The following is a 288358-nucleotide window of genomic DNA, read 5'->3' as shown; positions in this document are numbered from 1 at the left end:
AGGGACAGCTGCCTCCCAAGTGACCCCTTCTTGCCTGGGGTCCCTATAGAGCAGCCCTGCCTCAGTTTACCCTCTGCAGGGCTCCTTAAATAAACCCCAGGCCTCAGCTGCATTCCCCTCTGGGTCTAATTGGTTTATATAGAATTCGCACCACTAGTCAGTGCTGGGACTTCCCAAGCTTCCAGCTGCACCCTAGTTCTTCCTTGCATTTGGCAAACCCCTATGTGGCTGGAGTCTGATGTCACACACATTCCTGAAGCCTTCTGCTCTCTGCTGCTGGCTGGCTGCTGTATAGGCCAGGTTCCTTGTCTTAAGCCCAGTTGGACAGCATGTACTCAGCCACAGGTTCACTGGACACCACTCCCGTGCCCTCTTAAAGGGACCAGTCAGCCGGTGACAAGGATTCAGCTACCAGTCCAAAACTGGAACAGATGCTTTGCTGGAGTGACCTGCCATCCTTTGCAACACCTCTGCCCATGCCGTTGCTGAGCTGTAGTTTGGTTCAGACACTCCGTAAGTCAGACTCCTGTGCCAGTTTTCTTCAAAAGTGGTTTGGCTAGAGATCTGGTTGAGGTTTAAAAACCAAGCCCTGTTTGAAGTCCAGGTGAGGCTGGCTAGAAGTGCTTGTTCATATTACAACCTGAGCTGGAGCAAGAGCCCCAGTTAAAGTTACAGAAACTGTTTCTGTTAGAATCCTATTTGCATGTCTTTGTGCTTTTTGCAGTGCTCATGTTTTGGGGCTGAAATATTCTAGACTTGATCTCAGGGCCAGGCTTGACTGTAGGAGACTAACCTATATCTCTCCAGCCATATTCAGGTTAAGAAGGGGGGAGCTGGCAGAGGTGAAAGTAAGCCAGTACAGTACGGTGTGCCAGACCAAACTGGGGCTCCCTGCAGCTGCCAGAGCCCTGGGCCCTTTAAATCACCCCTGAGCCCCCAGCCGCCTCTGCAGCTGGTAGCTCTGGGGGTGTTTTAAAGGGCCTGGGTATTTAAAGGCCACGCCTCTTCTGGTTGAAGCCACACTTCTTCCGGTTGAGGCCACATCCCCTGCTCAGGACTCCGGTGTTCCAGTCCGTCCTTTGTTACTTTCACCTCTGGGAGTGGGGAAAAAAGTTTTGCCCATTTTTAACATGGTGAGAGTGCCATGGCACCTCCTCTCTCTCCCCCCAAGAGAGATGGCGCAGAAACAGGTGGCCCTTTCCATAGCAAATTCGTCACACAGCTATTTCATGTCAAGCCCACTCTTTGCTGGACTTCAGCATATTCTACTGTAAAATGAGAGTTTGGCCCATTAGGAAACCTAGCGAGTGCATCTACTGCAGAACACATGCATAAGGTGATCTGCAAGAGGGGCTGAGCCCTCTTTTTCTCGCTCTATAGAGAAGGCCTGACAGTGTTTCTGCCTCTCCCATCCCTAAAAAGGGGGAGGGAGCATTCTGCAGAGGTGCACTTTTTTGTGTATTAGACTGCAAGGAGGAGCAAGCCTGCACAAGCCCTAGAGTTTAAGCTATCTAACATTTTCCATTATACCTCTTGTTTTCATTTGTTTATAACATCATCAAACACCCCTCAGGCTGAAATTTCCCAAGCTGGTCACTGCCATTGGTTATTTTTTTTGTTTGTTTTTTTTTTCAAAAAAAGTCATCCTTTCAGAATTAGGTTTAAAAATCTTCCCATTTCCTCTTAATATCTGTAGAAGTTTTAAACCACCTTGAGCATCATCATCCCTTGGTGGAGGAGCATGACAATTGGGCCAGGAGCTGCTAATGCACTCAGGTGCTGCTTCATATCCTCATGTACAGCTGTGATCAAGGTAGAGGCTGCAGAAATTTACCATTTGCACATGCTCAGTAGAACTTGCTAGACACTTGCTCTTAGTTTCCTGGGCATTCTAAGTGCACTGAGCTGGCTCCCAAGCCCCACTGAGCTTCCTGCATCATTACCAAGCAGCTGCACAGATAAGTGCAGCATTATTTTTCCACCATCAATATATCCTTCGGCTGAGGGAAAGGGGGGCAGGGTTGTGAGCCTGGAGAAGACTGAGTTCTAATCACAGCTCTTCCCAGGACTGGAATTAGTTGTGTGCACTGCACTGCCCAGCCCTGATTACAGAGCAAGATCTCCTAGTGCTAGCTGAAGTGACAGGGCAGGAACATTCTCCTCCATACCCATTTTGCAAGCCTGGGAGATCCTGATCTCAAATATGGCAGATCCCAGAATCCTTCACAGAACCATATTGCCTCTCAGAATGAATGTGCCAAATCTATGTGCTGGACTGTGAGGGCTACAAGGGGACTGACTCCTGCATAGCCAACATCACAAAATGCTGGAGGATGCAATAAAGAATGGACACCATATAAATGCAAAGAATAGTTAAACACAGCACTTAGACACTTTAACCACTAGGCCACCCTCCCCTCCCCGAGCCAGGAATAGAAGTCAGGAGTTCCGCTTCTCAGCATTCTACTGTCTAGCACAGAGCTGTGCAGCCCGCTGGTCCAGCATGTTTCCTCCCCTTTAGGGGCTCACACACACAACCTGAGACTCCACAGTGCTGTCTGAAGAACAGACTTACCAGCGTGACCAGAGGATCATTGCACCACTTGGTGGCAGCAAAGTTGTCACACCCTCCACACAGACAAGGGCCTCTCATTTAACTGCAGCCTATAGGTTTCCCTTCATAGTGTGATGTGGCTGTATTTGCCCCCGCTTTTCATAATGGCTTTATTTCTGTATACAGTATAAAAGCATATGGAATAGAAAGTAGTACAGCACTCTGCACAGTGACATCATCTGAGCCATTCTTCATAGGTCAGTTCAGCCAAAGGACAGCTAGCACCACCTATGAAGGGAGGAGCTAAGGGCCTGTGGGGGAAAGCGCTGAAGAAAGAAAGAAAACAAAAAATCTATTGAATTTTAAACCATCCTAGAGGAGAATTTCAAACAACCTACTGACAGGCTCTGGCTCTGTTCAACCTATATCAGCGTTGCTCTGAAGGCTTATGGAATTTATTTCTATTTAATAGCACCCTGTGGTTTGATCCCCATTGAGTTCTATTGGAACTGGCCAAAGGAGAGGAGGGTGATCCTCACACACCCAGGTTATCACCCTGCCGCCGCAGAAATGTACTCCTCCAGCAAAGGGGAGGGACGGAATGAGCTCCTGGCATCACAGAATGTCCTAACCCAGGCACCGACATGGCGAATGGTGTGAGGCTCTCAACCGGGCACGCAGGGCTGCATTATCTCTACGGGGCCCTTCAGCCAAGCGTGCAGTCCCTGGGAAGAACAACAAGTCTTTCCGTTTGCGATAATGGAGCCAGGGTGTTTGCAGCTGGTGCAGTGGGAGCCTGCAAGCTCTGCGTTGGTGGTTCGGCCATTGCCTGGGGATCTGCTCTGATGAGGCTGGGCAGGTCTACAGGGACAGAGCAATAAGAGTGGATTAATTTGCTGTCTCTCTCCCACCCCTGATGGTAGCTCGCAGTCTTGGTACAGACCCCAGCTCCTCACCTGGGACACCAGCCCAATAACTGCAGTTGGGGGGGGGGCAATCTTTCCTCCTCCAGAACCTGCCCAACCGCAGCCACTTCAACAGATGGGAGCCGGCCCCCATTCTGGAAACTTGCCAGTTTGCTCCCCCCTCTGGGGAAGGAGCTAGCCCCTCCCATGGCTCGCAGTGCATGGCTACAGTCTGTTTGTAGCACAATTGCTCCAGGAGAGCTAGCGCAGGTATGTCTCCTCCAGCTGGGAATTGCCCCCCAGCTCCAAGTGCAGATAGGCATGCAGCATGTGCGGGTAGAGGGACCAGAGTCCTGCTACCCCAAAGTGCCAGCAAAGTCCTACCCCAGGGTCCGCCAGCCCCACCTAACTGCTAAGCCCCTCCCTCTGAGCAGTTATGTTGAGTCCTGGCACTGGGTCCTACCATCCTCCTAGCACTGGTTGGGAATTTGTATGCATGACTTTCCAATGGAAAATACAGTTTTTGAAACTTTTCAGTTTTCCCTTGTGAAAATCTAAGCAAAATATTTCATTTCAGGTCAGTTCGAATCAAATCAGAATATTTCAGTTTTGAACTGACCCAAAATGTTTAGTTCTGTAGCAGTTCAATAAAACATAAAACTGTATTTACATATCATGGCACATTGCCTTATGGGAGTGGTAGTTCTGGCCCCTTTCTCTCCCATGGGCTGGGCTGCCGGAGCACTACATCTCCCATAAGGCATGAATTTCACACTGACCAAGCTGCGTGGTGGCTCATGGGAGTCACATGACTGGGTGCATTGTGGGAGATGTAATCTGACTAGGGAGCCTAGCCCCCAGTGAGGACAGGTGACCCCCCACAAGGTAATGCGCCACTGTAAGGAAATATAGTTAATGTTGAAATGACTCAGAATGAAGCATTTTGCTGTGGGGAATGTTGAAAAGTTTTGTTTTGTTCAATAACACTAAAATGCAATGTTTAGACCTTGCTGTTGCATGGGAAATTCCAACCTTTTGTCCCATTTCAGGACCAAACCAAAGGTAGAGATGTCAAGATGGAAATTCCCAAATTCGCTCAGCTCCCCAATGTGAGCCCCTCTCTCCAAGGGCATTTTCCCCCTGCTAAGTCCTCCCCAGATTTAGGACAGTGTTGCACGTTGCTGAGTGAGAAACTCAGGCTCTATGCTGGCAGCAGCTGCTGGGTCACTAGCACTGAGTAAGGCAGCAGGTGGAGCTGCCCTCAAAGAGCAGGTGAAGATAGAGAGGTGTTAACGCACATGCAAGGAACATGTGAAATGAGCAAGAAGAACTAGAAGAGCCCAGACTGACCAATGGCCAGTCCCTTTCTGTGTCTTGCCAAGGATTTCACAGGACTCTAAGAGGGACTAGACCTTTATCTGGCTACAAGTGTGTGACGATGCAGTTCTGGAGGGACCCAGCTGAGAGTGCCAATTCAGGACCAATTGCTTAAACAGGGCAGTTACAGCCCAAGGCTGGGGTTTTTCCACCTCTAAGGCAAACCAAACCAGTCAGCCAAAGAGGACTTTGGTTTCACCCCACTGGCTAACCACAAGTCACACAAGCAATTTCCTTAGACTCTCCAGTCTCCCAGTATCACCACCAGTCCCACTCGTCCTGGGGATGAATGATTATGAAAACCAACACTCCAATAAAAGAAAACGGTTCTCTCGATCCCAAAGAATCAAGCCCCAGACCCAGGTCAATATACACATCAGATCTTACCCACAAATCACACTGTTGCCAATCCTTTAGAATCTAAAATCTAAAGGTTTATTCATAAAAGGAAAAAGATAGAGATGAGAGCTAGAATTGGTTAAATGGAATCAATTACATGCAGTAATGGCAAAGTTCTTAGTTCAAGCTTGTAGCAGTGATGGAGTAAACTGCAGGTTCAAATCAAGTCTCTGGAGTACATCCCCCCGCTTGGATGGGTCAGTCAGTCCTTTGTTCAGAGCTTCTGTTTGTAGCAAAGTCCCTCCAGAGGTAAGAAGCAGGATTGAAGACAAGATGGAGATGAGGCATCAGTCTTTTATAGGCTTTTCCAGGTGTAAGAACACTTCTTTGTTCTTACTGTGGAAAATTACAGCAAAATGGAGTCTGGAGTCACATGGGCAAGTCCCTGCATACTTTGCTGAGTTACAAGGCGTATCTGCCTTCTCTCAATGGGTCAATTGTGTAGCTGATGGTCCTTAATGGGCCATCAAGCAGGCTAGGCAGAGCTAACACCAACTTGTCTGGGATGGCTCCCAGAAGCATAACATAAGTTTGAAGTACAGACAGTACAGAGTTAATACTCATAACTTCAACTACAAAATGACACATGCATACAGACAGCATAATCATAACCAGCAACCCATAACCTGGTCTTAGACACCTTATATGACCCCCTTTACATAAGATTTGGTGCCACTACAGGACTTTGGTTGCAACCATGTTCTATATGGTCCCAGATTATATCAATAACATCACACAGGGGTATCCAGATGTATCATCAGCAATGACAAACATTTGGGAAGGGAGACCAAACCTCCTGTCTCAGGACGTAAGCCAGTCTCCAACTGCTGGAGACCAAGATGAGACCCAGTATGGTGGGGAGATTACATCACCTCTGCCTGTTGTGAGGTTCTTACACCTTTCTCCGAAGCAACTGGCTCTGGCCACTAATGTTCTGATGAGCACCCAGCTGCTGGGTGGTCCCAGACCTTCCCAGTTCCCACTGGAACCATCCTTGTGGAAATCTCCAGAGTTCCTGTTCTTCCCATGTCCCAGGAGAAATGGACTCAGAAAGGAAGTCCCTCCAAGTACTGCCTTGATCCCTTGTTCCTCCACTCCACTCACCCATCTCCCCATCTGCCTTTGCTTGCCTTGTGATCACCAGGCCCCCAAGGAGGATTTAGACTTACCTGGCAGCCTGTCCCCCCTAGAGTGGCCTCCTGGCATACTGCCGGCGATGTTTGTCATCAACTCGCTCCAGGTACCAGGTGCCAGGGAACAGGTCGTCCTTAGAGCCCTGGGGAGTGTGGTTCACTGCAGAGAGAGGAACGGGATTGAAGCATGGGTGCTGCAGCTGTGGGGCAGGATCCCCCTTGTGCTGGGGCTGTAAGCAACCTGGCAGCATTGCCACAGGGAGAGGGAAGTGTCACCCTGAGGTCTGGACTCCCTGCAGGCTCCCAGCGCAGCCCTGGCTGGGATGAAGTGATCTGAAAGCTACAACTGGGAACAGCCGCCAGGTCTCCTGACTTCCAAGCCTGGGCTCCAGCTGCTGGCCCCCGTTGCCTGAAAATACACTACTGGGGAGCTGGAAGGCGCTCTTGCCTGGCCAGACTGGCTCCAGAAATCTCCAGCCAGCCAGCTCTCCAGCACAGACACTAGGTGATGGACACAGCACATCTAAGCTCAGTGGGGCTCCCAGCAGGTGAAGGCCCCAAATGATCCTCCAGAGCCCTGGCCAGCACCTGCACTCAGTGGCTGTGGGAGAGGTGAGAGTCCCATGCTCCCCCAGCAGGGAAGAAGGGTACCCAGGGCAGAAGAGACCTTGTTTCCCTGGATTCAGTTTGTACAGAATCAAAAGAAGAAGGAGGGCCAGTGGTAAGGGAGCATTGTCTGGTGATTAACGAGGGGATGTGTGTGTCCAGCTGTTCACGGTGGTTTAACAAGGGGGCCAATGTCTATTGCAGAATTAGGATGTCAGTAGGAATTTCTCCAGCGTGCCGGGGACACTGAATCGGAGACCAGGTTGGGTGAAGAGACACCTGCCTTTTTCCTGGTACTCCAAGGGTTTTCAGGCATGTCCCTAGAGGGGATCATGTGTGGTTCCATGTGTATTGTCTGCCAGTGACTTCCAGCTGCCCCAGCTCACTGACGTGCAGTGTTGTTTCCTGGCTGGCCACCATGCAGACTCCATTTGGATTCACCCCCGCAAAGCAGCAGCAAGGGCTTCCCAGTAATAGTTGCCATGGACAGGGGTCGTGGGCCCGATCCGCACCCTCCTCCACTCCCACCCACTCTTTGAGACGAGCTGGAGGTGCTCAGCATGATTGAAAGTCAGGCCCCTTTCTGAGGTGCCTACACGTGGATTTAGGGACCCAACATTAGGAAGTCCAGCCCCACTGAGATGTCAGCACTAGAGTGCTGGCTGCAGCTGGCCGCTGGGCCCTCTGACTGTGCTCCCTCACCCAGGTGATGGCTTTTCTCTCTCTGCTTCATGATCTCTGCAAACTCCTCCGGGGGGACACACTTCCGGGCATCTAGGCGAGTCTGCAGGTCAGAGAGGCTGGAGACCAGCTTATCCAGGGGGGAACCTGGCAAAGAGAAAGCCTGGTGAGAGAGAGGGCCAGTCAGGCCAGGGAAGCCGAGGGTGCCCAAGGGATCCTTAACCAATGAACACTGCCCCATCAGGTCGCAGCTCCCCTGCAGGGGACAGGTGTCCAGGTAATTCCCCCTGCAGGCCAAGGCTGTCCCCACAGGCCCTGTACACCATCTGCCTCCTTCCCCAGGTGGGCAAAGCCATTCAGAAGCTGACAAAGAATCCCTAATGAATCTCACCTCACCCCCTTGTGTGGTGGCCTGAGCTCCAATCCCAGCACCCAGCTCGGGATGGGGGTGGGAGTCCAGCGGGGACAGTGTCCCTAGGGCTTTCTGCAGTCACACTGTGAGTCGGGTCACATTCCAATCTCAGCCTGCCGTTGAGGAGCTCAGAATAAACTCACAGACACACACCCCATGGGCAAGCAACCCCCTAACTGCCCCCCTCGCCCCGAATTCGTGCACCTGTCTCTGGAGCAGCGGGTGTTGGCCGCTGTCACAGTCAAGACTGGCTGGATCCTTGGTCAGGTTTGCTGTGGCAATTCCAGGGTCCCTCTTTACTACCACCCACTGGAAGGCAACCCCCCAAAACCTGTTCAACATGGAACCCCTCCAAGCAATGACCCTCAGACTCCCTCTGCTAACCCCAGCAGCAGCAGAGTCTGGTCTTTGCAGCCAGAACACAGCTCCATGGGGGGTTGTCCAGGCCCACTCTCCACCCCGCACTCTGCACTGTCTGCTCCTGCACTCAGGATAGTTACAACCATGCCCGGGCTGAGGGCTCAGGAGCTCCCCAGGATGAGGGCTGGGGTGAGAACTGAAGCCTCATCCCCAGGCCAGAGCAGGCAGGATGAGCCTCCACAGCCATCACTGCCACCTAAGGTGTCCGATGGCCGACAAGCAAGGGGAGCGAATAGGAAGGGACTCACCCGGGGCAGCATCCTGTGAGACGCGCATGGAAAACAAGCTTGCAGCCAATCCCGAGCCATAGGAGAAGGCCCCAATCCTGGAGCCAGCCAGCTGCTGAGCAGAGTATCTGTGGCAATTCAAACCAAGCTGTCAGTGGAGAATGTCTGTGCTAAAGGCCAGATGCCCCAAATCCTGGGAGCTACCCACACGGCCAGGCAAGCTGATGCCCCAGGGAGCATTGTGTGGGCTGTAGGTGAGCTACTCTGACCTGGGACATGCTGGAAATCAGAGATTTTATTTTAAATCAGTGGAGGGCAACCAGAAATGGCCCCCGGGCTGAACCTAGGCTGTACCTCCCTAAAATAGAAACAATCCCCCTGCGTGACAGCAGGCAACCCCAGGAAACGGGCAGGAGAGTTTTGCCTCCTGCTCCTGTCGCTGGCGTTAAGGTCTGTGGGATCCAGGCAAGGAACAGAAGCAGGGTTTGGAGTTGCGAGTGGGCACCACTGCGGGTTGATTTGGTGATGACTAGTGAGGTAAGGGAGAACCACCTGCATCTGAGCAGCCAAGACATCAGATCTCCAGCTACTGCGGGGAGAAACGGTCTCCAGGCTTTCCATACCAGCAGGCTCCCTGAAGTGGGGCCTAGAAGGATCAAGTTCAGACATGCCTCGAGACAGCAGCTGAGAGAGCATGCACCAGGATCCAAGATACCCTGGTGATGGGCGTGATAGGAAAACCAGCGGCTAGATGAGCAGCACACAGGGAGCATTAGTGTGCATGGCAGTTCCTGCTGAGAGCAGGGAGACCAGGGGATACAGCTGTGTCTTGGGCAGAACTAGGAGTTGTGGGACAGTGTGCACTAAGGGCCAGGCACAGGCAGGCTCTGCAAGGCACAGTTAGCACCGTCATCCTTGGAGTGCACGAGGGCCCACCTGCAGGAGCAGGGTCTACCCCACCCCGAGAGCAGCTGAGCCTTTTCTTTCCCTTCTGCCTCTGACACACACTGGGTTTGGTTAAACGGCAACTCTATGCACGGAACAAAATAAAAAGACTTAAAGTTGCAAAGTGAAGCACTGAACGTGAAAAACCCACAGACAGGTCATGGCAGAGAAAGGGCCACTGTGCAACCTGGAATGTGCCCTCTTCTCATGCCGAGCCCTTCTGCTGGGGAGTAACTGCGGGTCAGGAGAAGGTTGTAAGAACAAATATTTTATAATGGCAAAGGCTACATCCCCCTCCTACACACATATACCCACTCAGACACACACAAGCATGTGCCCATGCACACACATGCACGACTGAGCATACACACCCCCGCTGCTCTCAAACACACCCACATGCTTGCACACACATGCCTGCCTGCTTGCATGCATGCACACACATGCAGCCACCCGCTTAGATGCACATGCACACATGCTCATGCACACACACACACACCACACAAATGTCCAATCACGTACACAAATACACCCACATGTGCACACACAAGCCCAACCACTCCGCCATGTACACGCACACACATGCACAGAGCTTTGGTACCCAAGTGGCTGAGTCATTTTTGTGTCCGTTTTTTTAAAAAATGGAACCTCAGGCAGAGACTAGTCCTGAAAAAATCGCAGCTCTTTTGTCAGACTCCCCGCGTCATGGCTCAGTAACTGAGAAAGGCCCTCTAGACGAGGAGTAACGGCTGCTCAGCACAAAGGCTGCAGGCTCAGATCCCAACTGGAAGTCAGCTTTGTGCCCAACCCCCTGACTTGTTCTCTGCCAGGCTGTGGAAGTCCCAAGGCCTGGGCACACAGGGGTGGGGCAGGGCTTGGCGGAAAGGGGAGCTTGGAGCTGGCACTCACTGTGCGAGGAGGGAGGCGAGGCAGCCATACATGGACGGGCTGTACATGTTGCCGTTGCGAGAGGAGAGGAGCAGCGAGGGCTTGGTTTTCTGGCTGAACATTTCCAGGCTAGCTTTCTGAAAGGCCTTCTCCACATCCTTGTCAGAGTAGGTGTCTTCTAGCTTCACACCCCTGGGAAGAGGGAGGAGGAGGTCCACTGGTGGGTTAACCAGCCAGGAGGACCAACTGCGCTGGGAAAATGCACCAGCTGCCCAGCACGAATCCCCTCTGGCAATCCATCTCCCCACAGCGGGTCATATGGATAGCAGCAAGGGTCAACGGCTGGCAGCTCTGCAAATATCTGCTAGGAAAGTGCCGCCGGCCTGAAGTCCTGCAGCCCTGTCTACTCACATTGCACCCTGCTTGAATTTGCACAGTCCCTACTGGGGAATTGCTCCCCTTCCTGGACAGTCACAGCCCCCGGAAGAGAATCTCACCTGCCTGATGGACCATGGCTCCAGCTAGGGAAATCGCACACTCCTCAGAGCCCGGCTAGAAAGTCTTGAGCCCCTCGAACAGCTGCTGCTCCCACACCTGCTTTGTGTTTTCATTTTTAACAATCGAGCTGGGCGACATGACGCTCATCATGTCTTTGCCAGACAGGGACCTGGACAGCCTCATGCCAGTCACTCAGTAGGGATGCAGAGCAGCAAGGAGCACTCGGTGTTATCTGGGGAGACGCCTGCAACTGGCATTAGAGAAACCTCAATACCCCCGACACAGAACTGTCATTCACCAAACAGCTACCATCCCCCCATGGAAATCTGAGCCACTGCAAATGCCCACAGGCTCTCTAGGGACACCTCTGTGCCCCACATGGTCATGGCCCCCATGGGAAATCTCACCTGCCATAGCACTACTACAGCTCCCAGACAGCAAACAATTCCATCAAGGCTGGGAGTGCAGACCCATCACTTGGGGTGAAATGCAGTTGGGATGGTGGCGTTCTCCCAAACCCAGGAAATTCAGAGGGAAGGGTAAAGTCAAACAAATCCAAACACATTATGGTCTGGAAATGCAGCTAGGCACCCAAACAGCCTGAACTCTGCCCCGTCTTGGCCTCTCTCCAGACAGTGATCTCTTGGACACAGGCTGCACTTGAATGTGTTTTTTTAACAGCGGAACTAAATCTCTCTGCGTCAGCAAAAACCTTAACTCTGCCATGTGCTGGCAATACAAGAACCGTAGGTGACACATGTGGCAATTACCTACATATCCTAGCCAAGCTTGACTGAGTTGCGTTGAAGCATTTTAGGAGTTCACTGTATTAAAAATGCAAATGTTCATGTGTTCCTGAGGGATTGTCTGGAACATCTCTAGGAGGGAGCCAGGACTAATGCAAACCCTGGCCGTGTTCTGATCTTCAAGGGACTCTTTGAAACAATGGGCCAGACAAGGCTGAACTTTTAGTTGAGTAGGTTTCCCAGGAAATGCTTGTGGAGAGAGGCAACTTCTCATCTCTGGCCCCTCTCTTAACTGTGCCCTCAAAAGTAACCCACTGTCTGCAGATCACCTGTTATAGAAGGACAAGATGAGAGGCCCCAGTTGGATAAAAGAGGCACTCACTGGTGGGCTTGTTCTCAGCCAAGGTGGTTATGGACTTATAACCATAGAAAAGCCACTTGGAGGGGCTTGAATGACTTTTCGCCTGCTAGAGCCCTTGGTAGAGACAGGGGGTGATCTCTGGTGAGCTTATTAGCTTGAGTGTAGGTTCCTTTATTGTTTGCAATGTTTTCTCTGTAACACTTTTATCTTAAGAATAAATGTGCTTGCTTAGAAAAAGCTAGGCAGTAACTCAGCTGTGAACAATTACACTGTTCAGAACCTCTGAGAAGACAAACAAAGCAGGTGTGCTTAGGCCGTCTGGCTTGCTGGGGGAATGGTGCAGTCAGAAAAGACTCCGGTCAGGAGGGAGAGAAACACGTCTCCGCCCCAGAGAGGTGACAGCTGGGGAGCAAGAAGCCTGAGAGTGGGTGCCCTGGCTGGACCACGGAAGGGGAATACAGGTGTAATTGCCCTGAACTGTGAGATCACACAAGTATGACTGAGGCTTTTTCATGTTTATTGACTCAGATATCTAAGATTAAACTGATTTTAAAAGGCATGTAGCATCCTTGTAGCTGTGTCGGTCCCGGGATATTAGAGAGACAAGGTGGTGAAGTTATATCTTTTATTGGACCAGCTTCCAAAAGATATCACATCCCCCACCTTGTCTCTTTAACAGCCCTATTGTTTTTTTCCATTTTTGGCGGGATTGGGGTGTCTCAGCTGCACATACACATACCCTGCACAAACACACAAACACCCTAGTTCCCACCCCCAAAATCTGACCTCTCTGTTGAGCAGAGCTGGTGCAATGGGCAGTTTTTGAAAAGCTATTTAGATTGATGGCCATGTTTTGCCCCTATTTTTCATAACTGAAAGATTGTCACAAAGAATTTGCCGCATTTTAAAATGGCTCCCACCTCCCATTGTTCTCAATAGGACTGAAACTATAGCGGAACTCAGGGAAGATGGCGCTCCCCCAGGATGTGAGGTGTTCGAGGCACTTCAGTCCTACTGAGGACAGTAGGAGATAGCAGACATTTTGAAAAAGGGCAGTTCATGGACTTCTCTAGTAGACCTCTAACCTTCAACTATGGTGACCGGATATCCCAATTTTATAGGGACAGGCACGTCTGCAGGAGGTCCAGCGGAGCCGCGGGACCAGCGGACCCTCCGCAGGCATGCCTGCGGGAGGTCCGCCAGAGCCGCCTGCCGCCCTCCCGCAGGACGCCGCCCCAAGCGCGCGCTTGGCGCGCTGGGGTCTGGAGCCGGCCCTGGGGTGGGCGAGGTTCTGTGGCCTGCCATGTGCAGGAGATCAGACTAAATGATCACCATGGTCCCTCCTGGCTTTAAAGTCTATACGCTGGAGCCTGTGCACAAGATTCCAGGGCGTTTTAACTCCACAGGAAATTTGAAGAGTCGGTGTTCTTCTGTTACTAAGATTATTAGGCGCAAAAAAGTCTGATATAAAATTAAAAATACCTCCTTTAAGAAATGTGATTCTTAAACTAATAGATTGCCTTGTAAATTCTCTGAAAGTTCATTCTGCTCTCAGAGAGCAGCTGCTCCAGGGATGGGAGGAACTACTGTATTTTCAGACATAACTAAAAGGTTGAATCCATGCAATCAGTGCACAGCTCCGCTCAGGCTTCATTACTGAGTTGCTACCGTTGCTTCCCCGGCAAACAACAATCCTTAGCTCTTCAATAACAATCCTCATCTCTCAGTAGAAAAGCACCTCCCAAAGAATCATTAGCCCTGTTCGCGATCCAGCCAATTTGCCACGATGCCTGCAAAACACCCGGCATGGCTAGGCAGTTGGAGTGCTGAGCAGGGGCGGCTCTAGGATTTCCGCTGCCCCAAGCACGGCAGCACGCTGCGGGGGGTGCTCTGGCGGTTGCCGGTCCCGCGGCTGCGGTGGACCTCCCGCAGACGTGCCTGAGGGAGGTCCACCAGAGCCGCGGGACCAGTGGACCCTCCGCAGGCACATCTGCGGGAGGTCCACCGGAGCCGCGGGACCAGTGGACCCTCCGCAGGCACATCTGCGGGAGGTCCACCGGAGCCGCGGGACCAGCGGACCGTCCGCAGGCATGCCTGCGGGAGGTCCACCGGAGCCGCCTGCCGCCCTCCTGCGGGACGCCGCCCCAAGCGCACGCTTGGTGCGCTGGGGTCTGGAGCCGGCCCTGGTGCTGAGACCCCTACCCGCCACACTGACCAGCACTGTTTCCTTCCGTTCCCCTGACTGTATCTGCCTCTTGTCCTTTGTCTCATACTTAGACTGGAAACTCTTTGGAACAGCTCTTTGTTCCATGTCTATGCGGCACCTAGCACAGTGGGGTCCTGGTCCATGAATGGGGATCTCTCAGTGCTGCTGCTACATTCCTGTCCACTGACTCTGGATCTGCGGTCACATCTATAGTGGCCAAAATGCACTCAGTGCTCCCCAAAACCTTGACACAGCAAACAGCAGAGAGCCATGTCCCGCCTGACCACAGGCATCCTCTGCTAGAGGGCTCACACCCCTCTGAATGCCTGCAGCTCCCATGCAAGCCTTGCCCAAGCCCCACCCTCCATGTACCAGCCTCCACAGCTTACAGAGCCAAGTGCCCACAGACCCTCACACCAAAATGCTGCCTGCCATAATGCATCAGCCCCTGCCAGAGGGGTAACACGTACCCTGATGCCCACCACCCTGTCAGGACACTCTTCGCCTCCCCATCACCTAGCACCCTCGCTAAGGAAATGACACACTCACCCCAAACATCCTCCCACAATAACCTCTCCCCTGAGCATCCACAGCACCCCAAGGAAAAAACAGTCCCCACCAAGACACGCCTAGTGGCTGGAGCATGAGACTGGAACTCAGGGGACCGGGTTCTATTCCTGGCCCTGCCACTGGCCTGCTGGTTAAGTCACTTTTCCTTTTGGAGCCTCAGTTTTCCCATCTGTAAAATTGGGATAATGCTGCTGAACTGCTCTGCAGATGACAAGTGCTAACTAAAAGCTGGGTATTGTTATCAACAGACATTGAAAAAGCATCTGTCCCTGCACAGTCCCTATGGGGATATGCCACAGATGTGTGGACCCTGCTCCAATTTCCTGCAGCCCCACTAGCAGAATTGTCCCTCCATGGATGTTGGCAGCCCAGGGACTCTCACACCCCTGGCAGAGGCCACTCCTGCTCCGTAGCGCTCACCCACCTGAAGGCCTGCAGCCCTTTGTAGAGGCCGCTCTGCGTGTCGGGGTTGGGAGCTGCTAGGAAGTCGTTGAGCATCATTCGCCCCACAGACTTCTGCACCAGTTTGCAGAAGGGCGTGTGGAAGATCATGAACTGGAAGTCTTCCAGGGTAAAAGGTTTGTCCACCCCCACTGCAGCAGAACAGGACATGGAAGCCACCCATTAGAGACCCATCAACCCCACTCTGCACAGAAAGCCACAGCACTTGCAGCAGGCACTGAAGGCAAAGACCCATAGACCTACCCCACACAGGGCAATGGGATGGGTGAGTGGGGAAGAGACCCACAACCTTCCCATGCTGCATAAGGAGACACCGACAACCCCACGGATGCCAGAAATGGGGACAATATGGGGAGATATATTCACCCTCATACTAAACTAGGGCAGGAGAGTCCCTCACAGCTCTCTGGCACAGAGTCTCACCCTTCCTGCACAGGAGCTACCTTGAAAAGGGACTGGCCCCTGAAGCTGGAAGGGCTCTCTCGATCCAGCAAACCACGGGTGCTACAGACCCGGCTGCCACTGCCTGGGCTCAGCCTGGCAGTTCTGGGGCAGCGGGTTGGTTACATGGCTATTCAGCACATGCCCACACAGCCAGGCGCTCATGCCTTCCTCCAATCGGGAACGCCCTCATGGCTCTGGCATGCTGCCGCCTGCGAGCCCCCCAGGCACAAAGCCCTGGATAGGTCACAGCAGGGAAACACAGTTTTAAAAGGATTTAAACTCTCCTCAGATGGAGGAAACAGCACCCACCATTTCAACATGTGCTGCATGTCTTATCACCCAGCCAGGCCTGGCCCCTGACACCGCATTAACCAGCCTCTTTTCAACGGCTCTCCCACCACTTTGTCTACCAGCCAGGTCAGAGGCCAATAAATTACAGGTTCATGGACTTCTGGTGTCTCCACCTCCTATCCCCACCCCTGCATTCCCACCACTCTTGGCCCCTCCAGTCTATGGCCCTTCTGTCCTCTTACCCAGAAATCCACAGGCCCTACAACCTGGGTTGGGGTGGGATAGACAGACACAACAAGGAGGGCAGAGAGACAAACTGTGAGCCCCACAGAGGCAGAGCAGCAGGTACCCCCGCTGACACAGAATAATAGAAATGTCCAGCTGGAAGTGACCATCTAGTCCAACCCCCTGCACTGAGACAAGACCAAGGAAACCTAGACCATCACTGACAGGTGTTTGTCTAACCTATGGCACACACAAGATTTCCCACTTCACTCGTAGGCTCTGTACCTTTCTGCCACTGGCTCTGGATTTTCTTGCGGTAGACAGAATAGCATTGATCCAGGGCCCGTAAATAGCACTGGATAGAGAGTTTCCCATCCACCATGGGATACTCTGAAGCCAGGTCTGGTTTGTAGAAATCATATACATGTTCCATGTGGGTTCCCCGAACACCTTGGAGGAGAGAAAACAGACTCACCATTGTGTATTGGAGACAGCAGGGGAACAGAACCTCAAATCCTCTCCATACCAGCCCCCAACCTGCAACGAACCTCTTAGCCAAAACCCACCACAGCTCTTTCCAAAAAAAAATTCACCTCATAAAATTCACAAAATTCATTCATTTCATGAGCCACTTTTCCACCTCCTCTTCCTGCTCTGACCTTATCCTATAGCCTTCATATTTGAGATCTTTTCTATGAAGAGAACCTTCTCTGGATACACTGGGAAGGTGGGTAGATTCCTGTACCACCCCTGTCTGTGTAGTATCTGAGCACCTTCCAGTTGTGCATAACGCAACATGACTAACATCTGGCGTGTGTGGTCCACTTTCTCTTAGCCTCCCTCTAGAGGGGAAATTCTGTGTGGCGGATTGCTTGGAGTGCTTTTATATAAATATGTACATGCTGCTCTGTGCTTATAACAGAGAAGGCAGATCAAAGAAATGTGCTGGGCACTGGGAAGGGAAGGTGGTGAAGGTTGGGATGGTCCTGCATTCCTAGGGGAATTCATTCCAGCCCAGACCTCAAGAAAGCTCAGTCTCCCACACACACACACGAGCTTTTCCCTTATAGTAGAGAGGTCCATTGTGCCTGAGGTGCAAAGTTGTCAAGTCCTCATCCTGGAGCTTTAGTCCCTCTTAGATGACCTGGGCCGAGGCAGGGATTGAGCACCTGGAAGGTAAGGACTGAGGCAGTGAACTCAATATTCTATGGGAAGCTGGCATAGGGGGCAGAGGCATCCCATGTTGCTGAGGAGATGTGCTGCCCCATTCTATATTAGGAAACTTGAGCTAAGTGCTGCCAGTTTCATGGCCAGGTATACCACACTGCTGCAGCCCAGCCGAGAGGTGACGAAGTTGTGTTCAACTGAGGCCAGGTTGTTGTCTGCCAGGGTGGGGCAGAGTCCCCCAGCCAGCTGGAGGTAGCAGAAAGTGTTACTCATGGACACTGCCACATGAGAGCTCAGCGTCAGCGAGGAATTCAGGAGGCTCCTAAGCTATGGACTGAACTGACCATGGCTGCAAACTCCTCAAAGTGCTTCTTCTGGCTGCCAGCACTGGCCATCCTGATAATGGTGTGATTGTACGTGGTGAAGGAGAGGTAGAGAGGTGTGTCATCTGCATATCGCTGCACTTGAGTCTATGTCCTCTGACCAGTTCCCCTAGGGGCTGCATGTAGATGCTAACTAGGACCAGGGACTCCACCAGCGATGAGTTCAGAGGCAGCAGTGCAGTTTTCTATCACTGCCCCTTGAGCGTGTCCCTACCAGATGGATTTAAACCATTTTAGTGCGCTCCCTGGACCCATCACCTCTCCTAGGCAGGACAGCTGCATCTCATGGCTGGCCGTGGGGAATGCTGCAGCGAGACCCAGAAGACTGAGATTGGATGTCTGCCCTCTATCGACTGACAGCAGGAGTTCATCCAGCAGTGCCACTGAAGCAGTTTCAGGTCCATATCCTGCCCCAAATCCAGATTGTGCCAGGTCTGGAATATTAGCTTCAGTTAGATGGGCATGTAGTTGGCCTTTGGCTAGCGACTGCGAGCTTGCTCAGGAGTGGGAGATTGATGCTAGACAGTGCCCAGCTAGAATCGATGTGTCCAGGGAAGGTTTCTTCAGTGCTGGTTGGACAGTTGTGAGTTTGAAGGGGGGAAGGGAAGATTCCTTCCCTGAATGAGGCTGTTTGCTCAGGACTCTCCTGCACTAGCCAGGAAGGGCCTGGGTGGATTCAAGCTGCTGTAGGGTTTCCAGTCTTCCCTAAGGAGTGAATGTGCTGAGCTCCAGGAATGGGCTGCTGGTGGCTGGGTACAGGCAGAGAGGGCCCTGTTTTGAAGCCTTCCTGAACAGGCATTAACCTTTCAGCGCAGCAGGATGATGGTTCCTTGCAGCCCTTGGTGCTGGGCTCTGGTGCGGGCTGTAGGCCCTCAGGATTGGTAAAGCTGTTTACCACCCTGGACAGCTCCTGAGGGCAGCTACTATGGAGGCAGATAGGACAGTTCAGGGCATGTACTACAGCCTCAGTTTAGGCCTGGAGCAGTTGTGTGTGTCAATCTGCTTCAGCCTCCATTTTCTGCCATCCAAACTTGAGTTTCCGACCCCACATCCAGCTCAGAGTGGAGAACAGCTGGGTGACGGAGATGGAGGGGACACAGGGATGGGGGGGACAGCATAGACGCCAACTTTCCCCAGCACTGGTGGGAACTCCCACCCCTGCCCCAACTCCACCCTTTCCCTTTCCCTGCCCTGCCCCCATTCCAACCCCTTCCCCAAAGTCCCCGCCCCAACTCTGCCCCCTCCTTGCCCCATTGGACCCCTTCCCCAAATCCCCGCCCCGGCCCCGCTTCTTCCCTGAGCGCGCTGCGTTCCCCCTCCTCCCCCCTCCCTCCCAGCCACGCGAAACAGCTGTTTCTCAGTGCAAGCGCTGGGAGCTAGAGGGAAAAAGCTGGCACGCAGCACGCTCAGGGGAGGAGGCAGAGGTGAGCTGGGTTGAGGAGTGGGGAGCTGCCGGTGGGTGCAGAGCACCCACCAATTTTTCCCCATGGGTGCTCCAGCCAAGGAGCACCCACGGAGTCAGCGCCTATGGGGGACAGTGTGTCAGAAGTCAAGGCAGAAGTACCAGGATGACAATTCACTGGTTCGTTGACTCCCCGTTCTGTGCTGGGCAGGCGGCTGTGCTGGAATTCGATAGCGTCTAAGAGGCTGTGTGATCAGGTCAGGCTCATGTTCCTTGTCAGAGCTCTCACAGCTCCCAGGTCGCTGCCTGACGGAGGTGAAGGCCCAGCCCAGCCAGCAACTGGGCTGTGATGTGATCAGCAGCGAATCGACTCCAGAGACCCGGATGGGACCCACTGTGTGGGTTGGACCAGAGATGGCCTGTGAGATCCTAGGGCGGCAAGTGAGGACTTTAGGCTTTAACATGCGTGCTGAAAAGGCCTCCGATGCTAATGTCCTCCGGGACACCAAGTCTGGGGCATGCACCATCATTGCCGACAAGGGTCAGCGTAGTGAACCCGTAGTCTGTCTGTGAGCGTGAGCTCTAGGTTAGCGTTGGCTCCTGGTTCTAGCATCAGGTAAGACAAGGTCATCTGATGCCTTTCATCAGAGGCACCTCGTTCTTGACCTTTGCAGAGAAGACAAATGAAGTGCCGCCTGGTTCCTGGCCCTGAGATGGGCTGGGAAAGACAGTGAGCCAGCTGTGATGAAGTGGGGGATTTTCTTGGGTTTTTCTTGTGTTTTCAATGGTTTGCATGCAGAGGGGGTGGGACTCAGTTTCCCTGGGTGTTACTGGTTTAACGAGGTGATGGGAGAGGGAGTTTGTTGTTACAGAGGACAAGCGACGGAACTTGGGACCCAAGCCAATGGCCTGGAGAATGGATACCCCAGCGACTGGTGACCAGGAGGCCCAGCTCAGGAATCACAACCAGTTCTGGCCAGTGGAAGGCCAATGGGCTGCGGAGAGAAGACCCTGGTGACCTGACCAGCCAGTTCCAGCCAGTGGGGAACAAAGGATGGCTGAGAGGAGAGGAGGCCCAGGCAACCCTGTTTACCACAACAGAAGACAAAGGACAGAGGCAGGGCTTGGGAGCTGGTGATATTGGAGGCCCAGCTGGAAAGCACGGGGGCTTGGGACTGGAGGGAGAGAGCAGGCAGAGCCCACCTGGATGCAGGGGAGACTTAGATGTGCTGTGCTGAGGGAGGCCAGGCCTGCAGGACCTGAGAGTTTCCTATGTTGTGTTCACATGCTCAATAAACCCTCCTGTTTTACGCTGGCTGAGAGTCTCTCCAGTCTAGAGAACAGGGTTGCATTATTCCCTCTGGGAGTGGAGGCCTGGCGGGGGGGGGGGTGTGTGCTCAGGAGCGAGTGGACTCCCTGAGGGGGCCCACAGTGAGAGACAGGCATGCTAAGGCTCAGAGAAGTGCGGTTCCAGGAGGTGGAGAGGTTTAACCCCCAAGAGAGAGTGGACCCCTGAGAAGGGTTGTCACACAGAAGGGGGTTCCCCCCAGGAACCGTACAGGGCCAAGAGTGGACACGACCTGTGAGTCTGTGACACGAGCGCTCCCACCCGACCTGGTATCTGTGACACAGATGGTCTCTGGGGCTACATCACTGACAAGGACATGTATTGTTTGCTGGCAGTGGGTCTCGCACAGATCAACATCAGTCTGAATTCATATCAGGGCTGCCCAGAGGGTGGGGGGCAAGTGGGGCAATTTGCCCCAGGCCCCACAGAGGCCCCACGAGCTGCTCCGCGTTTGTGGCAGCACTTCAGCGGTGGGCACCGCCTGGTGAGTGCAAGCACGGCAAGCGTCGGGGGAAAAAAAAAAAAGCTGCAATCGACGGCACTTAGGCTGCTCTACTGCCGCCGCATCATTCTTCGGCGGCAATTCGGCGGCGGGTCCTTCCTGCCAAGAGGGACCCGCCGCCGAAGACCCGGCCCTTCCCCAGGCCCCCTGAATCCTCTGGGTGGCCCTGGTTCATATAGCATTGCGCTGCCTGCTTCGGGCCTGCGGCTAGGAACCTTCCCGAGCTGTGCACAGGCAGCAGGAGTCTGATATCCATACTCGTAGATTGCTCTGTTTTCTTGTATGATTCATCCCGGTTTGAACAGTAACAGGTATGACAGAGGGCTTTGTAGTGCCTGCTCCATTTGCTAAATGTCAGGGAAAAGGTGTGTTTGATCCCTAACACAGTTGAATCCTGGGAATGGGCACAGCTAAAGTAGCCTGTTCCTGGATCAGTCATTTGGCCAGATTATGGAAAGATCTCCGCTTCTCTGGATCTTTTTATTTATTTATTTATTTATTTTATATCTCTTGTATACTTCCAGTCCTTTGTTGTTAATTAGGTCAAGCCACATGCGTACTGGGCCGGGGACAGTTGTATCCACAGTCTGTAATTTGTCAAGATCTTCCAAAAAAACGTTATCTGTTTTTGCAAATTTAGTGCCTCTTAGTAAAGTCCTTTGTTGCCTAAACCATGTGCTCTGTTTCCATCAAAGTCCTTGTGCTTATCACAAGTTTCACCACACTTATGCTAGCTGGATGGAAATGCACAGACACAGGGCCAGAGTCTCAGCTGGTGAAAGGCGACATAGCTACACTGTCCCTCAGTGCAGCCAGGCCGATTCATATTTGACGCATAGTTTGGCTGAGTGCCACCACATATTACTGAAGCGGGGCCATCAATCATTCTCTCTTTATTTAGCCAACCACAAGGCTGACGGCAGCTGTGGAAATTCAGCAATTCTTCTCAATGAGTTTTAAGCCCATTTTAGATGTTGCATCATGTCATGGAGCGTGTAGACCCCATGTGGACTTGGCAGCCAAGGAGTTACTGGAGGAACTGCTGATCATCCTTGATCGGCAGCCTCACAGCAGCTGGGAGAGTAACAGAGCTGAGAAGCAGAGGGGTTGGTGGCTGCCAGAGGAGCAAGCAGGCCAGGGACAGAGGGTCCTGCCAGGAAGCTAGTGAGAGGCTGCCCCGGAATGACAATGACCCAGAGAAAAAATGGCCAGAGCCACAAGCTGCAGAAACCGACAGACCCAAGTGAGATAGGAAGAAGCTTAGGGCATAGCAGGAGAATTGTGGAGGACTAATTCTACCTGCCTGGGTTCAGGGCCCTGAGCTGGACCCAGCAGAGTGGGTAGGCCTGGGTTCCCCCACCTACCCCTTATCAGCCAAAGGGGGTTCTCGACCCCTTGAGGACAAGGCCCAGCTAACCCCCACCAAGCATAAGGGGAAGTCTGTAAACCCCAGTGGGATGGAAATTAATGCCCTTGATCCCAGAACAGGACTACAGAAAGTCAGAGAAGAAGAGCGGACTGACCGCCCCACTGATCCAAGCAGACTTTGTGCAATGCCCTGTCTGGCCAAAGGCAGGCACTGACATACTGGGGCATCACACCAAATATCTCTTTCCATGAGGTTTAAATAGTGCTGAGCAGCCACACATCAGGTATGTAAGATGACTGCACCTGAGAAGTTCTTTCCTCTTTTACATTTTATTTTCATGAAGGCCTCCTTTGCACACTTCGCCTCTGCATGGAGAAGACTGCAGCAGCTTGGACTTGGTACTCCACGGTTTTCTTTTCATACACAGACTTAGTGGCCAAGATTTTGAAAAACAGGAGCCTAGAATTAGGCTCTTAGGTGCCTACTTATGAATTAACCCAAGTGAGTGAGGTGCTGGGCACACAGCAGCTCCCACTGACTTCAGACCAAAAACACAGCCCTGACTCATTACTGATCTTCTCATTAAGAGCCATGAAGTGCCCCATGTCCCTCTCCCATCCTGAAACATGAATTCCACAGGGGACCAATTGCTGCAAGGCTCAGGAAGGATTGATGTCCAGAGACACACAACCTGGGACCATGTGTCTCTAGGGCTAAGCTGCCCCTGGACACTGGCCTATTCCTAGAACCTGGCCAGCTCTGGCCAAGCACCAAACACTCCTAGGAAAGACAAAGTCATCGTATTAATGGTACCAACCTCTCTCTAGCACCAGAGGGGCCTCTGGTCCAACCAGCATCGCTACAGCTCCTGCCCCTCCCGTGGGACGGGCATTGCCAGTGGCATAGACCGCAATGTCACCACAGACCACCATTGCATAGCGCCCTAGGACGGGACGAGAACGTAGAATTGGTTAGGCATAAACATGAAAAAAATCACATACAAGTCTAAATCTCTGTTTATCCCTGTGCCAAAAGGTGGAAAAATCCCTTGTGACCTGCAAGGGAAACAAAATTGAGCTTGTGCCCTTTTCACCACCACCGCCTTGCTTTGAGGGGTAGACGCTTTGATGGATAAAGGGGGTCTGACGCATTTAAGTTTTTTATTTAAAAAGGTTTCTTCCTCCTTGTTAGAAATTCAGAGTGGTCTAGCCAGGAAGCCTGGGATGCTGGCAGACAACTCCTGCAGTCAGGACATTACAAGAGTCAAGAAAGTGGCACCAAGGTGAGATGAAGGGTTTAGTCCGTGTTTGCTTTTGTTAGCATCTACTTCACTTCAGTGAGTCACATGTTGGGGGAAGGAAGCCTTTGCTAAATATGCAACATCCCTGTGAGAAAGAACAATAGACATCCTCTGAAATAGCCAAAAGGTCCTACAGCCAAACCAGGGAAGCCCGGAGCTGGCACTTTCCAGCCCTCTTTACATCCTAAAAATCAAGAAAAGGGCACAAGTGCAATTTTGATGGGGAAGAAAGCTTTGAAAGTCACCTTTAAAGTCCCAGACAATCTGCCAAGCAGACATTTACAGGGCCCCCGGTGCAGAAAGGGGCATGGCCAAACTACCATGGTGACACGGTTTCAGATGTCGCCTGCTGCCATACTTTCACAGATGTGGAGTTCTGGGACTGCAGAGGCCGGGCAGCTTGCCTAGGGCTTGGCCACATTCCTCATTATGGGAGACAACAGGGCTCAACTGTTTCAGCCTGAGGGCTGAACATACTTAAAAAACATCAAGAGGCCCCAACCAGCACAGAGCGACCCATCCCCTGCTATTGCACTGCTTGGGATATGTGCTCCGCATTAAAGCAACCAGAACGTGTACTGAACAACCCTGCTTCCATCTGACCCCGATTTAACGGCAACAGAAGCCAGAGCCTGCTGTTCCCTACTGCACAATCCTATTCAACTTATAAATGATCTGGAGAAAGGGGTAAAAAGTGAGGGGGAAAAGTTTGCAGATGATACTAAACTGCTCAAGATAGTTAAGACCAAAGCAGATTGTGAAGACCTTCAGAAAGATCTCACAAAACTAAGTGATTGGGCAACAAAATGGCAAATGAAATTTAATGTGGATAAATGTAAAGTAATGCACATTGGAAAAAATAACCCCAACTATACATACAATATGATGGGGGCTAATTTAGCTACAACTAATCAGGAAAAAGATCTTGGAGTCATGTTGGATAGTTTTCTGAAGACGTCCATGCAGTGTGCAGCGGCAGTCAAAAAAGCAAACAGGATGTTAGGAATCATTAAAAAGGGGATAGAGAATAAGACGGAGAATATCTTATTGCCCTTATATAAATCCATGGTACGCCCCCATCTTGAATACTGCGTACAGATGTGGTCTCATCTCAAAAAAGATATACAGGCATTAGAAAAAGTTCAGAAAAGGGCAACTAAAATGATTAGGGGTTTGGAACAGGTCCCATATGAGGAGAGATTAAAGAGGCTAGGACTTTTCAGCTTGGAAAAGAGGAGACTAAGGGGGGATATGATAGAGGTATATAAAATCATGAGTGGTGTGGAGAAAATGAATAAGGAAAAGTTATTTACTTGTTCCCAAAATAAAAGAACTAGAGGCCACCAAATGAAATTAATGGGCATCAGGTTTAAACCAAATAAAAGGAAGTTCTTCTTCACACAGCGCACAGTCAACCCATGGAACTCCTTGCCTGAGGAACTTGTGAAGGCTAGGACTATAACAGGGTTTAAAAGAGAACTGGATAAATTCATGGAAGTTAAGTCAATTAATGACTATTAGCCAGGATGGGTAAGGAATGGTGTCCCTAGCCTCTGTTTGTCAGAGGGTGGAGATGGATGGCAAGAGAGAGATCACTTGATCATTACCTGTTTAGGTTCACTCCCTCTGGAACACCTGGCATTGGCCACTATCGGTAGACAGGCTACTGGGCTGGATGGACCTTTGGTCTGACCGAGTATGGCCATTCTTATGTTCTTATGCTACGTTCACCCTCTGAGGCTGCAGGCCCGGCCGGCATCCCCTCTGCAAGACGGTGTTGGACCTTTGATCTCTGCAGACAGTCCCCAAGTCCTTACATAATGGTAGCTGCTCCGTACCCAGGGAGCAGAAACCCCTGGCAAGCACCCTGCTGGGGATTCCCCCACCATGAGGAGGATTCCCCAGTGAGTGTAGCTAGCTCCGTGCCTCCCTCCTCAGAGCTCCTGGTGCCGCCAAGCTCCCAGCCTGCTCTCCCTGTGGCTCCAATGCAGCAATGGAGTAGTCAGAGCAGCTTTCCTCCTTCCTGTGATACTGCACATAGCCAGCGGGGGAGCTGTTGAGGCAGCTGCACCAGATAAGGCCCAGCAGCCGCTCAGGGGGCTCCCAGCAAGGCTGCTGTAGCGGAAGCCATGGGGAGGCAGACAGGGAGGCCAGGCACAGCACCAAGCCTGATTTAGACACTTCAGATCCAGCACAGAGGGCCCGGCCCAGAGAGCACACTGCCAATTTGTAACCAAACTAGGGTTGCCAACTTTCTGATGGCAGAAAACAGAACACCCTTGCCCCACCCCTTCCCTGAGGGCCTGCTCCGCCCCTTCTCTAAGGCCCCACCCCCACTCACTCCATCACCCCTCCCTCCATTGCTCGCTCTCCTCCACCCTTGTTCACGTGCTCATTTTCACTGGGCTGGGGCAGGGCACTGGGGTGTGGGAGGGGGTGAGGGCTCTGGCTGGGAGTGTGGGCTCTGGGTGGAGCCAGGGACAAGGGATTTGAGGTTCAGGAGGGGGGTCAGGGCTGGGGAGGAGGTTGGGGTGTGGGAGGGGGTGAGGATCTGGTTGGGGATACGGGCTTTGGGGTGGAGCCAGAAATGAGGGGTTCAGGGTCCGGGAGGAGGTTTCAGGCTGAGGTGGGGGTGGGGGGGGGTGAGTGCTCTGGCTCAGGGTATGAGTTTTGCAGTGGGGCCAGGGATGAGGGGTTTGGGATGCAGGAGGGGGTATTGGCTATGGGCTACAGCCGGGCAGCACTTATCTCAGGCAGCTCCCAGAAGCAGCGGCATGTCCAGCAGCTGTGTAGCCGGTGGTTGGGATGGGAGCAGCGTGCAGAGCCTCCCTCACCACCCCTGTGCCTAAGGGCCAGACATGCCACCACTTCCGGGAGCCGCAAGGAGCCTGCCTTAGCCCCGCTGCACCGCCGACCGGACTTTTAACATTCCAGTCAAAAATCGGACGCCTGGCAACCCTAAACCAAATCCCCACTATCTTCTTAACACTGTTGCCCTCGAGGCCTCAGTTCAGAGCCTGGAAAGCCACCAGTTTGGGGTATCAACCACTGTGAAGCCGGGACAGCCATTACCCCGCCCTACTGCCACTGGCCATCTCTCACTGGCAGCCCTGGCTGGGCCCTGGTGGCAGAGGAGTGGCACCTACACCCATGCTAGCTGGATGTCACTTACCATCCCAGGAGCTGGACTCCACCCAGTCAACAGAGTTGAAGAGGGAGGCTGTGCCTCCATAGCAGGCGTTGGTGGTGTCGATGCCTTCAACGTCCGTGTTCCCCGAGTCCTGGAAGAGCTGCATTAGAACTGTCTTGACGGCCTTGGACTTGTCAATGATGGTCTCCGTGCCAACCTCCAGCCGGCCAATGGAGTCCCAGGAGAGACGGCTGCGTTCCACAAGGCGCTGGACCACGGTCAGGCATAGGGAGTTAATGTCCTCGTGGGCTGAGCAGAAGCCCATCTGCTTCTGGCCCAGGCCCAGGGTGTACTTCCCGGCTTCCACGCCATCATACTTCTCCAGCTCCACTTGTTCTACGTACTGCGAAGGGAAGTAAACCTCAAGTGCAAGAATGCCCACATCCTTCGGCCATGAGTCCGACCGAGACAAGTGCTCCACAGAGACGGTGGAGAAACTGAAAGACAAGGAGAACGCTGAGCGTCCTCTGACGTGGTGGGACGAGACTGCAGATCCCTCAGGGGCACAGTCAGCTGCATGCGTGCAAGCACAGACCTAGTGTGGGCCGCGGAGGCCATACCAGACACCTGAGACTGTGACAGCATATAACACACGCTACCCCAACACAGACCCCAAAGGAGACAGCAGAACCCTCGCGAGCGGGGATATCTGGCTGCACATCCTCATCTAGCACAGGCTGGAGAGCCAAGAGAGGGCACAGCAGCCTCCTCATGGGCAGCAATCTGTTAACCACACAGCCCGTCTCAGAGATGTCCCCATTTGCAGATGTCTGCAAAGCAGCAGCAGCCAGCAGGGGCCCCTCTCCACACATGCACAGGGCTGCTTTGATTCATACTCCAGAAGGGACTCTGCATGCTATAGAACCTGACCCCCCGGCCCCCAAGGCAGTGTTTGTTTTATTCTAAACCACCCCTTGTTTTCAGTCACAGCTAACTAGGGTTGCCAACCCTCCCGGATTGGCCTGGAGTTTCCAGGAATTAAAGATTATGTCATGTGATGAAATCTCTGGGAATACAGCCCACCAAAATTGGCAACCCTATTACTAACAGCTCTGTTTGTTACCCTACTTCAGAGGTGGCCAACCTGAGCCTGAGAAGGAGCCAGAATTTACCAATGTACATTGCCAAAGAGCCACAGTAACATGTCAGCAGCCCCCCATCAGCTCCTGCACCCTGCTCCCAGCACCTCCCACCCACCAGCTGCCGATCAGCGTCTCCCCCTCCCTCCCCGCACCTCCCAATCAGCTGTTTTGTGGCATGCAGGAGGCTCGGGGAGGGGGGAGGAGGAGTGATGGCCTGGCAGGCTCAGGGGAGGGGGCGGAGAGGGGTAGAGTGGGGGCAGAGCCTGTGGCAGAGCCAGGGGTTGAGCAATGAGCAACCCCCGGCACATTGGAAAGTTGGCGCCTGTAGCTCCAGCCCCAGAGTTGGTGCCTATACAAAGAGCCGCATATTAACTTCTGAAGAGCCGCATGTGGCTCCGGAGCTACAGGTTGGCCACCCCTGCTCTACTTGGAGAAGAACGAGCCTCTCTGCAGCTCTGAGTAGTCCGTTCCCCCACTGCTGAGGGATTGTTCCCTCCAGTTTCCTTGCCAGTCGTGTGTTAAATGGCCAAACTCAGGGGACTCGCTTCTACTCCTTGGGGTGTTATTCCACGGCCTAACGGCTCTCCTGATACCCCATTACATTGCCTTTGCCTACATTCCTTACCACTACTCCTAGCTCTCTAGTCCTCTCCTGCTCTGTTGTTTACACCCTAATTAGTTCATGTATAAAAGGGATCAATTCATAGGCCATGGTCAATGGAGAAGCTCCCATTGTCTTCACTGGCTTGGCATCAGGCCCAAAGTGCTCTGTACAGTGAGTGCTCCATATTACTATTCAAATCACATCACCCTGGAGCCAAGCTGTACACAATCTGTTCTTGGCAGCTTTTCCTCAACTCCAGCCTGTTGCTGCCCTTCTCTGAAATACTTCCAAAAATTGTCATCCTTCTCTTTCTGGTGCAGAGGGGCATCCAGCTGTAGCTGCGCCAGAGCTGCAGAGAGAGGCACTCTCCCCTCTCTGATGTGGGACAGGGTGGCTTTGCATGTGCAGCCTAATCAGATTGCAAACTTGGGTCTAGTTAGCTGCCACCCTCCCGCCCAGGTCTTCCACCCTTACTGGGTCCCAGCGCTCTCCCTCCCCCTGCATACCTGCCTTTGGGATTATGTTCCTCCACTCCGTTATTGTCAAACCCCGGGCCCTTTGTATTACTGCTCTGTCCTCACCCTGCTCACATCCCCTCCTAATGCAGTACCAGCTGTGCAGTGCACCCCCTTCTCCCAGATCACAGAGCCATCTCAGTGTGGCTCCCAATGGCCGTTGTGTCAGATCCCTATTCCCGGGCAATGCCAAAGCCTTCTTCACGCTGGAGTGCAGAGCACAGCAGGCCAGGTCACTCCCCAGCAGAGAGCTATTCACACACATTCCCAACTGACCTGCCAGGATTCCCAGAGCATGATCCCAGCAGGGGCAAAGGAGAGTGCCCCATGTCCCGACCCTCACGCCTAGCTCCCCAATCTGCCCCTCACCTGGCCTGCTGTGTGGCAGCTGTGAGGTGTGCTGGCCGAAGGGGCCACTCCTGTCTCTGCAGCGCTCGCTTCACTTGCAAACAACGCCTGGTTTGACTGAAGAGGCGGAACATTTTCCCCAGGCTGATGGACAAGTAGCAGCAGCGAGGTCTCTTCCCCAGCCCCACCAGCACTTATATCGATTCCCTGCAGCAGGGACAGGCAAAGTCCCTCCCTACACTTATCAGGGGAGCGAACTGTGTGTGCTTCACTCATTGCTCAACCAAAGGTCACGGCACACTGGCCAACACGACAAAACAGAAGCACCCTTTCCCCACAGCCCCCGGGGCCTCCCTCTCCACTGCCTCCCGCAGGGCCCTGGTCCCCTACTCACCTCCGTCCCTTGTGCTGCATCTCCCTGCAGGGCTCACCTCAAGCCCCATGGGGCCTGCCCTCGCCATAACTCCCTCCTCACCACCCCTGCCCACCCCACACTCGGTTGAAGGTTCCAGTCTGCACCTGTTACCTTCCCCCCCCCCCCCAAAAAAGCTCCCCCAGCACCTGGCAGAGGGTCAGGTACCTCAGGGGGTGGGACACACTAGTGAAAGCTGCATGCTCCATGGTGCCCAACTCAAACTCGTCCAGCTGAATGTTTGCCAGAGGGGCTCTTTCCCCATTGTGTTCTCTGGCATGTGGAGAGATCCAGGGGCAGCAGCTGGGGAATTGTCACTGGAGAAAGACAAAGATAGACACTTTTCCAGAAGGAAAAAAAACTGTCCAATTTGTCCAGCCCGGCTCTGAGAACCAGCTTGTCGAGTCTCCCCAGCCTGCAGCTAAGCAGGGGCCTGCTACGCAAGAAGGCAGCGCCTGTGTCTATTGGTTGTGTCTGAAACACTGTGGGTCTTAGCATGGAAACAGCCTTAGGTCTCCAGACCCCCTGACAGCTCAGTCACGGTCTCAGCTTGGCTCCCCTTTATACTGTACATGGCACCCTATCTATGGCCCAGCCCCTCAGAAGGATTCAGGCTCCTAATTGCCACTGATTCCAATGGGAGTTAGGAACCTGGATCTGGGCCTGTGTCCCCAACCCAACTGAACCTGTCCCATCCAGGGCCCTGCATGGAGTGTAACTGCGCAGCCACCAAGATGGCCGCATCATTCCCGCCTCTTTGGAATTGCTGGTTACGAGCCTCCTGGTCCACCACACCAGGCTGGTGCTCTGTGCCCTCCCACTCCAGCACTCTCATGCCCTCCAGCTGCCCAGGGTCTCCCTGCCCAGGGACTGGCTAAGGTGGGTGGGAGGCAAGGAGGTGTAAGAGATGAGGAGTTGCTTGCTCCAGGGTTTTCCCCTAGACCCCTCGGGCGGGTGGCCAGCCAGGGGGGCGGGTGGCCAGCCAGAGAGGCTGGACAACCCAAGGAGCTAAGTGCAAAGTGGTAGCTGGGGTGATGTGCAGGTGGGGGCAGCTGGCCCTGTGGAGACCTGGGCCTGTGGAGGCATGAGGGCTGGCCTGCGGTTTAGCCACATTCCTCATTTATTGTCTGTTATGGCAATGCCCTCCAGCCTCCCTCAGCCCCGAGATCAGGGCCCCACTTAGGACATCTGTTTTATGATCCAGCAAGGGAGCACCACCTGCAGGGGGAGAAGCAGCCGGAGGGAGAGGGCAACAGATGGGCCAGCAGAGAGACCCGTCTGAGCGCTAGCAATCACAGTAAACATGGAGTGACCGCTGCTTATGTCAGGCTGGGTGTGATATTGTTAAACCACCCCTGTCTATGCTGGGATGAGAGGAGGGGAGTTGCTTTTAGAATCTCAGCCTGTTTCAATTATCCTGGTTAACATGCTTCCTCCCTTCCCTCCCCCGCACCCTTCCAGATCTCTGCCTGGGGCATTTCCAAGACTTTGGCCCAGATATGGCCTGATCTAGAGCCCAATGAAGTCCAGGAGAGCCTTTCCATTGCCTAACGGGTGCTGGGGCCTCAGGGCACAGGACTAAGCTCCCCTCTTCACTGCAGTGGGGAGTCAGGGCGTAGCTGCACCTGCACTCTCCCATCATGGTTGTAATTCTAGCTCACACTGTCATGGCTGTAATTCTAGCTCACACCGTGCATTAATCCATAGCCACACTAGCTGCTCTCCCAGCTCTTGTGGCCAGGTGATGACCCTTCCCATCACAGCAGCTTGTCTTCCTGCTACTTCTACGCTTGGGAGCTCCTGAGACATTGGCCACTCAACTTCGCTCCCTGGTTGGGGGGCTGGCAAGGAGGGGGCTGGGGGCACATGCAGCACAGGGCAATGGTGTCCCACAGGCCAGTCTGTGAGGGAAGCCTGCACACCTCCGCGGCAGTGCTGACCGGCTCTGGGAGGGAAGGGGTTGTTTTGCTGCCAGGGGTTCTGTTGACAGCAGAGTTCAGGCCAAAGGTCTCCTTTCGTTGTCTCACCGTCCCCGGGGTGGATGTTTACAACAAGCAGCCTCAGCGCTGGCCTTTCCGAACTTCTGAGGGCACGGCTTTGCCACCGGCATGTTTCCTACCTCGGGTTGGTGTCTATAATGCATTCACATACACCTATCACAGCTGAAGAACCACGTTATTATATTTGCAAAGCCAAGCATGCAAAAGTTAGGAAATGCCACAGTTATGGATACTCGTGCAACCTTAATTCAGCCCCTTTGTGCACATACATTATGACACAGACTTTAATGACATGACCGCATACTGTCTTCCCCACAGTCAGTGGATGGGCAATTATTCAGTATTTCTTTATTCTCTCCTCAGGCTTTCTTTGCCAAATACCATCCAAACCTTGCTCAGACACAGAATTATTCATTTCCTTCACGGTGCTACTCCCCCCCCCCCCCCCCCAGCATCTGAGTGCTGCAGAGACAGCACTGGAACTATCCTCACCACAGCCCTGTGAAGGGTGGGGGTGATATTACTCCACTGTACAACATTTTGGTTTAAGTGACTTGCCCAGCATCACACAGAAACTCTGTGGCAGAGGCAGGGATAGAATCCAATTCTCCAGGGCAGAATTCGAATACTTTACCCATGAGACAACCTGCAACCCCCTGCCTTGTGCATGACACCCCTGCCAAATTCTGCAACAAATGAGGCAGGAGTGCTGCAGACAATAGCCCCCTTCACGACACAGCCCTGATTCATCCACAGAGCAGGTCCATCTTCTGCACTGAATAAGGCAGGGTTCTCTGGAAAAAGAAAATATGTGATCCTGTAATTACAGACTATCAATATGCATATGTACAAGAGGTCAAATTAATGTCACACGAGCAACCCTAATACCAGCATTCCCTGACTTTTGAGTTCTTGTGCTTTGCAACCCTTAATAGTTTTTAATGTAGTCTCCTAATTTTAAAAGCCTGAAAATTCCAATATGTCAAACTAGACTGACCCCCCAGCTTAGGTCATCAGAGGGGTTCGGCCCTGTGGATCCATAGCACAGATTTCTACCACTTGATCTAATGGAGTAATCAGCAGCAGTGGTAGACTGTTATCCTCTCTAGGCATCAGGCAGTATAGGGGGATGACACACTCTTTGCCAGGGGTTTCACAGACGTTTGCAAAGTAATGTAGAGACTCGGGGTTCCCAGGTTCTAGGGGGAGTGTGCTCTAGCAGTTAGACTCCCCTGCCCCTATCCTTCCCCAGACTTCGCCCTCTGCCCTGCTATCCTCCCCCAATGTTCTTCTTCTCCATCCCTCTGCTCCTGTACTCCCCCTATCTGCCTATGTAGTCCCCAGACACTGACTCCTCTCTTGACTCCTATCCAATCCCCTGTCTCCTGCCCCTCTCCCACCCCACCAGCTCCTGCTTCCCGCTGTTCTCCCCCAGGCTTCCAGCCAGTGCCCCCCAGCCCCCTCTGGCTTCTGCAACCCCCTCTCCCCAGGTCATTCCCCTCATTCCTCATCCCGCTGCATTCTACGTGAGGCTGCACCTTCCCCATCCTCACTGCTTGAGCAGCAGAAGGGGGAGCACTGCTCCCAGGAGAAAGTCTCCCTGCTCTCAGTTCTGGTGGCCCGCATCACAGCGGCTCACAGCAGCAATTGCAGAGAAAGTCCTGCTCAGCCCATGCAAGCCTGGGCTGGAGCGTACTCAGTCGCTCTGTGAGGATAGCACCTGTGCAGACTGGTCATATGTAGGAGCTATGAGGGGCTGGAGCACGCTCAGTGCAGATGGAACCTTCAGACACTTCAGCTCCCAAACTCTAACCAATCTCTGCTGAGCATGTGACTGAGATCTTGCTGATGTTCGCAACTTGGCCACATTTGGATGGCTTTTCATGGGAACTCCAGATGGCACCTTCCAGACACACAGGCCATCTGGAGTGTCTGCCTGTGTGTCTGGAGTCAGGCCATCAAGAGGCTGCGAACAGGTAGTGAGATTACTCTGCCAAGAAAAATCTCACTACCTGTTTGCAGCCTCTTCAGGCAGATCACAGTAGGCCTTCTGGGCCTCCCCACACAGGAATGGGGCAAGGATGCCAGACCACTGATCTCGAGGCCAGGCCTCTCGTAGGGCTGTCCTCTCAAAGGCCAGAAGGTATGCCTCTACATCATCCTCCCGTGTCATTTTCTGCAGCCAATGGCTGGCCCGTATGATCTGCACCCCATCATGGCCATGGTTCAGCTCTGTAAGGGTCTTTACCTGGTTTACCAGTTCCCGCAACATAGCTCGGTCTTGAGAAGCCTGGTCCATCAGCAGGCGATTAGTCTCTTGCTTCAGCCGCACTGTCTCCTGTTGGGCGGCTGCCTGGACACAAGTAGCCTCCTGCTGGGCCGCCATAGCTTGTATCAATGCCTGTACTAAGTCATCCATTTTGATGAAAAAAAAAAATAAACCCTCTCTTTTTTTGTTTTAATCACCCTCCTTCTTCAGCCGTGCTGTGCACACCACATCCCACTCCTGACACCAGTTGTGACAAAGTTCCTCCTCTACCTTGGTGGGTCCTGCGCTTATTGGCAGATTTGCTCACCTCAGTGATCTTCCCCTCTGGTGGAACCCACAGTCTGGGTCAACTCCTCCTGTATCTGATCAGGAGTTGGGAGGTTTGGGGGGAACCCGGGCCCACCCTCTACTCCGGGTTCCAGCCCAGGGCCCTGCGGATTGCATCTGTCTAGAGTGCTCCTGTAACAGCTGCATGACAGCTACAACTCCCTGGGCTACTTCCCCATGGCCTCCTCCAAACACCTTCTTTATTCTCACCACAGGACCTTCCTCCTGGTGTCTGATAACGCTTGTACTCCTTAGTCCTCCAGCAGCACTCCCTCTCCCTCTCAGCTCCTTGTGCCTCTTGCTCCCAGCTCCTCACACGCCCACCACAAACTGAAGTGAGCTCCTTTTTAAACCCAGGTGCCCTGATTAGCCTGCCTTGATTGGCTGCAGGTGTTCTAATTAGCCTGTCTGCCTTAATTGTGTTGTGTATTTGGTTGTCGTGGTTTTTGTTCCTATGGCAACTGAGTTAGATTATTAGGGGATAGCCCAGCCAGGTTTGGCCGGTTGAGTGAGCTGTGTGTCTGTAAATAAAATGGTAGTTTTGTTAGCTGTCTGCTGTCTGGCCTCAAGTGATTTCTTCCTAAACCGGCTGCCCCCAAGGATATAACAAGTGGCGACGATGGATGGGATTCCGGTGCTGCTCCAGTAACAGAAGGAAGTAGAAGTCAAGGTAAAGAACAAACAAACAAACAAAACTGCTTGTTTGCACTGACTGTGAAAGTGAAACTAAAAATCATGGCTACTCTGACCAGGCCACTGGAACCTTTTGATGAGAATATAGAGCAATGGCATGTGTATACTGAGCGTTTTGAGCTTTTTGTTATTGCAAATGACATTACAGAAGCGAAGAAGGTGCCAATATTCTTAAGTGTTGTAGGGGCTAAAACCTACTCCCTGCTACGCAGCTTACTACACCCTGTTAAGCCTGATACTAAATCTTACAGTGACGTTGTGAAAATCCTGGGGTCCCATTTTTCCCCCAAACCACTGGTAATTGCTGAAAGATAAAGGTTCCACAAAAGAGACCAAAAGGAAGATGAAACAGTTGTACAATTTGTAGCAATTTTAAAAAAGCTAGCAGAACACTGTGAATTTAAAGAGATGTTAAATGATGCCCTGCGTGACAGGTTAGTGTGTGGCCTCTACAGTGAAGCTATACGGAAGCGCCTACTCACAGAGGCTCAGCTTACATTACAGAAGGCTGTTGATATTGCTGTCTCCATGGAACTGGCTACAAGGGAGGCACAATACATCAGTGCATCCCCTAGGGTGCAAAAAGTGTCACAAGAACCGACCCACAAAACTGCAGAGTCAAGAATGTTACCACTGTGGTAAGCCGGGTCACCAGGCATCAGAATGCTGGTGTAAGGACCTGGTGTGTCGACACTGTGGCAAAAAGGGACACATTGAGTGTGCCTGTAAACAAAAGAAAAAGAGGCCTGTGGTCTGGCCGACAAAAAGAGGAACCCTGCATACCCTAGAGCAGACCCAGGATGATCAAGGTGACACCTCATCGCAAGAGGAAGTGCCACTGCATGTTTTGTCTTTGGCAGTGGGCTCACATGAATACTGGGTAACCCCGTTATTGGATGGCAAACCTATACGCATAGAACTGGACACCGGTGCAGCTGTCTCGCTGGTCTCCGAGACTGTGTATAAAGAAAAGCTACAGCATCTTCCGCTTAAGGCAACAAAAACTGTTCTGAAGACGTATACGGGAGAAGCTGTGCCCATGTTGGGCACTATTGATGTTAAGGTGGAGCTCAATGGACAGGCTGCTAAATTGCCACTGTTTGTGGTGAGAGGTAACTACCCAGCCTTAATGGGTAGGTCTTGGCTTGGGAAGATTCAACTGAACTGGGCAGAAGTGCACCGGATGACTAAAAAAGAAACCAGTCTAACCCCTATACTAAGGAAACATGCTGCTGTTTTTGGAGATGATTTGGGAAGTATGAAGGGAATCACTGTGACATTGAACATTAAACCTGACAGTCCACCAAAATATCTGAAAGCCCGAACTGTGCCATATGCCATCAGGCCAAAAGTTGAAGCAGACCTGGAGCGCCTGGTCACCAATGGAGTCCTAATACCAGCTACCCATAGCTCATGGGCCACTCCTATCGTTCCAATAGTGAAGAAAGATGGCTCTCTCCGGATTTGCGGTGATTTTAAAGTCACTGTCAACCCAGTGTTGTGTGCAGAGCAATACCCGCTTCCCCGCATTGATGACCTCTTCGCAGGCCTGGCTGGGGGACAAAAGTTCAGTAAGATTGATCTGAGTCAAGCTTATTTACAGATGCACGTCGATGAAAAGTCCCAAGAGCTGTTGACTATTGTGACTCATAAGGGGCTTTATCGATACTGTCGCCTACCCTTCGGAATAATATCTGCTCCCGCCCTGTTCCAGAGGGCTATGGACCAGATCTTGTGTGGCTTGTCAGGAGTTCAGTGCTATCTGGATGATATCCTGGTCACTGGAAGAAATGAAGAGGATCACTTAAAGAATTTAGAGGCTACCCTACAAAGACTGGAAGAGTATGGCCTACGAGTTCGCAAAGACAAGTGTGAATTCTTCAAGCCCTCTGTTGAATATTTGGGACACATCATTGATTCTGCAGGTCTTCATAAGGCCCCTGCAAAAGTTAAAGCTATTGTGGAGGCTCCCCCACCTCGAAATGTAAGTCAGCTGTGCTCGTTTCTAGGACTACTGAACTATTATGGAAAATTCATCTCACAGTTAGCCACACTGCTAAAATCACTTCATGAGCTCCTTGGGCAGAATAAGGCCTGGAAGTGGACTGAAGCCTGTGATGTTGCATTTAACAAAGCTAAGGATGCATTGCTAAATTCTGAAGTTCTAACGCACTTTGATCCATCCTTACCCCTACAATTGGCCTGCGATGCCTCCCCTTATGGAATGGGAGCAGTCGTGTCACACATTATGCCTTCGGGAGAAGAGAGACCTATTGCTTTTGCTTCACGCACTCTAAGCAAAGCAGAAACTAACTATGCCCAAATCGAACATGAGGCATTAGGAATTGTTTTTGGAATTCGGAAGTTTCATCAGTACCTGTTTGGGCGAAAGTTTACTCTTCTCACAGACCATCGATCTCTGACATCAATTTTTGGACCCTACACAGGCATTCCCCCATTAGCTGCTAGTCGTATGCAACTTTGGGCATTGTTACTTTCAGCACACACATATGAAATCAAATATCGGAAATCCACTCTGCACGGCAATGCAGATGGCCTCTCAAGGTTGCCTTTGCCGGTCAAACATCAAGATAGTGCCCAAAAGGAAATCTTCTACTTTGAACAGGTAGAGAATACACCCATCACTGCTACTCAGATAAAGAAGGCAACTCGCGTTGACCCAGTATTGTCCCAAGTTATGGACCTGGTGATGCCTGGAAAATCTCGACAAACCTCTCCGGTCTCACCCGACCTTGTTACCTACATGTCCAGGAGGACGGAGTTATCGGTCCAATCTGGTTGTTTGTTGTGGGGGAGACGTGTCATTATTCCACCACCACTGAGATCACAGATGTTAGAACAGCTACATTCTGGCCACTGTGGAATAGTGTGCATGAAGGAAATTGCACAAAGCTATTTTTGGTGGCCTGGATTGGACAGTGCTATTGAAGAAAAGGCAAAAGCTTGTATGTCATGTCAGGGTGTGAGGAATGCACCCCAGTGGGCACCCCTACACCCATGGGACTGGCCTGAAAACCCATGGCAATGTATTCACATTGACTTCGCTGGCCCCCTTGAAGGAAGCATGTTCTTGGTGGCAATAGATGCCCATTCTAAATAGCCAGAAGTCTCTATAATGCAGTCCACTACTTCAGAGAGTACTATCCAAAAACTACAAGGACTCTTTAGTCATTTTGATCTGCCAGAACAACTTGTGAGCGACAACGGACCACAGTTCGTCTCTCAGGAGTTTCAAAATTTTATGAAGGCAAATGGGATACACCACATCACGTCAGCACCATATCATCCATCCACCAACGGATTAGCTGAAAGATTTGTGCAGACAATGAAACACGCTTTGAAATCAGCAAGGGGACAACACTCCATTCAAAAGCGTCTGGATACCTTCTTACTTTCCTACAGAAACACACCTCATGCTACGTCCCAGGCATCCCCGGCCTTTCTAATGATGGGACGACAGCTGCGCACTTGCTTTGATCTGCTGAAATCTTCTGAACCCTGACAAATTGTGCAACATCAGCAGCAATATCAAGTCATCAGAAGGGCACCCAGAGCAAAAGACCGAACCTTTAGCCCGGGACAGCCAGTTTTGGCTCGGAATTATACTTCCAGAGCTAAATGGGTCCCTGCCACAATCATCACTCAAACAGGACCTGTTTCCTACACAGTCTGGACTGCAGAGAATCTTACCTGGCGGCGACATGTAGATCAGCTGTTGCCAGGTCATGCCAGTCCTCAGGACCCATCTGCAGTTGAGTGGTCTGACTTCACCTCTTCTGGTGAGACACCGAATCACAAATCACCTGTTCCTGACTGTTCTCCTCCATTACTGCCGACGGCTGAGATACCCCTTTGCCCAGCACGAGCTGATACCACCTCCTCACCTGTTCGTGCTGCGGACCCAGAGCCCATGGTACTTTCAGGTGCAACAACACCAGAAGTTCGCCGTAATCCACCTAGAGACAGAAGGCCTCCTCATCAGCTGGATCTTTAGCTAGGGCGAACCCACGGTTATGGGGCAAAATAACCCTAGGGTTTAGCCGGGAATGGAGGCAGTCTTCCCTCCTTCTCCAGTCTAGTGTGTGTTTTATTTAGGGGATGTTCTTATTGGGGTGGGGGGATATGTTGTGTATTTGGTTGTCATGGTTTTTGTTCCTATGGCAACTGAGTTAGATTATTAGGGGATAGCCCAGCCAGCTTCGGCTGGTTGAGTGAGCTCTGTGTCTGTAAATAAAATGGTAGTTTTGTTAGCTGTCTGCTGTCTGGCCTCAAGTGATTTCTTCCTAAACCGGCTGCCCCCAAGGATATAACAAATTGGTTCTAGCAGCTTCCTGATTACTCTAGTGCAGCCCCTGCTCTGGTCACTCAGGGAACAGAAAACTACTCATCCAGTGACCAGTATATTTGCCCTCTACCAGACTCCTGTACCCCACTGGCCTGGGTCTGTCACACGAGGGTTATAATGGGAAGCGTTGGGCAAACGTAAATCCAGGCACTGCCGCCTGCAGCACCTAGAATATGGGACCCACTCTTACATTAACACTTCCTTAGGCCTAACAAATGGGCTGCAGAGCCTTTGTTGAGTCTGAACTTTTCATGAGTTTAAACTTAACCCAGACTTGATGTCTCTATCTGAAACTTTTAATCAAAGCTCTGACCTGCGAACTACTCATGACACCCCCCTCCCAATAAGTAGCCATCTCCTCCTTTGTCTTCTCTAATTTACATTTTAACCTGTTTTATCCTGTAGAATCTTGATTGATTATGCATGACCATTATGATCTGTTAATCACTTTGTTTACTTCTGTGTATAAACATTGATGCTCACCCCTAATAAACTTGCTACACTTACTCCGAAGCTTTTCTGTAAGCTAAGGATGGTGTGAGCCCGTTGATCAACGAATTGTTGTCTGGTCTCTGACAGACTTGTGAGCCCCATACCAACTCCGCACGAACTCGGGTGCTGGAGAGGTGAGTAAGGACTTGCTTTTTACCTAACAATTTGGGGGCTTGTCCGGGATTCCTTCTGGTGCGGTGCCTCTGTCCAGTGGCCAGACCACTCATATACGAATTGGCAGGCGCCACGGGAGATTTCTCCCAGCCAATTCAATATTGAGGGGTAGTGTACTGGACAGCAGGATAAACGCCAGTTGGAGGGCTCCTGTCAGACACCATGGGTCAAGGGACTAGCGTGCCTCTTGAGAGTCCGCTGGGGATTGTAAATAAGTTATGGAATGAAGGGAAACTCCCAGTACAGACAGGAATGTCTAGGAGGAAGTTGTACACACTGTGTGTAAGGAATTGGACTGGGTATACCGCGGTATTGGCCGACCCGGAGATGAGGTGGCCTTCGTATGGCTCTTTCGAACAGGCTGCCTTAAGAGGAGTAAGGAGCCAGATCGAAAAAGACCATCCGGGACAAGCAACAAAGAATCCTGTGGCACCTTATAGACTAACAGACGTTTTGCAGCATGAGCTTTCGTGGGTGAATACCCACTTCTTCGGATGCAAGTGCACGTATTCACCCACGAAAGCTCATGCTGCAAAACGTCTGTTAGTCTATAAGGTGCCACAGGATTCTTTGTTGCTTTTACAGATCCAGACTAACACGGCTACCCCTCTGATACTTGACATCCGGGACAGTTATGTTACTGGTTTTGTTGGGACACAGCAGAGCTATGGAAATCTTTAAAAATTAAAATTTTTAAAATCTTTAAAAATTATGGCAGTCAGGTATTCTTCCGAGAGTGAACCCCCTCCATGTTCTTTCGATGAAGGGTGTAAACCACGGCGTGTTTTAACTCGTCAGTTGGTCCCCACTGCACCTGCCCCTATTCCTCCGCAAGGGGACTCTCTCCAGAGTGCAGAGGGGAATCTGCAGGACTCCAAATTGGAATCTCTGCAGAGTGATAAGGAGGAAATGGAGGGGCACACGTCGGGAGGAGTAATTACTAGGCAAAAGATCAAGCAGATGCAGCAGGATGCATACTACTCTTATTTCGTTTTTTGTGAATCAGTCAGTATCCCCTGTAAGGGATTATTTCTTAAAGTTTCGCCCTGGTTGGGGAGGTGAGTCAGTCACTTCAGTGTTGGACGTAGCTGATTTTGCATGGGAGAAAGAAAGGGAAAGTAGTAAAAAGAAAGAGAAAAAGGAAGAATATAAGTTGATGGCTTTAGCTTTTCGCGGTGGTATTCGAGGCAGAAGCCGTGGCCGTGGCAGGGGATTTCAGGGTGCTCGGGGAAGAGGGTCCTGGCAACCCCAGCCACCAGGAAATTGTTTTCAGTGCGGACAGCCTGGTCACTTTAAACGTGAATGCCCCTGGGGACGCCCAGAGGGTCCGGTCGCATCCGCAGATACTTACACCAGGGACGAATACACCCCTGCACCACCAGCCCAGCCCGTTCCTCAGGCCTGGATCAACTACGAGCAACAGCAGCAGCTGCAGCAAACTCAGCCTTCTCAATGACGGTACCCCGGGGGCGAAGGCAAACAATGTGATGGTCTTATGTCCTTAATGTCTTTAGCCAGCTCCTTCCTCACTTTCTCCCCTCCCAGCAAAGAGCCTCGTCTAACCCTTTCAGTCCAAGGACTGCCTGTCTCTTTCCTCATTGATACTGGAGCTACTTTCTCTCTTTTAAATCATGCCCCCTCTCCCTGGCTATCCTCTGAGGTTAAAACTGCAACTGGGGTGGAAGGCAACCCACAGTCTCTGGGACTCACTTTGCCTCTAAATGTTATTTATGCTGATAAATGTTTTTCTCACCGTTTTCTTTTTTCCCCAGCTTGTCCGATCCCTTTGATGGGCCGGGATTTACTCTGTAAGCTTGAGGCTACTTTAACCTGCACTCCTGAAGGGGTAGGATTATTGATGACAGTGTTAGGAGATTCGGCCCCAACTCAGGGTAATTGGGAACCCCCCTTCTCACCCCTGACCTCACTGACTTGCCTTCAACCCTCTGGGGAATTTCTGACACTGATGTTGGCCTGCTCCTTTCGGCAGAGCCAGTAAGGATTCAAGTGAAGCCCTCCTTAGCCCCCCCGTCAGTCCCCCAATACCCCCTGTTGCTGGAAGCCCGGGAGGGCATCCGCCCCATTGTCGAGGGATTCATTGCACAAAAGCTAGTCCGCCCTCAGCGCACTCCCTGTAATACCCCTATACTGCCTGTCAAAAAGCCTCCTAAAAAGGACGGAGACCCTATTCGTTGGCGCTTTGTACAGGATCTACGGGTTATTAATCAGTATGTGGTCCCTCTTCATGCAGTAGTCCCTGATCCAGCTACTATCATCAGCGATCAGCCAAATCCCCTGGGATGCTGAGTGGTTCACTGTTATTGACTTAAAATCAGCCTTTTTTCAGCATTCCTGTACACCCAGACTCTCAATATCTCTTTGGTTTCACCTGGGAGGGACAAAGTTATGTCTGGCAACGACTTCCTCAAGGCTACAGAGACAGCCCCACGATTTTCAGCCAATGCCTCCACCACGACTTGGAAGGCTTCACCAGTCCGCAGGGATCCACGTTAGTCCTATACGTAGATGACATCCTACTAGGTAACCGCGAAGAAGCCGCCCTCCGCATCGATGGTAAGGCACTTTTATTATACCTACACACCAGAGGCCACAAGGTAGACCCTAACAAGATTCAGTGGGTCTCACAGAAGGTCCGATATCTGGGCTTCCTGTTAACCCCAGAGGGGAGACAAATGGACCCAGTCCGCATAAAGACTATCCAAAACTGCCCTCTGCCAAACACCAAGAAACAACTTCGAGGTTTCTTAGGATTAATTGGCTTCTGTCGCCCCTGGTTGACGTCCTGCGGGGAGTTAAGCGAACCGCTCCACCGACTCACTGCTAACCTTGCTCCTGACCCTTTGCAGTGGTCCCCAGACACGATCCAAGCCTTTCAGTTACTCAAGGACAGTGTGGCCTCCTCCATGTCTCTCCGCGCCTCCAATTACAGCAAACCCTTTCACCTTTTTGTCCACGAGAGGGGCGGAATTGCTAGTGGCGTCCTTACCCAGCTGAGCAGGCCCCACCATTTCCTGCTTGCTTTTTACTCCCAGCAGATCGACCCTGTCGCTCAGGGAACCCCATCCTGCACCCGGACTCTGGCAGTAGCTGCCCTGCTGATCACAAAGGCAAAGAGCCTGACCCTGGGTCATTTTACCACGGTCTGGTCAGCCCTTCTGCGTAAGGGCACGACCCAAGTCTTTTCGGCCCATCGTCAGCAGCAGCTAGAGGCCGAACTCTTAGAAGACACTAACCTAATTTTTGAAAGGTGTGGGCCCCTTAATCCAGCTACCTTGCTTCCTGACCTGCCAGTCCTCCAGGATCAGCACGACTGTGTGGAAGTAGTTCATAGCATCTTACAGATAAGGAACAACCTGTTTGACGTGCCACTGGACAACCCTGATTGCATCCTCTTCTCGGATGGAAGCTCCTTCTATGTTGATGGCAAGCGTTTCACCGGTTATGCAGTCACCTCTGAATGGGACATTCAAGAGGCCGCCTCACTGCCAGGCAACTGGGGAGCCCAAGCCGCCGAACTCTATGCCCTGGCCCGAGCTTGCCAGTTGGCCGCTGGTAAGACCGTTACCATTTTTACTGATAGCAAGTATGCTTTTGGAGTTGTGCATTGTCACATCCACCTCTGGAAGTTTCAAGGTTTCCAGACAGCTGCCGGTAAACCCATTCAGCACCTCCCCCTCATCCACAAGCTTTTGGATGCCCTCCAAGAACCCTCGGTCCTGGCTGTAGTTCACTGCCGGGCCCATACTAAAGATGATAGCCCCGTCACCCGTGGGAATGCCCTGGCTGACACCTCCGCCAAGGTCTTACCCTTAGCCATGCCCACGTTGGCTATTGTAACCTCCCCCTTTACTCCACCGCACCCCGTACCGGTACCCGCTGCTGAACTACAGTCATGGGAGAGCCTCGGAGCCACTCTGGTCAAAGGGACCTGGCTTATGCTGGATGGCCGAGCCTGCCTCCCTCGCTCCACATACCCCGTGGCAGTTCGCTGGCACCATGATAAGGGGGGTCACTACGGCACGCATGCCCTTGTGGACACCATCGCTCGCTTTTGGTATGCTCCAGGCATTCAACCCTACTGCCTGTCAATAGTGAAAGCATGCAGCACATGTCAGCGTAATGGACCTGCTCCGCCTCTTAACAAAATTAAGGGTGAAAGACCTCCGCCTGCTGCTCCATTTCAACATCTTCAAATTGACTTTGCAGATATGCCAAAGGCTTTTGGGAAAAAGCACCTCCTTGTTTTGGTTTGCCTTCTGACTTCATGGGTCGAAGCTTTTCCTACTGCTAATTGTACTGCTGCCACAGTGGCAAAGATCCTCCTTAGAGACATTGTACCCCGTTTTGGCATCCCTCTCATACTTGATTCAGATTGCGGACCCCACTTTACTGGTAATGTCCTTGGCCGTTTAGAACAAGGACTGGGCATTTCACACTCCTTTCATACACCCTACCACCCCCAGTCTAGTGGGAAAGTTGAGCGTATGAATAGGGAGCTTAAGCTTACATTGGCTAAATACTGTCAGGAAACAGGGTTAAAGTGGCCTCAGGTACTTCCCTTGGTCCTGTTTCACCTTCGTACTCGCCCAACCCGTGTATTGGAATTATCCCCCTTTGAACTGCTCTATGGACACCCCCCTTTCAAAGGCGGGGCGCTACCACGTGCTGATGTTTCACTATTGGGAGGGGATCATATGACCGCGTGCCAGTTTCTCTCCCTACAGGCTCGCCTCCATACCCTTTGGAAAGCCTCGCAGTTTTTCCAGATCGTGCCACTAGAAGAACAGATCCACCCGTTCCAACCAGGGGACTTCGTCTGGGCCAAAAAGTTCGTTCGTGGCGACGCCCTCCAGCCGAGGTTTACTGGACCCCACCAGGTTCTTTTAACAACCCAGACTGCAGTGTTCCTGGAAGGACGCAAATCCTGGATCCACCACTCCCACGTCAAGCCAGCCGTAGTGGACCACAGTGACGGACCAGCAGCTCTTGCCACCACTGAGGACACTGCCTCTGACCAGTGGACCAGCTTACCTCTTTCAGACATCAGACTTAAATTGACTCGAAAAAAATGAGAGGACCTTTTATTCTGACAACTGTATGTTTTTTATCATGCCTTTTTAGTTTATTTTCTGCTTATGAAGATAATGCTTTTATTAGATATTCCCACGAGGTTAAAACTCATATTTTAGGAAATAGAAGTAATTGCTGGGTATGTACTCAATTTCCAGTAAATGCAGAACAGGGACTCCCCTTCACACCCATTCCCCTGACCACTGCTAATATGACTTGGATGCCACCGGCTAGAGTAAAAGATCCAGTCCAACACAATCTTACATGGGACAAAACAGGAGTGCCAATTAACAGATATCTCAGGGTAACCAATCAGACAGGATCACTGTGTTTTGTTAAAGAAAAGGGATCAACTTTTGTGGGAACAAGTAAATGCAACATGTATTTTAATGGCACCGCCTTTAGTAAAAATCTTGGCTTCAAGCCTTGCGCATCCCACTTATCCCATATGTGGATCCCTCACAAGCCTTCAGAGTCAGCTTTTAAGAAACCCTGCTCAGATCACGAGGGTGTCCAACTAATTGTTAAGGGATATACGATTGCCTTCTACAACTGCTCAAGCAGTACTACATTGCACTTTGAAAACACCACTACCAAATTGTGCCTCTGCGGTTCGCACGACCCCTCTGCGTTACCAGGGGAACAGTGGTTCAACGGGTGGTGGGTTACCTCCTACTTTGAGAGATGGAATACCCGAAACGCAATGTATGGAACATACTGGGTGTGCGGGCCCAAAGCTTATTACTTTCTCTCCCCTGATTGGGCAGGGTCATGTTATTTAGCGTGGCTCACACCGCCTTCTCGCATCTCCCTCACCCCCCCCCCATTTTCCCCACGTTCGTAACATCCGTGAAACCTTCAGAGATATTAATATCCGTGATGGTTTGTCGTGGCAGCGGTGGGCTGGTCTTATTAGCTTGAGGGGTGGTGTCATCCATCTACAGGGACTACTAGAATCTTTAACCAATGAAACTGCGACCCTATTTGAGAATCAGGCCGGGGAAATGTCCCAACTGCGCCAGTTAGCTTTGCAAAACCGAATGGCTTTAGACATAATGTTAGCAGCCCAGGGAGGAACTTGCGCCCTCATAAATGAAGAATGCTGTGTTTTTGTGAAACGACACCTACCCTGACACTTTTCAACGTACCAAACATCTAAGGGGAATGGCTAAGAACTACTCCTCTGGCCAGCCACCTTATGATTGGTGGGGAGCCTTATGGAATTGGCTGCCTGGATTTGGGTGGGTTAAAAAATCTTGGTGGGTATTGTTGGGGCCATAGTAATCCTTATAATACTGTGTTGCTGTATTCAGTGTGTCCCCTCCCTCATAAACTCATGTGGGTCAGTTTATTCTTTTCCTACTTCAGCCAAAGGCCTTACTCTCTTCGAGTTGGCCCAGGCTGAAATTATAGCGGCCCTTGGCTCCTTAAAATGGGGTGTAGCTTTTGGTAAATAGTTATCCCAAAGCTACAAATGGAGGAATGTTGAGTCTGAACTTTTCATGAGTTTAAACTTAACCCAGACTTGATGTCTCTATCTGAAACTTTTAATCAAAGTTCTGACCTGCGAACTACTCATGACACCCCCCCCCTCCCAATAAGTAGCCATCTCCTCCTTTGTCTTCTCTAATTTACATTTTAACCTGTTTTATCCTGTAGAATCTTGATTGATTATGCATGACCATTATGATCTGTTAATCACTTTGTTTACTTCTGTGTATAAACATTGATGCTCACCCCTAATAAACTTGCCACACTTACTCCGAAGCTTTTCTGTAAGCTAAGGATGGTGTGAGCCCGTTGATCAACGAATTGTTGTCTGGTCTCTGACAGACTTGTGAGCCCCATACCAACTCCACACGAACTCGGGTGCTGGAGAGGTGAGTAAGGACTTGCTTTTTACCTAACACCTTGAACATGTAGGTGATCAGTTTGGATCCAGTCAGGAGGGTTGGTGGCTCTCAGCTCCAGCTCCCACATCACCAATTCACTGCCATGCTTGGCACTCATTGGCAGACCCAGCAGAGTAGCCAAGAACTGCACGGCCTATGAAGACTGAACTACCCCATTCCCAGAACAGTTGCTCAGACCAGGGACCAGGCCTGCTGGCAGGGCAGCATGTGGGGGATGGATGCTTGCTCTGTAGCTAAATCTCAGCTAGCTCCATCAGTACAAACCTCTCTGCATGTCCTTGTTTATGCTCAGGAGTCAGCACCAGTACAGCTACACAGATCGCTGACTTTGGGCTAATCTCTTGCCTAGGCAAAGCCGCAGCCGCAGACAGGAATATCAGCATTCCATTCCACAGACTGCTCATCAGCAAGTGCTAACAGAGCTGCTGAGAAATAAACTGGCTTCACAGCACACACCACTGCACTCCGGTTTCTTGACACAAATCCAAAACTCTAGGCTCACAGTGTTATTGGCAGCACAAGAAACCCATTTTCAAAAGACGTGCCCTGCTAGAAGGTGGGAGTATTTGGGATTCCTGAATACCACAGCTATCCAGAGAGCAGATTTTACTGGAACTGAACAAAAGCAAATCAATTCTAGAGATATTTTACAGTTTGCTCCATTAAATGTGTGGTTCGAGAAAGCAATGGATCATGGTGCCATTCCTTTTTGCAAAACATTTGTGATATTAAAGATGTCCACAGCTATTGTATATTATGGTGTATTGAAAAGTGTGTTAAAATTACAAGCTGTCACTTTGGGGTTTCCTGGTCATGCTTGCTGGTGAGGTGGCTTTGTAGGGAAGCAAGCCACCTGGGTCTTCAGCAGATACTCTGCAAAGATTTCCAGGAAGGGCATGTTCATAACCCCATTCAGCAAAAGGACAGCTGCCTGTGAAAGGGTACTGTGACAGGGTACTGGAAACCACTCCCACCATCCCACTCTCTCGTCCCAGCTGCTAATGTTTCACTTCTCAGTGAACCTGAAGAAATGTTACTTTCACAGGGAGCTGTTTTCCCGAGGTCACAGATCTCAGGCCAGCCCATGAATGTATAAGGGGAAAACACAAGGGCTCTCTCTCACCAGTGAGCCAACGAGTCACCATAGAAACCCAGGCAGGGCTCTGACGAAAGGCCACGCTGGCATGGCCCTGGAACCTTAGAAAAGTTCTTGTCTGGTTTGAAGCACTGCCAAGTTCCCTGAAAGGGAGTGCCCACTTTGCTGCTCACCCTCATGCACGGCCCCTGAGCCTTAGAACCACACTTACGCTCAAATGGATATATTTTGCACACGCCTACACCCACACCCACACACCTCTCACTAAGGTGCACCAATCATTTCACCCATCGCTTCCTATGCTCAGAAATGCAGAACCCTGGAGCCAAGGTTAGCGAGCTAGTTACAATCCCCAGCCTGGTCAGTTTCCTGATGAACAGGTAGCATGCCTCTGTTTGGCTCCTTGTAAAATCTTCACCCCACCTTTAGCCTTTTGCAGGTTGAACGCCATGAATGCCCGAGATCAGCCTGGGATCTAACACTGGTAAAGCCAGACTGAGTCACCCCCAAACTCCATAGCCTAGCTGCTCCACAAGGGACTCTGTGCCCATTACAAATTTCAATGACCAAACTTTCTTCATAACTCCGTTTGGTGAAAGGACTGTGTGGATTTAACAAAACCAAAACCAAGGAAAGGGGCTTTCACTTCCTAAGGCAGCCGACCCATTTCATTTTGAGAGTGCCCTTCAGCCCATGACCCAGCAATTCCAGCCCAGGAGAGGCCTTGCTTGGAAAGCTCTGTGGTGTTAATTGTGGACCTGGCTGCTCATCATGGCTTGGTGCATACTAGGGACGAAGGGTCTCAGGCATCTGACCTGGTGGGAGGAACCAATTCCAAGCTCCGTGGCTGTGCTGGGACAATGCTGGAGAACGTGGTAGCAAACGCTTTGAGTAGCTTTTCCTGGGCAAAGGCTTGCAGGAACATGTGCCCCATTTCCAAAGTGCCAGGCACAGCAACACGCATCAGCTGACATCTGCATATGCCTGGCTTCGCACCAGGGGAGGACCAAGGCCAGCACTGTTCCAGGTGTGGTGCAGTAGTCACGCTCCTGTTCACTGGCTGCACCCAGTGATTATGGGCCTGGCTTCTCCGTGGCTGTTGAGCTCTTTCAAGTTAAGCCAAGTGGCGAAATGCAATTCTGGGAGCCCTCCAGCCCCATTTCAATCCAGGCAAGAGACACACTGGGGGAAAGGATATGATGGGAGACACATACACACCTGCATCTGCTCTGAAAGCCCCAGCATTCCTGGGACTGACTTTTCCCCCCTTACAACGACAGCACCAACACAACCATTGCAAAGGAATCTAATGAGGCTGCAAAATAGAGAGAAATAGAAGTAGAAAGAGCAGGTGCAGTCCCCGCAAGAGTCCCGTGGCCCATACCTCACAGGCTTAGATGGAAGCTCTACGTGTCTGCATGTTGGTGGTGGTGCAGCCCAGAGGGTTGATCTGCGGGGCAAGGAGGAGCCAGTCTGTGCAGCTCTGAGCCCTGTTTCAATGTAGGTGAGAGGCCACAGAGAGATGTGGGCCAAAGGGCAAGGCCTGAGGGAAAGACTAATTGAAAGCCTTGGAATGAAACTAAGCAGGGGCCTGGAGGGTTCAGGGGACTTGGAAGGCGGGCAGGCTGCTGTAGGCACAGCGTTATGGAATTGCACCCCAGCTCCAGCATGCAGACCCTGGCTTGACCGAAAGCAGAGAGAAAAGGCTGGAGTTAAGGTTTTCCTAGGAACATTGACTGAGTCATGTTGCACCTCTGGAGGATTTTCCAGCCCTCTCTGGAACGTGCAGTTTAATATATTTCTGTGTCTGTTACATAGGCACCACATCTGACGTACACCTGCCAGGCAGGCATGCTAACATTGCTACAAAACCCTGCACTTTTGCATCCTTTCCATTGAATGCACTGTTGCCATTGCGCAGTTAAAATGCAACAGGGCCGGCCTGGAAACCCATATCTGAACCCCATACACACCATTTGGCTGAGTTCATCTTCACAGCCCAGCCCCATCTCCAGCACAATCACAGATTGGTGGGAGGGGGAAGGGGTTGCTTACACGTAAAGCATTATACCATGGTTCCAGTTACACTTCAGTGCATGGGGTTAGGGACACAGGGTTTCCCACCTTGCCCTCATGCCAACCAATAGCAGCAGCAGTTTACTGCAAAGCAGGATTAGCAGCACATTGGTTTCTGCTGTGAGGTTGTGACCGATCTGTTTACAAGCCATGTGGTATTCAGCCACTAGAGCCCTATGCACTGTAGAGTTTCAAGCAGGACATGGTTCTTGATAAACAAAAGGGAACAAAGCAGGAACTCAAGCTGTGTGGAAGCCTGTTTGTTTGCAGCTGTAGTAATTTTCCTCTAACTTCATCCCGTATAAGATGAGGCCCTGTCCACACATAAAAGTTGTACTACTTTAGCTATAGTGTGGACTCAGGCTATGTCTACACTACAGATCCTTTGCCACCTTACCTCTGTCAGTTTAGCTATGTTGGCATAGCCCCCAGCACTGGCATAGCCTTCACCACCAGGAGATTTTCTGATGACGTAGGAACCCTACTGCCCCGAACGATATTAGCTATGTTTATAGAAGCACTCGTCTGCTGACATAGCTGCATCTACACTGGGGCTTTTGCCAACATAGCTGTGTCACTAAGAGATGTGTTTTTTCACCCCCTGACCAACAGAGCTATGCCAGTATCAGTTTTACAGTGTAGACCAAGCCTCAGTTATATCAGTATACGGGTGCTTTATAGCAGTATAGCTATTCCTGCACAGAAAAGCAAATGAACCAGCGTGGCATAATTGTGTCCACATTAGGGCTGTTACTAGCATATTTCAGGGGAGAGGCAGGAAATCACCCTCCGAACGCCCTTCAACAGACTGATCCCAGCTGTCACAATGAGGGCTGTATCTTTGCAACCCTTTTTTGTTTTTTTAAATGAGACCTCAGAATTTGCAGAGCGCCATTAAAACTGCAGAAGTAATGATTTTTTTTGTAATTCCTCCAATTCTCTCTCCTCCTGCTGCTATTTTGTTGCAGAGGAGTTCGCTGCGAATGTTTCAATGTGCCATTGACAATCTCCTCTGTCAGCAGCTCACACAGGGAATATGTAGGGACAGGGGGAATATGTGGGAGTGTGACTGAAAGATCCAGAGCAAAAGCCTGGCTAGTCAGTAAAGAGAGCTGACCTCTGGGAAAAAAGCCAGGGTGTACAGAAAACCAGTCACTGGCTTGGCCGTGGCCAATCCAGCTCACACCTCGGTAGGGGAGGAGGGTAGATTGAAATTGTTGGAGCTGATGAAAACATTTCCAGTGGACTATTGTTCCAGTGGAAATGCTGTTCTGTGTATTTGTCTTGGGAACGCATCAGTTTCATTTAGCTAAAATGAAAAGAGCATTCTGATCGGGGCAAAACTTCTCGTTTCGAAGGTTTTGAAACAGAATGGTTTGACCTTTTATTTCAAAAACACTGCTCATTTTGCAATTTATTTTATACTATAAAATATTTCTTTGATGTGGAAATCAAATCCAAATATGAAATGAATCTTAAACACCATTTTGGGGAAATTTTATTTCACAAGAAATTTTGAAATTCTTTGGTTTTGTTCCAGATTTGGAACTAAAAATATTTTGAAATCATTGAATTGTCCATGAAACGGAAATTCCAGTTCCTGCCCTGCTCTATTTCTATATTTACCCAGAAAAGAAAATTGCAGGTGCAGCAATGGTTTACTGCTTAAAATCCATTGTTCCCAGGGCTGCAGGGGAAGAACAGCCCTGTGGTCTGGCAGTCAGGAGGAACATGGGAGCTTGTATTCCGGAGGCAGACGCATGGGCCGCTGGGCACCCAAGTCAACTCTGAAGTGATGACACAGTCTTAGAACATTTCCTCAAAGAGCCCCACCTGCACCTCCGCAGCAATGACGGGCTCATGCTTACGTTTCCAAGCTACTCTATGTACCACCCAGCAGGAGATGCTGGGCCCTATCCGTCTGCTCCAGGGACACAGGGGGTACTGCTGCAATGGCCAGGCTCTTCGGTCTGAACTACACAGTGCCTCCCACAGACCACCCCAGATAAATCTGATCCTAACAGTTATCAAGCCCGCCATGCACTTCCAACCATTGGTGAAAGCCAAAGTTTCCCCTCTGCTACCTGACCACCGCACCCCCACACCAGACCCAAAGCAGTCTGCCTCCTGGCTAGTCCTGACACTGGCTGACCCACAACTCCCCTCTGACTCTGATCCACCTCAGCTGCCAGAGGGACTCCCCCCCAGCTTCAGAAACCCTCTGCAGCAGGGACTGGCACACTCGCCAGACCAGCTGCCAGCTAACCCTGATTTCAGACCTAGCACCCCGAGAGCTGCAGAAAGTGTCCCCACCTTCCGGAGCCCAGGGACCCAACACTCATAGCCACAGTCACATCCGAGCGGCTCAGGACTGGCTCTCATGCTGCTGGCAGCCTGGGGCTCTCAAACTAGGGACCCAACACTCATAGCCACAGTCACATCCGAGCGGCTCAGGACTGGCTCTCATGCTGCTGGCAGCCTGGGGCTCTCAAACTCTTCAGGGCTGTGCATGGAGCTCTGCCTCCTGCAAGCCTGAGCCGCCCAGCACCTGCATCTCAGCAGCTGCTGGGCCCAGGTGCCTGCCCATGTGTGGAAGGGAGTCTCCTGCCACTTCATGGGCACCCTCAAGATTTCATGGGATGTTATTTCTAGGACAAGCCAGCCTGGGGGCCAGGGGAGGTCAATGGGAGGGAGGTGCAGACACCCAGCACTTCTGCAGCATCCTGCCCATGGCGCGTCACGTTCGGGGAACATCTCTGGCCACAGTGTCATGCAGGAGGTCAGCCGAGATAGCCCAGTGGTCCCTTCTGGCCTTGGAGTCTAGGAATCTGTAAAGTTAGGCAGCCAAAACTCGAGGCTGCTGAAAATCAGTGGCCACTTTTGGAAACCTGGCTTTTATTTTTGAAAGATCTTGTGAGTGACTATTCTCCATCCTTCCTCGCAGAACCAGGAGCGCAAACGCTGCTCCCTCCCTGTTCTTCTGGCTGTGGACTGGCTAGGCCACAAGTGATAGCCAGGAAAACTCTAGGGACAATTCTAGGAAAAGTCAGGATCTAGGTAAGAGCCTGCAGTGAAGCCAAACCCACAGGCTCCATCCTTCAGAGCCCGAGCAACACCCAGTGTCTACACAGCTCTGTTCAGAGCACTAACCCAAGTCTGTGGAGCCAGCAGGGGTGGCTCCAAGCCCCAGCATGCCAAGCACGTGCTTGGGGCGGCATGCCGCGGGGGGCGCTCTGCAGGTCGCCGGGAGGGCGGCAGGCAGGCTGCCTTCGGCAGCGTGCCTGCAGATGGTCCGCTGGTCGCACGGCTCCAGTGGACCTCCTGCAGGCGTGCCTGCAGATGGTCCGCTGGTCGCACGGCTCCAGTGGACCTCCTGCAGGTGTGCCTGCGGAGGGTCCGCTGGTCGCACGGCTCCAGTGGACCTCCTGCAGGCGTGCCTGCAGATGGTCCGCTGGTCGCACGGCTCCAGTGGACCTCCCACAGGCACGCCTGCGGAGGGTCCGCTGGTCACGCGGCTTCAGTGCAGCTGCGGGACCAGCGGACCCTCCGCAGGTACGCCTGTGGGAGGTCCACCAGAGCCACGGGACCGGCGACCGGCAGAGCACCTCCCACGGCATGCCACCGTTCTTGGGGCGGTGAAATGTCTAGAGCCACCCCTGGGAGCCAGGCTGGGTGGCTCGTTCCCGCAGGCTCTAAAACTTTCAAAAAATGTTCAGCCTGAGGTGGAGGTCATAAGTAACTGAAAAAAACAGGGACTTTTAATGGGAAGTGCCAGGCCACATCAATATTAGACCTTTCCACCGGCACTGCCTATCATTAGCCAGAATAATTCCCTCCCCATGTGTATTTGAAGCCAGGGAAGTCTGTGCAAATCTAATCCACATCCTTAGTTCCCCCAAGGTGCTCTGATATGAGGGCCATGGACACAGCACATAGTCCTGGATTTGGGGAAGAGGCTGTTCTGGGGCACCGGATGGAATCCCTCCTCAGGCACATGTGTGGGATGTGACTGAATTGGGATGCTCTTGAGAGTGGGATGGCCAGTGGGATCTTGCCAGAGTAGCTGCCCTTGGATGGAGAGAGTCCTTAGCTCAGTGACAGCCCAGTTCCGGGGCACCCGGATGTACATGTAGCAGCTGGACTTTTGGGAGACCCATCCGGCAGGACAGTCGGTTACATGTACAGCTTCTGTGTATGAAAACAGCAATAGAGGGTTATCCATGGCCGCTGTATCCACCCTACCTCGTGCATGCCGTGTGTGGTGGAGTTAATCACCAAGTGTCAATTTGAGCAAAGCGGAACTGGACGCTGGGCCCCCGCCACTGGATGACACCTATGCTCTGCTCTACAGTTACAGACTGAAATAAGCGCTGCAGAACTTGCTTCCGCCAACAAGCCCCAACGACTGACACTATATTACCCTCCCCTCAAATTCAAGCAATTCCTGACCCCGATGTACCATTGCAACATTAACTGATGCCCACCCTGCAGCAGTGGCCACAAATACTTCCTCAGCTCAGCTGGCCAGAAACCCAAGCCCATTCCTCTTGGATGCAGACTTAGCCACGGAGACCCATGCTTGTGTCACCGCTGGATACCCCTGAAGGCTGTCCAGACAAGGCAGCCTGTTTACTATCCATTACTCCAGACCCAGGAAGAGTTCATGATTCTGGGCCTTTATATTCAAAACTGACAAGGGCTGAGCTCTGTGAAAACTCAGCTCTCCCCACCCTTCTCTACAGCAGCTGTGCCCCGCAGGGAGACAATGGCTGGGGGAGCCCAGCCACCATGTGAGGGATGGCAAAGGGCATTGTTTGTGGCTTGCACCATGCATAGTAAGTCCGTACTGTGGGGCAGGATTAGACTCTATTGGGCGACACTCCTTTAACAGGAAGTGGGAAAGACTCTGCAACCTGCCTCCTGGGCAGTAGGGTTTATGTGGTGTATTCCAGGACACTCTGCTTAGAAGTATGGGAAAGGGAGCAGGAGTTTGAACACGAGCTCTCCACTGCAGGACTGTTGTGGTTTCTTTGTCACACCTTGCTCTAGTCAAGGCCCCCCGGAAATGTGCAATAACCCAATTCAATGATTTGATCTCGTTGCCTGTAATGACCAGGAATGTTCTCCCGAGTACCCCATTAAGGAGGCACTCCATGAATTTTGCATAGTTCCTTTTCCAGGAAATACCGAGCTGTGTGATAACTCAATCACTCATTAACTGTAAGGCTTGGAGCAGATCTCCAAATATTTTAATATTAACTCTGTGTCTTGTTACTCTGGTTTGGAGTAATTCCCACTTCCCCTCCAGATGTACTAGCCCATTTTCCTAGACGAACCCTGACCAGTGCATGGTTATTGACAAGATCTGGCTCCATGGGGTTCCACTGAGTACCTCAGATAAAGCTTCCTCCCCTAATTCAGAGCTTTGCCATGAGGGGGAACTCGCTGACAAGGCCAACTCCTGCCCCCAAGTGGAACGTGTCAAAGTGCTGGAGTGTTCTGCATGAGGCTAAGGGAAGGACTCTTCTGCCCTGAGCCATGGTTCCATCTGTGACTGTTGCAGCCTGAGCCAGCAGTATTCCCTACAGCTGCCGCACTCTGCAGGGCAATGAGCTACTAGCCAGACTGGGGGTCGCCAAGTATGTATCTACCCTTGACCTAACAAAAGGTTACTAGCAGATTCCCCTAACTGCCAAGACACAAGAAAAGACTCTTCTCCACGGCATTTGGGTTATACCAATTTAAGACCTTGCCCTTCAGCCTACACGGGGCTATGGCCACGGTTCAGTGCTTAATGGACGAAGTGTTCCACCTGCATGGGCAGTACACTACCGCATACACTGACAATATCGTCATTCACAGGCGGGACTGGAATGAACATCTGAGGCACATGATGGTGATATTGCAGGCCCTCCAGGAGGCAGGGCTAATGCCTAACCTGGCCAAATGCAAGCTGGCCAGCTGGGAGGTGAGGCACATAGGCTACCGAGGGGGGGCGGGCATCAAAGACTGCTAGTCAGCGAAGTACAGGCCTTAAAGCAATGTGCCATATGAACCGCAAAAATGCAGGTGCATCACTTGTAGGCCTTGCCAGGTACTACAGATGCGTTGTGCCCAATTTTGCCACCATTGCATCACCCCTGACTGATGTAATAAAGGGCACCAGCCCAAAGCAGATCAGGTGGTCCACAGTCTGTGGTAAAGCATTCTGGGAGCTAAAAGAGCATCCTGACCTCATCAAGAGCTTCACACTACAAATGGAAGCCTCTGATATAGGGCTGGGAGTGGTGCTTTCCCAGGACATCGACGGAGAGGAGCACCCTGTACTGTACATCAGTCAGAAGCTGTTCCCATGAGAAACATCCTTCTCAGTGACTGAATAGTAGGCCCTGCCAGTAAAATGGGCTGTGGATGTCTTAAGATATTATTTGTGGGGGAACCCCTTTCTCTTAGTGGCAGACAATGCGCCATTACAGTGGTTACATTCTATGAAGGATACCAATCCCAGGATCATGCATTAGTACCTCTGCTTGCTACCTTACAGCTTCCAAACATGTCACAGGGCTGGGAAGAACCATAAAAACAGATTTTTTTGAGAGCCATGGGTGGTGGTGGTGCAAGGACCACAAGGCAATGCCCTGCCATCTGATCTGAGGAGGAGGGCCTTTGATGGGGTGTATAAACTCCTCTCTGGACAGCAGAGGGTTAAAGAGAAGCTCTGGGCTCAGGAGGCCCTACCCCTCCGAACCTTGCTGAGCATGCTCCAGTTGGAGGCAAGGTTTAAAAGGGAGCTGGCCGACTCAGTTTGGGGTGGACAGAAAACGGAGAAGAACCTGCTCTAAGAGCTCCAGGGGCATCGACAGATCCAGACCAGAAGAAGGAACACCGGTGAGCAGCAGCTCTCACAGGTCAGAGACAGGTAGTCCACCTGCAAGGCAATGCTTGCAGGGACAAATTGCAACACACTGTGGGGAAGAGGGAGATAGGAAGTGGCCCAGGGAGGCTGACTTGAGGCACTGCAAGGTGAAAGATGCTGGACAGGCCTCACAGGGCGCAAGGTCTGAACCTGGTGGAGTGGGAGGGCCCAGGTTCCCTATCCCTCCTAGGTGACCCCTAGGCAGGGTGACCACCAGCAGCGGCAAACACTAGGCGGCAGACAGCAGGATTCGTTCACATGGCCCTTTAACGATCTGGTGGCAATCACCTTGATGTATATTCCACACTTTAGCTTCCTCTGAGTGTCAATAGGCCCCTCCCAACAGGTGAGACATCTTGTCTGGTGAGTATTTATTCAGCTAAGGCTAAAATACACCATTCCCAGGAAGGAAAAGCTCTAATGCTTGATAAGAAAATTTTCCAACTATTGTTAGTTTCTCAATCCAAACTCCCTAATTCATGGATGAGCCTATAACTAAAGAGAGCCCCTGCCTGGTGGCAGACTAGAGTAACTCCACCCCCTTGCCCTTTGGTCTCCTATATGCTAATTAAGAGCCAGAGGAGAGGGAAAACAAAATGTGGGTTTAAAGCAGTCCGGAATAACTTGCTGGTGACCCAAGAACCTGAAACTTCCAGAGGTCAAACATCCAGATACCTCAGGAATCCTAAATATATTAAATCTTTCACCGCAGCTTAGAAACTGTACATTTGTTTGCTGTGTGACTCAGATCTACGTCTCTCTGTGAAAAATCTCTCATGTTCCTCTAATGTAATGTCTCATATCAGATGCCAAGCCTTGAAAGGTGTGAAGTGAAGAGTGTTAGATATAATCAAAACAACGTATGCACCATGTCCACTAGAGTTACAAGCCTAAAAGGGGGTTTACTTGTTTTCCTTGCAAATGACTTTGGCACCCTAGAAATGATACAAATTGTATTGCATAAATAGGAAGGTTGAAAGATATAATCACCTCACCAGTGTATAACTTTTGGATATTAAGAGAAATTGCTTAAAAGGGGGATCCAATTGATAGGGCTAATAATGAAATGAAATCCATGAAATGAATCAAACCCTCCAACTAATGAAGAAATGTGTTACACACTGATGCCATCTACTGGATATTGCCAGAAGCAGCAGAGGAAGTAAGGAAGCTGTAAGACAAGAGCCTTTTGGTTAATGGCCAATAGGAATCAGAGGGTTGCCCCCAGCAAGCCCTGAAATCGAGGAATACACAGCTGTGGTCAACTTGTGGAAACCCACAGCTTGCTGAGCTCCCATGTGGGAAAGACTTGTCCTCTTCCAGGGTCACAGAACTAAGCAGAGCTCACTGAGCCCTGTGTGGAAGGGACTCGCCCCCATTCCAGGGTTACAGGCTAAGAAGTGCTGAGATTTCATTTCAGACTGTACTTCTCCTGCTGTTCTTTAATATAAATAAGTGAAGTTACCTGTTTAGTCTACACTCTCTAGTGAGACATCAAGTAGCCGTACAGTATTTTAGATTGTAACTAATGTTGTATGCACATTTTCCTTTATAAGTCCAAGCAAATTGCCCCAACAGAGATCTGAACCAAAACTTTAACCAATCACTTTTGATATTCTAAATTTGTCCCTTTCAGAGCAAACCATTAACATGTTGCACTATCTCCCAGCTTCAACAACAAAGCTGCTGGTGGCTTTTTTTGTAGCATCTGTACTTTCCAACACCAGGCAGTCAACAGAGTGACACTAGCAGAGGGGGCAGAAGACAAAAGCCAAGTATGGGGAGTAAGATCAGAACCATGTTTTCAAATTACAGACAAGCACAGTATACAGGATGGAATCATATTTTGAGGACACAGAGCTGTTGTCCCCACCTCATTACACAGGGATATTATGCAAACAGCACATGCCTCACACCTGGGCATTGACAGCTGGCTGACACAAGCTCTAGAGTAGGTTTACTGGCTAGGAATGAATACACAGCTCCGCCCCTTGGTAGACACCTGCCGGTAGTGTGATAACCACCAGCAGAAAGAGACTGTTACCACAGGAGCTGCACCCTCAACCATGGGAAAAGGTGGGAGCTGACTTATTTACCTTGAAGGAACAGCAGTCCTTGATTACAGTGGACTACAGTTCTGATTTTTGGGAGGACGATGCCCTGCCTGATACAAGAAGTAAGTCAGTGACTAGCAAATGGAAGGCCCACTTTGCGAGATGACTGTATTCACTGACAACAGACCCAGTTTGCCTCAGAAGCAGTCAGGGAAATTGGACTCAAAGGGGTGTTTGACCACACACCTCCTTCCTCCCCAGCTACCTATGGAGTAATGGTAAGGTGGAATCTTCTGTGAAAATAGCCACAAGACTGTTTGTTACACAAGACTGTTTCTTCTGGTTCAGTCCCCTGGCTAGCATTGTTGGCACACAGGAATACCCCATCATAGGGTGCCAACACAGTCCAGAGCAGGCATGGATGGGTCAATGGACCAAAACCCTGCTACTAATGAGGGGAGGCCTGTTGTAGCTAGAAGGATGAGGATACTGCTGAGAGGAGCATGCAGGTGCTAGAATCCGACAAGTCAGCCAAGGACCTAACGGCCCTGGAGACAGGCACACCTGAGAGGATCCAACCACTAGAGACACCAGAAGCAGAAGCCTGAAGGAGCTGTGAGGGATGCAGTGGCACCCAGGTCATACGAGGGGACTACACCAGAAGAAGTAATCTGAAGGAAGGGGAGACATGAGCCAGTAGACACAATACCCAGAGACCATCCCAGAATGGAGAGCCAGTACCCTCCAGATGCCAACCATGCAGGGAGGGAGGAGACTCCACAGAAACAAAGTTTGCTAGACTTGGAGACAGGAGTCAGAGACGGGTCACTGCTGGTGTGGTCGCCAGTTGAGGAGCTCACATTCTCTGAAAGACTAACCAGCTGAGTCTGTGGCAATGATGAGACTCCAACTTGGTTCTGTGTTAGGAACCTCTGGCTAAAGGCACACGGGGGGTCAGGGCTGGCTTTAGGCATCACAGGGCCTGATTTGAAGGAGCTGCCGCTGAAGTCCCGCCCCTGTCTTCGGCAGCAGCTCAATCGCTGCCGCGGAGGAAGGTCCCTCCGCCGAAATGCTGCCAAAGACAGCAGCAATGATTGAGCTGCCACTGCCGCCAGTGGCGGGACTTCGGCAGCAGCTCCTTCGGGATGTTGCAGGGCCCTCTTAGGGGCATGGGGCCCTATTCCAGGGAATCGGATGAATTGCCCTAAAGCCGGCCCTGCGGGGGTGGGCATCAGTTATTTGTGTTTAATGTTTATATTAAAATGGTTGTAAAGTAGGGGTGATGTATTGCTATCAGTGAAATGGTGTCAGAAGGCCTGCGTTCCCTGGAAGGGCTGTTATTGACAGGACACCAGGGGAACAGGGAAGCAATTCAGCCACATGGATGGAGCAGGGCATGGGTTTAATAAAGTTTCATTTGCTCAACCTAACCTGCGTTCAGCGTTCAGCATTCAGCTTCAGCTCTGCGAATTCCCATATGGACTTCCCCTTCCTGCAGAGAGCTTTGAAGGGCTAGGACTGGCACCCTGGTCTCCTTTCCAGGGACAGCAGCCTGCTCAGGGCACCGCCAATATTTGATGACACGGGACAAACACCAATGAATTGTTTGATGCACTCGAAAGCCCAACCGGGAAGTGGGGCCTGGCACTTTTTATTGGGGTGGCTGGAAACTCAGCCAGCCTGCCATCCTCGAGAGAGGACTTGACAGACTAGCATCCTGTGACTGGCATTTGTGAAGACAAAGGAGGGAGAAGAGGCAAGGTAAGGAAGGGCTGGAATTCATCCACTTGTGCAGCACTCCTGCAGCCCTTTGAGAGCCAGGTGTGGCCCATGGAACAAAGACCCACTATGTCTGATACAACACCACAACATTAGCAGAGATTAAGAACAGTCAGAACAGCAGCTCTGTTTAACACGGGGGTCACTTTAAGGGGACTGGATTTGGACACTTGGCATCTACTTATAGTTGGAAGAATCAACGCAGCTGAGGTTCTCTGGGGCAGCCTTCAGAAGCCTGCAGGCCGGGGCCCTGTGATTGTGTGTTTGTACAACGCCTAGTACAGTGTGATCCTGGCCCATGGCAGGGCTCCAAAGCCCTGCCATAGGTGCCAACTTTCCCCTCTTTTACATGGGTGCTCAACCCACCCTCTGCCCCCGGGCCCGCCCCCACTCCACCCCTTCCATGAGGCCCTGCCCCTTCCCTGCCCCCATTCCAACCCCTTCCCCAAAGTCCCTGCCCCCACTCCACCCCCTCCCCGCCCCCATTCCAACTCTGTCCCCAAATCCCCGCTTCCTCCCCTGAGTGCGCCATTGTGACGATGCGGTTCTGGCAGGACCCAACTGAGAGTGCCAATTCAGGACAAATTTCTTAAAACAGGGCAGTTACAGCCCAAGGCTGGGGTGTTTTCACCTCTAAGGCAAACCAAACCAGCCAGACAAAGAGGACTTTGCTCTCACCCCACTGGCTAACCACAAGTTACACAAGCAATTCCCTTAGACACTCCAGTTTCCCAGTATCACCACCAGTGCCACTCGTTATGGGGACAAATGGTTATGAAAACCAATACCCCAGTAAAAGAAAAAAGGTTCTATCGATCCCAAAGGACCAAGCGCTAGACCCAGGTCAATATCAAATCAGATCTTACCCACAAATCACGCTATTGCCAATCCTTTAGAATCTAAAATCTAGAGGTTTATTCATAAAAGGAAAAAGATATAGATGAGAGCAAGAATTGGTTAAATGGAATCAATTACATACAGTAATGGCAAAGTTCTTGGTTCAGACTTGTAGCAGTTATAGAATAAACTGCAGGTTCAAATCAAGTCTCTGGAGTACATCCCCCGCTGGGATGGGTCATTCGATCCTTTGTTCAGAGCTTCTGTTTGTAGCAAAGTCCCTCCAGAGGTAAGAAGCAGGATTGAAGACCAGATGGAGATGAGGCATCAGCCTTTTATAGTCTTTTCCAGGCAAAGCCGTAACAAGGAATTTTTGTGCCCAAGGCAAGGGCTGGCTCCAGGCTCTTCGGCGGCAATTTGGGGGTGGGTCCCGCAGTCCCTATCGGAGGGAAGGACCCACCGCCGAATTGCTGCTGAAGAAGCAGTGGTGGTAGAGCTGCTGCTGAAGCGCCGCCGATTGCAGGGGTTTTTTTCTCCGCCCTGCTTGGGTGGTAGAGCTGCGCCCCTCTGCTTTGCGTGCCTGAGGCAAGTGCCTCACTCACCTCACCCTTGTTACGGCACCATTTCCAGGTGTAAGAACACCTCTTTGTTCTTACTGTGGAAAATTACAGCAAAATGGACTCTGGAGTCACATGGGCAAGTCCCTGCATACTTTGCTGAGTCACAAGGCATATTTTCCTTCTCGTGGGTCATTTGTGTAGCTGATGGTCCTTAATGGGCCATCAAGCGGGCTAGGCAGAGCTGACACCAACTTGTCTGGGGTGTCCCCCAGAAGCATAGCATAAGTTTGAAATACAGACAGTATAGAGCCAACATTCCTTTGGCCTTATTTGACCCCCTTTATACAAGACTTGGTGCAGGACCTTGGTTGCAACCATGTTCTATATGGTACCAGTTCAAGTCAATAACATGACACACACACCCCTCCCGGAACATGCAAACAGCTGTTTGGTGGCGGCCGGGTGGGAAATGATGAGAGGTAGGCGGAGGAGCAGGGATGTGGCGCGCTCAGGGAGGGAGGAGGAAGTTGGGGAGAGAAGCTTGGCTGCCGGTGGGTGCAGAGCACCCACTAATTTTTCCCCATGGATGCTCCAGCCCTAGAGTCAGTGCCTATGGGCACTGACACCATACCAATACATCTGGCTGAAGAGACCTGCACTTCAGCTCTCCAGTGCTTAGAGATTTAGGCACATGGCCATTTACAGGCTGAAGTAGCGGGGCCAAAAATCCCACGAAGTGCTGTCTTACTGAGCATGCAGCCTTAACTCTCTGATCACAACAGCTGGCTACTATTAGGTCAAGACCTTATTAACTTCTCACAGCAAGTGTGACAAGCCTCTGGGAAATGGGATTGCAAAGGGCTGAACAGAACCTGATCGCTCTCTTCAGGCACATGGGAAGCCGGCGGAATGAGCTTGCAGGGAATGTGTCAGCAAGCCACATGCAGGAGTTCAGGGAGTTAAGTGGTTTGCGTGGGAAAAGTTCACAGCAGATCACAGACCTTTGCAAGCAGAATGAACAGGAGTACTTGTGGCACCTTAGAGACTAACAAATTTATTTCAGCATAAGCTTTCGTGGGCTACAGCCCACTTCTTCGGATGTATAGAAGTGAACATACAGCAAGAAGATATTTATACATACAGAGAACATGAAAAGGTGGAAGTAGCCATGCCAACTGTAAGAGGCCATGGCTACTTACACCTATTCATGTTCTCTCTATTGTGGCAAGGCACCTTCTCGGTCTCCCCAGCCTCCACTGCTTTTAGCCCTGGCGAGACAGGCTTGGGTAATCTGGTCCCCCTTGGGACACAGGGGAAGTCTGTTCCTTTCCTCCACCAGTCCTTTTTAGAGTATATTTCTCCCTTGTGGGAGAGAGTACTGCCTCTGCTCCTGGTGAGGCTCGCTGTCTTGCTGCTCCTAACCTCCTGGCAACAGGGCTCCTTCTCTCTCCTGCCCCCCCTTCCTCCCAGGGGAGGGTTTTAAAAGGTCTCAGGCAGCCCTTAGTTGGAATCAGCTGATCCTAATTAACTTCAGGTAACTCCCTCTCAGCTTATTCTAATTGATACCTTGGCAACCCCTTCTCAGCTGAACCTGATTGACCCATAGTTACCCCCCAGTTGCTAGGGAGGAGGGCCTTTTAACCCTCTGAGACTGGTTTCTACCCCTCCCTTGTAGCTGTCTGTCCTGAGTTTATCACATTCCCCCCCCCCCACAACACTATAGGGTTGGGCTACTTGGGTCAGCGAACAGCGTACCCTTGAAAGGCCATCCGCGTTGCCTTGCTTGATTCTGGACCTATGTTGTACTCTGAAATGGAAGGGTTGTAGCAACAGGAACCACCTTGTCATTCTCGCATTTTTCTCTTTGTTTTGGTGCATCCTCTTCAGAGGGGCATGGTCCGTGACGAGGGTAAACCTCCGTCCGAGTAGGTAGTAGCGAAGGCTTTCTACGGCCCATTTTACTGCCAGGCATTCCTTCTCTACTACGGCATATTTACATTCCCTGGGCAGGAGTTTCCTACTGAGGAACAGGACTGGGTGTTCTTCTGCTCCAACCATTTGTGAAAGAACCGCTTCCAACCCAACCTCAGAGGCATCCATTTGCAAAATAAACTCTTTCTCCCAGTCTGGAGCTACCAGCACTGGGTCGGTGCAGAGGGTGGTCTGCAGATCTGCAAAAGCCTCCTCAGCCGCACTAGACCATCTTACTATGTCCGGGCCACGGGCTTTCATTAGGTCTGTTAGTGGGCATGCCCTGGTGGCGAAGTGCGGGATGAACTGCCTGTAGTACCCAACCAGCCCCAGGAATGCTCTGACCTGTTTCTTCCGGACTGGTCGGGGCCAATTCTGTATTGCCTCTAGCTTGTTGAGTTGGGGCTTCACCACGCCTCTCCCCACTATATACCCAAGGTATTTGGCTTCGGCTAGCCCAATTGCGCATTTGGAGGGATTTGCAGTCAGCCCCGCCTTCCTCAAGGTGTCCAGGACTGCTTCCACCTTTCCCAAGTGCGTCTCCCAATCTGGACTATGTATAATGACGTCATCAAGATAGGCGGCTGCATACTTGCCATGTAGACACAATAGTTTGTCCATGAGCCGTTGGAAAGTTGCAGGAGCCCCATGTAAACCAAAAGGGAAGACAGTGTATTGATACAGTCCCTCTGGTGTTGAAAAGGCCGTCTTCTCTTTGTCAGCTGTTCTTCCCAACTTTCTTTGGCAATGTCCAGTATACCACAGGGGTGGCGACCATATAACAGTTCAAATGGAGAAAACCCAGTTGAAGGCTGAGGCACCTCCCTTATCACAAACATTAGGTACGGTAGCAGGGTGTCCCAGTTCTTCCCATCCCAGCTCACCACCTTTCGTATCATGTTCTTTAATGTTCTATTAAAACGCTCGATGAGGCCATCGGTCTGCGGATGATAGACTGATGTCCTTAGGGTCCGTATGTGGAGCATTGCACTTAGATCCTTCATTAATTTAGATACAAAGGGGGTTCCTTGATCTGTCACGATCTCTTTGGGTATTCCCACTCTAGCAAAAATTTGGATTAATTCTTTAGCTATGGTCTTGGACGTAGTGTTCCGTAGGGGAATGGCCTCGGGGTATCGGGTGGCATAATCTAGCACCACCAGTATGTGCTGATGGCCTCGGGCTGATTTTTCTAGCAGCCCTACTAGGTCCATAGCTAGTCGCTCAAAGGGGACTTCAATAATCGGCAGAGGTACCAAAGGTGCCCTTAAGCGTGGTCGGGGCCCATGTAATTGGCATTCCGGACAGGAGGCACAATATCGTCGGACCGCCGCATATATTCCAGGCCAAAAAAACCTCTGCAGAATTCGATCCAGGATTTTATCTACCCCTAGATGCCCCCCGAACAGATGGCTGTGAGCTAGCTCCATCACGCCCCTCTGATGTTTCTGTGGTACTAGGAGCTGTTCCACGACTTGCTCTTGGATCCGGACTACTCTGTATAGCAGATCCTTCTTGATCATATAATACGGCCCTGGGCCCTTGGCTCTTCCTTCCACAGGGACCCCATTCACCTCAACTACTACTTTGCGAATATTGTTATATACTGGATCATTGGCCTGATCCTGTCCAAAATTCTCCAGTGACGGTCCAATTTGCCCGAACTCAGGGGGTTCTATTTCCCCCTCCCTCTCGAGGGAGGTCCCTGGGGAACTGGACCCAGCTGCTGGCTCATCGACCTCCTGCCTAGTCCCCTTGTCAGTCGGGCCAACTCTTTCCCCTACGAGTATAGGCTTCTGGTTTTGGGTCAAGATTCTCGTCCCCCCCGCTCTTATCTGCCCTCCTTTGTCGCCGAGTCTTCCTGGTCTTCCCAGGGGGCGAGAATAAATCCTCGGCAAATTCATGGAAGACTGGGGAGTTGCTAAATATTGAGGTCATCCCATTGCTCTCTGGGTTATTACTTTCTTCTGACTCCTCTCCAGGAAGTAGACCGCCAAACCCTGGGAAGTCTCATCCTATGAGGACTGGGTAGGGGAGTTTCAGGACCACCCCCACCGTCACCCTAGTGGGGTTTCTCAGGACCTCTAACTTTACTGGGATGGTTGGGTAGTAATTGACATCCCCATGGACACAGGATATTCCTGTGCGCTTGGCCCGGGATAGTTGATCTTGCCCAACCAACTTTCCCGAGACCAGCGTGACCGCACTTCCTGAGTCTACTAATGCAGTGGTCTTTATACCATTCATTTTAACTGGCCTAGTATATCTATGAGGGACCATCGCAACCCCTACTATGTTTTTTAGGTCACATGGTTCTTCTAGATTTCCCAGGTCGCATTGCATGGGCTCTTCTAGGTTTGGACATTGGGCAGCTATATGCCCTATCTCCACATGCATAACATCGGTACCCTGCTCGGGGCAGCCCCCTATTTTTCGGGCTGTTAGGCCTTACCCCCCGAGTCTTTCTCCCCCACTCCCCAAGTCCCTCTGAGATCTCTGGCCGCTCTTCGGCCTCCTTCTTCCCCTCCATAGTTCGGCCTGGAGCTACGGCAACTAGGGCCCTTGGTACATAGACTTGCCTCCTATTCTGGAGACTCCCTTCCCCGGTGGTCCGAGAAAGTTCCTGGGTTGCTAGGTGTCTCTCTACAAGGGCAACTAGCTCATCATAGGAGGAGGGATCATTTTGACTGACCCATCCTTGTATGTCCGGTGGTAGCCCTCTCATGTACCTGTCCACAACTATGGTTTCCACAACTTCCTCCAGCCGGTGAGTCTCGGGGCGCAGCCACTTCCTGGCTAAGTGGATCAGGTCAAACAGCTGGGACCTCGGTGCTTTGCTGTCTCAGTACTTCCACTCATGGAACCGCTGTGCTCTTATAGCTGTCGTCACGCCAGACTTCGCCAGGATCTCCGCCTTTAGCTGGGAGTAATCTGAAGCTGCTTCTGTTGTCATATAAAAATATGCTTTCTGTGCCTCCCCACACAGAAAAGGAGCCAGGATACCGGCCCACTGGTCTTGGGGCCAGGCCTCCCGCTGGGCTGTTCTCTCAAATGCGAGGAGATATGCCTCTACGTCATCATTCACCGTCATCTTCTGTAAGTAGTGGCTTGCCCGCAGGGACCGACTCCCATGGGGGCCGTGCGTTAGAGTGGTCAGGGTCTTCAGCTGGTTCACAACCTCATGCAGGGTGGCTCGATCCTGAGCCGCCTGGCTCATCAGTAGTTGATTTGTCTTCTACTGTATTCACACTGCCTCCTGCTGGGCAGTATCTGCACCCTGGTAGCTTCTTGTTGGGCCGCAGTGGCCTGCGCCAATGCCTTCACCACATCCTCCATTTTAATTTTTTTTAATATAGGGGGTGTTTTACCCTGCCCCGAGATGGTTTGCCACGAAGTCTCACTCAAAATCCCACCCCTGACACCACGTGTGGCAAGGCACCTTCTCGGTCTCCCCAGCCTCCACTGCTTTTAGCCCTGGCGAGACAGGCTTGGGTAATCTGGTCCCCCTTGGGACACAGGGGAAGTCTGTTCCTTTCCTCCACCAGTCCTTTTTAGAGTATATTTCTCCCTTGTGGGAGAGAGTACTGCCTCTGCTCCTGGTGAGGCTCGCTGTCTTGCTGCTCCTAACCTCCTGGCAACAGGGCTCCTTCTCTCTCCTGCCCCCCCTTCCTCCCAGGGGAGGGTTTAAAAAGGTCTCAGGCAGCCCTTAGCTGGAATCAGCTGATCCTAATTAACTTCAGGTAGCTCCCTCTCAGCTTATTCTAATTGATACCTTGGCAACCCCTTCTCAGCTGAACCTGATTGACCCGTAGTTACCCCCCAGTTGCTAGGGAGGAGGGCCTTTTAACCCTCTGAGACTGGTTTCTACCCCTCCCTTGTAGCTGTCTGTCCTGAGTTTATCACAGTATGTATAAATATCTCCAGTCTGTGTGTTCCATTCTATGCATCCGATGAAGTGGGCTGTAGCCCACAAAAGCTTATGCTCAAATAAATTTGTTAGTCTCTAATGCCACAAGTACTCCTGTTCTTTTTGCGGATACAGACTAACACGGCTGCTACTCTGAAACCTGCAAGCAGAATGTTACACAAACTGTGCAGGGAGAACTAGGTAAGTGTGAGAGAATCAAACAGGCATGGAGGAAAGTCACAGTTCTCTTCAATAAACTCATTAATGCCAATAAGGAAAATGGATAGTTGAGGGCCCTCTTCACTTAACCCTCAAGGGCCATGCCAAAGTAGTTTGCCTTAGTGCTGGGGCTCCAATCATCAACCAGTGCCCCAGTGGACTAACACTAACTCCTGCTCCAAGGAATCTAATGGAAATGGTGATATTTGCACAGTGGGGCCTGGGCTACGATTAGGGCTCTGAGACGCTATGATAATACAAATAATTAATAATAATACCCTACTTTAATAATGTATTTCCAGATATTCTAATTCCATGGGGCTTTTAAAACCAGCAATCTCCTCCTTTCCTTGGGCCAGCCATACCATTACATACAAAACTGTGATTATCTGGGGAATCTGAACGTGTGCAATTTATGAATTCTGTGAGGGATCATTAACTCTGTATTTTTACCCAAGCTGCAAACTCCATTTTATTGTGCAGTTTAAATTGTATTCTCTGTTCTTACATCCATGCTGGGCTACAATTCCAAAGGGGTGGTGATCCTGCTAGCGAGGAAGGGTCACATTTTCCAGAGCTCTGGGAAAATTTTAACTTAAATTCCATGTGCACAAAAATACAAAACAGCACGAGACTCTGTCCTTGATAAATGAGCCATTCCAAATGTCAGAAAAAAGCAGAACAGCCACAGATAGGCTCTGGCAAGAGGTAGTGAAACTGGCTCAGCTTTGATAGGATGCCGCCAAATCCAGCCCTTTTGGATCCAAGTTTCCTCTTTCATCCCAGCAGTAGCTGTGCTGTGGAAACCTGCAGCCTCTCCACTTGTACCACCAGTCGAGGTGTTATAGAATGTCTCTGATTTCTCAGCGGCTGGTGGCTGCAGAGCGTACTGCAGAAGCCCACTGGAGAGTGAACAGTCCAGAGTCCATCTGGATGGCCAGAATATGGGACACGAGTAATGGAAAAACTGACACCTGAAGAAAAGGAGCCTTTCTTGAAGTGTGCTCCCCTTTTTAGAATGCTCTGCAAAGGAATTCTCACTTACCTCCGGGCCACAGAGACTGTGCTACAACATATAGAAACCAAATGGGGAAATGGCTGTGTCATGCAGTGTGGGGGAGTCAGGGCCCTGCACACACACACACACCCCCACTTCCTGCGATTCACCGTGACTCTCAGCCAGCCAGTAAAACAAAAGGTTCATTAGACAACAGGAACACAGTCCCAAGCAGGGCTTGTAAGTACAACCAGGACCCCTCAGCCAGGTCCCTCTGGGGGGCAAGGATCTTAGATCCCAGAGTTGGGGTTCCCTGCCTCTTTCCAGCCAGCCCAAAACTGAAACCAAAAACCCCTCCAGCAGGCTCTCCCCCTCCCCTTCTCTCCCCCTCTCCCTTTGTCCAATTTCCCGGGCAAAGGTGTCGACTTGTCCCACCCCCCTTCCTGGCTCAGGTTACACGCTCAGGTACCGTCCCTCACAAAGTCATCCCCTGCTCTCCCAACCCCCATGCAGACAGTCCCAGTAAAACTAAACAACATTCCCAGTTCAATCCACCCCGCTCCCTACTGCGTCACAGGCAGTTAGTAAAATAAGCATTAACAGTGAGTTCATCTTTTCAAGTGGGCTGTCCTCAGGATTTAGCTCCACAAACTGCTGAGCAGCTGCAATTCGCCATCACAGGAGCTGCAGGTGCTGTGTCCTGTCTCAGCATTTGGCCTAGGGAGAGTACAACTGAAAAGGCCGAGACCCTGTAACAGCCTTCATAGAAAAACAATGTGAGTCTAGCATCAGGGCTGGCTCTGAGAGAACAAAACGTCTGCCCGCTGAGCACTGCCCATGCACCAGCTGGGAGAGGGATGTCTCCTTTAGGTTACTGCCTGGGTGAGACCAGAGCTTGTGTTGGCTCTGTTCCATTTCCTAGCAGACCACACAGACTGGGCCATGTGTGCATATATTGTGGGGCTGCAGGAGTGCTGCACAAGTGGATGAATTCCCAGCCCTTCCTTACCTTGCCTCTTCTCCCTCCTTTGTCTATCTCCGAGGAGGAAAGGAAGTAGTAGGGGAAAGAGGGGATGTGTTGTCTTGGGTCACTAATTCCAAGTCCCAGGAGATTTCTCTGCAGATCTAAGTTGCAGGGAGCCAGCTAGACTCAAGATCCAGCTTACAGGGAAGGAGAAGAAAGATGGCTTCCATACTTTGCTTAGGGGCAGAGAATTCCAAGAAAGTCCAAGTCCCAGAGCCCAGAACTGGTTCTGCATTCCAAGGGGGAAGAGAACCGACTGCAGAGAGTCCTGGACACCCAAAGATCTAGCGCAAACAGCAAGTTACTCTTTCTTTAAAGGGGCCTGCTTCATCGACTGCTTGTGGCTGGAATACTAAGGCTTACTGTACTTAAGTTCAAAAACTCTAAATTCTCCATGTGTTGAGCCCCCACAGAATTACTAATGCAGTGGGGAACTTGCCAGGGTTTAAAATTTGAAGAGTCAGACATTGTATTAGTATTAAAAGGCCTCTCAGGAGGCAAAGCGAGGAGGCTGCGTCCAAGTCCACTAAAGAGCCCTCCACCCATGAACCGAGAGGACTAACAAATACAAGGAGGGGACTGCAGAGGCACTTTTGAAAACACACCAATGTTCGAAAACAAAACGAAACACCTGGGTTTGTTTTTGCTGCAAAAGAAGTGTGTGAAATCCTAGTGGAGCCCAGCAGAGGGAGCTCTTACCTTTACTGGGGATGAAGGAGTAGTTCTCACTGGAACATGAGGTTCTCAGTGAGGAAGCAGGGGAGGCAGCACCACAGGAAGCAGCTATGGCATTGCTATGGGCCAAGTCCCTGCTCTGTTGAACTTACTGGGGCCACTCATACGTGTTCATCAAGGTGAGGAAGGGTCACACAACCTGGCTTTGTACCATTGGATTCAAGACAGGAAATGGCTCAGAGAAAAGGAAGCCATGAAACCCTGGGTGGTTATACTGGAGAGGATGGTCTAGAGTGGAAAACTGATTACTTCCAGGAATTTCATAGCTGAAATATGGGGGAAATACAGCACCTGGAGGATTCCTGGAAACCTCTCAGAGAAATGGCTGATTAGTTGTCTCTTCTAGAAGATAACACTGCTGTTTTGTTTGACTTAAACCCTGACCACGACTCCTATCACTGCGGGGTGATATTACATGTTTACCAGTTTCAGCATGTCATGATAAAGGTCACAAATTGCAAGCTGTTTGCTAGATTGAGGCACCAACCCCACCCGCCCACAAACAGCAGATGAACATTGGAATAATACCCCAATGTGTAATTTGGTTTGGTAAGAGCGAGAGACAGAATTCTTCTGAAGAGTCTGTGTTTGCATAACAGGGCTGATGAGCAAGTGCGCGGAGTGCAATCGGACTCCGCAGGAACCAGAGTAACAGTGTGAAGCAGGGGGCTATACAGAGTTTTACAATAAAAACATTATGTTGGTAAAAGTGGGTACATGCAGAAGTTCTCATAGCCTGTCATCTCACCAGTGATGTACTTGGCTTTAGCGGCTCTGAGAGAGGCCACTGCAGGGTAAAGCCTCCAAGGGAAGGGGTATGAGGAATCACAACTGCAAAGTCTCCAGGAAGAGGAGGAAACTTTAAGGCAGTAAGCGGGGCCAAGCAAAGGGGAACTTCCTAACAGTTGTGCACACACACGGTGGGAGGGAAGGATCTAGAAAGACCACATTAAACGCCCCAGATCTCCTGGCTGTGGAAGCAGCCATCAAGAGTCGTGCTCCAGTACACAAGCCTCAGCACAGGACTGCAAAGGCTCCCACATGAAACAAGCAAGATCCCAGGAGAGGGATATCTGACCTTCTGATTGACAGCAGTCAACATATCCCTGTCCTCGCCCTTCCCATAACTGCTCAGCAAAAGCCTGACTCTTCTCTCAGCTACTGCTTTCCTCCTATTAACCCCAAGTGACCTAAGACATCATCCTTGAATGCACCCCAAGTAGGCCCCACTGAGAAGGAACTGACGAGTGGCCTACTTGGGGTGCCCTAAACAGCCCGATGCTGATACAAGTTTGCCAGGTCTCAGCACTGCTGATCAGACCATGTGCTGGGCCTGTGTTTTTCCAGCATTGAGGTTGCAAGTGAGAGTCAACACCAGAGACAGAAGCTGCATTTTCTCTCTTTCCTGTTCTTTTCTCTGCCCTTTTGTGTGTTTGTGTCTTGTTTTGTCTTCTACGAAATGGGATCAGATTTAACAGCAGCACCACCAATCATAGGCAGCGAGTTCCATACCCACATGGTGCTCCGGCACCAGCAATATTCAGAGCCAGGGGCCCAGCTCCACCAAAATTTGGGGCTGGGGCGCCTCAACCCCGGCCCCACCTCATGCCCCCCCTCGAGTGTCCCATGGCCCCAACTTGCTGCCCCTGCCCCCGCCCCCGCCCCTCGCCTTTCCCAGGCCCGGGAGCAGAGTGTCTCTGTCTTTGTCTCCTCCATGCTGCTTCCCTGCTGCTGCAGGGTCCTAGTGCCCCCCTACTCCACTGCCAGGGCAGATTGACTCTGAGCCTGCCCTTCCCCCTCAGACCCTTCCCTTTTCCGGCAGGACCCTCCAGCAGCACAGCCTCCAACCCCCTGCCCACAGTCACTGCTCCTGCCCCATGCTGGGCAAGGAGGCAGCCCCATCCCTCACCCCCAGTGAAGCTACAGTTGGGGCAACAGCTGGGGAGGAGGTGCACACAGCACCCCCTGGCACCCACCGCGGGGGAAGCGAGGGTGATTCCTGGACCTGAGAATGTCCCTAAGAGCACATGCAGTGACAGTGGTGGGGGTGAGTGTGCTGCTGGGGGGGTGGGAAAGGGGGGCTCCTCCCCCAGAGCTCACGACTGCCAGCAGGGAAAGGGCTGGGGGCAGTCCTCCTCTCTGGCCCCTGTCCCGGAGCAGCCTGCCTGCACCCCAACCTCATCCCCAGCCCTGCTCCACCCCAGAGCCCACACTCCCAGTCAGAGCTTTCACCCCCCACTGCACCCTCAACCCTCTACCCTAGCCCTGAGCCCCTCCAGCACCCCAAACACCTTAACCCCAGTCCCAGCCAGAGCCCTCATCCCCCCGCACTCCTACTCTCGCCCTGAGCCCTTCCCACACCCCAAACCCCCCATTGCCAGCCCCAGAGCCCTTACCCCCTACACCCTTACTCTCTCCCTGAGCCCCTCCCACACTCCAAACCCCTCATCTGCAGCTACATCCCACAGCCCTCACCCCTGCACCCCATCCCTCTGCACCCCTCCCATCCCCAAACTCCCTCCCTTCTACAAACATGCCACCCCTGCCACCAATGACTGCTCTGTGATAAATGAGAGGGGAGGTAGCTCCCTTTGTGGACACCCAGCCAGCCAGCCAGTTAGCTATAGAATCCCTCTTGATAGCTGTTCTCTACTTGCTTTACCTGTAAAGGGTTAAAAAGTCTGACTGCATGCATAGGTCAAGGGAAATGAGTGGGCACCTGACCAAAAAGCCAATGGGAGAGCTAGAACTTTTTAAAATTGGAAAAAAAAAAACACTTTCCCTTTGTCTGTCTGTTATTGTTTTCCGGAGAGAGAGGACAGAGCAGCGACAGGGCTGAGACTATGCTGTAAAAAGCTTTTTTGTCAGGTAAGGGAATCATCAGATCATACCTAAAACTCCTCATTTGAAACCCCAGATATGTAAACAAATCAAAAAGTGTCTAGAAAGACATGATTAGGTTTATTTCAGTTTATTTCTTATTGGCTTGTGGACTCCTCTATGCTAACCCCAAATGCTTTTATTTGGCTTGTAATCTTTAAGCTGGACCTCAAGAAGGTTATTCTTTTTTTTTTGGTAAGTGGGTTTTTTAAATCTAGAAAGAGCCTAAGTTGCAGATGTATTTTCTTTCTTTCTTTCTTTCTGTTTTTAATAAAATTTACCTTTTTTAAGAACAGGATTGGATTTTTGGTGTCCTAAGAGGTTTTGTGCATATGCTGTTTAATTAGCTGGTGGCAACAGCTGATTTTCTTTGTTTTCTTGAGGGCTTGAGGGTACACCACAGGAAGGAATTCCTAAGTGCTCCTTCCTGGGTTCTCAAAAAAGTTGTTTTTTGTTGGTGTTTTTTGCGCACTTGGGAGGTGGCAGCATCTACCCATCCAAAGTCAGAGAGAAGCTGTAACCTTGGGAGTTTAATACCAGCCTGGAGTGGCCAGAATTTATTTTTAGAATCCTTGCGGGCCCCCACCTTCTGCACTTGAAGTGCCAGAACGGGGAATCAGCCTTGCCACTGCTCCAGCCCATTGTAACGAATGTCTTCTCTTGTCGCCAAAAAGGACAGTTATTACCACCTTCGATACCATCTAAAAGACTGTCAAACAAGGGTGTTTTCCCCTTCTAAAAGCTCTGATCAAGCTGAAGGGAACAAGGGATGCTGTTAAAATGAAAGCCTTATTTAATCCTTTACATTTGAAATGCTTTAGCTCTTTTCTCTTCCTTTCTGTATCTTTAATAAAAGGATTTGTAATGGTGTGTTTGCCACGGTACTGAGCATGCTGAGATCTGTGTATAAAAAGCCCCAAACCTTGTTTAAAGCTGTTTAATGTTGGACGGTGACTGGATTATGTTAACACCTTTGGCCCAGATAGTCCATCTAAATTAATACAATAGTAGCAACTAATACGAGTAGACTCATCAATATCAATGATTCTACGCAGGATAAGGCACTACCCAACAGGAGTAAGGCTGGCAAAACCAGGCTTTGAATATCAATACATCCTTCAGTTTTCTGGTCTTCACTTCAGCTTACTTGCTCTTGAATGGAAAAAGAACACAAATGTTTTTGAAGAGCACAAGACACACCAGGATAAAACATGATCCCAGAGGTGAACAAGATGGTACAGTAGGAGGCAGATGGCCTGCTGGTTATGGCACAGGCATGAGCATCACTGGACTCACAGAACCCCTATTTTATAAACTGATTGAGGAATTAATAAAATTGAAAAATTCATAAAATCCAACATCTCAAAACAGTAGTTATGTTGTGTAAGTTGCAGAACAGTGCACTGCATCGCTTTCTTCCTGTTCTCCAAACCACTGCAGAGCGACTTGCAATGCACTGAGGCACCAAAATGCAAAGGAACATTGGCTTGCTTCTCATCGACTTCACTTTTGTTATGTGATTGCTCCCACCCCCCAGGGATAACTTCTTCATATAACTGGTTGTTGGTGAGATCAAGCTTCTCCTGCACTATCCTCTCTGCCACAGGCTTCTTCTGAACCAGGGCAAGTTAGTTCGCCTGTTTCCTCACCTATAAGGTGGGAATGATCATTCTTGCCTCTCTCACCTGGGGATGAGATACTTTGATATTCTCAACTGGAAGGAGCTGTTTAAAGAGGAAAGCATTATGGGCCCAGATGTACCTCCTACATCCATGCATGTAGTCCCTTCTACACTACATTTTCCCTCGTGAAAATCGAACTGGGCTGGCTGGTGGATGCACATAATCTCCTCACCATCCCCACAGTCTTTTTCATCTGTTTGTACAGCACCTAGCACAATGGGCTCCTGGTCTGTGACTAGGGCTCCTACGCTCTATAGTAATGCAAATAAGAACACTACCACAGCTACCTGGGTGAAAGGTATTACAACATGGGAAGGTATGACCCAAGGACCTCTGGATGCCAATTGGCAGAGAGCATGGGGTACACAGACCCTCTGGGTTCCTCAAAAGAATACCATGTAAGGTATCTAATGAACTTACCTCGTTATCTCTAGCTTGCTTCTTGCTTGCATATATAAACCTGCCCCTGGAAATTTCCACTACTTGCATCCGAAGAAGTGGGTATTCACCCACGAAAGCTCATGCTGCAAAACGTCTGTTAGTCTATAAGGTGCCACAGGATTCTTTGCTGCTTCTACAGAACCAGACTAACACGGCTACCCCTCTGATAATGAAAGTCTGTGTCACACTGATCATCGTAATCATTGCAAGATGTATGGCTGGAAAATGGGAGCTATGGATATACACTGAAAGCTATGGTCTCGAGGCCTTGTAATGAAAAGCGCGTCACTCAAAGGTAGTGTGGCCCAGTGACAAACTTCTCCAGACAGGAGATGGGAGACACTTACCTCCCCTGTGCACTATTGTGTCTTACAAGAAGTCTATTAGCATACTGAGTTAATGCTAATGAAGAGCTGGCAGGAAGAGGTAAACAATGGTGGAGGGTACCCTTTTTGAAGGTGAAGCTCAAAAGTCTGGTATATCTGAGTGTATTGAGACACACTTTGGCATCCTTCCTTTCTGCAAAGACAGGCTGCCAGTGAGCTTAATCTTATGAAAGGGAGATCTTGGCCATCCTGGTTGAAAATGCTGGGAAAAGGAGTTGGGGTAAACGATCCCGCCGGAGACAGGCATGTCTTGAGAGTTATGTTCAGGCTCTAGAAAGCATATTATAATCTTGTTTTATATGTAACCATTTGTTTCCAATATTTTTACCCACTATCGCTTGGCTCTCAGTTGATAAACTGATTCTTGTTTTCACTATATATATGGGGGGAGGGGGGATCCTGAGTAAGCTGGTGTGTGCTGTTCCTTTGGGAGGAGAGAATCAGAGCTCTGTGAGTGTTCAGTGATTCAGGGGCTGGGCACTGCAGAGGGATGCTTGGGGATGGCGTGTACCTATTACTAACCTGTACAGAGAGCAAGGCCTGCAGAGGCCTGGCAGGCAGTGCTTGTGCTGCTAGAGGCCGGCTTTCTCAGGGAGCTGATTCACAGTAGGCACAGACAGGATGCCCTCATGCCAAGGGCAGGTGGTGGTGTGGTGCCTCACAACCCTGGATGCCCCTGAGAAGCGTCACGGGACACCCCATCCAGGACAGAAGCCCTTTTTTAAGGGGGATCCCGAGTGCAGCTGACACCAGGGTGGTTAGGAATGGATGGGCCTAGTTTCCTGCCAATCCCTGGCTGGGGATCTGTGGGATTTGGGTACTGGCCCCAGGGCCTGTTGTGCAGTGGTGGTGGTGCCCTTCCCAACACCAGTCTGGGATAAGTCTGACTGGAACCTTGGAGATTTCCTTCCCCTTAGGAGGGGATAAGGGTTTCATCAGGGGAGGGGTGAACACTGAATAATGTGTGGGCTCTCTGTGCCCTGGCCTGAGATGGAGGTGCAGGGGACACCATGCAGAATTGGCCAAGCGAGACCATGTATAAGTTCAGACAGAGTGGCAGCTCGCAGCTATGGCCACAAGTGAAAACACCGGTGTGTAGACACTGGACGTATACTCTTTATTTTGGGGATAAAAAATGCTTATACATTTTGTAGCAATTATTTTCATAATAGACTTTTTTAAAAAATGTAAAAATAAGCACATATTTTCCTGTTATTACTGTAGGAAAATGCTGCTGTGTGAATGGTTACTGCTTACGAGATAAAATACCACCTTAAGAAGATCTCAGCTTTACCAGAAGTATAAAAGAGGCAGAAAGGGACATTGTTCAAACACACCAGATGCAAAGAACATACCTGCCTTGCAATGGCTGCCAAAGATAAAAGGCACTTGGGGTTATTTAGGGCTAAAAAGCAAAAGCCCTTGGTTTCTTTGGCATGTATTTAAGCAATCCTTGATTATTTCAGTCCCAAGCCCCAAAAGGCTGAGCTGTATCTCTTTCACAGTACACACCTCAGTGTGGGCAGGGAAGAAAGGCTGTGTGCATCAGAAAGCAACAAACAAAACAATCAACAACTTCAGCCCAGAAAGGTGGCCCATGGAATGATTCCTGGCAAGGCCCTGCCTTCATGTACCTTTGAGTCAAAAATCAAAAGAAAATGCATTGTGCTCCTAACTTTGCTAGGATAAAAGTATCACTCAAAACACTGGACCTGGTAAAATGTGCAGTAACTGCTGCTCAGAGAGGAGCAGACTCCCTGTCTTTTGTTGGCAGCAAAATAGTACTCAAAAATGTCCTTGGAATGTTCATTTGCAGGGATCGCCTGGAGAGGTAGAATTAATGCAACTTCTAGGAATTTACACTTCTATCCTTGACTTGTCCAGAGCCCTTCAGGGAAGTGTTCTCACAGGGCAGTGCAGAGATCTGGACAAGAGGAGAGGCAGCTCTATTGTCCAGTTAAGGCTCCATGAAAGCTGGGTTCTGAAAACCCACTAAAAATTTAGAGGAAGCTGCAGTATAATTCCTACTTGTCTTGTGGGATCATACGGGGAACAGCATCACAAGTGTGCAGTTTTGGTATGTGCTGAAGCATAGAGCAGAATCAATTAATCCATCTGCTCAGATGTTTCAGATGATGGTTTCTGAACTATTTGGTCTCCAACTTAACCAACTGCCAATTTTAGATGAGGTGCAACTAACTAAAGGCTAGGAAGAAGACTCTAGCATTCTTGCCTTCTAGTGGACAGCACTGTATTAGGCTGTTCCGATCACCTCCAAAGGGCATAAAAGGGGCAATTATGCCCTATCCCCAGGGTTGAGGGTCACATTAAACACAGGTGAATGGTACAAAAGGACAAAAATGCTGCATATACATGATTACAACATAGCCACATCATGATACAGCACAGAGAGACACAACACCCAACCTGCATGACTTGAGAGCACCAGTGTCAAACACATTTGACTCTTAGCTGTGGTACTGTGTAATGGGATCAGGAATTTGTGGTGTGAGATCAGGAAACTTCCTTATGCTTAATCTGAGGGTTTTCCTAAACTACTGCTTCTTTTCCAGGCAGTCTCCTCTTCGAGACAAGGTGCCTCGGTGGGCCAGCCCTGAGCCTGGCATTCACTGCAGAGTAGTGTGAAGGAGGGGTCTGACCTGTCTGTGGAAGACAGGAGCTTGGGGGGTAGGTGGTGAGGTAGACGTCTGACCAGGTATTCTGAGGAGGAGAGTGCCATGTAGACTTGTCTGAGGATAATTCGGGGGCTGGGAGCTGGAAGAGCCACCACTGTATATGCACTCAGGTAGGCGAGGGTTCAGGAGGGCCTGGGCACTGCGTTAGGGAAGAGCTAGGCAGTGCGGGGGAGGTGGCTCTAGACAGTTGTCCTCATGTCTATGGGAGCGTTTTGGTTAACGGGCAGGGGGAGTTCAGGACATTGGTCTAGGAGAGCCATGGGAGGGTGATAGCTGAGATCACAGGCAGGACCAGTAACTGTGGGGGAAAGGGAGGCATTTGGAATGGTAACAAGAGAGTGTCAGAAGAGCAAGAGGGTAAAATTACTGTTATTTGAGGCTGAATATGAGAAAGCTCTAACCAGAAGAAGCATTAAGCTGAGCAAGAGTCTCTCAAAGAAAGTGGCGGAATAAGTTTAAAAGCAGACTGGACAAAGTCTAGAGAATCTCATATAGAGAGTAATACACACTATGTATACAAACAGTGCCTGGGGAACTGGCTAGAGGTGGCCCAACAGGTCTTCCCCATCCCCAGCTTCTTTGATTCGGGAAGCGTAAAACCTACAGCAATCACAGCGGATGGTGGGTGGGTGCATTCAGACTTTTGAACACTAAAATGGTTCTTCATTTCCATCCTGGGTGACTATCATGAGAACTGCAGCCAGCTCAGCTTCAGCAGCCATTAGAACCTTTTAGGCATAAACCTGCATGTTGCTCCGCTGCTGCTCTGACATATGTGCTGCAGGCCCTCGCTGGTTGCTGCCGAGGCTGGGGCTGGTGGCCACATCAGACCAATCTGAGGCAGAGTGTGGGGACGAGCTTGACCACTGATCAGGCGACTCAGGTGATGGAGTCAGATATGGGTGCTCCCCTGGCAAGTGCCTGGTATGGCTGGGAGTCCTCTCTGTGGCAGAGGAGGAGTAGCTGTGCTGAGATGGCGGAGTGGGGTACTTTCCCACTGAGCTCTGAAACTGGTGATAAGCTGGGAGGTTTGTGTGAGCTACTTGTCCATCCTGCTGAGGGATCACTGCGATGGGAAAGGAGGCACTTGGCAACTGAGCTAGGTCTGGTACCTGGTACATGGAACTAAGAGGACCAGCTATATTCTGAGCACAGTTTGCCTGTGCCTGCTGAGGCATTGCCTGCTGGTTTATGCCACCTTTGGGAACCAGCTGGAAAGTCATAATAGGTGGCAGTGACACTCTGGAGACTCCGCCGTGCTTCACATCGGTTTGAATCATGCCACTCTGCTGAGGCACGCTGGGGTGAGAATGCACTACCTGGGGGACCATGCCAAACATCTCATTATACTGGGATTCATTCATTTCCATACGACTCATCCATTCAGCAGAAATGTTAACTGGCCTGAGCCGATCGAGCCCACAGTTTGGAGGGGTGATTCTGTGCTGTGAAAGCAGCTGGCTGACAGAAGGAAGCACAGTGCTGGATCCACATCCCAGGGGCTGCAGCTCATGGAGGTTGGAGAAGGACATGGTGTGAGCAGCCTGTACTGATGCGGCAGTGTGCTGTGTGTGTGGGGACGAAGGTAAAACCCCTGGTGATGGCATCACTGGAGACGATATTGGTTCAGATACAAAAGCATGTGGGGATTCCAGGGAATCAACTGGTGAGAGGGTCACTGAGCTCTCAGAAAACTGCCCCTTGCTTTCACTCACAGATTTCTTCCCCTTCCTCTTTGCATCCTTGGAGAGATTTGTGGGCACCAGGCCCTTGGCACTTGGTTTTCTTGGCTTCTTGCTTAAGGAAGCATGTTTCAAATTGAGGAAGGACCTATTTGGGCCACAGATCACTGGTGAGAGGGCTGAGCTTAGCATGGTGCCAGGGTGCCCAGAAGGGCTATGGGTCAGGTTGTACTCATTCAGAAGGTGCACAATGTCATGGTGCATCCGGTCCTGTGCCACATCTCGGGGGAGGCGATCCATGTGGTCTGTGATGTCTCGATTGGCAAAATGGTCCAACAGGATTTTAGCTGCTTCAAAACTCCCTTCCCGCGCAGCCAGGAACAGCGGTGTCTCCTCCTGAAAGCACAAAGAGGAGACATCTCAACAGTTTTGTGGTTATTGTGGATCTAGGGGAAACAATGTTGACTGAGCAAGGGGCAACAGGAGGAACTGCAATCTGTGAGTGTGGAACAGAGCTGGAATACGCCACACACAAAATTCACTACAATTCCACTGAGAGAGAATCCAAGGGACAGAAACTAGCCAATACGGCTTTAGAAGGGACTGCTCAGTGAACTACAGGAGAAATAAACTCCCTGTGTTGGAAATGGGGGAGTGGGAAGGGAACCAAACAAGAATACAATCAGCAAAGGCTTGTATGGGAAAGAACTGAGCCCTCAGCTGAAAGAACGGCCTGTAGTTAGACACTTGACTGGAATGTAGGAGACTTAGGTTCACCTGTGAACCAATCTGAGCCATGGCTAAGAGGAAGTGAGAAGTGGGACTTGAGGTCAATAGGAGCTGCTGGGTACCTGGCACTTCTGAAGAGTCAGGTCACTTAATTCCCTAAGTGTAGATTTAGAAGCCTCACTTCAAGTACCCAGTTTTGAAAAATCTTGGCCTAGATCATTTCCAACAGCAACGGCCCAACTGCAAAGCATGGAGCTAGTGGGAGAGAGACAGGGCTGAGTGGCCAGCAGTGCAGACCATGTGTGAAGGGACAGCCCTATTGAGCATACACAAACTGTACCTTGTTGTCCTGCATGTCTCTGTTGGCTCCGTTTTTCAGCAGCACTAATGTTGCCTCCACATTGTTAACAGCAGCAGCCCAGTGAAGGGCAGATTTACCTGTGGGGAAATTCAGTCCCTTCAACAACAAACCAACGAGCAAAGTGGGAGAGGTGTAATACAGCATCCCCAGAGAACTGCCAAGCCTGGCAACCTACAACTCTTTCCAGTACAGTAGTCAGCCCTGCAGCCTCCTTGATGAGCTACATCTTGGTATGACCACCTGTGATACACCCATCTGTCCCCACAAAGCCGCAGAAAGTCCTGGCAGGCTCCCTCCATGACACCCAGAACCGCAAGGCACGTTGCAGAAAGTCTCAGCCCAACCTCCCACGAGACTCCATCTCACTACATGCAATGGGACAGCCTCTCCAGGAGTCTCATGTTCTGTACGCTTGTGAGATGCTGCAGAAAGTCTCAGCACAACCCTCACCACTGTGTCCCCCCAACTCTCCTCCATACATTTCAGGCATCTCCAAAGAACCCACCCTATGATGGCCAGTCATTCTGCAGTGTGCTACACTTAATCACCGCAGAACCCACCCATATAGGATACCCTCTACCCTATTTATTCTGCTAGCTCCAGTGTTATTAATAGCTCATGCTACAGTGCAGGTTTTAGCTCCTCATTCCCATTCTACACCCTGAGAAATGGAGCTGAACACAGAAGCCCTCAACCCACAATCCCCGCAATACCATGATCATCCACTGCATTGACATCAGCCTGGCAGTTGATCAGCTCGGCCACCATTCCTTCCACAGCCAGTCGGGCAGCCAGAATTAGTGGGGTTGTGCCATCATTCATCCGCACATCCAGGTCCGTCACTCTGTTACGGATCAGGATCTGAAGCACAGGGGAAGAGTGATTTTTCAATTCCATTAAGAAACAAGACTGAGAATTAACAAGAAACTTCAGAGAAATTTTGTATTCATGTAGCAATATCAGGATTGAAATTTGAGGACTCAGAATATGCAAGATATTAACAAAAAAGCAAGTGAAAACTGAATAACTACATGCAATATAGTGTGTGTGTGTGTGTATGGAATCTTTTGAGTTACTAATATCGGAAGAAACTAGGCCTACAAAGAACCTTCATCCTTTACCCTTGGGCCAATGCATTGCTCACAGTCTAAGAGCAGGATAGCCAAGGACACAGTACATGCCCAGATACATCCTTCTGGGTGGGCAGGCAGATGATGCCATGCATTGCAGTTGCCTAACACCACTATCTCAGCCAGTGTCCTAAAAGGGATTCCCTAAATGGTTTACCTGGAAGACACCCTGTGCATCAGCTGCCACGGCTGCATGAAGGGGAGACCGGCCCATGTTGTCTCGTGCATTAGCATCAGCACCAGCATCTAGTAAGCGTTTTGCCGCATCTGCTCTTGAATAGCGGGCTGCTAAGTGCAGTGCCATCTCCCCAGTACGGTCCGTTTGGGCCTGCAGGTTGGCACCTTGATAAATCAAGTCTGTTATTATATTTGCTGAAGAATCTTCCATTTCTTCATCTTCGTCACTAATCTCGGAGCTGCCCACACGGAGAGATGCCAACATGAGTGGGGTACACCCATCTGCAACAGAAGAGAAGTTTGAATGGTAACACCTGCATAACAGCAAAGAAAAGCAGATTGTGCCTGTTCCCAGTGCCATATATCCTCTCCCTTTGTGCACTTGCACTGGGCCAGTGACAATCCCTTCCTTCCACGTCAGCGCATGCAGCTCCATTTTACCTGTTCGCACTGTGTTACACTGTTCACATTTGGAAGGCTTTCTTCCCAACCATTGGGCTAGGAACTTAGTTCAAATGAAAGCTTAGAGCCTGCAGAAGCTGATTGTTTAGGCCCCATACTTATCAAGAAAACTTTCCTGCTCATAACTATTTCCCACTTAGTAGCTATCACAGGGGTCAGAAAGCAAATATGATGATGTTACAACAGCAATAAAAGAAGGGGGATCCAATAATCATTAAAATCGATGGAAAGACTCCCACACATTTGGATGAGAACTGGACCAGGCCCAGAGTAAGAACATCCCAGAACATGCCTCAGATATTACAGTATATGAATGAAAATCATCTTTACTGCTGTACTAGCCAGGATAAAAGTCACAGCCAATTCTCTTGCTCCCAGGAATCACTTCTGCATAGAACAAATCACACAGGGTCATGCAAGCTGATGAGAGAGCTTCAACTAACCACTTCAAAGGCCAGCAGAACACTCTCAATGCATCTAGTCAACTGGGAAATACTAGAGCATAAGGGGAAAGTTTCTTCCTAAACTTAGGTGATCGCTTGATGCTCTAGTTAGGAGACTGCCAGTAACAGAAAAGATGAAAGTCACAAGGGCTGAGTTATGGTGACCAAAACTGATCTTGGTACTCAAGGTGAGGACGTATCAGAGAACATAAGACCACTATAGTATCTGCTGTAATATTATTCCTCTGTCCCTAGGAGACAGCAGAATGTCATATACACACAGCTGACCAAGGCTGCTTGTTAAGTACACGTCTTCTTGTTTGTGCAGATTAATGGTATAAACTCATTTTCTAATGTCAGAAGGAAATCCTCCCTCGCCCCCCGCCACTTCTATGCAGACTACACGCTCTTGTGGAGTATAACCCTGCTCAATTGCCTCTCTGCAACTGCTGGCACAGATCAGTGCAGTAACACCGCTACCAGATTAGATGAGCTCTTGGGAATAGGCGCAGGAATTGGGGGGGGGGGGCTTGCTGCAGCATCCCCAGGTGTTACCGTAGGGCCAGTGGCCACCCACCCAGGCCTCCACTCCCAGCCCCGGGGCTTGGGTCCCGGCTGCTAGCCCCGCTTCCCAGCCGCTGTCCCTGTGCCTGAGGCCCCACTCCTAGGGCTCTGCTCTTGGGGTGCTGGCCCCGCTCCCTGGCTCCGTGCACCTGGCTCCCCATTCCCGGGGCTCTGCTCCTGGGGTCCCGGCTGCTGGCTCCACGGCTGGGGCTCTGCTACTGGCCCTGTGCCCGCCCTCAGCTGTACCCCTTGTCCAGGTTCTCCACTCCTGGAGACACAGCACTCCTCCTGGCCCCAGCTGGGGGTGGGTGCGGACAGGGGCAAGAGGGCTGGCTTTCAGCACCCCCACTATTAAAAGGGTTCCACTGCCATTGCTCTTGGTTATTTCCAGTACAGCAAATCATCCTTCATCTCTGCTGTGATGGTACCTTGACCACCACCTCTGGGAGTTTTATTGCCTTAACGGACTTCCTAGACTGTCTGTATTTATTGTTTGTTGTCCTACCATTTTCTGATACTGTGAATTCCCTTCCTGTATTTCACGCTATCCTCCAAGCAGTGCAGACCACGAGTCTGTCTCTCCAGAGTCTTTTTTCTAGACTGCATGGTAGGTCTCTCTCTCTCTCTCGCCTAAGCTCTTGGTCAAACATTGTGTAATTTTGCTGGTGTCTCTGCATGTTCTGCATATTTACTCTGCATCAGGACTACAAGTTCTCACTGTTTTAGGTGCAATTGTTCTAATGTTGGGAGTTGTATAGAGTGCTACAGTTTACCTCAGACACAGTGTACTGACCTGGCCCTCTGACATTGACATCCAGCCCATCCACTTCCTGATCCTCCTGCGGTGGTGTAAGGGCTAGAGATGGGGTCCCACAGATGTCAGCTGCCTCTAGGTGTTGCTGTGTCCACTGGCGCTGATCTACCTGCTCCTCTCCGTCTGACAGCAAAGCTTGGTCTTCAGGCTGCACAGGGAAAATAAAAGTTCACTTCAAAAACAAGTCAAATAGCAGCAGACACTTTCAAAACTGGTTTTTAAAACAAGTGTCTCCATTTACTCAGCGTGGCATTCTTGAAGTTGAACTTCCCACTGTGCAAGAACTGACCTGGATTTACAAAGAGGTTAGCATTGGCAAAGCTTCTCTTTCCTCCTTTACAGTCTGGAGGTCTGTATGGGGAGGGGCTCTGGCATGAAGTGACTTTGTTCCTGTTCTGCACTGGAGCGGTTGCCCTGAATTTAATATTTGCGATTTGGACAGTCTTAACTTTTAGAAGGTTTTTAGACGTTCAGGATTAGGGGGTATTTTGGGGAGTTACAGAAGTACCAAACCTTATCCCAGGTAGAACAAGAAGAGTCTTAGTGGTTTGAAGGCAGTGTTCAATGCCTAGCACCTCTTACCTTTGCTCTCTTAGGCAGAGGTCCTCCACTGCTGGTCCAGTGTTCACTGAGACTGCAGTCAGTCAAATTACCCTCTGTAGCTTGAACTGACAGATTCCTAAATAATGGAAGAACACATGTCACATTGCAGACTGACAAAGTGAGAGCGAAATCACTAACACTCTAAGTTTAACTTGTTGTGTATATGTGTGATGGGGCGTCTGCCCCACACTGGCTGGTAAGTGTTTAACGGAGCCCTAGGGAGGTTGCGCGGAAAGCAGCCAATAGGAGAGGGACTGCGCGGAAAGCAGCCAATCAGGACTGGGCAGGCCCATATAAGAAGAGCTGCAGGGCAGAGAAGATTCAGTTGCCCCCTGGAGCTCAAGGAGGGAGGACTGGCTGCCTTGCAAGAGGAAAAAAAGCTAGCATCTTGGACAGAGCAGTGCTGGGCAGGATAAGGGGAGTGAGAGCAAGCTCCCAGCTGACTGCTGGCATGCTGAGGCCCAGAGATAAGGGCGGAGATAGGGCTGGGGCTGTGGGGAAGTGGCCCAGGGAAGTAGACTGAGAGGTTGGAGGGGACGCAGCATGTGGCTGCCATCTACAGGGCCCCTGGGTCGGGACTTGGAGTAGTGGGTCCCGTCCCCCCCCCCCACACTCGCCATTGAGGAAGTGACTGGACAGTCAAACTGCGGTACTGTCCCCCAGAAGGGGGAGCACAGTGTGTGGCACAACCGGAGGGCTGTGTCCTGAAGAGGACGCTGTGGTCCTTGGAGCAACATGGGTCCAGGAGCAGAAGTGACAGTGGGTGAGGTATCACCGGAAGAGGGTGCACTGGCTAGCAGTGCTGATCCCTGGGACAGCCAGCAGGAGGTGCCAGACTGGTGAGTCACACCCTGTCACACATGGTGGAGAATGTGGGCACACAGTCACCCCTGATATAAGGGAAGGATAGAGACTGCAAGGACAATTGCCTGTCACAGAGATTGCAGAGACTATCTGAGAGACAGTGGAAACACAGTATGTGGAAGCATGTTTTGCTGAGGGCTTATATACCCTCCCAGACTGGACTTCAAAGTCAGTGCCCCTGAGAAAAGGGGCCGACAAGCAGCCAAGGCAGCTTCAGGTCCTGCTGCTCCAGGTATTGGAAACCCAAGAGAGACAATGGGAGGCACAAGAGTACCTAGAGGCCTATATGACCTGACTAGCAGAGCAGCAGCTGAACCTATTCAAGTTGCTGCGAAAGGCAGTCCACAGAAATTGCAGAGAGCAAGAGGGAACGAGAGGCACCTGGAACAGGAGCCTGGGAGGATGCTATGCCTGTGGGCAACAAGGACATTGGAAGGCACAGTGCCCCTACAGGGATAGGTGACAGGAACCTCACCCAGAGAACAGGAGGAAGGTAGAGCCCAGGAGAACATAAGAACGGCTGTACTGGGTCAGACCAAAGGTCCATCTAGCCCAGTACTGACAGTGGCCAATGCCACGTGCCCCAGAGGGAGTGAACCTAACAGGCAATGATCAAGTGATCTCTCTCCTGCCATCCATCTCCACCCTCTGACAAACAGAGGCTAGAGAGCCCCACCTGTGGGGAGAACAGGGAAGGGATGGGCATGTTGGGCCTGTGAGCAACAGGAGCACCTGCGAAGGGAGTGTCCGGACCTCAGCTCTGGGGTCAAGACTGGCCCCTGGGAAGTGGCTAAGCAAGGGAAGGAACATGGGAAGCCCATGGCCAAAAGGAGGCAAAGGGCTTCTTGTTGATGCCATGAGGAGGGCTATGTAAGAAGATATTACCCCCTTAGGAGAAGGCCGATTGAAAAGGGGTACCTGGGAGCCAGACTTCAGAGACTACCCAGATGGATGTGGCAGTGATGACCATGGACGTGGTGGGGAGCCAGCTCCCACAGCCAGCAGGTAGTAGGGAGAATAACATGACTGGGACAGAGGGAGCCTGACCTGCTAAGGGGGAAATACTGTCCTAGATAAACTTTAAATACTCTTAACGTCTGATTTAATCACCCTTGCAAAGGTGGCATCCATAGCCTTGCATAACGAACTTCCATTGAACCTGAGACTTAAAGGCTTTTAGCCATCTAGCCTGGGATGAGATCTCAGAAACTGTCCTTCAGCAAGCAGGCTGGAGACCTGGTGGAATCCAGAGTGGCCCTTATGAAGGGTAGGGCGTAAAACGGGATGAAAGAAGATTTAACTTCAGATCTGAAGGTGGTGCAGGTCTCCTGCAGCAGTGTGAATTACCCTGCTGTCCGACTGAGCTCTTATGAGCCATTTACCCAGATATGGACACTCCTCCAACAGATGAATCGCAATCACTTCCACACACCATGTCAATGCCCAGTGTGCAGGGAAGGACCTTGCACTGGTCATTTCTTGCCCACCAAGAACCTGACATGGTTCTTCCATATTGGGAGGCAAAAGCAAGCACTTTTAAGGCGGAGGGCCTAAAACTCACATGGAGCTTGTAAGCAAGGTTTACGGTGCACAGAGAAGCCATGCAGAATGAGACTTTCCTCAGTTATTCATTCCATTTGGAGAAGGCCAGAATAGGGGCTAGGCTATGATTTTTTTTGTTGATGAGAAAATCCCAGGAATAAAATCCTGTCCCTCTGTAAAGCTCTGGCATCAGTTCTGCGGCTCCTATTTCCATCAGAGCCATGTCTGCCTCTTGCAAAAATTCCCCATATGAGGGAGCCCTAGAAAAGGAAGGAGGGTTGGATATTGGCCTGGCTTCACACTGCATGAGTACTCCAGTGTGATAAACTCCAAAACCCAAACAAATGGCACCCTGTTCGTCAGCTAGGACAAATGGTCTCCAAAGCTGGGGTAGAAGAGAAAGGAAAAGGATCTGAGTACTGCAGTACTGGCTCTGGGTCCATCAGTGCACCCTCAAGTTTGTTGCCAAAGTGCACCCCAACAGCAGCCGGGGAAGGTCTTTGTATTCTTCAAGGAGTGTCCTCTGACGGTAGCTAACTCCCTATAGGATTACTGTGACTGGCCTCAAAGTATCAAAACAAACATTGCCTGAAACAGGCTAAATGAAGCCCAGAGTCCTGGCAATGGACTTTGTAGCTTTCAGTTTTTACAAGACTTCAACCTTCTTGGAAGTGAAGAGGTCTGCGCCTTCAAAGGCAAGTTCATAACCCTTGCCTGACCACAAAGACCAGAATTCAGGAACATTTCAAGTGGGCTGTAGCCAGAGATCTGGCAGCAACATCAGATATCATGCAGTCCTGAGGGAATGTTTGGACATCTCCTGGCTTTTAGCCCTGAAAATGCCTGTGTCTTGGCCTCAGATGCACTGGGCTTTAGAGGTAGCTTTTGACCAGAGCCAAGTGTTTTACCTGGCCTGATAACTGACAGCACAAAGTTTTGGACACTGAGGGATAAGCCTTTCTTTCAAACATGTCCAATGGCTACATTTCTCTGTCCCTGGGGTCAAAGAACTTCCCACCATTAGTGTTCCCTCTTGCCTGGGAAACCACAAGCAAGCAGGTTTGGAATGCTGGCAAACACTCATAGCCCTCCATAAGGAATCAGCTTTCCCCAGCACAAGTAGCAGAGGCAGGAACAATCTCTGTAGCCAGCACCAATGAGTGAGGAGCCTTCTCCCACCTAGCACACCTGCCAATGCAAGGCAGCCACTGCTCCCGTACTCAAGAGATTGGCCTGCAGAGATGGCTAGGCATGCCAGGGAAGCGACCGAAGGGACGGTGCAGTTAGCACGCTGCCCTGTGAACTGAAGGATTGTGAAGTGAACTGTTTGGCAATCTTAACTGAAATGTGCTATGTGGCTACTACAGTAGAGTGGACACAAGAGAGCCTAGTGACAGCTGCCTTGGTAACCACCGCTCTGAACTTCCTTAGCTTTTACTTGTAAATTCTCAACCCCAACATGGTATTGAGATAATTTCTGGCACTGAAGTCCTTGCTTTCTGAAAAGGTGCAGCTTCAGTAAATGGGCACATGTAATGTGTTCACGCAGGAGCATGAGGCGGGCACTCCAAATATCCAGCAGACATATGCTCATTTGCACGTTTCTGAATTTGGAGCTTTTTACATGGCTCCACATTGAAATAAATGTGTAAATGCAGCAAAGTCCCCTGTCTGGGTTATCTGCCAGGACTGAACCCAGACCTCTGGCTCTAAAAGCACTTGCCTGTACTGCATTAGCTATAGGACTGGTCCATTAGCTTGGAGACAGTAAACCTTTCTGGCCACTAGAGGGGGACCAAAGCCACACTCCTGGTATGTATCAGTAAGTTAGAGAGACGTTTTCAGCCTCTTTAATCCTTCATTAAAACACACACACTGGACCATTTATTGACTTTTGACTTCTATAGAGTTTCATCATGGATGAATATGGCCCATTATCTGCACTTATTTCAACAAGCCAGTGATAGCAGGGAACATCCAGAGCTCTGCACTTGGTTAATTCAGTGGAAAGTCAAGTAAAGTGAATGAAGAACATGTGATGTTCAGACATTTTGTTATTTCTGCACAATTACACTTCATGATTTAAAATTCACAGAGTCAGACACCAACCCTGTTAGGTAACATCTAGTCCATCCCCTAGAGGGTAGTGCAAGACTGTTACCTACAATGGGTTTTCTGGTGCTTTATGCAATCTTGTTTTAAATTTATCCATGGGCTGGGGCTTCCATCTGCAATATTAAATGAGTTATCAAATGAACGACCATCTCAATTGAACATATGAACAGAGACAAAGCATGAGAAATTTTAGCCTGATGTGTAAATTTACCCCACCCCCCAAAGTTTTAAGTACCTTTAATTAGGGATTTATGCATTACATGGTGGTTTGGTTGGCTCCCAAAAACCTAGCATGCATAAAGGCGTTCAATGACCCAATACAGACTTACTTCAGTCCAACTGCATCTTCCCCAACTGGCTCTCTGCGCTTGTGGTTACTAGGGTCCCGGCGTAGAACAAAGCCCTCCGGAAGCCAGAGGGAGCCATGTTTGCGCTTTCTTTTTACCACAAGTACACCCAACAACAGGATGAAAAGGATGATCACAGCTGCCACAGCAAGTAGGTAAAGCAACTGGGTCTTCTTTGGTGACCAAGGTTCACCTAAAAATCCCAATTAAAATACAGCAAAGTAAGTGCTTTTTTGGACAGCAGCCTTCAGTCCTCCTTCGCTCCTTCTGTACATAAGAACACAAGAACGACCGTACCAGATCAGACCAAAGGTCCATCTAGCCCAGTATCCTGTCTACCGACAGTGGCCAATGCCAGGTGCCCCAGAGGGAGTGAACCTAACAGGCAATGATCAAGTGATCTCTCTCCTGCCATCCATCTCCATCCTCTGACAAACAGAGGCTAGGGACACCATTCCTTACCCATCCTGGCTATTAGTCATTTATGGACTTAACCACCATGAATTTATCCAGTTCCCTTTTAAACACTGTTATAGTCCTAGCCTTCACAACCTCCTCAGGTAAGGAGTTCCACAAGTTGACTGTGTGCTGCGTGAAGAAGAACTTCCATTTATTTGTTTTAAACCTGCTGCCTATTAATTTCATTTGGTGACCCCTAGTTCTTGTATTATGGGAATAAGTAAATAACTTTTCCTTATCCACTTTCTCAACATCACTCATGATTTTATATACCTCTATCATATCCCCCCCAGTCTCCTCTTTTCCAAGCTGAAGAGTCCTAGCCTCTTTAATCTTTCCTCATATGGGACCCTCTCCAAACCCCTAATAATTTTAGTTGCCCTTTTCTGAACCTTTTCTACTGCCAGTATATCTTTTTTGAGATGAGGAGACCACATCTGTACGCAGTATTCGAGATGTAGGCGTACCATTGATTTATATAAGGGCAATAATATATTCTCTGTCTTATTCTCTATCCTCTTTTTAATGATTCCTAACATCATGTTTGCTTTTTAGACCACCTCTGCACACTGCGTGGACATCTTCAGAGAACTATCCACGATGACTCCAAGATCTTTTTCCTGACTCGTAGCTAAATTAGCCCCCATCATATTGTATGTATAGTTGGGGTTATTTTTTCCAATGTGCATTACTTTACATTTATCCACATTAAATTTCATTTGCCATTTTGTTGCCCAATCACTTAGTTTTGTGAGATCTTTTTGAAGTTCTTCACAGTCTGCTTTGGTCTTAACTATCTTGAGCAGTTTAGTATCATCTGCAAACTTTGCCACCTCACTGTTTACCCCTTTCTCCAGATCATTTATGAATAAATTGAATAGGATTGGTCCTCAGACTGACCCTTGGGGAACACCACTAGTTACCCCTCTCCATTCTGAGAATTTACCATTAATTCCTACCCTTTGTTCCCTGTCTTTTAACCAGTTCTCAATCCATGAAAGGACCTTCCCTTTTATCCCATGACAGCTTAATTTACGTAAGAGCCTTTGGTGAGGGACCTTGTCGAAGGCTTTCTGGAAATCTAAGTACACTACGTCCACTGGATCCACCTTGTCCACATGTTTGTTAACCCCTTCAAAGAACTCTAATAGATTAGTAAGACACGATTTCCCTTTACAGGAACCATGTTGACTATTGCTCAACAGTTTATGTTTTTCTATGTGTCTGACAATTTTATTCTTAACTATTGTTTCAACTAATTTGCCTGGTACCGACGTTAGACTTACCGGTCTGTAATTGCCGGGATCACCTTTAGAGCCCTTTTTAAATATTGGCATTACATTAGCTAACTTCCAGTCACTGGGTACAGAAGCCAATTTAAAGGACAGGTTACAAACCTTAGTTAATAGTTCTGCAACTTCACATCTGAGTTCTTTCAGAACTCTTGGGTGAATGCCATCTGGTCCCGGTGACTTGTTAATGTTGAGTTTATCAATTAATTCCAAAACCTCCTCTAGTGACAATTCAATCTGCGACAGTTCCTCAGATTTGTCACCTACAAAAACTGCTCAGGTTTGGGAATCTCCCTAACATCCTCAGCCGTGAAGACTGAAGCAAAGAATCCATTTAGTTTCTCCACAATGACTTTATCGTCTTTAAGCGCTCCTTCTGTATGTCGATCATCAAGGGGTCCCATTGGTTGTTTAACATAGGGTTTCCTTCTTCATGAAGACCGTGATTTTTCTCTACTTCATAGTGGGTTTAGAACAAAGGACACCAAGGCCTTAGGAAGTTCAGACTCTGGCTATGCACAGTAGGTTCTGACAAGCCAGTATAACTGTACAATGAACACAGCACTTTCCTTCTATTGTCTAGCCTTTGTTACATGTTTTTCAGAGTGTGCGTTTTAAAAGGTTTCAGGGTTGCAGAAAGCAAATTTTGAAGACGTGCATAGCTTGTTCATACAACATCATGTGTAAATGTAACATTTGTGGAGATCCTGAACAAGCTGCACACAGCTTCATGAACAAGATCTTCAATGGTGCACTCAATTGCTTTGACGAAGATCCTGTTCTTTTAGAAAAGATCCTGTTCTTTGCTCAGCTGGCTCAAGATATCCATTCCCAAATTCACAACACTACTAGGTATAAAGAAGTGGTTTCTGGTCAAGTGCTGAATCTTGTAACCAGGGCTCAGGTTCTGGTGTCATCTAAGAAAATTTTGTATTGAAGAAGAGGATATTTCTGGCAGGCTGAATTTTTATTAAAGGTGCCTATTTAAATCTGCTCAGGGGGTTTGGAATGTTTGAATGAGTTCTAGCAGACAGATGTGATGGTCAAAGGTGTGTGATAAATCTCTTACATGGCTCTGCAATTTATCACCTCCACATATGTATTTTACAATCGTTTTACACTCCACACTATAAAAGGTAAAAAAAATTAATTACACAAAGTGTACCACATATGCACACAATGGCCACACATACCTGTAATACTGTAGGGGGTCAGTAAATTAGCCTGCAATAAAAGTTTTTTGCAGGATTAAAGAAGCTGCGTTTGAACAGCAAGGTGCAGGCAGGTGTTGAAGTGCTGATCAACAACTAAAACATCTTATTTCATACATTAAATCGAGCATTTATGTATGTCATGCTCCAGACATATCCCCCCATCTCTCTTCCAACGTTACTTACTTTGGACAGACACAAAGGGGTAGGGCAGCATGTCCCGCATGGCCTGAGCTGCTAAGAGAGCTGCAGCAGCTTCTGTGCTTTTAAAGCACTGGTCTGAATCTTCACTACATTGGCGGTTGTCAATTTCCAGGAACACCTTCGTGCTGCAGGAACAGAATTAAAGTTCAGAGGAGTAAGCAAAGGAAGAGAGAATTAGTCCTTCTAAATGGTGCATCCCTAAATTAAAATTTAGTCTCCCAGGTTAATTCTTCCAACCTAGCATTGTATTTAGCAATCTCCATAGTTTTATACTCCTCCCGTGGCAGAACAGAGACGTATTTTAGGCCACAAATACTGCATACATTTGAACCCACCTCACACCCACAGTACCTAACAATACAGTCTCACTAGTGATGCACAAAGGAATTCACTCACCCAATGACCTCCTGTTCAAGTTCTCTGGGCTTGCGATTGCCTGAGAGTGATCGCCGACTCCGTGATGCCGGCGTCTCCCCGTAGTATGGGAACACCATGGGGTTTCCCTGTGAGTCCAGTTTTATTCTCAGGTTGGTATGAAGAAGGGATCCTAAAGTCCGCAGGAAACTGCGGGCATCACTGAGCAGCTCCTCGGGGGGCATCAGCACCACAATAATAAGGGTCCCTTCTGCCAGTTTCTCAGCTTTGTCACCAGCACAGTCCAGGCCATCCCAGCCACACTCCTCACTGTTACAGCCCTGGTCACAGCGCCCGTCCGCATAATGATCTGCACAGTACTTATCATACCTATGAGAGGGGCACGGGGTTACAAACAGCAGCACACCGGTGCTTCATTGTACCTCTAGTCTGGGGCCCGCAGAACAGGATACAAACCTTTCCCGGCTAGCTAAACAGCTCCAGTCTGGGTTCAGGTTGAGGAGGAGACTGGAGGGGCTGCAGCGTATCAGGTGAGATATTTCACCTCTAGTGTACTGCTTGCAAGCTGGCCCCAACTCTGGGTCTGAGTGGGTGGAGGAGACCTAATACCTGCAGGTCATCTGGTTTCGTTAAGGAGAGAGAATTGCTCAGTCCAGTAAATGGCCCTGCACCCAGCACTGGGATCAAGCAACCAGTTACCATGGCGAAGCTGCAGCACCTGCTGCCTGCTAGTGATTAGAAAGGAGCACCCCAGGAATTCAGCTGTAGGTCTCACTCCTGTGCTACGTTTGTGTGGGGTGGGATCCAGAACACGAAAAGACACCAAGAAGTTCTTTTTCCCCAGGGCCTCAAGAAACACTCTACTCTGGTTGGAGGGGTTTGCTCTAGTTGGAGTTTCTTTGGGAAGTAGGAGAGGTGCAGACTGGGCAATATGTTCAGTAAGCAGCTTAGCATGTGGTGTCACTGAGCAGACTATGTAACTTTGACCGTAAGCACACATCTTCCAAAAGTTATTTCCAAAGAAAGCCGAAAACCAGATGAGAGAGGGAAAGTTCCTTGATGTGGGGGTCCTAGCGAGAGTGCAGAGAGCACGCGCCCTTCACAGGGCTGTGGGGGGGAGAGGCAGCACAGGCCAAGCATTCAAGCTGTTAGAAGCACTAGCAAGAGCCTTGTGTTAGTTACAGAGATCCCAGCAGTCAGGAGCAGGCCTTACTTGCATAGCTTGCTATTTTGCTGGCACTCGAAGTTGTCGAAGAGGCACTCGGGTGTGTTACAGAGCTCGTCGCACTCGCCATTGAAGTGCTGCCAGCAGTGCAGCGAGGAAGAGCAGTTGGCCCAGGGATCCTCTCCTGTCAGGGAACAGTCACCTCCATCCCACTGGCAGGCGTGCATGTTACAGTCCCTGTCACAGTAGCCATTTTTTGCTCTTTCTGCACAGTGTTGGCCCGGACAGCCCAGCGGCTGTTGGCTGGGGCGCACCGAGTGTTCACACTGGCTCCCTTCCGATTGATCAGGACACTGGCAGTAGTAGTAAGGTGGCTGAGTCCTGGGATGGCAGCTTCCACCATTCTGGCACGGTGCACTGGCACAGCCTGTACCAGTCTGGCACGCCGTGCCAGCTGAGAGCTTTGGGCAGTAACATTGGGGCCCAGAGGATGTCTGGATGCACTGCTCCCCTTTCTTGCATTTCACTTGCCCACAGACACTGTGGCTGCCAAACTCACATTTAAACCCAGAATAACCCTATGAGAAAAGTGGGGAGATCAGACCAATTAATGTTCCTAGGGCTGGAGAAGAGATATTGGTTACGTCATGCACAAGGGTGCACAAATATCAGTTTATCTATTTCACACACCCAACCCCCTCATCAACTCCTGTATCCCTACCCCAGGAACTTGTGGGGCTTTCCTAGATCTAACCGCAGACACACTGGTTCCTGGAACCTACAGGACTTTGAGCAGAAAGCCCACCAAGGAACTGATCCCTACACCAAGAAGCTTATCTATCTGGCCTTGCCTTACAAGTCCATAGTGCACCTTTGAAGTGTGTGTGCTATAGTTAAGGTTGCAAGACAATCTCCATCATAATCTCATTTTCTCACAAGGTGATAATTGTCAAGAATTTTCACACCTTTGGGGATGACATTTCCCAGAATTGACCACTGCATGAAGTTGTGTGTGCACCTGGCTTTCACAAGCTGGAACACATTTTCTTTTGTTTTTTATTCATGAAAAGGGCTCAGTGGAGTTCTGTGCAAACAAGTACTCAACAGAGTAGCAAAACACCTAACACTAAATATCTAAAACTATCTTTAGGACAGAGAAGCTTTCTCAGAAAGCTACTGCTAGGGTTGGGAATGGCAAATCTCAGCTTACCACCTGTGGCATTCAGAAGGAACTGACTGGTGGATGGGGCTGTACTCCTATGCTCAGCTGGGAGGCACATGGATGCCAGTGCAGTTCCAATGGACACAGCTTCCCACAAAGTTCAGAGGGTGCACACTTCCTCTACAGCAGGGATCAGTGCTGGCGATACTCAAAGAATAAGCAGTTTGATGGAGGCTTTGAGGATCTTTGCACTGCTCATGAGCGGTCACTAACTGGCGGGGCTTACTGTACAATAAAGCCAGAAAACATGGGGATGTCTGGGCTAAAACATGCCATGTAAGGGCATGACACTTACTGGAGGACACTGGCAGATGAATCCAACAGGCACATGACTGGCAACAACACAAGTACCGCCATTCTGACAAGGCTGCTGGGGACACACATCTGTTAGGGTCTCACAGTGACGACCTGAGAAACAGACACACAAGGAAAGGAGAGCACACAAAGTTAAAATCAAATGGTTGCTCAATGCTCCCTTTATTTTTCAATAAGAGACACTGACAATAGATCCTCCACCAGTCTGTAAGCCTCATTCACTCTGTAACTCCAGGTGTCCCTGAACCCTGGCAACTGGGGTGGAGCTGCAGAACGCCCTCTGGATGGTACCTAGCAGTACAACATAGCTCATGTTCCACATTCAATTCTGATCATATCACCAAAATGGTATCAAAGAATCGGCAGCAGTTAAGAAAAGGGCAAAAAATTTGATTATGGATTTGGAAGGAGTGATTTATGGAGAAAGTTAAACATGTATGGCTTGCTTAAGTGTGCAGGGAAGTAGAAATGAGAGTTGTGCACCCTTCAGATAATTGTAAACATTAAGGAAGAAAAGGATTTAGGGTAATGAATTGGGAAAAACTAGGAATATGAGATTAGGACAGATGAGATTAATATCAGGAAAGAACTTTCTGGCAGTGAAGTGTATCAGGCTGTAGAATTCTCTCTAGCAGTATTTATGGAAGTCCCATTGCTCGAAGATCTTAAAACCAGACTGGTTAAAACAACAGAAGTCTGTGGGGGGAACAATCATGGATTGTCACAGAAATGGACTGGATAACCTAACGACTCCTGGGCCACGTCTACACTACCCGCCAGATTGGCGGGTAGTAATCGATCCCTGAATCGACACCCGTACTCCACCTCAGCAGGAAGAGTAAGCGGAGTTGACGGGGGAGCCGCGGCAGTCGACTTGCCGCCGTGAGGACGGCCAGGTAAGTCAAACTAAGATACTTCGACTTCAGCTACACGAATAGCGTAGCTGAAGTTGCGTATCTTAGATCAATCCCCCCATCCACCCCCAGTGTAGACCAGCCCCTAGAGAAGGGCAGGACAATAAGGATAATGTTTTGATCAAGTCAATGGGAAACTGGGATAGCATTTCCAGGTACTCACCGGTGAAGGCACTGCGACAGATGCATGTATAATCATTGACCAGCTGAATGCAGTCTAGGCTACCATGAGGGCTACAAGGGTTGGAAAGGCACTCATTAATATCCCCCTCACAGCGCTCGCCTGCAAAGCCTGGGAGACAGTGGCAGCTGTAGCCCCCAATTTGGTCAATGCACTGTCCTCCATTAAAGCAACGGGGTCCTCCCAGATCTGAAGCACAGTCATCAATGTTCTCCTCACAAAGACGGCCTGTTAACACAAGTGAGAGAAACCAGAGCCTCAGGCATCGCAGCCTCATTTCTTATAGTTCATCAAGTTACCAAAGCTGACCTTCCATTTAATCCAGGCTCACCCGGGTTAGGATCCCTGCCCAATTCATTTATTTCAGCCTCAGATCACCCCCAATGAACATGTGGGTTAGATTTAGCCTGGTCTCAGCGGTACTTCATTTGAGCATTTCCAGGTGTGTATATATAGATATATATATTTTAGAAAATTTGATTTAGTCCTACGGTTGAGGAGTTATCTATCAGAGCGATTGTTTGCTGAACACTGCAGACAGTTCTGCATTGTCACTTGAAAGGCTACAAAATGCAATTTTAATTTAGTTTGGTGATAACCCTGAAACCTAATGACAAGAGTTTGGCTCAACAAACTTCAAATAATCAGCAATGGAACAAGTTGACAGAAGTGTCTGTGGGTAGAATACAGGCTCACGACTGGCAGAGCACCACTGCTGGGCATCAAGGACAAGCTTTGGACATTGCTAGGGATGGTAGTTCTACAAGTTCCCTTCGGCAGCTTGTTCTGTTTAACCTATTCTTAGCTCAGATACTGTAGGGAAAGTGTCCTAAATCCACCACTGGTTCTGCCTCAGGTAATAAGATATAGGATCCAGCTGAAGAACCAACCCGTAACTGATCCAGTTGAACCATATTTTCCTCATGCTTTACACAGAATACTCCAATTTATGTAACTCACTAAAATACTTGCTGTTTTGTAACACCCTGATATTACTGATTCATTTGTCATCCACTATAACACCCAAAGGCCACCCAGCATCCCAGTTTTCATTTGGGAATTTGGCTATTCCTTCCTACATGGACCATTTTACTCATATACCTAGCATGCATGCCCCACTTTTATCCATTCAACTTGTTACCTGAGCAAAAAGCTGGTTTGACATGATGTATTAGTACCTGTTGCAAGAGGCATGAAAGGATGAGAGAACAAACAGTGGTTATGAAGGATGTCAAAGGCCCTAGATGAAAGAAACTGTGATAGGAACACTAACAAACAGAATCCACAATAATTCTTTCCTCCCTAGCACTTCAGCAATGTACTTAGTGCTGCATAACCCTCAGAGAGGAAGAAGTTAACAGGGCAAGAAATGTCTGCTCTCATTGGCTCTAAAATGCAAGCTTGTATTGAAAGCTATGTTTTGAAAAACAGGTGACAAAGAAGATGACAGAACGGAAGTAGTATGTTTGTTAAACCTTAACTCTACGGTCATACAATTCTGTTTAAGAATTTCCTTTAGGGAAGTTTAATATATGAAGACTTAAAAAAAGAGAGAATTCTACCATGTAATCTCTAATGGGTTCATTAGTAGCAAACTTACATGTTTTTTCCATTTAACTTTTGGGGATAGATTTAGTTACCGCAGCTGATTTGAGCCGCTTTGGAGTAGTGCGAAGTAGCTCCAGTGTATTGGTCAGATAACAAAAAGCAGATGCAAATCTGACTTATCAGAACAGCACAAAGAAGCCAGAGTGCGCTGCTGCACTGGGCCCTTAATTTGCCACTGAATTATTTGTTTAATGCTTCCAGAGAGGGTACTATGACATTTAAATTGAATGATTTCTAGGCAAACATACCAAAGTAAACTTCCAAGATATGAAATTGTGGCATTTATAGGTAAAGTAGAGCTTCAATTTTATAAATTCTGATTATCTACAAAAGTATGGAGACAGATTGTGCCACAGAAAAGGATAGGGGGGAGTGACAGAGGCTGTTTGGGTCGTCAGAAGAAAGGTGATAAGATGGTCAGTGGAAAGACAGCATAATATGTCCATATAATACATATGGATAAAACTAAGCCATATGTTGTTTCGTGTGATATCTAATTTAAATATTGGGTTTTGTGTGTACATATACATTTTAGTTTTCTTTTGGTTTCAGACTCTTCTAATAAGCGTAAATTGAACATCTGCCAAAACTTATATTTCAATATTTTATTTCAATTAGCGGTAAAACCACTATATGATGATTACAAATGCAGCAATCAAGAGTATAATGTAAACTGTCTTGTCCAATGTTTTTAATTTGCTAATGTATTCGAACTCGTGACAAAGACAAATTTTTCATTATAGTAGGTAACATATACCAACAAGTAAAATCAGTTGCAATTAATGAATTTCTAAATACATTCTGGCCATTTGAAAAAAATACAGTTGCAAAGCAAAAAGTCACAAGAGCCATATTATGACCTTGTTATGTCACTCATCGTTTTCTTAGGTCATGTTTACACTTAAAACGTAGCAGCGATAGCACTTCAGTGTAGACACTACCTATGCTAACGGGAGGGCTTCTCCTATCGAAAGAAATCTTCCACTGACACTGTGTGTGTGTGTGTGTGTGTGTGTGTGTGTGTGTGTGTGTGTGTGTGTGTGTGTGTGTGTGTGTGTGTGTGTGTGTGTGTGTGTGTGTGTGTGTGTGTGAGAGAGAGAGAGAGAGAGAGAGAGAGAGAAGATCAGTATAGCTCTCTCTCTCTCAAGGGGGTGGATTTTTCACACCCCTGAGAGACATTGCTATTCCAATGTAAGTTCCTAGTTTAGTCCTTAATGTTACCCGAAATTGGGTCAGCTAGTAAGCTTAAGGAGGACTAATGACCCACCAGAGTTTGGCAGAAAGCAGCATGTTTATTATATCGACAGCTAAGCTCAAAAGAAGGGGGGGAGAGGGTGTCACACTCACACTCGCATACTCATGCTCCCAGGACAGGCACGGCACTGGAGATGTCAGGATCCTTCAAGGTAAGTGTCCCACAACACAGTGATGGATGTTGCGATGAAGGTAAGGATGGAATGCAACGCAGTGAACCACTGGCCAGGACCGGGTGAAGGGCCTCCATGGGAGGTACAAGCTTGTGAGTGCACCCCTGAGCACATGGCCCCTTCCCCTTTTAAGGACCTGCTCCTCATGGCCTGCTACTAGAGATGACTTGGCTGCATCTGGTTGGTCACACTCCATCTCAGCCAGTGTCCATGCAGTGTCCATGCATTGGGTGTGTGAGTGCTGCCTAATTAGAGTCCCAGACATCTTGTCTGGAGCTCTTCTGATCTTCCAGCTGTTTAAGCAGCCCATTCATCCCACAAACATTCCAGGAGGGAGGGGTGGGGGAAAGCCACTTCACAGGTATTCAAAGAGGGAGAGGAGACAAAAGGGGGGGGGGAGGAGTGTAACAGACCTTTTGAGCATACAGGTTATACAGAGCATACAGATTACTGCTGCTCCTACAACACTTATAAGTACGGATGCATTGGAAACTCAGCAGATTTTGATCTCCAACCAAAATACATATGAGCACCGTTTGCGAATGGTCAAGACTCAGATACACTAAGTTATGAATAAGTGACCAATTGGAAAATAGTCTTGCCAGTTGAACAGACAATGCCAGAAGTTGCCAGCTCTTTTTGTTTGGCCACTCCCAATATGTGCATGGCAACAGCTATCTTCATCAAGGATCTCAAACACTGTTTTTTTATTTAGAGATAATACAGCTCGTTGGGGTCTAATTTACACAGAACTTGTCTACCTAGTGGCTCAGTTAAATGTTCTGCCTCTAGGATGCAAGATTTTAATCAAATTTTCTGTCTCTAGGACAGGGGTGGGCAAACTTTTTGGCCCGAGGGCCACATCTGGGTGGAGATATTACATGCAGGGCCATGAATGTAGGGCTGCGGGAGGGAGTGTGGGGTGTTGGAGGGGGTGTGGTGTGCAGGAAGTGGCTCAAGGCAAGGGGTTGGGGTGCGGCAGGGGGCTCAGGGCAGGGGGTTAGGGTGCAGGCTCCAGCCTGGAGCCACTTACCACCTTGAGCAACTCCGGGGTGGCAGCAGCACGCAGCGGGGCTAAGGCAGGCTCGCTGCTTGCTCTGGCTGCATGCCGCTCCCAGAAGCGCCCGGCACCACGTCCCTGCAGCCCCTGGGGGTGAGGGGAAGGGTTCTATGCGCTGCCCTTGCCAGCGGGTACCTTCCCCGAAGCTCCCATTGGCCACAGTTCCCTGTTCCCAGCCAATGAGGGCTGCAGGCAGTGGTGCCTGCAGGCGAGGGCAGCGCGCGGAGCCCTCTGCCCCCTCCTTCTCCCCCAGGGGCACGGCCACAGGGGTGGCAATCCCACGGGCCAGATCCAAAGACCTAATGGGCCGGATCTGGCCCTTGGGCCATGGTTTGCCCACCCCTGCTGTAAGATGCTCATTTATCAGTTTCTTCATTTCTTTGAACTCAGAACTCATTTTCCTTTGGACATTTTCCTCAGGATTAGCAACTCAGCAGCACCTGCAAGTTAAAGAACTCCAAGAGAATGTGTATGAACTCAGATACATCATGCCCAAAAAGCAAGGCTTGAAAATAGCTGGCATCCATACATACATTGTACCAGCAACTCTGAATGAAAGCTGAGCTTCTGGCAATTAAGGGCAGGTCTGCACTACAGAATTACTTTAGTATAAGGAAGTAGGGAGATGCTCTCCCATCAACACAGTGCTGTGCACATGAACGCTTATGTCAGTGTAAGTTATGTCACTCAGGGGGGTGTCTTTTGACACCCCCAAGTGACAAAAGTTTTGCTGACATAAGTGCTCGTGTAGACATGGCCTGAGTACCTTTCGTAGACCTGAAGAAGAGCTCTGTGTAGCTCGAAAGCATCTCTCTTTCACCAACAGAAGTTGGTCCAATCAAAGAAATTATCGCCCCCACCTTGTTTCTCTAAGTATTGTGACAGACCCAGGCCAGTGGGGTACAGGAGTCTGGTAGAGGGCAAATATACTGGTCACTGGATGAGTAGTTTTCTGTTCCCTGAGTGACCAGAGCAGGGGCTGCACTAGAGTAATCAGGAACTTGCTAGAACCAATTAAGGCAGACAGGCTGATTAGAACACCTGCAGCCAATTAAGGCAGGCTAATCAGGGCACCTGGGTTTAAAAAGGAGCTCGCTCCAGTCAAGTGAGGGGGATGCAGAGGAGAGGAAGTGCGTGTGAGGAGCTGGGAGCAAGAGGCGCAAGGAGCTGAGAATGAGAGGGTGTACTGCTGGAGGACTGAGGAGTACAAGCGTTATCAGACACCAGGAGGAAGGTCCTGTGGTGAGGATAAAGAAGGTGTTTGGAGGAGGCCATGGGGAAGTAGCCCAGAGTTGTAGCTGTCATGCAGCTGTTACAGGAGGCACTATAGACAGCTGCAATCCACAGGGCCCAGAGTAGAGGGGTGGGGCCTGGCCCGGGTTCCCTCCCAACTCCTGATCAGACACAGGAGAAGTTGACCCAGACTGTGGGGAAAATCACTGAGGAGCAAATCTGCCAATAAGCGCAGGACCCACCAAGGTAGAGGAGGAACTTTGTCACAGTATCTAGACAGGAGGACAAAGCCATGTCTACAAGTACAGTGCCGCTGTAGCATGTTTGATGAAAATGCTCTATGCCAAATGTAGAGAGCACTCCCATCAGCATAATAAAACCACCATGAGCAGCAGAAGCTCTTTCGCTGACACAGTGCCATGTACACAAGTGCTTATGTCAGTGTAACATATGTCACTCGGTGTGTGTGTGTGTTTTTCACACCCCTGAGCAACATAATTTATGCCAGCATATTCTAATATCTAGGTATATAGGACTGAAATGCAAAATGATCTTTGAACTGAGGTAATGGGTTGAAAACAATAAATGAAATTCAATTAAAATATAAAGTGGTTCACATCGGAATAAGTGATTATCTAGACTGGTGATCCCTGCTGGGCACTCATACTAATGTGTGATCTGAGTTGGGGTAGAGTTTAATAACACACAGCAAGTGGTTAATGCAGTTGTATAATCCTGTTTAAGGTCTGAGCCATCTATTCAGCTCTACCTGGCACAAATTTGGCCTTACTTGGAGAACTGTGCTCCAGTAAGGGCATCACATTTCAGAAAAGAAACTGAAGACAATTCAGAGGAAGATAAAAAGTTTATAACTGGTTTGGGAAACAAAATCTACGCAGAAAAGCTGAATGAACTAGGCATGTTTTGTTTGGAAAATGACTAAGGGGAGATAAGTATTTGATGACTAGTGAAAACATTTGATCCCATGTGCACTTTATAACACCTTTCTCTATCTACTATGGCAAAACTAACAGTTGTAGCTTAATGTACAGCAGGGAAAATGGAGGTTAAATTGAGCAAACGTTATATCAAACACGCTATCAATGGAGGTTACGGAATCACCATCATTGAAATATATAAGCTTGCCAACTGTTAGATGACTATGGGGTAATCAAAATCAGTCTAGCTGCAGTGGAACAGGTTAGACCAGATTTGTTCAAACTTCCTTCCCACAAAAGGATTCCACAACTGAGGTTAAGTGGAGGCTGAAATCTTAAGAACTTGAAGAACAAAGGACACTGGAGTTATGCAAGCACTAAACACACTTTTTACACAGCTAATACCATCCTGGCTAAAATAATTCTTGATGTTATAATTTATCCAGTTCCTTTTTTGAAGATAATAGGGAAGATATTTGTGTCTCTCAGGCACTCAGAGTGCTTGACTCAACAGCCCTCTTCATGAGGAAGTACAATAAGCCCTGGGAACTCTATGGCATTAAAGACAGTCCACCAGAACAGAAAGTGCCTCTTGTAGCTTTTACATAATTGCTGAGTTTCCTACCTCGAGTTCCTGGTGGACAGGAGCACATGAAATGATTGACAAGATCAATGCAGGTTCCTCCATTCTGGCAGGGCTGGAACTGGCACTCATCCACTTCGTATTCACAGTTGACTCCTTGGTACCCTGGCACACACTATCGGTATAAAAACCAAACAAGTGTAAATCTTCACCCAGCATGAACACAGTAGCATACTTTGAGACTGACACACCCTAGGCTAAAACAGGACAAAATATTCTGTGGGCCAAATGCTGCCCTCATTAGTTGCAGTGCAACATCAGTGATTTCACTGGAACAGCAGAGGTAACCAAGCACAGAATGTGACCAAGGAACTATTGAATGTCTGAAGGGAAACAATCTTGCTCCTGTGGACAGCTTACAGGATGCACATGAGAGAGACAAGGTGGGTGAGGTGATATCTTTTATTGGACCAGCTTCAGTTGGTGAGAGACACAAGCTTTCAAGAGCTCTTCTTCAGGTCCAATAAAAGATATTACCTCCCACACCTTCTCTCTCTAATATCTGGGGACTGACATCGCTACAACTACATTCCATACTAGAATCTCACATGACACTCATGGAACTCCTGATTAGATTCAGCTGCTGTAGAAGTTGACTTGTGTTTTAAGTGTTATGTAAATGCAACCCCCTCAGGAAATGTGCCTCCAAGATCCTGCATGTACCACCATTCTCAAGGGCCTGGGAATGAGGGTTGGACACAATAACCTCTGGAGTCAATCCACGCAGCCCTGTATATCAGGGAGAGGACATGGACCCCACTTCCCTAGCAAGATGAGCATAGGAAATTTTGTAATATGTTCTAGTTTATTTTCATGTAATCACAGAAGTCAGGGATGGGAGAGGTGAAGAAATCCATCCCCCTGGGGGCATAACATTTTAGTAACTAGCTACCATATCGCCTTATACTGAATACTGTCCACTATCAGCCGGAAGGTCCTTCTGGAGTGCTGCCTCCCTCCCTGCCAGTATCCAAGTTTCAACTTATTCTCAGGTGTATTAGCTGTGTTTTTCGCCACATGAAACCTTGTTTTGCTGTTTGACCACATTTCTAATAGCTTTAGAGCTCTTTGGACTATGACTAACTAGTACATAGAACTTTTCTCTTTAAATATAATTGGAAAATGTCATTAACATGGCACTTATTCTCCTCTAGAAGGAGCAAGGACCCAACACCTTCCTCTACCCCAGGGGTTCTCAAACTGGGGGTCGGGACCCCTCAGGGGGTCACGAGGTTATTACATGGCGGGGGGGTCGCGGTCAGCCTCCACCCCAAACCCCATTTTGCCTCCAGCATTTATAATGGTGTTAAATATATAAAAAAGTGTTTTTAATTTATAGGGGGGTTGCACTCAAAGGCTTGCTATGTGAAAGGGGTCACCAGCACAAAAGTTTGAGAACGACTGCTCTACCCTACGAGGGGACACACACTGGTCTTTAATTGTCACTCTTTGCTTACAGTAATTGTCTTGGGTAAGTCTTGTGCATACCAAACACAACTTGAGTAAGGGTATGTCTACTCTTGCAAAGTTTTTGCACTATAAATTTCACCGGTGATAGGGAATCGGTGAAAGTAAAGGGCTGATTTGTGTACTCACTTAATTCCTCAGGGGTCAGAGAATGTTTACATTAGCAGCACTTCCACTGAAGATGAGAGCAGCACTCTAGGGCAGCTATCCCACAGTGCAGCTCTCTCCAGTTTGATGATGGGTCTTGTAGAAAGGGCGGGAGAGAGGGGGGGGTGATCACGGGCATCCTGGTTTCCTGCACAGCCTTCTTTCCCCAAACACTGATAAGCTCCAGTAGCTCAGCATGGCTCCAGGCAGGGGATCACTTGCTCCCTGGAGCAGGCATTGTCACCTGGCCAGATAAGTGAGCACTTGACAAGAAAACAGGAAGGGGAGTTTCAAAGTTCCCGGGGCTTTACAGGGGGAGGGGTGGATGTCTGTTTACCTGGAGTAAGAGCAGCTGAGCTGCTGGCTAGAATGGTTGCCTAGCCACTGTGGGACATCCTCTGGAGGCTAAAAGCTGTGTAAACAGGAAGAATGTGTCTTCACTTGCACATCACCACAAAGACATCACCGATAAGAGCTGTATGCCTCTCATGGAGGTGGTTTTCTTTTTGCGGTGAAACTTCTGAGCTTTGTTGCAAAAAGTCATTGGCAAGTGTAGATGCTCCCATTGTTTTTGAGCAAAAAGAGAGACTTTTTCTGCTTTAAACAGCAAGTGTAGACATGCCCCAGGTCTCAGTGTTATTTGGGAAATGATCAGATACACCTGGTATCTGGTAACCATTATGGGAAACAGATCACAGGTATGGTATCCAGGTACACCTGGAACCTGGTAACCATTATGGGAAACAGATCACAGTAAGAATGATAGGATGTCAGTGAAGATCTGTACAATGAAAATGGAGGTTAGTAAGAGCTAAGCATCTTCCTTTTGTCCCTTATGTATCATCCAGCTTTACCTCACACTGATATCCCCTGAGATAGTCACTGCAGGTGGCACCGTTCTGGCATGGATTGGAAGTGCATTCGTCCAACTGCTCTTCACAGTAGCTGCCAGTGTAGCCCATGCCGCATTGGCAGCGATGACTGTTTCCCACATCAAGGCAAATGCCAGAATGTTGACACAATTGGTCTACGGGGACTCCTACAATAAAAATTAATTAAGCAAAGTAAGCAGCCATCTCAAAGTAACATTTCGGAGAAAATGCTCCCAAGCACTCTCATAGTCACGAGTTCACCTGGGAATACTTACAGCTAGACCCAACCTACACAAAACTTCTACCCCAGGAACTATTCTTTAAAACAAGACTGCTCACCCTGACAAAGAATCACCCAGATTCTGGACAGGACATTGCCACTAGCCCCATGGTAGACAATGACTGGCAATGTCAGCTTGGATACTTTTATTAATATCACTAGATATTTTGCCACTTGGTGAATCTCTGAGTCTAAAATGTACATAAAACGAAGTGTGCAAAGGCTGGTTTCCACCCCATTCTCATCACCTGCTGGAGAGGCCCTTCTCACCCCTTGTATTGAGAATACCTCTTCCAGACATTCTTGGAACCAGAATTGGATTTGTTCCAAGATGACTCTTCTAGGAAGAGACTCTGGAGCACATTCCATTAGCATCAGATTTTTTCCATCTGCATTATTTGAATTCGGTAATGGAGTATGGGCCCAAAAGTTGTAGGCAGATGAAGCAGCTACTGACCAATATCCCTCAACCACATATTTAAGGCATCAGATGTGTAACAGATCTCTTTCACCTACAAGGAGGGCAGGGTTTCAACTTGGTCTTTTGGGGATTCACCCGAAGGACACAAAAACAAATTAGTCCAACAGTATTCAAAGGGGCAGCCCTTATGGAACAGAGATTACTGAAACCCTGAACACTGAAAAAAAAATCTGATGAGGTTCAACAAGAACAAGCCCAGAGTCCTGCACTTAGGAATGAAGAATCACATGCACCGCTACAGGCTGGGGACCGATTGGTTAAGCAGCCATTCTGCAGAAAAGGACCTGAGGATTATAGTGGATGAGAAACTGGATATGAGTCAGCAGTGTCCCTTGTTGCCAAGAAGGCCAATGGCATATTGGGCTGTATTAGTAGGAGCACTGCCAGCAGATCGAGGGAAGTGATTATTCCCCTCTACTCGGCACTGGTGAGGCCACACCTGGAGTTTAGAGTCCAGTTTTGGTCCCCCCACTACAGAAGGGATAGGGACAAATTGGAGAGAGTCCAGCGGAGGGCAACAAAAATGGTTAGGGGCCTGGGGCACATGATTTACGAGGAGAGGCTGAGGGAACTGGGGTTATTTAGTCTGCAGAAGAGAAGAGAGAGTGGGGATTTGATAGCAGTCTTCAACTACCTGAAGGGGGATTCCAAAGAGGATGAAGCTAGGCTATTCTTGGTGGTGTCAGATGACAGAACAAGGAGCAGTGGTCTCAAGTTGAAGTGCGGGAGGTCTAGGTTGGATATTAGGAAACACTATTTCACTAGGAGGGCGATGAAGCACTGGAATGGGTTACCTAGAGAGGTGACGGAATCTTCATCCTTAGAGGTTTTTAAGGTCTGGCTTGAGAGAGCCCCGGCTAGGATGATTTAGTTGGTCATGCTCTGAGCAGGGGATTGGACTAGATGACCTCCTGAGGTCTCTTCTAACCCTAATATTCTATGATTCTGTGAACACAGACTTAGGGGAGTGTGAGCTGTTGCAAGCTTTCCCTGAGAACTAGTCCCTAACTAGGGAGAAGAAAAAAGTGTTCAATAAACAAACTGAAGGAGTCAGAGGGAGTTTGGACTTAATGCTTCAATGGGTGGAAGGGACAGAGGGTGTCTGGGGGCCATATCTCCTTATAAAACCTCACCTAGAGCCTTCCACAGCTTAATACTGCTTCTCTGTGGCCCCATAAGGGCCAACATGTCCCAGATTCCAAATGCATCTCAGGAGAGGAGATCCGCAATGACAATACTTTGAGAACTACTGTTTGCTACAAGCACAGAAGAGCACTACTTACCCCTCTGCGAAGCAGCCACCTGACAGGAGACGTTGGGCACATCACAATAGGTGCCAGTCCAACCAGGTGGACAGATGCATTGAGACTGGGTTCTCCTCTGGACGCATGTGCCTTTGTTCTTACAGGGAGACTTGCTGCACAGATCCATGAGTGTCTGAAAAAATAGGTCAAACAACTGAGAAGTGGAAAAACAGTATTCAAAGCAGTAAGTTGGAGAAGGCACTGCAAGGAAATTCCCCGGTCACCTAGCCAGCCAACTCCTTGATAGGACCTGTCTCTAAGTCCCTGAATCCAAACAGCGCATGCAATGTCAGTTTTTCACCTTTGCCCCTCTATGCCAGACTGGGACAGTGTCACCTGCCTGAGTCTTTTTCCTCGATGAAACCAGAGAGATACCTGGCCCCAAGAGGGTACTCTGATCTCAGATACATGCTTCCTTTGTCCAGGCAAACTCAGCAGAACTGATGTTCCAAGCACTGAGAAAGGAAGCATGCTGCCCACTTTTGAGCTCTCACCTGGGACCCTCCCTGACCGAACCAAGGTGATACATGCCATCAGCAAAGTGAGCAGGCGGACAGAGAAGTAATATTACCAATGGAAGCATGAAGATTTAATTTCAATGACGATTTGTTAAAATGTTTCTCACATCTAAGCCCTTGAAGAATCATTTTTGCCTCTTCCTAGGCTCCCTCCTTCACATTATCAGGAAGCCTCAGTAAGTCAACAATCCCACAATCCACATTTTTCACTGAATCCCCACACCCCAATTTCTTCCTTTTCCAGAAGGGGAGTGAGATGTCAAAGTCATTTATGCGCTTTGCTTCCATCACCTGCCTCACTAGCTTCCCCTGCCTATTTATTCCCCCCTTTGCAAGAGCTCATTCTTTCTGAATTCTCCTGCTTTCCTGCAGTTTTGTTCAAATCTCCCCAACATTCCACACTCTTGGTAAAGGGATAAAAGAATAGTGGGCTTATTGATTTCTTAAACATAAACAAGGAATGCATTGTTCAAATAAAGAATTTCCAATTCTGTATGAAAGACACAAAACAACTGAGTTCACACTCAACTAATTAGGCTTGCCACTCCAACATATCTGTTCCGAGATAACAAAAGAGATAAGGTGGGTGAGGTAATATCTTTTATTGGACCAACTTCTACTTGTGAAAGAGACACGTTTTGGAGCTAAACAGAGCTCTGCTGGGACCGACCAGCTACACCACCACTCCAAACAATGATCTGAGATGACAATACACCTTTACCAGTTTAAGTGCTTTCTCAGCACCTAGATGTGAATTACATCAACCTCCTTCTCAGACAGATTTGGAAGACAAATCTGGATTGTCAAGTATGAAAGGACTGAACTCAGGATTATATCCCCTCATCCATGTTTCAGTCCTTTCTTTTCTGGGCTTAATCTGTGACCTTTGCACTTGTAATGAGTTATTGGTTACTTAACATACAGGTTTCTATAGCTTCTCATTCATTTTATTTAGTCCTTGCTGTTCTAGCTCTTCATTAATTATATCAAGCCTACTTTCCACAGAGACAAACTATAACATCTGCAGCCTGTAGTCTGTTAAATCCCGCCAATGGTGTTAGTAAATTCCGGGAGTCTAGAGTTCCGTTTCATAAACAATGTGTGTTATGATATGATAAAACTCCTTCTTGTGTTCATTGTGAAAACAGAAATTTTCTCAGAGGTCTACCCAGTAACATTAGGAAGCAGGAACATTAAGTATTTTTTCAACCAATCACAAGGTACATGATGGCAGCAGAGGAACTACTGAACTTTACAGTATTTTGGGACTATCTTTAATACTAGGTTTCTTGGTGAGGTTTTAAGTAGTGTGCAGAGACTCCATAGGCCAGGTGTTCAGACGGAGAAGTTCTCGTCTTCTACATTTTATTTTCATGGCCTCTGTAAATGGCAAAGGCTTTATAATCATACTTCTCTACATTCTTGGACACCATGTTGGGTTTTCTTTTTTAAAAAAAATAGTATTAAGTATTCTCCTGTGAGGGTGCTTGTAGCCATCATTGGGTTATTTCTCATGTCTGACTAAATATCTTGCATTAATCAGTTGTTGTTGGGGTTTTGTTTTGTTTTTTATTAATTGGCAGAATCTAGCAGCCAACCTGCTAGGTTAAGTGTCAAGCAGTATACCTACTATAAAGTGTTCCAAAAATTGCTTATGGTATTACAAAGCTATGTAAGCATAAAGGAAAGTTGCAAAATTCTCATGAAGTTGCAATCTTTGCCTGACAGTTTTTATGACACTCCCAGATTGTCTATAAATGACAGAAACAACAAGGAGTCTACGAAAAGAATAAATGGACACAAATCGGACATCAGGAATGGTAACATACAAAAGCCAGTAGGAGAACACTTCAATCTCCCTGGACATTCTATAACAGATTTAAAAGTAGCCATCCTTGAACAAAAACACTTCAGAAACAGACTTCAAAGAGAAACTGCAGAATTAAAATTCATTTGCAAATTTAACACCATTAATTTGGGCTTGAATAGGGACTGGGAGTGGCTGGCTCACTACAAAAGCAGTTTTGCCTCTCCTGGAATTGACACCCCCTCATCAATTATTGGAAGTGGACTACATTCACTCCGATCGAATTGGCCCTGTCAACACTGGTTCTCCACTTGTGAGGTAACTCCTTTCTCTTCATGTGTCAGTATATAATGCCTGCATCTGTAATTTTCACTCCATGCACCTGAAGAAGTGGGGTTTTTTACCCACGAAAGCTTATGCCCAAATAAATCTGTTAGTCTTTAAGGTGCCACTAGACTCCTTGTTGTTTTTGTGGATACAGACTAACACGGCCACCCCCGATACTTGACACTGTATAAATGACAGAGCTCATCAACCTGCTCTTGAATGAAGCCAATGCTGAAGCTCACTGTTGCAAGGCTGGAACAGAGACCTAGAGCATCATGACTATGTTTCAATTACAGTAGCATCACAAAAGTCTTACTGGCAGAATGAAACTTAGTGCTCTATGTCCACATCAATAAGCTAATTGATGTCATTCATTCAATGACACATTTTATTTTGAATTAATACAAACAGATTTTCTGCAGTTAAAAGAACTGAGTGGCAAGACTGAGATAAGCACGAATCCTTTCGGAAGTAAAATTCAAACACTCTTTAAATGTTATCAGCGTTATCAGTTTTGATTAACTCAGTTCAGTTGCTTGCTTCCTACCACTTCCTTAAACTTCAGTCATGTTATGTCAAATTTATGCAGAGATGTTTGGTAATCACTGCTGAATCTTTTGCAGAACAGAGCAGCAGCTTTGACGTTTATTACAGGTACTGTACAATGGGAAACCCACTTAATGAATTCAAAAAAGACGGTTACTCACCTGTAGTAACTGGTGTTCTTCAAGATGTGTTGCTCCTATCCATTCCATGTAGGTGTGCGCGCCGCGTGTGCACGGCTCTCCGGAACATTTTTACCCTAGCAACTCCGGCGGGCCGGCTGGCGCCCCCTGGAGTGGCGCCGTCATGGCACCCCTTATATACCTCAGCTGGCCCGTCCGCTCCTCAGTTCCTTCTTGCCGGCTATTCCGACAGTGGGGAAGGAGGGCGGGTCTGGAATGGATAGGAGCAACACATCTCGAAGAACACCAGTTACTACAGGTGAGTAACCGTCTTTTCTTCTTCGAGTGATTGCTCCTATGCATTCCATGTAGGTGATTCCCAAGCCTTACCTAGGCGGTGGGGTCGGAATGAGACGTGGCGGAGTGTAGCACCGCAGAGCCGAAGGCTGCGTCGTCTCGGGACTGCTGCACCAACGCATAATGGGAAGCGAAGGTGTGGACGGAAGACCAGGTGGCCGCTCGACAGATGTCCTGGATGGGAACGTGGGCCAGGAAGGCGGCTGACGAGGCGTGCGCCCTCGTCGAGTGTGTGGTGAGTCGGCACGGGGGGACGCGAGCAAGTTCGTAGCACGCCCGTACGCAGGATGTCATCCAGGAAGAAATCCGTTGAGATGAGACAGGCTCGCCTTTCATGCGCTCCGCAATTGCGACAAAGAGCTGGGAGGAACGCCGGAAGGACTTAGTTCGGTCAATGTAAAAGGCGAGGGCCCTACGGACGTCGAGGGTGTGGAGCTGCTGCTCACGAGGTGAGGCGTGCGGCTTTGGAAAGAAGACCGGGAGGAAGATCTCCTGATTAAGATGAAAGGCCGACACCACCTTTGGGAGGAAGGCCGGATGTGGCCGAAGCTGCACTTTGTCCGCGTGGAAGACGGTATATGGGGGACCCGCCGTCAGGGCGCGGAGTTCGGAGACTCGTCTGGCGGATGTGATTGCCACGAGGAAGGCCATCTTCCAGGTGAGATGGAGGAGGGAGCAGGAGGCCATGGGCTCGAAGGGCGGGCGCATCAGCTGGGTGAGAGCCAGGTTCAGATCCCACGTAGGAGCCGGCGGACGCACTTGCGGGTAGAGCCGGTCCAACCCCTTGAGGAAGTGGGCAACCATGGGGCTGGAAAACACGGAGCGACCATCTACAGCGGGCCGGAAGGCCGAAAGCGCCGCCAGGTGTACCCTCAGGGACGAGATCGCGAGACCTTGGCCTTTCAGGTACCAGAGGTAGTCGAGGACCGTCTGGATAGGGGTCGAGAAGGGGTTAAGACCTTGTTGATCGCACCAAAGGGCAAAGCGTTTCCACTTCGCCAGGTAGGTAGAGCGTGTGGACGGTTTTCTGCTTTCAAGCAGAACTTGCTGCACCGCCGCGGAACAGGTCCTCTCCGCGTCGGTCAACCACTCAGGAACCAGGCTGTAAGATGCAGCGACTGCAGGTTCGGGTGACAAAGCCTGCCGAGGTCCTGGGAGATGAGATCCGGCCATAACGGTAGGGGAATGGGATCCCGGATCGAGAGCTCGAGGAGCAGGGTATACCAGTGCTGCCTCGGCCAGGCCGGAGTGACGAGTATGACGCGGGCCTTGTCCCTCCGTAGCTTGAGCAGTACTCGGTGGACTAGCGGGAACGGCGGGAAGGCGTATAGAAGGGGACCCGTCCAGGGCATGAGGAACGCATCGGAGATGGAGTCCAGAGCCCGACCCTGGTACGAACAGAACCTGTGGCACTTCCTGTTGGTCCTGGAGGCAAACAGGTCTATTTGGGGAAATCCCCACCTTTGGAAGATGGTGTGGGCCACGTCGGGGCGAAGGGACCACTCGTGGGAAGCGAAGGACCTGCTCAGACGGTCGGCCAGCGTGTTCTGCACTCCTGGTAGAAAGAACGCTTCGAGGCGAATCGAGTGGGTCACACACAGGTCCCATAGGAGCATCGCCTCCTTGCACAGCGGGGAGGATCGGGCCCCGCCCTGTTTGTTCAGATAGAACATGGCTGCCGTGTTGTCCGTGTATACCGCCACGCAGCGGTCCCGGAGATGTGCAAGGAAGGCGAGACAAGCCAGGCGGATCGCTCTCAATTCCCGGACGTTGATGTGCAGGGAGAGCTCCTGGGCCGACCAGAGGCCCTGAGTGTGCAGGTCTCCCATGTGAGCCCCCCATCCAAGCGCCGAAGCGTCTGTGGTCAGGGTGACCGACGGGCGAGGGGGGCGAAACGGAACCCCGGCGCAGACCACCTCCGGATGCAGCCACCAGGTGAGCGTCTGGAGAGTGGGGTCTGAGACCGTGACCACCAGATCTAGAGGGTCGCGGTGGGGCCGGTACACCGAAGTCAGCCACATCTGGAACGGACGGAGCCTCAGCCTCGCGTTCACAAAGGTGCATGCAGCCATGTGGCCCAGCAGGCGGAGGCAGGACCGGGCCGTCGTGGAAGGGAAGGCTTGCAAGGTGCGAATGAGCGAGGCCATTGTCTCATGTCGAGAACGAGGGAGGCAGGCCCTGGCGAGGGTGGAGTCGAGGACCGCTCCTATGAACTCCAATCGCTGTGTCGGAAGTAATTGGGACTTCTCGGCGTTGACGAGGAGGCCGAGAGACCGGAACAGGTGCAGTATCTCTGACACCTGAGCTGTCACCAGCTCTTGAGAGCGCCCACGGATCAGCCAGTCGTCGAGATATAGGTATACGTGGATTCTGCGACGACGGAGAGCTGCGGCCACGACCGCCATGCACTTGGTGAACACCCTCGGGGCAGTGGAGAGGCCGAAGGGTAACACCGCAAACTGGTAGTGGGTCTCGTTGACCGTGAAGCGCAGGAAGCGTCTGTGGGGGGGGTAAATCGCCACATGAAAGTAAGCATCCTTCATGTCGAGGGCGGCAAACCAGTCTCCCGGATCCAAGGAAGGGATAATGGTCCCCAAGGTTACCATCCGAAACTTGAACTTGCAGAGGTATCTGTTCAGCTCCCGGAGGTCTAAGATGGGACGAAGACCTCCTTTCGCCTTGGGGATGAGGAAATATCTGGAGTAGAATCCCCTGCCCCGCCTGCAGGGAGGCACCTCCTCGATAGCACCCACGCTCAACAGAGCCTGCACCTCCTGTATGAGGACTTGCTCGTGAGAGGGGTCCCTGAAGAGGGACGGGGAAGGTGGGGGGGGGGGGGGGCGAAAGAAACTGTAGGCGGTAGCCGTGCTGGATGGTGCTGAGGACCCAGCTGTCCGATGTTATAGCAGACCACGCCGGAAGGAAGCGGGCAAGGCGACTGGAAAACAAAAGGGATGGATCCTGGGGGGAGAGTGATGGGCCGTCCTCGGGCGTCCCGTCAAAAGGCCGGCTTTTGGGCTTGCAGAGCCTTGGACGAGTTCTGCGCCTGGTTGCGCCGCCCCCCTGACGGTCTACGGCGGAAGGGGGCCGTTCAGCGGTTGTTAAACGGCCGAGACCTGGCCTGGTTGAAGGGTCGGTAGGGCTGCTGGCGGAACGAACGCCTCTGCGTGGCCGGCGTGTGCATACCCAGAGTTCGTATCGCAACCCTCCCATCCTTTAGGGACTGGATTCTGGCATCCGTTTTCTCAGAAAACAGCCCCTGCGTGTCAAACGGGAGGTCCTGGAGGGTGTACTGGACCTCAGGTGGGAGGGTGGAAGATTGTAGCCACGCAATGCGGCGCATCGTCACCCCGGATGCTACCGTTCGAGCCCCTGAGTCTGCTGCGTCTACGGCCGCTTTGATCAGGGTTCTGGAGGCTAACTTGCCCTCCTCCACCAGCGCTGAGAATTCAGGGCGGGATTCCTGAGGGGTTAGCTCCGTGAACTTCGCAAGGCACCCCAAGATATTAAAAGTATATCTGGATAACAGGGCCATCTGGTTGGCGATACGGAGTTGGAGGCCTCCCGCCGAATAGATTTTACGCCCTAATAAGTCCATGCGCCGGGCGTCCTTCGACTTCGGCGCAGCGGCAGGTTGTCCGTGTCGTTCGCGGTCATTGACCGATTGGACCACCAGCGAGTCCGGGGTGGGGTGGACATACAAGTATTCGTAGCCCTGGGGCGGGACGGAATACTTCCTTTCGACGCCTCGCACCGTGGGGGCAACGGAGGAGGGCGACTGCCAGATAGTGGCACTGTTCTTTTGAATGGTGCGAATAAACGGGAGCGCCACTCTAACAGGGGCGTCATCTCCCACAACGTCCGTAATCGGGTCCTCGACTTCTTGCACCTCCTCTATGGGCAAATTAATGGCCTTTGCCACCCTTCTGTGAAGGTCCTGGTGTGCCCTGAGGTCAATGGGCGGGGGCCCTGATGGCGAGGCCCCTGCTACCGCCTCATCTGGAGAGGACGACGAGGAGTGGCCCGGCAGCACCTCCTCCTGTTGGTGCTCGCCCACCTGGCGATCTGGCGGCAGCGAGTCCTGGCCCAAAGATGGGCCGTGGGCGGCGGCTTGCGGCGGTGGGGACGGGGGGGCTCGACTGACGGTGGCCACCGGGACCGATGGTGCCGAGCCCGGCTGCCTGGGTGGCAGGGGAGGCCCCTGTTCATATTGCGCCCAGGGTACCCAATGTCCCCAATACTGGGGTCCATGATCCGGCGGAACGGAACCGGCTCTGAAATCCACCGCACTGCCTTGGGGTGAGGCTACAGAGGGTTCCCTGGAGGGCCAGGGTGGAGCCGTGGCGGTGCCTGGGCGGGCGTCCAGTGCTGGCGTGAGACGATCCTCCAGTGCCGAGGGTCGGTGCCGGGCGTCTCGGGGGTCCAGTGGCGAGCGGGACCTGTGCTGCGCACGGTGCCGGGAGCCAGATCTACGGCGCCGAGAAGGGGAGCGGCGGCGGCGGGAGCTCGACCGGCGACGCCGGGAGCTCGACCGGCGGTGCCGGGAACCGGACCTCGAGCGGGATCTGCGGCGCCTCGAATGGCTGCGCGAGTCCCGATGTCCGCGGTGCCTGGACGCGGACCTGCTGCGGTGCCGGTGACTTCGTGACCGGGACCTGGAGCGCCGCCAGGAGTACGACCGGCCCCGCGATGGAGAGCGGTGCCGGGACTGCGACCGGTGCCGGGACGCTGAGCTGCGTCGCGATGGCGATTTTCGGCGGGATGGGGAGCGGTGCCTCGGTGACCTTCTCCGGGAGATAGACCGGGATCGAGACCGGATTCTGGAGCCGCGGTCGCCACGGTCGCCCGGGGATGAGGAGCGCACCATCGCTGGCTTGCCGAGGGACTTGAATGTCCGCACCGATGGTGCTGGCGGCTGATATGACGGGGCCGTCGCCTCAATCAGTTCTCTTGCCGTCGCGAACGCCTCCGGCGTCGACGGGATCCTCAGCTCCTCCTCGGTGGGCACCGGGAGCTGGCGGAGCCGGACTCGGCAGGCCAGGCGGCGCGGAGTCAACGGCGCGGTGCGCCGCGTGCACTGCCTCAGCCTGCACCGTTTTGCCGGAGGCGGCTGGGCTAACGGCTTTCGCTGCTGTTCGCGGCGGCCGTCTTGGCGCCTGTGCTTCCTCCCGGGAGAGAGGCGGTGCGGGTCTTTGGTGCGGCTCGGTGCGGGCGGCTCGGTGCAGCCGGGCGCTGCTCGTCGGCGGTTTCGGTGCCGCTGGAGCTGGCGCCGGAGGTTGGAGCGCAGACTCCATCAGTAAGTGCTTCAGCCTAGAGTCTCTCTCTTTCCTCGTACGAGGCTTAAAGGCTATGCAAATAGAGCACTTATCTGGCCGATGCGACTCTCCGAGGCAGCGGAGGCAAGAGTCGTGCGGGTCGCTAACCGGCATAGGCCGCTGGCAAGCCGCACAGGGCTTGAAACCCGGTGCTCCGGGCATAAGCCCGCACCGGGGCGGAAGAAGAGGGGTAAACCCTCTAATTCCATAACTATTAACACTATTAACACTATACACTATATATACATACAACTACAACAAGAACTCAACTAACTACTAATACTATCTACACTAGAACTATGGAGAAACACTAGGGTTGTGGAGGTAAGGGAGCACTCCACTGTTCCAACTGGCCGTCACGGGCGGGAAGAAGGAACTGAGGAGCGGACGGGCCGGCTGAGGTATATAAGGGGCGCCATGACGGCGCCACTCCAGGGGGCGCCAGCCGGCCCGCCGGAGTTGCTAGGGTAAAAATGTTCCGGAGAGCCGTGCACGCACGGCGCGCACACCTACATGGAATGCATAGGAGCAATCACTCGAAGAAGAACCGCTTCATTTTGCTATATTAGTTTTACTGAATCTAATGCACTGGATGATCATGGCAGTTATTCCCATACAAGGAGTTCCTTTGATTGTCTGTGACCCAGACAGGATGTTTGTTCCAATTACCTTGATTGGTTCTTTGTGGAAAACTTTAGTTTGTTTGAGAACACACAGCTGCATCTATCATAGGGCTTGTCTAAATTTATAGTGCTGCAGCGGCACAGCTGCCAGTGAAAATGCTACCTATGGCGACTGGAGAACGTACATAATCCACCTCCCCAAGAGGAAGCATCTGTGTTGATGTGAGAAGCCCTCCCATCGACATAGTGCTGTCTACACCAGGGGTTAGGTTGCTATACGTCACTCTGGGGTGTGGAAAATCCATACCCCGAGCAACATAGTTATACCAGTATAAGTTTGCAGTGTAGACTAGGGCATAGTTACCAGGAAAGTTATTATATAGTTACTACAGCTAATTGTGGGCTTTGTTACCCAGATCTGTGTTTTTCCATCCAAGTGGGGCCTACCTCATTTAAACACAGACTCTGACCTCAAGCAAGGCAAGTTTACACATAGGGTTTGGCTACACTTGAGAGTTACAGCGCTGGTGGTGGCTTTACAGCGCTGTAACTTACTCCCTGTTCACACTGGCAAGGCATATACAGCGCTGTATCTCCCTGGCTACAGCGCTGCATGTACTCCACCTCGACGAGAGGAATAAAGAGAACAGCGCTGGGGTGTCAGTGTAAACGGTGATTAGTCTTACTACGCTGTAACTGACCTCTGGAACCTTCCCATAATGCTTTTTAAGTAAAGATAACACTCTTTGTTTTGTTGTGATGCCTCTCTTTGTTTTGTTGTGAACCCGGGGCTCCCGGAGCTGCTTATCTAAAAAACAAACACAGCTACTGTTTGCTCGAGCAGAGGGGGATGAATGTCCACAGCTAGTGTTTGCTTGAGGTGAGAAGCAGCCCGGAGGGGGGGGAGCGGGGGGGTCCATTTTGGAGTAGCTGATTATCTGGTCTGAAGGCTATTTGCATTTAGTGAATGAGAGAGGGGTGGGGGAAGGGGTTGAAACTTTAAAAATGATTGAAGGTTGGTGATGTGTATCTTCAAGTCCTTAGAACTTGCAAGGCAGGGAGCTGACACAGTGTCAGCTCCAAAAATCCACTCTCTCTGTCTCCCCCATGCTCCCTGTCACACTCCACCCCACCCCCCTCTTTTGAAAAGCACCTTGCAGCCACTTGAATGCTGGGATAGCTGCCCATAATGCACCATTCCCAACACTGCTGCAAATGCTGCAAATGTGGCCACACTGCAGCGCTTTCCCTACACAGCTGTACGAAGACAGCTGTAACTCCCAGCGCTGCACACTTGCAAGTGTAGCCAAACCCATAGAATGAAACCCAGCCACCACTATATTCAGAGCTAATACTTCCTTTGGTTTGAGTAGAGAACTAACCCGGAAAAGTCTTGATGCTGTCTTCTCTACAGAGCGTGTGCCTCATCTGTTAACAAATATGGCTTCCTCCCTCCCAAATTGTGGTTGAACATGGTGTGGCTGCTAAAGTGGACAGACCCAAGCTGTGTGGAATACCCAATGTTGGAAGCATAAGAAGGCCCTGTTAGAACAAGGGTTTTAGCAGGGTCAGAGGCTTTATTACAGAAAGTACTAGACACGGTGAGCCGTGTCTACACCAGCTGTACGCTGTTTCTGCTGTGTAACAGTTCAAATTAAAATGCTAAGCGAGAACAGACCAGACAAAAGAATTGCTGTAACAGTCTGAAACCAATGCCACTTACTTGGCAGTCTTTCCCAGTGTAACCCAAGGGACAGATGCACTGGTAGGTCCCCAGTCTATCCACACATGTCCCTTTGTTCAAACAAGGATGGGAATTGCATTCATTAATTTCCATCAGGCAGAAGGCCCCAGTGAACCCCACTGGGCACTGGCAGGAAAAGGAGTTGATCCCATCCACACAAGTGGCTCCATTGAAACAAGAACTGAAAAACAAATAAACATGAAAACAAAACTCAGCTATGACAAATTGCAAGTTAGCTGACAGCCAAAGATTTTGTATAGGACATACAGACAACAGAGAGATAAACATCTGTATTGGATCATCTGCTCTGTCCCTTGGCAGGCCTACAGCATACTTACTATGGCTTTGTCAGTCCACTCCATTGTTTGCCATACTGTGAATTTTGTGCTGTGATAGAGCCACTAGCCTAGTTCTCCAGAGACTAGGGTACAGCATGGGCAGAGGCATTCCATACCAATGTGTAACCATGTGACCGAAATGCAGAGGAACTAGTGTCATTTAGGCAGAGGAGAGTTCCCATGGTGGTGGGGTTAGAGGTGGTGAAATTCTATGGCCTGTGTTACACAGCAGGTCAGACTAGATGATTATAATGGTCTCTTCTGGCCTTACTCTCTGCATCTTTGACCAAGTTGATTCCTGCATCAAGCCCATGACTTCTAGTTGAGCTAGAAGCATGTCTCTGGAGAGACACCCAATCTCAATTTAAAGACAAAGTGATGGAGAATCCACCATATCCCTGGATAAATTGTTCCTAGTTAATTACCCTCACTTTAAAAGATGCATCTTATTTCCAGTTTGAATTTATCTAGCTTCTGCTTCCAGCAACTGGCTCTTGTTTGCCCCTTGTTTGAATTCTCCTCTCCATGTAGATCACAGTGTGTAAGTACCAAGTCACCTTTTAGACTGAAGCTCAGTCTACTTTGCTGATCAAAGACAAGTTTATGAGGCAGATTTCTCAGACCAGAGCACCATGTCTGCTTTGGGGAGTGGGCACACCAAACCATTTTTTGCTCCGAGTCTGCTACATCTGGCTATGCACTCCAGAACACACAGGAATGACCCGTAGTTTACATTTGCAGAACAAAGCCCTGGCCTCTGAAGCTTTAAATAACCCAAGCAATGAGGATTCCATTGCTTGTCTAGAGAGAATATTCAAGAAATTAAATCTTTTATTAGCCTAAATCTTCCTCATCTATATTTGATTCTATTACTCCTCCATAATACCTTTGCTTCCCAGGTGTACACAGCTTCTGCTTGTGTTTTGTATGCAGTCACTTTTATTGCACCTAGCCAAGTTTTACATATGTAATTCCTTTAAACTTTCCTCAAATCTATCCTACTACTAGTTTTGCTGCTTTTCTCTAAACTCCTTCCAATACCTACAACTTTTTTCTATTGAATCACGTTTCAGTAAACGAATTCTTGTTTGTGAATCTCTATCAAGATGTTCAATGGTAGAAGAAATTTAACAAACTGAATGAGTTTATCATAGCAAATGGTGTAGAGTGGCAAAATTGCATTTGTGTGCTCTGACAGACCTTGAGCCCTGACTGGGAAATTTGGTGGTGTTTTGGCAAAAATTCAACGGGCACCTAATGCTAAGTTCATTTGCTGCTATATTCATTGTGAGACACTACTTGCTAAAAATGCCTATCAATCTGATAGTGATTCTGGATCAGGCTTTAAAGGTTTTATTAAAATCTGGGTGTTGAACTCATGCTTATTTTCAGTTAGGAGAAATGAATTGGGAAGCGATCATCAAAAACTTCTCCACAAAATTCATCCTGACCTCATTACTGAGATCAGAGAAAAATGCCTGAATTTGGCCATCTGGTTTAATGAAAACACTCCCACCAGTGTAATAAGTGAGAAATGGATCTGGGACCCATTTTCAATACAAGACAATACCCTGCCAGGTGGCTTCTCAGCAAAGGGAAAGGAGGAGGTGATTGTCATGTGACAGTGCTTTCAAACTCAAATTCAACAAAGTACAGCTCTGTGACTTTTGGCTGAGAAGGAGGGTATGTCTACACTGCACAGTTGTCACCAAAACTTTTGTCTTTCATGGGTGCTTAAAAAAGCCCCCCTCCCGCGAAAGACAAAAGAGTTGCCGACGCAAGCAGCAGTGTAAATGCAGCTTTGTCGGCAGGAGCGCTCTCCTGTCAACAAAGCTTATGCCGCTTGCGGGGCTAGAAGTATTTTGTCGGCAAAAGTGCTGACAAAATACCACAAAAGTGTGTTCACATGCTGACTTTTTTAGCGACAAGGCTGTGTCGACACAGCCTTGTCACTAAAAGCTGCGTAGTGTAGACAAGCCCGGAGAGAGGCGCTTTGATCTGGCAGAGCTATGAAATTTTGTTATGCCCTTCAGCACTATGCATCTATGCGAGACTTTTTTCTATCTTTATCACTGTTAACAACAAATATAGGCTGAACCTCAATGCAGCACCAGACCTTCGGCTGAAGCTCACAATTCTCCTCTGACAAAGCAGCTATGTTCTGTAAGGCAAGCACACCCTTTACTTTTTTGTCTTCTCTGAGAACTACTCAACATGTTTTGTAAATTTTCTTGATTTAAATCTTGTAAAAGAGAAGCAAAATGAATTCTGGCCCATGTCCAACAATAATCCATATAAGCTTCCATATAATTGTTTCTTGCAATTTCAGTAATGCAAGAGAAATAATAATCATGGCTGAATGTAATAATAATGGCTACTTCATTGCGTTTCTTTTTGATTCGCTGTCTAACAACCTGAAGGGCTGGAAAATGATGTCATAATATAACATTTTAGGTTTCCCTAGGTATTTATTTTACTATACAGTCTGGAAATACTTAAGTTACACTTATTAAGAGCTAAAATAAATGTCCACGAAATGGAAAAATCTGCATGTGGTACTTCAAAGATAAGTTTGTTTTTAAAAAAGATGGCATTGTGACACTCTGTACTGTGGGGGAACACCCAGCACCCCCATGTTCATCTTTGTAAAATGATTGTGTGGTATCCAATGCAAAGTCTGTTATGAGGCCGAAAATGTATCCTCACGGCTTAAAATAAGCCCAGGCAAACACTCTCCAAGAGCAGAGAGGCAGTTCGCACCTCATCGGGCAGGTATGGGACAAACCCAGCCCAGCCTCACAGGAACAAAGGACGCTGGCCTAGGCAGCAACAAAGGATCTGTTGGGACTCTTGAGTGAGTCACCCCCTTCCTTTGGCCAGTTTGGGACTGCGATGAGGTAATGCTCACCTGACTCGGGAAGCGGCAAAGCCAAGAGTGAACAAAGAACATGATAAAAGGGAGAGACATTTGCCATGTTCTCTCTCTCTTCCACCTGCATCTACAGACACCATACCACCAAGTGACTGAAGCAGTGATCAAAGGGGAGAGCCTGGCTGAAGGGCAACCAACCAGCCTGTGGCGAGAAGAATCTAAGTTGGTAAAGGCATTGAAAGTGTTAAGATCAGCTAAGTTTTGCTTTTATTTCATTTGACCAAATCCGACTTGTTATGCTTTGACTTATAATCACTTAAAATCTCTCTTTCATAGTTAATAAATTTGTTTATTCTACCTGAAGCAGTGCGTTTGGTTTGAAGCGTGTCAGAGACTCCTGTTGGGATAACAAGCCTGGTACATATCAAATTCTTTGTTAAATTGACAAATTCATATAGGCTTGCAGCTTCCAGCAAGCATAACTGCACACTGCAAGACGGAGGTTCCTAGGGTTGTGTCTGGGGCTGGAGATATTGGCTAGTGTCATTCGGTTGCACAATCCAAGGAACAGCTTACATGCCAGAGGCTGTGCGTGAACAACCCAGGAGTACGGGGGTTCTCACAGTAGAGCAGGGTAAGGCTGGCTCCCAGAATCAATGATTGGAGTGACCTAGCAGATCATCGGTCCAGATAACACCAGAGGGGAACATCACATGTATATGAACCAATAAAGTTTGGGAACTGCTGACTAATACATCTCTCAGGAAGATTTCCCCTCCAGTTTAAGTTCTCTTAATTTTGGTCGCATTACTCCAAGTTAGTTCTACTCAGTTCCTCTCCTTGATGCTTACACCCTTCCAGATGCAACATTTGAGGAGTTATGTCCCAAGCCTCCTAGTTGCCTCTTTATAAGCTCTTAATGGTTCCTGTTTTTTAATTAGTTTCCACTATTTTCAGCCCATAACCCTGAGTTCTCTAGCTCAGTCTGTATTTTCTCTGTCCTCCTCAGTATTGACAACTCCTTTTTAGCTCCATCTGCACATTTCAATAGAGATAAACTCCCTCCTCACAATCACTCACAAACATGTTAAACAACATCAGGCCCACTCCCAATGCCTGTATTACCCCCGCAGTAACCCTCCCCTCCCTCCAGCTTGGTACAGGGTTAATCAATCCCATTTGTTTAGTCTTAACTTTTCAATTCATATAATAGTGATCCTATCCAAGACAATTTGAATTAATTTTTCAAGTTACACTGAGACAGTGGCAAAAACTTTATTTTACATCTGACATTACTTTTACCCACTAATTTAGTAATTCTACTCAAAAAAGCAATCCTAACAAAAAAAACCCAGTCACATGTGGCAATCTTATGCATAAACATCTATTGTAAATGTAAACTCATTTGCTTTCCAGACTGATGGTACCTTCCCAGTAGTCCATTATATTTCAAAAATATGAACTGGATGGTTCAACAAGTTTTAGCCAATTCCCTTAATATACTAGGATGCATGCTTCTCAACTGAGTACATGAGAGACAAAAATTAACTAAATGCAACAGCACTGGAAGTGACTCCCCCTGTGGAACCGGGTCACCAACCGAAGCTCCTTTGTTAAGCAGAATCAAGGAGGAACTGATCACAAAATGGAAGGGGGCAGTATTCACACCCACATGCACAAGGCGCACAACCTACTGGTAACTGATAACAGTGGGCCAAAACTTCTGAACTATGGGATTTGCCACCTGGACTTGCACAATGAGCACAGACCCAGATGAGTAGTTCTATCTGAGCTGGTACCTTTGGAGAGCATAGCCTTCTCACAAGCACAAGCTAGGCAAGCATCCCTGGTCTCTGAGGCTCATGAATGTCCCAACACCACCAGGCAGGAAAACAGCAGTCCCCAGGGTTGTTCCTGAACATGACTGCCTTAAGCCACTGGACAGCATTCTATCTCTGTTCTCTCCCTCCCTCCATATTTAAACATATACTTACCTCTCGGTACACTCATCAATGTTGTTCTCACAGTGGGTCCCCTCAAACCCTGCCTGACACTTGCAGGTGTAGCTGTTGACGTAGTCTGTGCAGGTGCCTCCATTCTTGCATGGTTCACTCAGACATTCGTTTATATCGGTCTGACACTTATCTCCCTGGAACCCAGGCAGACAAGTGCATAAGAAAGAGTTTACCCCATCCACACATGAAGCTCCATTCTGGCAGGGATCTGCAATAACAACACACTATGTATTACTATGGATATACAGATATCGTGGCAGGGCTGCATAAGCTGCACTTATGCAAAAGGGCTAAACAATTTAAAAAATAAGTGCCTTTTTACACACTTTTTTGATTCAATCTATATCAGGGATATAATTTGAATTCTATAGGATTATCCCATAAAGGGCGAAACTTTACACAAGGCTCTGATCAAGAAAATACTTCTGGAAATTTAGGTTTATTTTACAAGGTTCTCATTCACCCAAAACAAAACCAACGTCCAAGGTCCCATTCCGTTCATGAACCCTAAATCTCAACCCTTCCCCCTCACAACCCAAACCTCTATAAACATACAACACAACCAAAGTTAGCTCCTCTGTCCTGAGAGCGCCCTGTCCAGGCTTCTAGACAACAAAACCCCTTCCCCAGCCACTCTTTAAGGCACCCAGTACAGAAAAGCACTTACCCCTGGGTTGACGTGCTTTGCTGAAGTGAGCTGACACTTTGCTAGGAAGGCTCAGCTGCACACTGATTTAGCTAGGGATCTCCCCAGCTGTGATTCTGAACACACCTCTGCTGAGATTTGATCCAGCATCACCCATGCTGCTGTCTAGTGTGGTAAGATTGCCCTCAGGAGGCAGGGTGCTCCCAAAAGGGGCACTGAAAGACCCACACACCTCCCTGTCACTCAGACCCATAATCTAGGTGTGTTCTTCAACTCAGCCCTTTCCTATCCATCAGAACAGCTAAAACTCTTGTCCAGGTACTCGTTTCCTGCAATCTTCTCTTCTCTGGCCTGGACAATTACTGTCTTGCCCCCCTTCTGTCCATTCACAGTGCTGCTGCTGCTGCAAAGACCGTTTTCCTAGCTCAGTTGCTCTGACATTTTCATCCCTCTATTTGTCTCCCTCCCACTGGCTCAACCTTTTCCATCGCAAGCAAACTGCTGATCATCACTTTCCAGGCCTAGCCCCGGCCAACCTTTCATCTCTCATGCTATCGAGATGTCGGCTCCCACCTTCACTCTGTCAGTGATGCCAGCCTTCAGCATCACTTCTTACATTTTCAATCAAGCACCTTCGTTCTTCCTCCCATGCAGCCCCTGACATATGGAAGGAGCTTCCCATAGCCACCTGCAAAGCTACTTCATCATCCTTCAAGTCCCTCCTTTGCCATTATTCCTAAGAAAAAATTTAACGGCTAGGCAGCTGCTGTGCGGAGACCACAGCCTGTTATGCTCACTGATTCCTTGTGCTCCCCTGCCTGCATCCACCTGTTGTCTTATATTTAGATTGTAAGATCTCTGGGACAAGGAACATCTTTGTTACATTTGGAGAGCACAATAGGGAATTGATCTATGCTGCCACAATACCCATTTCAAAAATGAAAAGCAAAATTAAGGCTGCACAGTTAGAAACTCTAGTGAAGCAATGCTAAACTTCAGTACAATCTGTATTCTGTCCTCTTGTACAGGTGCATTAAGACACAGGCTTTAATTATGAATTACACAAATGTGCATCCAAAGCTTCACCTTTTGAGAAATATCTTCATATCTTTAAAGTCTGCAGTGTAAGAGGGAACACCTGCACCCATTTAAAGCTCATCTGACTATTGCAGAGACAAGGACATAAAAGCCAGACCCTTGGCAGCTATAAAAGACTGTACCTATGGCAGCCAGCCCTTTATGACTGCAGCTGAAAGCTGGACATTTCAGTTGTCTGCCCAGCAAATGTAAGTTAAGGGAACTCAGCTCATCACTTTGCTTGCTGAGCTGGTGCCTGGAGCCGGCCCTGATAGAACCTAATCTGCAAACTTCATGCATTTAAATCATTTCCCCGAAAGCTTAGCTCTTTGTCTGAACTATTCCTGCAAAAAAATGAAACTTTCTTAAAAGGACATTGTCGATTTTTAAAATAATTCACTAATTTAAGAAAATTCAGTTTATGATACAGCTCTGTAAAGCTGTAAAACCTGAACTTTTAAACACACATCTTCCTGGAAAACATTAAATGTTTTTCTGTTCCTCTGTCGTTTATAAAGGATGGGTTTAGCAAGAGAAAAATCTGATGGTATAGTTAGTTTCTTTACTTCTGGCTATCTAAGATGTTATTTTCACTTCAGTAGGCACAACATTTTCAGACAGATGTGATTCTCAATTTGATTGTGTCCCTTATAGACTCATAGACTCTAAGGTCAGAAGGGACCATTATGATCATCTAGTCTGACCTCCTGCACAACGCAGGCCACAGAATCCTACCCATCCACTTCTATAACAAACCCCTAACCTATGTCTGAGTTATTGAAGTCTTCAAATTGTGGTTTGAAGACCTCAAGCTGCAGAGAATCCTCCAGCAAGCGACTCATGCCCCACGCTGCAGAGGAAGGCAAAAAACCTCCAAGGCCTCTGCCAATCTGCCCTGGAGGAAAATTCCTTCCCGACCCCAAATATGGCGATCAGTTAAACCCTGAGCATGTGGGCAAGACTCACCCGCCAGCACCCAGGAAAGAATTCTCTGCAGTAACTCAGATCGCATCCCATCTAACATCCCATCACAGACCATTGGGCGTACTTACCTGCTGATAATCAAAGATCAATTGCCAAAATTAGGCTATCCCATCATACCATCCCTTCCATAAACTTATCAAGCTTAGTCTTAAAGCCAGATATGTCTTTTGCCCCCACTACTCCCCTTGGAAGACTGTTCCAGAACTTCACTCCTCTAATGGTTAGAAACCTCATCTTCCAGGCCAGCACTGCGACCAGCAGGGACTTCACCTCCTAATGGGAGTGCCTGCCCTAGGGACACCCACCCACCGGCCGGACGCCAGACTGGGAGAGGTAGAATCAAGCTCCTGGTACTTGTGGAGCATGTGGGGCAAGGTCACTACTGTTCTACCCAACACGCGTGCTGCTCCTGGGTAGAGCAGTGACTGAGGAGAAGGACTCTTATGAGTGTGTGTAGAACATTTTTACACTTTTAAATTCAAAACTTGAGCATAAACTCCTACTGTTTAAATACTACAGCCAGCTTCCATCAGAGAGCCAGCAAAGGTCATTTCAGCCCCCTAAGTTGAACATGTTTGAAATAAAGGATAACAACAGGAACTGTTCTGTGCATCTACCAATAGCAGTCATCAATACCACAGCAAAGTTGTTTCTAGGGCAAATAGGTATTTGCCTATTTCAGAGAACTAGCCATTTTGCACTCACTTGAAAGGCAGTCATCAATGTTGCTCTCACAGTCTCCTCCAGTGAAGCCTGGGCGGCATTCACACAAGTAACTGCCTTGAGTGTTATGGCACATAGCATGATTCTTGCAAGGCTTTGACACACACTCATCTACATCCACTGTACATCTCTGGCCTGAAACAAGAAAGGTTTGAGAACAAGACCTTGGAGGTTAAGATTCCAATGCTGTAACCGCCGCCATGCTGCTGCTTAAACTCAGAATGGAAGAGTGTCCCTCCCCATCCCATTACCTGCCCAGCCAGCAGCACACTGGCAGATGTAGCCCTCCGAGTCAGGAGATTCTTGGCAGATTCCAGAGTTCTCACATGGATCAGGAGAGCAGGGAGACAGCACGAGCTGGCAGTTCACGCCTACAAGAGGAAACCAGAGGGGCAAATTGTTAAGGGCTTGGTATACCTAAAAAGGAAGAATGAAGAGATTATAACCCAAAGGATTATCCAAGGGGAATTGGACTGTAATCCATGCTGGAGGAGGGGAAGATCACTGCTGTTCTACATGGGGTTGGATAGAAGAGGTGGTTAAATCACTGTGACCCAACTAGTCTGGGGTATTTTGGGGGGAGGAGAGGACAGGAGGCTATGGCTCTCAGTAACACAGAGGGATGGGTCTGGAGCAGACAGAGAGGAACCTCTGGTTGACCTAGACAGGCTGTGAACAGCTTAGTAGTGGAGAGATGGCAGCATTTAATAGATTCAGTCAGGGATAAAAAATCCTAGTCATGGAATATCCACAATTAGATGAGTTAGGATCTCCCACCACACGTCCTTGTTTTCTACAGAAGCAAACTTCGAATTGGTGCTGACAAATTAATATGACAGTGTAAATGAATGTATCTTAAGAGCGTCCATTTAAGTTGGTGTGCAGATCCAGCAGCCAGGGATGGAAAAATAAAGTCCCAACTACAGGACTCTTCACATCTTTCCTCAGGACTTGCTTTATTTAAAGAAAGGACAAAAATCTCCATTCAAACTACCGGCTAACCAACTCCGAAGGCTTCGCAGCCTTCAGCCAGCTGGGAGGGGAGAAGACACATACTTCCACCAAGGCACCAGCTTCCCCTTTCCTTTTATAACCCTGCCCAGATGGCAGGAATCCAAAAGAGTAAACATCTTAACAGCCAAGCCAACATGCTGTATCTATGAATAGCTCCAAATCTGTCACAACCAGTTTAACCAGCTTTAACTACATAAACTAAATTCATTAGTGATTTGCCCGACAGTGCCTTTACAATTGTCAGGGTCCATATTTAACTGGCTTGCTTATTAGGATGTTTACTATATCTCTATATTGTATTAACTCAATAGAGTACTGTTAGGGAAAAACTTAGCAGGAAGGAAAAGACACCCGGCAGACACTTCAGAGTGGTTAAGGGACAATGCCAGAGCTATGAGCTTTGATGATTTTGACCTTCCAGCTAACCTGAAGGACTCATTTGACCAGACAGGTCAAAGCATGGGAACACAGAAGAAAAAAGAATATTGGCTGTTTTTAAAAGGGTTTCTCCCCCAAGAGAGAGGTAGAGGTTGTTCAGGGGAACCAGCCTGAGACACACAGGCCTCACTGGGCATGTCTGAAGACATTGAGATGGCAAACATTTGAGTAGGATAGGTGTATGCAGACTGTTTATTGTTTTAAAATCCTTTTCTTTAATTGTTTTGTGTCTATGACTAAAAATAAACAATACTTTGGTTTTAAGACGGTCTGATCACTGTACGGTGCTGGGCACAGACTCCTGACCGGTGCCCAAACTGCAGTGTAATAACAGCTGATACACAGGGGGCTGTAGCTCAGAGCCCAGCCTAAAAGAGGGAAAAACAGCAAAATTCCCCCCAAGGTAGGTAAAGGCACGAGGCATGCCACCTGAGGGGATTCACTCAGACAGACAGACCCCATACCCATGACACAAGGGGTTAGGCAAAGTTTTAGTATTTTGCTCTCTGCTTCTCCTATTATTCCCTTACTCCCCATCCTTTTATTTCCTCCTCTGCTAGTGTTATGTTCCTGCTACACTTTTCAGTTCTGACATTTTGCATGTTCCTCTTTTCCCACCCTTTTGATGTTTGGCCAGGTCTGTGTATGTGACGTGACTGTCGAAGAAATTAACCAAGCCAAGTCACAGGCAGACTCTTAAAAGCTGTTCATTTTTGTGTGCAACACACTGAATGTTTAAGTGGAAGTTTAGCTTTCACAACAAGGAATGGGTTTCTGTGGCAAATGCTACTGCTGCAGAATGGCAAAAACATCGGGTGCTCAGCGAGTAATAGTAGGGGGAAATTAGTTTAGTTTTTGCAAAAAGAATGATTTTTGCTGATACACACTATCACAGCTACAACTCTGAAACCTTTTTAGTTTTTGTAGTTTTAAATTGCCAAGCTAATTTTCCCCTACTGTTACTCATGCCTTCTTGTCAACTTTCTGAAATGAGCCATCCTGATTACCATTACAAAAGTGATTTTTCCATCCTGTTGATAATAGCCCACTTGAATTGAATGGTCTCGTTAGAACTGACCCTCCACTTGGTAAGGCAACTACTATCTTTTCATGTATTGTTATATATATCTTCCAACTGTATTTTCCACACCATGCATCCGATGAAGTGGGTTTTAGCCCACAAAAACTTATGCCCAAATAAATTTGTTAGTCTCTAAGGTGCCACAAGTACTCCTCATTTTTTTTGTTTTTGGTATAGTTGGCCTATATAAGACAAAGCCCCTAATATCAGGGCGGTCCCGGTATTATCAGGACGTCTGGTCAATCTAAATGGTCAGGAGTACTTTCATTTGCCTCAGCAAGAACATTATGACTTTTCCAGATATCACCTTCTCCACAAGTATCTTTGCCTTTGTCACTGGAAGACTGTATTTTGCAATGTTCTCCAAATTGGGCTACTCCTGAAAACCACTATAAAACTTCATAGGGTACAGAATGAGACCATCTGCTTTCTGAGTGGGAGCATAAGCCACAGAGCATAGAACATGTGCTCTGTAGTCTGCATTAAATTTCTATGTATTTCCAGCTTGTGGTTAAAGTGGTTTTGACATAGTTCTAAATTATTTGGGCTTTGGTTACCTTCAAACTCAACTGTCTGACATGCCATTTTTATGTTCCTAATTCACCAGTCACATACTCTGGTTCAAAAACCAGTCCAGTGCGCTAAACCTTGTCAAGAGCTTTTCAATTAAGTTAATTAGCCACTTTTAAGATAAGAGGTGTGGAAGCAGTTAATAGGTGTTAATGTGGTGAAAATTCTCATGAGTCCCATTGCTCAAGAGTTAATTGTGTAAACCATCTCCAATGTGGGAGAAATGCCTGAGGAGGCCATAGGTCAGACCTCTAAAATCTGCAGTGGAAAGGTATTTAATTTAGAAGGGGTGCCAAAACTGGTGCTCTAATAGAGAACAAGTGAACCATAATTACGGAGAAACTCCCTGCTCTTTGTAATAGACTTACAAGCACTATTTTCTACAGGAATTACACCTGTGATCATTGTATCATGCCTATATTATCAGATTGTTTTCAATTCAAATATCACTCGAATTTTAAATTTCAGAGGATGGATTATCCCTCATGTTTCATTTAGTTTAGTAGGAAGATTGTTGCACTAAGATGCAATAAAATGGAAGACAACAGAGCTCAAAAACTCATCCTTCAAGCTCACCTTTGAATCCTTTCCTGCAGGTACATCTGTATCCATCCACCAGACTGTCACAAATTCCTCCATTCTGGCACGGGTTTGACAGACATGCATTCTCTTCCACTTCACAGTCTGTTCCAACCCAACCAGGGTCACAGAGACACATGTATCTGAAAGAAAATAGCATGTTTCAGTACTATTCTGAAGCAGCTGTTCTATCCACAAAACTAGGCAGGTAGATAAACTGAAAGGGTGGGACAGGGAGATGATTTGCCCTTAAAAAGGTTCATGAAGCATTTTTATCTTAGTCACACCAGCTATACAATTTTCTTAATATTAAAACTAACCCAATCTTTAAAGCTACATGCCCAGTATTAGTTATCTTAATAAAATACAGCTTTATTCTGCATCACGCTTTTCTTGGCAAGCCATCTCAAAATGTTTAGTAGACGCTAAAGAAATGACAAGGTACAAGCAAGGAAAAAAGATGGCTTTCAAATCCAAATAGAGAGAGCTGATGAAGTGAAGCGATTCCAGATGAAAGCAGCCAAGAGAAGTGGCAATCCACTCCATCAAATTCCAAAGCTTAATAAAGGATAGCACCACTCCATTCACAGGACAAGTAATCAAAGATCTGGCAAATCATTATCTTTCCACTCTAGCCTCAACCACTGATACACAGGCCCCCAAATGCCCCTCCCCTCACATCACCCACACAGATCTTCTTGGCTTTCTGGCATCCTGTGCCAAATGAAGAGGGGCAGAAACTAAAGTGATGATGGCAGAAAATGAAGGTTGATACAAAGAATTTTTCCAAGCCTAGGCTGAGGCTGCATTAGAGACCAAGAGAATCTTCCAATCAGCTTCCATAGTAGCTGCCCTAAGGAGCTATCCAGGGTGGTAAACAGTTTACTCAATCCTGAGTGCTTACAGCCCGCACCAGAGCCCAGAACCAAGTGCTGCAAAGAACCATCATCCTGCTGCGCTGAAAAGATCACTCACATTTGAACAGTTTCTCAAACAACACGGGTCCTCTCTACCTATACCCAACCACCAACAGCCTGCCTGCATTCCGGGAGTGCAGCACATTCACTCCTTAAGGAAGCTGGAAACCCTAAAGGAGCTTATGAAAGAATCATGGCACCACGCCTGACCAAAATACCCAATGCCTCAGTCAGAGAAGGAATCTTCCCTTCCCCCTTCAAGCATGCAATAGTGTGACCAGCACCAAAGAAACCTGGCCTGGACACATCAGTTCTAGCTGAGCACTGTCTAGTATCAATCTCCCACTTCTGAGCAAGCTCGCAGTCACTAGCCAAAGGCCAACTACATGCCCATCTAACTGAAGCTAATATTCCAGACCTGGCACAATCTGGATTCGGGGCAGGATATGGGCCTGAAATTGCTTCAGTGGCACTGCTGGATGAACTCCTGCTGTCCGTGGATACAGAGCAGACATCCAATCTCAGCCTCCTGGGTCTCGCTGCAGCATTCCCCATGGCCAGCCATGAGATACTGCAGTCCTGCCTAAGAGCCATGATGGGTTCAGGGGAGTGCAATAAAATGGTTTAAATCCATCCGGTAGGGCCATAAACAGTAATAGGAAACTGCATTGCTGCATCTATAGACGTTCCAAAAGGATCAATTCACTCTTCAGTCTTATTCAACACCTATAGGGATCCATCTGAACAGATAAGAGGACATAGATTCTTGTGCCAGTAATATGCAGACAACACAGTTCTATTTATCCTTCACCATATACCACTACCACTAAAATGGTCCAGTGCTTGGATGAGATCAGCTCATGGATGAAGAACAGCTGGCTGAAACTGAACCCGAGAGTGATAAATAAAGTGTGCGTGGGGGGGTTAGCTCCCTTTGATGGACACCCAGCCAGCCAGTTAGCTACAGAATCCCTCTTGGTAGCTGTTCTTCACTTGCTTTACCTGTAAAAGGTTAAAAAGTCCCCCAGGTAAAGAAAAAAAAGCAGGCACCTGACCAAAAGAGCCAATGGGAAGGCAGAACTTTTTAAAATGGGGAAAGAAACTTTCCCTTTGTCTGTGCTCTCTGGGCACAGAGCAGCCACGCTATAAGCAGCTTTAAGCCAGGTATGATCATAAATCATCAAATCATGACTAGAACTACTTATCTGAACTCCAGATGTGTAAGTAGATCAGAATGTTTAGCTAGGCACAATCAGGTTTATTTCTGTTTGTTTTTTAAGGCTTGTGGCTCTCCTCTGTGCTAACCCCACATGCTTTTGTTTGCTTGTAACCTTTAAGCTGAACCCCCAAGAAAGCTGTTTTGGGTGCTTAATTTTTGTAATTGTTTCTTTTAAGATCTAGCAAAAAGCCCAAGTTCCAGATGTATTTCCCCCCCCCCCCCTTTTTTTGTTTTAAATAAAATTTACCTTTTTTAAGACCAGGATTGGATTTTTGGTGTCCTAAAAGGTTTGTGCATGTTGTTTGATTAGCTGATAGCCACAGCTAATTTCCTTTCTTTTCATTCTCAGCTCTTCCCTGGAGGGGAGGTGAAAGGGTACCCCACAGGGAGGAATTCCCAAGTGCTCCTTCCTGGGTTCAAAGGGTTTTTTTTGCATTTGGGTGGTGGCAGTATTTACCAAGCCAAGGTCAGAGAAAAGCTGTAAACTTGGGAGTTTAAATACAAGCCTGGAGTGGCAAGTATTAATTTTTAGAATCCTTGCACACCCCCTTGGAGGGAGAGAGTGGGGATTCAGCCTAAATTCATGAATGAACACTCCAGTGATTGGGACCTAGTGTTGCAGCAGTTGCTTTTTGCCTACAGGGCTGTACCACATCCCAGTTTGGGATTTTCACCTTTTGAACTCGTTTATGGCCACAAAGTTAAGGGGCCATTACAGCTGGTGAAGAAGCAATGGGAGGGAGTTACATCTTCTCCAGGAACTAACATTTTGGACTTTGTAATGAACCTGCAAAACACCCTCAAGGACTCTCTAGCCCTGGCTCGAGAAAACCTACAGGATGCTCAACAAGAGCAAAAGGCCTGGTATGATAAACATGCCAGAAAGTGTTCCTTCAAAGTAGGTTACCAAGTTATGGTCCTGAAAATGCTGCAGGCCAATAAGATGGAAGCATCGTAGGACATATATGGTCCAAGAGCGCCTGGGACCTGTTAATTACCTCATAGCGTTCCCTGACCCTACCCTAAAACCTAAAGTATACCATGTTAATTCTCTAAAGCCCTTTTATTCCAGAGAAATCAAGGTTCTCCAGTTTACAGCCAAGGAGATGATGCTGAGTGGTATGAAAGAGTCTACTATGAAGGAAAAAGCAATGGTGGCGTGGAAGAGGTTAGCCTTTCCATGACCCTTGGGCATAAGCAGCGACAGCAAATCCAGGAGCTGTACACCAGCTTCGCACCAACGTTTTTAGCTACCCCAGGATGGACAGAATGGGCATATCGCTCCATTGACTCAGGTGATGCTCACCCAATTAGAGCCCAACCTTACTGGATGGCTCCTCAAGCCAAAACTGCAATAGAAAGGGCGATCAAGGACATGTTACAGATGGGTGTAAGCCACCCCTCTGAAAGTGCATGGGCCTCTCCAGTGGTTCTGGTTCCCAAACCAGATGGAGAAATCCGCCTTTGTGTGGACTACTCTAAGCTAAATGTCGTAACTCGCCCAGAAAACTAGCCAATGCTGGGCACAGATAAGCTATTGGAGAAACTGGGACGTGCCCAGGTCAACCTTCATCATCTATGTAGGGTTGTATGAATTTAATGTGCTCCCTTTCAGACTGCAAAATGCACCCGCCACCTTCCAGAGACTGGTAGATAACTTTCTGGTGGATTTGGGGAATTTAAAGTTGCCTACCTTGATGATGTGGCTATAGTCTCAGATTCATGGGCAGAACACGTGGAGTACCTCCAAGCTCTCTTCCAGCACATAAGGGAGGCAGGATTAACCATTAAGGCCAAAAAGTGTCAAATAGGCCTAAATAGGGTAATGTACCTTGGACACAAGGTGAGTCAAGGTACTATCAACCCCCTACAGGCTATGGTAAATGCTATCCAATATTGGCCTGTACCTAAGTCAAAGAAGCAGGTCCAATCCTTCTTGGGCTTGGCCGTGCATTACCGACAATTTGTACCACACTACAGCCAAATTGCCACCCCACTGACAGACCTGACCAGGGAAAAGCAGCCAAATGGCATTCAGTGGACTGAAAAGTGTCTTGGCAGATGATGACCTGGCCCCTGTTGTACATGCTTTCACCACCTCTTGGCTGGACTACAACAATGTGATATATCTGTGCATGAAGCTCTCAGCCCCTGTAAAACTCTAGTAGTACAGAACACTGCAGTGCCTCTCAACAATATGGGATACCGCAAGCCCACCAGATCTGTCCTGTGCTCTCTATGTTGACTTCCCCTAGAATATCCAGTTCTTGGTCCTGATCTTAAAGGTGCACAAGGGCCCAGACCCACAATATCGAAGAGACAACCTAAAGATCCAGGATGAAAACTGGGGTCAACAACTCTACTCCTCAGACACAACAAAACTCTTTACAATAGAGGTAAAGCTTGTGTGTGTGCCAGGGAGAACTTTCTCAAGGGCCAGTCCGAGAGTTTGGAAAGAAATCCCAGAGGAACTAAGGACCATCCCATACCACTCCAAAGGCAAGGCACACTTCACCTGTATTCTCTAATACCAAACACACAGCCAAATGTACATTAAAAACCCTACCAAAACTAAGCACTGCTCTGCACACACAATTTTTCTCCGGGGGAGAGATGAGAGAACAAAGCACATATGAGGCACAGCACTTAATGTACTACTAGAAGGTGCTCAGATACTATGATGATAAGCATGGCATAAGAATCTATAAAGAACGGCAGGGGCAAGATTGTATGACCAGGCAGAGGCCCTATGTTAGAATAGCACAGAAAACTACCTGGGGTGAGCTGCAGCTAGCCCATGGGGACTATAAAGTGGCCATGATAAGCTGCAATATAAACAAGTTTGGATAGTTGTCTAATTAAGAAATAAACTGGGGAGAACCAGAATCTTCACAGCAGATGATATTTAGGGCATTTATTGAAAAACTGTAATTCAAAGGTGTTTAGAGTAGCTGGGACAGCTCATTAACAATAAGCCAAATGGGCAACCAAACAATGAGAGAACCAAGCAGGAACAAAAAGGTCATTGCAAATGACACATTTAGCATATGGCATTCCAGATGCAAGGAAGAAATCCCATCAAAACCAACTACTTTCAAGCACTGAAACGCTCCATATGTGTCAGTGCCCTCCTGCTCTTATCACTCAACAGTGTTCAAGGCCCAATGCAGACTTTTCCATGCAAAACACTGGAGAGAAGTGTTTAGAAACTGGTCTTAAAAATAAAGATTTCATAGTCAAAAAGCCCAAACCTACTGAATACTTTGCATATATATAGCGTTTCATACACAAGGATCTCAAAGCACTTAACATGATAGTAGAACTCACCCACTGATATCATTTGTGCAGTTTCCATGTACACAAGGGTTACTAAGACATTCATCAGCTTGTGAGTGACAGCTGGGTTGACGGAAGCCTTCAGGACACAGACACCGAAATCCATTCATTTCATTTACACATGTTCCACCATTATGACAGGGACTGGAGATGCATTCATCAATATCAATATTACACCTTGGACCTGAAAAGAATATTACTTGTTAATTAGTATTTCTCACACACAAGTTTACCCCGCATGTATGCGGGAACATTTATCAAGATTCAGTGACTCATCATCAATATAAAGTCAACATAAAGTGACCGATCCTGCAAGGTATGACAGCTTTGACTCAGATTTAAGCCTATGGGAGTTTAAAGCATTCAATGTTTTTGAAAGATGGGGGTGTTCGTATCAGGAGCAGAGCATCTATATCTCATAAGCCTTCTGGAACTGTTAAAGAGCTACAACAGAATTGCAACGGGAACAGAATTATATACATTCTTTAGGATGATTGAAGATTATGTAATTGTACTATGCCTGGTGCAACCTTCCTGAGTTTATCAGCTAGGCACCTACCCTTTCCACATTTAAGTACCTCTTGAATACCCATTCCTGCCATAATGCCTGCAGTGCATCTAGATCTTGTGCATATTAAATAAAAGAGTACACTGCTTCTTATTTTCCCTAACCTCTGCCTACTTGCCATCTATGCTTAGACTGCAAGTTCCTCAAGGGTCTGTTCCTTCCTGTGAGTCTGCAAAGTGCCTGGCATAGATTGGGCACTACTATAAGTTTAAAATATATATATATATTCCAGGCCTTAAAAAGTGAATCATCTATTTCATACTCTAACTTGAGCCATTGACCTGAAGGAAGCTGCAGGTCCTGAATACTGGAACATTCTGATTCACAAGTGTGCTGAAGTATTTTAACAGCACAAAAGCAGGAAGGTCAATGGGTGGCTAACATGGTGCCCAAAGTTAGAGGAGGCCCAAAGGCAAGAGTGGTCAGGAACATACCTCATTCCATTTGGGCTTAGTTATAACCTCCATGTTTTTTTTAAAGTGAATTTCCTTCAGGTAGAAGTTTAAAGAGATTTGTCAATAGAAATGCATAAAATGAGTACTATCTCTTTGGGGCTATTTCTGAGAAGAGATTTTGGATCAGTTCTGACTGGAATCTTTCAGTAACAATAGTGACATATTAGCTAAGGGACTGTTATTACAGGACATTCAGCACGTTCTCTCATGTGCATTAATTTTATGAATTCATTATGCAGTCTGGCTCACAGCAAGCAAAGCATGTTTTGACCTTTTAGACAAAGACCACAGAACCTGAAGAAGAGCTCTGTGTAAGCTCAAAAGCTTGTGTCTCACCAACAGAAGCTGGTCCAATAAAAGATACTACCTCACCCACCTTGCCTCTCTAATATCATGGGACTGACCCAGCTACAACATTACATAAGACATTGGAAGCACTGGGGCTGATCTGCTGTGATATTTAGTTCAGATCACTAACAAAATGGGCCAATAATGTTTCTTTCAATTAGCACATTTGCAGGATACAAATGATTTTAATACATACAGAAAAATTTAAACTATGGAATAAACTCCATCCAAAGAGCAGTAGGTTGGCTGATGGGGACTTTTGTGCCAATACTAGCTGGATAGTAGCTGTGCACTTGTGCACATTATAAAACTAATTGAATGCTTTATATTTACAGAAGGAAAGGGAAACATTTAATTTGTATATAAGTTGGCCCAATTCTCCAAGTTCTCTTCAGAGATCTCTTGCTATGATGTACAACTTTCTTGTTCCAATAAAGAAGCTGTAAGTAAAACCCATTGGGATTTTGGATCATTATTTCTTATGAAGCCGAGTCATGTGAATTAGACTAAATAACCCTAAAAGAATTACAATTCATAGCACCAAGCTAGGGCATTTCTTTAGTCGATGGGCAGAACGTGCGTTGAAATTAAGAGATACTGAGACTCATTAAAAATACGAATTATTTCTTGAGACACTGAATAGGCCACTTGCTATCAATGAACAAAAAACTTCCTGAAAGAAGAGGCCATCTTCCCAGGGGAGAGATGATTATCTTCAAGGCAAAGCTGAGGACAAATATCTGTTAAATGAAAGTACATTTTACCTGTAACTCCAGGCTTGCAGACACAATCGTAGCGATTAATGCCATCGAGACAGACTCCATAAATGCAGGGGTTACTTGCACAGTCATCCAAGTTATTCTCACAGTTCACTCCTGCAAATAAATGTAATGAAATTCAAGTTAAAACCAGAATAACCCTAACATACAAACAACAATGCTATAAGTTTCCTGAAAATAGCCAAATTCAAATTGCAGTATTCAAACTGCTTAGGCATGACAAGGGGATGTGTATGATTAGATATCAGCATGTGGTGCTCTGAGTCCTCTTCTGTTAGTGTAGTGCAACTCCATTAAAGTCAATAGAGTCAGTGAATAACAGGAGAATTTGTTTCCTTGTATCTAATCAGCCTTCCAGCAGAAGAATCAGCTATTTTGGACACAACAAGAAAAATATTTTTGCTGTTTTCCCTATGTACAGTCTGAGTGGGACTGCCTGAATTCTGAGGACGAGGAAGAGAGAATACTGCCCAAGTTAAGCAAACAGAGTACAATACACACTACTTGTATTGTTACAGCAAAAACTGTAGCAAGAGCTGTGGAGAGAAAAGTGTAGGTATAACGAAATGCGCAAGTAAAGCTTTCAACAGCATCAAGTCTGATGCTGCAATATCTTGGATATGTTATGGTGTACATTTTATGACAAACAGCAACCTCTCAACCAAAAAAGTTTAATCTTGTAAAATAAAGGATGCTGAAGGAAACCAAAAAAAGACTTCTGAAAAAAGTGCAAGGTGATTAGACTCTCCAGAGTCAAACTATTGATCTAGTGTTGCAAGCATAGTAAGATCTGAAATCTTTACTTCTTTTGGTATGTGTAGATTTCTGCATTCCACAGCAAAATTGGTGATCAACACAGTGAAGTTCACATATGCACCTGGCCCACTCATATATACATCTGTGTTGATCATAGTTGAGTGTGTAACAACTAGTTTTGTTTAATAATGGAGTTTCCATTCATTCCATGGCAAATCATCTGGCTAAATGACTTTCTCCCTCTGAGTTTGGGAAGTGCCTAGTACACTTTGGCAGCTACTATAATCCAAATAAGTAATAGTTAGGGCTGCCAGCGTGTCACGGTGGAGAAAGTTAGATACTGTGATTTCTCATTCTGTCCACGACATCCTGCAGGAAGACTATAGGCCCTGGACATGGGGTGGCTGGATGGGGTGTTAGAGAGTGCTCTCACCCTGCACTGACCCCATAGCAGCACTGCTGTGTCCCATGGGATTGGGCTCAGCTCCCCACTCTGGGTGTTGCAACCTGGTGTACAGGGTTGCAACACCACTCTCAAATTTTGCCTTGTTGCCCCTCTGTCAGGACAAAGAGGGATGGGGGGAGCTGGGTCAAATCTTGGCTGAGTGGTATTGTGATACCATGTGTCCAGCCCTACAAGGCACAGGAGCTGCTGCTGCCTGTGCCCGAGGTGAGTGTGGGATAGGCTCGCTCTCAACCCGGGCTCATGTCAAGGGGTCACTATCAATCCCTGGGCCCAGCCCCAGTGGTCAGATACCACGGCTGCCTGTGCCAGGGGTGAGTTTGCTCTTCGACCCCCCCTCAAGTGCCCCCTGCTCACTGGAACAGGGTTAGGATGTGGTGTTGGGGCAGAGTGTGCTACTATGGGTGGCCGGTGCCCCTTATTTGTCAGGGCATTTTTTAATAGAAAATCACACGGCAGTGACTAGACCCATGACTTTTACTAAATTTACCATGACTGCTCTGTGATTTTTGATAAAAAATGCCCTGACACATGTGCAGCCCTAGTAACAGTTCTGTCCTAGGTAGGAGCTCTCCAGAAGCGGGATGCGGAAGGAAAAGAGTGATAAATTGTCTTGGCTACAATAGTAACAGTTCCAAATAGCCATAAGACCCCTCCTCCCCCCCCAGAATTACTCATGCAGAATCTATTTACAATTGGAATAGTAAGCACAAACGCTTGGGCAGGTATCTAGACCAGGGCACTGAGGTCTGGTGTGCCCTTAAGTGGATAAGAATTTTTCCTTAATTCCACAATAATTAAAAGTCAAGTTTTTCAAAAGGGACCAGTGACTTTGGGTGCCCAACTTGACATCTTAAAGGGTTCTGATTTTCATTGGGTCAGTATTCAGCACTTCTGAAAACCAGTCTTCTTTAAAATGGCTCAAGTTGGGAGCCCTAAAGCTGAGGGACTCGTAAACAGTCAGTAAATCTTGGGCCGCTCAAGAATAACTGCCAGGAGGTGATAAGGCTGCTTATCTTCTGAATGAAGCTGGTGTCACTGACAGCTTCAGCAAGAAGAGAGTGAGGGCTGAAATAATGGGTGAGGATCTCTCCAAGAAGAAGAAGATCAGAACAACTATGTCCAGCACCTCCACAATATTGAGAAAATAAGCTTATTTAGGCCCATTCCTGCAAATATTTATCAATGTCCATAATTTAAAACATATGATTAAAGTCAATGAGACTACTCATTGGCTTACAGGTAAGCATGTGTTTCCTAACTGGAAGGCATTTTCTGTCTGTAGTAACCATGTCTTAAGCTTAACCTGCACATTCTGTTCCTCTCCCCACAAAACCAACCAATTCTCCATCAGATGATTCATTTGGTTCATGAAGCACTGGGGCTAGATAGCGCAGCCGGGACTGTGTGGAGCATGAAAGACAGTGATGGGAAGGTTCATCTCCCAAGACAGAAAGACATGGCTGCTCCAGTAGTTTGCAGGATCACACAGGATGAAGCCAGGACTGCTTAGGTGGCCCAACTCAGATACCTCCCAAGAACAGCAAAGCAAGGTTAGGACGATGCTCAAAAGCGAGGCTTGGTTCCAGAGAGCAACCAAGCTGAAGCAAGCCTGGGGTGACCCAGAGAAGAAGTCAGGCCAGAACAATAGCTAGGATCCCAATTCAGTTTGCAGGGAGCTGTCTGCTGCCAGAGCAGAAGGGGCAGTTCTGGAATGTTACTTAAAGCACTACTGTCAGAAGGATGACACAAGATACATGGTTTGTTGCTTGCCACACCATATTTCTGCTTCCAAGCATCATGTTTTATTTTGGGGTCTGTTAACTTCAATATTCATTTGAAAAAAAAAAGCCAATATTATTTGACACAAGCCAAAATGGTTCTGATAAATGTTTGTTCCTTTAAAGAACACTAGGACACCAGCCATGCTCTGACGCATGGCTCTTGTGTAATAACATTTTACAGGACAGAACAATTAAAAATCGAGGTGATTTAAGCAATTTTTTAAATAGAGTGCTTTAAATCACTCAAGTAAGGTTGATGCTTTGTAAAGCTAATTTGAGAGTTGTACTATTGCAACTTTAGATTAAAATTTAATATTAATTTAATAAACAATTATAAATATTTTTAATCTAAGTATTAGTAAGGGTATTCTGTTTGGGAAAATTGCTATAGGGAAAAAATAAAATATTGAGAATTAAAGGGCCCTGATCCTGCAAACACTTAGGCAGTAATATAATGCCACTCTCACGAATGATGCTATTTAAGTCAATGGGACTACACTGCTGAAGTTCTTTTCTTTTTTTTATTGCAAACTTTAGTGGCATGAAGTCTACCACTTTGAAACAATTTTTATTTCAGTGTTAAGAGTTTAGCCTTTCATACATTAACAAAGTTAATGATCTTTTACATATGGGTCAAATTTTTCCAAAATATGAGATTATAGCTAGGCTCCTAAACTTATATTTAGACACCTAAGTGTGGAATTTTCAAAACTACTTCCGAAGCCTTGTAGCTTCCTTGGCTCAGATGTTCAATCCATTAGAAGGTGGTGCTGGTTGCAAACACAGCATGCGCTATTTGTTTATCAATTTTATGTTTGTGTTCTCACTGTAAGGATGCTAATGAGGCCCTGGACTTGCACTTTGCAGCACAGATGAGCATTTTAAGTGGGAAATTTCTTAGAATTTCATATTTTACACTAATACTTCCTGTTAACAATTATCTAACTAAAGTACAAAAGACCCACTTTAGAAATTTAAGATTATAAAAAAGGAAGTAAATAACTAGCTACATGTAGATAAAAAAATATAATTTCTGGTAAGTTTGTGACTTTTTTTAAAGTCTTGATTTTTGTCTGCCCTGCCATCTTATGCTTTATGTACCTGAAGTGCCCAGGAGACAGTTGCACTGATAGCCATTCACCAAGTCAATGCAGCGTCCTTCATTGAGGCAGGGGTTACTCTGGCATTCATCTACCTGCTCACTGCATATGGCACCCATGTACCCAGAATTGCAGACACAGGTGTATGAATCAATTCCATCCTGGCATTCACCATGGTGGCAAGGGTCAGGGTCACAGTTATTGATATTCTCTTCACACAAAGTGCCAGTAAAGCCTAAGAGAAAAATGAAGAAGTGTGATTAAGAGGCTTAGAGATATATTATATGATGTCCTCTGCATTGAATATCAAACACAAACACAATAATACAGTGTTCATCATACCAAATCAGCAAAATGGTATTCAGAATATACAGAACTGTTTGGGCACCTAACCTGTAACCCACCTCCCAACCCCAGAGAAGCCAACAGACCCTGTATGGTATATAAAGCACAGTGTGCCACAGAAAAAGCTGCATAGATAATCTTTGCAACAGAGACCGATACCTAGAATGCATTCAAATCTGAGCAATTATGGAAGAAAATATTCAAATTACTATCAGAACTGTTTATTGACATCAATATGAAACAAACTGAAGACAATCCCTTCTCTTACTAGACTATTAGTAATACTAGATATTTCCACTATCCAGAAGCCCAGAGGACTTAACTTTTGTCAATACAAGGAATTGATGCACAGGCCTTGAAAATATTGACTTTCCCACTGAAGCTTTCCTGGAGGTCTGCAGAAAAGGTAAGCTTTAGTTCAAAAATCTTTTAGTCCTCATGACTGTCAAGAACCTTTAAACACTCCACCCATGAGCCAACTGTAAAGCGATACACTGCTGTCTGCTAAAGGCTGCAGACATGCACCTCCTGTGTCTCTGCAGCAGTAGAGTGTTCTCCATATTTAAATTTATTAATTAAAAAGCTGATTGACAATATTATTACAATACTACAGCTATTAAACTTAATTACTATAAAGTGTCATACACCACTGACCCATTCCTTTAAACTGAAGGAGGCAGGACAAGCATTTTGCACCTGGCTTAGAACGATGTAGTCCTAGGTCTAAGAATTGCCAGGTACATTTTCAGGCCCTGTTAATTCACTATTATAATATGGGTGCCCTGTAATTTGAGACATTTGGAGTTACAGCAGACAAAGCCCTGGAGAACATGATCCTTCACAGGGAGCAGAACAGAGTAGTCCTGGTACAATATCTTTTTCCCCCATCTGTAATGTATGTTGCCATGCAAGACACTCGCTCTCAGTGTCCCCACCACAGAAATGGAGGGAAAGAGGAAGCCAGAGACTTAGCAGCTCTTTAAACAGACACTAGTATTTCAACTGCATGGGCATTCATAGTTGCTTTCAGTCCCATTTCCTCAAAGCTGCCCATGTTTAGTGTGCCCCAAGTCTTTTTTCCTTTTCTGGGAAATCCAAAAAGTCTGTGTAGGGAAACAGGCCCCAGCCTGTGTACCCAAAATCAGCACTTGCTTTTCGTGTGTCCTCAATCTAGTTAGCACTCTGATCTGGTGCTGTATTTTCCTGGCACCCCTTGAGCAGCCCACCCTTCTCGTATTGCTGCGCCTCCTGGCACCTCTCGAGTGAGGTAGCCCTGTATTATATATGGCTGCAAACCCCTCTCTCCCCTCCCAGCAGGCTTTGCTAAAGATTAATAACTAAGGCTCCCCACCCCACTGAGTGAAAATCTGATGAAAATCTGCTTGAGCTAGGCACAGACTTTCCACAGCTGCTTCCAAGTCGAGAAAGGATTTGGGTTTTTCCTTTTCCTAGTGACATTTATTCTGTCACAATCAGTAATCGAAGGAGAATCCTGGTGGTAACAACTCCTCTACTGTGGCCTAGAGCCATTCCATTCTGAAACTTGCCCTCTTGTATCTACCACATTCCCTGGGGAATTAGCTATTAAGAGGAATCAGGTTGCTTTAAAAATGCATACCATCGTAGAGACACACTGTTTACAAGTTGCCACTATATCCATTCATGATGTTCTGACTAGAGTCTCAAAGAGGGTTTCTTAATCCCTGGAATTACACACAAAATAAATGCTACTTCCAGAATTTTCACAGAAATGCTTAACACAGTCAAAAGATGGAATAAGAGAGATTTCATAGAATCATAGAATCTCAGGGTTGGAAGGGACCTCAGGAGGTCATCTAGTCCAACCCCCTGCTCAAAGCAGGACCAAACCCAACTAAATCATCCCAGCCAGGCTTTGTCAAGCATGACCTTAAAAACCTCTAAGGAAGGAGATTCCACTACCTCCCTAGGTAACCCATTCCAGTTCTTCACCACCCTACTAGTGAAAAAGTTTTTCCTAATATCCAACCTAAACCTCCCCCTCTGCAACTTCAGACCATTACTCCTTGTTCTGTCATCTTCTACCACTGAGAACAGTCTAGCTCCATCCTCTTTCGAACCCCCTTTCAGGTAGTTGAAAGCAGCTATCAAATCCCCCCTCATTCTTCTCTTCTGCAGACTAAACAATCCCAGTTCCCTCAGCCTCTCCTCATAAGTCATGTGCTCCAGCCCCCTAATCATTTTTGTTGCCCTCCGCTGGACTCTCTCCAATTTATCCACATCCTTCATGTACTGTGGGGCCCAAAACTGGACACAGTACTGCAAATGAGGCCTCACCAGTGCTGAGTAGAGGGGAATGATCACATCCCTTGATCTGCTGGAAATGCCCCTACTTATACAACCCAAAATGCCATTAGCCTTCTTGGCAACAAGGGCACACTGTTGACTCATATTCAGCTTTTCGTCCACCATAAACCCTAGGTCCTTTTCTGCAGAACTGCTACCCAGCCATTCGGTCCCTAGTCTGTAGCAGTGCATGGGATTCTTCCGTCCTAAGTGCAGGACTCTGCACTTGTCCTTGTTGAACCTCATCATATTTCTTTTGGCCCAATCCTCTAATTTGTCTAGATCCCTCTGTATCCTATCCCTACCCTCCAGCGTATCAACCACTCCTCCCAGTTTAGTGTCATCTACAAACTTGCTAAGGGTGCAGTCCACACCATCCTCCAGATCGTTAATGAAGATATTGAACAAAACCGGCCCCAGCACCGACCCTTGGGGCACTCCACTTGATACCGGCTGCCAACTAGACATGGAACCATTGATCACTACCCGTTGAGCCCGACCATCTAGCCAGTTTTCTATCCACCTTACCGTCCATTCATCCAGCCCAGACTTCTTTAACTTGCTGGCAAGAATACTGTGGGAGACTGTATCAAAAGCTTTGCTAAAATCCAGAAATAGTACATCCACTGCTTTCCCCTCATCCACAGAGCCGGTTATCTCGTCATACAAGGCAATTAGGTTAGTCAGGCATGACTTGCCATTGGTGAATCCATGCTGACAGTTCCTGATCACTTTCCCCTCCTTTAAGTGGTTCAGGATTGATTCCTTGAGGACCTGTTCCATGATTTTTCCAGGGACTGAGGTGAGACTGACTGGCCTGTAGTTCCCTGGATCTTCCTTCTTCCCTTTTTTAAAGATGGGCACTACATTAGCTTTTTTCCAGTCATCCGGGACCTCCCCCGATCGCCATGATTTTTCAAAGATAATGGCCAATGGCTCTGCAATCTCATCGGCCAACTCCTTTAGCACCCTCGGATGCAGTGCATCCGGCCCCATGGACTTGTGCTCGTCCAGCTTTCCTAAATAGCCCCGAACTACTTCTTTCTCCACAGAGAGCTGGTCACCTCCTCCCCATACCGTGCTGCAGAGTGCAGCTGTCTGGGAGCTGACCTTGTCTGTGAAGACAGAGGCAAAAAAAGCATTGAGTACACTAGCTTTCTCCACATCCTCTGTCACTAGGTTCCCTCCCTCATTCAGATTTATGGAGGCAGTGATACAGTCTAGTCTCAGGAACCTGATACATCATTCTCTTACTAGGATGACAAGGTCTATGTGTGCCAGGTTCATTTTATAGGAATAGTATCTAAGACATATCCTCCTTTCAAACTCATTAAACAGAGAAAACTGATTTTTTCTTTACCAGGAACCACGAGCTCTAGAGCTCCTATTTCTAACGGTTGTTCTATAGCAATTCTGTCTTCTTTTGAGATACTGATGTCTGAACAAAATTTGGAGTAAAACTATGGCATAGTCTGCAGTGTGATATCTTGTCATATCATATGTTGCCGAACCATTTCCCCTAGAGAACAAAGAGAGATGCTTCCCAGTCAGCCATTGGCTTGTGTTGGATTCATAGATCTTAAGGCCAGGATGACTTTTCATGATCATTTGCCCTGAATTCCTATGTAACAAGCAATGCAATTTCACTCAGCAATTCCCACATCAAGTCCAATAACTTGTGGCTGAACCAGAGCAAGTCTTTTAGAATAACAGCTAGTCTTGATATAAGGACTTCATGCGATGATAAATTTATCACAACCCTTAATAATTTGTTCCACTCTTTGAGGACTGTTCTGCTGTCTCTTGCATAGTCTTCCTTTTCCGAAACTGTTGTGAACCTGTCCCCATAAAGCCAAATGCCATTTTGGTAAATTCTGTTGTGTCTAATAGAGCCAACGTGTTAGGTGCTGTAAAAACACACAAGGCTCCTGCCCCAAAGAGCTTAGTGCCTACTCATTCCCTGTGTAGCATTATTAGACTATTCCTGGCACCCTCTGCCACTTCCTTTCTTTAGGGAAGAGGACTTGCCCAACACAAAATCAGGACCAAACAAAGGAAGGAATGTTTTATTTAAGTCTGATCTAAAGTTAGGGGTTCAGTTCTCTGGTATTTTTAGGACATCTCGGGACAAGTGTATCTCTCTGGAATCTGTACAGAGCAGAATAAGTTATTGCTGCTAAGCAACTTATGTTGCCTTAGACGCTTTTTAAATAGAATTTGACTCTTTGACTGGATTCACTGACAATAAGCCAAACCTCACATGAATCCATCCAGACTAAGAGTGCCTCTCTGAGACAGTAGCAGCTACAGGGGCTAATCCTGCCTCTTTCTCATACCACAGAGTTTCTAGAGCCTCAAGAGCCCCTAGTGATGTGGGTTAATACCATCAGATGTTACAAAGTGGGAAACTGAGGCACGGGATAGGCAACTTGTTCAACACCTATGGAAATAAGTGGCCAAGCTCACCCCAGAATGAGTGTCTAATTGACCCAGTCCTAAACTAAGCCTCACCCAGCAGTTTCTGCTCAGAGCTGAAGAGTTAAGGCTGGTCTTAGACAGCTCTGTTTTATTCTTGGCTCTGCCATGGAGTTCCTACTTGACCCTGGGCAAATCACTTAAATCAGACTTTTTGGCAGGTGGCCACTAACTGTGTACCACTTTTGCTGGGTGTTCTACTTTTAAGGCACCATGTACACTTATTGCACTTAGATCCTCATAGCCCATTCCACACATTTATATTAAGTAGTTTAGAAGCAACAAGCAGGAAGCAATAAAGTCTAGCATTGCTCTACCCATCTCTCTTGGTTTCAGGCTGCCAGTTTTCACTTTGGCCCATCCTGAAGTCCCAAAGAAAGCATTCCATGCTGGGGCATCCCAGAAGGGAAAAACACCAGTAAATAGGGACTCTTTGCAGGGGAAAAGTGATGACACGGAAAGAGTGGAGCTAGACTTCCTTCCGGGCAACTGTGAATCCTTTGGTGTCACAAACCATGGGGCTTCTGTCCCTAAGAGATACTCAGTGCTGCCCTCTTCTGCAGAGAGGTAGGCAGCAAAGATTCCTGGAAAAAAGACTTTCAGAGACAGCACAGACCCAATGCTTCGCTGCCTACCTCTGCTCACTACATAGGCTGCACATACTAGTTTCTATTCAAGGGGCTATAGCTATTGCACTGAATGTGAGAAGATGTGACAAGGCTAACCTGTGGCACACTGGCATTCATAGCCATTTGGATAATCAATGCACTTGGCTCCATTTAGACAAGGTGTGCTGGAGCAATCATCAATGTCGATCTGGCACACAGCTCCAGTGAAACCTGAAAGGCAAGAGGAAAGTGAGAATCCTGAAACTATTCAGAGTAGGCATATCCATCCCCTGTCCCTTCCGGCTCCTCAAACAGGCTCAGCTGTTGAACTGGCCAATTTGCAGCTTTTCAAGCAGCCAGTTTTTCTCCTTGTGACTGCCATCTTGGCTCCATAATTTAAGCTCTTATTTGTTTGATCTTCAGATTTTATGGTTAAGAAGAGTGTTGAATGTTAACAAAGAAATGAATACTGGCTGCCTGCCACAGTCTGCAGACAGCCTGAAACTGATTCTGGAGAAGTGTGAACTCTTCTCATTAACTGCAACAGATCGTTAACTCTGGATCCTAATGACACTTTCAATGTAAACATTGTTAGCTACTTGCCTAAAATCACTCAAGGTAAGAGGGACAATCATTATGATTAGGCTTGGAAGAATTCAATTTTTTTTATAATGTCAACAGATAATATTGATGTTCATTTTTAAGCATTTTTTCTATTTTTATGGATATAAATTTTCAAAGTTGCAGGAAATTGGGGTGTGTGTCAGACAATTATTTAGTGAAAGTAGTCACTGAGAGTCAAAAAGGTAAAGCTTTAGAAACATTAAAACATTGTCAACATCACATGTCAAAATATACAAAGTAAATATCCTTAAAAAAGATTCTAAGACGTTTTCAGGCAATATAAGAAAATGCTGCTTATCTGTGAATTTTGATCATCATCAATGGAAATCAATGTTTACCTACATTTACCAACAAAAATCAAATCCTTCAAAGCCTAAACATGATCTCTGAAGCATCTCATTTTGAAATGAACAAGCTTGGACTTGAATGGAACTTCAGAGTACCTCCACTTTTCTCCCCATTAAACCTCTGAACAGAGCGTCAATTGCATCAAAGAGTAGGCAGACTTTGGCAGATGTATTGCTCAGGATTAATTCTTAGCAAATCTTTAAAATTGCCCACATATAGTGTGGTAGATCCAAACCAGGTTTCATCACTAGCCTGCACCCTCCCTGGATTAGTTGGTTCCTGGTTCAGCAAATCACCCTGCCAAGAGGTAGCTTCCGTCTTCTAGGTCAAAAGGGCAGGAACAATCTCTGTGATGCTCAGGGTATGCCACACTGCAAGTCAAGGTATGCTTGCAATGTTCATCTGACTGGCACAGGTAACAATGGCAATGAGGACATGTTGGCACAGGTTAGCTGGCCCAGTCTCAGCTCATCTGAGACTCTGGGTATGTATTTGGGTTGCTGGCCTATGCCATAGGCAATGCCTCCACATCTTCACTGCTATTGTTATCCACCCAAGCTAGATTAAAGCAAGTATGGGCTTGCCTATCTGTATTGTAGTCATACTGTCACTTGCAAAGCAATACATCTTCATTTGCAGTGCAGACATGTCAGAATAGGGCTGGCATGGAGCAACAAGAAAAAAGCAAAGGGTGGACCTTGGATTAGCAGCAGCCCCTTTCTGCAGAGAAGAATGCCGACTCCCTGCACTGTGCTTGTGACTTAACCAAGTTGCGTTGCTGAGGAAAGGCTTTCACCTAAAACCTTGAGGAAGCCAAAAAAATTATGTGGAGGATGAAAACTGGCTCAAATTAAAATAGATTTAAAAAATAATCTCTACAGACGTTGGTCTGTAATTCACCATGACATTCTTTAACAAATGAAGTCATAGCTGCCAGCCACTGTGTAAAACTACGTGTTCAGTCTTAACATTTGTCCAGTTAAACGCACAGTGTTAATGTTGCATCAGGATAGTTGCATATGAAACTTATTTAGCAAGTATTACAGCTAATCATTTCTGTTCTCCTTTAAATGAATTCTAATTTGGGCATGAGCACTCTGCAGGGAAGGCACATCCTGAGCAGGTTTGCTTTTGCTCCACTCCAACAGTCTGTTGTGTCCTTTGTAGGGAGAAGAGAAGTGGTGCTGGAGAGGAACACTTACCAGGTGGGCAGACACACTGGAAGCGATTGACTTTATCCAGACATTCTCCATTGTTCACACAGGGATTACTCTGGCATTCGTTAATCTCCAGTTCACAGTGCATACCTTTAAACCCTGGAAAGGATAACAAGGAATGGCAGAAAGGCTTTAGAAAGTGCCCAGGGTGTTGGCTACACCTTATTCCAGGACTGAAAATCAAAGCTAGATTTAACTGAAATAGAAATTCCAGTTTGTATTGACATTTTTTATAAAGAGAACACATTTTAAAGGCATAAATACAAGTGTTACAGTGGAGTTTTCAACTTGAACATTATCAGAGGGGTAGCCGTGTTAGTCTGTATCCACAAAAAATGAACACACTTCTTCAGATGCATGGAGTGAAAATTACAGATGCAGGCATAAATATACTGACATGTAACTCCCTTCTCTTCGTGTGTCAGTATATTTATGCCTGCATCTGTAATTTTCACTCCATGCATCTGAAGAAGTGGGGTTTTTTACCCATGAAAGCTTATGCCCAAATAAATCTGTTAGTCTTTAAGGTGCCACTAGACTCCTCATTGTTAACTTGAACATTACATTTTCAGAGCTGCATGCATGATCTCCCAATGTCACATTAAAAACAGAAATCTGAATTGAAATGTACCATTTTCTTGTGCATGCTGAAAAGAGAAAGAGACAATTATGTCTTTAATGATTTGGGAGGGGACCAAATACACTGATGATGGGTACCAGTGTAAGAACATAAGTAGTCACTGACAATAAAAGGAGATAATTTACAAACAAAAGAAAACTCTAACTCAGCAGGTAGTCACTCTGAAATTCTCTCCCACAGGAGGGCAGGGTCAAAATACTGTAAGTGGATTTTGGAAAGCGTGGTGCAATGCCTTCATTTGTTGCTAGACTTACTAAGACTGGGTAAATTCACTTTATGCTTCATCGTGTCAGCTCATCATCGAGTGGAGTCAGGAAGGAATGCTTCCTCTGTATTTGCATAACACTGCACAATTGGCCAAGGCCATGCTGTTTTTCCCCCCCTTTCCCTGAAGCACTGGGTATTAGTCACTGCTAGAGGGAAGTTAATAGATTAGACAGAGCATTGGTGTACTTGATGTGGTAACCACTATAGAGTAAAGATTTCAAACATGTCAGAAAATATTTTTAATAGTGAGATCTATCAGTCTATAGCAGGAGTGGACAAGCTACAGCCTGAGGCCACATCTGGCCCTTCAGATGTTTTAATCCGGCCCTCAAATTCCCGCCAGGGAGTGGGGTTGGAGGCTTGCCCCACTCTGCGTGTGCCATGGCTCCCAGAAGCAGCGACATGTCCCCTCTCCGGCTCCTATGCGTAGGGGCAGTCAGGGGGCTCTGCATGCTGCCCTCGCCCCAAGTGCTGCCCCTGAGCTCCCATTGGCTGGGAACCGCAGCCAATGGGAGCTGCTTGGGCAGCACCTGCAGAGAGGGCAGCGCACAGAGTCGCCTGGACCCCGACCTCTTCCTGCACCCCAACTCCCTATCCGAGCCCTGATCCCAGTCCCACCCTCCAAACCCCTCGGTCCCAGCCAGGAGCACCCTCTTGCACCCCAACCCCTCATCCCCAGCCCACCCCAGAGCCCCCACCCCACACACCTCAATCCCCTGCTCCAGCCCGAAGCCCCCTCCCGCACCGTGATGTCCTAATTTCTGGCCCCACTCCAGAGCCCACACCCCCAGCCAGAGCCCTCACCCCAACCCTCAATTTTGTGAGCATTCATGGCCCACCATACCATTTCCATACCCAGATGTGGCCCTTGGGCCAAAAAGTTTGCCCACCCCTGGGCTATAGAATAGCTTCCCTATCTACTGGGAACGCATCACTTGCGACATTGAAAACCTAGACTTGACAAAGCCCTGGAAATTATCCAAAACCAAAAGTTAAGATACAAAGAGGGTTAAGCAGTAACCAATTTGTGTGCTTGTATTTAATTTAACAAGCAGGTCTTGCTCACTAACACATTACAGACTATTTTTTCTTACTTCTTCACACCACCCCTATTGCCTGCTTTCTCCTCCCCTCTCACACCAGCAAGTCTTCACAATCCATCTGCCCATAGCAAATGATCTCCAGAGACCTCATTCAGCACAACTCTTGGGCACTCCCATCACACCGGTCTCTGGCACAGTGGACAATCCTTCCCTTCCTCGCACTTTCTGAGCTTTTTATCTTTGCTAGAAGCCCATCCCAGCTTGGAAAGTGTCCCCTTACCTGGCATGCAGAGACATGTGAACCCTCCAATTTTATCCAGGCAAGTGGCATCATTCTGACATGGTTCAGAAAGACATTCATTAATGTCCAGTTCACAGCGAGGCCCTGTGTACCCCTTCAGACATTCACAGTGGAAGGAGCCTTCTGTATTCACACATTTCCCAGCATGCTCACATGGGTTGCTGTTTGCTGCAAGAGACACACATTTATATATCAGAATCTGCTTTTCTGGTCATGCTAGTCTCAGCACCATCTCCAGTCAGGCCCTTCTCGTGCCATTCCCTCCTGACAAGGAGCATAGGGCAGAAAGGACTCTTCTTTCTACTGTGAGGTGCCTGCTGTCTTTTCTATACCTGAGGAAAGATTCAATGGCCACCTGCTTGCAGACAGAAAGATAAATGTCCAAGCCTTATCAATGGATCAAGAAGAGCATTCTGGCCTGTACCACTGCTCCTCTCCTCACTCCCACGGAGGTGAAGATGGCATTGACAGAGGCACCCAACCAGGGATGAGGGCACTCAAGCCTCTTTGAAGGCCTCATATCCAAATCACCTATTCAACTTGCCCACCCACTTCAGGGCTGAGGCCTTCAGGATGCTCCTGAGCCCAAGTGACAGCCAGGCATTTACTACCAATCTCAGTCAGACTAGCCTGTAGGGCCTTCTCCTAGAGGAGCTTCAGGCAGCATTCTTGTCTAAGGTGGGGTAGAGGAGTAAAACTCATTCAAGGAGTGGCCCTCTCCAGAAGACACCAGCACCAGGTATGCTGGTTAGTGACTGGCTTCAAGTGGTACAATGGGCAGTGGGCACACACAGAAATCTCAGTGTCAAGTTGAAAATGTGTTAGACAAGCCCCAAAAGATTAGTTTTGCAAAAATTGCAACTTCTAAACCCAAATGGTAAGAAGTCTTCTGTTATCTAGTCCATCCCTCCATGTCCTGGTGCAGACTCAGTGGCTGATGACTTCATTGGCATGTAGACCCAACATTGGGGTCCATTTTGGAAAGACCAAACACCACACATCTTGGTCCCATGCTGGGTGAGTGAGCCAATGAGCAATCCATTTTACTTCTCCTGCCCGGTAAATGAACTTAATCCCAGGGAGCAGTTGCTGCTGGGGAAGAGGTAACTGGATCACTGCCTTTCCTTATTTCTCCCAGCAGCAAAATGAGAATGTTATCACAAACAGACCACTGGCATCTGAAGCGCCAGGAATGAACTGGAGAGGCAGCAACCACACTATAAAGACTGCAGATTACACTATATTGGGAGAAGCTGCAATTGCCAGTAAGAACATAAAAATGGCCACACTGGGTCAGACCAAAGGTCCATCTACCTCAGTACAGTATTTTGTCTTCCGACAGTGGCCAATGCCAGGTGCCCCAGAGGGAATGAACAAAACAGGTAATCACCAAATAATCCATCCCGTCACCCATTCCCAGATTCCGGCAAACAGAGGCTAGGGGCACCATCTGTGTCCATCCTGGTTAATAGCCATTGATGGACCTATCCTCCATTAATTTATCTAGTTCTTTTTTGAACCCTGTTATAGTCTTGGCCTTCACAACATCCTCTGGCAAGGAATTCCACAGGTTGACTGGTTTGTGTGAAAAAGTACTTCCTTTTGTTTGTTTTAAACTTGCTGCTTATTAATTTAATTTGGTGACCCCTAGTTCTTATGTTATGAGGAGGAGTAAATAACACTTACTTATTTACTTTCTCCACACCAATCACGATTTTTTAGACCTCTACCATATCCCCCCTTAGTCGTCTCTTTTCCAAGCTGAAAAGTCCCTGTCTTTTTAATCTCTCCTCATATGGCAGCTGTTCCATACCCCTAATAATTTTTGTTGCCTTTTTCTGAACCTTTTCCAATTCCAGTATTTCTTTTTTGAGATGGGGCGACCACATCTGCACGCAGTATTCAAAATGTGGGCATACCATGGATTTATATAGAGGCAATATGATAATTTCATCTGCCATTTTGTTGCTTACTCACCCAGTTTTCAGAGATCCTTTTGTAGTTCTTCGCAGTCTGCCTGGGACTTAACTGTCTTGAACAATTTTGTATCATCTGCAAATTTTGCCACCTCACTATTTAGTCCTTTTTCCAGATCATTTAGGAATATGTTGAATAGGACTGGGCCCACTACACACCACTGGCTGGCTTGCGACGTTCAGGGGGCAGGAGGGAGGGGGGAGGAGCGAGGACTTGGCGCGCAGGCTCCCCCTCCCTCCCCTGCCTCCTGCCCATGGCAATCAGGTGGTTTGCGGCATTTGGGAGACAGGGGAGGGAGAGGGAGCCTGCGCGCCAAGTCCTCACTCATCCCCCCCCCCCTCCTGAACGCCGCAAGCCAGCTGATTGCTGTGGGCAGGAGGCGGGGGGGGAAGGAGAAGGCACTGATCCACGGGGTCTGCCAGCGGGCGGGAGGGCTTAGGGAAGCTGATGGGGGGTTGCCAGCTGTGGACAAAGCAGGCAGCCCAACGAGGTTATAGCGAAGCATTGAACAACTTTAAATGGAGCATGTTCTGTAATTGAGCAGGGACGTAAGATCGAAACAATGTTAAGCGAGAGGACGTTAAGTGGGGGAGTTACTGTAACATAATTAGCCCATGGAACTCATTTCCACAAGATGTAATTGAGGCCATAAGCTTATCAGGTTTAATAAGGATTAGCAATATTATATGGATGACATGAATATCCAGAGTTATAGCAGTAAGTATGAAGAGTTATGGAAGTAATGCAAGCTCTCTTGCTTCAACCTTTAAGTATCGGGGATTAATTAGAAACTTCCATGGGGGCAAGTATCCCATAACTGACTACGCAGGGCTTCTTGCACCTTTCCCTGAAGCAGCCAATACTACCCACTTTCAGAGACCGGCTTCTGACTAGATGGATCTCAAAGTCTGGTACCTCTGAGTTCTGATCCTCAGTGACAGACAGTCATTTAATCTCTATTTCAGCTTCCCTTAGAGAAGTGGTCATTCTAGCCTACCTTTCAGAGTTGGGGAGAGGTTATAGTGTTTGTAAAGTGCTCTGAGGATCAGAAGTACGACACAAGTCTTAAATTGTTGATGGAACAATGCAAGACTGTATCCTGGGCCTTTGTATCCTCACATAGGTTACGTATTTCCACAAGCTGTTCCTATTCCTCCCTCCATCAGTTTCTCAAGTAGAACATCCACACACCTACCTAATAGCAAATGCACAAATAGCAGATGGGAACTTACCCATAGCACACTCATCCACATCATCAGTACAGTCTGCTCCTTTATAGCCTTGAGGACAGGTGCAGATGTAGTGTCCATTCAGAGGGTTGGTATCACATAGAGCTCCCATCAGGCATGGGTTACTAACACATGCATCATCCAAGTGGCACAGAAGACCTACAGAAACAAAGGAGGTCACACTAAGCAGTTCATTGAGAAGAATAAAATCTGTTCATCGAGTTGCACCACTCATTTAGCATTCTCCACACTGATTTTTTTAATCTAGGCCCCATTTCCCATTCCAAGAGGTGACTGGAACCATGACAGAAGAAGATGTCACCTGCAGACATTTGCCACTGGAATCTGACCATGTACTGTACAGCATAATCCAATGCCATGTCATACTATTGTAATTTCAAAGTGTTTGTCAGTACTCCTCATATGCTATAATGGTTTAGTGTTTAAAGCATCAGACGGGAGCAGCTCTTCCTAGCTAGTTTTTCCTCTCCCCTTCACCAGCTAGCATGGTGCATCTTCTGCTGAACACAAAATGCAGCTCCCTTCCTTAGTCCTCAACATGGTCAGGAGCTATTGCATAGCATCCAGGCTGCCAGTGCAGCTCCCTTGGTGTGTCAATGCTCTTCGCTTCTTATCTCACCTGCAGGGGATTCTCCACCAGGCCAGATAAGGCAGCTTTAAAGCAACATTCCTTCAGTATACAGCCACATCCCAGTTCCCCACTTTAGTCATACGGGTGTGTTATCCCAAAGGCACAGGAGCGCCAAAATCCAGTCCCTCATCTCCTGGGCTCTGGTTTTATATACAAGCTGTATTCCAGGACTTGCACAGGGCCCCACCCAACCACACCTTCTCAGGGTAGTATAGCCCTCACAGGGTCTGCTAGTAATTCTTCCTCCCTTGAATAAGGGATCACAACGGTCTTTCCCCTCAGTGTATGAAGGGTGGCCAGCTTGTCCTGCCCTTGGTCACAGAGGAGTCTTTTACCACCCACAGGGTGACATCAGAGAGCATTTGGGCCCCATTTGCCTGCCCTGAGGTCCAAACTGCCCCAGTTTCTCCTTCTCCAAGGCCACTTCCTTCACACTGCCCGAATGGTACCAGGGGGTCTGGGTGTGGGCCAGGATCTATCTCTGTGTCATGTGCACACATAGGGACAGTTAGGGTTGTCCCGTTAGCCTTCATTTATGCTTTTAAGCATTTCTATTGGAAGCCTCCAAGTTAAACAATTTTAATCTTACTGTTCACAATTTACCCCGTGACAGGCCAGATGCTGGCTGGTCATTGCACAGGTGAGGAGGGTGCAGAGGGTATAAGAAACCTTCCTTTTCACTTTTGCTCCTGCATGCATGGCTAGAAACTTTCCCAAGTGAGGGTCCTCTTCCACACAAGTGGTGGATGGCCACAAAGAGGAGGGCACATTGCACCCTCTCACCGGATGGGGGAGTTGCTCCTGTGGTGTGAGCTCCCTGAGCCAGAAATGAGTAACATTTTTTAAAGTTTTTTAAAAGGCACATTTTAGTTTACTTTAGAAATGGTATCCTACACCTCTAGCTGTCTGCCGGCAGCACAGAGCAGCAATCCCAAAGCTATGTGCATTTCTTATCCTTACCTGTCTTTCCTTCTGGACAGATACATGTAAATGAGGCCACACGATCAATGCAAGTAGACCCAACAGCACAGGCAGTATTGAAACAGTCGTCAATGTTCTTACTGCAGTCCTCCCCACTCCAGCCATTGACACAGACACAGCTGTGGCCTCCATTGTGGTTGGTGCAGGTCCCTCCATTCTGACAGGCGTTGGGCTGGAGCTGACATTCATCTACATCCTCAGTACAAAACTGACCTGGCAAGTCAAGAGGGACTAGTTTAACAGAATTCCAGGGAAGCCTTGCACAAGATGCCATTCCACGAACTGAAAGATAGTCAGAAATCCTGAATACGGGATAGTTTGTGGAATAGAAAATGACTGTCTTGGGAGTACTTCTAAGAAAAACATAATTGATTAAATTCACCCAGGTACCCACTAGTGCTTTAATCTGCAAATGGAGGTGACCCATGCATTGCCAAGTGAATACTTGCAACAAATAAGCCCCTTGGGCTAACCAAGGGCTAATACAGTGGTCTCCAAACTTTTTTGATCGTGCACCCCTATCAGTAAAAAAAAATTGAGCACTCCCTAAGCCGCTTGCACCCCACTTTGGAGACCACTGGGCTAACAGAGAACTTCATCAGCTTACCACTGCCCTATCTGAATAGTCAGTATCCCAATCCAGTCCTTAGCAGGCATAGCTATTAACACAACTGACTACCATGTTCACAGCCTCAGTAGAAAGGCTCCTGGGCATTTAGTTATTGTGACAATGAATTTTCCCTCAGCCCTAGAAGGGGCGGTACACTCCAGGGGAGACACACTGCCTTGGAAGAACATATACATGGGGATATGAGCAAGGAATAGTTTTGCAGACACCTATCCTTGGAATATCTGCATCATGTCTCTGGACATACCCAGTATAAACTAGATGTTGCTAAAGGCCTGAGCAGACTCAGAGTATGTCTACACAGCAAAAGCTGCGCACGACTAGCTTACTCAAGCTAGCTTCAATCCAGCTAACGTGAGTACCAGTAGTAGGGGCAACAGCAGTGTGGGCTTCGCAGCAGGCTAACAAGCCAAGTACATACCCAAGTCTGTGCTGGGCCTATATTACCTGCTCCGAACCCCGTGGTGCATGTCTTCACTGCTATTGTTATTTGAGCAGGCTGGATTCAAAATAGCACAAGTAGGCTAACCTGTGCAGAACTTTTCCTGTATAAACATACCCTCAGTCTAAAAGTGGATGCTCCTGGAATTAAAGATGCTGTGTTTCTCTTGCCTTCTGAGTGTTAACTTATATCCAATCAAAGATCAACTGATTATTTACCCCTCTAAATCCACTGAATTTGCAAAGAAAAGTCTCAAAAAAATGGCATCAGCTTTAGCTTTGAAATTTTTCTCAACACCTTGCGGGCTACAGTGAAAGCACCAAAAGTACAAATGGACTTTTTTGTCTGATAGACCTAGCATCAATCCAGGTGTATAATGCTTGTCATGACACCATGCAGTAACAATACAGTAGGAATGAAGGCATTGACTGTGGTCCTGGATAAGATTAAACTGATTTTTAAAGATCTATATCTAATGTATATACATATTTTTCCCCTCATGGGGACACTACATGGCAGAGTTAAGGTTGTTTGGGTGATTTAACTGCATTTCTAGACTAACATACCTGCTAGTTTAACTTTCACTCTGAATTTCCTGGATACATAATGCTCATTTGGGGGAATAACTACAGCCCATTAATATATGCTCTAAATTATTGACATGTGCTCAACAGTAACTCCATGTTAATGTAGTTTGTCTCAGCATTTCCATATTTAAATTATAAATATGAGCCATAAACAAGAAACCAAGAGAACACTACCATGTTTTATGACAGAACAATTTAACAATTTGTAGTGTTCACCCTGAATTTTTTTTTCAAATTATAATTTTCAGTTCCAGATTCAGTTAGGTTATGGCCACTTCACACTGATTTAGAGCAACACAAGGCAACTGGAGTGCACTGCCCAGTTAAGATGGGTTTACAGCTGCTTTGCATCACCAGAGCTGTGCACAGCCCTAGAGTATAAACCCCGTTTTCTCTCTCCCTCCTGCTCCCCACATTTCCCTCCCCCCAACATGCAAATTCCCTTTCCCTCCTACACACACACATATCTTTCTGCACATCTTTCCTCCTGGCTGAATAATGCATCAGGCAGTTTTTGAGGAGACAGCTCAAATTAATCACTGTTGCCAACTCTTGGGATTTTATCTTATCTTGCAATATTTAGTGTTTCTTAAAGCCTCAACTCCTGGACTTGTGTGAATACATAAGAATTTCAGTTCTCATTTTAAAATTTAAAAATTTCCAACCCTCCTAGTTAAGGAGGAAAAGCTTGAAATCGTGCCCCAAGCATAACCCTAGAGGTTCAAAAACCAGAAGGTAAATCATAACCCAACACATATTTTTAAAAGCCTTATAGACTCATAGACTTTAGATGATCATAATGATCCCTTCTGACCTTAATCTGACCTCCTGCACAATGCAGGCCACAGAATCTCACCCACCCACTCCTGTAACAAACCCCTAACCTATGTCTGAGTTATTGAAGTCCTCAGATTGTGGTTTGAAGACCTCAAGCTGCAGAGAATTTAAATGCTTGGTTTTGGCACTATTGGATTAGTGGTCATTTTTCTAGTTATTCTTCATGACTGGAAGCTACTCCCTCAGAAGTTGGCATGTCTTCAGAGAAACTCAAGGACTACCCTCTTTCAAAGTGGTAAGCATCTATTGTTCTTAATGGGACTGAGGCCAGGGGTTGCCCTTAGAAAAGATGCTCACTGCCTCCCATTGTTCTCAATGGAAATATAACCCCATGTCCTCAGGGAGGATCCTGGCTCCCTGAAGTACTAGGAAGGGGAAGAGGAACACTGTGAGGAGGTGGTGATGGATGGAAGCTGTGTCTAAGGAAACCTGTGGCTTCGGTCCCAGTGAATCCTATTCTTGGGAGTTTCTCTAAAGATTAATCTTCAGCCTCTGTTGACAAGACTTTAGTTAAGAATAATGGGGAAAGTGACATTAACCCTAAATCTCTTTAAAAATGTTTTTTTTAATCTATCCCTTGCACAAGATATACTCAAATTTTACCTCTGAAAATTCCATAGACAGACTAAGCCTGAGCAGAGATTGTGAGGGACAAAAAAAGCTCTGAAATAAGGAACAAGTCTAAAATACTTAGTCAACGGAGCTTCTCCAGATGTACCTGTAACATAGATTTGAATCTGGACCAATGCAACCTGTAAGAGACATGTGTTGTATATTTGCAGTTACACACACTATGAATTGGTGGAGTGTTGTTGGACAGTGCTTTAAGCACAAACATGCTTTGAGCAGTGGATTGAACTAGATGACCTCCTGAGGTCTCTTCCAACCCTAATCCTCTATGCATCTATGATTCTATGCAAATTTGGGGAACTATGCAACTCTTTAATAAAAGGAAAGCTCATACATGGAATATAAAATGAGCAGGGAATGCACAAGTTTCTCCAAGAAACCACTTCAATCTTATTCTGACCCAGATATTTGCAGAGCTAGGGAAATCAGTGAAATGAAGACTGGCTCTGAGTGACCTTGTACAGAGTAAACACCTAGTCCATGTGGTATTTCAAAACAGAAGATGGATAGAATAAGACAACAACCTTCAGCTCTAAATGTTTACTGACTATGAAACTGAGGTACTTTCTGTGCTTTTTTTTTTCTTGGAAGTCATCAGGGATTAAGTTCTCCAAGAGCAACTATACAGAATAGGATACTTTGGGTGCAAACACTTTTCCGATATCTCTGATGGGATTTTTTAAAAGGGCAGCTTTTGAACAGCACAAAGAAGTTTTATATATGGCCATAATGGCCAAGTAGTTGGCAGCTCTCAAATTTAAGGACACCAAGGAATACATTTTTCTTTCCAGCACATTTAATCGTTTAGACTGTTCCCAGGGGTTGAAGACATGTTCCCAGCTTTATGCACCTCTTTCACAGCAGAGTCTACAAGGTCAGCCTAGTGTAAGATGGAGAAAAATTAAAAACTCTCCCTGGGAACCTGGTAAAAGTGCTCAGATTTCCTTGATGCAGAAGGACGAGAGAGTCAGGGTGATTCCAGACTTCCTTACATAGCTCCACCAAGCCCTCATTGACATCTCCATACATCTCTTTAGGAGCTGCGGAATGCCAAAAAATTGTATGGCTTCATTAGCAAGGCAGCTGCAGAGATAGAACCACAGCCACTGCATTCACCAAGTTCTGAAAAACTGTGGCATTACTTGGAGATGAGGAAGCATCCGAGACTGCTACATCCAGAGAAACAGTAGATGTACCATTGGCTCTTCTCCCTCAACAAAGAATCCCACTCCACATCAGGCAGCAACATTTTCAATTTTTTTCACACCACGCTATTTACTGAATTCTACCCAAGTTCATGAACAGTTTTGGTGCCCCAAAAAATGCATTTTTCAGCTAATTTACTGTTTGCCGAAAACCTCCCACACGGCTCTAGTCAACACTGCTCTCCCCACCAATAATACCCATTCAGATTTAGGGCTTGTCTTCAGTACTGGGGTAAATCAACCCTAAGTTACGCTACTCCAGCTATGTGAACAATGTAGCTGGAGTTGACATAGCTTAGGTCAACTTATCCCAGTGTCTTCATTGCGCAGCGTTGACAGGAGATGCTCTCCTGTGAACTTACCTTAATCTTCTCGGGGAGCTGGAGTACTGGGGTCGAATCGGAGAGTCCTCTGCAGTCGATTTAGCAGGTCTTCATTAGACCTACTAAATCAACCACTGCTGCATCGATTGCAGCAACGTCGATCTCCCGCAGTGAAGACCAGACCTTATTTTAGTCCTGAAGACATTTAATGGAACAGAGGCTCTCAAGAACTTCCTGGGCTCACCAGACTCCCTTTGGAGTTGATCTGTGATCAAGTATAACAATGCCTATTTTCCTTAGAAGCATGGTCACCAAAGCACTAAGCTCGGATCTAACTGGTATTGAGCACCCCTCAAATAGATAGACTAGACCGGGGTCAGCAACCTTTCAGAACAGACTTGGTGTGCCAAGTTTTCATTTGTTCTCTCTAATTTAAGGATTCGCATGCCAGTAATACATTTTAATATTTTTAGAAGGTCTCTTTCTATAAGTCTATAATATATAACTAAACTATTGTGGTATGTAAAGTAAATAAGGTTTTTAAAATATTTAAGAATCTTAATTTAAAATTAAATTAAAATGCAGAGCCCCCTGGACCAGTGGCCAGGACCCAGGCAGTGTGAGTGCCACTGAAAATCAGCTCGCGTGCCGCCTTTGGCACGCGTGCCATAGGTTGTCTACCCCTGGACTAGACAGACCTGTACAAAGCCTTCTTCCACAACACCAGACCTCATCCAACACTGCAGAGAGGAAGACTGCTTTAGAGGGAATATTAAAGGACCTGATCCCACAGATCCTGAGGAAGAGTAGTGGTGGCTCAGTTCAGATCATGGTTCCAGGTCATATGACATCATCTACACGCTCAGAGTGTCTCATTGGGGCTTTGCCAAATGGATCAGATAGAAAGTCCAATGCAGGAGACAGGTCCCATCAGCCCAGCTCTGGAGGCCCTATTCTCTAGGGATGATCTGGGGAATTACAAATCAGTAAATCTCACCTCTGTACCTAGTGAATTGGCTGAATGGATCCTTTAAACTAGAACAAAAACATCTGAAAGACATGACAGGGTTTAACCATCATGATTTAGGGAATGGAAAGTTGTCTTTTTCCAATTAGACTTGCATGCATATGAAAGCAGGGGACAAATGAGAACCAGGTGATGTATCTTACATTTTCAAAAAGCCTTTCACAAGATCTCTCACAAGAGGCTGTTAAAGAAACTAAGTAGTCATGGGGTGAGAGGCAAAGTCCTGTAATGGCTCAAAAACTGGCAAATACAACAAAATAGTAAAAATAAGTGGTCAATTTTCATCATGATAAAAGGTTAACAGCACAACGTCTCAAGGATCTCCATTAGGTCCAGTGTTTAATGCAGCTTGTTAATTATCTGGAAAGGTGGGCGGAGCAGTGAGATAACAAACTTTGCATATGAAAAAGCTATTTATGTTAGAGAAACCTAACCAAGTTAGGTGAACAGACAACACAATGGCAAGTGAAATTCAATGCTGAAAAATGCAAGGTAATGTACATTGGAGGGGAAAGTCAATGAAGACCTCTGCTCAATGGGCAAGTGCAGATGAAAAAGCTAACAAGATAGTATAATGCAGAAAATAGTATGCTATTATATAAATTAATGATATAGCCTCATCTGGAACACTATGTACAGTACTGGCCTTCCCATCTCAAAAAGGGTATTGAAATAAAGAGGTTTCAGACACTGATAACAAGACTGATTGGATCATGGAAAATTCCTGTGGCAATAGTTTGAAGAAATGGATTGATTACCATTGAAAGGGGATAAAGAAGGGACATGATAAAATCATCTAACATAATGGATGGTCTAGCGAAGGTAGATCGAGACATTCTGTTCTCCCTGCCTCATAACACAAGAACAAGGGGACATTCAATGAAATTGATAGGTGAGAAATTCAAAATGTGTAAGAGAAAATACTCCATCACATGCATAATTAAACTCTGGAATTTATTGCCATAGGATGTCACTGAAGTCATTAATTTTGAAATCTTGCTAAGAGGGATGGGTAAGAATACCCAGAGTTATCACAGTTAATGCTAATAAAGCAATGAAGGGAGATAAAGTCCCATCCTCAAAGGTTTAATGCAATCTCCATTAGGGACTGAGAGCTTCACGGTGGTGCAGATTACCCCACATCTGCCTACTGTGGGGCTTTTTGCCCCTTCCTCGGAAGCACCCAGTGTCTGCCACCATCAGAGAATAAATAATGGGGCTGATGGACCACGGGTCCCTTCCAACATGGCAATTCCTGTGTTTCAATGTCAGAGTCTTTTCTCTGACCCTCCTAGGGCTCAGAATCAGATCTCATGGATCCACTACTTAGGATGAACACTGATTCTGAGCCCCTAGAACTTGTTTCAATAATTCTCCACAAGGCACTATGACCACAACTACCCCTCTCAACCTGGAGGGAGGCTTAGTGGGCACATTATTCATATCTGGGGAGGCTTTTCAGGAAGAGGTCTCCTTAATTCATACACCACCACAACACCTTGCTGGACCCATGTCTTTTGATCCGTCTGGTGTCTTTTTGAAGAATTTGTAGGCATCACAGGCACAGCCACTGGCAGCAGAATGACTCTTCCCCAAGGCATAAAAGGCACCTTTTAGGCCTATCTGAAACAGAGAACTTACCTGGGTGATTAGGAATGGCTCCTAAATGCAAGGGATTTTGATGATCTACCATGTTGGGCAAAGCTGGAGGCAACCCAAGAGAGCAAAAACTACCAGTATGTATCTATTATCAAACATAAAACCTGAATATGAATTAAAAGTAGATTAGATATAAAACTACAATCATTTTAAGATAACAGGATGGAAAACAAGGATAATTTCATGACCACTCCAGGAGGCAGACAGCGGAACTGAGGTACTGTTAGAAGGGATTTTAAGCCTTCTGACTTAAAATGTTGGGCTTTAGTGAATCGTACATGCCCCTAACTGCCAACTATTGCCCGAAAACAGTTCCATGATCTAATGGTTGCACATGCAGCTTCTACTGGGGGGCTCTGTGGAGGCACTATTATAAATGAGAAAAATGAATGATGTGGAAAGTCACTGGTGGTATGGAATGATTGGGTGCTCTAATAGGGTGCTGGCTGGTGAAGTGCTTTGGGATGAGATGGTGATGGAGAAGTGGTGGAAAGAAGATACATCACCACATTAAACCACTCTTCATCTCGTCCATCCCCTCTCTCTTCACCTCCTCTAGAAAACACAGTAAACTTGGGAAAGACCTAGTAAGTGAAGAGATCTGCAAGACAAAATATAAAAGTCACAAAAATGCTCCATGTTCTCAAGCTAATACAGCAATGTATTTTTAGTAATTACCTAAAGACATTAATCACCTCACTATAAGGTCTGGTCTTCACTTGAAGGCGTTTGCTGTACCAGCAACCTGCCCCCAGTGGAGAGACAGCTTATACCAGTTCCCCAAACAGACTACATTATATGAACAAAACAACATTTTTGCTGGTATAACAACATCCAAGTAGGGCTTCTGCATAGCTATGTCAGAGGGGAGAGAGAATGGGGATTCACTGGTCAACACAACTATGCCAGCCAAACTTATAAGTGTAGACCAGGTCTTAGTAGGAGAAAGTAACCAAAGATGATGTCAGCAGGAGTTAGAACAATTGTCTTATCTGTTACTCTCATCTCCCCCACCAATCCAGACTCAGTATCAGGCAGTCCAGCCCTCTTCATCTTGGAGACAAGTTTATGCAAATATCTTTGAGTGCCACTGTACAAGTCCCTCAAGAGACTGCTTGGCACATTCAAAGAGTACTTCCAAAGCTGGAAGATCACTACGAACATGAGGGAACAAGAGGAACGTGTTCTGGATTGGCAGATGTTCATTCTACCAGAGATCATTTAACATTAAAGTTGCACTGTTTCCTTAGTGGTCATCTGCTAATCCAGACTCATTATTAAGAATTAGCAAGCAGCGCAGAATGATATTGAAGATCTGGTCGATATTTCATAATTCATACTCAATGCAATCCTAGCTAAAGCAGGAGTTTAAATTCCTTTGAACACGAATCCTCACACTCTGGATGAAGCTGAATGTGGATGGCAGACTCCGGGATGAATTGTGGTCAAGTACGTCAGATTCTTTTCCGTGGTCTCCAAGGATTTGCATCCCTGAGCTGCAGCTCTGCCACCTTTGCAGGGTGCAGTGTGCCCTCCCCCCACAGTGGCTAGCCCTGCCAATTTATGCAGGGGGTAGAAAGGAGAAAAGGGATCATAATCCCATGTTTCCCCCTACCCTCCCTGCCCCCTTTCGAACAGCTAACCCCCAATGGACTACTACAGGGAACAGGACTGCACTCTCCCATAGCTTCTGACCAGCCTCTGTACATTTTAGTGCAAGGGTGCTTATTGCTCCTTGAACTCTCAAGGGCCTGCCAGCATCACAAACATTACATCATCACTCACTGTTGGGTAAGGATTTAAAATTTCTGAAAAGTTAGAAGCAAATATATTCAGTAGTTTAGGGCTCAGTGAGCTGATTACTTTGAGACTTCAGAGCCAGTATCACCTTTCTAACCTGGTTAATTTAAAGCCTTTGTTTTATCACTTGAAATGTTATGGAGAAGTACTTTGGAGCTGAAAATTATCCTGCGCATAGCCCATTTTTTGCCCCCACAAAAATAGTATTACTTGTTACTGTATCTTTTTCTGCAACAGAAGCTGAAGAAAGTGGTTTCTGTCAAAAGAGTAAATTTAAACACAAGAAATGAGAGCACAAGATCTTATAGCAATTTTTTCACTCTAGCTCTTTGATATTTGTCAGCCTTCTTGGCAGAGAAAAAAGTCACGCCACCTCAGGCTGACTTGACCAAAATTCCTCCCAGAGGCTGCCAGCCACACTGTGGCACTTTCATCCACCAGTACACAGAGCAGGCTCATGCTCACAGAGATTAAAAGGTGTCCAAATCCCACTGTAATTAAATGGGAGCTGAGGTGCTTAATCCCTGTGGGTTCCTTTGAAAATTCCTGCCTAAAGCTCTGCTCCCTGGTGCAACAGCACAGGATCAGAGTCACAACAATTGAAGTAAGAAAGCATCGACCCCCATGCCTGAAGAGAAGCTTAAGTAAAGGCAGTTTGTTAGAGACAAATCCACTTCTTGAGTACAATCCCAAACGGAAGTTAACCAGTGGATTCAGCTGCTCTAGCCCCATATGCTTGTACAGACACTTCACCTGAATGTAGATGTCCCTTAGATAAACAGGTGCACTCTCCATCTTAAAGACCATGGATTGTTTTGCCCATGAACAAATGGCTATGGTAAAGCCCTGATGACATCTAAAAACAACTGCCACTGTGGTTGTCTACCAGCCTTTTATACTTCCTCTTCCTGTCCCGCCCCTCTGCTTCCGGCATGGGGTCTGGCCCTCCTGGCTCCACCCTCCAGGTGGCTTGCGGCGTTCTCTCCCTGTCTGCCATGCCTTCTTGCTACAGAAACCTAGAGATGATTTTGGGGGAGCTTCACCAAGAACCACCTCAGAAAGTTTGCCAATGACAATGCAGGAAGTTGCCTGACATCAGGGTCTACCCGCAATGCCAGGTGGACCACAGTTGAGCTTCTTGACGGTGAGAGCAGCTGATCATTACTGACAACAACAGTTTCTGGCCATTGCGCAATGAAAACAAGATTGAATCCTCAGAGAAGAAGAGTAAAGGAGAGGAAAAACCAAGAGCATTCTGCAGCAAAGTGGGGAGTCTCCACAGATTGTTAGCTTTGCTGAAGGGGCAGGAAGATTACTAGGCTGAAAGCACCAAACAGCCTCCAAGGGCTGAATTTGGGCACCAACAGAGAAATTAATGTTTGCAATGTGAAGTGGGCCAGACTACAAAGAATCGAGCCTGGCAGATGGCTTCTTCAACAAGAAGGGGCTTTGAGACTACACAGTACTGTTCTTCACAAGATGCAGCACAAATTACATTAGGGATCCACAATACTGTTCCACACTGGACATGACAGAGATTAAGAGTGATTTGCTATAAAGGAGAAATTCAAATTGCAAACAGTTTAAATTGGACTCAGTTTGACAACCAAGTTCTACAAGAGGAAGCTGTAGAAGAACACTACTAAGGCTTAGCACTTACATTTTGTGAAATGGTTGGAGAATGTAACATCTGTATAGGCCAAGCATAGTAATAAATTTGCGTACATATACATAAATTGCAACCACACATTTTTCCAAAAAAATAAATAAAAATAAAATAAAAAAATAAAATAAAAAGGAATAAGTGGAGCAGCACTGCATCAATTCAAGATCACCCCACAGGATTTTGGCTTCCAAAACAGTGCCTGCCTTTACTGAATCATAAGACACCAGAAGTATGAGCTGTCACTTTCAAAAGACTCCAAGAATCAGTTTTTGCTTCCCAGTCTATCTCAGTTAAAAATTAGCAAAGCTCTACTATACAGCCATAAACAATTGAAAATTAGTTTGGCTACATAAGAGAGGCTCCATGCTTCACCAAAACACTCATGCAAGACATGTCAAGATCTGTTCCTGCAGCTCTATAGCTGGTTATTTTAAGAAATCCCAACCACAGAAGTATCCAAATCCTGCAGGGTTGATAGCAATAATCCTTGCAATTACCCAACATTACTCACTTGGATTTGAGGCAGAATTTAATTATGAGGATGCCTCAGTGGGCTAGTTATAGTAGCATCCCCTCTGAATGTTTATGTGATAACCCTACTAGATTATGATGTAGTAGTAGTAACAAAGGATGACCCCCAGCTGTGCTGGATAGGCATGGACTATTGGGAAGCTGTCACATTACCATGCAAAGATTCAAGATAGAAAGATACATTTTGGTGGGAAACTGATGCTACACCATTTAGATGAATCTCTGAAGAGTAGCAACCATGTCTTTTGTCTGAGCTGCCCAGGGCATTTTGGACACAATATAAAATAATATTTATCTAATTTAATTTGACATGGGAGAATGACATGGATATAAAAAGTGAAGGTTCCCTTAGCATGAAAAGTAGTTTCCTACATTCATGGGAGATGCCAGGTAAAGACTAACATTTCCAAACATATTTTTTTGTGAAAATGAAGCTAAGATTGCAGGAAAGTACCATTGGATTGAATGTATATGGCTTTAAATGAACATTATGAGTTAAAGATTAGAAACGCAAAAGTTCAGAGTCAAGGTTAACCTAAAAGAAATCCAAATCACTGAAAGCGTGAACATTCAATGTTAAAGCAACCAAACAGCTGTAACTGCCCTCATAGCTCAGCCTCCCATCTTAAAAAATTGTGCACCATAAAGTATTGAAAATGTGTGCCACAGAACATCAATCTTTTTTTTCATACACATGCTCCTCCAATACCACCTGTGCTGTTTGATCACCATACTAACCTTTGCTCTTTCAATGTAAGTGCTACAGTTACAAGATCTGGGCACATTTTAGCTGTTGTCCAGTGACACCGATAACTGATCGCCACATGCCATCTGACCAGTTTCAGTGAGGTGCCAATACTTAATGTCTTCAGCACTTCACAGAATTGAGCCCTCAGTTCTGAGCAGAGATCGCAGTGAAAATGCTGAGATATGCTGAAGGTGGAACTGCTTGTTACTGATAAAGCAGTTTAGGTTGTATACATTCATATACAATCAGCTTTAATTCTGAATTTTCATGGCGTCTAAAGTCTGCGTGGTCTAAAATGCCAGTGTTCTTGAAAGGTAATGTATAGAAAGTTCTGATGTGCCCGCAACCTTAACTTTACCTTAAAATGAAGGTAATTCCCACAGAAACCTTTTATGTAAAATTTAGCCTGGTTCTAGAGAGCAAAGGGGACAAGGGATGCGACATTCCTTCCCTTCCCCTTGCTTTCACAGATGTGAGCCTTGTTAATGCACATGTAAGATCCTCCAGAGAACACCCATCTCCTGCAGACTTAGGATGTACACAGGAGGAGTGCTCTGCCTGGGTAACCACTTCTGGCCCTTAAGGGCCTTCAAAGCCCATGACAAACTTCCTGAGCCTAGCAGCCCTCAGCCCAGAAGGCTCACTGTGGGGAACTCCAGCCTTTGCCTTTGAAAACCTTGAGAATTTAACCACAGCCCCAACCTCCCCACAAGGGATTGGTCCTGCTTTGAGCAGGGGGTTGGACTAGATGACCTCCTAAGGTCCCTTCCAACTCTGATATTCTGTGAAGCCTTAGCAAGCTCATGGCCCATCACCAACCTCTCCTTCACGTGAGCCATAGCATGGGTTAGTCGGCACTCCCTGCCAACAAACCTATATGCCTAGCTAGGCTCATGATGGCCCAACAAGGCAGAATGGCCTCCTCAGGGGACTATTACTAAGGGTCATGAGAGGGATCAAAAGGGTACCCCATAAATCTAAGGCTCAGGAGGACCCCCAAATCAGCCTAAAGCTTGCAGAGGCTGCAGGTCACAACAAATCTTCTAAGGTCTGCAGTGTGGGGCAAGCATGAGAGCTCAAAAGGTTCATTGGGTTTCTCCCACTGAGTGCCTCCTTTATGCCGTCCAAGGCCCCTGCTCTCTTCAGTTCCGCGCTCTGAAGATCTCCTGCAGGTTAGGGCTAGGAGAGGCAGCCATTCTTCAAACATGAATTATTTTCCTCCACTCTTTTCCCAAGCTCAGACATAGAGAAAAGTGTTACAAGTCAAGCTGTTGGACACCTCACTCATTGATGTGTTTTCACTTAAAAACAAATGGTCTGATTAAGTTCAATTTTGGTGGAGAGTTATTTTCCATTGACAGGCCTCCTTTATGGCTGGTTTACATTGAGGCTGATTATCTGTACCAGGAAAAAAGCTAGAAAGATTTTATGAAACCTTCAGTCTCCAGCACCCAAATTCCCTATCTTAAGCTTGCCTGAGCTGCTAATTCACAGAGATGTTCATATTTAAAAAAAAGACGGTTACTCACCTGTAGTAACTGGTGTTCTTCGAGATGTGTTGCTCCTCCATTTTCCAGTTAGGTGTGCGCGGCGCGCGCGGCTTCTCCGAACTTTTTCCTAGCAACCCGGCGGGCGGGCGCGGGCGCCGCGCGGGCGGCGCGGCGCTATATATACAATATATACCCCCGGCCCCCTCGCCTTCCTTGTTCTCGGCCCGATGCTAGGGGAAGGAGGGCGGGGAGGGGGAATTGGGAAACACAGAAACAACACACCACAAACACCAGAGGTGAGGTGAGTAATTCTTTCTTCTTTTCTTTCTTGCCCAATTTGCAAGGTGAATCCAGTACCTTACCTTTAGGGTGCGGTGGGGGGCGTGGAGGTGGAGTGAGAGAGTGCGGCTGAGCCGTCGCGCGACTGCTGCCTGCACTGCTGCGTGCCTGCGTGTGGGAGGCGGTGTGGAGGCGAAGGTACAGGTAGTCAGCAGGGTGCCTGAGATGTCCTGGATGGGCTGGGCGGGGCGGGGGGCGCGGCGGCGCTTGAGCGAGGGTGAGAGAGTGGTCGTGGAGGAGTCACGCGAGCATGACCGTGAGCATGACCGGATGCATGAGGTCACCCAGGAGTAGGCAGCAATGCGCTTTCATGCGCGCGGATGCATGCGCATGCGCGAAGAGCCGAAAAAGGAAAGAGGCGGTCGGAACGCCATGCCCCCCCGCCCGCGCCACGGCCGCAGGGTGTGGAGCTGTTGTGGGGCGCTGGGCTGGGGGCGAAAGACGGGAAGGGCGAAGCCTGAAGAGAAGGGAGGAAGGCCGACCTGAGGTGGGGGACCAAGGTGGAGGGCGGGCCACCTTATCCGCGGGGGCCCTATCGGGGTGGGGAGGCCCATAGGAGGCCCACGAGACTCTCTCAGACTCTCGGCCCGATGTTATGGCAACCAGGAGGCCGTTATAGGGGAGGAGAGGGAGAGAAGAAGGAGCCAGGGAGAGGAATGGAGGACCCGTGGCCAAGGGCCCAGGGAGAGACAGGTCCAGGTCGTCAGGTCGGGCGGCGCGTCGGGGCGGCGCGGGGTCGGCCGGGGCGGAGGAAGAGGAGACATCGAAGGGGAGACCATGGTCCGACGGACACAGACGGACGACGCAAAGGCGAGGACCCGCATGGGTGGGAACCCGCTCAAGAAGAGGAAGCCAGACCAGGCTCACCAGTAGGTAGTCCAGTAGGGGGTATGTAGGGTTGGTCTGTAGTAAAGAGGACCTGCTGGCTGGGTCACACACTGGTGAGCGCGCCTTCCATTTTTCCACTTTATTATGTGGGGCAAGAGGCTACTTACTTACGGGGAAAGGTGCATCCCTGCTCTGGCTGCTGAACACGTGGGGAGGAACCGGGCTCAAGATGAGGGAGATTGGAGGAGGGAGATCAGGGAGAGATGTGGGAGGGTGAGATGAGGTCGTGTGAGAGGTGGAGGAGTCTGGTGGGCGGAAGGCTGATGGGGGGAGAGCAATAGGGTGGCCGAGGCTGAGGGCACCAGTGAGCCGAGCCCTGTGCGGCCGGGCCGCCCGCGATCACCGAGGAAGGCACTAGCGGAAGGGAGGAGCCTGGAGCCTGGAGAGCGGAGAGAGAGAGGGAGGAGCCCGGAGAGAGAGAGCCCGGCCGAGTGCTGAGGAACTGAGAGGGAGAGCAGAACGAGTGCCCTCGAACGAAACGAAGAGGAGAACCGAGGAACCCCCCTCTGGAAAAAAGACCGTGTACCCGGGAAACCCGACCGGAGAGAACCACGGAGAAAGCAGAACTGGGAGGCGTGGAGGTGGAGAGAAACGCAGAAGGCTGAGGCGGCGGGCAGGAGGTCTGGTGAAAGGGAAGAGAGGACGAGGAGAGAGGAGGAGGAGGGTCGAGCAGGAGAGTGTTCACGTAGTGTAGGCCTGGGATCGCCCAGTTGTCGTGTTGTAGGCATTGCAGCGGCTGTTGCCTGTTGTGTCTTGTGTGGTTTGCGTCAAAGGGGGGCGGAGCTGCCCCCCGGTCGGAGCGAGCCCGGGGGCGGATGAGCCGCCGGATGGGGCGGCAGGAGCGGCGCGAGAGCGAGCCCTGGGCCCGAGGAGCCCCCAGCGGAGCGCCCGCCCAGGTGCCCGGCCAACCGACCGGGGCGTGTGCGCGAGTCGGAGGAGCGGCGGAGCGAGTGGTCGAGCGGCCACCACGTACTCCAGGCGCGCGTCGTCGAGGGTGCGGTCGCGGCGAGAGGACTCGAGGGTCGGTGTCGCGACCGAGCCACCGATGACGCGGTGTGCGCGCGTGCGGCGACCGCGAGCATGCAGCCACGCACCCACGTGGACGGAGGTGGAGCGGCAGGACCTGATGACCGCGGTCCATGTGAGCCATGACCGCGGAGGGAGGGCTGGACCAGGCATGTCAGGAGCGGAGCGGCGCAGGCCCAGGAGGCGAGGGAGGGGGCGTCGAGACCGTGAGGCAGCAGCAGGGCAGGCGCGCGTCGCCACCAGGGTGAGCATCGCACGCGCTGTCCTTGCTTCCCGCAGGATTCAGGAACATAGACGGACAGGACTGTCGCTGCGGGCGCCTCACGACAGCATTTCCCCAGATGAGCCGCCTGAACTGCTGCGCGCCGCCGCGACCGTAGCCATGAATCACCCACCAAGACATGCTCTGTGGCCTCTGGCGTGGCTGCTGCAACCACGCGCCTGCACTGGGCAAAGTCTTTGTGGACACGGCCCCGAAAGCGCCTCTGCGGAAGGGGTAAATTGTAACGCGAAGTAAGGAGACCACCAAAAAGGGGTGAAAAATTGTGAATTGGAAGTTTGAGAATCAGAAGTTCAGGGAAGTGACCATGTCTCGCGGTGGGCCAATCACCCGGATGCAGAGAGAGAAGGTCCCTGGTCCTTTGGCCCTCTCAGCGTAATGGCCAGCTTGCTCAGGTGGGTCCTCAGCTGGGGGATCTCGTGAACCAGAGTCTGATCCTTCATGGACGGGAGGCATAGGAAGGAGAACCTGCTCTGGAAGGAGGACTGGAGGACTTGCACGAGGACTGGAGGGAGAGATGGATCTGGAAGAGGGACAGGGAGGGTGAGATGGATTGAGGGGATGGACAGGGAGGAGAGGGAAGGAGAGAGAGGTGAGGGGAAACAAGGACCTGACCGACTGAATGGGTGAAGGACCCTGGGAAAACCATCCGAGGACCCCGAGGAGAAGACGAGGGAGGAGGATGATGGAAACAAAAGGCGCGACCCCGAGATGCCGGCGAGCGCCCCCGGACGCCCTGCGTGATTGGCGAAGACGGCCCTTGCGGGTCCCTGGGAGACTGGCCGCCCGGGGCGGAAGGCGGCTGACAGGCTGCCGGTGATTTTGTCCCTGACGCCGACGTGGTATCTGCCCGGGCCGCACGCCGGGTAAAGAAGGGACTGCTGCGCCGGAAAGGACGGACCTAAGAAGTCGGTGCCGCGCCTGCCCGGTGCAGGGCGTATAAGCCCCCCATGCAAGGTCTTGTCTAGCGAATGTCTGTTTTCGTGTCCGCCGCCAGAATAGGCCACGTGCAACGCCATCGCCCGCGCTCTCGCTGCGCCGCCACGACTCATCGAAGGGAGAGGAATTGCAGCCGGCGCTGGAGTCGCGTCCTCACCCGAGGGCGCCTGGTCCGCGGCCCCGAGAGGTGCGCCAAGGCTCGTCCAGAGCTGACGAAGCCTGGCGGACCGCTTCGGCAGAGACCTCCGGCCAGTATGGGACCTCAGACTTTCGGCAGTCCCCCCAGCTAGGCAGCAGGAGAGCCCAGCCGCGCCGGCCACCCATACCATTCCGCGTCACGCTCCGCGCGCGGCAGTCCGCCCGCCGGGACTGCCCCCGAGTTCGCACGGTCCGGCGGTCCGGGGTTGCCGCGCCGGCCAGGGGCGCGGGGACCGGACCGGGGCTGGTCATGCCCGCAGACTAGCCGCAGCGCAGTGCGTGTCCGGTGTAGAGGGCGCCGCGCGTAGTACCTCACCCGTGGGGGGTTGCGCAGGTCGCCCGTGCGGCGCGTCCGGATTGACGCAGGCACCGCCAGCGGCAGGCCCAAGTCCGGGCTGGCTGGGCCCGACCACCACACCACGCTGGGTTCTGGATCCCCCTGCCGAGGCACCCCGATGGGGGGTCCTGAGCCCCCTCCGACCCACCAGCGATGGGCCTGCCCCCAGGCCGTCCGCCTCCGGGGAGCCTTTGGGCCCTGCAGCCGGCCGGGGCGCGCGGTCCCAGGAAGCGCCAGAGGCAGCTCGCGCGGACGGGGCCTGGGGGCCCGGGCGCGGCCCCATCGAGGGGGGGCCGGGGCCCCGAGCGCCGCTCTGCTGGCGTGGGCCCGGAGGCGCCCCGCCGGGTGACGCGCCCGGAGCATCGCGATGGCTGCGGGCACCTGGACGTGCGGGCACGGCGCCCGGCGCTCGCGGAGCACCCCAGGGAAGCGCGGCCGGGGTGGGCGGCCGGGGGCGCCGGTGGCCGGCGCGCCGCGGGCTGTGGGGCCGGCGATGGGCGGGCGGTGGCGGAGGCCGGAGCGGCCGCGCGGCGGATGCGGCGCGCGAGCCCGGACCGGCGCCGGACGGGGAGCCGGCGGGGCGGAGCGCTGGGGCCGGCCGTGGAACGGAGGCGGACCGGGAGCTGACCGGGGCGGAGGGCCCGCGGGGGGCGGCGGCGGGCGGCCGGCCGGGAGGGAGGTGGGTGCCGAGGACGACCGGGGACCGGGCGGCGGGGGCCCGGGTGGGACGGGAGACCCGGGGCGCGGCGGCGGGACGGGGGACCGGGGCGGGGCGGTGACGATCTTGGGCGGCGGACGCGAGCGGTACCCGGCCGGGCGTGGATGACGATCGGCGGACCGCGGACCGCGGCGCGACGAGCGGGCGCGATGGCGACCGGGCGCGGGAGAGCGGGGGCCGGGCGGCGGGAGCGGCGGCCATCGGCAAGCGGCGACCCGCGACGAGAGCGCGCCGACGGGCGAGCGCGGCGGTCGGGACGGGGGGCGCGGCGGCGCCAGGGGACGGCAGCGGGCGGACCAGGCGGCGGCCGGGCCGGGGCGCGTCGGCCTCGCGGCGGCCGGCCGGTCGCGGCGCGGGCGCGGACCGGGCGCCGAGCTCGCCTTGCCTCCGGGCCGGGCGCCCGGGGACGCGGCGGCCGCGCCGGGCGCCACGCGGCGGAGGCGCCGGTCGCGGCGGGGTGCTCCGGGGGCGCGCGGCTCCCGGGCGGCGGCGCGCGCCCGCTGCTGCGGGCGGCCGCGGTCTCGTCGCGGGGCCGGGGGCGGCGGTGCGGCCGTGCGCGCGGCGCCGCCGCGAGTATCTGCTTCGCGGTGGGCGAACCGGCGGCGCCGGGTGGGGCGGCGCGCAGGGTGCAAGGCGCCGGCGCCGTGCGCGTAAGGTGCCCGCGCTGGCAGTGGCCGTGCTCGTTGCGCCGCTGCGTGCGCGTCGGCAGGCACAGCGCGCGGCGTCGCCGCCGGTTGGGGCGGCGTCAGCAGCGGCGAACAACAAAGCAGAAACGGAGGCACGCGCGGCACAGCAGGCAGCGCGAGAGAAAAATCTCCAGGCAAGGGGGGGGCTAGGCAGAAAGGGGGTACAGAACAAGAGCCGAATGGATGAACAACCATATAGGTAAAGCAGGTATAGGGGAGGGGACAAGCCGGCGCCGCGGGATGAGCAATAGGGCCGAAGGGGGAACAGGAAGGAGGCGGGGAGGAGGAGCAGAGGGTTCGCCATAGCGCGCGGCCGGGGCGCGCCAGCTGCCGCGGCTAGGCCAACGGCGGGCGGCCGAGTGGGGGGCAAGCGCGAACGCCGGAGCGTAAGGCTGCTGGGGTATATATTTAGCGCCATAGAACTTTAATATCGCCCAATCTAGTGTACAGCTCTGAAGACTACTATATCTCATAGAAAAGTCCAATTAAGTTTTGTTTGTTTGTTTTATAAGGAGAAAAGCGCATTAGAGGTCCACAAGAATTCAAGAAGCCTGTGTTTAGGGTCAGAATTCATGAACAATTTGTCCATTTCACTTTACATTTGTAGGAAAAATTCTACATTGGCTCCAGATGTTGTCTACTAGTTTTGCAGCTGTTTCTTTACTGGTGGATTTTGAAGTGGGGGCAAAATTACATTAAACTAAAAGTCAGTTGCAAACTAAGGAGTGGCTGGTACCGCACCATAATCACACTGATGCATTTACTTAGTTTTGCTTTTTATGAGGGCCAGAATCATTTCACCATTCAACAAGACAGCGTGTCCTGTAGGCTGCTCCCTTGCATCTTGTACAATATTTTCCTGAACACCACACAACTTTTTACACAGTACAGTTGCATTTTTATGCAGCTGTGGAATGTGTGCTATAGCTGTAAGGTGACAGCATCCTACAGTAGTCACACGGGCACAATCCAAGTGAAGATTCAGTCACATGTATTTGGTGCAATTTTTTTTTGTTTTGTATTTATTTAATGCTTGTCACAGTATCAATGGTTGTCAAGCCATAGAAAAGAAATGGCACAGCAGGCGTAACACACAATTCCCATATATTCTCTCTCTCTTTCCCCTCACCAATATGCCTTATCCCAGATCCGTTGGGACCACCACTCAGTGCTAAAATGGGAATTTGTCCTCCATTGTTGGGGTGGCTTTGATGTGGCCACCATCTGCTAAGAATTTCACTGACACTCACCATCACAGGCTACTCAACAGGTGTTAACAGCTTTCAGACACTCCCACCCTAAACTAGATTTAAACTGGTGAGTAAAAGCTTTTCCATCCCAGTCCCGTGAGCCACTGAGCCCCAGCAGAAATGTGTTACACAGTACCTACCTGTCCACTGCGGGAGGCAGTGGCAGTTGTAAGTGTTCACACCATCCACACACACCCCACCATTCTGGCAATTATGATTTGGGCAGTCATCAATATTCTGCTCACAGGTGCTTCCTTCAAAGCCTGGCCAAATTAGAAACATATGAGACTGAAATTATTTTTAGGGTCCGTTAAAGAGGATTACCTGTCTGCATGAAGTGGCATTTAACATGCTTTTCCTATTGATCTAGTTCCCTGCTGCACAATGGAGCAGCAGTCTGACCCAAGACTTGTCAGTAACAATATTCTGCCATTACCAAGCCCAAAGGGCTTGGACAGGTAGGTTGGCTTGTACAAGTAAAACAATTGTACTCCAGTCAGCTAAAGACTTAAGTCGCTTTACTGATCCTGCCTCTCCCCAGCTTGGGGGAAAAGGGGCCAGACCAAGCAACAAGAACATATTCCAGGAGTTGTGAACATCAGCACTTTGACTGGCCCCATTCTACCTTACTCTGTTCTCATTATAGACCTCCCTGTTGCCTGAATGAACTAATATGCTGCAGCAGTTGTTAGTGCCTCTTGATAATACCTGGCTCCCAGGTGCGTCTACTTGGGTTAGCTTCATCTCACCCAACCTATAAACTAAATCCTGAATGAAGAAGAACTCTTTCCTCTTGGCCAGTTTGGCTCATTCTTCCTCCCTTCCCCTATATTTAATTCCTTTTATGTTCCAGGCCAGTGCAGAATACCCTTCCTGCTTGGGGACTCTTTCCTGCTTGTCTTCTATCCCCATTCTTACCTATCTGTACTCTCCTCAATTTGATTTTCATGCCCTGACCACTTAGGGTGCCTGAAGAACCCAGGGCACTTCTCACAGGAAGCTATCCTTGTACCCAGGCCAAACTCCAACTCACTTACATCATGCCTCCTTAAAATCACCCTGTAGTTTCTGCTGGATAAGGCATTCTTCACTTCTTGTACTAAAGGAGGTGGCATTTCAATGTGGCTCAAGTGAACGATTCCAAATATATAGCTTGTAAATCAGATGAGTCTCTGGGGATTTTTGGATTATTACAATGACACAACCCCTTCACCCAGAGAGTGCACTCTTCTCCTCAAGTGTCAGTGTTCTGTTGTTGATACCTCATAGCTAGATTAGAGAGGTGTAGCTCTGATGCCAGCTCTGCAACAGTAATTCCCTGTATCTGATAGAAAGCTCCCAAGAAGTGATGGTAATGGGCTCCCCCACCTCACAGACTTCACAGCATGGTGAACATTAGATCAAGTAAGTCCCAAACAGAACAGGTTTCACAGCATACTCACAGGACCAGGCATCTAAGATACATTGGAGAGTCGGGCCAACCTGCTTTTGAGTTCGTCGCACAGAAATTAGGATGTTTGGGAAAGTTTTTCGAACCCTGATTTTTCCAGTTGTCTCATCTCATGAATGCTGTGTGCACCCCCAAACTTCCCCAGGTAAAGTTATTTTGTAAGAAGACCAGATCATTGTTCACATGCTTCATTCATGCAACCAACATACCCAGGACCATCGGCTCCAAAAGCTTAAGTGCCTGCCCCTAGAGCTAATGAGGAATTTTCATTGGCTTTGGTGACATTAGGACTTTCCCTGTTCTCTCCCAGAGGAGAACAGCATATTTAGCTATTCTACTGTACCTCATATGAATTTCAGGTGCTTTGATGTGTGTGTAAAATTAAAGAGTAAAAAACACAGACACAGAAGAAAGCTATTAAATCATGGAGCACTTCCCATGCTTGAATTCTACACTAACATTTACTATTTAGTCCTCTGGGAAATCTTGTGAGGGGAATAAATCACTCGCCTCCCTGCTCTAGGCACTGTAACCGCTGGGGTCTCAGCGACACTCCGGTTTGGCCCAGCCGTCATGACAATGGGAGTCTGAGTAGGTCAGATTTGAGTGAGTGGCACTGCACCCCCATGAACCAGGTCACAACTCCACTCAGACAAATTTGGTCCTGTCAGGGGGGGTGGGGCCAAACATGAGCAGTGCTGCAACCCCAGAGGTTGCAATGCCTGGAGCAGAGATCCAAACCCAACCAGCCCCACAGCATAGGAGCTGCCACTGTGGGGTTAGTACCAGGCAGGACCCAACTCTGCCAGGGGACAGGATATGACCAAAACCACTCCAGGGCCTCCACTACCAGACTATTTATTGGGTGGTGACAAGTCATAAACATTTACAAGTGGGTCCTGAACCCAAAAAGGTTGAGAACCACTGATCTAGCAGATTAGATATCTATCTAGCAAATAGATAGCAGCTGCAGAAGCAATTTAAGTAGGTACTGCTACACTCGGGTAAAATGGGGCCCAACAAAGTCCCATTCACCCCAGCACTTTACTAGGTACTAGGACAATGTGGTGACTCCTCTCCCCAGGGCCACATGGCTGCGGGGAAGAACGTGCAGGGAGGAGCCAGCCACAGACCAAAGCCAGCAGAGCAGCTTCAGAAGCAGGGGACATCAGACACTGATGTCTATTTTCTACAGGGTTGACGGGATATTGTTGTGCTGACTGTCTGTTTGCTTCAATCCTCTCTTCCTTAATCTTTTTCTTCATCTCAGTTTGTCTCCACTCCTGCTCTTCATACCTTCCCACCTCTTTTTGTTTAGCAAATCCCCTCACTAAACTCTAACCCCAAAAAAGTTAAAAGAAAAACTGTAGCAGCAACAGGATGTTTGTATGCCACCACACTGATTACTATGCTTGTACGTTATCCCTTACACCTACCCTTTGTCTGGTCTATGGAAATGGTAAAAGCTTCAGGGCAGAGACTGTGTACTACTGCTGTGTGTACAGTGCCTAGTACAATGGGGCCCTGTCCTTGGCTGGTCCCTAGGCACTACCACAATAAATAGTGATCCGAGTTCTCATAGTTGTCTTGCCAAAGGCAATGCCGCAAGTGACTTCTGTGCTTCAGTTTCTTCTTAGGAAAATACTGATATCCACATATGCCCACTTTGCAGAGGGTTTGTGAGGTCTAAGTAAATAACACCTGCAGAATACTAGTAAGGGCAGCCAGTGGAAGAGGCAAGAAAATAATTTACCAATTACTGGGTCCTGACCTTGCATGTATTTGTTGATGCCACCGACACACGATGACAATCATTAGGGAAGCTGCATGTCAGTTAGATCAATAAAGCAACTCAGCATGAAGTGAAAGTACTGTGTGCACTTCACGAAGCTTGTGCCAACTTCAAACAGGCATTACGAGCACTGCACATAGCATCCTAAATATTTTGAAAGCACACATCTCCTGGTGCACATTTCCTATAGCATGCACATGCCAGGTACTGTTCTGAGCAATGCAGTGCTTAAAACATGTTTGGAAATGGCTTTGAATAGAAGCCACCAGCCCCAACCAGCAAGCTTATTCAAAAGCCCCAGGTACCTTACCAAAGACTGCAGATCATGATGAATTTGAAGCATCAAGGGCCACACTGTTTTGGAGTTACAGCTCCAAAAATGCAAGTGGATCAAGTGTTTTGGTAACTTCTGATCTCCCAAATGCCCCATCCAATTTACTTTATTTCAATCCTTATAAAATGCAGCTCAAACTTTCGAGGTGTGATTTTTATGCCCATTTCAGGTAGTGTACACTCTGCAATACTGTGGTTGAATTTGTAGTGGAACTCATCTCTTGCTGAAGAATTGTTCTAAAGTTCAGTTTTAATTGTTAAAAGTTTGATTTCTATCCCTTCTGGTCAAGGTGCATATTTGAAGTTCTCAGCATGTAAAACAATGCATTTATGCCTGCCTGAGTCTGTCACAAGCCTGAAATAATGCAGAGGAGCAAACTTCCCCCATTCATGTCAATCAGGGTCCCATGGACCGACATTGCAGCTACAACACTTGGCATTTTTCCCAAGATGCCACAGAATTCATTATTTTGCTGCATCCAGACACCTGATGCTGTTTTCTGCAGTTGGGACCAGACTGCAGCTGGGTACATACTCAGGTGGCTAGCCCAAGCCACTTCCCATGTTGCTGCTGCCACACTGCTATCTTTAGCATGCTAGCTTGAGTGGAGCTAGCACGTCTGTCTACTCTCATTGAAAGCACGCTCCCAATGGCTATGTAGACATACCTTTAGAGAGATTAGTGTCTCCAGATACCACAGGAAAATCCCTGCATCACACCAGGCAGGATAGATCATTCTATTTAATATGCCTTTTGTGTCACATTTCTAGGATGTTCTGCTTTAAATAAAGAGCAGTTTGAGGCCACAGTTGTATGACATGGTATCAAGTGCTATCAAACACATGAAGTTATTTCCTCTTTCTACGAGGTATTCCAGTTCTCTCTCACAGTCTGTTCTGGTCTGACAGATTCTTTCCTGGACAAGCTCTTGGAATTCCCTAGGGTTCTTATCTTAGTAAATGGGTAATTATTGTGATGGATAACAATGAATAGTCACTTTCCCAGCCACGAACTTCCTCTACTGACTTGTTTAACATTCTGTTGCCAAGTCAACTCCTTATTTGTCAGATATTTACAGCTATAAAACTCATTCTCACCACAATTAAAAGGAGTTTAAAATGCTGTAAATTAAACATCTATCTCATAAGTGTCATTTACTAAAACTGACTGACCTGAGAAACTTTCCATCTGTTTAGAACTAGGAATTGTCTACAGTTTTTGTACCAACTAGTCTAAAACTGGAGAAAAACTAAGTTAAACTGGTACAACCTCTAGTGTGGATGAAATTATACCAGTATAAGAAGGGTTTACACTGGCATAGCTTTTGGTAAATTTGCCTCTAGAATGCTGGAATTTCCCCTGATTTCAGCTAAGTGACTTAAGTTATTTCAACATTTGGATTATATAAACACACTCAAATGAGTTGGGAACCTAAAAGTTTTACAATCAACTATACTGTGCATTCAGAGTAGCTGCATCACTGAAGAGAATACTATTGACACCACTCTAACTCCCCAGCCATTACTCCTTGCTTTCAAGCCTCTCTAGCTTCTCCCTCAACTTTCCATTGGTTCCTCACACCCTTCTGCTGGCCCCTTTCCCTCCCACTCCTCCCACTGGAAGGGGTCAGAATTCAGGCCACCAGGAATCATCTCCCAAAACATCAGGATGTTTCTTGGTGCCTTAGTTGCACTGGGGCGAGGAATGCCGAGATGCCTTTGCCTTCACCTGGGCAGTCAGTGGAAGTACTCTGGCTCACCAACTTTTTTTCCTTTCGATTTTTTTTTAAATGGAAAGTTTTGTAAACCAAGTTACAACAACACAACACTGACAATTTAGACATGAATGTCAGTCAGGACATACAAAGGAAAGGTTCTCAGAGCAACAAGAACTCACGCACACTATATATGTTGTGTAATAAGACACATTAACAGTAACTATCAAAATGATATGTGAGTGCGTTACTGTGGTAACTTTGTCTTCATTTCCTGACTATATTTAAGGTCCAGATTTTAACCAGATCACACTGGTCTGCAGGGAAAGGTGCAAGGTGCTCCCATAAAACCTTGTGTCCCTGCAAGAAAGGGTAACTTCACTCATGTGAGCGGTCGAATTGGTTTTGCAGGATCAGGCCTTTAGTACTTGTTGTTCTCCGTTTTCCTCTGCAATGCTTCTAGCACAAGGCATGACAAAACCCTGGGCACCTCAGAGGTCAAATAACTCTAGTTCAAGGAACTCAAGCTTCACTGATGAAGCCTGCAGAGCCTGCTAGCCATAAAACAAGTCTTTCTTAAAAAAAAAAAAAAAAAGACAGAAATTAAAGGCAATGGGTTAACATGAAAGCAACACTAGGTTGAGAAATCAAGCTGTCTCAGAAGTCAGAAAATCTGAGCAAATTTCAATAATATTAACTGACATATTCAGCCTTTTCACCTGGGCCCCAGGACCCACCCATGGTTTTCTTATCATGACCCTTCCAGTCCTTTGATCTTTAACCCCTTTCTCCTTCCCTATCACTGGGAGACTCCTCCCCTTTCATATTGTGAAACAGTGAGCCCACCGCAACTAAGGCTTCATCTCAGTTCCCTTCCTTGTACAAACTTATGTTCCTTTTTTCCTGGCCCCCACATCACTTCAACATTGTGGGGGGACCATACATCAAAAATAACCAAAACTTAAGTGTTTGATTTCCCAGCTTCACCACTGCATTCCATCTGGGTTTTGGGAAGGACTAAGTATTTACCTGGCAAACAGTTGCACTCATAGGTAAAGTCACTGGTTTGATGACATGTCCCTCCATTCATACATGGCGATGGTGAACATGGCACATATGTGTTCTCACAGCGGTGTCCTCTAAAGCCTGGCTTGCACTGGCATTGGTAAGAACCAGGCAAATTGTGACAAGTTCCACCGTTTTGGCATTGTCCTAGTGTGGCACATTCATTTAGATCAATCTCGCACTTTGGGCCAGTATAGCCTGCTGGGCAGGTGCAGGAGAACCCACTTCCAGATGTGATACATGTACTTCCATTGGCACATGGCTGAGACACACAAGCATCAATCCACTGGCAGTCCTTTCCTGTAAAACCAAGACATGTGAGAGATTCTGTCAATCAGCAATTGTTTGGATGGAAGATACAGACTTCTCTCCTTCCATCCCCATGACACCCCAAAGCTGAGATGTCTTTCTGCACACTCCAACTGTGTACTCTACAATATTACAGTTGGATCTAAAACCACAAGCATTTCCCATTGAACCACCAATTTGATTTAGTTCTAATCTGTTTAGGTGGGAGCTGCAAGATAGAGAACCCTGTGATTTATGAGAAGTACCGGTAATCAATGAGCTGGAATGATACTGCACTGATGACATTTATTCTCCTCTCCCACTTGGTATTCAAGGATAAAAGTAGGTTTCTGAATTCCCCCCTGACATAGAAGTAAGCTTCCCTACAGAAAGCTGTTGCAGGCAAAACTTGCACAGTTAGCTGATCTAGGAGCTTGTCTACATGGGGCACTTATTCTGGAATAAGATAGACCATTTAAAGTGCAATAGTATTCTGGAATAACTCCTGATGTAGACAATCTTTCCAGAATAGCTGTTGAGGTCAGTTTCCCCACTCGACAAGCCCTAAGAGATTAAAATACATTTGTATTTTTAAAGTGGTTCTATGAAGGGTGTTTAAAAAAAAAAACTTTCCATGTTATATCTCTTAGCTCTCATTTGCAGTGCTGAAGCTATTAGTTTGACAGCATATTAGGGCAAAACTAGAACATTTTTAAGAGTGTTCATCCAGCTTAAAAGGTACTTCAAATGGGAGGGGGGGATGACTAAGGACACAATTATGAAGTCCCACCTGTGTAACCTGGTGGACAGACACACTCATATGTGTCCTGGAGAAGCAGTTGGCAGGTCCCTCCATTTAAACAGGGGTGAGATACAAAGCAGATGTGCGATTCAGAGTATCTGCAGTCCTCGCCTGTGAATCCTAAAGCACATTTACAAGTGGCTTTTCCGACCACAGATGTGGTTTCACATGTTCCTCCATTCTGACAGGTATGGCTTTCACAAGGGTTTTTGTACTGACAGTAGTCTCCAAGAAAACCCTCTGGACACCTACAAGAGAATAGAAATCATGACTAGCAGTGTTCACTCTGATCCTCACAATGCAAGCTACTACTGTGAAAGGTAAAGATCCCAGTACTGGCACCATTAACACCCAGAGTCTTTCCTACCGAGACAGCAACATTACATACTCTAATGCATAGACCATACACAGGAAAGCCCTTATGTTATTTACGACTGTCCAAAGTGAGAATCCTGAAAGTATAACGTCATAACATTAATTCATATATAAAACGTAATGAAACTTCAATTACATTTAATTAGGGGCAAAAACATTCTGTCCCACCCTCCCCGCCCCGCCATATGACTGATAGAGAGACAGATACTGTCTCCCCATCCCTTCAATATTTTTAAAATTGAGTATTAGTTAATTCCACTTTGCTAAACCTAATAATATCCTCTGCAGAAGTAAGCAACCAATCTGAATAACAGATGCTATCCATCTCAAAATCTTTAGTGCAATTTTCCCCTCACAACACCACTGTGAAGTAGGGAAGTGCTGTTATCCCCACTATATAGATAGGGAACTGAGGCTGTGACTTGTCAAAGGTTGAACACGAAGCCTCTAGCAACACAGGAACTGAACCCGGGTCTCCCAAGTCTCAGGCCATAGGCACCGGCTTCCTCCTTTCCCTGGGGGTGCTCAACCCCCACTCAGCCTCAGGCCCCGCCCCACTCTACCCGTTACCCCAAGACTTCACCCCATCCTGCCTATTCCCACCCAGTTCTGCCCCTCCCCCCAAGCACACCCCCTCCCACTGGCTGCCAGTGGGTGCTAAGCGCACCCACTGAGTCAGCACCTATGTCCCAGGCTAACACTTTAACCATTAGACCAAATTGGGGGTTGGGTCCCCTCAGGGGGTCACAAGGTTATTACATTGGGGGGGTCACGAGGTGTCAGCCTCCGTCCCAAACCCTGCTTTGCCTCCAGCATTTATAATGATGTTAAATCTATTATAAATTAAAAACACTTTTTAAGGGGGGCGGGTCGCACTCAGGGGCTTGCTATGTGAAAGGGGTCACCAGTACAAAAGTTTGAGAATCACTGCACTAGACCATCTTTCTTCCATCTCTAAGAAATACAAAAATGAACTGGTACATTTATTGATAATTGGGGCAATATTATAAAGATTTATATGTGCAGAATCACTATTTCTCACTAAGCAAGACTTGTGTAAACACAGTGCTGTAATCCATCTGCTGACTGGACTTTGGACTAGGAATTTTCAATCCATTTTGAAACAATGAGCAGAAACTGCCATTTGTTTCCTTCAGCTAAAGGAGCAACCTGCAAAATGTATATCAAATAAGCCAAAATATCAAAAACACAGAGAAAAATGGACTGTCGATCTGCAGATTTTTCTATATTCTAGATGACTTGATGAGGAATCAAAATATGTACATCTTGTCTAAGATGCAACTAGGAGCATCAGACATGACACACACTACAAATATTTTAGCGATGAACTCCAGATGCTCCGTTTTCCTTACTCCAGGATATGAGTAATTCCAAATTAAGTCAGCAATAGTTACTCAGATCCAGGGAAGGGAGATTCTGACCAAGAAGAGTGATCAGTTCTCTAGTGAAGTCCAAGGCAAAGTATCTAGTAGCAACAGAACTGAAATCAACTGTTCACTAATTTGTTTAAAATTAGATTAGATTAGATGCACACATCTGATGGATTAAAAAACTGTCTGGTCTCTGAAAGCAACAGTAACCAGGGAGTCATCTTCAAGCACGTATGTTTCTAGTGTGGCTCCACATGGATTCCAGTGGCTGAAAGTTGAAGCTAGACAAATTCTGACTAGAAATAAGAGCAAATTTTAAAAAATGAGCCTAATTAGCCATTGGAACAATTTACCATGGGTCATGGTGGATTCTCCATCATCAACCATTTTTAAATTAAGATTGATGTTTTTCTAAAAGTTCTGCTCCAATTCAAACAGGAATTAACTCAGGGTTATCCTGTGGCCTGTGTTATACAGGAGGTCAGACTTAATGACCACAATGGTCTCTTCTTGTCTTATCTGTGAAAAAGTTTTGGATACATGTACAAAGAGTAACAATTCCATGTACTATAAATAAGCAACATTGTCCTAAACTGAAGATCTTCTCCATCCCTCCCCTCCATGCCTCCAAACTAGAATTCTCTTTAATCTATGCCTACCCTTCCATACCAGAAAAAGTCTGGGAGAACATAAAAGATTTGCAGGGTGACCCAAGGTTAAGAAGTTTGGGGAAGCAAATTCTGAAATTGAAGCTTCTTCTCTGAAAATACTCTGCCTCCTTTGGGGCTGATGGCTCAAGCTCCTCAGTTGATCTGAACTGCTGTAGATGCCTAGACTTTAAGACATCTAGTATGTTCTGCATATCACAGGTCACAGAACCCACTCCTGTAATAGACCTATAACCTCTGGCTAAGTCACTGAAGTACTCAAACCTTGATTTAAAAACTAAGTTACAAAGAATCCACCATTTACTCTAATTCAATCCAGCAAGTGATTTGTGCACCATGCTGCATAGGAAGGCAAAAAAAAAAAATATGGTCTACTCTCTGCCTATTTGACCTGGTGGAAAATTCGTTCCTGACCCCAAAGATGGTGATCAGTTAGATCTAAGCAAGTGGGTGAGACCCATCAGCCAGACACGTGGGAAAAAATTCTCTGTAGTAACTCAGAGCCCTCTCTCATTTGGTGTCCCATCTCTGGCTGTTGGAGATATTTGCTAGTAACAGTTGCAGATGGGCTATATGCCATTGTAGGCAACCTCATCATACTATATCCTCCATAAACTCAGTTTTGAATTAAGTTCGTTTTTTTGCGCTGATTACTACCCTTGGCAGGCTGTTTCAGAACTTCAGTCCTCATTCAAGAAGCAGTCTCAGGTATCCAGGGGCCAAACCACTTGTAGTTTTATAGATTACATTTAACATCCAAGATTGTCCACAAAAGTGAATTGAAAACCAGCATGGATGAGAATGCACTCCCTGCTGGGCTACATCTTAGGCTAATGGTGGGATAACATCCGAAAAGGCTAATATCCCATAGACAGCAATGAGAGTGCTAGCGTCGCCCAAGCAGATTTACACCAATGTAGTGTCTAACCCTACTCAGTACAGGACTGCAATCAGTTTAGGTATAAATAAGTATGGAAGTGAGGAAGGTATAGATAACACTGATTTACTGCATAAGCATTATGAGACAATATACCCTGAGAAACAAAAGACCCTGCACACATACCCCAGAATGTCACCAGAAACGTGCATCAGTTTATACCTGGGAACTTTGAGACCTGCAGTAAAGCGGATTTGAATGCTTCTAATCCACCAGCCACTGCTATAAACTTGTATCAGTTTCCCTAGTAATGAGGCACAGAAAGATTTGCTCTTTCAAGTTCTTTACATAAAAGCCACTTGTCTAGAGAGCAGCTTAAAATTACAGCAGCTTGTGTCAGCTCCAAAATGACAGGCTCAGAACAGGAAATAATACCCTTTCTAAACAAAAGCCACTGTTTTTCCTCAGTTTTCCATCTAACTCTCAGGAACAGTGATGGGAGCATGAAGTTTGTCCTGGCACTTTCTAGAAGCATGTGAGCTTTCTTTGTCTACTTCAGTGAGAATTTAATCATTTATTTAAGAACAAGTTTCATACATAGGCTATTTCCAATTATGATTTTTGAAAGCTAAAAAGAATTTGAAGTGGAAAAATGTCTTATGGGCTTCATCAGCCCTGCAGCTGTTTATAATTAAAGCTTCTCCTTTACTCCCTCTGGGCTACTTTCCAGCACAAATACTTTAGTCAGAACTCAGTCCAACCCGCTTTTTTCCTTTACAGCTCACAGCTCCAGTCTGCAATTGCCTACAGTGCCTTAGTGCAGGCTCTCAGAAAGTTTCACAATAGATGTTCTCCTTGCTAAACACACTAAAGATAGTTATTCAAATAAAAAAAAAAACAGCTGGAAATCCAAGGAGTTGGATTCACACAATGCTGTCAATGCCAAAGAAACAGAACCAGCAGAAAACATGGAGGCTGCTGATGCAGTTGTGCTTCCAAAGTTGCTGTTTCTCCTCAATGTTGCGTTTACCCCCTTTTTGTGGGGTCCTTTGAAAGAAGTGCCCTTTCAGTTTGAATGGTTGTTCTTCACCAGACAGTACTACATCCATTTTGGGTACATTCACCAGCTCAGTCTACCTGACTGCAGATTACTTTAGCCAATCTTTCCAGATGTTTGGTTTTCATGCGAGTTTCCCATTCAGGCCTAGGGATATCATCTGGGGCTGCACAGGAGCAAGCATGTAGTTCTAATTTGGTATATGAAGGGAGGAATTTCCTAGAATGCTTGCTCCCACTTGACACCCCCTTTGTTTTGATTGGAGGATCATCAGAGGGAAAACGTAGGCCCCACAACAAAGTTGAGACAGTTTGCAAAGATTCTGGGACAGGTTTTAATCAGTCTTTTCCTTCTGACTCCCACACAGACTCAGGAGGAAGAACAGGATTCTCTGGCTAGCTTATCCCTTTCTTCTTACTATTTATCTTGTAAGCACTTTGTGGCAGGGACTGTCTTTTTGTTGTGTGTCTGTACGACATCTAGCACAGTGGGGTCCTGGTGCATGACTTGGACTCCTAGGTGCTACGGTAATACCAATAAAACAAACAACAAAAGGACCAGAAATCTCTATGGTGAAACTTGGCTTTGTGTTTCCTGCCCACCTGGGCCCTGGGCAGCTTTTTGTCCCCACAGCCCACCGCCAACAGAGAATATTGGGAGACTAGGGAATATAGTGCCAGCTTCTCCCCCTGGATTCTAGATGGAAAGAGTGAGCACCTCTCCTTTTGAGGGGCTCCTCCCTTTCCTTTTGCTTCAGCCTTTAGGATTTCCTTCCAATCCCTAAAGAGAGGGGGAAGGGGGTAGATCAACAAGTCTCATCCTAAGAGGGAAAGGCCTCCCTCTATTCTGAATTCAGGTTTCAAGTGGATGTTTTCCACGGATTAATCTGGGACTGACCCTGGCCCCTGAAAGCAGACCCTGTGAAGACATCCGTCTCAGCTCATGGAGCTCCTCTTTGTAGGCTGGGCCCTGCAGGCAGTCTGGGGCACTTAGCGCTCAACCCAGGTGGTCCCTGCAGCTGGAATCTGATTGGGAAAAGCCAGCTAAGAAGGGCCTACCTGAAATAAGGGCTGGCCAAAGTCCTGGAGAAGAGGATGGGCTAAATGAATTCAGATGGGCCTGGAAACCCCTTACCATCATCCTGTTGCTCCACGGGACCCAAGCTGCTTTTAAGTCCTTCCACTGAGCTTGAAGGCAGGAGGCAGTGCAGCTTCTATCCAAGTTTTTGATTTGCATATAACCACAGAATTCAGCTTATGGTCAACATACCATCCCACTCCAAGCAGAGGCAGGGGTAGGACATGGCATTGCACAAACCTTGGCAGCTGTGCTGGGGGATAGCTGGCATTTGCTCAGCACCTAGGGCTGCTGGGGAGGTTACTGTGGTGAACAGTGTGATGGCGAGCCTGGGGCAATTATTGCATTTTTGATCCCATGGGTTTGGCAAAAGTCAGAATTCAAAAGAGAGAGAGAGAAATTGGCTAAAAGTCTTTAAAAGTTTTTTTTGGTCTATCCTCTGGTTTATGAACACACACACCCCAACCCTCTGCCTACCTCAAGTGCCTACAAAGTGTGCACAAATGCAGGCCATTACACAAGGCCCTGTACAAATTTAGCAAGATACCCCCTTCTTCCACAGCACTTCTAACAGCTTCCTTCAATTCACTGTCTGTTCTGAAAACTCAGGTCAGTGACACCCTGAACAATACTTTAGAATTTAGGCGCTGCTGGCCTGTTTAGTGCAGCTCTTTGCTGTCTAGGCAAGTGCATTACTACTTTTTTACAGCTTCTTTGACTTCTAATTGTGTCAATAAAATCCATTTAAGAGAAGTATTTTGTATCTACTGTCTGAAGAGACTCATTGAGACACCTCAGAAAGAAAACTAATTCTGACCTCAGCATAGACAGAAACAGGAGTGAGGAATTTGCCTAACTACAAAGTCAAGGATAAAGGAGGTTAGAAGCACCATCAAACAGTCCCATAAGAAAACTGGCAGAGCAGAGACAGAGCTACCCAAAGCATATATAAACCAGTCACAAGAGCAGTGTGCTTTAATAGAATATACAGGATCCAACAAAGCTTTATCATTAGGCTCAAGATCTCCATCCCCACCCTGGAAGAATTAACCACCAGAAGTTGGCCACGTTAGAGGAGGCTTTTTCTAGCCTAGATCCAGGTCCCTTTTTAAGCAGGACATGGACAGTACAGAATTACCACTCTGATGATAGTGGTTTCAGTACTAAGCTGTCATTTTCTAACTGCTTTGCCAAGTATTTAGACTAGTTATTTTGCTTATTAACATTCTAGTCTAACCCAATTCTTATTCAGTGTATATCTGCCTATGATGTACTGGGCTTCTACTTCATCTGTCCATTTGTTCCTCATGGATAGTAATTTAAAGCTGTGGTTGTTTGCAATACGTCTGGCTGGTGGTGGCTTTAACCATTTATTTTGAAAAAAAAAATGTATGATTTAAAGCTGTATATAACTCTTGCTATTGCCTTTCTCCTTTCTGGGAAAAGTCTACTGCAGGCCCTAAATCTTCCCCTACTCCCAGCCATAACAAGTTAGTCTGATAACACAATGGAACAAACAACTCTGTGGAGAGAAGAAAGAGGAAGAGAGCCTCTCATTAACTTATTGCCAAACAGAGGAAGTACTGCAGCCATCTCAGAAAACACAATCAAGTGGGAGGGGTGGGGATTTAGCTAACTAGTGAGTGATACTGGAGAGCTCCGAGTCAGTTCACTTGCCCTGATCTGAAAGCTCAGCTTCCTGAACACAATGTTTCTACTCTTGCAGCTATAAAAATATTTCAGAAAATAGTTTAGGTTGCCCCAGCAGATGGGAAGTTCCCCTATTAAAAGTTCCCTATAATCATTGCAAAGGAAAACAGGATGCTAACAGCCAACATGGAAATTCCACCTTAAAGGACTGAGTTTGAGTTTTCTGCTACATTTCCTTCCTCTCTACAAAAAAGAAAGCATTAAACCAGAACTGGAAATTTGGTGCAAGGTCATGCAGGTGTCAGAACTTGCACTGCATGTCTTCAGTTTTCATTGGCGCCTGCAGAAGGACTGAGCTGTGAGACTGGAAGTAGGGGAAGATTGGGCCTGCATTAGACTTTTACCAGAAAGGAGGAAGGCAGCAGCAAGAGTTACAAACACCTCTGAATCATACATTTTTGTTGAACGATTAAAGCCACCACCAGCCAGAAGTATTGCCAGCAATCATGGCTTTAAATTACTTGGGTGTCCCTCTTGACACATATGCTTGATATTGAAGTGAGCAACAGTTGGATTTAGTAGAACAACCAACAGCGTCAAAATCTTAAATGAGAAATTCAAAGTAGCTAAGTTACCAGGTGTATTGAAAACTGTCTAAGAGATGGTATATAGTCAAGAACACTGTATCAAGATGGAGATGTTTGTAAAGAGGTACAACAGGGACGAGTGTTGGAATCAGTTTTATTTAACACCTTTATTATGATCTGTACACCTAGACAGACACCAGATTAATAAATTTACAAGTGGTGCTGACTGGGAGCAACTGCAACACCAGTCACAAGACAGAAACAGAAAGTTATTTAACAGACAAGGAGAGAAAGAAAGCTTTAGCTTTAAAAAATGCCACTCATACATCTGGGGGAAATAATCCAAAGCATGGGAAGGAGAAACCTGGGAAGCAATAAGGGTGAAAAACCTGAGATGATGGAGAACAGCAAGTGTTAGCATGCAGTGCATCATGGCTGCAAAAACCCCATCAATTTGTAACTGAAAAGGCATCCCAGTATTGGGAGATTATGATTTTCTATCTACACATCTCAGGTGCAATTTCACAAAATATTGCTTTCAGTTTTGGGCACCCTCTAAGCAGAAAGATACTGACAAGCTGAAGGGACTTTAGAGATGGGTTACAAACATTCAGAGGCAGGAGGGACTCGTTTATGAAGGAAATGTTGAAAAGAGCTAAATATGAATAGCTGGTTACTTAGCCAGCCTAAGTAGGTGGGACGAAATCTACAAATATGTCAAGAATGTAAGCACCAAGAAGAGAGGATTTCAGTGTGCTACAAAATGGTACTACTAGTATTAACTAAGTAAACAAGGCTTGAAAAATCCAGTCACCACAGGCAAGTGAGAAGCTGACTTTAGCAAGTGAGGATGACCAACACCATCAACTGTTGCAGAGGTGAAGCTTGCTTTTAAAAAATGTCCATCCTTGTAGTTGCAAAGTTAACCTACCAAAAGTGAGTTGTGTTCAAACAGGTACCAGGGGTGGCTCCAGGCCCAAGCACGTGCTTGGGACGGCAAGCCGTGGAGGGCGCTCTGCCGACGCCGCGAGGGCAGCAGGCAGGCTGCCTTCAGCAGCTTGCCTGCAGAGGGTCCGCTGGTCCCGCAGCTTCAGTGGACCTCCCGCAGGAGTGCCTGCGGAGGGTCCGCTGGTCCCGCGGCTTCGGAGGACCTCCCGCAGGCAGGCAAACCGCCAGAGGCAGCCTGCCGGCCGTGCTTGGGGCAGCAAAATCCCTAGAGCCGCCCCAACAGGTACAATGTCATTTTCCAGAAACTATAGACTGCTCCAGTGCACCCTTTGCAGTTTTAGAGATTTTCCATACAGCAGAAAAAAGCAAAGTCACCTTTATAACAAGACTGCAAGAATTTGCCAGGAAACCAACCCTATGAGCTGGGAAATAGTAGGTGGGTTCCTGTGACACAGAGCTGAATGGGGCTTGTTACCCCCACAGAGACAAAGAGGTGACAGAACCTATGGTGGGGGTACCAGAGTTCAGAGGAACCCTGCAAATAGCTAAGTTTGGCCTGGATTTTGAGCTTTGAGTTCCTTTTGTAAATAAAGCCAAGCCTCTGGAAGAGGAGTGAGTTCGCACCAGCTACAACAGAGGTTCTCAAACTGGGGGTCGGGACCCCTCAGGGGGTTGCGAGGTTATTACATGGGGGGGTCGCAAGCTGTCACCCTCCACCCCAAACCCTGCTTTGCCTTCAGCATTTATAATGGTGTTAAATATATATTAAAAAGTTTTAATGCATGGGGAGGGGTCACAATCAGAGGCTTGCTGTGTACAAAGCAAGTACAGTACAAAAGTCTGAGAACCCCTGTGCTACAAGTTACAGATGTTTTGTAGCAGGATGGGGAAATCTGCCCATAAGGTTCATCACTTTCACAGCCTCTATTCCTAACTTAATGTAAAGAAGTCAAACTATCAAGGCCCAATCTAAGAACCTGGACAAAAACTAACAGGTTTTTAAATTAAACCTTAAGTTAAGGGTAAACTGCTAGCCAAGGAAGTCCCAAGCTATGTTTTAGAGCAGTGGTCCCCAAACAGTGGGGCACACCCTGGAGGAACATTCAGGAGCGTGCACGACAGGGCTCGGGCCAGCTCCCATGAGGGAGCGTGGAGGGAGCACCACTCTGCCCCAGCCCAGCTCCGCCCCCAGACGCAGCTCCTCTCTGCTCCCTGGGCCAGATCTGCCTTTATTCCTTATCCGGCTCCAGGCCAGCTCTGCCTCTAGCCCCAGTTCTTCCCCCAGTCCCAGTTCTGCCCCCAGCCCAACCTCCTCTGCTGTGCCAACTGTGGAGTAATGGGGAGGAGGGGCATGGCCAGATTCATTACTGGTAAGGGGGCAGGGAGAGATAGGAAAAGTTTGGACACCATGGCTTTAGAGACATGCATCACCCGAGTATGAGGACACATTCAGACAATCTCAAAGGAGAACCAGAGTAATGTAAGGAACTATTTTCAAGGGCTTGGTAACAAGTCTTTACATCTCTAATCTCTATTTTTCTGTTCTTCCACAGGTATGCAGCCTACAATCCAAAGGCAGCCATGATTCTTCATGTCAATCAAAAATTCACACTAAGCCTGAACCTGACCACAGCCTTTGGGTTGTTTTCTTTATGTGTAAGATCTGGGCTGAAAAGCAGAGGAGAGGACAGGATTAAAGTAAAGCTTACTTACTTGCAATATCCTGTGCCATTGCGATAGGAGATGCATTTTCCCTCATTGATACAAGGCTTAAAAGCATCTAGGCACTGTAAAGCTGAAAGAAAAGCAATGGAGAGTTAAGCCAGTAACCATCATATGTCATAGCAGTATTAAAACACTGAAGTGTTTAATATTTAAAACTTCAAAAGTAACCCAAGGGATTGCAAAAGGAATCAAATCCACAATGCTTGTGTAGTGGAGCAACATAGGGGGCACTAAAAACATCTAGTTTCTCTTAACAGACAAACTTTCAAAACAAAGCACAGTAACTAGCAAACAACGAAGACGTTAGTGGCATTACTTCAATGTATAGGACACAATGGTTTCAAACTTTACACCTTGGCTAGGAGCCACCCTTAAATAAAACAACTCCTGATGAACCTTCTACTTAGAAAATCCTGCACCACACTCTTTTTCCATCCTTTCTTTCCAATCTCTAAGGACATATGCATTAAAAGAGAGGGTCTGTTCCTCAATATCTCACATGCATTTGCTGCTTATTCTCCAAATTAATCCAGAAATTGCTATGACATCACAGTTAATGGGGCAATTATGACTGAACAGAAGATTATGGCTGGGAGATAAACAGGAGCAGATTAGCTCTTAAGAAACAAAGATGTGTATAATATAATCTACATACTGAGGAGGAAAGACATTCTGTAGACTGAATGTAGAGACTTTTTAGATAGGCATCAAGCATGGTCTAGTGGACAAGGAGACCTAGGTTCTACTCCTGGTTTTGCCACTTGCCTGCTGGATGATCTTGAGCAAGTCACTCCACCTCTGTGCCTCTGTTTTACCCCCACTTATCCCCCCAGACCTTTGTCTATTTAGACCAGACAGAGGGCTCCATGCCTTGCCCCTGCGTCCAGGCACTGCCCCCCACATCTCCCATTGGCCGAGAACAGGGAACCGTGGCCAATGGGAGCTTTGGGCGAGATACCTGGAGGCACAGCAAGGGCAGTGCACGCAGAGCCCTCCGCCCCCCGGGGCTGCTGCGCTTCCTGGAGCGGCATGGGGCTGGGGACGGGGCAGGTATGCAGGGAGCCTGCCCTGCCCCCCGGTGCGCGCCACCACCACCCTGAAGCCGCTTGAGGTAAGTGGCGCCGGGCTGGAGCCCGAACCCCTACTGTACCCCAACCCCCTGCCCTGAGCCCCCTTGTACACCCCGCACCCTTCCTGCACCCCAACTCCCTGCCCTGAGCTCCCTGCCGCACCCTGCACCCCTGTGCATCCCAACCCCTACCCTGAACCCCCTGCCGTACCCTGCACCATTCCTGCACCACAACCCCCAGCCCTGAGCCCCCTCCCGCAGTCCGTACCCCCCTGCACCCCTGCCCTGAGCCCCATCCTGTACCCCAACCCCCTTCCCTGAGCCCTCTCATACACCCCGCACCCTCCTCTGCCCCAATCCCTTGCCCTGAGCCCCTGCCTGCACACCGCACCCCATCCCACACTCCACACTCCCTCCCACACCCCAAGCTCCTGTAGGGTGACCAGACGTCCCAATAAGATCAGGACTCTCCCGATATTTAGGCATTTGTCCCACATCCTGACCGATGTTTGGTCGGGACGCCATCTGTCTTGATATTTCGCAGCACCCAGATGTGGCCCTCGGCCCAAAAAGTTTGCCCATCCCTGATTTAGACTGTCAGCTTAAGGATACTGTGTGTTTGTAAAGCACTAACCACCACTGATCTTGGTTAAGGCCTCTAGGAGCTTCAGTAATATACTGCCCCCTCTTGCACTGCTATTCTAATCTACAGACCCATGTGTTCCACATGCTGCAGAACAGGGAGCCCCTTATTTAAAGTGACCATACGTACTGGTTTTACCAGTACAGTACTGGTTTATTGGACATTGGTCTGGTTAGTCGTGAGATGTAACCAGTACAGTTTAGGACTACAAAATCAAAAATTATTAATTTATCAAAAGATTGAGTACATCAAATCAATCCTTGATAAACCAGCCTAAATCAATTTTATTAATTTATCATAGTTTTAGTTTTATTTTACACGACGGTTCTCGTCGTTGGATCTCGGCAATACTTGGCATTCAGCACACGCACTCTCACTATATTGTGGCCTCGGCGACTCTTCAATAATACTCCCGCGCATTACATACAGCCCGACTGTGGGAACTCGATGATGACGTCATCACACAGAGCCCGCCAAAATCGACCAATTCGGTGTTAGCTTTGGACTATAAAAGGCCCTCCGCAGCACAGAACAGGCACCAGTGATTTGGCATCTTCAGACCGTGACACTGGCCCTCAGAGCTCCGCGCTCTCTCGGTTACTCGAGCTTTTCGCTCCGCCGTTTTCACGGCGCACCTCGCTGCTTCGCCAGGACCCGATGACTTCACCCCCTTGGACCAAGACCGACATCCGACAAAGTTTGTAATAATTGTTTATTTTTGGACACCCATGGCGCCAAAACGACGAAAGTGCGTCTTCAATGACGAGTTAAAATCGAAATATACATTCATCAAAGCAAGTACTAATAATGACAATAGTGAGGTGGAATGTGTAAAATGCAGAAGTATATTTTCTATTGCAAACAGTGGAAAAACCGACATTGAAAACCACATACAAACAGTCAAACATAAACGGGCCGTGTCTGCAGCAATTGCAAGTACGAGTGTGACATCATATTTTAAGAAAAAACAATTTGAAGATGCTGAAAGAAAACTAGCTGCAGCTGAAGGTTTATGGGCGTACCACACAGTAATGCATAATCACTCATTCCGATCAATGGATTGTACCTGCAAACTGATTAAAACATGTTTTGATGCCAGGTTTACATGTTCTAGAACAAAATGCGAGGCAATAGTTACTGATGTGCTGGTGCCTTATGCGAAACAGTTATTGGAAGAGGATTTAGATGCTGCAAATTTTATTTCTATTTATTCGGATGCATCAAACCACAAGGAAGTAAAGTTGATTCCCATAATAATAAGATATTTTTCATACCAGTCTGGAATACACGTCATAATTTTGGAAGTAAGAGATTTGCCAGGCAAAACATCTGACATAGTTACTGATTATATTTTGGAAGTGTTAAAAAAGTATCGTTTAGATACCAAGGTACTTGGATTTTGGGCTGACAACACCAATACTAACTTTGGAGGAATGCGAAGAAGTGGGAAAAATAACATTTTTACCAAGCTGAAATCAAATTTGGGTGGAAGAGAGCTTGTGGGAATTGGTTGTGCCGCTCATATTTTGAACAATGCTATACAAACTGCAGCCGACTGTGTACCAATTGATGTGCAAACTTTCATCACCAAGATTTATTCATACTTTTATATATATACAGTGCGCATTAATGAATTGAAAGAATTTTGTGAATTCGTGGACATCGAATATAAGAAAGTCTTGGGATACAGTGCCACACGATGGTTGGCATTACGACCCTCGATTGAGCGCATCCTACAAATATATCCTGCCTTAAAATCATATTTTGCCTCAAACGAGAAGAGCCCCACAATTATCACAAATTATTTTGATAATTCAGAGACAGAGTCTTGGCTTTACTTTTTGCATAACGTGTCATCAATGTTCCACAATGCTATTTTGAAAATAGAAGAACAGGAGATTTCTATTATAGAAACTAGCAATATTTACAGTGACTTAAAAACAAAATTAGCTGACAGAAATGCAAACGTTTTCTTGCCGTTACAGGTGCGGCAAAATTTGAAGCAGCTTGAGGAAGAAGGCATATTAAAACCTGCTATTTTCAAAGAAAAAGTGGTAGAATTTTATGACACGTATTCAATACCTAGAGGAATGGGAAGGACCTATTAAGCATACCGAAAAATTCAATTGGGTTTTGTTAAACACTAAACTCACCCATGACAACATTCAAGTTTGCAGTGATTACATTCTTCAGTATTTTTCTGAAATCAGTTTAGTAGAAGATGAACTGTTTGATGAAACCTGCTTTTTCCTGCGCTACATTACAGATGAAAAAATTACTCACTGGAGACAAAATTCTGTATCAGTATTGAACAGATTGATTGAAATATTCAAAGCCTTCAGTGAAAATGATGTTTCCTACAAAAATATTGGCAAATTGGTAGAATATTGTCTCTGTTTACCAGGAACCAATGCACCTGCCGAACGTCTTTTTTCTTTGATGAACAATATCTGGTCCAGTGATAAAACTCAATTACATGTTGAAACTTTGAAATGTTTGCTAATTACTAAATATAATTTTAACCAAACTTGCATGGAATTTTATAAAAACATCCAGGAAAAAGAATTATTATTAAAATCAATCCACTCTTCACAAAAATATAAGAAGCAAAATTAGGAATGTAGATTAAGTAATTTTGTACCATTTTTTATTAAAACCATTTTGTTTTACTGCTACACTTGTTTCTTTATTACTTGGATCCCAAAATCCTAAGTATACAATTATGTACTAATCTACCCATATCAAATATTTGGTTTTTTTTCACAAAATTACTTTCATAATATATAATATAAATAAAAGAAGTACATTTTATTGTATTCTTTCACTTAAAGAAAAAAAAAGATAAGCATACTCCGCAATATTTTTTCAACTTATATTCTACGACAGCGACTATTACTCATGCTGGCTGAGCTATTTTAAATGTCCTGGTTTTAAATTTGAAAAAAATGGTCACCTTACCCTTATTTCAGTTTTGCTTTACTTGATTTGTATCAAACTCTGAACGTTTAACTTCAGCTTCTGTATTTGGATTACTTGTATTTGAGTGAAGCAGACACCTATATCCAGGAGTAATTTGATAAAACAGAGGTGGAAGGGGACTCCTTGTACAACCTGCACTTAGGGTCTAAATTGTGGACATGAATTTCTCCAACAAGGAATGGAGCTGGTAGACTGCTCCAGACACAAAGCAACAGAGGCAGAGTTATCATGCCTACTAAAGTTTCTCAGCATCCAGTTATGTCTGCAAACCAGACAAACTCAGAAAGGATTGCAGTTACTATATCACGCTTGAAATGTTATTTCTCAACAATCCTTGAGAATGTAAATAATTCATATACCCTATGAGGTGTGTAGGAACACTGTACACTCACAGTCTCAAGAAAAATAAAATAAAATTAAGTCCAATATCTAAAGCTACAGCAATTCTATTCCTCACAAAATGTGAATGCCTGTTTCTTATTAACTTGATTTCAGAAAATGGGGCACTTAGAGACAGTACAGCCTCTGCTCAGTAATCAGGAAATGAACAAAATTCCTCTCTGAGCCCCTTAGGATAACCTATTAGGTCAGGGTTACTAGGCAACAAGAGCTTTAACACAGACTTACAACAGTTATTTTCCAGCAACTGTCAAAAAAGTTCAGTCTGATTACACTTTGCACCCATGGCCTACTCTTTCTCCACTTACCAGCAACATCCATAGCTTCTACATAGTAAATAGCCACATAACCCACACCCCATAGTTATATTTACAACTGTATCTCCAACATTATCGGTACAGCAGCCTAATTGCTCCCACAGCAAATGTTAAATTTGGGCCAGTGTGGTTTTTAATTGTAAAGTGTCTGGGCATTTAAGATTTAGCAACTTCACGCTCTACGGTCCTCTATTATCCTCTAAGTAGGACAAGAAATAAAGTGACTATTAGCAAATTTTAATGGACTGGCCTAGGAAGACAGAGGTGTGTGTTCATATGTCTCTACCTCAGAGTACTTGAATTTTCAATCTATCCACACTGATAAGGCCAACACAATGAGAACCAGAAGATTTGGTTTATTTCCTCTTCACTAGTACTTGCAAACAGATTTCCATATTCGCTTTGAAGCCTTGTGTCATGGAGTGTGGGGGAGTCAGGGCCCTGCAACCCACACTTCCTGTGATTCATCATGACTATCAGCCACCCAGTAAAACAGAAGGTTTATTAGACGACAGGAACACAGTCTAAAACAGAGCTTGTAGGTACAGAAAACAGGACCCATCAGTCAGGTCCATCTTGGGAGGGTGGGAAGCCCAGACCCAGGTTCTGGGCCTTCCCCCATCTCCCCAGCCAGCTCCAAAACTGAAACTCCCTCCAGCCCCTCCTCTGGCCTTTGTCTCTTTCCCAGGCCAGGAGGCCACCTGATCTTTGTTCTCCAACACCTTCAGTTGGCACCTTGCAGGGGAGGGGCCCAGGCCATCAGTTTCCAGGAGACAGGATGTTGGCCATTCTCTGTACAGACAGCATCATACCTGCCTAGGGCTCTGCAACAATCACACACCCTTATCCCACCACCTAGATACTTAAGAAATGCATAGAGGAAACTGAGATACCCACACAGTATTCAGAGAAAACCTTTGTCGTTACAATGAAAACTGATTGTTTGACTTTTTGTATCCCACTCAAAAGTGTAACTAGCATTTGGCCACCAATATAGACTTAACTTTCAATAGCATCTTGGCATGGCCAAGAATAAGGAAATAAGATGGTGACTGCATTCAGTTTTTCTATAAAGATCCTGCAGACCAGTGAATCAAAGTAGAGCAGCACAGGCAAAGAAGAGTAGATTCTTACAGTAGCAGGAAATATGTGCAGCCTCTGTCCCAGTTTATCAGCCCAAAGACTGGAACAGAAGAGCAAAGATGAAGTCCCTCTGTTTTTCCAACAAAACAGCATCACCTTGAACTGCTGCCTAGCAGATCATTAAAGCACTGAGGGTTACGTTGTCAGTTTCAATAGCTGTACAAATTGGACAGTACAAATCAAGCATTTAACTGTAGTGCATGATAGGGCATGATAATCCAATACTGACTAAACAGAAGTGAAAGTGACTACTTTTTGTACTTCCTTCAGCTTGGACAATTAAAATAGACTAAACAAACAAAAACAATCAAATGTAAATAAGATTAAAATTGTTCCAATTACATTACAAATATTAAAAATTACTGAAAGAGGTACTCAGTTTAAAAGCTAAAATAGTTTAACATGAAAACATTATTTTATATATACACAAGGGAAATTAGAGTCTCCCTTGCTATGGCTCCCATAGCAAAATTAGCTTCTTCTCTGTGCAAGAAGCATTGCTAAAATTATCATGAAATGCAGGAAGACAATTTAATAATGAATGCAAAGAAATAAGCAACGTCAGTTACTTTGTTTACATCAACAGCCATGTCTAGCTACCTTACCAAGATACGCACAAGAGTCAGAAAATAAAAGTAAAGATTCCAATATCATTAACTCACCCACAATAAACAGTATATTAAAGGTTATGCTAAATATTGAGTTACCTGAAAACTTACTGTACAGGTCTGTCGCATCTTACGCACATTTAACGTGCGATTTCAGCTTTACGCGGTCAGCAAAAACAAAAACAAAAACCTCAAAAAAGAGAAAAATAACAATTTTAATACTGTACCTGTAGTGCGGGTGATTCCGCCTGCCATTCAACTCAATGTAATTTTGACTATACGCGGTTTTCGCTTTACGCGCTAACTGCACAACAGAACCCCCGCGTAAGATGAGACTCGCCTGTATGCTCAACATGAAGGAAGAGGGTATTATCTGGAAAGACAAAATAGACTGACCAGACCTTTCTTCTAAAGTTGTACACGGACCAAGTGGATCAAACAAGGTTTTTGAGTCATGTTGTCACTGATTTTTACTCCTTCTCTCACAAGATCCCTCCTGCCTTCATTAATCATTAGGTTAGTGTATAACGGATCTGCCTCTTCAGCCTGAAAGAGCTTGCAACATATCCAAGGAGGCTGCTATGACTTCGTCTCCTTTTCTTTTGTCAGAAAATCCGTTTTCTTAGAGTACATCTTCATGGCAGCATTCACTCAGGTGACTGGCAACTCGGTCCCTAGGCCGGGTGTGAGCAGCCACAGTACAAAGCCACACCTGAATTACTGTGCCCTCACTTGTGCTGTGCTCACCTGTGTGTCGCTAGGACTGCTGGGCACATCCCACAGTTCTTTGTGCAACAGTAAACTGAGCTGCTCCATGATTCTTTCTGAGTGAATTGTGAGAGAATTTGTCTGTCTTCTAGGCACCTGGGGAGAATTGTGGGAAGGCACTGGAGGTCTATCAGCACTCTAGTGGTTTAGCCTGCATCCTCACTGCTAAGTGGGTGGGTTACCAGACCAACAGGGCTGGCTTTAGGCCAATTCGCCTGATTCCCGGGAATCAGGCCCCGCGCCTTAGGCGCCTTTTTAATCTTTTTTACTTACTCACCCTGGCTGCGGTTCGCTCCGAGGTCTTCCGCGGCCCCGCTCTCCTGGCCAGAGCGCCGGCCGGAGCGCGGCCGCCCCACGGCCCCGGCTGGAGCTCCGGCCGCCCCACGGCCCCGCGACCCCGGCTGGAGCTCCGGCCGGAGTGCGGCAAGCCCCACGGCCCCGGTCGGAGCTCCGGCTGGAGCGTGGCGGCCCCACGGCCCCGCTCTCCTGGCTGGAGCTCTGGGCCCTTTAAATAGCCCCCAGAGCCCTGGGGTAGCTGCCTCTGCCACCCCGGTCCTTTAAATAGCCGCTGGAGCCCCACCGCTTCCCCAGGGCCCCCGTGGCTATTTAAAGGGCCGGGGGGGGTAGACCCAGGGGAGCCCCAGGCCCTTTAAATAGCCCCCAGAGCCCTGGGATAGCAGGGGACTTGGGGGCTATTTAAAGGGACGGGGCTCCAGCTGCCTCTGCTGCATCCCCTGCCTGCAGCCAGCCCCGCACCCCCTGCCCTGCCTGCAGCCAGCCCCGCATCCCCTGCCCTGCCTGCAGCCAGCCCTGCACCCCCTGCCCTGCCTGCAGCCAACCCCTGCCGCATCCCCCTGCTTGAAGCCAGACAGTCCCACACTCCTCTGTCTCCAGCCCTGCCAACCCCTGCCGCAACCCCCTGTGGGCCTGCCTGAAGCCAGCCCGCCCCACACACCCCTTACCCTGCCTGCAGACAGACTCTACCTCCAGTCAGCCCCTGCCCTGCCTCCAACCAGCCCCATGTCCACTGGTGCCCTGCAGTTCCCAGAGCAGTAACCCTGCACACCTGCTTCAATGAGGGGGGCAGGGAGCAGCTGGGACCCACACACGTGCACACATGTGAAACGGAGGTCATTAATAACAGCATATATGATGCAATGTACATAATATATAATTTTATTATTTATATAGTTATGGAAAGTAAATAATACATGGAAGAAATTAAAGGCTTTTTTTTACATTTTTTTTTTAAAGTCATCCCTGCTGGGGCCCTGCCGAAAATGTTCGAATTGGGCCCCGCACTTCCTAAAGCCGGCCCTGCAGACTAAGTGAAAACAACACTCAGGCTCTAACCTCTATCCCTAGCAAGGCCAACTAGCCCAGGCCAAAAGCACCAAACTCACATGAGGGTCGTGTATGTGGACAGAAGGGGTTTTTTGTGGCAACACCAAGAAAAAAACTAAATTAATTCTACAGTGAAGACATATGCTGAGTAGATCCAAACCCTCAGCCAGTAGGTCTACTTTAGCCTGCATATCAGGCCGTATCTCCAAGGATATTAGAGTGAAAGAGTTGGCAGCCACAGATATGACAGCATCAGATGCACTGAATGACGTTCCCAAGGAACTGGAGGAGATGCTCTGACTCTTACAACATCCTAAGCATCTTGCCCAGAAGGTGTTCATGCAAATGTGACAATTTATCCCAGATTTAACTTCACTGGCAAAGGAACCTCTTAATGAGTAATGTACAAGGTTAAAGATAAAGTAAGCTCATGCCTCTTCTTGATTCTTTTTGATGTAAAAAGCAACCTGAAAGCTGTGATTTTTTTTTTATACTTCTGCTTTTTTTTTACCTTAGAGATTCAGGCCCAATCTAGGCTTGAAAGTTGAAAAGAAATAGTGAAGTTTTATCCCAAGAACTAAGGGCTTGTCTACACTACAGAAGAAATCTGATCTAATATACGCAATTTGAGTTATGTGAATAGCGTAACTCAAATCGACGTACCTTAGATCTACTTACCATGGGGTCCACACTACGTGATGTCAACTGGAGACGCTCTCCCGTCGACTCCCCCTACTCTTCTTGATCTAGTGGAGTACAGGAGTTGATGGGAGAGCAATCTGTGGTCAATTTAGCGGGTCTTCACTAGACCCGCTAAATTGACTGCCAATGTATCGATCGCCACTCATGGATCCCCCAGTAAGTGTAAACAAGCCCTATGAGAGTTAGAGTACATCTATTAAGAGAAGGCTTTCAGCGGGCATCTAAATGCCATACTTGGAGACAACTGAAAAGGCCCTCATAGCTGGCTGAAACAGAGGTATCATGATGGGGTAATAAGGTTAATAAACTCATAAGAACAGCCATACTGTGTCAGATCAATGTCCCACCTTGCCCAGTATCCTGTCTTCCGACAGTGGCCAATGCCAGGTGCTTCAGAGGGAATGATTACCTATTCTGTTCATTAAGTGATCCATCCCCTATCGCCCATTCCCAGCTTCTGGCAAACAGGAGGCCGGGGACACTTCAGAGCCTGGTTTTGCATCCCTGCCCATCCTGGCTAATAGCCATTGATGGACTTAGTCTCCATGACCTTATCTAGCTCTTTTTCAAACCCTGTTATACTCTTGGCCTTCATAACATCCTCTGGCAAAGAGCTCCACAGGTTGACTATAGATTAAAAAGGGACGAGTCAAATACAAACATAAAATGTAAAAGAGTAGTAAAATATAAAACTGTTAAAGATTGTTGAATTCAGGCAGTCACAAATCTTTATGCCTCTAACTATAAGGCGTCTTGGGGAAAATTATGGAATATGTTGAGGCTATCATGCCAAGGTTAACTCAGGAATAGTTGATAGAAAGACCAATAAAGGAAGGCGGTCACATAAGCTATTACAATCAAAGCCAAAACAAAAATCCCAGGACAAAAGTGGTTTTCAGTAATGTTTTATACGATTACAGATATTAGATATCACTACAGCTAAGACAACCATGCTAATGATTTCTTAGAGTAAGGAAACTCCCACTATAATGAAAGATGGTACAACAAATAACAAAAAGCTGCAAAGACAAACTACTACACATGACTCATTTAAATCCATTTTGCTTCTTAATGTAGAAAATATTTTCAAAGACTGGCCAGAATAGAAACAATCCTGCCTCAATTAATACAAACTGATCAAACAGGTTTCATCCATAACATACAACTTAGTGATAACAGACAAGTCATAAGAGTAATTCATGATAGGCAGAACAGAACAACCCAAATAAAGGTCTGCTGTTATCCTTAGATGCTGAGGTGGCCTTTGATAAAGTAGAGTGGTCTTCCTAGAAACACTGCTATCAAGGATGAGCTTTGGAGGCAATATGAAGACATGGATAAATATGATTCCCCTTCTACTAGGACAAAAGTTAATAAGGTACACTCCCAAGAACTCTAACTACAAACAGGAACCAGACAATGCTATCCTCCTTTATTCAACTCCTGGCACAAAATATATGGCAGAATAGCAGCATAACAGGGGTTAACAATTAATAAAACAGCATAAAATTGTGCTGCATGCAGACAATGTGATACTAATGGTTTCCAATTTAGTGCAATCTATGGCTTACATTCTGAAAAATTAATGAATTCAGGGATATATCAGGCTATACAATTATTTTTTATCTATATCTACACACACACACACACACACACAGAGCTAGAGGAATCTATGATGAGAAAGCTGCAAGATGTATTTGAGTTTGTCATCTAAACTAAACATTTAATAGTCAATCTCTCGCCTATCCTCAATCAGCATATGAATTTTTCCTCCCATTATTTCAATGTGAAAAAAAAATGCACTTGTCTTGGATACATACCAGCCATTACAATTAATTATCTGCCATAATGAAATTTCCCATTTAAGGCTCTAACCAATATGGATACCAAAAAGAAATTGAGTAATGATAATAAATATCATCTCCCTCTTGTCTAGTGTTTTTCATCAGCCGACCTCTAAGCACTTTACAAAAGAAGATCAGTATCATTATTCCATTTTACAGAGAGGAAACTAAGGCACAGAGAGAAGAAGTGACATGCCCAAGGTTGCCCAGCAGGCAGAGTCAAAAATAGACCCTAGGTCTCCTGAGTCCCAGTCCAGTGCTCTACCCATTAGGCTACACTGCTGCTTTGTACCGTCCAATAAGTTACTCAGGGAAAAAAACAAGAAAACTCTATAGACCCACTCGAAGAGGGACTGGCAGTACCAAATTTACTAAAATATCACTGAACAGCTCAATTAAAGTTACCATCAGCCTTGTACCATGGTGATCCCAGTAAACATGTGGTGGAAATCAAACAGGACTTTAAAAATAAATGTAGTGCATTGATTTTTTTACTTGAGAAATAGAGACTAACACAAAAAGAAAATATCCATGTCCCATGGTGACACTGTGGATAAGGAATTTGATATAAACAGGTATACCCTGCCGTCCCCACTTACACCCATTAGAAACAATCTAGAATTTCAAGGATTATGTAATCCAATAGATAATAAATAGGAGGAAAAAGGGTACAGACAATCATCAGAAAGCTATTCTATAATAAACTTATGGATATTAATACCATCAAAGAACTCATGGGGAATATTATTATACCAATCTGGGCTTATTTGTTACTAAGGCATTATATGAAATTCCATTTAGGAAGTCCAAGTTTTAGGAGACCATTAGCAAAGATAGAAGCACTGATTTTGGGAAAAGACCTCTCAAATGGCCTGGGATAACACATATGGTATAACACTGGTTATCTCCACATGGTATAATGAAAGATTACTGATGGATCTAGAACAATGGTTTTCAACCTTTGGTCCATGGACCCCTGGAGTTCACCGAATGTGTCTAGGATTTCCAAAGGGGTCCACGCCTCCATTTGAAATTTCTTAGGGGTCTGCAAATGAAAAAAAGATTGAAAACCTCTGATCTAGAAGATAAGACTACCTCTACAGAAAAATGGAAAGAGCATCTAAAATAAATATCACTTTGGAACAAAGGGAAAATATCTGGAGAAAGGATCAATACCTCCTTTATTTGTGTATCCATTAAGGAAAACTACATAATATTTTACCAATGGTACGTCACTCCATTTAAGCTAAGGAAAATATATAAAGGAGGAGTCAAATGCTGGAAAAGATATGAAGGAATGGGGACCTCTCTGCATAAAGCGTGGGAATGCCCTAAAATTTAGCGGGGGGAAAAATACAGAAATAGAATTTAAGCTAACTAGTTAGGCTACCCACAAAACCCATGGTAAATCTATCAGATTACAGTACAAAGAGTATTGACTCCGGGAAGGACACATTGATAAACACAATTATTACTAGCAGCCAGATGGTGAGATAGTTCACTTTTGGAAAATGACAGTTCTTCCAACAGTAGCAGCATGGAGAAATAAAGTAGAGAAAATCCTTTCCATGAAAAAATGGTAGCCTTATATCAGGACGAAGTCAATTTTATAATTACTGGTTACCATTTTGGGAATCTGAATAAGCGAAATACAGATAAAGTGTTGCCAAAATGCAAATGCGTCTTTAAAGGTAGCAGATATTGGTTATGAATAAGGTTTGTTAATACTTGTATGAAAAATTCATGTGTGTTAATAATGACAATAAAAAGTTTTTGAAGAGGGAAAGGCCTTTTAAATCAAACTGATTAAACTTTGTTTTGTTTCTGTAGAGACCTATTTAACTTCTGTGACTAACAAAGGATTAATTCACTCAAAACGTTACATATTCCACATCTTCAAATGAGGTATTAAGAGCTCACAACGTCCTCTAGACCTCCAACAAAACCAGGAAGATTAAACTTTATATTCCTGATAGTTCTATGGAAAATCAAGCAGAATGCTCATTAAAAAGCCATTCCAGGCATTTTTATACCCTAAAGTAATAAAAAGAGCACAAGCCCAGTATTTTCAAATCTTTTGATCTCATTTAATACAGCAGACTACAACTTCCTTCCGCTGTGTTGATCTTCCTGGCTTCTTATGGTACTGTGAGTGTAAGGCAGGGGTCTCAAACTCAGTTTACCTTAGGGCCAGTGCCAGTCCTCAAATCCTCCCAGTGGGCCAATGTCACTCATGCTGCCCAGAACCCACCCCGCAAAAACTCTGCCCTCCAAAAAAATCCATCTCCCACCTGCCTAAGGCTCTGGGACAGAGTTTGGGTGGGGGAGGAGGTCTGGAGTAGGGGATTGGGGTGCAGGCTCTCAGATGGAGTTTGGGTGCAGAAGGGGTGAGAGGTTGTCCTCTGAGAGGGAGTTTGGGTGGGGGAGGCAGTCAGGGTGCAGGCTCTGGGATGGAGTTTGGAGGCTGGGGGTATGTGTGGGGAGAGGGTGCAGGCTCTGGGAGGGAGCTTGGGGGCTGGATGGTGTGTGCGGAGAGGATGCAGGCTCTGGGAGGGAGTTTGGGGGCTGGGGGAGTGTGGAGAGGGGGTGCAGGCTCTGGGAGGGAGCTTGGGGGCTGGAGGGTGTGTGGGGAGAGGATGCAGGCTCTGGGAGGGAGTTTGGGGGCTGGGGGAGTGTGGAGAGGGGGTGCAGGCTCTGGGAAGGAGTTTGGCGGTAGGAGGATGAATACTATTCCCCCACCCACACCAACATTCCATGAAACTGATCAGTACGGAAGGGGCGTAGCTACAGGTAGGCTGGAATTGGCACCGAGGCCCACCCAATCCGAGTCTGAGGTATGTCAGAGGCATACTCATGCTAGCTCAATGAAAAAAATAAAACAGAATACAGCCATGGAAGTGGTAGGAGGGACTGGTCACCATAAGTTCATGCCATTTGAGATGCTGGGTACATACTTGGGGTGGCTAGCCCCTCAAGCTGCTCATGATGCGCTGGCTATAACTTCTGTTTTTAGGCACTAGCCCAAGCAAAACTAGTGCAGTTACAGCTATGCAAGCTCAGAATCAAATCCCCCAGCTTGAATGTAACCAGACTCTACGGGTATGTCGACACCACGTTCATGCTTCCAACTGCAATAGCCAGACTTGTGCTAGCTCTGCTTGAACTAGCTTGCTAAAAATAGCTGGCCCTGAGATGGCATGGGCAGTGGCTCGTACTAGCCACCTGAGTATGCTCCAGGGAGATTTGTACTTGCCGGCTAGTTAAAGTATAGCTAGTAAGTCTCCGTTTAGTTCAGCTGGTAAGCAGAAGCACGCTCCCAGCTGCAGCACAGACATACCCCAATGCTCCCTTCCCAACACAGGACTCTCCCTTGGTAGACGTGCCTGGCTGGGCTGAGGGGTGCTCCACAGTGTGACTGGCAGAGAAGATGCAGAGCCAGGGCAGGAAGGAGCCTCTATCTGACTTCAGGGACCAGGACAATTCCTGCCCACAGGCATGGGGGGTGGAGATGGGGAGGGGCACGGCATCCATTTATCAGCAAAGTGCGGGGCACAGCATGGCTCCAACCCCCCAACAGGGCAGGGATTTATGCCAGGACAGGCGTTTCTCAGCTGCCTACAGGCACAGAAACACAGCCCAGGGCACTTCCCTTCCCCATCTTTCTGCCCGCCTTTCTCTCCCCCAACCCTGGCCACCTTCCCAGACCCACCCATGGCTACACCCTGGGACAAACAAAAGACACCCCCTATGCCCCATCACCCCCCATGAAGGAAAGTGGAAGTTCAGTCTCCAAACCTGCAGGCTTGCCCTGAGGACAGATCATTGTCCAGCCACGGTAAGTTGAGCCCACCCTATCCACACCCTTGCAGTAAGGTACTAAAAGACCATGAGTCCAGTGTAAATACACTGATGACATTCAGTTGTGTGTTTCCTTCATCAATGCAGCCCATGCCATCACCACCAATTTTTCCAAGCACTAGGAATGTCACTGAAGAGCAGCTGGCTCAAACGGAACATGGGAAAAATGGAGATGTTACTAGAGAGAGGTAAGAAATTTGAGGCACGAGAGAACATCAGTTCTTCCTTGAATCAAAGACTCTGAACAGTGCTCCTCAAGCCCTAGGGCCCTGCTGGATTTCCCTCTGCTCTGAGGCACTCATTGCATTAGAAGCAAGGAACACTTTCTACCATCTGGAGTGTGCTGAGCAGCAAAACTGCAGCTGCAGAACACCTTACTAGCGGAGATCAGACAGAGACCAGCCTTGCCCGCGTTCAAATAAAAAGCAATGTTTACCTCTTTGATAAAGAAGGCATTTGTGACGCTGCACTCCATATGTTTATGGAAATATGCTTATGAGTGTAAATATAATGTAACTGGAATCAGGGGCGGCTCTAGAAAGTAAGCTGCCCCAAGCAACGCGGTGCGCTGCGCCGCCCTTCCGCGGTCCCGCGGCGAGTCCCCTCTTCCCGCGGCTCCGGTTGAGCTCCCGCCGGTATGCCTGCGTCAGGTCCACCGGAGCCAGTGAGGAGCGGACCTGCCGCAGTCATGCCTGCGGGAGCTCAACCGGAGCCGCGGGAAGAGGGGACTCGCCGCAGTCATGCCTGCGGCAGGTCCGCTCGTCCTGGGCTCCGGTGGACCTGCCGCAGTCATACCTGCGGTTGGTCCACCAGAGCCAAATGCCGCCCCCCCGGGAAAGGGCCGCCCCACGCGCCTGCTTGGCGCGCTGGTGTCTAGAGCCGCCCCTGACTGGAATATGCTTCATGCAAAAGGTCTCTTGTAAAATATAATTACAAAGCTTATAATCTACTGAGTGTGTTCATCCTATTTGTAGGAATGTACCACTCTTGTATCTAAAACTAGAAATATGAAGTATTACTCTGAGGTCCTATTGTAATTATGCAAAGTGTGGGCCATTAATGGGGGCTTAGGATCTTGATGGCTCCCATTAACTAGAACAATTGGTTGTAAATGGCTCTGTTTACTTGTAAGCCTTCCTGTGTTCCTGTGGGTCAGGCTGGAAAGAATGGAGGCTTGGGGCCTCACCTGGTACTGGAATCTACCTTAAACCTGAGGCTTTTCCATTTAGACAGAGAGACAGTGACCCAGAGAGACAAAAGATTCCCGCCTTGTGCCAAAGCCATAAAAGGGGGTGGAACAAAACAAAGGGGGCTGCAGTCATGAGAAATCCCCTAGTTACCACCTGAGCTAGAACTAACAAGAACTGTACCAGGGGAAAGGATTGGGCCCAGACTAAAAAGGAGTCTGGTCTGTGAAAGAAGCTTATTGGAACAACTCTGAGGGTGAGATTTACCTGTATTCAGTTTCTTAAATGTATTAGGCTTAGACTTGTGTGTTTTGTTTTATTTTGCTTGGTAACTTACTTTGTTCTGTCTGTTATTATTTGAAACCACTTAAATCCTACTTGTTATACTTAATAAAATCACTTATGATTATTAGTAAACCCAGAGTAAGTGATTAATACCTGGGGGAGCAAACAGCTGTGCATCTCTCTCTTATCAGTATTATAGAGGGCTGACAATTTATGAGTTTACCCTATATAAGCTTTCTACAGAGTAAAACGGATTTATTTGGGGTTTGTATCCCATTGGGATCTCGGTGTCTGGGTGCTGGAGATAGGTGACTTGCTGAGCAATTTTTGGTTAAAGTCTGCAGCTTTGGGGCCGTGGACCAGACCTGGGTCTGTGTTGCAGCAGATTAGCATGTTTGGCTCAGCAAGGCAGGGTTCTGGAGTCCTAAGCTGACAGTGGAAAATGGGCTCAGAGGTGATTCCAGCACATCGTGTGACAGCCCCAAGGGGGTATCTGTGACCAAACCCATCACAACATTTTTGTAGTAACAGTAGCTTCCCAGGTTGACAAATTGGGGAGAATGAAAAAGAAAACAGTAAAAGAACAATCTTGCATCCCAAGAACACAGGCAGTTGGGAGAAAATTGCCCTTTCTCCAATGTACAGTTACCAGTGATAGTATCAGAGGGGTAGCCGTGTTAGTCTGGATCTGTAAAAGCAGCAAAGAATCCTGTGGCACCTTATAGACTAACATGAGCTTGGAGCATGAGCTTTCGTGGGTGAATACCCACTTCGTCGGATGCAAGTAGTGGAAATTTCCAGGGGCAGGTATATATATGCAAGCAAGAAGCAAGCTAGAGATAACGAGGTTAGTTCAATCAGGGAGGATGAGGCCCTGTTCTAGCAGTTGAGGTGTGAAAACCAAGGGAGGAGAAACTGGTTCTGTAGTTGGCAAGCCATTCACAGTCTTTGTTTAATCCTGAGCTGATGGTGTCAAATTTGCAGATGAACTGAAGCTCAGCAGTTTCTCTTTGAAGTCTGGTCCTGAAGTTTTTTTGCTGCAGGATGGCCACCTTAAGATCTGAGCTAGAGTTACTATGGTGCGGTGTGCAGTTACTGGTGAGAATATGCTTCAGGTTGGCAGGTTGTCTGTGGGCGAGGACTGGCCTGCCACCCAAGGCCTGTGAAAGTGTGGGGTCATTGTCCAGGATGGGTTGTAGATCCCTGATGATGCGTTGGAGGGGTTTTAGCTGGGGACTGTATGTGATGGCCAGTGGAGTCCTGTTGGTTTCTTTCTTGGGTTTGTCTTGCAGTAGGAGTAAGTACCATAGTAACTCTAGCTCAGGAACCAATCCATGCAACAAACCTCGATGCCAACTCTGCCCACATATCTACACCAGCGACACCATCACAGGACCTAACTAGATCAGCCACACCATCACCGGTTCATTCACCTGCATGTCCACCAATGTAATATATGCCATCATATGCCAGCAATGCCCCTCTGCTATGTACATCGGCCAAACTGGACAGTCTCTACGGAAAAGGATAAATGGACACAAATCAGATATTAGGAATGGCAATATAAAAAAACCTGTAGGAGAACACTTCAACCTCCCTGGCCACACAAAAGCAGATCTTAATGTGGCCATCCTGCCGCAAAAAAACTTCAGGACCAGACTTCAAAGAGAAACTGCTGAGCTTCAGTTCATCTGCAAATTTGACACCATCAGCTCAGGATTAAACAAAGACTGTGAATGGCTTGCCAACTACAAAACCAGTTTCTCCTCCCTTGGTTTTCACACCTCAACTGCTAGAACAGGGCCTCATCCTCCCTGATTAAACTAACCTCGTTATCTCTAGCTTGCTTCTTCCTTGCATATATATACCTGCCCCTGGAAATTTCCACTACTTGCATCCGACGAAGTGGGTATTCACCCACGAAAGCTCATGCTCCAAAACGTCTGTTAGTCTATAAGTTGCCACAGGATTCTTTGCTGCTTTTACAGTGATAGTAGGCATCCTACAAAAGGCTAAAAAAGATTACATAAAGATTTGCCAACTGAAAGGTTGAAAGAACTCCAAAGGGATGGATCAGTACAGAGCTTTCTAAGAGAAGAGAGATAATCTAGAATTTTCAGCTGGCCTCTTAAATAACAATTCTTGACTTCATAGGAAAAGAACAATAACACTATGAACCTTGCCTATAGTGCATCAAAGGCCAAATTGCTAAAGGACCTTCAAAAAAAACCATACTGAGAGAAGAAAAGAACTTGCAGGGGCAGAAATCCTGTTTAGGCCTCATAGGATTTAAGAGTCTAAGGGATGAACCTCTGACTACATCTAATGAAGCAAAGGTTTGTCCCACAAGCTCTCAGACCCAAGACCTTAGGTCCTGCAATCATCCCTCTTCAGCCTTCCTCTCAGTCACAGCCTGGATAATCAGGCGCTGGTGAAGACCTATCTTTTTGCCTTCCCATTTCTTCTGATCTGGGTTGGATCTTCATGAGTTTCTCATAAGGCATTGGGTACTCTGATTAGTAATGAAGAATATCTGATTTGAGCTTGAACTGCAGAAATGGAGACTACTGCCCAAATTCCAGAACTGAAATTAAGGAATTCTTGTCCCCAATTCAGACACTTCAGTCACTACCCATGGCATCACTTTAATGATCAGCTCAAATCAGATATTCTTCATTACTAATCAGAGCATCCAATGTCTTATGAGAAACTCATGAAGATCCAACTCAGATCAGAAGAAATGTGATTTGGACCCAGCCAGTTACTCCCTCAGCTGTATGAACGGCAAACCCCAGAAAGAGCCCCTCCCAAGCCCCTTTCCCCTGCAGCAACAAACACATGTCCTAACAAAACACCATCCCTACCATCAGATGTAGAACTTCACAAATGTCCCGCCTGGACCAGACTGAAACTAGGGACCTAGAGGTGAGGAGCTCCATATCCAGATACCAATTCCATCATCCAGTCATCCTTAGATATTTTATAATTTATATACCATTACTGAACCATTAGGACAAGATTTGCTTTTATCTTGATGACTGCTTCCCTGAATGGTTTATTTCATTAAGAATGTAACCTACAGCAATCCCTTTATTGGCTATAAAGAATTAACTATAAAGAATACAAAATGAACTAGGGACTGAATTATATGACTACAGTTTTTTTTCCAATAGATCCTGTCCTATTGCTATATCACCCTTATAGTCGTTGCTTCCCTGCATTCCCATAATGTTCAGACTGAAAGTGTTCTTCTAATACACAAAACCAAAACACTATTTAAAAACTTAACAACCAAGTTACAACACAATGTATTTGGTTAAAACAGAAAAGCTTTAATAAAGTACCCTCGTTCAGTGACCAACATTTTAGATAATTAAAGATCTAAAGAGAAACTGACGTCTCTATGAAAACTTTGAAAAACATTCGATGTAGAAATAATTATGCTTATATTGTTCTCTCCAAAATTTTCTGTCATTCTTTAGTGCTAAAGTTAAAAAAGGATTTATAAGAGTTTCTACCTCTCCAGAAAGTATAATCCAATGCTTGTCATCAGCATTATTTCCATAGCAACTACCAGTGATGTCACAGATATAGGACTAAGATATCCTGAAGGGAAGAAATAGCAGAAGCTAATATACTACTGAGATACAAAGCTCCATTTTCATCCTTATACTCTTACAGGGCATATGCTCTAGAAATAGAATATTTTCCAAATAGAGTGTTTGATTTTTTTCCTGGAGATCTCAGAAGACTGACTGTGTGTTAAGTATGACACAGGCATTGTTCCTTCCAGAGGGGCTTTGACAAGATGCTGCCCTCATGTTGACTTGACTCTTGTTGGCAAGATGACCTTTGAATGAGCTCATAGAAACTAAGAATATGTAACTACAAAGGGCTTTTTAACATAGATGCTTTGAAAAGTAGGCTCCCGTTTTCCAGCCTGGGTGACATGCCCTGAGGAGGAGTACGCAATGCCTCCAAGTTAATGGTCATCACTCCCAACATTCCTTAGATCCATGGATCCTAGCCAACAAGACAAACTTGAAATACAAGGGACTGAAGTGACATGCATCTAAAAATGATGTCCACTGGGTATTTTAGATAAAATTTCCTATTCCAAAAGAAACAAGTGTTCTAAACTCTACTGTTGTCCTTTCACTGCCTCATAACTTGATAAAAAATGTACATCCAAATTCCAGCTCTCAAGATCAATATAACCATGACAACATGGGTTACAGTGCAACACCTTTTAACAAGCAAATTCAGCAAGACCATTCGCAAGACACAACTGTACTGCTCCCTTTCACAATATGAACATTGTTTCTGAAAATAGGATGTTCCAATCCTATGCAATGTCTATGAAAGGAAAGTGCCAGTTGATTTACAGTGTTAGTGATTTAAAGAGCACAAATAAACAACAAAACTGATTAAGCTGACAAGAACTCCCTTATCCAACAAAAGAGACTCAAAAGCCAAAGGCCATCTCCCAAAACCAAGCATAACTTACCTCTTTACCCTTCCCATACCCCCTCCAAACTTATCTCAAGAGTTCAAGTCTTGGGATTGTTAGCAAGAACATCCCAGCTGATATTAAATGCTTAGATGATGCATAATGAGAGAAAGGTATAAAGTAGCTATTCTCAAATAATGAAGGGTTTTGTAAATCTAAATCACACTTTGAATTGCATCTGGAAACAAATGGATAGCTAATGAGGTCTACAAAAGTGCAAGGATACTACTTAGGCACATCACTCCTAAGTAAGCAGGCCACTAACTCCTGCAATAGCAGAAATTTCCAAGTGTCTTCCAGAGAAGCCCCATGGAGAATGCATTGTAGCAGTTCAATCTAGCAGTAACAAAGATGTTGAGAACTGTGGCAGGGTCTGCATCCAAGAGATAAGGATGCAATCTCCTACACAGGAAAAATAAAAATGCCTATGTTTGCCTATTACTTGCAGCTGTCTGATCATAAAAGGCCCCCAAACAGTGAACATCAATAACAATCATCAGATATATTCTCTCACTAGAAAAGGCAGATGTTCCTGACATCACCTCCATCTCCCGGAACCTACCATCACTTAAATCTTTTATAGACTGCGCTTCAGCTCAGCCACTCATTCAAGCAGAAAAGGCAAGTCACTACACCACCTGCATTGCATGAAAAGACAGAGCTGAGTAGTCCATATCATAACATCTGTTTCATTCTGTGTTAAGCAAAAAGGCTGACATCAGAAACTTGTGGGTTCCTTGCACAAGAACCCTTAAGGCAGTTAAATACTCATCCAAAAATACTCTTTGAGTTGCTCCACTCTTTCCTCGTGGTAGTTCCAATCACAACTTCACTCCCAAGGACCACAAGTGGATCAACATTAGAGCTGGCTGGGAATCTGACAAAAAAGCTGATTTGTCAAAACTGAAACATTTTGCAGGAAAAGGTCAGTTTTGAAAAATTTTGACTCCATTTTTTTGAAAATTAAATTTTGAAATTGTCAAGACATTTTGTTTTGACACTTTCAAAAAAATTCTGATATTTTTCAGTTCAAAATAGCTTTTCACTTTGAAGTTTAAATTACAGTAAAAATAAAACAGAGAGAACAGCTGACATCAAAGTGACCTGAACCAAAAAAAATTTCAAATATTCGGTTTGTGAACATTTTTGAAATTTTGACTTTTCAGCCTGAGTCAGGAAAAATTTTACCTAGAATTTTTCAAAATTTCTTGCCTAACACTGGTGAATATCACCTTGAGACCAATGCTATCATTGAAAGATCAGCATCGACAACTAACCTTTATCTATCACTAGGAAGAGCTTCGACCAATAATGCAAGCTCAGTCTCCATACTATATCCAGATCTAAAACTGACTGAGAAATCAAGAAAGTCAGATGACATCAGATGATGCCAGAGTTATTTTTCTCCTCAGCCTTCTTCAATCTTTTCCAGAGACTGAGGTCTAGAGACAACAGTAGTTGGAAAAGTTTAGTGTCAAGAGACAGTTTCTCAAGCAAAAGTGGAAGAATCATTAGTTTGAGCAAAGCCAGCATCTTGCAACCCCACAAGGAGGCATTAGCTATCTCTGCAAATAATGGTCCCAACATCCACCACAGGTTTACAACCAAGGACACTGGTCCTTTCAAGTCTGTAATCTAACCTCTCTAATCACTACTGAGCAAAACTGGCCAAAACATACTTAGGAAAAATTTTTTGCCTCTGCACATCAGGGCCGGCTCTAGGTTTTTTGCTGCCCCCAACAAAACATTTTTGGCTGCACCCCCACCCCCGCACTTTTTTTTTGGCTTTTACACAGTTTGCACTTTGCCGTTTTGTTTTGACTGTTTAAAATTTAAAAAAAATGAAAACAGAGAATTTGTAGTTAGTGAAATAAAACAATTTCCAACTAGTGTAATTTTAACGTTTAATTCTAACAAAAACACAAGTACAAACAATTTGAGTTCAACTATACACTGTAATGAAAAAATGTTAGTGTCTTCCAGTTTATCATAAATTAAAAGAATTTATATGAACTGAATTTTCTGGTTTTTACACTTGCGTAGTCTTTTAATAAGTCAGTGAAATCTAAATTTTTTGCAATAGTACTTTCAATTGAAATTAACGTGAGCCCTGACAAACGATTTTGAGACATGGTGGACCTCAAATAATTTTTTAGTAATTTCAGTTTTGAGAAACTGCGCTCACCAGAAGCCACTGATACTGGTAATGTTAAAAAGAATGTGTAATGCTATAGCAGTGTTTGGAGTGAAAAAAATCACTTCTTGCTATAAATTCTAATACTTTTAGAGGAGAAATTTTAGGACTTATTAGCTCAGATAAAACTATTAATTCATCATACAATTCTACCGCATCAATGTCAGCAGCGTTATCAGTACTGAGAGCTAAATGTAGGTCTTGACAGGGCTTCATGAGATCTTCTTTGGAAAACCGATTTTTAATATTTCCAATAGCGTATAAAAATGCAAAAGTTTCACAATGACCATGCAACTGACAAAATCTTTCTTCAATGGAAGTTATAGCTACATTCAAAATACAATAGAAACATTCAGCTTTAAACCTTTCATTTGGATCGAGAATAGGATCATCATGAGCCTCATAACAAAACTGTCTTGTTTTTTTCCCCGAGGACGAATGAATTGTTGAGGTGCAAACGTCAGTTCAAAATCAAGATCCTCTGCTATTGTTGCTGCTTCTTTGACAGTTTCTTCAAATCCTTCATCTGAACAGTATTTTTTTAAATATTCCAGTGTTTTATTCAAAATAGTCTTTGCCTCGGATATGTCTATGGTTATGTTCTGCATAACTTTGCTGGTCAAATTAATTTGATTTAGAATATTATGCCAAATAACCGTGCAACATGAAAATTGAAACTGCATCATTTTCTGATCCAACGTTTCAGCTTCATGTCGAAATGAAGGATCATACGACAAGTCCTGGCTTATTTCGAATAGTGCATCGTAAATCTCTCCTCATGAATATTGGAATGATCTAATAGCGTCTATCCTGCTTTCCCATCTAGTTTGACTTAGAGGTTTAAGTGTGAGTTTTTGTTCAAGATGCTTCTTCAAGATTGCCCAATGGTGTGTGGAAGCACTAAAAAAGTTGTAAATTGCTTGCACTGTGGTAAAATATGAAACGGCATCTTTAGATGATTTGGCGGCATCACTGACAACCAGATTGAGCGAATGCACATGGCAAAGAATGAAAAAAGCTCGATTGTTTAAATTCAGTATTCTCTGCTGTACATCTGCATGTCATCCTCGCATGTTTGAGCTGTTATCATACCCTTGGCTGCGCATATTTTCTAAAGGTATTCCACAGTGTTCCAATCTCTGTAGAATTACATCTGTGAGGGCTTTCCCATAGTTTTGTTCACTGGTATAAATTCTAGAAAATGTTCACAAATTCTCACTTCTGCATTTTCATCTATTTTCAGAAATCGTAAAACTATTGACATTTGCTTGGTTTTGCTCAGATCTTGAGTACAATCAACTATAATTGAGTAATATTTGGCATGTTTCAAATTTGATAAAATTTCATTACGTGCTCCATTAGAAATTAATTCTATTATCTCATTTTGTGTATTTTTACCCAAATAATGGGTGTGAATCTCTCCATCTTTCACTCTTCGTACATGCTCAGCCATAACATTATCAAATTTTGCCAATAATTCAACCAACTGTAAGAAATTTCCATTGTTATTCTCATATAAAATATCCCAGGATCCAGGGAATGCTAGGCACTGTTCGGCTAGGAAATTAATGATTGCCAGTAAACGTTCCAACACCACTGTGAGGGAGGTGGCAGCCTCTGGGGCTCCAGCAAGCAGAAGCTCCCCATGAGTCCCAGGGACCCTCCTGCCCAGCCCGACTCTTACTTTACTACGGATCTGGCCCGAGGTGGATTCATCTCCCATCGCCGCCACTTCTGTGGCTGGGGGTTGGAGCTGCTGCTGGATCCCAGCCCTGCTCATCCTCGGTCTTCGCCTTGCCCCCAGCACGAGTTCGGCTCAACCCGGGCTGCCACTCTGCTTCCCTCTCCCCTCCCCTGGCAAGAGGCGGCGCAGAGGGGAGGAGGAGGCAGAGGTGGGGACAAGCCGAGGAGGAGCGGCCCGCCCGGGCGCCATGTTCCACCTGTCCTTTGCAGCCGGGGGAGGGCTGCGCTACCGGCTCCCATCTGGGGGGTGGCCGCTGACCGCGGGAGAGCGCAGGGGACAAGCCAAGGAGGAGCAGCCCGTCCACTGCAGCCGGGGCAGGGCCATGCTACCAGCTCCCGCCACTCTCCCGTGGTCAGCGGCCGCCCCCCTCTCCCCCCAGGCAGGAGCCAGTAGCGTGGCCCTGCCCCAGCTGCAGAGGAGGGGCCGCTCCTCCTTGGCTTGTCCCTGCTGCTCTCCTGCGGTCAGCAGCCACCCCTCTGGATCCTGACCGCCCCGGGTGGGGGCGGTAAACAGCTTCTTGTTCTGTCAACAGGGCGCGGCGGGGCAGGGAGCCGGCTAAGTGGGGACCGTGTCCCTGCCGCTCTCCCATGGGCAGCAGCCAGCCCCCACACCAAGGCGCCATGTTCCACCTGTCCTTTGCAGCCGGGGCAGGGCCGCGCTGCCGACTCCCACCTGGGGGGTGGCCGCTGACCGCGGGAGAGCGCCGGGGAGAAGCCGAGGAGGAGCGGCCCGTCCTCTGCAGCAGGGGCAGGGCTGCGCTACCGGCTCCCGCCTTGGGGGAGGGGGTGGCCGCTGCCCACGGGAGAGCGGCAGGAACATGCTCCCCACTTAGCCGGCTCCCTGCCCCGCCGCACCCCGGCGGCAGAACAAGAAGCTGTTTACCGCCCCCACCCGGGGCGGTCAGGATCCAGCCCAGGACACTGCCTCAGGTTTGAGCTGGGGCCCCAGCATTATGCCGCCCCAAGCACCTGCTTGTTTAGCTGGTGCCTAGAGCGCCCCTGCCGAACATAGCTCTACCACCATAGAGGAAGATAACCCAGTCAAAGTCAGACTAATCCTATCCACAAAGTACATGGAATATTTCTCCCAGCAGGCAAGCGTTGACTGTTTCCAGGTGTGGGCAGTTTACATTAATCAGACTACTCAGGGCCCAAGACTTTGAAGATGCAAACCTTCACTCTTCACCACACCATGGCATAAAATTGCTGAAGTTCTCGCTTTCCATGCCACAACTGGTCAAACCCTAAGCACAATTTCCACACCCAGTGCCTTAATTTCTTCCGCCCACTTCTTCTGTCACGTCACCTGTATAACAAGGTTTTGCTTACAACACTCCTGCTAATACATCCCAGAATGATGTTTGCTTTTTTTGCAGTGGTACACTGCTGACGCATATTTAGCTTTGTGATCCACTATGACCCGCAGATCCCTTTCCGCAGTACTCCTCCCTAGGCAGTCGTTTCCCATTTTGTATGAGTACAAATGATTGTTCCTTCCTAAGTGGAATACTTCACATTTGTCCTTGTTGAATTTCATTCTATTTTCTTCAGAGCATTTCTCCAGTTTGTCCACATCATTCTGAATTTTAATCCTATCTTCTAAAGCACTTGTAACCATTCCCAGCTTGGTATCGTCCTCAAACTTTATAAGTGTATGCTCTATGCCTTTATCGAAATCATTGATGAAGATATTGAATAGAACTGGACCCAGAACTGACCCCTACGGCATAGGCACCGACTCCATGGGTGCTCTGGGGCTGGAGCACCCATGGGGAAAAAATAGTCGGTGCTCTAGCCCCGGGATCAGCATCTCTTCCTCCCCCACAGCACTTCTTGCCTGCCAGCAAGCTGCACTGATCAGCTCCTCCCCTCCCTCCAGCACCTCCCAGCTGCCGCGATCAGCTGTTCAGCGGTATGCAGGAGGCGCTAGGGATGGAGGGGAAGGAGTGGGGACTGGAAGAAGCGGGGGGCAGAACGGGCTGGGAAGGGGCAGAGGCAGGAAGAGGTAGGTGGGGGTGGGAAATTGGGGGAAGGGGTGGAGTTGGGGCGGGGCCTGGGGCAGAGCAGGGATAGAGCACACACACACCCAGGAACAGAGGCAGTTGGCACCTATGCCCTGCGGGACCCCACTTGACAAGAGCAATGGTCTTAAATTGCAGCAAGGATGATCTAGGTTGGCCATTAGGAAAAACTTAACTGTCAGGGTAAACACTGGAATAAATTGCCTAGGGAGGTTGTGGAAATCTCCATTACTGGAAATTTTTAAGAGCAGGTTAGACATGAGTGCAGGAGACTGGACTAAATGACCTCTCAAGGTCCTTTTCAGTCCTATGATTCTATGGCGACCTGTGAGGATGCCATCAACGAATGAGAAATTTAGAATTCATTGTATTGATAATAAAGAACAAAAGATTGATTAGTGTACTGCAGGCCATCAACAAATTAATCTACCAAAAAGATTGCTTCTCAGAGAGGTATGAAATCCAACAACAACTATCACTCTCAAGACATTGTGAACTATACTCTCCATGTGGACCAGAACACAGGTGCAACCTGACCTCTCCCAACAGTCTCAAGAAAGTAATGGCACAATGATGAAAAATAGTGCAATCTTCAGCTCTAAAGACCTGTTCACATTATTTATACCTTAAATATTTACTAAACACATAGTTTAAAAGATTCAAAGTAATTTTAAGAAGTCTGTGTGTCTCCAAGTAGCTAGAACTACAGTCTCAATGTGTTGTAATATTTATACTGCTTACTGTATTTTTCACTCCATGAATCTGATGAAGTGGGTTTTAGCCCACAAAAGCTTATGCCTAAATAAATCTGTTAGTCTCTAAGGTGCCACAAGGACTCCTCGCTGCTTTTGTCTCAATAGGGGTCTTCAATTTAATAACTGAAGAAACTGTGTTTCTCAAAGCCTAGTTCTTTTTGTTCTAATTTTTTCCTTTAGAAAGCAATGGGAATTACAGCATTTCAGTTGTTTTGTTATTATTTTGCTAATTTATTGAGTTTTCTTATTTTTAGAGAACCTAAAGTGATTTTTCAAGTGATTTTTTCAATGTTTCCAAATTAAATTAAAGCTCATCCTTTTAATCATTCCTTTAAACAATATACGTTCAAAAAGCAGGGGCTTCCGATTATTATTCATTATGTGTTTAAGACACTTACTGAAATGAAATTACACCTCTACCCCGATATAACGCTGTCCTTGGGAGCCAAAAATTCTTACTGCGTTATAGGTGAAACCACATTATATCGAACTTCCTTTGATCCGCCGGAGTGCACAGCCCACCCCCCCCACCCCCCGGAGCACTGCTTTACCGCGTTATATCCGAATTCATGTTATATTGGGTTATGTTATATCGGGGTAGAGGTGTACTAGGCTTATTACTCAGAAGTTTCCTTTAACCAGTTCAACATTCCCAGTATTGTACACCAAACAATGCTCTTAAATACTTTGGGTTCAACCTTATTGTGACACAGATATGCCCAGGCAGGTATATTACACCTGTGTCTAACCATCTTCTCGATAATTCATTGTAGGGGTCGGCAACCTTGCCAAAAACTAAGAACTAGCTGATCGCCATAGTTATTGGGAATTGTACGGGAAATATTTTAAGAGAGATGTAAAATGTAGACTATTCTGTTCCAAAACTGTATGAGGTGAAGCATGTCACCTGAGGAGGGGTGGGTCTCAGAGCTAAGTCAATCAAGAGTGAGAGCAGTCAACAACCTTCAACCTGACCTAACACAGCCCTGTATTTACAGGCTGGATCAAATGCAGGCTTGAGCATTTACAAAGACACAGAATCCCAAGAAGAGACTGAATAAGGGATCCAGGGCTCAGCTGAAGTTAATGAAACACCCTGAATCTGAAAGGGGACAGAAGTCTGGAACCGTATCAGTGACAAAGAAAAGGCACAAGACATTATCCATTACAGAAGCAACACTCTGCCAACGTGTTTCATGAAAAGTAGATCCTAGCTCTCTAGACCGGACAAGTGCTGTAAGGACTGAACACTGGGAAGAAATACCTTATTAGACTGGAACAGAACTTGTTAAAAATGATAGGCTCTAGATTTGCATTTCATGTATTCTCATGTTTCCAATCTTTTTACTTGTATCTATTTTGGATCTTTATCTTAGAGTTGTTAAATAAATTCTATTTGGATTTACTATAGACATGACTTGCCTTACACTAAAGAAAGTGTTGAACTGAGGTGAAGCTAGTGAACTGGGGGGCACTGCTTCCATGGAGGCAGTGGAATAGGGTACACTGTGTGGGTATCCGGAAGATAATGGACTAGGCCCTTGAGTGTATCAAGTGGGGCACGCTAATTATCAGACACTAGAGCAAAAGAGTGGGTTCATGGAGCCTGGAACAGAGTACTTGTCCTCCCAGTGGCTGGCAGATTTGAGACAATTTTCCCCTATTGGGCACAGACAAGGTTGTCTCATGCTGTAAGCAGATGGTAGTGATTCATCCTGCTTACACCCTCAGTTACCCCAATAGCATCACAACTACAACATGGTAAACACTCTAAAGTAAATGAGAACAGAGGGTGCTCAGCACCTCCCAGGACAAACCCCGCCAGAACAGGTTATCTACGGCCCTCAAGTGGTACTCTGCTCTTCTTCAAGGGGCACCTTAAAGTCAAAACTATTATTTTTAATTCCCTGTGTTGCAACCATGAACACCTTACATTAATAATGGATTAAATTTACAGATCTCACGCAGTTTTCATTATTTACTCTGTGCTTCCTTAGCCAAAATAAGAGACTAGAGCAGGGGTCGGCAACCTTTCAGAAGTGGTGTGCCGAGTCTTCATTTATTCACTCTAATTTATGGTTTCACGTGCCAGTAATACATTTTAACATTTTTAGAAGGTCTCTTTCTATAAGTCTATAATATATAACTAAACTATTGTTGTATGTAAAGTAAATAAGGTTTTTTAAATGTTTAAGAAGCTTCATTTAAAAATAAATTAAAATGCAGAGCCCCCCAGACCGGTGGCCAGGACCCAGGCAGTGTGAGTGCCACTGAAAATCAGCTCACGTGCCGCCTTCAGCACCCGTGCCATAGGTTGCCTACCCCTGGACTAGAGTTTTTCCACTTTAATTTCTAGTCAGATATCCCGCCTGGCTCTCACACACTGGCACCAACGAGTTGTGTTTGCTTAGTAAACACTGCAGGGAACCCAACGTAGCATCCCAACACAAAGCTGCCCCTATTGATTTTTAGTGTTTCATTAACACATCCCTCCCTATTTGTATTGAGGCAGGCTGGCAGTCTTCCCCCGCGACCCGTCTCCCTGTCTGAGGGGCTAGCAGTGGGCGCTCTCCTCCTTCCATGAGCATCCCCGCGGGCCGGATGCGGGGGCTAGCCTGGGGAGTTTCAGGGGTGTTGGTGAAGCCCCATCACACACTTTCCAGTCCTGGCAGCAACCCCTGGGGCAGGGAGGAGCAGAGGTCAGATTCCAAGGACACAAAGCAGCAGGGGACCTAGGATGAGGGGGGAGGAGTGAGCTCCCCAGAGACCCCCAAACCAGAGACCGCAAAGCAATGGGGCAAGAGCGAGCCCCCTAAAGACCGCCCCACAGCAGGGAGACAACAAAACACGGGGCGGCGATGGACCCTAGAGACCCCTGCACCAAAGGGACCCAAAGGCAATGGAGCGGAGCAGAACCCCTCACACTGAGGGGACTCCAGGACACCGGGGAAGGGCAGAGACCCCGTACCGAGGGGACCCCCAGACACTGGAGCAGGGACAGTCCGCTGAAGGGCAGAGCAGAGAGACGCCCGCGCCGCGGAGCCCGACATGGCACAGGCTCCGCCCCCACCACCAGAAACCCCCGGCCCCGGGTAGGGCAACCGCCCCATCCCCTCGGCGCGCCCCCTAGCGGAGGCAGCCCCCGACCCGCACTCACCCGCCGCCGGCTGCCCGCGGCTCAACAGCAGCAGCAGGAGCGCCCCGAGCGCCGGGCCAGGCCCCCGCATCGCGCCCCGTGCCCGCGCCGGAGCCAGCCCGGCAGCGAAGCGGCGGCTCGGGGCCGCGCGGAGGGATCTTCCGGCACCGCCGCGCGGAGGGACTCGGCTTCGGCTTCGCACGGCCTGGCGTCTGGCCCTCCCCCGCTTCCTGCGCGGTCGGGCGGCTCCGCCGGTGGGGACCGCGGCACAGCCTGCCGGGAGCGGCCGCTAGAGGGCGCGGGGCCGGGAGGCGCAGAGCCTGCGAGCACCGGGCCAGGACGCCCTGTGAGGGGCAGGGAGGGGAACTAGACGCCCTCCGGCAGGAGCCCTATGGGGGAGCGCGGACAGGGGCGGCTCTAGAAATCGGGCTGCCCCAAGCAGCGCGGAGCGCTGCGCCGCCCTTCCCCGGTCCCGCGGCGGGTCCCCTCTTCCCGCGGCTCCGGTTGAGCTCCTGCCGGCATGCCTGCGGCAGGTCCACCGGAGCCCGGGACGAGCGGACCTGCCGCAGTCATGCCTGCGGGAGCTCAACCGGAGCCGCGGGAAGACGGGACCCGCCGCAGTCATGCCGGCGGGAGCTCCACCAGAGCCAAATGCCACCCCCCCGGGAAACGGCTGCCCCAAGCGCCTGCTTGGCGCGCTGGTGTCTAGAGCCGCCCCTAAGCGCAGAGGGGGAACTAGACAGGGGGCCCTCTTGGGGGAGCCAGGCCAGAAGGGAACTAGACAGCCCCCCCCCAACAGGGACCCCATGGGGCGGTGGGGGGAGCCAGCTGGCCCTCCCCCCAAGACAGGGAGTCCTATGGGGCGGGGAAGAGAATTAGATGGCTCTCCCCCTAAGTCAGGGAGACCTATAGGCAGGGGAACCCGACAGGTCAGCTGGACAGGGAACATGATGCTTCCCAGGCTGTGAGGTACCTCACTATCTGCCATGGCAACACAAGCCTGGCCCTCTAGGCCTCCTCAGCACCCCTGTCTCTGCAGATTAGCGTGCATCCTCCAAGCATCTCCCTGGAGGGTCCAGTCCCTGGTCTCTCACAGGATTCCCAGCTCTGCTGTTCCCAAAGGAACTATTCTCTAACTTAGTCCGACTCCCACCTCAGATCAGCGCTCGGCTTCACACACAGCACTTAGACATGTTTACAGTGAAAGTAAGTACAAGTTTATTTAACAATGAGTAGAGATTCAAGTGAAAGCAAGTAGTAGTATTGGAAACACATAGCTACATATAAAATAACACATTCTAGAGCCCAGACCAGGGGTTCTCAAACTGGGGGTTGGGACCCCTCAGGGGGTTATGAGGTTATTACATGGGGGGATCGCAAGCTGTCAGCCTCCACCCCAAACCCTGCTTTGCCTCCAGCATTTATAATGGGGTTTATATATTTAAAAAAGTGTTTTTAATTTATAAGGGGGGGGTCGCACTCAAAGGCTTGCTATGTGAAAGGGGTCACCAGTACAAAAGTTTGAAAACCACTGGCCTAGACCTACTTAACTAGATATTTTCCTCCTGTCTTATAGAGCAGGGGTGGGCAAAGTTTTTGGCCTAAGGGCCACATCTGGGTATAACAATTGTATGGCGGGCCATGAATGATCACCAAATTGGGGATTGGGGTGTGGGTGCAGGCTCTGGAGTGGGGCCAGAAATTAGTTCAGAGTGTGGGAGGGGGTTCCAGGCTGGGGGCAGGTGAGGGCTCTGGCTGGGGGTATGGGCTCTGGGGTAGGGCTGGGGATGAGGGGTTTGGGGTCCAGGAGGGGGCTCTGGGCTGGGACTGAGGGGTTCAGAGGGCAGGATGGGGATCAGGGCTGGGGTGCAGGGGGGAGTGAGGGCTCCAGCTGGGGGTGCAGGCTCTGGGGTGGGGCTGGGGATGAGGAGTTTGGTGTTCAGGAGGGAGATCAGGGCTGGGGCAGGGGGTTGGGGCACAGGGGAGAGGCTCGGGGTGCAGGCTCTGGGCAGCACTTACCTCAAGCAGCTCCCTGAAGCAGCAGCATGTCCCTCCTACAGTTCCTATACAGAGGTGCTGCCAGGTGGCTCTGCGCACTGCCCTGTCCGCAGGTGCCACCCCCGCAGCTCCCAGAAGCAGCTGCATGCCCACGTACAACTCCTATGCGGAGGCACGGCACCAGCCATGCAGCTCTGCACACTGCCCCATCTGTAGGTGCCGCCCCTGCAGCTCCCATTGCCCACAGTTCCTGGCCAATGGGAGCTGCGTGGGGCGGCACTTGGGGTGGGGGCAGTGTGTGGAGCCCCCTGGTTGCCCCTACGCGTAGAAGCTGGAGGGGGGATATGCCGCTGCTTCTGGGAGCTGCGTGGCAAGCCCCTGACCCCGCTCCCCAACTGGAGCACCACAGTGGGGCAAGCCCCGACCTCGCTCCCCAGCGGGAGATCCAGGGCCGGATTAAAAGGCCTGAGGAGTTGGACGTGGCCCGCGGGCCGTAGTTTGCCCATCCCTGTTATAAAGCAATGCTCACCCAAAGTCCTTCCAGTGTTTTAAAGCCAGGCTTGGTCCTGATCCTTTTTCCATGAGATGAGGCACACTGCCTGCTTCCCTCCTCTAGATATTACCCAACACTCAATTCTCTTTACTCCTAAACAGCATCCCCTCCTACAGTTTATTTCTTCCTGTAAGTTTCCTGTCTTGAAGATTTCACAATCTCTTGATTAGCATTTTGGTTCAGCATGGAAACAAGCATACCCTGTGAGACATGCAAGGCCCAATATGCACCTGACCATGCAGAGAGAAGTGTTTGTTGCCTCCTGCTTGAAAGGAACCTCACAGACATGTCACCTCCTGGTTAAACAGCTTTGAGAACATAATATTTTAGGAGTTGTGTCTAAACAGAGTAAGTATGCCCAGTAGTGTGATGGGATGTTAGATGGGTTGGGATCTGAGTTACTATAGAGAATTCTTTCCTGGGTGCTGGCTGGTGAGTCTTGCCCACATGCTCGGGGTTTAACTGATCGTCATATTTGGGGTCGGGAAGGAATTTTCCTCCAGGGCAGATTGGCAGAGGCCCTGGAGGTTTTTCGCCTTCCTCTGCAGCATGGGGCACAGGTCACTTGCTGGAGGATTCTCTGAAGCTTGAGGTCTTCAAACCACAATTTGAGGACTTCAATAACTCAGACATAGGTTAGGGGTTTGTTATAGAAGTGGATGGGTGAGATTCTGTGGCCTGCATTGTGCAGGAGGTCAGACTAGATGATCATAATGGTCCCTTCTGACCTTAAAGTCTATGAGTCTATCCGTCCATACATTTTACATTGATTTTGATTTCCTGTAGCTCTTGATAGAGACCTCACATGCCACCTGTTAGTGAAGTAAGCATATATCCAGTGGTGAGCTTGAGCCGGTTCGCACCGGTTCGCGCGATCCGGTTGTTAAATTTAGCAGCCATTTTAGAACCAGTTGTTCCAGGACAACCAGTTCTATAAGGGCTGCTAAATTTAACAAAAGCTCCGGCCCAAGCTCTCCTGCTCCGCCCCCTTTTTCCTCCCCCTGCCCTGCTTCCCGCGAATCAGATGTTCGCGGGAAGCCTGAACAAGCAGCAGGCAGGCAGGCAGGTAAGCTGGGGAGGGGAAGTGCGGCTCCGCGGTGCGGCCTGGCTCGGCTCCTGCCCCGGGCTCCGCGGCGGGGGCTCCTGCCGCCGCCCCGGGGTCTGGGCGGCGCGGCGGGGGCTCCTGCCGCCGCCCCGGGGTCCGGGCGGCGCGGCGCGGCGGGGGCTCCTGCTGCCGGTCCGGGGTCCGGGCGGCGCGGCAGGGGCTCCTGCCGGTCTGGGGTCCGGGCGGGGCGCAGCGGGGGCTCGGCTCCTGCCCCAGCGTCCGGGCCCCAACCCCAGCCCAGCTGGGCCCCCATCTCCAGGCAGCAAGGTAAGGGGAGCAGGGAGGGCATGTTGGATAGAGCCTGGATGGGGTAGGGATCCTGGGGGGCCATCGAGAATGAGAGGAGGGGTTGGGTGGGGCGGCAAGGGGCAGTCGGGACAGGGAAGGGGGGGATGGGTCAGGGGGTCCCGGGGGGTGTGTGTCAAGGAACATGAGGGGTTGGATGGGGCACAACCCGCCCCGGGGGGGGAGGAGGGAACCGGTTGTTAATATTTTGGCAGCTCATCACTGCATATATCTGACTGTGGTGGGGCACACTCACCCTTTCATCCAGCTGTGATGTCACCAGGAACCTCAGCTCCAGCATCTCCTACTGGTCATCTGCCTCTGGCTCCAGGTCTTCCATGGCTCAAACCTCCAGCCAACTCAAAGTTCAAACGTCTTCCAGGGTATCCAGAACAAATTCAAATGAATCTGGGTAATTCTGCTGCTGTTTGAGCTACTGAAGTCTTCTCCTTCTGTTTGCAAAATCCTAGATCTCAGGACTTCCCTTGCAGGAGCCTATGCTGCCAGTAGCGTGCTGCCCCCATTATTTACCGTCTGTTACTCAAACCCCAAGTTTCAGGCTGCTGCAGGGTATGTCTACCCTGAAAGAAAACACTTGCAGCTGGCCCATGTCAGCTGACTCAGGCTCCTGGGCTGCAGTGCTATAAAACTGTATTACAGACATCCAGGCTCAAGCTGGAGTCTGGGCTCTAGGACCCTCCTTCCTCATAGGATCCCAGAGCCCAAGCTCCAGCCTGAGCCCAGATGCGTACCCTGCAATTTTATAGTCCCACAGCCAAGCCCCACGAGCCTGAGTCAACTGACACAGGCCAGCTGTAGGTGTCAGTATACCCAGAGAGACTTGTCTCCTACGAAGTCTCCCCAACTGAGCTCCTCCAGTCTACTTATTATGGCTTAGCTCCACCCTTTCTGGCCAGGAAACAATTAGCTACTCCCCTTCCTAGGTACAGACCATGACTAAGTGAGTGTATTTCCTACCCTTGTAGGTGATGAGGTGAAGACCCATCACATATCCATCCCTCTTCAAGGTAGTACCTATCACGGTCCTTTCTCTGCTCGTGTATGGGGCTCTGCAGTCACTCCAGCTTTTTCCTCTAAGTTATGCACCTGGGTGAACAAATGACTTTCATCTAGCACATCTTCATAATGTTCCTTCCAGTATTCTCTATCTTGCATATGTATTTGCAGGGCCGCCTCTGCAGCGTTCTCTTGAAGTTTTCAGATCTGTGTACTCCCAACAGCTGGTCCAGCCTTCTGCAGGTCACCTTTGGGGCAGCAGGTGTCAAATTCATTTCATATGGTGGCCTGATCCGATACCCCATCATTTGGCAATGTCCACATTCAGCAAAAGTGATTAAAATAGAAATAGATAAAGATAAAGCATGGTGGTAATTACTTTATTTAAATTTTTATTTGAAGGGGAGTCTGCCAGTCTACCTGCCACAGTAGGCATTCACCCTTTGACTTATTTGGAATTTCTTTTTCTTTGACTGGCCAGGTTGGAGTATCTACTCTCCAGCTGGTGTGTAAGCACTCTTCAGTGTCATTTCCGCTTTCCTGCATATGTACCAACTTCCACCAGACTTGTACAGTACTTCTCATTACCTCATGCTAGCTGAATGTGCATGAGAGGTCAGGATTCATAGGTCAGGGTGACGTTGTGGCATCATCTGTTTGATGGGCAGATCTGGTGTAACAGCTGGCTCTGGCAGAGAACACTGCCTCAGATCTCAGGAGAACATGCACATAATGGAGGTCACTCAGATGCTGAACAATTTCAAAATACTTGCAAAGAGTCAAGAAACCAGTAAAAAAAACGGTTACTTACCTTTGTAACTGTTGTTCTTCGAGATGTGTTGCTCATATCCATTCCAGTTAGGTGTGTGCGCGCCGCATGCACGTTCGTCAGAAGACTTTTACCCTAGCAACCCCAGTGGGGGTTGGCTGAGCGCCCCCTGGAGTGGCGCCATAACGGCACCGCATATATACCTCAGCCGACCCACCTGACCCTCAGTTCCTTCTTGCCGGCTACTCCGACAGTGGGGAAGGAGGGTGGGTGTGGAATGGATATGAGCAACACATCTCGAAGAACAACAGTTACAAAGGTAAGTAATCGTTTTTTCTTCTTCGAGTGATTGCTCATATCCATTCCAGTGAGGTGATTCCCAAGCCTTACCTAGGCAGTGGGGTCGGAGTGAGACGTGGCGGTATGCAGGACCGCAGAGCCAAAGGCTGCGTCATCTCTCGACTGTTGGACCAGGGCGTAGTGCGAGGCGAAAGTATGGATGGACAGCATATCTCTTGTATTGGTACTTGCGCCAGAAAGGCAGCGGAGGACGCCTGGGCCCTGGTAGAGTGGGCGGTGAGATGGCCCAAGGGGACATTAGCCAAGTTATATCAGGTGCGTATGCACTCTGTGAGCCACGAGGAGATTCGCTGCGACGAGACAGGAAGGCCTCGCATCCGGTCAGCAATCGCCACAAACAGTTGCGGGGATTTGCGGAACGGTCTTGTCCGATCCACATAGAAAGCCAACGCCCTGCGAACATAGAGGGAATGAAGTCGTTGCTCTCATGGGGATGCGTGAGGCTTTGGAAAGAAAACTGGAAGGAAGATGTCCTGGTTATTGTGGAACGCGGACACTACCTTCAGGAGAAATGCCGGATGTGGTCGTAGCTGCACCTTGTCCTTATGAAAAACGGTGTACGGTGGGTTCACCATGAGCGCCTTGAGCTCAGAGACCCATCTGGCTGATGTGATAGCCACTAGAAAAACCGTTTTCCAAGACAGGTACAGCAAGGAGCAGGTGGCCAGCGGCTCAAATGGTGGGGACATGAGCCTGTTGAGGACGAGATTAAGGTCCCAGGTGGGAATCGGGTGGCACACCTGGGGGTAGAGACGATCAAGGCCCTTCCTGAAACGAGTAGTCAGTGGGTGAGAGAACAGCGTATACCCTCCCTCACCGGGGTGGAAAGCGGAGATAGCCGCTAAGTGAACCTTGATAGAGGACAGTGCAAGGCCTTGCTGTTTCAGCGACCAGAGATAGTCAAGGACCATTGGAAGCGGGAGCTCCGAAGGAATAGCATCGCGCGCTTGAGCCCAGCAAGCGAAGCGCTTCCACTTGGCCACGTAGGTAGATCGAGTGGAAGGCTTTCTGCTGCTCAATAAAACGTGCTGCACGGGAGCAGAGCAGCGCAATTCCGACTGGTCTAGCCACTCAGGAGCTACGCCGTGAGGTGGAGGGCCAGAAGGTCTGGGTGACGGAGAGTGCCGTGATCTTGTGTTATAAGATCTGGGTGAAGCGGCAGAGGAATTGGGCTGGCTACCGACAGACGGAGCAGCATGGTGAACCAGTGTTGCCTGGGCCACGCTGGCGCAATTAAAATGAGACGTGCCTTGTCCCGTCGGAACTTCAGCAGGACCTTGTGTATGAGGGGAAACGGAGGAAAGGCATAGAACAGGTGACGAGTCCATGGAAGGAGAAACGCGTCCGACAGAGATCCCGGTGCCAGGCCTTGAAAGGAGCAAAACTCCTGGCATTTGCGGTTCAATCGGGATGCAAACAGGTCTACATGGGGAAATCCCCACTGTTGGAAAATGGCATGAGCGATGTCTGCTCTCAACGACCACTCATGGCAGAGAAAGGACCTGCTCAGGCGATCGGCGATGGTGTTCTTGACACCGGGGAGGAACGACGCCACTAGATGTATCGAGTGGGCTATGCAGAATTCCCACAGTAGCATCGCCTCGTCGCAGAGGGGGGAAGAACGGGTCCCGCCTTGCTTGTTGATATAGTACATTGCCGTTGTGTTGTCCGTAAAGACCAAGACACAACGGCTGTGGAGGCGAGTTTGGAACGCCTGGCATGCCAGGCGCACTGCCCGGAGCTCCCTGACGTTGATGTGCATGCTCAGTTCCTGCAGTGACCAAAGGCCTTGAGTATGAAGAGCGCCGAGATGGGCCCCCCATCCAAGGGACGAGGCGTCCGTTGTCAGGGACAGGGTAGGATGAGGAGCCTGGAATGGGACCCCCGCACATACGTGGGAAGGGGTCAGCCACCAATCCAGGGATTGAAGGACACCCGCTGGAATGGTGAGTAGGGTATCCAGAGGGTCCCTGTGTGGGCGGTATCTGGAGTGGAGCCACAGCTGAAGCGGGCGGAGGCGGAGCCTGGCAAACGGAATGATGTGTGTGCGAGCCACCATATGACCGAGGAGGCGGAGACAAGCACGGGCCGAGGACATCCGAGAGGCCTGAAGGGCGTGGATTAGCTGCGTAAGGGCCTGGAACCGGAGCTGCGGTAGGTAGGCTCTGGCTAGGGATGAGTCCAGGGTCGCACCAATAAAATCCAACCTCTGAGTTGGAACTAAGGTGGACTTCTCTATATTGAGAACTAGGCCTAGGTGCGTGAATAAGTCCTTGATCTCTGCGACATGTTGCTGGACCGTGGCCTGCGAGTCCCCCCTGATGAGCCAGTCGTCCAGGTAGGGAAAAACGGAGATGCCGCACCGACGGAGGTGGGCGGCGACAACGGCCATGCACTTCGTGAACACCCTTGGGGCCGTGGAGAGGCCGAAGGGGAGTACCGCAAACTGGAAGTGTAGGTGAGCGATTGTGAAGCGGAGGAAGCGTCTGTGCGGTGGGAAGATAGCGATATGAAAATAAGCGTCCTTCATATCGAGGGCGGCATACCAGTCTCCCGGATCCAAAGAAGGGATAATGGTCCCGAGGGATACCATGCGGAACTTCACCTTCAGCATGTATGCGTTGAGGTTTCGCAGGTCGAGGATGGGTCGAAGACCTCCTTTGGACTTGGGGATCAAAAAATAACGGGAATAAAACCCCTTGCCCCGTTCTGCGTCCAGAACCTTCTCGACCGCTCCGATGGCTAGGAGCGAGTGCACCTCTTGTAAGAGGAGATGCTCGTGAGAGGGGTCCCTGAAGAGGGACCGGGAAGGAGGGTGGGAAGGTGGAAGTGAAACGAATTGGAGTTGGTAACCACGTTCCACAGTGCGTAGGACCCAGGCATCGGTGGTCAGCCGGGCCCACACTGGGAGGAAATAGGAAAGGCGGTTGGAAAAAGGAAGAGCTGGTATGCCGTCCCCGGGCGCATCTTCAAAAAGATGGTTTAGGCCCCGGTGGTTTCTAGGGGGTTCGCCCTTGGGACGGTTGGTTGCCAGGCTGTCGCCTACTTCCCCTGCGACCCCGTTGCCGACCAGAGTCCTGCCTGTAGCGAGGCATATAGTAAGGGCGGTTAAACTGGGGGCGGAACGGACGCCTCTGGGTAGCCGGGGTATGCATCCCCAAAGTACGGATGATAACCCTGTTGTCCTTTAGATTTTGAAGTCTGGAGTCCGTCTTTTCCGAGAAGAGTGCCTTTGAATCAAAAGGAAGGTCCTGAATGGTGTATTGAACCTCAGGAGGGAGCGTCGAACTCTGGAGCCAAGAGATCCGGTGCATGGTAACGCCCGAGGCTACAGTACGTGCCGCCGAGTCAGCTGCGTCTAAGGAGGCCTGTAACGAGGTGCGCGCTACCTTTTTACCTTCCTCTACGAAGGCTGCGAACTCCTGTCGGGAATCCTGAGGCAGGAGCTCTTTGTATTTCTCTATCTCAGCCCAAGTATCATGCCCGTACCGTCTCAGCAAGGCCTGCTGGTTAGCCACTCGGATCTGCAGGGCACCGGCAGAGTAGACCTTGCGACCAAGCAAGTCCATTCGCCTGGCTTCCTTCGACTTAGGAGCCGGGCCTTGCTGGCCGTGTCGCTCTTTGTCGTTGACAGACTGCACCACCAACGACGAGGGGACAGGGTGCACATACAAATGCTCATATCCCTTGGAAGGGACCATGTACTTGCGTTCCACCCCTCGGGCTGTGGGTGCAATAGAGGACGGAGTCTGCCATATGGTATCAGCATTAGCCTGGATAGTCTTTATGAAGGGGAGAGCTATGCGGGTTGGAGTGTCCGCGGACAAAATGGTCACTATCGGATCATTCACTTCCGATACCTCCTCAGCCTGGAGATCCATGCACAGTGCCACCCTGCGAAGGAGCTCTTGGTGCGCCCGTAAGTCAATTGGCGGGGGACCTGTCGATGACAACCCCGCCACCGCCTCATCGGGGGAAGAGGAGGAAGAAGAAATTCCGGGCATGATGGTGTCCCGGTCAGCGTCTGGAACCTGCAATGCTTCCTGCTCCAGAGGTTCCTGAACAGACTGAATACCTTCCTCTGCGCCCAATGGTGCCTCAGTGTCAACCGGGGGGCGGCTTACAGTAGCCTCCGGGATGCGTGACTCGTGTGGCACAGTACGCGTGATGGGTAGAGGAGCACCCTGGGCTTGGTGGTAGGCCCAAGGGGTCCAATAACCCCACTGATGAGGGTCCTGGTCCGCGTAATGGGAGTGATGCAAAGCTCCCGAAGGGACCTGAGGGTCATGGTCGTCGACGTAGTAGCTATCGGCGTGTGAAGAGGCCGAGGCGTGTCGAGAGGGCCAGGGTGGAGCAGATAACCCTTGCGCCGAAGTGCCCACGGAGCGCATTTCCCGCCTCTGTGGTGATCGATGCCGGGAGGCATCCCGATATCGAGAGCAGGAGCGAGAATGGGACCTGCGACCGGTACGGTGCCGGGAGGTCAACCGGGATCTCCATGACCGGTGCCAGGAGCGACTCCGCGAGTAGCGGCGGCCATATCAGTACCGAGAACTTGAGCGGTGCTGGGAATGACGAGTAGGAGAGCGGGAGAATGACCGGTGCCGCGAGTCTGACCGGTGCTGCGTAGTGGAGCGGTGCCGGGACTGCGATCGGGGTTGCGATCGGCGCCCAGATCGAGATCGGCGTCGAGAGCGTGAGCGGTGGCGGGAACGGGAACGGTGCCGGTCAGAGTCGGTGCCGGCAGGCGGCTTAAACATTGACAGCTTGCCCATGGAGCGGGGCGCCTGCACCGGCGGCGCCGGGGGCGGTGGCACAGCCGGGTCTGTCAAGGCGATAAGGTCCCGTGCCACCACGAAGGTCTCCGGAGTTGACGGCAGTGGAATCTCTACCGCGGCCGGAGACGGGGAGGCCACAGGTGCCGGGCTCGATGGCCTTTGAGGGGCCGGAGTCGCCGGTGCCGGCAGAAGCGTCTGCGGCGGAGCAACCGGTGCCGTGGCACGTTTCGGTGCCGGGTGGTCTGGACGGGGCGCACTCTGGTGCTTCGGAGCCGGCGGTGCTGTAGAGGCAGTGGCCTTTCCCTTCTTCACCTTCGGCGAGAGAGAGCATCTTTGGGCCGGTTTCAGTGCCGATGGCGCTTTCGGTGGCACAGCAGAGTGGCCCGACGCCGTGGCGGTGCTGCGAGAGTCCAGAGGGACAGCGGGCGGTGCCGCGGCCGGAGGGGTTAAGGCTGCCTCCATTAGGAGCTGTTTAAGCCTAATGTCTCTTTCCCTCTTTGTGTGAGGCTTGAAAGCCTTGCAAATTGGGCACTTAGTAGATAAGTGCGACTCTCCTAAGCACTTCAAACAGGAGCTATGAGGATCTCCTGTAGGCATAGGCCTGCGGCAGACCGAGCACGGCTTGAAACCCGGGGAGCCGGGCATACACTCCGGTCCCGGGTGCGGGTGGGGCTAACCCCCAAACCCGCTAACTATCTAACACTAAACTGATTTAAACTATCAAAAACAAGAAAACCTAAGCTAAGATATTAACTATGTACAAATTTTACAGAGAAAAACTATGAGGAAGCTAGGGAAGTGGAGGTCAGACAAGCTGCACTCCACTGTTCCAACAACCGACACGGGCGGTAAGAAGGAACTGAGGGTCGGGTGGGTCGGCTGAGGTATATATGCGGTGCTGTTATGGCACCACTCCAGGGGGTGCTCAGCCGACCCACTGGGGTTGCTAGGGTAAAAGTCTTCCGACGAACGTGCACGCGGCGCGCACACACCTAACTGGAATGGATATGAGCAATCACTCGAAGAAGAAACTCCTCATGTAAGACACTAGGCTGAGAAACTTCCTGGGGAAAGGGACAAGACAAAAGAACCAACCAGCACATCATCTGAGCCCTGAACCTCCTCCCTCATTAGGCAAAGCTTCCATAGACTGGAATGGTGATCAGATTCCAGGCAGAGAAGACAGTTTGTGCTGGAGAATCCTGTTCCCTGAGAGAGGAACTGTGGAGAGCACACTCTGAATCCTGCTCCTCTGCAAAAAAACTCACTGACCCTCTTCCCCTCAGAGCATTTCCCCTGGGGAAATGGGAGCACTGTCACAGAGTCACCGGGCGATGCTCTGGAACTACTCCATACGAAGACAGTCAGGACTCTGGGGGAGTATGCATCCTCTCTCTGAGCATACTGTCTCCAGGGCAAGAAGCTTACACAGCTTCGACCTTCCTGGGTCTGACCTCGGAGCATTCAGCATCCCCTTCCACACTGTGCGCTTCCCTCACTAAGTCCGCACAGGCACTTCCTGGGGAAGCCAGAGGGCCATGCACCCCAACTCTGCAGTCAGATGTGACTCTCAGCCACCCAGTAAAACAGAAGGTTTATTAGATGACAGGAACATGATCTAAAACAGAGCTTGTAGGTACAGAGAACAGGTCCCCTCAGTCAGGTCCATCTTGAGGGGGTTAGGGAGCCCAGAACCCGGTTCTGGGCCTCCCTCCATTTCCCCAGCCAGCTCTAAACTGAAACCCCCTCCAGCCCCTCCTCTGGCCTTTGTCTCTTTTCCAGGCCAGGAGGCCACCTGATCCCTTTGTTCTCCAACACCTTTAGTTGGCACCTTTGATGGGGGGGGGGCCAGGCCATCAGTTGCCAGGAGACAGGGTGTCGGCCATTCTCTGTGCAGTCTGCATCTCACCTGCCTAGGGCTCTTCAACAATCACACAGCCTTATCCCACCACCTAGATACTTAAGAAAGGCATAGGGGAAACTGAGGCACCCACACAGTATTCGGAGAAAACATTAAAAACATTCCCACTTCATCACAAGTAGCAACAGAGTGCATGAGCACATGTTCCTGTTTTGAGGAGACAGGCTGTCCTTTGCCAGAGAGTCACTCCTTGGTTAAGCATTGACTTGGCAATGCCTCTTCAGATGCAGGATGGCTTTAGAGAAGAATGGATACTTGTCTCTGCCATGCCTGAAGGAGATCATCCTACTGAATGGAGTTTTGATAGCCCTTCACAGATGGTGCCCAGGCCAACCTTGTCCCAGATCCAGAGGAGTTCCCCTCATATCCATCTGCAGTGAGGACCTGCATCATTGCTCAGAAGGAGTCAGTTGCAGCCCTGGGCTCCCTGATCTGTGTTTGTGTTGCTTCCTCTTTCTTTAACATCAAAATCCCTCACTTCCAGAACTACCTCAGCTTTCCTTCCTCTAACCCTCCTGCTTGAAGGCAGAAGAATGCAGAAGTGAGGCTTCTTCATTTTCCAGTTGGGCCTTGAGCTTGAGTGCTCAACCACAGCCATAGGATGAGTCCTTGGGTCTCTCCAGCACTGAGACCGTGGCAGTGAAGAGAACTCAGGACAACTTTGCTTGAGTCAGAGGCCATATCAGCCAACTCCCTGGGCACAAGTGAGATTAGTTGCTCCCGTCTCATGTGGGATTTATGTCCTCCATTGCAAATACAGTACACAGAGGAGACAGTACTCATTTGTAAGTAATGTAAAAGTGAACCTGTAGGACACAAGGCCTGCAGTTCTCTCCAGGTGTCTACTGATCCCCTCTGTTGGATGGGAAAGATCATGGGTTGGGAATAGCTGGCTATATGGGGAAGCTGATTTGGCACCTAGTCAAGGATTATGTGAAAACAGATTACATTTTGTATTTTAACTTTCCTCACAGTGCCCATCTCCACTGAAGAAGAGCTACATGCCACCTTTGAAGCTTTCAAAACCATTTGAGCATATGGTTGGGGTTCTTCATTCCCATCTACCACAAACATACATGGATTTTGTTCTGATTTACCAAACCTCCCTGGAGGTGCGACTAAGTGTAAATTCAGAGCCCCAGAGAATATTATGACAGATATCCCAGGTCAAGTGCACATTCAAGAGAGCAGAAATTCTGGTAAGAGGAACCTACTGATGAAATGTGAAATCAGTTGCTTCAAAGACTGAGCTTGCCTGGGTCTAATACCTGCAGCCATGGACTACTGACCAGCAAACCAGACCCTCCTTTGAATGAGATGCTGTGGCCAGGTAGCAGTAGTGAGTGCAAACAGGTACATGTGGTTACATTCAGCATAAGTGATTAATTGGTGACAACACGGATATGATAGCAGAGTTAGAACTACTTCTAAGCATTCAGAGACCTCCAGTGTTAACTCTTTCAATGCCTGCCAGCATGGGTGCAGGTGTGTTCAGTCATTTGGAAAGGTAGCTCTTGAGGAGACTGGCTGTGGAGGTGCTAGAAGCTAGAGGGAGCAGCAGTTACTGTCTTAACAACTACTAATGCAGAGAGACTGGAAACTATTGAGTTCCCCCGCCTCCAGGATAACTATTTCTCCCAAGCCTTTGCCATCAAACCCGTTGGACCATAAAGGCCCTATGGTGGTGGGGAAATGGGAAGGATAACTGCATGGAGGGAAGAGACCGGCTCACTGACAGGAGGGATGTCCCTACCTAACTTAACTCTCTACAAATAAAACTAGAGATACTAGTCATACTGTTATCTAAAGTCTGCTTATATTTAGCCAGTATGGGAATGGCATGCAAAACAACCAACCTTCCTCCCCCCCCAGAGGAGCTGGTCATGAAGGAAGGGTGACTGGAGCCTACTCTGCTCAGGATTCTCCATCAGAGGGGCACAGATTGCAGAGTCACTTGAAGGACTGGAGTCTTACAGATGTACCGGAGGCTCCTCAGTCATGGTGATCAAAAGTAAGTTTAGGGGGCTAAAGATAGTGATGAGGATTAAGCCTTCTTCCACTCTGGCAGAGCTCCAAACCACCACAGCATGTACAGTGATTCCCCATCCCTTAGTGCACAACAGAAATTCTTCTGGCAATTGCTCAGATTTCACTTTTGCTGCAACAGCTCTGTTGTGTTGCAGTAAGAGAAACTGGATTTCAGCAGGGCTAACTTGGTAGTGACTTTTTGTTTCTCTGAAGTCAGCTGCCTATTGCCTGCTGCCAACTTCTAGCCACAGAAGTCAAACGCCCTATCATTTGAAGAGTCTGTATTTCAGGCTGCAGAAAATAGACATCCTCATTTCCGAAAGGTCACGCCAGTGCTAGTACAAAAATGTTCTCAGTAAACAGTGAAAAGCCCCAACGTATTTTTTTTCTTTCAACATCAAAACAAGTCTATCCACACAAGCTCAAGTTTCAGCATTGCTCAGCTTCCCTGCCCTCTGCAGTGGGATGGGGTAAAGGGCAAGTCATCCCAACACCTCACCCCCCAAGCCAGATGCAGTTGCAATATGCACCATTTTACCAGCCAATTGGGGAAGTTGAGTTTTCAGAAATATGTTGTGGCTTTTGAGAAAAGTACTAACTGACAAACTCCCCAGCAATTTCATTCCTGCTTCAACCAAGGAGCGTGCCCGGCCGACACTCCTGCCCCATCTTTGAGGCCAGAGGCAATTGGGTCAATTATTTCAAACTCCCACTAAATTAGAGTGAACCCTATCAATTATACTGTTCCTTCCCTTCCCCATTCCTTGCACCATCCAATCAAAACTACCATGAGGAATGCTGTGCTTATGGCATTGCTCATACTGCAATGCTCCAGAAGGCTCATCTCACAGACTGAGAAATAAGCGATGGGGTAGAATATTTAAATTGGGAAATAGCTTCAATTTCTTGCATTTCAAGATATGCCATCCCCCTCCCTCAGCACTGGAGGGCACCCATTTCCTTCCCCTGTCAGAGTTGGCCCCTTTGAACTCCAAGTGAAAGCAAAGCTAAGGACTCAATGAGCCTCAGAAACTAAGATCTAGGGCTGTGCACTAGTCCAGCTATTCATATTCTGAGATTATTCAGTCATGTGACTGTATGGATTATTTCAGGTATGCAACTAAGAACTCATCACTGCTATTGTAATTCTGATTTACTAAAGGGCAAAAGCAATTCCCAATAAGAATTCCCCAGGAAACACAATTTAAAAAACCCACCTGTTTAATATTTGTAAAGTACTCTGGGATCCTGGGATGAAAAATGTCAAGTGCAAAATCCTCTTGTTATAGTGGATGAATATTTTTAGAAAGTTTGAGTGGCCATTTTATGAGTGGGGGGATATATGCATTTTCTGTTGTGAAAACAATCTTTATGATTAAAAAATCATAGCGATAGCAAAATGGCTGAAGTCTACAAGTAAGCAGTTGGGCATGGAAGTAGTCATCATAGCCTCGGTCTGGAGAAAATTGGTTTCAATTTGACAAAGCAGAGTGTTTGAAAAGTCAAGTCAAGCATGCACATCTTGCATGATAATGGTGAGTAAGGATCTGAGCCAGCTCCCATTCAAGTCAAAACAAACACCTGTAAGAGTAAAGCATTGTCCATACATCCACTCTGCAGGTGAACAGACAGACGTACGGAGAACTAAAACACGTAGACAGGATGACTTTCTGCACACCACAGGGCAATTCACTAGCAGTGTAAAACAGCGTAATGCTTAGTTAGGAAATGGTACACTCGGTACAATGCCACTCAAAGCTTGTCTACAGCAGGACAGTCAGGAAAGTTGAGATGAATCAAATAAAGCTGACAAAGTGGGTATTCACCCACGAAAGCTTATGCTCCAATACATCTGTTAGTCTATAAGGTGCCACAGGACTCCTTGTCACTTTTTACAGATCCAGACTAACACAGCTACCCCTCTGATACAAATAAAGCTGTGAAGCTAATGTGCATTAAATCCTTGTCAAGATTCTCTCGTTCATAAGTAAAGTGGATTTAGCTGGTTGTAGCTTAATCCTCCTATGACGAAGTGAGGGGTTTTCTTGGTTTTTCTGTGTTTTCCAGTGGGTTGCATGCAGAGGGAGGGGGACTCAGTGTCCCCGGGTGTTACTGGTTTAACGAGGTGAGGGGAGAGGGAGTTTGTTGTTACAGAGGACCGGAGAGGGAACTTGGGACCCTGGCCGATGGCCTGGAGGATGGAGACCCCAGCGACTGGTGACCTGGTGACCCGGAGACCCAGCTCAGGAGTCACAGCCGGTTCTGGCCAGTGAGAGGACAATGGGCTGCAATGAGGACCCCGGTGACCTGACCAGCCGGTTCCAGCCAGCAGAGGGGCCAGAGGAGGGCTGAGAGGAGAGGAGACCCAGGCCTTCCTGTTTTACAACCCTGTTTACCTGGAGAGAAGACAATGGACAGAGGCAGGGCTTGGGGCCGGGGATATCGGAGGCCCAGCTGGGAAGCAGGGGGGCTCGGGGCTGGAGAGGGGGAGCAAGCAGAGCCCCGCTGGATGCAGGGGAGACTGGGATGTGCTGGGCTGAGGGAGGCCAGGCTTGAGGCCCTGAGAGTTTCCTGTGCTGTGTTCAACTCTCAATAAACCCTCCTGTTTTATGCTGGCTGAGAGTCACTCCGGTCTAGAGAACAGGGTTGCATCAACCCCTTCGGGGGTGAGAAGGCCCGGGGGGTCCAAAGCATGTGGATTCCCTGAGGGGGCCCATGGCAGAGACAGACGTGCTAAGGCTCAGGGAGGTACGGCTCCTGGAGGTGGAGGGGCCTGACCCCGAGAGAGAGTGGACCCCCGAGAAGGGCTGTCTCACTGAAAGGGGTACCCCCCACGGGGCCATGAGTGGGCACAATCTGTGAGTCCATGACACCTCCTTTGAGGATGATTATGGTACTTCTGAATGAGAGCATCCAGACGGGTTTCAGTTACATGCATTGACTTAACAGCTTTAACTGTCTTAACTTGCCTGACCCTTCCCCTGTAGACAAGTCCTCAAGCAGGGATGCCACATATTGCACGTCTCTGTGACACTCATACGTTTGTCACCCGTTCCTGCAGCCCAGCAGAGAGGCTGAGTATTAGCTGAGCTTCACAAATGGCTTCAATTGCAGCTTGCAACCACAAGAGCCCACTGTAGTGCCTGCTCCCCTATTGCATCACAGCTGGGAAGGAGCTACAACAACCAGTGGGGAGAGGTCCAACCCCTCCCATCTTAATCCCAGCCAGTCCCTGCCAGCACCCAACCCAGCTTCCCTTGACAGCTGCCATATGGCCCTCAGCAGCTTCCCCCCCAACACCTGCAGCCAGTACCTAGTCATGCCTTCAGTTCCCCTCCCTGACATCCTCTCACCCCCAGCAACAGCTGCCAAGTTCTGTGCAGTACCATGTCCAACCCCTGCCACTGCCTGTGGCAGGATGCATTTCCTTTGAGCTGAAGCTTAAGGTCACTTGCAAACTGACTTGTTAGTTTGCATAAAATGTCTCACATGGAGTGGTGCAAGACTGGACAGCTCTGTTCAGGAAAGCTGTTCTGCCAATAAGGCTGGAGGGATGGATTTGCACTCAAGGGCTATCCTCTGAAAGTGTAGTTGTGGCTGGGGCTGGTTCCCCAAACTGGCAGGGGCTCCCTCTCTTCCCTCCAGTTGCTATCAAGCAGCCTAGTCCAATACTGGCTGGGCCTTTTCACTGTTCACTAGTGGTCCCAACCTAACTCACATTAGCTGGATGTGAGCAGCACATAAGCTGCTGGTCCTCTTTACCTTCAAAGATCTGCATAAGTCAGCTACCACTTGCATCTCCCCTTTCCTACTCTCTGCCCAAGCTTCTCTTCTGCCAAAATCAATTTAAGGAGACCGAGGGTATGTCTACATTGCACCAGGGAGCAAGCGTCAGAGCCCAGGCAGACAGACTCGCACAAGCGGGGCTTGAGCTAACGCGCTAAAAATAGCAGTGTGGACATTGCAACTCGGGCTCTTAAGCCCACCTAGCCTGCTGGGTCAGAGCACAGGTAGCTTGCCTGAGTGACTGCCCAAGCCACAGCATCGACACTGCTATTTTTAGTGCGTTAGCTCAAGCCGAGCGAGCTAATATGAGTCTGTCTACCTGGGCTGGTAGGCACACTCCCAGCCACAGTGTAGACATACAGGGCCCACTGCAGACCCAGGCAAATAGTTGATTCAAATTGTGAAGGGGGTTACAGCATGAGAGCATGGCAGCAACAGGAGCTGGGAAGCCCTTGAAGTGGCTGCAGGACCAAGCAAGTAGGGGAATGGAGGATGGGTGGAGGGAAGCAGTATCCAGATGGTACAAGCCTCCCCCCTCCACCAGAAATGAACTCCAGTATCCCCACGTCCTGCTCTGCTTGTCTCAACAGGGGCTGTGGGCCAGGTAGCAACAAGACACAGTGGTTGGGCAATGAGCTCTGGCTTGCTCTCTGTGGTCTGGAGGACTCTGCTAGCAACAAAAATGAACACCACTGTTCCTCCCATGGGATGCCCCACCCACAGTAGGTTTGGCAGCCTGTATGAGCCAGCCGTGCCAGACACTGGGAAAGGGTACCTACCATCCACTCCAGGCACACTGCACCGAGCTTAAAAATACACAGCACACAATTCCAGCAGCAGCTCCTCTCAGCCACCTACTCTACAGCAAACCAGGGAGTTTAGAAATTAAATCTACCCTCCCCACTACAATTGGCCATTCTCCCCAGTTTTGCCAACAGATTTGGGGTCAGGAAGGAATTTCTCCCCAGGTCACATTGGAAGGGACATTAGGGATTTTCCACCTTCCTCTGCAGCACAACTCACCTGCTAGGATCTGGGTAAAGCCCACCTAATCAATTCCCTGCCATGGCAGCGGCCTCAGGCATAGGAGCATCTGGGTCTCTCCTTTTCTCGGCCTGTGGCCACAACAGTTTAATCTGTGGACTGAAATGCTTTGATTTAGCTGAAGTTGTTGGGCTCAATGTAGGGGTATTTTAGTGGAATTCTCTGGCCTGTGTTATGCAGGTCATACCTGACGATTGAATGGTCCATTTTGGCCTAAACTCTATGACACCTCTCTTTTCCTTGTGCCTGGCAGAGGCTACTGCTAGGCACTTACCAAATGGTCTCCTTCAGAAAGCACCCAGACACACAGATGTGCATAGGATCCTCCAGCTCCAAAGCCCAGAGCCCACTTGGACACAAGGCCCAGTGATCTCTATAGGGGATTCAGAACCTAAATTCTGCAGCAGCTTCAAGTACATCCCAAAATGGGGGCTGGTTTGATTGCATTATTCACTTTCATATTTAATGCAGTCAGCCCAACTGCCACCGCCTGTTGGATATTCAACTGACTTCTTTTTACACTCCTTTCCCCTTAAGGTAGTCAGTGCACTGCAGGTTCTGTAATGACAGTGCACAGCTGCATGAGGGGAAAGGAGAAGCTACAGGATCTGGCAGCTGGGTTGGGGGCAGTTGGCACCCAGGAAAGAGTGGGAGGTGACTTGAGGTTCCAGAACAGCAGCTGGTCCACAGGCCTGTTCTAAAATCAGAAGGAGTTGTACTTCTTACCATAAACTGTAGGGCTGATGAGGTTTGTAAAACCCATCAATGCACTACTTCTACAACTGCAGGACAAGTCTTTGAAATGGCAAGGGAGCAACACCTTTTGCTGATGTGTTAACAAACCACAACTTGTCATCACCCCCATCACAGCTCTTCTAAATGGGGTATGCAAAGCGGGGCGACTAGGGGACACAGTGACTTTTGCGGTTGGCATGAGCTTCCACTTCCTCATCTTTGCTTTCGGTTCAGTTCTTTCCTGTTTCAGTGCGAGCAGCTGTCTGAACCAAAACCTCAGCCTGTTCAGCTTTGCAGAGAAGGTGCATGACAGCAGGCCACCCTCTGCTTCTGTGTTGGAAGGCCAAACAAAGATGGCAACATGATGGGAGGGTTGTGGTTGGGGTGGTTGAACAGCACCTGATTTGACCTTAACATACAAGTGGTGAAGTGGAAAGGAAAACATGGATGGTGGCTGAAGGCTGGGAGAAGAACATATACCTGGATTAAGAAGTCCCAGGACTTCTTGAGCTGGTGGTAGTGATTAGCAGGGGCCATCACTGATAGTGTCCCCAGCCACACCAGAAGCATCCTAAGAGCAGCAGAGGAGGGATTAACTGATTCATAGTAGATTGCTGCCACTGCTTTTGTGGAGCATTTTGTAGAAATTGCTGTCATACAGGACTCTTGGAAGGTCAGCACATCAAAGAGGACCTGCCAGATCTATGGAACAGCACTGGCAGAGGTGTTTCACCTGGCCTTGCTGATACACAAAGAAAAACTGATGCTGCTTGGATGGTGTTCAAAATCTGAGGCAGTTAATGGACATGGAAGAATCCAGTGGGAAGGAACAAAAAAACAAGGCAGGAAAAATCACTGAATGAGAAATGTAACCACAAAGGCAGAGAAAGGAGCTGCAACTGAAGGCTGACGCAAGAGGCAAAAATACTGAATGTCTACAGTATCGATATTACAAAAGCACTAGTCTAAGAAATACATGACAGGAAAGGTGATGCTGAGATAACACAGGAAGAGACTCACTAAGGGGACTATTTTTCTGCCAAGATCTATTTTAAGGGTTTCCTGTAATCCAAAGGTATTGGGGGGGACACCCCTAAGAATATATGCTCTATACAGAAGTAGTATTAGCATCTAGCTAACTGCTGGAACTGAAAACATATGGGTGTATTTCTAGTGGGGACATGCAGGGATTGGTTCTGAGCCCAATATTTAATTTTTTCAGTGATCTGGAAGAAAACCAAGTATTGCTGATAAAGTTTGCATGTTGTCAGATTGGTGGGGTGCTAAATAAGTGGCTGATACAGAGACAGCTGAATTACTTGGTACACTGGGCACAGTCAAACAACATGCATCTTAATTAGGATGTCAAGCAATTAAAAAAATTTATTGTGATTAATTGCATGATTAAACAATATTTATTTAAATATTTTTGGATGTTCTCTACATTTTCAAATATATTGATTTCAATTACAACACAGAATACAAAGCGTACAGTGCTCACTTTATATTTATTTTTATTACAAATATTTGTACTGTAAAAAAATAGTATTTTTCAATTCCTCCATTGCAAGTATTGTAGTGCAATCTCTATCATGAATATTGAATTTATGAATGTAGAATTGTTAAAAAACCTGCATTCAAAAATAAAACAATGTAAAACTTTAGAGCCTACAAGTCTACTCATTCCTACTTCTTGTTAAGCCAATTGTGAATACAAACAAGTTTGTTTGTTTACATTTGCAGGGGATCATAGAATATCGGGATTAGAAGGGACCTCAGGAGGTCATCTAGTTCAACCACCTGCTCAAAGCAGGACCAATCCTCACACAGATGTTTACCTCTGTTCCCTAAATGGCCCCCTCAAGGATTGAACTCACAACCCTGGGTTTAGCAGGCCAATGCTCAAACCACTGAACTATCCCTCCCCCCGGCTGGCTGCAATGTCACTTGAAAGTGAGAACAGGTGTTCACATGGCACTGTTGTAGCCAGAGTTGCAAGATATTTATGTGCCAGATACACTAAAGATTCATATGTCCCTTCATGCTTCAACCACCATTCCAGAGGACATGCGTCCATGCTGATAACAGGTTCTGCTCGATAACCATCCAAAGCAGTGCAGACCAACATGTTCATTTTCATCATCTGAATCAGATGCCACCAGCAGAAGGTTGATTTTCTTTTTTGGTGGTTTGGGTTCTGTAGTTTCTGCATTGCAGTTTTGTCCTTTTAAGATTTCTGAAAGCATGCTCTACACCAGGGTTTGGCAACCTTTCAGAAGTGGTGTGCCGAGTCTTCATTTATTCACTCTAATTTAAGGTTTTGCGTGCCAGTAATACATTTAAATGATTTTAGAAGGTCTCTTTCTATAAGTCTATAATATATAATTAACTATTGTTGTATGTAAAGTATATAAGGTTTTTAAAATGTTTAAGAAGCTGCATTTAAAATTAAATTTAAATGCAGAGCCCCCAGGACCAGTAGCCAGGCCCCAGGCAGTGTGAGTGCCACTGAAAATCAGCTTGCATGCTGCCTTTGGCACACGTGCCAGAGGTTGCCTACCCCTGCTCTACACCTTCTCTCTCTCAGATTTTGGAAGGCACTTCAAATTCTTAAACCTTGGGTCTAGTGCTCTATCCATCTTTAGAAATCTCACATTGGTACCTCCTTTGTGTTTTGTCAAATCTGCAGTGAAAGTGTTCTTAAAACAAACAACATGTGCTGGGTCATCATCCGAGACTACTATAACATGAAATATATGGCAGAATGCAGGTTATTTAAAAAAAAAAAAATCCTCCCCAAGGAGTTCAGTCACAAATTTAATTAATGCATTATTTTTTTTAACGAGCATCATCAGCATGGAAGCATGCCTTCTGGAATGGTGGCCGAAGCATGAAGGGGCATACGAATGTTTAGCAAAATTGGCACATAAATATCTTGCAATGCCAGCTACAAAAGTGCCATGAGAACTCCTATTCTCACTTTCAGGTGATGTAAATAAGAAGCGGGCAGCATTATCTCCAATAAATGTAAACAAACTTGTTTGTCTTGGTGATTGGCTGAACAAGAAGTATGACTGAGTGGACTTGTAGACTATAAAGTTTTACATTGTTTTTGAGTGCAGTTATGTAACAAAAGAAATCTACATTTGTAAATTGCACTTCCACGGTAAAGAGATTGCACTACAGTATTTGTATGAGGTGAACTGAAAAATACTATTTTTGTTTGCCATTTTTACGGTGCAAATATTTGTAATAAAAATAATAATATAAAGTGAGCACTTCAAATTTGTATGCTGTGTTGTAAGTGAAATCGATATATTTGAAAATGTAGAAAAAAATCCAAAAATAAATTTCAATTGGTATTCTATTGTTTAACAGTGCTTAAAATTGCAATTAATTGCAATTAATTTTTTTGAGTTAATCATGAGAGTTAACTGCAATTAATTGACAGCCCTAATCTTAATATACTGAAATGCAAGCTCATACATTCAGGAACAAAGAGCACAGGCTCTACTTACAAGATGAGGGACTGCACTCTGGAATGAATGCAGTCACTGAAAAGGATTTAGGGGTCGCAGTGGACAAACAAGACATCATGAGCTCCCCGGATGATGCTGTGGCAAGAAGGGTTAACATAATCCTGGGATATATAAACAGGGCAACATCAAGATATTACTTCTGCATATGGCTATGGTGAAACCTATGTTCAGGTCTGGGGTCAACACTTAGAAACAATGTTGAAAAAATTGGAAGAAGGTTCAGAGAAGAGCTACAAGAATGACTCATGGTCTGGGAAATGTGTTAAAGTCAAGACTAAAGGAGATCTGCTTAGCTGATCAAAGACAAGAGGCCATTTGATCATGGTCTAAGTACCCACCTGGGGAGAAGATCTGATACTAGAGCAGGACTCTCTCATCTAACAAAAGAGACTACAGCTCAGGATGTTGGTAAATGAAACTTACAAATTATACAGTAGATGGAAGCCTCTTAGCTAGTACAGGAGTCCCTCATTAAGTGTGATCAGCTACTTCCCTGTGCCCCCTCAAACGTACAGTGTGCCAGGAGTAACTTCCTTCCCGAGAGAGATGGTAATGGAGAGGGAACTTCTAATTCCAATGAAGTGAAAGCACAATTGGTGTCCTTTGCTGTGACAGCACTGCCCCCTGCTGGAAATAAGGCATAAATTTTTAACAAGTGAAGATAACTCACCATTGAACAGTTTGCACAGTAGCTTCCATGCAAAGTTTGAGAAATGTGCCTTGTATACTCTGGCTTTACTACAGCAGGGCCTTGTGCAATCTCTGAGCTACCAAATCAGACACATTGTTTAGAAAAGAAAATAACCCCTGCCCTGCTTCCCCCCACTCCTCCCTCCCCTACAGCCCGGACTCTCCCATTGCCAAAGAAACTTGGGGAGAGGCTTTGCAGACAGGATAGCAAAGCAGTTTGGTCTGGAATGACTGCATCTGAAATTTATCAAGTGTACTGACTTGCCAAATATTAAGGCAAATGTCAAAATGTTCTGTGTGTACCATGAAATGGGTCATAGGTTCCCATAGAAACTGATTAACTTTATCTGGCTTTACCACTGACAGGCATTTATTAAATGGATGAGCCTATTCCTGTTGTTCCTCTGAATAAATTGTATGTGGGTCTTGGGAAGCTGGTAGCCCAGGTAATATCTCAGTGACACACAGTGGCCGACTGACACGTCATCTTTGGAAGTTAAGATTGACCAAGAAAAGTCTGGCCACAAGTTGCTAAAAATGGTATTTTCTGCATTGACATACTAAACTAAGCTCAAAGTCTGAGTCTCCTCCTCTTTTGGCTGACTCTGCGGTATATAGGATGTGATGGAATTTGAGTTAGATTCTTATCAAACAAAACTGAACCTGTAAAGCAGTATGGCTTCCCTCCTTAAACTAAACAGCAGAATATCCTAATGTTCTGTGGGAGGAGAGAGAAATGGACAGAATATAACAAACTGAACTTATCTTAATTCAGTATTTCGAAAGGAGTAAAGACACCTTTACACCGCAATTAAACAGCCCCTTAGCCCAAGTCCCACAAGACTGATCAGCTGGCACTGGCCAGCCGTGGGTGTCTAATTGGAGTGTAGACAAAGCCTGAGAGACAGACCCCCCCACCCCCAACAGAGAAAGACTGCAACTAGTTACTTAAGAGAATAAACTAATAAGAGGAGCTAAGATACAGGTATAAAAAAAAAGAGAGCGGCATACAGAAAGTAAGTGAGGGTCTCTTATTGACCCTTTTAGCAAAGAGCATGGGGACCATGGGAGTAAAAGGAATGTCTTACCTGGGGAGCATGGCCATTGTTTCTACTTCCCTCACTGTTAAGTTGGTTTAATCTCTCATTCTCCAAGTCTTTTCCCCTTTCTGCAGTGACAGCTGGGCCCTCTGATGGTTTCTCGAGACAAAGGGGAGCTCCCACCTTTGGCCCAAGCTAATGAAGCAGGCATCTGATCTGGCCCGAAACTCCCTCTGCTTTTCTTTCTCAGGCTACAACCTTTGCTTCTCTCTGTGGATACATCTATGCTACAAGCACTACAGTGGCACAGCTATGCTGCTGTGGTATAGATACTAAAGCAACAGAAGGGTTTTTCCCCATTGTTATAGTAAATCCACCCGCTTTGACAGGGGGTAGGAAGGTCAACAAAATAATTCTTCCATCAATTTAGCTGCATCTGCCATGGGGATTAGGTTGACCTAACTACATCACAGAGGGCATGACATTTTTCACAGCCCTGAGCAATGTCGCTAAATTGGCCTAAATTTTAAGTGTAAACCAGACCCGAGATGTCTCCATCTCTGGATCTCTACCCAGATTATACCCCCTCCTCAGGGTACTTCAGGAAAACCTGGTGTCAGGCTCCAGTTCTGGCTACTTGAAGGTTCTGTGATGATGCCCAAGTGACCTTCTCTGACTGGTTGCTGTTTAGGCCTCTTCCCAGCCTTTGACTGGAGAGCCAAAGCTCCCCTACCTTGCTGTCTCCTGCCCTGAGGTAAAGGAGCTGCTTCCATACTGCCCATCCTCCCAGCACTTCTTGATATGAGGCCTACAACTCCCAGAATGCCTCTGCTTTGGACTGACGGCAGGGCAGTGTTGGACCTGGAGTCCATCTTATGGGACATATAATCAAGTCGAAGGCAGCCAATTTAAAACAATGCACAATTAGCATTTGGAATGCATTGCATTACATATTAATGTCAAAATCTTAGTATTAAAAAAAATTGAGAATGTTTAATGAGAACATGCAGAGTTCAGTTAACCGATCACAAAATCAGAAAGGGCATAAACACTCAGGCTTCATAGTATAAACTTACTGACAACTGCTGGGGGAAGGCAAAACCTTTCCCCCTTGTGGTTGTAGATTATTCCACAACCATCAACTTCAGGGTTTCCTGTAACTTTCTCTGCAGCATCTGGCACTGATCCCTCCCACACAGAACACTGGTCTGAGGCACTGTCACACTACAGGGTACTGTAGCTGCATCCTGTTTTTAAGATGGTCTGCACCTTGGAAAGGGCTAGGAACAATATTTTTAAAAATGAGAACAAATTCCGAGTACAGTTCTATCGCAAAGGATGGATTCTTCAGCAAATTCAAAGCCATGGAATACATAGGGCGCTGACTAGCTTGCTGTATTAATTAAGACTCAGCTTCTCAGGGCCGAGACCTACCTAAGTTGCAAAAAACTACACAAAATATCTGCAGCTGCATACATGTTACCTCCACATGCATTTATGGTCACAAAGGCAGGCCTTGGGCCCACCTGTAACAGGTAACATTAGAAGCATTCCTGCTTTCCCGCTAGGGGCTAGAAAAGGACAATGGCATTTGCCAAAATCGACCCAACCTACAGGTGAAAAATTGAGCCCAGCCCCAGGTGAAGGGCATGTTCCACTCTAGGTATAAGCCTACTCCATTAATACAGCATTTACCAAGTGGCCTTTGCCCAGTTCTACCCCAGGACAAATTCGACCATGAGAAGGAAGGAGAGGGTGTTTTATGAAAACACTGTACATATAGACAGGAAACTCCACACTAAAAGCAAATGAACTTTTGCAAGTGTTTATTTCACTGTGACACTGGGGCTGCAGCAGGCAACTGCTCACTGAGCTGCCATTCACTGCAAGAGTTTTTTACTCCCTACAGGTCATTACAGAATCTAGATGTGGTGTCTGCTCACCTTTCAGTACCTAAGTTACACACAGACCTACATCACTTGTACATTCATCTGTCAGGGACACAACTTAAGAATTTAAAAGCACAGCTCTCTACAAATAAACAAATGGAAACATCATGCAAAAATCAGAAGATGAGACTAACTGACAGATCAGGTTTGCAAGTAGATCGGCAGACAAATTTTAGCTGCCTATTTGCCTGCCCGCAGGAGGAAGAGAGGGGAGTCACTCAGGCTTCTTTTCGCTCCTATGCCCTACCTTACTGCAGGAGACCATCTTGGTTACAGCTTATACTTTCAGAGTTGCAGCAAATTAAGTGTTTTCTGAAGGTGCGAGGAACTTTGAATTTTTCCTTCTGTTCTGTCTGTTCTATGAGAGTGTTCACTTGCTAGATAATGACAGAAACAGACACCTTATTGAGGAAAAGGTGTGGGATGCCTGCACAGAGCTTTGATTTAAAAAACTAAAGCCTAATAGGCAAGACAAAGTTTCTAGCACTTGGACCAAAAAACAAAATTTTTAAAAAAAAAAATCACATCATGATGGAACTATTTACATTGTTTAGTGAGAAACAAGTTAAGAAATTAAATGCTGTAGCCCCACAAAATGAATTTATCTTCAGCTACAGTTAGATCTTGCCAAAAGAAGTGGAGAGAGGTTGCCCATAGGGAGAACAGGACATTAACAAGGGATCGTAGTTTTTAAAACTCTGTACTATTCTCTATAACCAAACTCATCGAAACTTGAAACAGAAATATTTCTTTAAAGAAATGTTCTACTTTTTCTTCATCACATACACTGGGCTGTTTTTGTAGGGTAGTTTGCAAGTGCTGGAATGCTAGCGGTAGTGATACACTTGTTTGAGGAATAAAAAACGTTTACAGAGGGGAAAGAAATAATGCAATGATTCTGAAGAATGACAGATGGCAGGAAAACAGAGATGAAATTGTTTGCATTGTGCCTGGGCCAGTGCCTTTTTAATTACACCAACAGACAGTTCTGAGTCACGTTAAAACAAGCGCTTATACACAACTGCCAGGAAAGTGAGATTTACAAACGAGTAGTTTAATTTTGTAGGAGTCAGTTATAGTTGCCTTTCACTGTCTCTCCTAAGACTAAATATAATGTAATTTTAAGGCATAATTTAATATCCATTTATTCCTAAAGCAATTGAAAATTTAACAAGCAAAGATGTCAGACAATGAAAACCCAACAATAGCTAGTTTGACAAGGGTGAAAGCCATTACAATATGTACAGTGCAGAATCAGCCTTCAAACAAGGGAGTCTTGTTTTAAAAAAGCAAATGCAGACCCAGATTCTAGAAAAGCAAACATTGCTGACACAAGGAATGTTCATTAGAGTCCATTTCCCACTAGAGCTACTTTTTAAAAGGGAGGAAGAAGTGACTATTGCCAGTACTGCCTGATTAGGATAAACTTCACTGATTAACAGCTCCAGGACACATCAAACAGCACTGTTAACGAGTTCAGTACACTGGGAGGCCACACTCTACAGAGTCCCTAGTGTTTAGTGCCTCATAGGAAAAGCCTCTAGTCCACCAAGACGACTTTATACCTATGATTAAGATTCACTAAGCAGTGTAGTACTCAGGTATCATTTTCAAGACACACCCTTAAAGGTGACAGTCCTGTGTGGATTCTAATGCACATCCCCGTGAACAAAGTGTGCTGCACACATACACCTGCCATGCTACAGGCTCTCCCTCTCCAGTGACTGCCAACATCTCACAGCCACCAGAACCTCACATAGACTATTAACATGATAAAAAACACAGCTACAGCTGCCAGTTTGGCATAGGTGGAACGCATGTTAAGGTACTTTGCATCCTGACGGTACTTCTTGGACAAACTGGACAAGTTGTTGGCCTTGGAATCCAAAGCTGTTAAGGAAGAGAAAGTGGAAGCAGATTAATTGCAGGATTAACAGTAACAAGACACTCCCGCCGTATTGTGTTCATAGATAATTGCAGCAGCTCTATTGGAGCTTTATCTGATTTACTGAGCATCCTCCATTCCTCATCTTCTGAAGGATTCCTACATTAAGCTTGTTAGCCAAGCCACAACACAATGCAACAAACTGTTTACCTCCCCAAACAGAAGAGACAACGGTAACTTCACTAGCACATTCAAAACACTAGCACACATCACTCCTGTCCTTGACACACACCACCAACATTCATCTTCACAGGACAAGAACAGCCCCAAGCCCACAAGGGGCTTTGGCTCCTCCCAAAGTAGGGTTACAAATTGCCAGATGGTTTATGATTAAGGTTGTGATTCTTTCACAGAGGTCACGGATTCCGTGACTTTCTGCAATCTCCACACCTTCTGCAGCGGCTGGTGTGGCTGACTTCAGGGCCACCCCATGGCCAGCTGCACCTGCCACTGCTGGAGTGACCACCGGGGCCAGCTGCTCTGGCAGTCCCTGGGGCCAGCCGCACCGCCTGCTGCTTGGGAGGCCCCAGGCAGCTGGCTCTGAGGATTACTAGAACAGTGGCCAGTGTGGCTGGCTCTGGGGAGCACCCAAGCAGCGGTCCGGGGGCAGCTGGAGCAGTGGCCCCAGGGGTGCTCAGAGGCCATCTGGTGAGCAGTCCCCAGGAGCAGCGGCCAGGGGGCAGCCAACCCCCAGCACTCAAGCAGGGTCTGAAGTAGCAGTAGAGGTTTAGTCAGGTATTTTTGTAAAAGCCATGGACAGGTAACGGGCCGCAAATTTTTATTTATTGCCTGTGTCCTGTCCATGACTTTTATACCCCATACTAAATCTTAGCCTTATTTATGATGTAGATCAGACAAATGAAAATGCACTTTCAGCCAGACATACACACTACAAGGCAATCTTGATTCAGGAGGCCCTCTTTGCCACCCAGTCTCAGAATTTTTCCCTCAGCCATCTTCCGCCTGCCAGCCTCAGAGAGAGGAAGGAGTTTCAAAAGCTGAACTCCATGTACCTGAGAGTGCCTCTCCTCGCTGTAAGACTTCTTCAATGTTGGCCACCATGATTCTCTGCACATCCTGTAACTCTGTATTGATGGAGCCTAAGTTCCTTCTTGCCCGGCTGTCAATGTAGAGTTTTTTGGTTTTCTGGATGTAAGTGTCTGGAACAAAAGGTGGTTGTCAACATGGAAAACTTTTCCTCCCAGCACTTCCTGCCTGCCATGCGGAGAACATCCCTCGAGCCAGCCTCCACCTCTTTCCCTCCAAAACTACACCCACCACCACACCTCTTACCCTGCTCTGAGTAGATCCCAACCACCCAACCTCATGACAGCATAGCCCAAGGGCAATTTAATAACCCCTTCCTCCCCTGACAGACACAAGGAGCACTGATGACTTGTTTTAGAGCACGCTGCATCCTGCGTGCCTTTACCAGGGACAAAGCAGTTGGCAGGATGGGTGACCTTTGGACTTACAAGAACAGACCACCCAAAAGAGGACATGTACATCTGAAGCCAATCAGCTCAGAGGTTTCCTCAATGCTTAATGAGTGTTGGCTCCACCATGCTTCACATCCACTTCCCACCCCTCTCCAATGCTGCCATAAAAGTACAGCTGAGGGCTGTTTTGGAAGTCCCTACGTTGTCCAGGTGACCTCAAGTGAGAGGAAGTTTGCTGGTTTGCTTCCCACCCTTTAACACAATCAGGGGAGAACCGCTGCCTAGAGTAACAATAGGCTGCCAATGGAGCATGAGCATCCAGTGCTGTCTATCTTTTTCTGGGCTAACCCAGTGCAGAGCATTGCAGAGAGAGTGAGCAAGGTGCACACGAATGCTAACAAGAAAAAGCCAAGACTTAAAAGCAGAAAGTTGGATTGTAGGAAATTTTCCATTTCCCCTACTATTTCTCCATTCACATACCTGGCATTCCTGGCTCATAGAGAGCACCAGATTTCTCCACTGTCAGTGGTAAGTTCCATGGCCTGAGCTGGGAGAGGCCAATGTGGCCAAACAAACAGGATGTTTATTAATTAGTCTCAAGGGGAAGGACCTCACCGAACTCAATGAAGGAATAAGGCCTGGAGACCGTCGGCACCTTCTTTCCATGCTGTTCATCAAACTCGGAATGCAAATCCTCCAGATATGCAAAGGCCAGCTTCTTGGGGAAGGTGGCCTCACACAACACCAGGTAACACACCCCTTTCTCAATAACATAGCTGGAAGAGAACAAACCAGACAAATTTTAACCCTGCCCCTGTAAGACACCACTTTTCCCTTTCCCATATTTCCTTCTCTATGGTGGAGTGTTCCAGCCTTTGGGTTAATTATTATACTACACACAAAAGCATACCAGGTATCGCACAGCAGGCTTCATACGTGTCTCCCCAATACTGGGATACCCTGTCACTGCACTAACCCTTTCCTTTCCTCTGCAAATACCATAATCTCCATCTATTCACCCTCCTAGGAGAATTTATATGAGACATCATATTGGATGATTGGCTGAAATACAGAATCCTAGGGCCTGACCCTGCAAAGTCATGAGAGCACGCAATGCCTGGCAGGTTGGAGCCCTTAATGAGGAGTGGGGAATGACTCCTTTCAGCAAGTTCACCTTACCAGGACATCGTAAAGCATTTTTATTTGGACTTCATAGCTACGAAGGCAGCTGAGTTGGCACAAATCAGCATACTACAGTCTAGCTGTAGCATCCCCTGCTAAGATGAACTGTTTGTTTGGGATGGATATTGTAGTCTAAGTTTCAGGTTCTCGGTGCATTGCTTAGGACACAGTTACTCTACTGAAAGTACTATGACTGAATTTCCACAGTTTTACACGTTAGACTTAAAATGAAGCCTTTCTGAATGCCTTAGTTTCTCTTTTCCTTTCCCTAACTACAGTGTTATTGAGGCTTCAGATCCTGGGTTCAATCCCTGCCAAAGGCTTTTAACTTCATTTTAACAAAGTTTTGCCTGGGAATTTCCTTAGTGTTTTTGGTTGTTGTTTTAAAAAGTCCTGACATTGGATTTAGCAGAATAAGGGACATTCCCCTCCTCCTGTTGATATTCTGTCATCTGAAGGAGGCAGGCACTATACTCCCATGCCCTTTCTGGTAACAAAATGGCAGATTAAATTCAACATTGGTAAGTGCAAAGTAATGCACACTGGAAAAAATAATTCCAAATGTTGGGTTCTAAATTAGCTGTTCTCACTCAAGGAGGATCTTGGCATCACCCTGGACTTCTGCTTAATGTGCAGCAGCGGTAAAAAAGCTTAACAGTATGTTAAGAACTATTAGGAAAAGGAAAGAAAATAAGTCAGATATTATCATAATCCCACTATATAAATCCACAGGGAGAGAAGACTATTGTGGCATCTCCTACAGAGATTCAGAACTGCATCAATCCCCTGGCAATCATCAGATAGGTGATCAGCCCTGCACAGCCTTAGGAGACTAGTTGGGGCACCCCAAACTCCACCCTGGGTGAGTCTTAGGCATAGGACTCCATTTCCCATACACAACGTCTCACAGAGGGAAGCTGAGAAACAGAAATGCTGCTTGCTCATGGGCCGCTGGGACTTCACGTTTTGTTATCTGACAAGAAAGTGTGATTGTGTCAATAATTTTCAGGCTGTGGCCTCATTCACATGTAGGTTAAGATGAAATATACTAGCTGGTGTAACTGCTTAATGGCACTTTGCTCCATTCCACTTGTTTTGTTTTTGACTAATGAGCCAGGGTTTAATCCCCCTCCCCCCACCCCTTTTTTAGTGTCTATCTATCATTTGTTCTTGCAAGTTTAGTTTTGTCCTTACTTTAGTGTCAGTTTGAGTTCCCATGCCAGAACAGAGAACATGTATTTTATTTCTAATTCAAGAACAAATCCGATTGGATGAAATCCATTGGATTTTGAGATTTAGATCTGAACATACCAAATAGCACTTACCAACCCCTCCACTAACTAGTGCTGCCTGCTGTTGAATGCTCACTGTGATTATGTCTATTACCATGTTTGTTCCTCTTCCAGCCAGTAGTACAGCATACCAGAGAGGGCTGAAAGTCACCTACACTGGATGCAGATATAATTGAATGGCCCAAGTCATGGCATCCAAGAAAGCACATGTGTGTGTTTGGGGGCTTGTTTTAATTTAAATAATTGTGGAAAACTTGTATTGTAGCACCACAGTGATACAAGACAATGAGGACATAGTCCCACCAATAAGAATATAACCTCTAAGGCAGGTTGCCTAGGGGTTCAAAACTTTTATCATGCATATGCACTATTGTGGATTTATTGGCAATAAATGTAACTTGTAAGTCACCTTTCCTTTTCTCTTTACTTAAACAGTGTGCTAAATCACTACATATAGGTGTTATTTGTACACTGAAAACAGAATTGGCCCATTATGGCAATCACTAGGCCGCTGTGTGGAATCAAAGTTTTGAAACCATATAATAGCCTGGTAAACCTGGTATCCATATGCTCAACAGCAGCTTCAAGCATACAGATCTGATTTTTCCTCAGCTTAGCCTCTAGAGACCCAGAAATGTTTAAATCCTTCAAATTTGCCACATTCAAGAATTAATTTTTGGACAGAGAGGCCAGGATTATCTGTTTTTGTTGCACTCCCAACATGGCACTTCCTAGCTTTAGTAAAAAGCCTCAAACAACAATGGAGTTCGCCTTGAACAGTAAGAGTGTAGTCATCATTGTCCACAACGGAACAGAATATACTCACAAATTAGCTTTTTGATTTCCCTAAGAAAGCCCCTAACTTGTTCTACATCAGTCCATGACCCAGTTTCTACAGTATGTTCCAAAACAGTGCTAGCCAAACCATCATTTGTTATCCTTGTCTTCAGTGTTCTGGTCTGACTAGCAACCCAGCACACATACTGGATCCCTCCCAGCATAACTCACAGTTACCTCAAAACATTATCAAGAGCTTGAGCAATCCATAATCTTTCAGGATCCAAAGAGCAAAATGAGAAAACATTTTAAAACAAAAACTTTTAAGATAGGGATAATCTCCTATGAGGCATATAACAGCAAGCTAGAGTACAATATCTTCTCTTAACACGGTCTCCTGTCATATGCACAACCGCACCATCACGCTTTAGGCCAGCCGGTTTTGATCTGAGCTCTCTTGCCTTGCTCTCCATTTTTCCCAGAGCTGTTTTTACTCCCTTTGTGATATTAGCTGTTTCAGATTCCAAGTTTTCTATATCAGTAGAGAAAGCACACAGATTTCCAATGCCGCATAGTATTGCCAACCCAGATTAACCGTAATATAAATTTTCTCACATAACGGCTTGATTTCTCAACTTTAACACTGCATTAACACTTTTTTGGCATAAATTTTAACACAGTATAAAAGCATGTAATTAGCCCTTTTTGCAATGCACATATGTAAGGGGAAAGAGATACAGTTGGCCACCTTTAACTTTTTGCATTCTTGGTTTCTGAAGGTTTATCTGTGCAACCTTAATTAATATACTTTTGGAATTTAATTTAATATTTTATATTTATTTTAAGAAAGAGAAAAAAAACACTTCTTTAAGAGCCACCAGCTGGCAAAGGCCATGGGTTGCCTTTCAATGAAACTAGTAATCTGTGTATTTAAAGACTTACAACACTAATCAGCCAAAGGTCAGCTAGTAACTAATTTCACAGCAGACTGCATACGCACTTATCACCTGCATACCTATCAGTGTGTATACTCACATGCCATGATAACGGTAACATAGTGTACACCAGGCCTGAGTTGGTTGTAAGGCTTTTTTACTTTAATCTCCAACATTAAAATGGCCGAAGAAAATTCTTCAAACTTGGTTTTGGGTCTCAGTGAGAGCCAAATTTTCTTCAAAATTTGTCAGTTTTAAGGCTATTCATATTAACACCTCAGCACATTTGGAGAAGTGCACATTCCACTTTGCTCCACAACAGCTGTCATGGCATTTTTTACTCTACACTATGTTATTTTCAAGCAGTTAGAACTTCAGTTAACGAAGAACAGTTTTTTCCTCGGCCAAGCTAATGCACTAGCCTCTAAATAGGACTATTTTAGGCCAAATCTCAAACATCTTTTTTTTTTCAGCATTATCAAAAGTTTCATTAGAATTTTTGTTTAAAACTAAAACTGATTTTTATTGTTCATCTGTGACTTTATGTCTCATCCTAAAAATGGCACCAGCAGCAATCTGCACCCCTTAACACAGGGGTGGGCAAACTGTTTGGGCTGAGGGCCATATCTGAGTGGGGAAATTGTATGCAGGGCCGGGGCAGGGAGTGCAGGGTGTGGGAGGGAGTGCGGGTGTGGGAGGGGGCTCAGGGCAAGGAATTGGGTCAGAGGAGGTGTGCGGGGTGTATGGGGAGCTCAGGGAAAGGGGTTGGGGTGTAGGAGGGGTGCGGCGTGCAGGAGGGGGCTCAGGGCAGGGGTGCAGACTGCGGGAGGGAGCTCGGGGCAGGGGCTGGGGTGCAAGAGGGGTGTGGCAGGGGGCTCAGGGCAGGGGGTTGGGGTGCACGGGTGCAGCAGGGAGCTCAGGGCAGGGAGTTGGGGTTCAGGAGGGGTGCAGGGTGTACGAGGGGGCTCAGGGCAGGGAGTTGGGGTGCACGGGGTGCAGGGTGCAGCAGGGAGCTCAGGGCAGGGAGTTGGGGTGCACAGGGGTGCAGAGTGTACAAGGGGGCTCAGGGCAGGGAGTTGGGGTGCAGGAGGGGTGTGAGGTGCAGGCAGGGGCTTATGGCAGGGAGTTAGGGGGCGGGGTGCAGGAGGGGTTCGGGCTCCAGCCTGGCGCCACTTACCTAAAGCGGCTCCGGGGTGGCAGCGGCATGCACCGGGGGCAGGGCAGGCTCCTGTCCTGCAGGCCTGCCTTGTCCCCGGCCCCGGCCGCTCCAGGAAGTGCTGCGGCCCCTGGGGGAGGGTGGGGCGGAGTGCTCCGTGCCCTGTGCCCTTACCTCCCCCGAAGTTCCCATTGGCTGCGGTTCCCCATTCCCAGCCAATGGGAGCTACAGGGGGCAGTGCCTGTAGGCAAGGGCAATGTACAGAGCCCCCCACTCGGGCACTGCAGGGGCGTGGTGCCAGCCACTTCTGCAGAGAAGCGCGCGGCGCCACAGGAGGCAATCCCATGGGCCAGATCCAAAGCCCTGAGGGGACAGATCTGGCCTGTGGGCTGTAGTTTGCCCACCCCTGCCTTAACAGCTGGCTGAAGAACTGCTTCAATGCTGACTCACAGGGCAAAGTGCTCCTCCCCTGCCTACTCACCCACAACACTTCCAACACCCCTCATCTGCCCCTCTAAGATCTCCCAGAGAAATACTGCACTTGGCTGAATTTTCTTAGTTTAACAGCTCTGACGAGATCAAAGCCACTGCAAGGTGGTTGTGATCCATAAATAACTGAGACCAAAAAACTGGATAGCCTTTTTTGATATAGTTATAAGTTTGGTAAGCAGAGAGAGCCACGGACACTACATAGCAAGAGCTTTACTATGATTTAGATATCATCGTCCCCAGGCATCTAAGTGGAAGTCAGAATGATGTCTGGATAATATTGTGGTATGGAAACAAATGACTGACAGATTGACTGCAAACTGGAAAAAGGTATCAAGCAGCATCTTTGGGAATAGAAATTCTCAACACAGGAATTGTCTGACTGGATCAAACCAGTGGGCTACCTAGTCCAGCATCCTATTGCCAACAATGGCCAGCACCAGACTGCTTCAGGGAAAAGTGAAAAAACGTGAAAAAACCTGCAGTAAGTGATTATGAGTAAACCTATCTTGAGGAAAGCTGCCTCCTAGGTCCCAACTATTAGAGACTGGCTTTGTGCCATGAGGGTGCTTCCAAACAAGGGTTTTTAAACTCTAGATATTTTTACCTGTACAATTTTTTTAAATCTTGCTACCTTCTTGCCCTCAATGAGATCCTGTGGCAATTAATTGCATTGAAAACAATTTCCTTTATCAGTTTTGACATTGCCACCTTTTCGTTTACTTGGCTGTTCCCTTGTTTTTGTGTTATGAGAGAAAGTGATTAGAGGTGCCTCTACCATCTCTATAACTTTCATCATTTTGTATACTTTTATGGCCCCTCTTATTAATCTTCTCTCTAAAGGTAGCAAGTCAAATGTTTTCAATCTTTAGTTTAAAACCTAGGAGGTGGCAGAGTTAAAATTATTCCCTCCAATGTGCATAGCTTTGAATGTGTCAACATTTCACTTCAACTGCCACTGTGCTGCCTAGCTTGGTAAGGTCCCTCTGAAGTACATCAGTCTTCTCAGGTCTTAACCTACATGATGTTGTGTTGCCTGCAGATTTTGCCAGCTCACCGCTTACCCTGAGCAAGTCTGCTAGAACTATGTTGTACATCAGTAAGATTTGCAGATGACCCTAACTTAGAAGGGTTTACAATGAAAGCAAAGGGCAAACATCATGGAAGGTTTTAGAGAGAGACAGCAAACTCAAAGGGATGAGTTAAATGCAGCTAAGACACTTCGGGATAATAATACTAGACAAAACTGTATAAAATATGGACAATGCTTGCTGGAGAGCAGAAATGCTGAGGAGATTCAGGGAAATAACGAACAACAAATTAGATGAGCTCGCAGTGCAAGGCTGATACATGAAAGATATGCCATAGTGGAATGGAAAGAGAAGAGAATCTTGTAAAGGAAGAATCAACTGTGGTAATGCTAACCTAAGTATAGGTGGGATGCCCCACTATTAAAAAAAAATATTGATAAATCTCAGAGAATCCAAAGGACAACAGATGCTAGAATGATTAGTAGGCACAACCTGTAGAGAAAACTTAAAGGGAACCAAATATATGCACTCTACAGAAAAGAGAGTGGCAGAATACAAGAACTGGATTGGAATGCATGAAGTCTAACAATGCTAGAGAAGAAACGAAATTTTAAAATGATTGAAAGGATATAAAAGGAAACCTGTGCTCAGAGAGTGTGTTGTTTCCCATGGTCTGGTGGGATGACTCTTGCTCTTCTCTGGTGGCCCAATTTCTAGTATACCTCCAACGTCTCCTGGAAGTACCTTTCAGTTTTCTATAGATGTAGGTTGGAATACCTACATTTTTCACCTTAATCTCTACAGCATGTTATACTTACTGGAAAGCCATGGATCCTGCTTCTAGGGTGCATCTGGTAGGCGACTGTTCATTCAACTTCCGGAAAAGTTGTTTAGCTTGGCTCTGATACTGCTGCAGGTCCCGACCTGACTGAGAAGGGAAAAAAGTCTATTAGGCATGGTTCTACCATATGGCAGAATGAACTGCAAAAAATACAACAACCTCTTAAGGTATAGACAGGCCCTTTCCCACAAGGAAACTAACATGATATCCATAGCTAACCTCAAACAGTTTTTACCAGAATTGGATCTGAAGTCAATGCACACAGTCAAACTAAGCGGTAGGTGCTGGTAAATCTCAGGAATCTACCGCTGATGAATATCTCAGTCCCCATTTAGGAGGTCTCTTAGGGAGTTTTGTTTTGTTTTTTGTAGCATCTCTTGTGGAGGGTCTTGGTCCAGAGAAGGTGCTTCAGTCTCTCTGCCCTGAGGGAGAGGGGAAGAGTTCATGATTCACAGGGTATGTCTATACTGCAGTGTCAGCCCCAGGTTTGAACTCAGGCTTAAGCCTACCCGACTCCCATCTGTCTACACACAAATCGTGCCAACTCAGGAGTTGGACCCTGGGTCCCAGTACCCCACGGGTGAAGGGTCCACGTCTGAGTCAAACTGGAAAACAGGCTTCAAGCCCTATTACTTTGCAGTGTAGACACAGCCCTGCTAGATTCACGCTCTTCCAAAAATGTCCTACAATCCCACAGGCCAGCTTTCTTTGTCCTCTGGACAGTCAAGTTTTCCCACATGGCACCATGAACAAAGGGGTAGAGTGGACACACATTTTGGGAGGGTGCTAAGAAGTCTGGGATAAAGGTGGCTGAACTCAGACCAGCATAATGTAGCGTGGATGGTGGAGCCCCAAGATGGTCAAGTCTCAGTTAACAAATCCTGGGTCTGCTAACTTAAATTCTACTAACCTGGGCTTACGCTGCAGTGAAGACATACTGCCAGGATCTCTCTCTCCAGGAGTATTAGCTTGCTCCCTCAAAAAAGTGTACATGTATGTGAGATTCTCACTGATGGGTGGGTCTTGGCATCTAACACAGTTTTGATCTACTTTGGGATCTCAGTGCTGGAAGGCTCTCTAGGAACTTCATTGATATTGGGGAGACACATGGTCTCTCTCTCGGAGTCTAGATGCTGGGGGGACGCGGGGTGCCTAGATCTTGGTGCCAAATCTAGTCTCTGCCTTTTTCAAGGGCTATAAGTCTTGGTCTGCACACATACATCAGGCAGGGGTGTGAAAAAACCACCCCCCTTGACATCGCTATGCTGAACTAACCCCCAGGACAGATGCAACTACGTTGATGGAAGAATGCTTCTGTCACATAAATAGTATCATTTGGGGAGGTGGCACTCCTACCCAACAGAAAAGACTTTTAATCAATGTAGGCTGTGTCTGCTGTAGCCTATAAAATAGGTTAAATCAAAATTAGGCTTAGGTTTAAGTGAGCTTAAGTGTAGACAGGTATGGAAAATTAAAGCTGGTAGTTTAAAAAAAAAAGGCTAAAAATAAATTGAAAATAGTAAAATAAAAAAACTGAAGGTAACAAAGACATGACCCAAAGTGTTTTAGCAGGATTTTTAATAAAACATTTTAAAATTTAAATATCATTTATTAAATGATTATATTAATAGCTTGAAAATAACACTGGTGCAAGTGTTAATTTAAATAATGTATAATGTAAAGAGCCAATAAAAAGGTGGCAAAAATGTAAATCTGGTTATGGGTAGGTTTGATGTTAATGGGTATTATAATTGGTTATAACAGAAGTAGCCTTGCTGAATTGGAAAAGAGCTCCAACTAACATTAAAAAGGTACCGTTAGGTTCCAGAATTATAAAGCTTTACTTCACCCTGTTGTCAGTGGACTAATCGCCCATTAATACACTAGTTCATCTATTTCTATTTCATGTCTTTCTCTCGGTGCCAGGGGGTGGGGGAGTCTAGTCTCCAACGGGGTCACAGTGCGAGAAGAACAGTGCCAAATGTCATCAACCTTGCATGAAACTCACGTTTGCCAGCACAGTCAAGCACTACCACAGCCTTCTGAGGGCACAAATCCAACTCACCTAGGGTCTGCTTTGCAAGCCTCCACACAGGCTCTGTGTCCCCCCTGGGACGGATATGAGTCTGAGGGGGGCTCTGGGAGAGGAAGAGGGAGTGTGCGCCTGGGGAAGGGCTCTGGCTCGGGAAGGGGAGCCCTCTGAACAGAGAAAGGAGGAATCTGGGGGGGATCGCGGGGGCTCTGGGCCGGGAGTGGGGAGACCTGTCGGGAGCGGGATGATTCTGGGGGGGCTCTGGGCCGGAAGAGGGTGGGGCCTGGGGGGGTCTCGAGGCCGGGAGTCTCGGTCTCTCACCTGCTCATCCTCCTGCATGGAGGCGGCCAGGGGGAGCCCGTCCGCCACCCGCGCGATCATAGTCAGCAGCACCATGTCTGCGCCCTTCCAACCCGGGAGCCGCTGCTCGGCCCCGCGCGCGCCCTGCCTGCCAGCTGCCACCCGCCACCCTCTGACTGGCCTCTACTACTGAGGTGGCCGGAAACAGCCAGCGCAGCATCCGGGCTACGCCACTGGAACTGCCGGGTTACTTCCGGTCCGCTGCTGAACGCAACCCGACCGGCATCATCCACTTCCGGTGGGAGCGGCCCGGGGAGGGGATGCCCGTGGCCGCGAAGGGAGCGACTCTAGGGGATCAAAGCCGGGAGGTCCGGGCGGGTGCTGGGTCGCGCTCCGGTCAGGAGCGGAGTAGGGCGAGCCTAGGGCCAGGGGAGCTGCGGCTTCCCAAGGCAGCTCGTCCCCGCTGCCCATCCCGCACCAGGCTCCCACTCCACCCGATGGGGACATGAGCTAGGCCCCACGCCCTGAGCATGCCCGACCCCCGCGCTGGAGGCCGGGCTGCCAGGGCTCGGGCCGGGAGGGGCCAGAGGCGAACAAGCCTGCCCCCTTCGCCCATCCCGCCAGAGAAAGCGCTGAGCCTTCCCGCTGCTGCCCTGGGCTTTACTACCCGTTTGCGCAGGGTCATCCTATGTGGGGCTGACGGGTTTGTCGTCATGGTCTCCCAAATCCTGGTCTAGAAATGCTTTAAGTTCGGCACAAAACACGAAGTCGAGTTGTTTAGACCCAAAGGTCGAAAAACATGCTTATCTCAGCTCTCGCTTGTTCCCCATGCACGAAGCTGCACATATACAGGATGTATAGAATGTATATGGAAGGGAGAGGGAGTTGAATGGTTGCGTCCTGACCCTGGGAAAGGAATGTGGAGGACGGGAAGCCAAACAGATGCATCCTGATTACTACCAAAAATGAATTTAAACAATGCATAGGTTAGCAGAATTTAGACACGCGAAGTTGTTTGTCTCTATGTATAAAAAGGCCTGCTTTGTGCTCGTGAGGTGTGTCTCTTTCTCTGGCACTAGCCGAGTAGAGCACCCTCTCAGCTGACTGACTAATAAAGGGTCTGGTATCTGTCCTCTTGTTTCTCCGTGCCTCCTTGGGGTAATTGGGTAAGCTCCAGGGGGAACGAGCCCATTTGGCTAACAAAATGGCACCCCAGATGGGACTTCTCTCCCTGTAGGGGGCGCTGACCGGCGGCTGAGGACAACTCTGGAGAGTGGCCACCTTGAGCTATTGGTTTGCTCGAGCTCCGGGTCGCCGCAATCAACCAGGACGGCTGCGCCCCCTCTATAGAGAACTCCAAAGGACACGGAAGCAGGACGGACAAAGCAGAGGGGAATCCAACCACCGGACGCGGCCACTCCAGGTGGTAAGTGCGTTTACCTGTCTGGTTTAAGGCATAGTACCTTACAGGGACGCCCCTGCAGTGTAGGTTGGATAACGGGAACCCTCTAGGTGGCACGTGCATGGGACAGTGTATTGCTTTATGATATATGGTTGTGTCAAAAGTGTTATGTTCTGTATTAAGGAGTAAAATAATTAATGGCCAATGACTAACTCCACCAGCTCGTGGGCCATCTTGGACAATTACTGGGACTTGGAACAACCCCAGGGATTGCTCCTGTTCTTGGTAACAGTAATTCTGTTTTTCCTATTAATGTTTTGTTGGAGACCAAAGTTATAAACGCTCAAGCAGATAATTAGGAGGCTGGTGTATGTGAGTGCTCAGGTCCGGGACTTAAGCTGATTCTAGCCGCCCCAAGATTCTTGCGAGGGGAAGACCCCAATGACCAGGATATCTTGATCGCAAGGGGGATCAGCCGAACCTCGTGACCCAGCAAAAACCTGAATGAATGACACCCCTCCTCTTTTCCTTTCCTCAATAGAGCAGGCCGAAAATATAATGGGGTCCTCTCAAAGCACTTTCTCTGGAACCCCCTTAGGGTGTATGCTGGATAATTGGAAAGCGTTTAGGCGCCAGGCTGATTATGGAATTGTATTATGTAAAGACAATCTTATAAAATTCTGTACTCTTGAATGGGCAACACTCGGGGTGGAATGGCCCGAGGGGGGAACACTCAAACCAGAAATTGTACAAGCGGTACATAGTACTGTGACCCGGGATGGAAATTGGGACCAATATCCCTATATAGATATTTGGCAGGACCTCGTGGCCAATCCTCCCCCATGGTTGCAAAAATGTAAGACACGGACTATTAAAACCCTAATGGCCCATGCCCTGTTAAAAAGCCCGGTCCCCCTGTTAAGAAATCTTGTCCGCCAGCTGTAATTCCTTCTGCCCCTGATCCTATGCCCCCTCCCCCTCTGTATCCTGGCCTCCCAGTCCTGGCAGCCCCGATAAATGGCCCCCCTCCCTCTGAGGATAATGTCCCAACTATAAAACGGGGATGAGACAAGCGTCCCAGGATCCTCCAATCAGGAGCCTCCTCCAACCTCCTCAGGCACCTGGGTGTCTGATAACACTAGGAGCAAAAAGGGTCAGGCAGCAATTCACCTCAGCCCCACAATAACTCCCAAAAAGAGGGTGTGGAAAGTGGCACCCAATTACACACCTGGGGACACTCAACTAACCCTCACTCACTCACTCCCCAGACAAGGGTGAGGGTGACACGGTGTACACAATGCCACTAAGGGAAACTGTAGCCCCCAGTGGGCTCACTATGATCTATGTTCCCTTTTCTACTAGTGATCTATATAATTGGAAGCAACAGAATCCCCCGTTTTCGGAAGACCCCGCCCCACTAACAGCAGTGTTTGAGACTTTAATCTCGGCCCATAACCCTACTTGGGGCGACATGAGGGTTGCCCTTAACACCTTATTGACCGCTGAAGAGAGGCGTTTAGTCCTCTCGAGGGCCCGCGAACGGCTAGCTGAAACAGAAAGAGACCCAGCCAAGGTGGCAGAGCAATTGCCTGAGAGCCCTCCCGATTGGGGGCATGATGACGAGGGCCGGACTCAGCATCGCCAATATGCCGCGGCCATAGTACAGGGGATGAAACGCTGCATAAGAAAAACCCCAAACTGGGCCAAGTTATATAATGTTCGACAAGAAAAGAATGAAAATCCAGCCGCCTTTTACGAGCGCCTGTGTAACACCTGTAAGAGGTACACAGACCTCGATCCGGAGGATGCCAATGGAAAGCGGGTATTGATTCCCCTCTTCATTGGACAATCCTATGAGGATATTAGGAAAATGTTGCAAAAATTGGATGGGGCATCGGGTAAAAATATAGAGGAGCTTTTAGAGATTGCAATGAAGGTTTATGATCGCAGAGACGATGAGGAACGAAAGAAAGGGGCCTGCGTCTTGGCGCTGGCCCTAAGGGAGGGAATTGAGGAAAAGGGGGGCAAGGCTAAAGGACGACTGGGACCCCTGAGTAAGGGAAAGGGCCCCCGCTTGGGTCGAAATCAATGCACTATCTGTAAGGAGGAGGGACACTGGAAAAACGAATGCCCCCGGCGACATGCCATGAGGGAGGGATATAAGAACAGCCCCACCCGTGCCCGTCCTCTATAACGACATGAGGGAAGGATCTTCCCCATAGGGGGGCCGGGGGACCCAGCGGCCCCTCCTGGCAGCACAAGCTGCCAGCCTGGATCCCACGGTAAAAATTAAAGTGGAGGGCTGCCCAGTTGAAGCCCTGATCGATACGGGGGCTACCCTTAGCCTACTCCCCCTCAATAAGGCTCCCTGGGGTAGAGCTCAGGGACGTGCCATTGTTCAAGGGATTGAGGGACAAACTACAGCCTTGGAGAAAACTCTCCCTCTCCTAGTAAAAATCGGGGATCAACAGATTTCTCATCAGTTTGTTTGTAGTCCCTCTTGTCCCATAGCATTGCTCGGACGAGACATCCTTACTAAATTGCAGGCGGAAATCTCGTTCGATAATGGGACTATGGAAGTAAGACTTCCTAAGCAGCAGGCCTCTAATTACCAAATGGCTCTCATAAGCGCTAGAGATCACTTCCTGGAAGGCCCGGGGAATGATGGAAGCCAGCTGCTGGGGATTAACCTTGAGGTCTGGGCGGAGGAAGGAGGCGTTGCCCGAGCTAAAAATGCTACACCAGTACATATTTCCCTTAAGGAGGGAAGCAGCCCGGCCCGAATTCGACAATACCCCCTTAAGCTGACCACTCGGATCGGGTTGAAACCTCTGATTCAAAAGTTTCTGCAATGCGGGTGGCTAAGGGAAGGCACATTCCCCATACAATACTCCAATAATGGGAGTGCCTAAGCCTAATGGACAGTATTGATTGGTCCAGGACCTAAGACAGATTAACAAGTTAATAGAGGCCCCCTACCCAGTCGTCCCGAATCCTCATACAATTCTAGGCCAAGTACCTAAGAACCACAGTTGGTTCTCGGTTATAGATTTAAAAGACGCCTTCTTTTCCATTCCCCTTGATTTGGAATCTCAAAAGTTGTTTGCCTTTGAATGGGAGGATCCGGACACCCACTACAAGGCCCAATATCTCTGGACCGTTGTCCCACAAGGACTTACCTGTGCACCTGAGATTTTTGGCAGCCAGCTGAAAAGGGACCTGGCCCCATTCCTGGCTAGCCATCCTGCGTGCAACATAGTTCAGTATTGTGATGATCTGCTCTTAAGTACTGAGACAGAGGCAGCCTGCAAGGAGCAAACTATAGAGTTCCTCAATTACCTTGGGGCACAAGGAGATAAAGTTTCAAGGGAGAAAGCTCAATTAGTTAAGCAGCAGGTCACCTTCCTTGGATATCACCTCTGCCAAGGGAGTCGCAGTTTGGGTAAGGAAAGAATCCAGGTTATACTTGATAGCCCTCAGCCCCGGAACCCCCGAGAATTAAGGGCATTTCTGGGACTTACTGGCTTTTGTCGACTCTGGATCCCTGACTATGGGGGAAAAGCCAGACCATTATATGAGTCTCTAACTAAGGAAGGTCTGCTCCACTGGACATGGACCAGGGAAATGGAAAAAGCATTTCGAGAGCTTAAAGAGGCCTTGGTTCAACCTCCCGCTCTAGCCCTCCCAGATTCCTGGAAGCCATTCACCCTATACGTTCATGAGGGGGGGGGGTTGCAGCTGGAGTCTTGTGCCAAAGATCAGGACCAATCTGGCGACCTATTGGATACTATTCAAAGGTCTTGGACCCTGTCACCAAGGGATGGCCTGCCTGTTTACGGGCCGTCGCAGCGACCGCCCTCCTCGTTCAGGAAGCCGAAAAGTTAACCCTGGGTGGAGATACTGAAGTTGTGGTCCCACACGGGGTGCCTCAGATACTGGGAACAGGTGCTGGGGAGAAGCATCTAAATCCCAGTCGACATACTAGATACGAAGTAGGGCTCTTGTTGGCCCCCAATCTGACCTTTAAGACAGTTAGTTCCCTTAACCCGGCCACCCTACTGCCTGACCCCCAGGCCTCCTCTGAGGCCGGTCCTACTCACGATTGTATTGAGGTCTTGCAACAGGAGACCAAACCGCGACCTGATCTTTCAGACTTGCCCTGGCCCAACCCCGATGTTGAGGGATATGTTGACGGGTCTAGCTATGTGGTAGATGGCAGGCGATATACTGGAGCGGCAGTAGTGGTTAAGGATAAAGAGGTATACAAGTTCAAACTCAGTCCTAATTTGTCCGCTCAGGCGGCGGAGCTAGTGGCCCTTATTGAGGCTCTCCGCTTGGGAGCCGGGAAAACCCTCAACTTATATACTGACAGTCGGTATGCCTACATGGTGGTGCATACACACGGGACCCTGTGGAAAGAAAGAGGATTCATTATGGCCTCAGGACAAAAGATTGCACATAGGTGCCTCATTAAAACGCTGCTTGAGGCCCTGATGCTCCCTCTCCGGGTCGCCGTGATACATGTGCGTGCCCACGGGAGGGCCTCTGAGGCCGAACAACGAAGGTATAATCAACTGGCTGATCAGGCCGCGAAGGAGGCCGCCCGGGACGGGGCCTCATGGCTTCTCATGGTTCAAGATACTGAGACTAAAACCCCTCCTCCCCAATACACAACCGAGGAAATAGGTCATGCCCAGGCTGCAGGAGGCCGGCAGGATTCCTCTGGACGGTGGAGACTGCCTGGGGGAGAGATTTTTGTCCCCAGGCCAGTACTCCAGGAAATTCTCCAGCTCATGCATAAAGAGGGACGTCTGGGGCAATGGTTGATTTAGCCACCAGGTCCCTTAAAGGGCTGGGTATGCACATGGAAGCACAGAGAATTGTTAATAATTGTTCCATCTGTCAGCGAACAAACCAGAAGGGGTGTGGCCCTCCTGCTCCGATGGGAGGCCGACCATGGGCTATATTCCCTTTTCAAAGGTGGCAGGTTGACTTTGCTAAGATGCCACCTTGCAGGGGCTATAAATACCTGCTCGTATTTGTTGATCAACTCACCGGGTGGGTGGAGTGTTACCCCAGCCGGCATTGTCAGGCCCGGGCTGTCACCAAAGCCGTGTTACACGAAATACTTCCTCATTTCCATCTCCCCGAGGTAATTGAGTCTGATCGGGGAAGCCACTTTATCTCACAAGTGGTCCAACAGGTGTCCCAGGCCCTCGGTATACAATGGAAACTACATACCCCCTGGAGGCCGCAAAGCTCGGGACTCTATCTCTAGGATTTGACTGCTATGATCACCCTAGTTGCGATACGTATGACTGTTCTAAATATCAAGGACGATGGAACCATACCCACGTGAAACTCACTAATCATAGCTGGGTAAGATGTTCCTACCAACAGCATACCGGCGAAGGTTGTAAGGCAGTAGGACAAGATGGGTTCTTTGATGCCCTCTTTTTAAGTTGCCAGCGAGATAATACTACCAGTAAGGACCACGTGGTACGCTGGTATCAGTGGGCATGGCAACACTCTAATGGAACTCGGGTAACCCATTTTAACCATTTTTGGTCTACAACCAATAGCCCTAAATTTGGTTGTAATTGTGCTTGGAGGGAAGGGGCTGGGGCGTGGAAATGTGAATATTGTAATCCTGACGGAACGTCTATCGTACTAGGGGGGCCCCTAGAAACGGGTAACTCTTTATATTATGAAGAACCGGGCCCCAAAGACTACCCCGAGACCTGGGATGGCCCCTTTGCAAAAGGAAAGTGGGCCCTAAAAGGCCATTACTGGATATGCGGGCAATACGCTTATCGAAGATTGCCTCCAAATTGGTCAGGAATATGTTATATTGGATATATTAGGCCCTTGTTCTTTCTACTACCCCAGACTCAGGGAAATAAATTAGGAATTAAGGTATATGACGACTTGATTAGGAAAAGGCGGTCCGTAGATTCCACATTGACCGCTGGGAGCTCCCAAACATGGGGAGCTCAGGAATGGCCCCCTGAGAGAATTATAAAACATTATGGACCAGCTACATGGAATCCAAATGAGTGGATCTCAGGGGCAAGGGAGCCCATTTACAACTTAAATCGGATAATTAGGCTGCAAGCCATTTTAGAAATAATAACTAATCAGACGGCTGCGGCTCTTGATCTTTTGGCCGATCAGTCCACTCAGATGAGGAATGTGATTTATCAGCACCATCTAGTTCTTGATTATTTGCTGGCAGAAGAAGGGGGAATCTGTGCAAAATTAAACGAGTCTAATTGCTGTTTACAAATAGATGATAATGGGAAGGCGGTAAAACATATAACAAAAGAAATGAGGAGGTTAGCCCATGTCCCAGTCCAAACCTGGGGTGGGTGGAATATGGACTGGTTCACGTCCTGGTTACCGCAGCTGGGATGGCTCCGAGAAGGCTTTCTTCTCCTTGTACTCTTTATTACAACCCTATTGACCCTAGCTTGCTTTGCTCCCTGTGTAGTTGCATTAATCCGACGAATGGCTAATCAAGTTATACACCAACAAATGATGGCCCTATACCAGCCAGTGAAGGCTGAAGATTGGGGACCATAAGGCTCTCAAAATGCTTTTTAGGGGGGAATCTTGTTAGACCCAAAGGTCGAAAAACATGCTTATCTCAGCTCTCGCTTGTTGTTCCCCATGCACGAAGCTGCACGTATACAGGATGTATAGAATGTATATGGAAGGGAGAGGGAGTTGAATGGATGCGTCCTGACCCTGGGAAAGGAATGTGGAGGACGGGAAGCCAAACAGATGCATCCTGATTACTACCAAAAATGAATTTAAACAATGTATAGGTTAGCAGAATTTAGACACGCGAAGTTGTTTGTCTCTATGTATAAAAAGGCCTGCTTTGTGCTCATGAGTTGTGTCTCTTTCTCTGGCACTAGCCGAGTAGAGCACCCTCTCAGCTGACTGACTAATAAAGGGTCTGGTATCTGTCCTCTTGTCTCTCCGTGCCTCCTTGGGGTAATTGGGTAAGTTCCAGGGGGAACGAGCCCATTTGGCTAACAGAGTGATTCCGTAGTCGGCCAAGGGATCCCTTGCATTTTGTTCACGTCTCACTGTAGTTATTTCATTGTGTGTATGACGTATGTGCTGTGAATACCCAGTTAAATAACATCCTCTTTTACACTGAATTTGTGTGGTCACATGTTCTCAGGTGTCTAACTCCACAAGCCTTACTGTTAACTCCCCCTTTGCTGTGTTTTCCAGAGTGAATGGCTGTAGAGTACTTGTGGCACCTTAGGCCTGGTCTACACTAGGAGTTTATGTCGAATTTAGCAGCATTAATTCGACTTAACCGTGCACCCGTCCAGTGATGAGCTGCCAAAATATTAACAACCGGTTCCCTCCTCCCCCCCCCCCGGGGGGGGGGTCGTGCCCCATCCAACCCCTCATGTTCCTTGACACACACACCCCGGGACCCCTGCCCCATCCCCCCCTTCCCTGTCCCCTGACTGCCCCTTGCCGCCCCACCCACCCCCTCCTCTCATTCTCGATGGCCCCCCAGGACCCGTACCCCATCCAGGCTCTATCCAACACGCCCTCCCTGCTCCCCTTACCTTGCTGCCTGGAGATGGGGGCCCAGCTGGGCTGGGGCCCAGAAGCCGGGGCAGGAGCCGAGTCCCCGCTGCGCCCCGCTGCCCCGCCCGGACCCCGAACCGGCAGGAGCCCCCGCCGTGCCGCCCGGACCAGCAGGAGGCCCTGCCCCGCCCCGCTGCGCTGCCCGGACCCGGACCAGCAGCAAGAGGCCCCGCGCGCCCCGGACCAGCGGCAGGAGGCCCCGCCCGCGCCGCCTGGACCGGCAGGAGGCCCCGCCCGCCGCACCACCCGGACCCCGGGGCGGCAGGAGCCCCCACCGCGGAGCCCGGGGCAGGAGCCGAGCCAGGCCGCGCCGCGGAGCCGCACTTCCCCTCCCCAGCTTGCCTGCCTGCTGCTTGTTCAGGCTTCCCGCGAACATCTGATTCGCGGGAAGCAGGGCAAGGGGAGGAGAAAGGGGGCGGAGCAGGAGAGCTTGGGCTGGAGCTTTTGTGAAATTTAGCAGCCCTTATAGAACTGGTTGTCCTCGAACAACCGGTTCTAAAATGGCTGCTAAATTTAACAACCGGATCGCGCGAACCGGCTCAAGCTCACCACTGCACCCGTCCACACCAGGAAGCTAATTAGTTCGACCTAGAGGGCTCTTTAGTTTGAATTCTGTACTCCTCCCCGACGAGGGGAGTAGCACTAAATTCGACATGGCTATGTCGAATTAGGCTATATGTGGACGGAAATTGACCTTAGTAGCTCCGGGAGCTATCTCACAGTGCACCACTCTGTTGACGCTCTGGACAGCAGTCCAAGCTTGGATGTTCTGACCAGCCACACAGGAAATGTCCAGGGAAAATTTGACACGCTCCGGTGCCTTGTGGATGTTCTGCAGGACCGCAGGCAGGAGGACAGAGCCCCCCTGCACTGTATCTGCAACCGCCCTCCCCCGCCACAAAGTCCCAAACCCCCATCACCCAAAGTAACAAGAAGGAGGGGGCGACAGGGGCCGTGAAAACTGTCACTGCACCCCTGTAGAGTGCACAAATACAAGAAGGCTCTCATTCCCTAAATGTTGAGAAGTCCTTCCCTTCCTGGCTCACCGAAGCCCCAATCCCAGTTTCATCCCCTAACTGTGTAGTTGATTATTAAAAGTAGTTTGCTGTTAATTACTATTTCCATCAAGTTTTTCTACAGAAGACTGTCTGTGAAGGCGGGGGGGGGGGGAAGGGGGTTGTTAATTGCATAGGACAGTCACCTTTACCAGGGTACAGACACGGGGCAGGATCAACGGCAGGTCACACACACAGTGCAGTCAGTAGGCACCCTGGTCGGTCTGGGAGGTGTTTTCCATGTTCTGTGTGGGTGGGGGGTACGTGACTTTGTGGCATGGGAGGGCGGTTACAGAACTTATGCAGTGGTCCTTGTCCCGGACCACAGAGCCACGCAGCAGGGGAATCTGTAACCGTCCTCCCCCGCCACAAGGTCACATAGCCCCCACACACAGAGTCCCGAAAAGGAGGGATGGCAGGCTCCGTTGAAACAACCAGTCCGGCACTGCAGACCGCTCTAGGAGCAGGAGCCTATCATTCCTCGAGTGTAGAAGCGGTGTTAACATCACTGCACACCCTACCCACCACAGTCTGTGTCCCTGTTTCAACCCTTTAACGCAAATTCATTAATAAAGAAAATGTTGTTAATTAACAATGTTCCATTAACTTTATTTTTAAACGTGTGTTGGAAGGGGGGAAACGTGGTGAACGGGGTATGTAACCGCAGAAGAAAATCAACAGTAACTGAAGCAGGGGCAGGTTCAGCTTCTCTGTAAAGAAACTGAACAGTCACAGGTTACCCTGCTCCCTGAGGAACCTAGCTTTCAAAGCCTCCCGGATGCACAGCGCTTCCTGCTGGGCTCTTCTAATTGCACGGCTGTCTGGCTGAGCATAATCAGCAGCCAGGCGATTTGCCTCAACCTCCCATCCCGCCATAAAGGTCTCCCCCTTGCTCTCTCAGAGATTGTGGAGCACATAGCAAGCTGCAATATCAATGGGGATATTGGTTTCGCTGAGATCCGAGTGAGTCAGTAAGCTCCTCCATCTCCCCTTGAGACGTCCGAAAGCACGTTGAATGATGACAGTTACCCAAGACCACCCTCAACACATTTCCCCCCCCCAGCATGCATTGTGGTGAAATCCCAGAATTCAAATGGGCAGCGGGGACTGCGGGAACTGCGGGATAGCTTCCCACAGTGCACCGCTTCCAATGTCAACACTTGCCCCGTTAGTGTGGACTCACAAAGTCGAATTAGTGTCCTTAGTGTGGACACACAAATTCGACTTCGTAAGGTCGATTCCACAAATTCGAATTAAGTTAAATCGAACTAATCTGGTAGTGTAGACATACCCTTAGAGACTAACAAATTTATTTGAGCATAAGCTTTCGTGGGCTAGAGCCCACTTCATCCAATGCATAGAGTGGAACATATAAGAAGAGTGAGTGTGTGTGTGTGTGTGTGTGTATATATATATACACACACACATACAGAGAAGAAGCCATACCAGCTCTAAGAGGCTAATTAATTAAGATGACCTGTTATCAGCAGGGAAAAAAAGTTTCATCTTAATTAATTAAAGGTCATCTTAATTAATTAGCCTCTTAGAGCTGGTATGGCATCTTCTCTGTATGTATATATATACTCTTCTTATATGTTCCACTCTGTGCATCCGATGAAGGGGGCTGTAGCCCACGAAAGCTTATGCTCAAATAAATTTGTTAGTCTCTAAGGTGCCACAAGCACTCCTGTACAGACTAACACGGCTACTACTCTGAAACCTGTAGACTAGAGTAAATCTTGACTTTTATGTAGTACTTATACCTGACATGCCAGGTTAGAAGTTGGGGCACAGTAATTCCTGGAGTTAGTTGCCTCCCTTAGATGGTATTTTAACTTCTAGGAATATAATCACAAATTAATAATTAATAGACTTTTAAGGGCAAACAGGACCAAAATGATCATAAGAACGACAATACAGGGTCAGACCAAAGGTACCATCTAGCTCAGAATCCTGAGGGAATAAACAAAACAGGTAAAAGTGATCCATCCGCTGTCATCCAGTCCCAGCTTCTGAGACACCATCCCTGCCCATGCTGGCTAATAATGTATCTAATTCCTTTTTTTTGGACACTGTTATCATCTTGGCCTTCAAGACAAAATTGGCAACATTTGCAGATGATACAAAACTACTTAAGATAGTTAAGACCCACGCAGACTGTGAAGAGCTACAAAAGGATCTCTCAAAACTGAGTGACTGGGCAACAAAATGGCGGATGAAATTTAATGTTGATAAATGTGAAGTAATGCACATTAGAAAGCATAATCCCAATTATACATATAAAATGATGGGCTCTAAATTAGCTGTTATCACTCAAGAAAGAGATCTTGGAGTCATTGTGGATAATTCTCTGAAAACAACCACTCAATGTGCAGCAGCAGTCAAAAAAGCAAACAGAATGCTGGGAATAATCGAGAAAGGGATAGATAATAGGACAGAAAATATCATGTTGCCTGTATATAAATCCATGGTACGCCCACATCTTGAACACTGTGTGCAGATGTCGTCGCCCCAGCTCAAAAAAGATATATTGGAATTGGAAAAGGTTCAGAAAAGGGCAACAAAACTAATTAGGGGTATGGAACGGATTCCGTATGAGGAGAGATTAATAAGACTGGGACTTTTCACCTTGAAAAAGAGATGGCTAAGGGGAAATATGATTGAGACCTATAAAATCATGACTGGTGTAGAGAAAGTTGATGTCAGCCTGTGAAACTCCTTGCCAGATGATGTGAAGGCCAAGAGCATTACAGGGTTCAAAAAAGCACTAGATAAATTCTTGGAGGATAGGTCTATCAATGGCTATTAGCCAGGATGGGCAGGAATGGTGTGCCTAGCCTTGGTTTGCCAGAAGCTGGGAATGAGCGACAGGAGATGGATTACTTGATGATTACTTGTTTTGTTCGTTCCCTCTGGGGCACCTGGCACTGGCCACTGTCAGAAGACAGGATACTGGGCTAGATGGACCTTTGGTCTGACCCACTAGGGCCGTTCTTATGTTCACAACATCCATAGGTTGACTGTGCATTGTATGAAGAAATACTTCCTTTTGTTTTAAACCTGCTGCCTATTAATTTAATTTGGTGACCCCCTAGTTCTTGTGTTATGAGAAGGAGTAAACAACACTTCCTTATTTACTTTCTCTACACTGGTCATGATTTTATAGACCTCAGTCATATCCTCCCTTAGCCGTCTCTTTTCCATCTGAAAAGTCCCAGTTTTATTAATCTCTCCTCCTATGGAAGCTGTTCCATATCCTTAATCATTTTTGTTGCCCTTTTCTGAATTTTCCAATTCCAATATATCTTTTTTGACATGGGGCAACCACATCTGTACGCATTATTCAAGATGCGGGCATACCATGGATTTACATAGAGGCAATATGATATTTTCTGTCTTACTAGCTATCCCTTTCTTAATGATTCCCAACTTTCTGTTAGCTTTTTTGACTGCTGCTGCATATTGAGTGGATGTTTTCAAAGAACAATCCACAATGATGCCAAGATCTCTTTCTTGAGTGGTAACAGCTAATTTAGACCCCATCATTTTATATGTATATTTGGGATTATGTTTTCCAATGTGCATTACTTGAATTTATCAACACTGAATTTCATCTGCCATTTTGTTGACCAGTCACTCAGTTTTTTGAGATCCTTTTCAATTTGTAGCTCTTCACAGTCTGCTTTGGACTTAACTATCTTGAGTAGTTTTGTATCATCTGCCAGTTTTGCTGCCTCACTCTTCACCTCTTTTTCCAGATCAGTTATGAATATGTTGAATAGTACTGGTCCCAGTACAGACCCCTAGGGCACACCACTATTTAGGACATAAGAACGGCCATACTGGGTCAGACCAAAGGTTCATCAAGCCCAGTATCCTGTCCTCTGACAGTGGCCAATGGCAGGTGCCCCAAAGGGAATGAACAGACAGGTTATCATCAAGTGATCCATGCCCTGTCACCCAATCCCAGCTTCTGGCAAACAGAGGCTAGGGAGGCCATAACAGAGGCCATTCCTGCCCATCCTGGCTAAGAGCCATTAATGGACCTATCTTCCATGAATCTATCTAGCTCCCTTTTGAACCCCGTTATAGTATTGGCTTTCACAACACCCTCTGGCAAGGAGTTCCAGAGGTTGACAGTGCATTGCATGAAAAAATAATTTCTTGTGTTTGTTTTAAACCTGCTACCTATTAATTTCATTTGGTGGCCCCTAGTTCTTGTGTTATGAAGAGTAAATAACACTTCCATGTTTACTTGCTCTATACCACTCATAATTTTATAGACCTCTATCATATCCCCCTTTAGTCGCCTCTTTTCCAAGCTGAAAAGTCCCAGTCATATTAATCTCTCCTCATACAGAAGCCATTCTATACCCCTAATAATTTTTTAGCACTTTTTTTAACCTTTTCCAATTCCAATATATCTTTTTTGAGATGGGGCAACCACATCTGCACACAGTATTCAAGGTGTACCATGGATTTATATATTGGCAATATGATATTTTCTGTGTTATTATCTATCCCTTGATGATTCCCAACATTCTGTTTGCTTTTTTGACTACTGCTGCACATTGAGTGGATGATTTCAGAGAACTGTCCAAGATCTCTTTCTTGAGTGGTAACAGCTAATTTAGACCCCATCATTGTATATGTATAGTTAGGATTATGTTTTTCCAATGTGCATTACTTTGCATTTATCCACATTAAATTTCATCTGCCATTTTGTTGCCCAGTCACCCAGTTTTGTGAGATCCATTTGTAGCTCTTTGCAGTCTGCCTGGGACTTAACTGTCTTGAGTAGTTTTGTATCATCTGCAAATTTTGCCACCTGTTTACCTTTTTCCAGATCATTTATGAATATGTTAAATAGGACTAGGCCCAATACAGATCTCTGGGGGACCCCACTATTTACCTCTCTCCATTCTGAAAACTGACCATTTATTCCTACTCTTTGTTTCCTATCTTTTAACCAGTTACTGATCCTTGAGAGGACCTTCCCTCTTACCCCATGACAGCTTACTTTGCTTACAAGCCTTTGGTGAGGGACCTTGTTGTGTTGTCTGACCTCCTCTAAATATGGATTACAGTGCTCCTGGATCTCATATTCATTCCACATAAAGGTAATAATTGGAGATATACCAATCTCCTAGACCTGGAAGGGACCTTGAAAGGTCATTGAGTCCAGCCCCATGCCTTCACTAGCAGGACCAATTTTTGCCCCAGATCCCTAAGTGGCCTTCTCAAGGATTGAACTCACAACCGTGGGTTTACCAGGCCAATGCTCAAACCACTGAGCTATCCCTCCCCCTATCTGCTGTTGATTGCCCCTAAGAACTCCAGATGATTCTTAATCAGACTGTCAAAAGAGGGTGTGCTTTGTAATTTTACAGTATCTAAGGTTCTTATGCCAAATTGTAAAGGTAATACACATAGCACAGTTTTTTTTTATAAGAACAGTAAGATTTCTCTTGCTTATTATTGGAATAATATTTTTAGGTTCATATAGGGATACATGGTCCTGAGCTCTCAAATCCAGTCCTCTTAAATTCCAATCCTGCAAGCTATTATGATTTCAATAGATACAGTAGTATCTAAGGTCATCAGACAAGGAATAGGACCTCAATGTACTATATACACTGTGTTCACAATAAACAGTCTTAGAGTGCTTTCTAGAATTTAAATAATGGAAGTAATTTACACCAAGCAGGTAAGCAAAAGAAAGACAGGTGCATAACATGCACAGCATAGGTTGAGGTGGACAGGGCCCAAAGAGTTGGTGAGGAGGAAGCAATAAGAGGGAGGGGATGTATTGGAGTATGCAGGCAGAATTAGGGTTGCCAACCCTCCCAGTTTCACCACGAGTCTCCTGGAATCACTCTATCTCCCGGAGGCCACTTCAGCTAAACCAGGAGATTTGGGGCACTAACAATCAAGCACGGCAGCAGGGCTAAGGCAGGTTCCTTTACCTGCCTTGGCTCCGTGCTGCTCTGGCACTGTCCCTGTGGCCCCCTGGGGGAGGGCAAACAGTGGGGTCTCAGCTGCTCTCACCCCCAGCACCAACTCTGAAGCTTTCATTGGCCAGGAACTGCAGCCAATGGGAGTTGCAGGGGTGGTGCCTGTGGACAGCGGTGCGCTGAGACCCCCTTGCCCCGCTTTCTAGGCGCTGCTGCCAGAAGAATGTGCTGGTCACTTTCATGAGCCGCCCGAGGTAAACACTGACCCCAACTCTCTCCTGCACCCCAACCCCCTGCCTCAGCCTAGAGCCTGCACCTGAATTCCCTCCCAGAGCCTGCATCCCACACCCACTCCTGCACCAAAACTCTGTCCCGGAGCCCACACCTCCTCCAGCACCCAAACTCCCTCCCAGAGCCCACACCTGCTCCTGCATCCCAACCCCCTGCCCCAGCCACCTCCCAGAACCCGCACTCAAACTTCCTCCCAGAGCCCGCACTGCATACCCACTCCAGCACCCAAACGCCCTCCCAGAGCCAACACCCCCTGCTGCACCCAACCCCCCGGCCCCATCCCAGAGCCCACACCCCTCACCTAAACTGCCTCCCAAAGCCCACACCCCTATCCTGGCCCTGAGCTCCCTCCAGCCCCTTCCCCCCAGCCTGGTGAAAGTGAGTGAGGGTGGGGGATGAAGTGAGCAGGGGCAGGGCCTCAGAGAATGGGCATGACAGGGGTCTTTGGGTTTGCACAATTAGACAGTTGGCAAGCCTAGGAAGAATAGTTCTCAAACTGCTAAATCCTGCTTGCCAGGTTTTTCTCCTTGAACCCTATGGGCTCCCCCCTCTCTAATTCCTCAACTTTATCCACCCCCCACCCAGGCTCCTTCCTCTGGGCTCTGCCCCTCCTTTCCTCTTTAGATTTTGCCACCTCTCTCTTTTCAGGCTCCTCTGCTCCGTTGGTTACTCCCACACATTTATGGATTCCTTCTCCCTATGGTTCCCCATTCTTTCCCCAAACAACTTCTCATGTCCCCCGTCTTTTCCTCATGCAGGTTCGTTCTGCTTCCTTCTCCAGGCTCCTCACGTCTCCCAGTCTTTTGCCTTGCCGGCCTCTGTTCAAACTCCCCCTTTCTTATCCCTAAGATCA

At 48.0% G+C, this 288358-nt stretch overlaps 3 protein-coding genes and 2 long non-coding RNA genes across 7 annotated transcripts; 1 reads left to right on the top strand and 4 right to left on the bottom strand.

Moving 5' to 3' along the window:
* Positions 1–6405: 6405 nt before the first annotated feature.
* Positions 6406–29778, bottom strand: HMGCS2 (3-hydroxy-3-methylglutaryl-CoA synthase 2). Of its 3 annotated transcripts, XM_039484534.1 has the most exons (9): positions 29579–29776; positions 26991–27445; positions 23336–23461; positions 16633–16797; positions 15350–15518; positions 10566–10736; positions 8736–8842; positions 7677–7802; positions 6406–6528 (listed from the first exon to the last, which is right to left on the bottom strand). In XM_039484534.1, the coding sequence occupies exons 1-9, from the start codon at positions 29689–29691 to the stop codon at positions 6422–6424; spliced, it is 1539 nt and encodes a 512-aa protein (XP_039340468.1). In that variant the 5' UTR covers positions 29692–29776; the 3' UTR covers positions 6406–6421. The 3 variants fall into 3 exon arrangements, with proteins under 3 accessions (XP_039340468.1, XP_039340469.1, XP_039340470.1); XM_039484535.1 differs by lacking the exon at positions 10566–10736 and having other exon boundaries at positions 29579–29778; XM_039484536.1 differs by lacking the exons at positions 6406–6528; positions 7677–7802; positions 8736–8842 and adding an exon at positions 8853–9893 and having other exon boundaries at positions 29579–29778.
* Positions 29779–32396: 2618 nt separating this feature from the next.
* Positions 32397–34831, bottom strand: LOC120369835. The gene is made up of 3 exons (XR_005583453.1): positions 34776–34831; positions 34218–34375; positions 32397–32763 (listed from the first exon to the last, which is right to left on the bottom strand). It is a non-coding gene; the product is annotated as an uncharacterized LOC120369835 (long non-coding RNA).
* Positions 34832–78295: 43464 nt separating this feature from the next.
* Positions 78296–230316, bottom strand: NOTCH2 (notch receptor 2). Its single transcript, XM_039486397.1, has 33 exons — positions 230192–230316; positions 198654–198735; positions 188299–188558; positions 187185–187520; positions 181006–181128; positions 160611–160844; positions 159002–159157; positions 155772–155960; positions 153527–153640; positions 151470–151583; positions 145601–145834; positions 141482–141592; positions 139338–139530; positions 133872–134017; positions 130444–130563; positions 130175–130327; positions 126742–126970; positions 121517–121718; positions 110161–110314; positions 108099–108283; positions 105613–105745; positions 98704–98949; positions 97607–97719; positions 96138–96667; positions 94946–95293; positions 94532–94674; positions 91366–91576; positions 86495–86591; positions 85892–86060; positions 83610–83911; positions 83036–83183; positions 82302–82399; positions 78296–81628 (listed from the first exon to the last, which is right to left on the bottom strand). The coding sequence occupies exons 1-33, from the start codon at positions 230259–230261 to the stop codon at positions 80282–80284; spliced, it is 7290 nt and encodes a 2429-aa protein (XP_039342331.1). The 5' UTR covers positions 230262–230316; the 3' UTR covers positions 78296–80281.
* Positions 230317–230812: 496 nt separating this feature from the next.
* Positions 230813–247142, top strand: LOC120370988. Its single transcript, XR_005584098.1, has 3 exons — positions 230813–231376; positions 243931–244309; positions 244829–247142. It is a non-coding gene; the product is annotated as an uncharacterized LOC120370988 (long non-coding RNA).
* An 11555-nt stretch (positions 247143–258697) lies between these two features.
* SEC22B (SEC22 homolog B, vesicle trafficking protein) lies at positions 258698–271397 on the bottom strand. The gene is made up of 5 exons (XM_039486286.1): positions 271208–271397; positions 268832–268941; positions 261767–261927; positions 260726–260872; positions 258698–259657 (listed from the first exon to the last, which is right to left on the bottom strand). The coding sequence occupies exons 1-5, from the start codon at positions 271280–271282 to the stop codon at positions 259503–259505; spliced, it is 648 nt and encodes a 215-aa protein (XP_039342220.1). The 5' UTR covers positions 271283–271397; the 3' UTR covers positions 258698–259502.
* Between the last annotated feature and the right edge of the window lie 16961 nt (positions 271398–288358).

The sequence above is a fragment of the Mauremys reevesii genome, linkage group 8 (genome assembly GCF_016161935.1).
Source record: "Mauremys reevesii isolate NIE-2019 linkage group 8, ASM1616193v1, whole genome shotgun sequence".
NCBI lineage: Eukaryota > Metazoa > Chordata > Testudines > Geoemydidae > Mauremys > Mauremys reevesii.
This window is presented reverse-complemented; position numbering and strand designations above follow the sequence as displayed.

Bases quoted from the DNA above. Each gene is read 5' to 3' on its own strand.
- HMGCS2 (XM_039484534.1), bottom strand. From the start codon at position 29,691: ATGTTCCGCCTCTTCAGTCAAACCAGGCGTTGTTTGCAAGTGAAGCGA. The intron at 10,737-15,349 runs GTGGGTGAGCGC...CCCTCTTCCCAG, and splicing joins AAAGGGCTGCAGGCCTTCAG to GGGTGTGAAGCTAGAAGACA. The intron at 7,803-8,735 runs GTGAGTCCCTTC...TCTCTTTGCCAG, and splicing joins CTCACAGGATGCTGCCCCGG to GTTCCCCCCTGGATAAGCTG.
- NOTCH2 (XM_039486397.1), bottom strand. From the start codon at position 230,261: ATGCGGGGGCCTGGCCCGGCGCTCGGGGCGCTCCTGCTGCTGCTGTTG. The intron at 130,564-133,871 runs GTGAGCTTGAAG...TTCCTCTTGTAG, and splicing joins CTGCAGGAAAGGATTCAAAG to GCGTGAACTGCCAGCTCGTG. The intron at 96,668-97,606 runs GTAAGTGTCATG...CTTTTCTCATAG, and splicing joins TCATCTGCCAGTGTCCTCCA to GGTTATTCTGGGTTTAAATG.
- SEC22B (XM_039486286.1), bottom strand. From the start codon at position 271,282: ATGGTGCTGCTGACTATGATCGCGCGGGTGGCGGACGGGCTCCCCCTG. The intron at 268,942-271,207 runs GTGAGAGACCGA...TTCCCTTCTCAG, and splicing joins CCATGCAGGAGGATGAGCAG to TCAGGTCGGGACCTGCAGCA. The intron at 261,928-268,831 runs GTAAGTATAACA...GTTCTCTTCCAG, and splicing joins GCAGGATCCATGGCTTTCCA to CTATGTTATTGAGAAAGGGG.